This window comes from Sorex fumeus, unplaced genomic scaffold (genome assembly GCF_029834395.1).
Source record: "Sorex fumeus unplaced genomic scaffold, SorFum_2.1 ptg000265l, whole genome shotgun sequence".
Classification (NCBI taxonomy): Eukaryota; Metazoa; Chordata; class Mammalia; order Eulipotyphla; family Soricidae; genus Sorex; species Sorex fumeus.
This window is the reverse complement of record NW_026606322.1, coordinates 32,212,767-32,501,124: the sequence shown is the minus strand read 5'-3', so window position 1 is coordinate 32,501,124 and position 288,358 is coordinate 32,212,767. Positions and strand designations below refer to the sequence as shown.

The following is a 288,358-nucleotide window of genomic DNA, read 5'->3' as shown; positions in this document are numbered from 1 at the left end:
TAACCCAAAAAAAAAGAAGAAGAAAAAGCTACTGAGTACATAACTGTAACTTCACAAACATCATTGTTTTATACGCTAATTGTAAGTAAATTTTTCAAGGTCCCAATCAAGAACTAACCAGCTTTGAGGTAATAGTACCTCCTGGAGGATTGATGTAAAAGATAACCCTAATAATAGGTTAACTATATAAGAGAAGTAAAGCAAACTACTGCCCCAAATTCTGTCTTCTCTGTTGTGGGATATCTGTACCCTTTCAATGGGACTTCCATCCTACAGAATTCAGTCACCTGCTTAACCACACTCTAAAAAACCATTTTCCTATATAACATCATAGTTGAGCAAGGGGCTTAAAGGTATTTGAGAGGCATCTTATACAAGATCTGAGACAAAGAAAATAGAGTATTTTTTCATGTCCTTAGCAATAACAAATAAACCTAATATTATAGGTACAAATTAAGCATGAATTAGCAAGATTATTTTAGACATTTGGCCATGCATGGTTTTTAAGTTCTGTGACAATATTGAGGGACCTATAATTTAAATAACAAATTATTTGCAACAGCTCATTTTCTTTTAAAATGATGAATTTCCTGGCCCGTAATCTGAAATGGTATTATTACCGGGGACCAACTGCAATGAGAATTTTATAGAACACTTGTGGAATAAAATATGTGAGGAATTTTCCTAGTTGATTTCCTTAAAATGAGCCACACCATAAAAGTAGCTATAGCACCACACACGCGCGCGTGCACGCGCGCGCGCGCACACACACACACACACACACACGTCTCTAATTGTTAAGCTGCTGGAAAGCTTTGATAGGAATAGGGAGAACTCCAGCTGGAGTCTTTCCTTTCTCCAATTATTACTGAATGTTAGATTTAATTATCTAGCTGAACTGCTGTAATTAACATCAAAAACACTTTGACCCCTTATGATTTGGAATAGACTTTAGGGAAAGCTATTTTCATTTGAAAAGAGCCTTCTACCTGGCAGGAAATGCCTTCAGCTAATGTCCACTCAATTTCCATTCCCCTCCTAATGTGTTTGTGTCCTGCTCACTGACAACTATAACATGTTTGTAGTACAAACAGTACTTTGAAATTGGGGTTTAAATCTGCTCAGACTCTCTCATGTGACTGGAATGTTGGCATAGCTCAGAAAACAAAAGTCAACTTTAAAAAAAAAAAAGTTGATTCCTTCAGGAAGAGAGAGATCACTATCGAATTTAACAAATGCAATGTAATGTGAACAGAACAGCAGGACTAATTCTGTTAAGTGGTTGCTATAGGCCTTTGCTTATCTTGGACTTTTAGCCTTTTGCTCCGTACAGGGTGGGCCTTGTTCAATTGCCAAGTCTGCAGTGTTTGATCCAAAGACTCTGGACAATATTGCATCTGAAGGCTTTGCTTTTCTCTCTTCTGATTTTTTTTTTCAGCAAGCAAAGTTCAAAGGACTCTAATGCTTTCCTTCAGACGCCATGATGACTCAGCAAACTCCATGGACCACTGATTACTGAACCCAAAAGCTTAGAAACTGAGTTCTAAGGGCAAGGCGCTAATTAAACGAAAACCATTGATTTGGATATTATGATGACTTCTTTTCTTTGCACTGGTGCTTTTTTAAAGTTTGAAGCCAATCTGTCAGCACTAAACTGTCCTATAAATTAGAAGACAAGCCTGAATTATAAACAAATTTAAATGGGTTTAGATTATACACTAACACAAAATGCAAATGAAACTATTTTATGCAAAGAAATAGACTAATGAAGAATTCTCTTCCTATAAATGGGGAGGTTTTTCAGCTGAGGCAGGTTCCAAACCATGTGCCATGAATAGGAACATTGAACTCTTACAGTATATTTTTGTGTTGATTTTGGTTAAAGGGGGCCAGAGCGACAGCACAGCAGTAGGGCGTTTGCCTTGCACGCAGCCAACATGGCTGACCCAAGTTCGATTCCTCCGCCCCTCTCAGAGAGACTGGCAAGCTACCGAGAGTATCTCGCCCTCACAGCAGAGCCTGGCAAGCTACCCGTGATGTATTTGATGTGCCAAACACAGTAACAACAAAAGTCTCCAATGGAGACGTTACTGGGCCCGCTCAAGCAAATCGATGAACAACGGGAGGACAGTGACAGTGACAGATGTTTTTAGCAGAAGAACAGGTAATTTACATAGCAGCTCCATGCTAATGATGTTGCTTGGCTGAAATACACTTGCTTTGCATTTGTGAGGCCCTGGGCTCAATCCCTACATGAAAAAAATAATAAGTCAGTAATTCATTATAATCAAAGCAAATGAACTAGCAAAAAAATAAAACTGACTCCTAAACTCAATAAAAACTGTAATGGTCATTGGAGGGAATAAGGATTTAGGAGGAAACGGTTGGGGGTCTTTTGGGTACCTGATAGCACTAGAATTTTAATAATGGCTGGGCTAGATCTTAGGCACAAAAGAGAACTTGTATCTCTGTACTACTATCATATTTGTCAAATAATGATAACCCCTGCAAAAATAGGGGGAAATTTTTATTTAAAAATAAAGATAGAGCCATCTTTACAGCATACAGCCAAAGAGAAGGCCACATGGAGGGCTGGCTCCACAGCCGCCGGAGAAAAAACCAGGTTCCAAAAAGAGCCGAGATCATCAGGAAGTCCCAGATGGGGTAGGTGTCGCATCCCGCCTCCCCCAGATGGAACCCCGGTGACCAGAAGCCTCTACAAGCATAGCTCGAGTATGCGGGAACTAGGACTTTTCCTCCAAACCGCGCAGCCGCTTACGCAGCCGTGCGACATCTCTCTATATACAAAATGATCAATGGGAAGTAAATCACCCAACGTTTCTCCCTGAAAATCAGAGTTAAGTTTGGAGCACGGCCACAGCCCCAGAAACACAAGAACTTAATGCAGAACCCAGCAGCTTGGAGCAGAAAAGTGAATGGACTATGCGTTAATCCAGGCCATCATGTCTGCCCGGAGGGGAAAGGGTGTTGCCCCATTCGCCCTCTCTTCTCTGGAAAGAAGAATGGCGGCCGCATGGGAGCCTTGTGGACAGCAGGTATGAGCCGGGGGTGTGGGGGCAACTAAAACCTCATGGGAAAGGGGGCGTCTCGGTCCGCCCTTCACGCCCTACCGAGGTCACCAGTTGCCCCCCACGAGCGGCTCTCCAGCACGGCCACGACTCCAGAGCACAGAAACCAATTTCTTAATTATCTGACTTTCAGTAGAAATACTTCCAGGGTTAATAAGTAAAATAGCAGAAATCCAAAACCAACATTTAATTCTTGAACCCAGCTGTAGAAAGCAAATCACTTCACAATGCTTTTTCAGCATGTCTGATTTTGGAGGGGGGGGTAAACTCTAAATAATAGTGGTGAATCTTTTATTGAAACAATGAATCTAATCAAAGCAGATAGAGTGCTAACTAGAATTCATCTGCCTCACAGGGACTGGGAGGGGTGGGGGATGGGGTTTTATTGGGGTTCTTCATGGTAAAAAATAAGTATTGGTAAAGGGAAATGTGTTTGATATTTGCATGACTGAGACCTAAACCTGAAAGCTTTGTAACTTTTCCCACAGTGATTCAATAAATAAATAAATTAAAATTAAAAAATTAAAAAATAAAAAATAAAGATAGAGGACTGGAGCAATAGCACAGTGGGTAGGACGTTTACCTTGCATGCAGCCAACCCAGGTTCAATCCCTGGCATCCCAAATGGTCTACAGGTTGTCAGGAGTAATTCCTGGACACAGAGCCAGGAGTAAACTGCATTACCCACCTCCACCCCACCCCACCCCCGCAAAAAACACAAGGATTTCTGCCAACAGAAGCTGTCTCTTCTCATAAAGGTCCATGTTCCTAAGACATCATGATGATCAGAGTGCATAGAATTGATCATATTTGCGTAGAATTGATCATATTGGATGCCTTTGACTCTGGCAAAATAGAGACTGGTCATTAATAACCTCAACTGATCTCAACTACAAAATTCTATATGTTCCAGTGGAATTTCACTCCTGGAAAATTCAAATGCATAGTCAAGGCCAAGAATGGGAAGTTTGTCAGCAAAGGAGAGCTCTTCTTCTTATTATTATTATTATTAAATTCCATAATTTTTTATTATGACACCGTGGCATATTATGACAAAGTCTTTCATAATACAGTTGTTTCACGTCTAAAATGTTCCAACATTTATCCCACCACTGGAGTCACCTTCCCTCCACCAATGTCCCCAATTTCCCACCAATCCCAAGCTGGTCCCCATCGCAGATACATAACAACTGTACTTCATATTGCTTGTTACAACAAAATGGCAAGTGAAATTATCAGAAACTAGATCAATAAGAGTCAGTATTTAGTTATCCTTCTAACAAAGATCAAAGGGAGAACCTTAAGAATAATAAATACTGAAGACCATGTGTTTTAATGGTCAAGGCATGTCCAAAGACTCCTCATGCCTAAAACTCAGGAAAGTGGAGAATTTCTGCACAGTTTCAGAACAACCCACGCTCAGAAATGAAAGTCACGCTCTCTGCCTTTTGAAACCCATCAGGAACACTTAAGATCCCCTGGTTAGCACAGAGACAAAGCACCCTGATCTGTGAGCACACACCCTGATAATGGAGAAATGTAAATAATTAGCTTCTCACATTATTTCCCACCCCCTCCCCACTTATGAGGTAAATAATTGAAGTGGAGTAAACTGTACAAGATGAGCTCAGGAGTTCGACCTACAAAAATAATACTTTCCCTTGAAGCATAAATTCCAATAAAGGTTCTTATTTTTTATTATTTTTATTATTTTTGCTTTTTGGGACATCCATCAATGTGCAGGGGATACTCCTGGCTCTGCACTCAAGAATTACTCCTGGTGGTGCTCAGGGTATATGAGATGCTGAGAATCAAACCCGGGTCGGCCACCTGCAAGACAAACACCCTACCCGCTGTGCTACCGCTCTGGCCCCCTTCAACTAAGATCCTTAGAACCACCAGCAGATATGACAGAGATACCCCAAACCACTTCCATGAGCAAATATTGAGGACAGTCAACCAGAATTGAGAGTGTGAGGACACTATTGGCAGTAGCACATCATGAAAGGGGTGATAGTGCTCAAGGTGCTATTTGTTCATCTGTGTAGTGTAAAAATTAATTGATAACAATTTTCAGCAGCTACCAGGAGCCTTACACCAAGGAAATGACCCAGATGCATAAAGAATAGGAAGTGAAATACCCAATGAACCCAAACTCCTAAGCACATCTGCTAAATGCTTTTTTATGTGGAAATACTCTCTTCCATCACACTTAAAATATTGATTGTGGGGGCTGGGGCAATAGTACAGCAGGCAGGCTGCTGCCTTAACCATGGCTGACCCGGGTTCCAACACCAGCACAACATATGGTCCTCCAAGCACCTCCAGGAGTGATTCCTGAGCACAGTGCCAAGGACTAAGCCCTGAGCACAGCCAGGCATGATCCTAAAATCAATATATGTACTGTAACTGTCACAATAGCTGTCCTCCCATTGTTCATCGATCTGCTAGAGCGGGCACCAGTAACATCTCCATTGTGAGATTTGTTACTGTTTTTGGCATATCGAATATACCATGGGAAGCTTGTCAGGCTTTGCGGTGCGGGCGGGATACTCTCAGTAGCTTGTCGGGCTCTCTGAGAGGGGCAAAGGAATTGAACCCAGGTCGGCCGCATGCAAGGCAAATGCCCTACTCACTGTGCTATCACTCCAGCTCCCCAACAAATGCATATTTTCATATATTTTCATTTATATAAATATATATTTAAAACCAGTGTATATTCATATAAATAAAAAATATATGAAAATATGTCACTGTCACTGTCTTCCTGTTTTTCATCGATTTGCTCAAGCAGGCCCAATAACATTGTGAGACTTGTTACTGTGTTTGGCATATCGAATACGCCATGGGTAGCTTGCTAGCTTTGCCATGCAGGCGAGATACTCTTGGTAGCTTGCTGAGCTCTCTGAGAGGGACAGAGGAATTGAACCCGTCTCGTCCGGGCCGTCCACGCACAAGGCAAACGTCCTACTGCCATGCTATTGCTCCAGCCCATATGTATATATACATATATACATATGTGGCTAGACAGTTACACCCACCAACTGCCGTATAACCCCATCAACGGCCAGGATCCAGAGACTATAAAACCAAGCTCCCAGACCTCTTATTCTCTAGTTCTCACTCTGAGAACCTGGCAGGCTACTGAGAGTGTCCTGCCCGCATATATGCCTGACTGGGAACGCCTTTAAAGGTGATTAGAGGCTGCCCCAAAAGCCTCCATCCCTCTCGGAGAGCCCAGCAGGCCACCGAGAGTATTCTGGCCGCACGGCAGAGCCTGAAGAGCTACCCATGGCATACTCGATATGTCAAAAACAGTAACAATGATTGTTCTCATTCCCCTGACCCTGAAAGAGCCCACAATATGCCATTGAGCTACACTAGCACATGACAGGAACGAATGGAGACGTTACTGGCGCCTGCTCGAGCAAATCAATGAACAACAGGGTGATAATGATAGTGTTAGTGATAGGACACTTCCTGCCCATTGTCCATAATTTTCACTCCATATTTGATGATGGAGTTCAGACAGTAGGCAACAGATCATAGAGAAATATATATATATGTGTGTATATATATATGTATATATATATATATATATATATATATATATATATATGCCTCTCAGAGTGCCCAGCAAGCTACCAAGAGTATCCCGCCAACACAGGCAGAAACTGGCAAGCTCCCCGTGGCGTATTCGATATGCCAAAACCAGTAACTATAATAGGTCTCATTCCCTGACCCTGAAAGAGCCTCCAATCATTGGGAAAGAGGAGTAAGGAGAGGCTGCTCATATCTCAGGGCTAGGACGAATAGAGAAGTTGCTGGAGCCCGCTTGAGTAAATTGACAGACAACGGGAAGACAGTGATACAGTGATACTGCCCTCCCATTGTTCATCGATTTGCTCGAGTGGGCACAGTAACGTCTCCACTGTGAGACTTGTTGTTACTGCGTTTGGCATATCAAATATGGCTTTGCCATGCGAGCGAGATACTCTCGGTAGCTTGCCAGGCTCTCTGAGAGGGACAGAGGAATAGAACTCAGGTCGGCCATGTTGGCCGTGTGCAAGGCAAACGCCCCACCCACTGTGCTATCTCGCTCCAGCTCAACACAGTGATACATAAATATATATTATGATGATGAATTTGAGCCTGCTACTTATTAAAAAGTGTCATATGGTCCCCCAAGCCCCATCAGGAATGATTCCTGAGTGCACAACCAGGGGTAACCTCTGAGCACTGCTGTGGCCCAAAAACCAAATAAATAAATAAAAATATATTTGTTGTTTACAAAAAAACTCTGGGCTATGCAGATACAGGAGTTAAGGCACATGCCTTGCACACAGACAACCCGGGTTTGGTTCCCAGCACCGCATGACCACCTGAGCACCTTTAATGCAGCACTGGACACCCTCCATCCACCACCTCTGCCAGTACAGCCCACGTGAGCCTGATGCTATAGGCCTGAGGGTTCTCATTCCTCACATTCAGTCTTAGTTGGCCAAGAATCTCCATAAAGGCCCCCAGGCCTCCTGAACACTGTTAGGATGATTCTAAATTATACATATATAAAAATAATATATATATGTATCTTTCACTGTCACTGTATCACTCTCATCCCATTGTTCGATTTACTCAAGCGGGCACCAGTAATGTCTCATTCGTCCTAGCCCTGAGATTTTAGCAGCCTCTCATTACTTGCCTTTCCCAACATATAGGAGGCTCTTTCATGGTCACAGGAATGAGACCCATTATTGTCACTGTTTTTGGCACAATGAATACGCCACGGGTAGCTTGCCAGGCTCTGCCGTGCAGGCGGGATACTCTAGGTAGCTTGCAGGATTCTCCGAGCAGCCAATAAATATATCTTTAAAATATAAAAATATGAGGGGCCAGAGTGATAGTACAGTGGGTTGTGTTTGCCTTGCAAGCAGCCAACCCGAGTTCAACCTCCGGCATACAATATATGATCCCTGAGCACCACCAGCAGTGATTCCTGAGCACAGAGCCAGCAGTAACCCCTGAATATCGCCTGCTGTAGCCCAAAAGGCAAACAAAAATTTATATACATATAAAATTTTATATATGGGCTGGAGCGATAACACAGCGGTAGGGCGTTTGCCTTACACGCAGCCAACATGGCCGACCTGAGTTCGATTCCTCCACCCCTCTCGGAGAGCCCAGCAAGCTACCGAGAGTATCTCGCCCGCACAGCAGAGCCTGGCAAGCTCCCTGTTATGTATTCAATATGCCAAACACAGTAACAACAAAGTCTCCAATGGAGACGTTACTGGGCCCGCTCGAGCAAATCGACGAACAACCGGAGGGCCTTTACTTATTTACTTTACTATAAAATTTTATAAAATAAACTGTCACTGTCACTGTCCTCCCATTGTTCATCGATTTGATCAAGCGGACCCAGGAACGTCTCCATTGTGATAATTGTTACTGTGTTTGGCATATTGAATACGTCACGGTAGCTTGCCAGGCTTTGCCATGCAGGCAATATACTCTTGGTAGTTTACTGGGCTCTCCAAGAGGGCCCGACCTGGGAGGAATGGAACCTGGGCCGACCAGGTCAGCCACATGCAGGGTTATGTATATAAAATTTTTGTTTGCTCTTGAGGCTATATATATATATATATACATATATACATATGTATATATATACATATATATATACACACACACACATATAAAAGTAATGAAGCTTCAGGAAGCCTGAAGTTATGCATTTGTGGAGAAAGAAGGCTGCAATATAAATCCATGACTACACAAACAGCAGCAAAGCAATTTGATTAGTGAAAGTTACAAAAGGAATATTTTGCCTTTCAAGTAATGATCACTCCCAGCAACTATCTATAGTCTATTGTTTTACTCAAACATTAGTTAATAGAAAACAAAAGATGCTGTTTTTTCAGTTCCCTCTCTCTCTCTCTCTCTCTCTCTCTCTCTCTCTCTCTCTCTCTCTTCTCTCTCTCTCCAGTTTTGGCCACATTTGGCAGTACTCCACATTTGGCTTACTCCTTGCTCAGTGCTCAGGGATCTCTTTGGTGGTGCCATTTGCAGTGCCAGGGATTCAACCTGGATTGGTTGAATGAAAAATAAGTGTCTTAACCCTGTATTATCTTTGTCTCTGGCCATAGTGGGTAAGGCGTTTGCCTGCATGCAGCCGACCTGGGTTCAATTCCCAGCATCCCATATGATCCACTGAGCACCATCAGAGGTAATTCCTGAGTGCAGAGCCAGGAGTAACCACTGTGCATCGCCAGGTGTGACCCAAAAAGCAAAAAAAAAAAAAAATTAAAATTAAAACATTACAATTAAAATAAATAAATAAAAATATAATACATATTGTATAATTTACTTAAAAATTTCGGGATGCTAAGAGAAAAACTCAGGACATTGTTTGAAGAAAGTGAACATTGATGGAGGAATTAGAGCTGCTAAATTCATTAATGAAAAACCTTGTAAATCACAGTGCCTCAATTAAAAAAAAATGCAAAAGAAGTAGAGCTTAATTTATTAGCAGGTTTCTAAAAGGGGTACTACTTCCTTTGTAAAGTATCTGGGTACTTGTGGACCCTATTCAGACTTTAAAAAGCATAATTATTATGCTTAAGGCTTTGACTTTTCACTTTTTCAGTGGAAATCCAACATAGCAAGGCCCAGACACTGGGTATTTCTCCCTGGAGTCATTCCACCTTATTATCAGGCCTGGATTTACATATCCTTCCCTGGAAGGAGCACAAAATCTCACATTGTAGACAAACATTCTTGAGCTAATACAACGAGGCACAGTCACGTTTCAGGATGTGGTTTCAGCCAAAGGTGATATGATCACAAGACAGGGCTGAGAAAGGAAATGACAATCAGGAGACATCTGAGTGTTTTCCTGCTACCCAGAATCTTTCTGTTCTTTTCCCCTCCTTAACTCTCCAAGAGTCTCAGGTACCACTGATGGAAATAACTCGTAATAAGAGCCGGAAGCAAAAGCATTGGAACCCTTATGAAAGCACTGGAGCACGAATATTAAAAAGAAAGAGTAAACTAAGAAAGGCACCGCTGAATTGAGGGCAAATTCTATTGCACCAAAGAGCCTGTTATGGTATTTATTGAGAAGATAGTTTTGAACTGTATATTATATTCACAGTTAAAACTATCAAAACATCACACTTCACCTAAGAACCATGAGCTCTTCCCCTCTTACACCTGGGAAACAAATATACTTTAGGCCTCTGGCTTGGCTCATGTATAGCCATCACTAAAGATTTAATATATAGGTGTCGAAATGCACGCAGACAATCATATTTGTCATAATCACTCCTTCATGGATTCATACATGCAGGTAAGAACTATGCGCAGAGTACCTGTTGTCAGGAAACTCAAATTCAGATTCATGCCATATATTTGGAATAATAACCAGGCCCAGGTCTTGCTTTAATTTCCTCTCTCATTAGATCTTCATCTCAACCTCTGTGGTAGACATTAGCACTTTGATTTTACAAATAGGAAATTGAAATTCAGAAAAGGTGTGTGACGTGTCCAAACTCATATCAATAGACAAGATTTTAAACTGACCTTTTCAACTATTACCAATACATTTCTATTTCATGGTCTTTTGAAAAACTGCTAATACATGACACTATTAGAATACACATACCGTAGCACTATAGCACTGTCCTCCTTTGTTCATCGATTTGCTCCATTGTGAAACTTGTTGTTACTGTGCATATTGAATACGTCACAGGGAACGTGCCAGACTTTGCAGTGCGGGGTGGGAGGGGTGGGGGAGGGGTCCTTGAGAGGGAGGGGGGAATCAAACCAGGCAGGGGTCAGCTGCATCTTGCCCTTTTGGCTAAGATCAAGCGTAGAATACACATACTAGTCTCTACAAATTTCCAAATTTTTCTATTTCTACCTGCATTCAACATGTATGGTCTAGCGCCAGATAGAGTAGTGGGTAAGATGCTTACCTTACCTAATCCAGGTTTGACTCCCAATACCATATATCGTCCCTGAGCACTGCCAGGAGTGAACCCTTGAGCACAGAGTTGAAAGTAAGCCCTGAATACTGTTGAATATGTCCAAACCCCAAATTATATATTAAATGCTTGCTTATATATACATAGATATGCATATATATTTGGAGATATATATTTACAAAACCAATTTGGTAGTGGATGGCCACAGATATATTTATACAAACACGTACATATGTAATATATATTATTGGTTCTGTAAATGAGATTTTTTTCCTATGATCATCATTATTGCTTTTATTATTTCCAAATTGTCCATGTTCTATTATCAAATTTTCTGCATTTTTCCCTGGATTGGTCCTCAATGCTGAAAAAAATCACGGTCATGGTCCTCCCGTTGTTCATCGATTTGCTCGAGCGGGCCCAGTAATGTCTCCTTCGTGAGACTTGTTACTGTGTTTGGCATATCGAATACGTCACGGGTAGCTTGCCAGGCTCTGCAGTGTGGGCGAGATACTCTCAGTAGCTTGCCGGGCTCTTCGAGAGGGGTGGAGGAATCGAACTTGGGTCGCTGAAAAAAATAAATAGCATTTATGTTTCTTTAAGTCAAATAAATAGATAAATAAACTGGGTTTTCTAATCCTAAATTCTCTCGTACTTCCCAGTTAGCAGTATTTTCTGTCTGGTGTTCACAACTTAATTTTCTGGCTAACTTGTTAACAAGTGTCTGATGAGGAAGAAATAAAACCACTGATTATTTGATCAAGAAGAAATAAAACTACTGCTTCACCCAGGAACGATTAGGGCTTGAAGATTCAGACCCAGCCAGCTCCAGAAACACACAAATAGCATCAATTGTTTGCATTTCTTAGAATACAATGCCTAAAGCTACAAAATAACAAATTTACAGTAGAAAACACATTCTATTTTTAAAAAAAAAGGATTTTTAAACTGTACTTAGTCACTGTGAGGTTACAAAGTTACTCATGCTTGGGTACTGGCATATATTGCTTCAACACCGGTCTCTTAATGAGTGTCTATTTCCCTCCATCAATCCTGGCCCTTCACTTCCCACCCACCATTCTGCCTCTAGGAGGAGCTGGAAATTAAATAGCTTATTAATGAACAACCAGAGAAGAAATCAAAAGATTCCTGGAAACAAATGAAAATGAGGACAGGAGCTATTAGAATTCGTGGGACACAGCAAACAGGCGTTAAGAGAAAATTTCTTAGCTTTCCAAGCTATCATCAGGAAAGAAAACTCGCTTAGAAATGGATCTGATGAAATCTAGCAGTGGCAATGACACCAATTCAAGATTTTCCAGATGACCAGGTGCATCCCAGCACTCCAGCCCCAGAGAAACCATTTCCCACCTCAACAATCAGGAACTAAATTAATACCTCTTTCTTGGCCACACTGTTTTGAAATTTGTAGGTTGATGAGGTTGATTTTTAACTTTAAAGCCCTTTTTCCGTGCATTGTTTGAGTAAGGGCTGGAGCGATAGCACAGCGGGTAGGGCGTCTGCCTTGCACGCAGCCAACATGGCCGACCCGAGTTCGATTCCTCCGCCCCTCTCGGAGAGCCCGGCAAGCTACCGAGAGTATTCGATATGCCAAACACAGTAACAACAAAGTCTCCAATGGAGACGTTACTGGGCCCGCTCGAGCAAATCGATGATCAACGGGAGGGCCTTTACTTTACTTTACTGTTTGAGTAAGGAGCACAGACTCTGTAATCAGACTACCTCAGATAGACAAGGAACTGGTAATGGTATGCCTCTATTTGTTGTTGTTGTTGTTGTTGTTGTTTGGTTGGTTGTTTTTGGTTTTTTGTTTTGGTTTTTTTACTTTCTCTTTTTTTTTTTTTTTTTTTTGCTTTTTGGGTCTGACCCTGTGATGCACAGGGGTTACTCCTGGCTCTACACTCAGGAATCACTCCTGGCAGTGCTCGGGGGACCATATGGGATGCTGGGAATCAAACCCAGGTTGGCCGAGTGTAAGGCAAACACCCTACCCGCCGTGCTGTCGCTCCTGCCCCACATCTCCGTTTTTACCCGCAATAGCAACGCAAACTTCTTGCTTGACAGGGATTTTGTTTCCTTGCCCATAAAATGGCCTGGAGAGCTTAGAACAAAATATGGGATAGAGTGGGTGCTAAATATTTACCTCTTTTGTTGTTTTTGTTTGGGAGGGCCACACCCAGTGGTGCTGAGAACTTAGTCTAACTCTGTGCTCAGGGAATCACTCCTGGCAAGGCTAGGGAGGACCAAATGGAGTGAGTGGAATTGAACCCACCACGGTTCCATGCAAAGGGAGCTCCCTACCCTCTGGATTGCTGCCCTGCCTTTCATTCCCATTCGGAGCAAGCCCAGGAATGTCAGCCCGAGACCAAACTCACCTGGAACGGGGGAGCGGCAAGCAGAAGGCCAGGAGCCACGTGGGAACTTGGAAACATGCTCCAGGTTAGGTGTGAAGGTTGCGGGCACCTAACCGGAAGCAAGGGGCTCTGCCTCCAGCAGATGGGGTGCCATAGAGGGGCTGAATGTTCCCTGGAAGGCTGGAGCAGCTTAAAGGGGCTGAATGTCCCCTGGAATGATGGGGCGGCATAGAGGGGCTGAATGTCCCCTAGAATGAAGGGACAGCATAGAGGGACTGAACCTCCTGGAACTAAGGGGCCGCAATGCAGTAGTTCTCTATTCTTACCCTTTGCATTAATCGCTGGCAGCTGCTTATTTATTTCCTGAGTGTTTAGAGAAACATCAGGGAAGGAGGCTGAGGACGACATGGTTCAAGTGATCAAGCACCTGCCCTGGGCTTGACCCTGATCCCTGAGCACCTCCTAGAGTACGCATGTTCCCCCACATACTGGCAAGTATGGATGGGCCCCAAATCATGCTCTCAACAACAGTGTAAGTTTAAAATTGCTTTTGGAGTTGTACATTCTTTATAATTTTTTTATTTAGTTTTAAATCCTTCATAATTTTTTATTTGGCTTTTTAAATAATTATAAAATTATTCATGATAGGTTTCAAGCGTCCAAAGTTTCCACACTAATCCCTTGAGCAGTGTCCGTTTCCCGACACCGATGCCCACCCCGTCCAACGTTTTCCTCCCACTCACCAGTCTGCCTCTGTGAGAGGCAGTGGGAAATTTTTGCATTGTGGTTTACAATACTGTACAGTTCCATGCACAGCACTTGACTGTCTTTAGGCTCACTCCCCTTCTCCTGGCTGAACACTTCTCTTCACGTTGTTAAACCCAGGTCTGTGGGTTCCCAGATGGCGAGACCAACAGAGACACGAACACCATGTTGCAAAAGCAGTCGAAGTTTTATTCCAGTAAACTGGGGTCAACTGTCTCACCCACAGAGTGGTCTCTTGACAGCGACCCCTATTTCAGGCAGCAAGCAGTTTATATAGGGTTTGATTACATAAGCAGTGCATGCTTTATTCTTTCAGAAAAAAAAACCTTACCTAGCTACCAGAGTAAGATGTTTTGGCAAGTGTCTAGGACAACAGTAGTCAGGCAACAGTTAAACAATAGTTTCCAGTAACAGTTCATGGTTACATAAACTACTCATTCTTTTATTTTTTTATTTATTTTTTTTCTGCTTTTTGGGTCATACCTGGGGATGCACAGGGGTAACTTCTGGCTCTGCACTCAGGAATTACTCCTGGCGGTGCTTGGGGGACCGTACGGGACACTGGGAACCCAGGTCAGCTGCATGCAAGGCAAATGCCCTACCCCGCTGTGCTATCGCTCCAGCCTCTACTCATTCTTTTAGGATTAACAAAAGACAATTTCTGGGACATTTTGACTGGGGGCATAGTGATTGATTGAGCTCACTTGCTGGGCCCAGGAACTTTCCAGGTGGGTTCAGGTTGGCTAGTTACACATTGTTTCATTGCTGGTAGACCAAGACTGTTTCAGTTCCAGAAACTGAAGCTGAGACTTAGCTGAGTTTGCTGATTTCTGCAGCCTGTCATGGCATCAGTTTTGCCCTTAAACCATATTGTAGCTCCTTCCCTGTCCAATCCCTCATCTGGCTCACTTGGCATGCTTCCTCCTGAATATCAGTTCTCATGTTCTTTCTTTCCATTGTCTTTGGGTATTTTGTTATTTCCCCATTATGTTTCCTCTTATCCTGCACATGAGGGAGATCATTCTGTGTAGGTCTGTCTCCCTCTACATAATGTTTTAATTTTTTTAAATTTTTTAAATTGGGTCTGGAGCAACAACACAGTGGCGTCCAACCAAGGTTCAATTCCCAGCACTTCATATGGTCCCCTGAGCACCACCAGAGTTGATTCCTGAGTGCAGAGCCAGGAGTAACCCCTGTGCATTGCTGGGTGTGAGCCAAAAAGAAAAAGAAAATTTTTTTAAATTGAATCGCCATGAGATATAGTTACCAATCATAATGATTTAATTATTCATTTACACTATACTTTATTTCTTCTTTTTAATTTAATTTGATTTTATTTTTGCTTTGGGGGTCACACCGGCGATGCTCAGGGGTTACTCCTGGCTCTGCACTCAGGAAATACTTCTGGTGGTGCTGGGAGGGTTGGGAGGGGGCATATGGGATGCTGGAATTTGAACCCAGATCCACCTGCATTCAAGGCAAACACCCAACCCACTAAACTGTCACTCCAGCCACTTTATTTCTTCTGACTTGTCTCTTTTGCTTTATTTTTGTTTCCCTTTTCTAATTTTTTTTAATAGGGGCTGGGGCATAGGGAGGGGAGATGTTGGCCCCATATGGTGTACTCAAGGCTAACTTCTGATTCTATGCTCAGGTTACCATATGCAGTGTCAGGATTTGAACTGGAGTCATCAGCATACAAAGCAAGCTCCTGAAGCTCTGTAATATCTGTTCGAACCTAATTTCTTTAGCGGAGTTGTTATTCTTTGTATTAGGTTTTCTTGTTTTGAAACAATGGATTAAAAACTGCCCATTTGGGGGTATGGTGCTGCCAGCAGGTCAATCTGTACCTGTGAGGCAAGTGCATCAGCAGCCTGATGGCGCCTTCAGACTTCCGAATACCCCAAAATTGCTGCTGTGCCTTTGACCAGAGGCAAAAACGTGGGGCAAAGTTAAAGTAAATGGCCAAAAGTTAGGTATGTGAGAGACACACCCACAAACCACCTCCGGCTCTGCTATATAATTGGAGGCAAGGCCTCTCTAGTTCCTGATCAAACTGCTTAATGGTCATGATCCCAGAGACTCAGAGACAAATCTCAGAACCCAGAGACTTGGCAGAAATGCATCCGGACCCCGCAGTAGGTTACTGTCGCCGGGCCACCCTGGGGGAAAGGGTGCTGTCCCTCCACCTGCTGCCCCTTGGCAGCTTGGTGCCCACAATCCTTCAGAGGTCATTGGACAGACAGGATTGGGCCCGCAGTGATAGACACATGGGGCCTCAGGGGATGGGGGTGAAGCCGGCCCTTTCCTCCCTGCCCCAACGAGACCCCAAGTTTCAGCCCACGAATGACCTCTCTGGATGCTGATCAAGCTGCTTAACAGCCATAATCCCAGAGATTCAGAAACAAATCACGAAACCCAGTGGCTTTTGGTAGAAATGTGTCTGGACCCCGCAGTAGGTTACTGTCGTCGGGCCACCCCAGGGGGGAAAGGGTGCTGTTCCTCCACCTGCTACCCCTTGGCGGCTTGGTGTCCACCATCCTTCAGAGGTCATTGGACAGACAGAATTGGGCCTGCAGTGATGAGACATGCAGGCCTCATGGGATGGGGGTGGAGCCAGTCCTTTCCTTCCCGCCCCAACGAGATCTCGACTCACCACCAACGAATGGCCTCTCTGGCTCCTGATCAAGCTGCTTAATGGCCATGATCCAAGAGACTCAGGAACAAATCTTGGAACCTGCAGGTTTTGGCAGTAATTCCTCCAGAATTCACTATTCACTCACTAGTCACTCTCCTCCCGTTGTTCATCGATTTGCTCGAGCGGGCCCAGTAACATCTCCATTGGAGACTTTGTTGTTACTGTGTTTTCATATCCAATACATCACGGGTAGCTTGCCAGGCTCTGCCGTGCAGGCGAGAGACTCTCAGTAGCTTGCCGGGCTCTCCGAGAGGGGCGGAGGAATCTAACTCTGGTCGGCCATGTTGGCTGCATGCAAGGCAAATGCCCTACCGCTGTGCTATCGCTCCAGCCCAGATTTAATTGTTTAAATTTCAGAATTCCAAAATCGCATACCCACTACTGTGGCCGCACTACATCATATGTTATTCAGTAGAAAACAAATTGTCTACTGTTGCCTTTTTGGCAGATCTGAGTATTGGGGTAAAATCCCAAATAATAATTGTGGGTCTGGTGTTGAAATGTTGATTGTAATCAAAGTAGAGGTAATCATCTGGCCTACAAGTAGGGGGGAGGGTGTGGGATGGGGGGGGGGTTCATGTCCAATGATCTCTGGGGTTTTTGGTGGTGGAAAATAGGCACTGATGAAGGGACGGGTGTTTCATTGTATGACTGAGACTTAAACCCGAAAGCTTTGTAACTGCTCTCATGGTAATTCAATAAATAAAATTATAAAAACGGGGGAAAAAAGCTGCCCATTTTTCTCAGAGTATAGTTTTTCATGGCTTTCCTTCAAGTGTGTGGTTATCTGTGAAATCATCCCCTTTCACTTGTTTAAATATATCTAGCCATTTCCCTTCGAACATTTTTTTCCCTACAAATATTTGTTTGGATTCTAGGTCAAGAGGAATAATGCAGGAACTTAGAATACCTGCTTTGCAAGCTATAGGTCGTGAGTTTAAATCCCCAGCACCCACATACACTGAGCACAATCTTGGCAGCTCTACACCAAGGCTGGCAATGCTGCTCTCTCTGGCATTGCCAGCAATATCCAGCCACACACAGCCAGGTGGGAGAGAGCACAACAACAGAATGTGAATCCTAGCAAACTCTGCAACTAAAACAATGTGTGAGACTACTGAGAGGTAGAACAACAAGTGGGACACTTGCTTAGCATGTTCGATTCCCCTCACCCCATACAATCCATCATGAGTGATCCCTGATCACAAATCCAAGAGTGACCCTGAGTGCCACCAGGTGAGACCCCCCCAAAAAAAAAGATCAATAAAAAATAATGTGTGAGCAACATAGCTGGGATTGTAAGGATCCCTGAAGAGCATGTGTGAGCACAGCTAAAGTGGTGCACACCCCAGTGAGCACTGTGGCCAAGTGTGCAAGCTCTGATTGTGCAACCTCCAGCAAGCACCACTATTGGTATGTAAGCATAAAGTCAGGCAAGGATGCAACCCCAAGGATACATCAGAAACATCACCAACAATGGAAAGGGGTGGGGAAAAGAATTTTAAAAAGAATATTTATAATAAGATTTCGCCAGAAACTGGAAGAAACCTGAATGCCCAAGAACAGATGACTGGTTAAAGAAACTTTGGTACATCTACACAATGGAGTACTATGTAGCTCTTAGAAAAGATGAATTCAAAAAAGAGCGGGACGTCGGACTCGCGGAGCGGACTCTCTGTGTCACGTGAGACGAAAGCGAGATTCAAAGATGGGTGATATTGAGAAGGGCAAGAAGATTTTTGTCCAGAAGTGCGCTCAGTGCCATACCGTGGAGAAGGGAGGCAAGCACAAGACGGGGCCCAATCTCCATGGTCTGTTTGGGCGGAAGACGGGGCAGGCCGCTGGATTCTCTTACACCGATGCCAACAAGAACAAAGGCATCACCTGGAATGAGGACACGCTGATGGAGTATTTGGAGAATCCCAAGAAGTACATCCCTGGAACGAAAATGATCTTCGCTGGCATTAAGAAGAAGACCGAGCGGGCAGAGTTGATAGCTTATCTCAAAAAAGCTACTAATGAGTAATAGTTGGCACCGCCTTATTTATTACAAAACAAATGTCTCATGACTTTTTTATGTGTACCATATTTAAATCCATCTCGTTCACCAGAATTCAGATCATGAGTGACCGATAGCGTATTTTTGTTGGGCAGCCCTGATTTAAATAAGATTGGCTTGTGTTTTAAATGAGTATGATCAGTTTTTTTGAATTAATGATAATTCCAGGTCAGCAAGTGCAATCACTGTCCCTTTCCAAAGATATGATTGAACTTAATTCGTCACATTCACCTTTCCAAGGGATGGAGATGGCCATCTCAAACCTGTGGGAGAATAGTTTTCTATTCAGATTTATAGAACCGGCTATATTAATATATCTAAAGATTGAGGATATCACTGTCTCCTTAGGTTGTTTCTTAGCCTGATGAGATTAGTTGGCAGTGACCTTATATCTTTTTCTTAATTGTGGTAATTAAAAATTCCCTGTATCTAAAAATGTTGCCTTTCACTTACTGAAAAGTATTTTAATGTGATGTATGTATAACATTGAATAAAAAATACCACTTCTCACAAAAAAATAAAGAAAAGATGAATTCATGAAATTTACATACAAGTGGTACAATATGGAAAGTATCATGCTAAGTGAAATGAGTCAGAAAGAGAGGGATAGACATAGAAAGATTGCATTCATCTGGGGGATATAAAGTAATAAAGTATGAGATTAATACCCAAGAATAGCTGAGATCAGCACCAGGAGGATTACTCCATAACTTAGAGGCCAGCCGGGTATCCTAGAGGAAAGGGCTGTTCAGATAGAGAAGGGAGCACCAAATAAAGGATGTTTGGAGGATCCTCCCAGGAGGGGAGATGCATGTAGAAAGTAGACTATGGACTGAACATGTTTGCCACTCAATGCCTCTTTTGCAGACCACAACACCCAAAAGGAGAGAGAGAACACAGGGGATTGCCCTGCCACAGAGACAGGGGGGATGGGGGGATGGGGGTGGGAGGGATATTATCCATGGTGGTGGAAAATGGGCACTGGTGGAGGGATGGGTATCTGATCATTGTATAATTGAAACCAAAGCACAAAAAATTGTAAATCTACAACTTTAAAAAAATAAAATAAAATAAAGGGAAAAAAAAGAATATTTATAATAAGATTTTAATTCTATCACTTGATCACTTGACATCCCGTTACTCATCGATTTGCTCGAGCAGGTGCCAGTAATGTCTCCATTCGTCCCTGTTGCGTACTAGTGTAGCCCAATGGCATCTGTTCATTCTAGGAACACGAAGAGCCTCAAACCGATCGTTCAGGGTCTTGACGAAGAAGTCTGACCATCTGGTAGGTGGGCAGCCACGCGATCTTTTGACATCCCATGGAATCCAGTCAGTAACAGCTCTAGACCAGTGGTCATCTCCAAATCTCATTACTTGTCCAGCCTGTCTGATTTTCGACACCTTGGCAAACGAGACAGCGTCCCTGATTCTTGATCGTTGACGGATGTTGGAACTCCAGATTCTTTCTCTCATTTGAGTGAAACGTGATATTCCAAGCATAGTTCTTTCAATTCCTCTTTGGGAGACCCAAATAGTGTTCTCATCCTGTTTTCATAGGGCCCAGGTCTCTGAGGCATATTTTAATTCAGGAAGAACAGTGGAATCGAAGAGATGTGCCTGGAGCTGGAGGTTCTTCGTCCTCTTAGCTATTGAAGGCGTTCCAAGCTGCTCTCTTCCTCCTGCGCAACTCAGGTGCCAGATCATTTGTCATGTTGAATTCTCGACCTACGTACACATAATTGTTGCATTCGGAGATGGTTGTTCCGTTGAGAGCAAATGGGATGTCAGGAATAAGACTGTTTCTCGTGAACATTGTCTTCATGACATTTAGCTGTAATCCTACCTTTTCACACTCACAGTTGAAGTTGGCCAGCATTTGTGCTGCTTGGTTAATGTTTGGTGTTATTAGAATGATGTCATCAGCAAAGTGGAGGTGGTGTAGTTGCCGACCATCTATCTTCACTCCCATTCCATCCCATTCAAGTCGTCTCATGATGTTCTCGAGGGTGGCACTGAAGAGTTTTGGTGAAATGGTATCACCCAGCCAAACCCCTCTCTTGACATCAATGATCACTTCTTTGTAGAATGGTGAGATCCTGGTAGTGAATACGTAATACAGCTCTTGGAGGATCCTGATGTATTGAGTTTGAATGCCCTGATTGGCTAGGGCTTCGATGACCACTTCTGTCTCAACAGAATCAAAGGCCTTCTTTAAATCAATGAATGTTAGACAAAGCGGCAACCTTTTTTTTTTTTTTTTTTTTTTAGGGTTAAAGCTCTTTATTCACCGGTAGGGGGTGGGGAAAAGGGTGTCTTCTGGGGAAGGTCGGACGCCTACGTCCTCGGTCGGCCAGGACCGCCGCAGAGCCGCAGAAAGCAAAGCGGCATCTTAAACTCCCAAGAAACCTCAATGAGCTTGGTTATCATGTGGATATGGTCAATCGTGCTGAATCCCTTGTGGAACCTGGCTTGCTCGCATGGTTGTCCTTCTTCATCTAGTATTCTGCCAATCCTATTCAGGATGACTTGAGTAAACAGCTTGTAGGTGACAGACAACTGGCAGATTGGGTGATAGTTGCCAATGTTGTGGATGTCTCCCTTCTTGTACAGTAGTACAGTCCTGCTGGTTTTCCACTGGGATGGAAACTTGCATTCAGACAGGTAGTGTGTGAAGAACGGAGCCAGTGTATTGATGAGTACTGATGGCAGGTTCTTCAGGTGTTTGGGTCTGACCTTGTCTGGGCCAGGTGCTGTTCGCTTCTTTACTCGTAAAATGGCGTGTCTGATTTCAGAAGGGAGAATGTTGGGAATGACATATCCATCCTGCGCAATTTGGTATGTGGGCAAGTGGACGTGGCTATCAAAGAGATCTGAGTAGAAGTCATGGATAATCTTCTCCATTGCCCTTCTGGAGGATGTGATAGATCCATCAGGACATAGGAGGGCAGTCATCTTGGTCTTGTAGTCGGTGAAGGACAGGCAGGCGTTGCGAATACTTTTCCCGGCTTCTGCCACATCTACCAGCACTGCTGCTCTTCTCTCTTTAAGGTCTTCCTTTATTGCTTCTCTGCACTGCTTTGCAAGCTCAGACGTTCGCTTGCGGTTGCCTGAGGCATGCACCAAGCCACGTTGGTGAATAAGCTCAAGAATCTTCGAAGACAGGAGTATTTTTGTGGCTATCTCTCTCGGCGTTCCTCGCACAATCATGGAGGTGCTGAACCAGTAGATCGTATTCCTCATCAATGTTGTCAAGGACGGCATCTTCCCATGTTGCCGCAATAGTGCCAAAGAACTCCCTGTTGGTGGTCGTTCTGGGAGTTCTCTTCTTACACTTTGCAGCCCTTTCTCCCCGCTCTGTGAAGTAGAATTTTGCACAAAGGAGACGGTGGTACATTCCCATTTGGAATTTTGGGACAACAGAGACATCAGTCAGGCAAAACCGTCAATTGAATATGATGTGGTCAATTTCATTGTGGAACCGTCCTCTGGGAGACTCCCATGTCCAACGTTTAGATTCAGGCTTCTGGAACGGTGAGTTGCCATTGTGTGGTGCAGTGTATATGGGCTTACCCTGATGGCTCAGTCCAGCCCCAACAAGAACTATTTACAGTTATTATTTCTCTTAAGAAATTATTTTAACTCTATGGCTTGGCCCAGGTAAATTTCTGGGGACTAATAATCAGCTTCAAGGAACGGGGCCCCCAAATAAGTGGGTCTTTAATTTTGTCAAAATGCCAGAGCTCATATTTTTAAACGGTGGGAAAATAAGCAAATAGGTAACTTTTAATAGGTAGCACAAGTTTATTGCAGTTCACATAGAGACCTTAATGAATTTTCACAGTCCAGCCATAATACCTTCTTAGAATTCTATCCAACAAGGCAAATACTGTTTATTAGTTTCTGAGCAGTTCTCATAGTCAGAGACTCTTTAAAGAACTTACCTCTGGTGTAGCATTTACTCAGTTTTTTGTCTTATTCTGTTTTATTGTTCAAATTAGCATTTAAAGTTGTATAGCAACCTTATAGAGTAGAAAAAAATTAATATATGATTCAGGTTATAATTGTGGTCATGCCAAAGAATAACCAATGGCTCTTTTGAAGCCATTGATCCCCTTGTATTTTATATCATAATAGTGATAATAACCTCTTATGACAAAATAATAGTATGAAGCCTGGGGAGATGAAGTAGATGCTCTGATGCAGGAGAACTAAGGTCAATTCTTAGCACTGCATGGTTCCTGAGGATCTCCGAGTATAACTCCAATCCAAGCACAAAGCAATGTGCATATTCTGATGATGTAAAGAATTTGCATAATTTTTTCTTTCTTGTAAGGTATCTCTTAAAGTAGTAATACTATTTCTGGAATGTTGTATTTATTTGGTGGGAGGGAATGGCGTTGGGGGGTCTGGGCCACATCTATCAATGTTCAGTGGATTACTCTTGGCTTTTTTTTTAAAATTTATTTATTTATTGAATCACTGTGGGAAAGGTTACAAAGCTTTCAGGTTTAGGTCTCAGTCATGCAAATAACAAACGCATTTCCCTTTACCAATACTTATTTTTTTACCATGAAGAACCCCAATAAGACTCCACCCCCCACCCCTCCCAGTCCCTGTGAGGCAGATGAATTCTAGTTAACACTCTATCTGCTTTGATTAGATTCATTGTTTCATTAAAAGATTCACCACTATTATTTAGAGTTTACCCCCTCCCCAAATCAGACATGCTGAAAAAGCATTGTGAAGTGATTTGCTTTCTACAGCTGGGTTCAAGAATTAAATGTTGGTTTTGGATTTCTGCTATTTTACTTATTGACCCTGGAAGTATTTCTACTTAAAGTCAGATAGTTAAGAAATTGGTTTCTGTGCTCTGGAGTCGTGGCCGTGCTGGAGAGCCGCTCGTGGGGGGCAACTGGTGGCCTCGGTAGGGCGTGAAGGGCAGACCGAAACGCCCCCCCTCCCATGAGGTTTTAGTCGCCCCCACACCCCCGGCTCATACCTGCTGTCCACAAGGCTCCCATGCGCCCGCCATCTTTCTTTCCAGGGAGGAAAGGGCGAATGGGGCAACACCCGTTCCCCTCCAGACACACATGATGGCCTGGATTAACGCATAGTCCTTTCACTTTTCTGCTCCAAGCTGCCGGGTTCTGCATTAAGTCCTTGTGCTTCTGGGGCCGTGGCTGTGCTGGAGAGCTGCTCGCGGGGGACAACTGGTGACCTCGGTAGGGCATGAAGGACGGACCGGAACGCCCCCCTTCCCATGAGGTTTTAGTCGCCCCCACAACCCCGGCTCATACCTGCTTTCCACAAGGCTCCCGTGTGGCCGCCACCTTTCTTTCCAGAGGGAGGAGGGCGGAAGGGAGCAACACCCTTTCCCCTCCAGGCAGACATGATGGCCTGGATTAACGCATAGTCCTTTCACTTTTCTGCTCCAAGCTGCCGGGTTCTGCATTAAGTCCTTGTGCTTCTGGGGCCGTGGCTGTGCTGGAGAGCCGCTCGCGGGGGGCAACTGGTGACCTCGGTAGGGCGTGAAGGACGGACCGGAACGCCCCCCTTCCCATGAGGTTTTAGTCGCCCCCACACCCCCGGCTCATACTTGGTGTCCACAAGGCTCCCATGCGGCCGCCATCTTTCTTTTCAGAGGGACGAGGGCAGAAGGGAGCAACACCCTTTCCCCTCCGGGCAGACATGATGGCCTGGATTAACGCATAGTCCGTTCACTTTTCTGCTCCAAGCTGCTGGGTTCTGCATTAAGTCCTTGTGTTTCTGGGGCCGTGGCCATGCTCCAAACTTAACTCTGATTTTCAGGGAGAAACGTTGGGTGGTTTACTTCCCATGGTTCACTTTGTATATAGAGAGATGTTTTGAGGAAAATTCCTAGTTCCCACATACTTGAGCTGTGCTTGTAGAGGCTTCTGGTCACCGGGGTTCCATCTGGGGGAGGTGGGATGCGGTACCTACCCCATCTGGGACTTCCCGATGGTCTCGGCTCTTTTTGGAACCTGTTTTTTTCTTTTTCTCCAGGAGCTGTGTGTCCCGTCCTCCATGTGGCCCTTCTCTTCCGGCTGTATGCTGTAAAGATGGCGCTGGGGGGCGGGCTGTGGGCGTGACTTCCGGAATCAGAGGTTACCTGGGAGCTGTAGTCCCGGCAGATTTGAGAAAAAGTCCTAGTTCCCGCATACTCGAGCTGTGCTTGTAGAGGCTTCTGGTCACCGGGGTTCCATCTGGGGGAGGCGGGATGCGGTACCTACCCCATCTGGGACTTCCCGATGACCTCGGCTCTTTTTGAAACCTGTTTTTTTCTTTTTCTCTGGGAGCTGTGGGTCCCGCCCTCCATGTGGCCCTTCTCTTCCAGCTGTATCTACTCTTGGCTTTTGTGTTCAGGAATAATTTCTGGTGGTGTTTAGGGGATAATACAGCAGTAGAGTATTTGCCTCGTGCACAGTCAGCTCAGCCAAGCCAGGTTCGATTCCTCCGCCTCTCTCGGAGAGCCAGGCAAATTACCAAGAATATCACGTTCGCATGGCAAAGCCTGGCAAGCTACCCATGATGTATTCAATATGCCAAACACAGTAACAACAAGTCTCACAATGGAGATGTTACTGGGTCCGCTCGAGCAAATCAATGAAAAACGGGAAGACAATGCTACAGTCCTACAGTTTAGGGGACCTAATGGGATGCAGGAATCCAACCCAGGTTGGTCACAAACAAGGCAAACACTCTACCTGCTGCACTATCTCTCCAACCCCCAAATCTAGTTTTAATATATATCTCAAGCTCATTTTTTACTATCTCTCAACCCTAATTGTTGTATTTCATATGACAAAGTCTTACCCAGTAAATCTGTTTGAATGAATAAGTTTATTACCACTATGACTATAAAGAAAAAAATCACTGATATTTTGGTGAAGTTACAGATACAAGAGAGAAATTATAGATAGTGAGCTAAATATTATAGCACTATTTGCAATGACAAGGTTCAAGAAGTAAGTATAATTCTACCACTAACATTTTCTAATAAATATCATTTTCTTTAGCCAACATATAATGAGAAAATGTGACCACCTAGCAAACAACTATGGCAAGGACACAAAGTCAGAATGTTTCAAAGTTAGAAAGTCATTCTTAAAACTATTAAACTGATCTCATTACTATTATAGAAAATTTCTTTTCCCATTCTTGGCAAATGGAGAGCCTGGCAAGCTACCGAGAGTATCCCATCCATACGGAGAAACTGGCAAGCTATCCATGGTGTATTCGATATGCCAAAACCAGTAAATACAATGGGTCTCATTCTTCTGACCCTGAAAGAGCCACAGTACAGCAACATTAAGGATGAGGAAGGAGAGGCTGATAAAATCTCAAGGCTGAACTAGGCTGCCAAAATGACGAAGGACAAAAATGACTGTCTATACTTTCAATGCACATATGATGCATCCATGGAGGACCTGATGGTGCAAGCGCAAAAGACCAAGTACTACATCATTGGTCTGACTGAGACGAGAAGGCATCAATCACATCACACCGGTTTCGACACTGGAGAAGAACTGCTCCTCAGAACATGCGACAAAAGAGGCATCAGTGGTATTGGTGTCCTTGTCAACACGATCTTGGCCATGAGCATTGATTCATTTGAATGCCTAACTCCTTGAATCAGATGATTACACTTGAATAGATGTGGCTCACTGCCGGCAGTTCCTATCTTTGTTGTCTACGCACCAACATACAAATATTATGAAAAAGAAATTGAGAAGTTCTACATGGAGCTGGAGAAGTTCTATAAAGAATACCACACCTTCTACGAGATCATTGTTGGTGATTTTAATGCCAAGATAGGACAAAGAAGATCAGCCGAAGAACTCCACATTGGAACCCATGGCTTAGAATGGAATGAACAGGGTGAGAGACTATCTGAGTTCATCATGTTGACCAAGACCATCCATGGTAACTCACTGTTCCAGAAGGCTGAATCAAAATGTTGGACATTGGAGTCTCCCGGTGGACGGATGAAATTGACACAATGAAATTGACCACATCATATTCTGCCGCGTCCGGCGCTGCAGAGCCGAGCCAGGGGAGGGCCGTCAGGGTGAAATCAGCACTCGAGTCACACAGGGTTCCGTCATTCAGGAGATGGCATGAATGCGCGTGTGCTTTTATTCAGAGCACAGGTACAGACTTAAGTATGTTTCCACAACCCACCCAAAAGAAAGGAAAGGGGATGAGACGTGGGAAAGTGGATGGGACGATGAATAGAGCCATGCACCGTTGGTCAGTCACAGTGGGCAGAGCCATGCACCGTTGGTCAGCTACCTGGTGACCCTTTCGACCTAACGCTACCGGTCGGAGCGGCCTGCTTTGTTATAGTTTTGACATATCCATAGAGACTGTGCTGTTCTTCGTACATCATTTACAAATCATTTACGAGGGTGCATTTTTCCCAAACTGAAACCTCCTGTACTGGGAAGCTGCCCAGCTTTGAGCAGGACAAAGGGGGGATGAAAAATCAAGCATTCTTTTACTTGGTCAGTAGGCAACATCTCACCCCTTTTTTCCAATTATGGCACGCCAGGACCCCTGTCTTAGGTCGTCCGTCGCCCCGCCGTGGTACCCGTCATTGGGGAGAATGCTTTAGCCCCTGTCTTAGGTGTGCGCGGCGGTGACAGAAGTTGCCCGTCATTGGGTATCCTGGGCAAGGGCATACTTCCTTAACCACGAGGAGGCACAGGGGAGGATTGATGACATTTCTACCAGACCAGGCAGGACCCAGTGTGGCTTGACCAGAATGGAGCGTGGCTCAGAAAAGAGGGGCAGGGGTAGGGTAGGGGGGTGATGGGGATCTCTTCGTTCAGTGATCCAGGGTTCCTGTACAGGTCCGGTCCGCACTCCTTCTCCTCCTGCGTTTTCCGGTACCGGCCACGGGATCAGGTCACTGCAACAGATAAAGGAAGAGGCTTCCCAGGCCCATTAGAAATACCTTTCTGAATAGGGCTGCTCTTTGCTAGTTTCTCTCAGCTGCATAAAGTGAATTTGGGTGATTTGCCGATCAACCCTGCCAATCTGGTCTCTGACAAATGAGACAAGTCGACTCAGGATGCAGGGCCCAAATGTAAGCATCAGTAATAGTATGATCAGAGGGCCTGCTATAGTAGATATCAGGGTGGTGAACCAGGGGGATTGATTAAACCAAGACTCGAACCACCCTTCCTGAGCCTCTCTCTCCTTTTTACGCCGTTCCAGGCCTTCTCTCAGCTTAGCCATGGAATCTCGGACTACTCCCGTGTGGTCGGCGTAAAAGCAGCACTCTTCTCCCAGCGCTGCACACAGCCCTCCGTTTTTAAGGAAGAGCAAGTCGAGCCCCCTCCTATTTTGCAAGACTACTTCCGACAGGGAGGTCAAGGACTTTTCAAGATGGCTAATAGATTTTTCTATTCTGTCCAGGTCCTCATCAATAGCTGCTCTTAGAGAAGATAGGCCAGAATGCTGGGTTACCAGAGCAGCGATGCCAGTGCCGGCACCTGCCAAGCCAATGCCAAACAGAGTGGCGATGGTTAGTGTGGATATGGGTTCCCTGCGGTTCCTACGCAGGACATCAGGGGAATTAGACCAATAGTCAAGGAGTACCTCAGCAGGGTGGTATATAATTTTTGGGACAATAATAACCATAAGACAAAATTCTTGGGAGGCATTAAATACTGAGCCTGCCAAGTGGGGAGTTAATCCTGAACGTGAACAGGCCCACCAAGCTCCCATTGTTGGTGAGATCCAGGCGGAGTTACTCCACCCTGGGGACTCCACATTCTGTGCACACAACTCTTTCCTGTTTTGAGGGACTGTACCTACACATGTCCCTTGACCGCTAATTTGGGTCATGGTCAATCCCTGGGGGCGGGCCTTCCACTCTCCAGGAGCTCTGTAATTAACATTGTAGGAGGTGTTAATACCCATAGCCTCATAAAACGGTGGTGTGGGGCTATAGCACAGCCAACAGGCTTCAGTCAGGTTTGGGGCAGTAGCATTCAGAGTCTGATATGTGGCATCGATAAGACTCCTGAGGGGGTTAATGATTGGGCCAAAACTGGGTTTTGGGATGGATAGGCTGGCTGTAACAGGAGCTGGTGTCGCCTTAGGGCCAGCCGTGGTAGTGATGGTGGGCTTAAGAGGGGGTTTTGGAGCCTCAAGTGCCTGGTTAGGGCCTAGCGGAACCTGCTGCTTACAGAGGCTCTGACCCCAGGCCTTTTAAAACAGTCCTGAAAAGGGGTAGGCGTCTTCCAGGGAAAAATATAAGTCAGGGAAGCACTGATTAAGGGGTGCTGCGTCACAGCTTGTGGTACTCCAAACCTCATAGTCCTCTCCACTCCTTATGACCCAGGTCTGCTTGAATGGTTGGTGTCGATTGGCATGAGTTTCGGTTGGGTCCTTCATTAATAATATAGCGAGGATCCAGGCGACAAGCGTCGTTGTGGTCATTTTGTTCCTGTGGAAAAAAGAGAAGTTCGTCTCAGGGCTAAGTACCCTGGAGGTGAGTTTCATTATTTTTCCCAGCTGTGGGGGACAAATGATTGGGGGGGCTCATGTATTGGCCTGACCAGGCGTTCCGGTACCCAAATGGGTTTTTCTGCATTAGTTGGATATACACAGACTGCGCCTCTGACTCTGGCAAGTATCGCTGCCGGTGGTTGCCAGGTTCCTGAGGACAGATCCTTCCATTTCACCATTGCTTTAAGGGGAGCCGGAGTAGCAAAGTGACGTTGGGCTGCACTGCGGCCTGAATCATCGAGGAGCAAAAAATTTAAAATGAATAAGGTTGTGGATAGGAGCGCTTGTGGCCCTTGACAGCCTTGGTAGATCTCACCCTCTTTTGTTTTAGAAATGTAAGTTTTGAGATGTCGGTGCGCTCGCTCTATGATAGCCTGTCCTTGGGGGTTATAGGGAATGCCTGTTGTATGTGCAATATCCCAGGTTTCACAAAAGGAATGAAAGGCACGGCTTGTATAGGCCGGTCCATTGTCAGTTTTAATTTGCCTGGGATTTCCCATATATGAGAAAGCGGCAGTAAGGTGATCTATAACATGTTTCGTTTTTTCCCCGGCATGTAGTGAGGCAAAAATCATGCCCGAGTGTGTGTCTATCGAGACATGGAGATAATGCCGGTTACCCAATGAGTTAGTGTGGGTCACATCCATTTGCCAAATATCATTTGCTCTCAATCCTCTAGGATTGACTCCTAGGGACGGGGAATGTATATAAGGAGCGCAAGCGGGACAGACAGTGGTTATGGAGAGAGCCTCAGCTTTGGAACAACCCGTATGAAAACGAAGAGACTGGGCATTAAGGTGGAATTTTTTATGTAGCTGCATGGCCTTATCATATTCTAGGGATGTCATTATTAAGCGGGTTGCTTTATCTGCTCATTCATTGCCTTCTGCAAGGGGTCCCGGGAGGCCAGAGTGTCCTCTAATATGACCCACAAAGAGGGGGTCCTTTCTGGCCCAAATCAACAGTTGCAATGTTTGTAATTGAGATAAAATTTTCGAGCCCTCACCTATGTGGGGTGCTGTTTCTAATTGGGGGAAGATATTGGCAACATACACACTATCAGTGTAAATATTGAGGGGCTCATTAGGGAATGTCTGCAAGGCCAATAATACAGCCGATACTTCTGCAAATTGCGCCGAGGTTTCTGCAAGCTGTACGGCGTGAACAACCTGCCCATCAACCACTACGGCTCGACCGCTTTTAGAGCCATCAGTAAAGAGGGTCCGTGCACCCGGAAGGGGGGTGGTCTTAACAATTCGAGGGAAGATAATAGGGCAAATCCTGAAGCTTTGCAGGAGTTTATGTTTGGGATATGCCTGTGTAATTTGGCCTTTAAAGGAGCAGACAAAAAGGCACCAGGAATCATCATATTGCATCAGATTATTAATCATGTCTTTGAAATAGGGAACGACCAATATGTCCATATCCTTAGCAAAGAGTGCACACCCTATGGTTCTGGCCTTCCAGAGTAATTGAGAAACTAAGGTGGGATAGGGAATCACCGTTCGGGTAGGGGAAGCAGAGAGGTGGACCCAATATAATGGACCAATCTGCCAGAAAACTCCAGTTGGGGCAAACTCTGAAGCAAGCACTATAAATTGTAGTGGTAGATTATAATCAATATGGTGTATTTGCATTTCTTCTAAGGCATCCTCTGCTTTTCTAAGAGCCAATTGTGCCTCTGGGGTCAATTGACGAGGTGATGAGGGGTCAGAATCCCCCTTCAATAGTTCGAAAAGAGGTTTGAGCTCTCCCGTGGGCAGGGAGAAGGATGGTCGGAGCCATTGGAGTTCTCCCAAAAACTGTTGCCACTGGTGTAGAGTCTTTAAATGAGAGGTGGCAAACTGTATTTTTTGAGGCGCTATTCCCACCTTGTTTATGGTGTATCCTAAATATCTGTATGGGTGAGAGAGCTGTATCTTGTCTGGGGAGATTACAAGGCCTGCTGATTCCAGGGCGACCCGGACATGATCATAGAGTTGAAGTAACAGGTCTTTGGTGGGGCAGGCGGCTAAGATGTCATCCATATAATGAATCAAAAGTGCATTGGGGAAACGAGCCCGGACTGGTGCTAAAACCGCTGCAACATATATCTGACACATAGTGGGACTATTAGTCATGCCCTGGGGAAGGACTACCCATTGGTAGCGCTGATAGGGCTCCTGAAAATTGGGGGAAGGTAGAGAGAAGGCAAATCTTTGACAATCTTTAGGAGCTAATGGAATATTGAAAAAACAATCTTTAAGATCTATCACTAACAATTGCCAGGACTTTGGTATAGCGGAGGGATGGGGGAGCCCTGGCTGCAGGCCCCCCATTGGATGCATGGTGGCATTGACTGCTCTGAGATCTTGCAATAATCTCCACCCGCCTGTCCTTTTCCTTATAACAAAGATTGGGGTATTCCAGGGAGATGTGGATGGGGTAATGTGCCCCTTTTCTAATTGCTCAGATACTAGGACATGTGCGGCCTGTAATTTTTCTTTAGGGAGGGGCCACTGCTCCACCCAGACTGGATCATCTGATTTCCAGGTGATTGGAGTAGGGGGAGGCCGCTCGACAGTGACCCCGATTAAAAAGGGCTTATGTTCCGGCCCAGGGGTTGCGGCCCCTTCCAGTTCTTCCACGGGCATCAGAGTTATGGGGTCCCCTTGTCCCAGGGCTGGGTAATCACTAGTAATATGGGCTATAGTCCGGAAAGAAACCGGGGGTGGGAGGGGGGTCTGGAGGTGGCCAGGCGGTGTGACTAGAACTGCGCCCATGGCTGAGAATATATCTCGCCCCCAAAGATTGGTGGGGAGGTCTGGGACCAGAGAGGAGCTGCTTTTCTTCTGTGTCTAGATCAGGGGCAAGAGGAGTCTGGCTCCCACATTCAGAAATCACAGGGGCTTCAGCAGATTCATGTCCTGCTATATCATTGCCAGCGTCCCCCTGCAGAGAGCGCCCTGTTTCTTCCTCCTGAATTTCCCCGAAGGTCTTTTGGAGGTCATACAGCTGTTCCTGCACCCGGACACGGGTGGTTGACAGCGCATCTTTAACCAATCTCCAGAGGGAGAATGTAGCGACGGGAACCCTATCCGACCCCTTATCTCTAAGTGCTCTCTGTAGATCTATCTTAACCTGTTCCCAGTCACAGATTTTGAATTCTCCCCCTGTCAGGAACCAAGGGCTAACTTCCCCTATTACTGTAATGAACTCGAGCGCGGTCCTAAACTTAATAGCAGTTCCCTGCTGTTTCAGTAACTCAGTCAACTCGGTGGCCAGCCGAGTTTTTGAGTCAGAATTTCCCATGGTACCATGCACTGTTTCCCCCGCTTATATGCGGTATCTCCCCCTGCTATGCGCAGGCTCTCCCCCTGCTATGCGCAGGCTCTCCCCCTGCTATGCGCAGGTGAGCCCTGTCCGGTTCTCCCTCGTACCTGATCTCGGTGGGACCTCCACTTGCCGCGTCCGGCGCTGCAGAGCCGAGCCAGGGGAGGGCCGTCAGGGTGAAATCAGCACTCGAGTCACACAGGGTTCCGTCATTCAGGAGATGGCATGAATGCGCGTGTGCTTTTATTCAGAGCACAGGTACAGACTTAAGTATGTTTCCACAACCCACCCAAAAGAAAGGAAAGGGGATGGGACGTGGGAAAGTGGATGGGACGATGAATAGAGCCATGCACCGTTGGTCAGTCACAGTGGGCAGAGCCATGCACCGTTGGTCAGCTACCTGGTGACCCTTTCGACCTAACGCTACCGGTCGGAGCGGCCTGCTTTGTTATAGTTTTGACATATCCATAGAGACTGTGCTGTTCTTCGTACATCATTTACAAATCATTTACGAGGGTGCATTTTTCCCAAACTGAAACCTCCTGTACTGGGAAGCTGCCCAGCTTTGAGCAGGACAAAGGGGGGATGAAAAATCAAGCATTCTTTTACTTGGTCAGTAGGCAACAATATTCAGTTGATGGTTTTGCCTGACTGATGTTGCTGTTGTCTCAAAATTTCAAACGGTGTCTTACCACCGTCTCCTTTGTACAAAATTCTACTTCATGGGGCAGGGAGAAAGGGCAGCAAAGTTTAAGAAGAGAACTCCCAGAATGACCAATAACTTGGAGCTCTTTGGCACTATTGTGGCAACATAAGAAGATGTTGTCATTGACAACATTGATTAAGAATATGATCTACTGGTTCAGCACCTCCATGATTGTGCAAGGAATGCCAAGAAAGAGATAGCCACAAAAAGACACCTGTCTTCGAAAACTCGAGCTCATTCACCAACATGGCTTGGTGTGAGCCTCAGGCAACTGCAAGCGAACATCTGAGCTTGAAAAGCAGTGCAGAGACACGATAAAGGAAGACCTCAAAGAGAGAAGAGCAGCCGTGCTGGTAGATGTGGCAGAAGCTGGGAAAAGCATTCGCAACACCCGCCTGTTCTTCGCCAACTACAAGACCAAGATGACTGCCCTCCTACATTCTGATGGATCTACCACATCTTCCAGAAGGGCAATGGAGAAGATTATCCATGACTTCTACTCGGATTTCTTCGATAGCCATGTCCACCTGCCCACGTACCAAATTCTGCAGGATGGAAATGTCGTTCCCAACATTCTCCCTTCTGAAATCTGACATGACATTTTTTTGGTAAAGAAGGGAACAGAACCTGGCCCAGACACAGTCAGACCCGAACACCTGAAGAACCTGCCATCAGTTCTCATCAATACACTGGCTGGGCTCTTCACACGCTACCTGTCTGAATGCAAGGTTACATCCCAGTGGAAAACCAGCAGGGCTGTACTACTGTACAAGAAGGGAGACATCCACGATATTGACAACTATCGCCCAATCTTCCAATTTTCTGTCGCCTACAAGCTGTTCACTCAAGTCATCCTGAATAGGATTGGCAGAACACTAGATGAAGAAGGACAACCATGCGAGCAAGCCAGGTTCCACAAAGGATTCAGTACGATTGACCATATCCACATGATAACCAAGCTCATCGAGGTTTCTCGGGGATTCAATATGCCACTCTGTCTAATGTTCATTGATTTAAAGAAGGCCTTTGATTCTGTTGAGACTTGAAGTGGTCATCAAAGCCCTAGTCAAACAGGGTGTTCAAACTCAATACATTAGGACCTTTTTGAGCTATATTATGAATTCACAACCAGTATCTCACCATTCTACAAGGAAGTGATCATTGATGTCAAGAGAGGGGTTTGGCAGGGTGATACTCTTTAGTACCACCCTCGAGAATGTCATGCAACAACTGGAATGGGAAGGAATGGGAATAAAGGTAGACGGTTGGCAACTATACCACCTCTGCTTCGTTGATGACATCGTTCTAATAACACCAAACATTAGCCAAGCAGAACAAATGCTGGCCGACTTCAACCATGAGTGTGGACAGGTCAGACTACAGCTGAATCTCACGAAGACAATGTTTATGAGAAACAGTCTCATTCCTGACTTTCCATTAGCTCTTAATGGAAACAACATCTTCGAACGCAGCAGTTATGTATACCTAGGTCGAGAAGTCAACAATGACTTCTTCTTGAAGAATGACCTGGCACCTGAGTTGCGCAGGAGGAAGAGAGCGGCTTGGAACACCTTCAAGAGCGTCGAAGAAATAGCTAAGAGGACAAAGAATCTCCAGCTCTAGGCACATCTCTTCGATTCCACTGTTCTTCCTGAATTAAAATATGCCTCAGAGACCTGGGCCCTATGCAAACAGGATGAGAACGCTATTCAGGTCTGTCAAAGAGGAATCGAAAGAGGTATGCTCGGAGTATCACGCTTCACTCAAGTGAGAGAAATAATCCGGAGTTCCAACCTCTGTCAACGATCGAGAATCAGTGATGCTGTCTCATTTGCCAAGTCATTGAAAATCAGATGGGCTGGACATATAATGCGATTTGGAGACGACCACTGGTCTAGAGCCATTACGGACTATATTCCACTGGACATCATAATATCGTGTGGCCACCCACCTATGAGATGATCAGACTTCTTCGTCAAGACCCTGAACAATATTTTGAGGCTCTTCGTGTTCTTGGAATCAGCAGACTCCTTTGGGCTACACTAGCATGTGACAGGGACAAATGAAGATGTTACTGGCACCTGCTTGAACAAATTGATGAATAATGGGAGGTCAAGTGATCAAGGCAAATGGACTTGAAAAATATTCAGTTTTAATATAAAAAGAAAGTAACAGACTGGGGAAGAGGATAGTGTGTGTGAATTGTGGGAGTGATGAGATCTTGAAATACTGGCAGAGGGACAGTGTAGTAATCTGCAACTCTTACACAATTACTTCCAGGGCTGGAGCAATAGTACAGCGGGTAGGGTGCTTGCCTTGCATGCAGTTGACCCTGGTTCAATTCCCAGCGTCCCATATGGTTCCCTGAGCACACCCAAGTGATTCCCGAGTGCAAAGCCAGGCGTAACCCCTGAGCATTGCCTAGTGTGACCCAAAAAAGCAAAAAAAAAAAAAAAGACTTCAATTCTATTGTAAACTAGAAATTGAAGAAAACAACTAGACACATGAACACAATTTCAGTTAATAACACCTAGTCCTTCCTAAAACTGTCCACATTCATACCTGCTACTTTGAGTTATTATTTCTAATTAGGGATCAAGTAAATATGAGACTTATAACTTTCTGTTAACAAACTAGGTTAACCCAAAATGACCATTGATAATAATAATGATAATTCGCGTATCAATTAACAATGTGACAAAAATTTAACTATGAATATCTTATTTCATTTCCACAACCCCACCTGAAATGACTGCTATGATGATGTACAGAGAGGAATTAGTATCTAAAGAAGCTAAGGTCATAAAATGAAGAAGTAAATTCTCACACAGCTCATGTTTGTATGAGCTAGCTCTACCAATTGTAGCTCTCACCATTTAGCTACCTAAAAGCACTGGATGCTCTTTTAAAATATATTTATTTTATTTTCTCTTTTTATTTATTTATTTATTAATCATGAAAGCTTAATAACTATATCTCATGGTGATGCAATTTAAAATGTTTGTGCTATATGTTATGGACAAAAGAAAAATATTCTTTTATTATTAATATCTGATAATTCTATTTATCTCTCCTGAAGGCCAGGAAGCTTGCCTTATAAATTTTTATAATATTTTCAGGGACAAAAAAAATACTAAAGACCTGAAAACACTGGAAAACATATCAAGAATATATACTTACATCCCAGCAAAATGTTTGGCAAGAAAATAAATGTAGAGGGCAGGAGCAATAGCACAGTGGGTAGGGCGTTTGCCTTGCACGCAGCCAACCTGGGTTCGATTGCCAGCATCCCATATGGTCCCCTGAGTACCGCCAGGAGTAATTCCTGAGTGCAGAGCCAGGAGTAACCCTTGAGTATTGCCGGGTGTGACTCAAAAAGAAAAAAAAAGAAAAGGAATGTAAATATTAGTGTGAAAAACACAGCCGATTTAGTTATTAATTTTCCCATCAAAGTTTCACTTCAAAAAAAAACAGAGTAGACTAGTTAGTGTTTCATAATGGAAAAACAGCATAACTTAGCATCTAATTTAGGAAGATGCTTTACTTCCCTTGCTTTATTTTTTTTCCCAATTAATCTTTTGCCATTTTATGTACTTCCTTTCCTTGGAGAAATATCTTGAATCCGATTTCATTGTTTTTTTAAACCTTTTTTTACTGTGCACAAGTATTTTTGGTATTTGTATATTTATAAAAATGTTCTTAACCTCAAGAGAAAATTAAAGCAAATCCAAATCATTAAGAAAATTTTTGAAATCCCTCAAGTGTAGGAAGAATGTAGGTAGAAGAGAACAAGAGACAGGCTTATGCCAAAACCTAGAGAAATCTCTGAAAATGTCAGAAACGCTTTCATATGAATAGTTGTCTCTGTGGCAGGGAGGGGCAAGTGTTCCTTAAAGAATTTAAAATATTCTTTAAAAGGATGGGGGAAGATCTGGATTTTAAAAATAAGAAAGACATGATGGACCAGAGAGATAGCAAGAAGCTTGGGCACTTGCCTTATACCGCAGCCAACCAGGTTTCAATCCTTGGCACTCCAGGTGGTACCTCAAGCTTGCCAAGAGTAAGGCCTGAGCACAGCTGTTTGTGACCCAAAAGCAGAAGAAAAACATGAGGACTGGAAATTGTACAGACATTAAGGTACTTGCCTTACACGTGGCAGACCCTGGTTTGATCCACACTACACATATGCTTTCCCAGCACCACCAGGAAAAATCCCTGAGCACAGAGCCAGAAGTAAATCTTGAGCACAGCAGGGTTTTTCCCCCCAACAAACACAAATAAGCTTAAAAGAAGCAAGCTTCCCAGATTTAAGGTTTGATGAGGCAGGATATTCTGGTGTAGTTAGCCTCCCTCAGCTCATCAAGTGAGCCATCTTAGGGACAGACATAGAAGGACTGCACTCATTTGTGGAATATAAAATAGCATAATATGAAACTAACACCCAAAGAGAGTAGATACAAGGGCCAGGAATATTGCCCCATAGTTTGAGTCTGTCTGATGATCTGGGGGAGAAGGTAGGTGGAAGAGAGAAGGGATCACTAAGACAATGATGGTTGGAGGAATCGTTCAGGGTGGAAGATGTGTGCTGAAGTATAAAGGACCAAATGTGACAATCTCTCAGTATCTGTACTGCAAACCATAATGCCCAAAAGTAGAGAGAGAGTATGGGGGAAATTGTCTGCCATAGAGGCAGGAGGAGGTTGAAAAGGGGGTGTATACTGGGGACATTGGTGATAGAGAATGTGCACTGGTGGAAGGATGGGTGTTGATCATTGTATGATTGAAATGCAAACGTGAAAGCTTTGTAACTATCTCACGGTGATTCAATAAAAATAAATAAATAAATAAAAATAAAAGTGAGCCATCTTAGTGAGATGTCCTTTCTTTTGGACTCATTTGAAGGTGACATGGAGTGCTAAGACTGCATAGAAATATAATAGAGGGGATGGCGCTATAGCACAGAGGGTAGGGTGTTTGCCTTGCCCATGGCTGACCCAGGTTCGATTCCCAGCATCTCATATGGTTCCCTGAGCACCGCCAGGAGTAATTCCTGAGTGCAGAGCCAGAAGTAACCCCTGTGTATCGCCAGGTGTGACTCAAAAAAGCAAAAAACCAAAAAAGAAAAAGAAATACAACTGAGACTGAATTTTTCTTTCGTTGTTGTTGTGGTGGCGGTGGTTTAGAGCACACCAGTCTGTGCTCATGGATCATTCCTGGCTGTGTTCAGGGGACTATGGGGTGTTAGGGGTGGAACCCTGGTGAACCACAAGCAAGGCAAGTGCCCTACCCACTGTGCTGTGGCTCCCTCAATATGAATTGTTAAAAGTTTGTATTTCTCAAACAACCCTTAGGAACTGCTTAAGATGAGGAAACTGGTTCAAGATGAAAAATGATATCATGTTGTTTAAGATTAGAACATAATCCTATTACAAACAGAATGTTCTAAGTCATCTTCTTCCCAAAGGAAAGGGAATTGAACTTGACCCCCCCTCCACCGCCACCCCCACTACGAAATCCTTCCAGGGCACTTTGAGGCTTCCATCTGTTTCAGACTCTATAAAACTTCTCAGTTTTCCTGCTGTTTAAACCACAAATGTGATTCTATTTTAAATATTGCTCAATTTTAGATGTGAGAATGTGGAAAGGGCTGGATGGTTAGTACAGCGGGCAAGACATTCCTATGCAAGCGACTTCCATTCACAGGCACCACAAAGGGTCCACCGAGCACTTAGAAATGATCCCTGAACACAGAACCAGGAGTAAGCCCTGGACCTTGACAGGTGTGGCTCAAAAAAACTCAAAAAATAAACTTAAATTAAAAAAAAAAAAACTGAAATGTAGGACGAGCCCCAAGGTCTTACTTTTTGCTTTAAGGAAGAAGGAAGTAATAAAAAAAGAAAAGAAAACAAAAAAGAAAGGCAATAGCTTAACAGAGAGAGATAACACAGCCTAGGAACTAAAAGAACTGGATCCAGATGACTTTGCCCTAAATTTCAGAATCACTGCTGAACAACTCTGGGAAAGTTATTTCAACTAAGTCTCGATTTCTCTCCTCTTTGATGTAGGAAGAGTAACCATTACTAGTTCATAAATTAGGATGATCAAACGAAGCATAAAGGAAAATCAAATGATGCAGCCACCGTAGTCAGAAAACTAGCAGGCATAAATGTTAACAACCTAAGTGCTAGTTATGATTAATGTTTGTTCTAGGTGTTCATTTCCACATTCCACAAATTCTTCCTGAATGTTTTTTCTGTTCTCACAGTAAGATGGGCAAAGCCTCAGACCTTGTGGAATGTCCTTTCACATCTCAAGGAAGAGTGCAGACACAATATTCTCTTGGTGTTTGTGTGTGAGAACCGCATAAAGAAAACATGCTTCAGAAATGCTGGATTCCTGTGCAGAGAATTCCAAGTCTGTGGACAAACCAATTGTGATCTACTAAGAAGATCTAGAATCCCAGTCCATGGACATTTCTTAAAAGTCAATGACTTGGTGACTGAAAATACAAGGGATTACACACAGTTTCCACTGCACCATGCCATGTGTTTTCAACAGACAGAGGCATGACATGGAACACACTTTTGAATTGTGACATGCAGCCAGATGAGCCCAGATCACCATGAATATCACCACCAAGAGCATCTGACTGCCAAGAAGATTCACTCGGCTTTGCTCTTGGCCAAGGAGGCAAAAGTATACCTTGCTATGCACTTTTCTTCCTGGAAGACTTGATTTGCTATTCAAATATGTACATCTTCAGGGCATTTAACAATCTAGGGTACCTAATATTTGTTCACTTTCCACAATAAATAAGAATCAGATTTTCAAACTCAGGCATGCGTGTTTTGTGACCAAAAGCTCCAGGTTCTCACGGAGTCAGGGATGGGTGACCTTTCCCTGTTCTTCCTGGAGCCTGGAAGTCATACCCATGAACTGCCTCTGGCACCATATAAGCTCATGAAAAGCCATGATCCAGAGACTAACAAATAAATCTTGGAAGAGAGCAACAAGTTGCAGAGATGCCTTCCAGAGTCACCATCCAAATTCACCATCCAACGTTACCAAATTTAACTCCAGCTATATGACCGCATTCAAAATTTTAGAATTCCTGGAGTGACATCAACACCACTGATATACATGAGTAACACACCACAATAGATAGGATGTAAAGTGGAAGACAACCAATCTCGAAGAAGAAAATATTAACATATAAGGCTTTAACCTGTAAAAACATTTAGTAATCTCTTATACAAGAGTTTAATTGCTCCAGGGAGAGATGCAATGATCTTCACACACTATCATCTAAGGAAATCATTTTTGGTAGTTCTTAGCAAATTATAATTGTTAGCAATACAAAAATTATTTTGGGCCTGCTATTGGGACAGGGTGGTGGTAGTTGGGATCATTAGAAATCATGGTGGTCGGAAGGTGTAATGGTGGTGGTATTGGTGTTGAAATATTGAGTATAATAAATTATCATGAACAACCTTATAAAAATAAAATAATCACTTAATCACTTAATCACTTAACTTCCCGTTAGTCGTCGATTTGCTCGAGCGGGCGCCAGTAACGTCTCCATTTGTCCCTGTCGCGTGCTAGTGTAGCCCAATGGCATCTCTTCGCTCCGGGAACATGGAGGGCCTCAAACCGATCGTTCATGATCTTGACAAAGAAGTCTGACCATCTGGTAGGTGGGCGGCCACGCGGTCTCTTGACATCCCGTGGAATCCAATCAGTAACAGCTCTAGTCCAACGGTCGTCTTTAAATCTCATTACGTGACCAGCCCATCTGATTTTCGACACCTTGGCAAATGAGACAGCGTCCCTGATCCTTGATCGTCGACGGATGTCAGAACTCCGGATTCGTTCTCTCATTTGAGTGAAACGTGATATTCCAAGCATAGCTCTTTCTATTCTTCTTTGGGAGACCTGAATGGCGTTCTCATCTTGTTTGCGTAGGGCCCAGGTCTCTGAGGCATATGTTAATGCAGGAAGAACAGTGGAATCAAAGAGATGTGCCCGGAGCCGGAGGTTCTTCGTCCTCTTAGCTATTTCTTCGACGTTCTTGAAGGCGTTCCAAGCCGCTCTCTTCCTCCTGCGCAGCTCGGGTGCCAGGTCATTTGTCATGTTGACCTCCCGACCTAGGTACACATAGCTGTTGCATTCAGAGATGGTCGTTCCATTGAGAGCGAATGGGGCGTCAGGAACAAGGCTGTTTCTCATAAACATTGTCTTCGTAAGATTCAGCTGTAGTCCTACCTTTCCACACTCACGGTCAAAGTCGGCCAGCATTTGTGCCGCTTGGCTGATGTTTGGTGTTATTAAAACAATGTCATCAGCAAAGCGGAGGTGGTGTAGTTGCCGACCATCTATCTTCACTCCCATTCCTTCCCATTCCAGTCGTCGCATGATGTTCTCGAGGGTGGCACTGAAGAGTTTCGGTGAAATGGTATCACCCTGCCGCACCCCTCTCTTGACATCAACGATCACTTCTTTGTAGAATGGTGAGATCCTGGTAGTGAATCCGCAATACAACTCACGGAGGATCCTGATGTATTGGGCTTGAATGCCCTGATTGGCTAGGGCTTCAATGACCGCTTCCGTCTCAACAGAATCAAAGGCCTTCTTTAAATCAATGAACGTTAAGCAGAGTGGCATCTTGAACTCCCGAGAAACCTCAATGAGCTTGGTTATCGTGTGGATATGGTCGATGGTGCTGAATCCTTTGCGGAACCCTGCTTGCTCGCATGGTTGTCCTTCATCTAGTGTTCTGCCAATCCTATTCAGGATGACTCGAGTGAACAACTTGTAGATGACAGACAATAGGCAGATCGGGCGATAGTTGCCAATGTCATGGATGTCTCCCTTCTTGAACAGTAGTACGGTCCTGCTGGTTTTCCATTGAGATAGAACCTTGCATTCAGACAGGTAGCGAGTGAAGAGCCGAGCCAGTGTATTGATGAGTACTGACGGCAGGTTCTTCAGGTGTTCAGGTCTGACCTTGTCTGGGCCGGGTGCTGTTTGCTTCTTTACTGACGAAATGGCGTGTCGGATTTCGGAAGGGAGAACGTTGGGAACGACATACCCATCCTGTGGAATTTGGTATGTCGGCAAGTGGACATGGCTATCGAAGAGATTTGAGTAGAAGTCATGGATAATCTTCTCCATTGCCGTTCTGGAGGATGTGATGAGACCAGTAACTACAACTGGTCTCATTCAAAAATAAAATAAAATTTTAAAAATAAATCATATTTTCAAAAATATGCGTATGTACCTGGGAGAGGAAATGATCACAAAGGGGGTTTTCTCAGGGTGATGCTGATCCACTACACTCCAGATGTGCTGGTACCTGCAATTTCCCCAAATGTGGGAAATTTGACTGCATACTTTGTAGTAGTGGGGGACTGTGTTTGTGGTCTCCCCTGAAAAATAACAAACTAGATTTGCTCGTCAAGCCCCTGTTCTCCCTTGAACATGCATTTTCCTTGCTTGTCTCTAAGTATCTTCTTTGTTTGCTTTTTCCCCTTTGGAGAAGCACAGGCTCTCTCTTAAACACATATATTCTCTCTTCCTCTCCTTCACATCTTTCCCTTTTTTTAAATGCGCATTTTGTTTCTTTTGTTTTATTTGGGGGCTACATCCAGCAATGTTCAGGGGTTACTTCTGGCTCTGCATTCAGGAATCACACATGGCAGTGCGGCAGTGCTGGGGGGGTGGGGGGACCATAGGGGAAGATGCTATAGAACCCGTGTGCAAAGCAAGCGCCCTGCATGCTGTACTATCTCTCCAGTCCACCTTGCTAAGTTTCATTCCATTAAAAACCTAGATAGACACACTAAAAGAAAGAAAGAAAATGAAAAAAAAAATTAAAGAAACTTTAGGATAGACTGGAACTCAACAGTCAAGCACATGCCTTGCATGCAAGAGACCCGGATTCTGTCCCTGGCCCCACAAAAACAAACACAATTTTTAATGTCATTTTAAAAATAGATTCTGCAGATTTTAGTTTAGTTATAAAAGTATGCTTTATTCATTGAAATAAACAGTTTTTTCACTTGTACACAGTTTTTGTTAAAATAAAAAAAACAGAGGAAACTTGCAAAAGCATTGGCCTGGGAAGTCAACTTGGGTTCTAGTTTTGACTGCGATTCAATAGTTGGTTAAATCTAAATCCTAAGTAAGTGAAATAACATCTCTGGAGCCCAGTTTCCACATTTGTTTTAAAAGAAAAACAACAACAAAAAACATTTTAGTGTATCACTTCTAAGATCCTCCTCACTATCTTTCTTTAATGCTGTTTCAAAAAAAACATTTAATCATCTACCAGATTACCATATTTTTAAGGCAGTATTTGAATTAACTACATTTTTGTTATTTCTTAGTTACATCTATCACTGCATTAAATCGTTTCTAAAATATTAGAATTGGTTACTCTCTAGTCTTCATAACCCAAAGAACTGTATAAAGTTCTGCATAGTGATTGTGTTATACTATACACCACTAAATTCTACTTTGTCAAACAAAGCTGAAATTAATAGGGCTTTGGCACCTATTCTACCAATTCCAAAGCCTGATTTATAATGACTGCAAAACTCCCTGTCAGTTGACTACTCCAACTGGCTTACTTACAGTCAGTGAGAATTATAAACTTGTTTTTCCTAACAAGAAGAGACATATTCCTATCATGAATTACCTGTTGACCTCCACATCATCTTACTCTAAGACCAATCCCAATTCTCGGTGGGAAAATTTCATTTTAATCCCAAACCTTTGGATTTATTCCATCCATAGCTTTTAAATTACTAAGAAACTGGACCTGTTAACACAATGAAATTGTAATTATAATGCAAAATTTGTATAATGATCATTTGTGAAAAGAGTGAAGCATCTCAGTATATAGAAAGTCTCTTTAGAGAAAAAAGGGATTCCAGCCTATGATTTATTTGAGCCATTTTGCTCTGGGATTTTCATTTCCATCAGTGATAATGAGTTCTGTATAGCACAGTGGGTAGGGCATTTGCCTTACATGCGGCAGACCAGGGTTTGATTCCTCTGTCTCTCTCGGAGAGCCAGGCAAGCTACTGAGAGTATCCCGCCCGCATGGCAGAGCCTGGCAAGCTCCCCGTGGCGTATTCGATAGCCAAAACCAGTAACAAGTCTCACAATGGAGACATTACTGGTACCCGCTCGAGCAAATCAATGAACAATAGGAGGACAGTGCTACAGTGCTACAATATGTTTTAGAAAAGATATGGGGCTGGAGAGATAATGCAGCAGGCAAGGCACTTTTCTTGCACATGATTGACCCGGGTTCAATCCCCGCCACCCCCACATAGTCCCCTGAGCACTGCTGGGAACGAATCCTGATTGCAGAGCCAGGAATCACCCCTTAGCATTGTCGGTGTGGCCCCAAAACAAAACAAAACAAAAATAATAAAAATGACTTGACTATCTCTGAATTCTGTTTCTCAGTACCCCAACTGCGCCTACCCTTACCTGCTGCTTATAGGAATCCATCTTTCCAAATTGTAATTTAATTGTTAGTCCTTCCTTCTCTAGCTCATTAACCGTTCTCCAGGGCAGGTTAACTACTGAACCCCAAAAGAGGTCTCCAGTTGCTTTGCATGGGTGATGAACAATTTTCACCCTGCACTTCAGCCAACAAAAACGTTGTGTCATTTAACGAGCAGCAGAAGTCCCAGAGGAGAACACGATTGCATGGCATGGCATATGCAGGAAAACAATTTTAAAAATTTATGACTCTGGGAGAGCTAACCAGTCCAATAATGCCCCAAGGCAGGTAAAGTTTGTGTGTTCTCACTCAGCCTCATGCTTTGACATGAGTTGAACTGAGAGCACCTGGGCATGAAGTCTGTGAACAAAAATGGAATTCACATAATCCCTGGCACTGTTTTTTTCCTATGTGCATGTATATCTCATTGATACCTTATCTAAGAAATGAGAGGAATCATACACACGAAGAATGAAAGCTTCGTGATTTTAATGAATGCGCTGATTTTGTACCCTTGGAATGCTAAGAAATTTATATTCCACATCCCATTTGGAATGAAATAAGAATTTTGCTCATGGAAGTCCAGCTGGAAATTAGCCTAGATAGCTGACATCCACTTAGCCCAGGTGTTCCTTGAAAAGTTTTCCCAGGACCGGAGTGATAGCACAGCGGGTAGGGCATTTGCCTTGCACACAGCTTACACGGGTTCGACTCCCCAGTATCCTATATGGTCTCCCAAGTACCACCAGGAATAATTCCTGAGTGCAGAGCCAGGAGTAACCCCTGTGCATCACCGGGTGTGAGCCAAAAATGCAAAAAAAAAAAAAAAAGACAAAGAAAAGGTTTCCCCACTCCCTGGTAACTTCCCTGCACCTATATCATAGTGATAAATATACACAGAAATGTTATCAGGATATGGGGAAGCCTTTTAAAAAGTTGCCACTTCAATATAGGTCACTTGATTTATTTGTGTCTCCAAGATTTTTTTATTGAATCACTGTGAGATAGACCTGTACAAAGCTGTTCATAATCAGGCTTCAGTCATACAGTGTTCCAACACCCATCCCTCCACCAGTGTAATTTCCCAGTACCGGTGTCCCCAATTTCCCTCCCATCACCCCCTACCCTACTCCCAAACTGCCTCTTCGGTAGGCACTTCTCTCTCTCTCTCTCTCTCTCTCTCTCTCTCTCTCTCTCTCTCTCTCTTTCTCTCTCTTTCTCTCTTTCTCTCTCTCACACACACCTTCCCTCCTTCCCTCCTCCTAGCCCTTGTTTTTGTTTTCCCTGGCCTTGAATATTAGTCTCCTACTATATATTTTGTATCCCACAAATGAATGCTGTCATTTTTTACCTGTCGCTCTCCTTCTGAGTCATCTCACTCAGCATGATACTCTCCATGTCCATCCATTTATAAGCAAATTTCATGAATTCATTCTTTCTAACAGCTGCATAGTGTTCCCACCCACTGCCTGCCTCTATGGCAGTGCCTTTCTACTCTCTCTCTCTCTCTCTCTCTCTCTCTCTCTCTGTGTCACTCTGTCTCTCTCTCTCGCTCTCTTTCTTGCTCTCCCACTCTTTCTCTCTGGCTTTCTTTCATTCTCACTCTCTCTACATCTTGCTCTCTCTCACTCTCTGTCTCACTGTCACTCTTTTGCTCTTGCTCTCTCTCACTCTTCTTTCGCTCCCTTTCACATGCTCTCTCTCTCCCCACCCTCTTCCCCCCTCCCCCTCCCTCTCCCTCTCCCTCTCCCTTTCCCTCTCCCTCTCCCTTTCCCTCTCCTCTCCCTCTTCCTCTCCCTCTTCCTCTCCCTCTTCCTCCCTCCTTTTGGGCATTGTGGTTTGCAATAAAGATATCCAAAGGTTGTTGTGTCTATCCCTTTACCTACATTAAACACTCAGTTCTTGTCCAGCATGATCATTTCCAACTATTATTGTCATATTGGTCCCTTTTCTATCTTACCTACTCTCAGCCCCACATACACTTGTGGTAGATTCTAACCGTTGACCAGTCCTCCTAGCCCTTGTTCTCCCTGGGTCAACATAAGTCACGTTAGATGGCCAACACACTAAGTAGGACATGCTGGATGCCACCACCCCTATAAAATACAGTGAAGAATTGGAAAGATACTCAAGGATAAGATAAGATAAGATAAGATAAGATAGGATAAGATACTCAAGACAACTGAAGGACAGATCCTCTCACAGATAATCATGAGATCCACTCACATATTGACAGACTAAGGTAAAGGTAAAGGTAAAGGCCCTCCCGTTGATCGTCGATTTGCTCGAGCGGGCCCAGTAACGTCTCCATTGGAGACTTTGTTGTTACTGTGTCTGGCATATCGAATACTCTCGGTAGCTTGCCGGGCTCTCCGAGAGGGGCGGAGGAATCGAACTCGGGTCGGCCATGTTGGCTGCTTGTAAGGCGAATGCCCTACCCGCTGTGCTATGCCAGACACAGTAACAACAAAGTCTCCAATGGAGATGTTACTGGGCCCGCTCGAGCAAATTGACAGACTAAATGTTGAATAAATGTCCTAGGTTTGTGGTCTTATAGTCAAACCTTGTGCCTTAAATCCTTGGTGATGGGGTTGGAGCAATAGCACAGCGGGTAGGGCGTTTGCCTTGCACACGGCCAACCGGGGTTCAATTCCCAGCATCCTATATGGTCCCCTGAGCACCGCGAGGGGTAATTCCTGAGCTCAGAGCCAGGAGTAACCCCTGTTCATTGCCAGGTGTGACCCCACCTCCCAAAAGAAGCAAAAAAAAAAAAAACCTTGGTGATATTTGGCATTCTCCAAATTGCATGAAGTACCCAGAAGAAAAATCTACTTTTGTCTTTCACCAGAGTCTTCACTTGGGCTAGAGTGATAGTACAGCAGGGAGGGCATTTGCCTTGCACCTGGTTGACTCAGGTTTGATAGCCAGCATCCCGTATGGTCCCCAAAGCACTGCCAGGAGTAATTCCTGAGTGCAGAGCCCTGAGCACCACCGGGTGTGACCCAAAAAAGAAAAGAAAAAAAAACCCAGAGTCCTCATTTTTGCATTTATAAACTGTACATGTAATAAAAAACATGTTTTAAATATATTGCATTTATAATCTGTACTGTAACACTGTAGCACTGTCCTCCCCTTGTTCATTGATTTGCTAGAGCGGGCACCAGTAACGTGTCAACAAATTGTGAGACTTGTTGTTACTTTTTTTGGCATATTGAATACGTAATGGGTAGTTTGCCAGGCTTTGCTGTGCGGGCAAGATACTCTCGGTAGCTTGCCGGGGTCTCTGAGAGGGGCGGAGGAATTGAACCCAGGTCGACCATGTGCAAGGCAAATGCCTTATCTGCTGTGCTATCGCTCCAGTCCGTACATGTAATAAAATATATTTTAAATATATTTTCATTTATTTTATTATAGGATACACACTATTGAATATATGCATAAGGTACATGTGTTAGAATATACTATATATTCCTAATACACATAAATATTCTATATATAGTAACACTGTTCTGAACACATATATATGGATATGAAATAGAGATATATTTCTAATAGACACATATGTAGTCTTTTCTCACTAAGCTCTAACATAACAACCCTCCAAAATCTAATTGCTTACAGATTCTGTTTAGTTTCCTAAGATTTCTTGATCCTACAAACATTAATCTGGTCCAGGAAATTGCACTGGCTAGATGCCTTCAAGAAACCTTGACTAAATTTCAAAAGAAATTCTGTTCCTTCAGGAAGAAAAGGATGTAATGTCCATTAAGTTTTTGTGAGAAGATGAAAAGATCTACGTGATTCAAAATTATCCTTACTGCCTGCAGGTGAAAAGTTAGATGTACCCCCAAAGCAGAGCAATCATACTCATTAATCCATATCTCTTAATGGTCCAGAAATTCACTAGTGGCCTAGGCAGTTGTAACCTCATCATTCATTTGATCGCTGTTCTGTTCTCATCCAGAACTGTTGTGTTAGTGAATCCAGAAGTTTCATATCTTTCCTAATGGCTTCAATTGGATGATTTCATCTAGGAAAATAACCTTTTTATTATTATTATTATTCCCAAATTTCATTGCAAATATGCCTACACCCGGAGAAAATGTGGTTCTGATTTTAACACGCACACACCCCATAAAAAAGACCTTTACATCACGTTTTTCATTACAACAATGGTCTCATATTTATAGGTCACCTTTCCTTTATTGGAACAAAAGCAGCAAAAATGTGCAAAGATCACTTTATCCAACATGAAAAGCCCAACCTTTCTCCTTGCAAAATGTCACCTTGAAGCTGCCAACAGTATGTCTGCATTCCACAAGGTTTTCCCTCCATATCTTTTTCCAGAATCTGACTTACCTCACCACAACTTGAGATGGTGCAGATCAGATTTTAGGAGAATGTGACTGCAAAAAGAAATAGGAATATTAGCTTAAAAACACATAAAATAAATACAAGTAAACCCATCTGCTGTCATTGCAGTGGCATATTCACAAACCAATTGTACATTCATTGACAGAGTAAACAAGCAGGATTGCATTAGTATATCATCGCAAGGAATTCACCTGTGTGGAGAAACGTCTGTCCAAAAGAAACATTATATGATCTCCAAGGTTGTTTTGCAGTTTCCTATGTTTACTATGCACTCACAAAGCAGAGAGACAGAGAGACTCTTTGAGGTCTGTTCCTTCAAGGATACTAATCACATCATAAGGGCCTGACCTAGCATGATCTCATCCAAACCTACTTTTATCTTCCAAAGGGTGCACTTCCAAAGACATAACATCCACAGACGTAAGAATTTTCGAGGAGGGAGGAGGGGGAACACAATACAGCTGGTTTACTATGGATATGGATCTCTATGACCAAAAAAGAATGCATGCTGAGCAACCATGATAATCTGTTGTTGTTTTGTTTTGGGGGCCATACTTGGCAGTGCTCAGGGCTTCTGATTCTGTGCTCAGGAATCTCTGCTGCTGGGACTCAGGGAACTATATATGGTGCCAGGAACTGAACCATGATAGGTGACATGCAAGGCAAGCATCCTACCCAGTGTGCTATCTCTCTGGTACCTTCCATGATAATTTCTATGAAAACTCAGTTTCAGAAAGACCCTAAAATTCATTCGTAATTTCTCTCTCTCTCTCTCTCTTTTTTTTTTTAAAGGAAATGACCATTGGGGCTGGAGCAATAGCACAGCGGGTGGGGTGTTTGCCTTGCACACGGCCGACCTGGGTTCGATTCCCAGCATCCCACATGGTCCCCTGAGCACCGCCAGGGGTAATTCCTGATTGAAGAGCCAGGAGTAACCCCTGTGCATTGCCGGGTGTGACCCAAAATGCAAAAAAAAAAAAAAAAGGAAATGACCATCATTAATCAGAGACTGACTGGAAAGAACATATTATGTTTGATTCTGGATATACCCAATGTAATTATAATTACTGTTGTAAACTGCAACGAAGCATGATTTAATACTGTGGCAAGGGTGCTATTAAAATGTGAATATTAACTTTCCAATAATTTCTAGAAAATTAAATGGAATCTGTTTGGCAACCACAGAACATTTTGGACATCAATGAAAATATTTTATATAGTTGTGTAAGTATAAAAATAATTGTTTTATAAAAATTTATCCATCAGGACTTGTAAGTAGGAAAAATAATTACAATTAACAAGATTTTGTACAGTATGCAGCTGCCAAAGACAACCTTAAACCAACTGAAGCTGATGAGGTCATTGCTGGTCTTAAGTCATAAGATCTGACTACCTGGAGAAATCTTTTTAAAGCACTTGAAAGAATTTTTCATCTCCCACAGAAGTCTCCGTCTTTTACGTGGACTTTGTATGGTGCCAAACATATGCATTAGCTCTTGACAAACTGTTCATATGGTGCAGGAGTGAATGTGTGAACCCACTAGCACTGTCTGGAAAAGTAGACATGGGGGCACTATTTCTGTTGTATGATGGAGGCTAGATTTTGTTTCCAGGGTACTATGTACCCAAAACAATCCATTTAAAAAGAGGGTGTGAAATGACCCAGTGTATGAATAACCACCCTGACCAAATGACTGCTGCTAGTAAAGCTGTATTTTAACTTTTTAAAGTTAAATTGAAAGAGTGGGGCAAAGAGATGGAGGAGAATTCAAGGGAGAAGAAGGGAAGGAGAGGAAAGAATAGAAAGGGTTGGGGTGGGGAGGGAGAGAACTGATGTTATTTCCTAGCTGGTGCAATACCAACAAAAAATTCATAGTAATATCCACGTTGGATAAATAGTGTAGGAGGGAAGGTGTTTACATTGCATGTGACCAGGTTTGACCCCTGGCCCTACATATAGTCGCCTGAGCACCAAGAGGAGTGATTCCTAAGCACCGTGCCAGAAATAAGTCGTGATACTACTGGATGTAACCCAACCCCAACTCACAAAATTAATTATCTCTACTAAAAAGCACAGATAAAAGGGAACAAATGTGTTTGTTTTGTTTATTTTGTGTTTGGGGGCCAAATCCAGAAGTGCTCAGGAATTACTCCTGGCTCTATATTCAGGGATCACTCCTTTTTTTTTTTTTTTGCATTTTTGGGTTACACCCGGTGATGCACAGGGGTAACTCTTGGCTCATGCACTCAGGAATTACTCCAGGTGGTGCTCGGGGGACCATATGGGATGCTGGGAATCGAACCTGGATCAGCTGCATGCAAGGCAAATGCCCTACCCACTGTGCTATCGCTCCAGCCCCCAGGAATCACTCCTTAACTCATGCACTATCACTCTAACCCACTTTTTTAAATTTATTTTTCATTTTATTAAGTATTTGATTACATTTAATATTCGAACACCAGTGGGGGATAGGCAGCTGTAGCCTCATGGTGTGACCCAAATAACGAGAAAAACAAACAAACAAACAAAGAAACAAAGTGCCCTACTGTAGCACTGTCCTCCTTTTTTCATCCATCTGCCCTAGCAGGCACCAGTAACATCTCCATTGTGAGGCTTATTACTGTGTTTGGCATATCGAATACGCCATGGGAAGCTTGCCAGGCTTTGCCCTATGGGCGAGATACTCTGGTAGCTTGCTGGGCTCTCTGAGAGGGGCTGAGGAATCGAACCCGGGTTGGCCTCATGCAAGGCAAATGCCCTACCCGCTATGCCATCGCTCCAGCAAGTTATCTTATTCAGGACACCGACAAGGTCAAGTCGATATAAACTGAGATTCTCGAATAGTAAAACAGAATTTAGTAGTGAATCACTAAGTAGCATGTCCAAAAAAATTGCATGCTTAATAGTAAAATGTATCTAACTTTTCAAATCCTCTTCAATTAGCTACAGAAAAGTCCTAGATGTAAAACAAACAAAAATTTTTAATAAGAAAGGAAAAGAGAAAATAGTGCGAGTTCCCATTAACCACTTTTAACTCATCAGATGAACCAAACTGAAATCCCAAGAGATTTACATGCTCCAGGCAACGACTAGCCGCCCTCAGCGCGCCGGCGTCACAGACTCATCTGCGCCTGCGCGAAAGGGGCCGGTCGCGCCTGCGCATAGGTGGTGGGGAGCGAGAAAGATGGCGGCGCCCAGCCTGCCCACGCCGGTGCACGGACATGTGGGCCGGGGCGCCTTCCGCGACGTGTACGAGCCCGCAGAGGACACGTTCCTGCTGCTGGACGCGCTGGAGGCGGCGGCGGCGGAGCTCAGTGGGTGCGAGGAGGCCGAGGGTACCTGCAGGGAGTGGGCGGGGGCAGCCTGGGCTGGCGGCGGAACGGCCTCACCCATCCCTAAAGGAGGCGGTGTCGCATCCTCTTGGCGACGTTTGCCAGCCCAGCTCCTGCAGCGACGATTATTCCTGCAAAGCAATACTTTGCGGAATGACTGTGTTTTTTATTTTATTTTATCCTGGTTTCCTGTGGTTCTAGTAGTGGCGGACACAGTGGTCAAAAAACAAACAAACCCCAAAAAATCATGACTGCTTATTAAGAGGTTGCAATTTTAGAAGATAGTAAATAGTAACAAATTAAAAAAAAACTTAATGGCATTATGGACTCAATCCGTAAAAGAGCACCCACTGGTCGTGGTAGGGCAGAAGAAGGAGAGGAGTTCTGTTCTGAGATACTGGAGCGGGATGGTCAGTTTCAGAGCTTGCTTAGCAAGTTGCCTTCTCAGCTCCATAGCAACCGCTCAGGTGCAGATGAGCAGCAGAAGTGCAATTGCAGAAACTAATTTTTTATTTTTTATTTAAAAAAAAAATAGCCGAATGTTTCATTTAAATTTTTATTTCATCGTAAACTGTAGGATAACTCTGTTTTGTCCTTCCTCAGGTAGCTTAGGTTTATCAGGTCACACCCATCTAAAAACATTGAACTTGTAAGCAATGTCCTTTCTGTGTGGATATAGGAAGATAGTTAATATTATGCTTTGTAAGTTGGGAGTTAATTGACTCCGAATAATATTTACTCCTGGGCATATGATTTCTTGACTTAGTTGCCATTAGTTCCTAGCACCCCAAAAGCGGGGTCCCGACGAGTGACTGAATGGACCCAGGGCAAGTTGTGAGCTAACCTGGCATTGAAATGGGCCAGGCCAAAGCGCCACGATACTCAGCTATAAGTTGAGGGCATGATCATGGACAAATGCTGTCATGATCCAAAAGTAAGAACAATGAGACTAGGACCCTGCTAGAGCTAGGAAGACTAACTTGGCCTGAGGACTGCGAAATGTATAGTGAGATGTTCTCAGGAAGAACCAAACTAAGTTTATATCTCTTACTGCGCTCATACAGAATGACATTGTTAGAAATATTAGAAGTAGATTTATTACAACTATTTAAGTAGATTACTAGCTGAGGGAAGAACACACCCTTGTTGGGATCTCACCCTTGAGCGGATCTCCTAGTAATCTGAAATAATCTCTTTAGATGAGATTTTATCCTTGAGTAAATCTCCTGGAGGAGTGGTCTTACCTCTCTTGTTGATTTGTCGATATTCAACCCACCTTTATGTCACCGCTTTACGTGATTGCTATATGAACTAAGACTGTAAGCTTGGGGAGGGAGAGTCAGAACCAGAGGGGCTCAAGCTTGAGAGAAAGAACAGCCGTCCTGATCCAGGCCACACACAGGGCTCAAGAGCACCGAACGCAAGTGGTGAGAAAGAGCCATCCAGTGATCCCGTGAACACACAACTTTCGGCATGATAAGATTTTACAGTAAACAATTTAGTTTTGTGCAGCTAGCGACCAATCGCGTTGGCCCTGTTACCTTAGAAATACTCAGAATGTGGAAATGCTCTACTTGAAATAGCATTGGCTTTTTCAGTGATTGGAATTGGGCTTAAAGAATTAAAGATCTTTAAATGGACATCTAGACTTAAAATGGGGTTTACCCAAGTCACTGTCAGATTTCCTAAATTCATACTGTATTTTTTTCCTTGGTATTATTAACCAAGCTCCCGGAAGAGAACAAGGCAGAGTCTCCTGCCCCCGTGCCTGGCTGTCCTCACACAGGCCCCTTTGAGGAGGGTGGATTGAGTTTCCCTCTCCGCCCTGAGCTGAAGACCTCTGGGACCCAGCCAAAGCCATGCTGAGACCACTCTCCACATGCTTGGACGAGCCTCAAGCATGAAGGAACTGGTAGAGGAACCCAGGTGTGAGGGACCTGTGGCTGAGATCTCCAAACCTGCTCGGTTTGGGATTGGGTCTCTTCCACCCAGATTCCCCCATCTTCCAGTAGCTAGATAGTTACACCCACCAACTGCCATGTAACCCCATCAATGGCCAGGATACAGAGACTATAAAACCAAGCTCTTTCTCTGGTGCTCACTCTCAGAGAACCCGGCAGGCTACTGAGAGTATCATGCCCGCATATATGCTGGACTGGGAACACTTGTGAAGGTGATTAGAGGCTGCCCCGAAGTCTCCATCCCTCTCGGAGAGCCCGGCAAACTACTGAGAGTATCCTGCCCGCACGGCAGAGCCTGGCAAGCTACCCGTGGCGTTCTTGATAAGCCTAAAACAGTAACAATGAAGGTCCTCATTCCCCTGACCCTGAATGAGCCCCCAATATGTCATCAGGCTACACTAGCACATGACAAAGACGAATGGAGATATTACTGGCACCTGCTTGAGCAAATCGTTGAACAACAGGATGATAGTGATAGTGATAGTGATTATTCCTCTTAAAGGCGATTGGATAACTTTTCCATGTCATACCCTAGATTTTCTTAGATTGCTTTTTCATTGTAAAAGATGAAACTTTAATGGTTATTGGAATATAGAATGGAATGTGACTGTTTTATACCTTATGCATTGTTTGCATAATCCCAAAAAGATTTACGAGGACAAATTGTATTGCAAAGTATTCTGTAAAGGGAGGTGATTTTGTTAGAGCTTCTTGGATAATTCTAGCCTTGGAAATCTCATTATGTATAAGACTGTGACTTATTTTCAGATGAAGTCACCCAGTAATATTTAATGCATCTTTCTACAGCAAAATAAAGGATTGTCATATGTGTAGATTGATCCTCACAATAAAATAAAATAATTTTTTTTGGGGGGGTCACACCTGGCAATGCACAGGGGTTACTCCTGGCTCTGCACTCAGGAATTACTCCTGGTGGGACTCAGGGGACCATATGGAATGCTGGGAATCGAACCCGGGTTGACCGTGTGCAAGGCAAATGCCCTACCCACTGTGCTATCACTCCAGCCCCCCCAAAATAAAATATATGTTTAATTTAATTAGAAAACCCTAGAGTTTGCTGTTGAGTAGTTGTTTGGGTAACTGTTAGGTGCTAGAGAGACTCTTAAATCCCATTACCCTTTCTCTATAATGTATTTCTTTGCACTTTTGATGCATATCCAAGAGTTAATGCAAGCAAAATTAATTGAAGGGCAAAACCCGGTAGAATGAGGAATGTAGTATAGTCTGTAGCATTCTTAGGATCATTGATATTATAAGATATCTGGTTATTACCTAAATTCAGTATATTGCTGTAAAAATAGGGGGTGTCTTTGCTGTCTAAAGATACGATCATTAAAAATGAGAGAATAACTCACCTCAGGATATATTGATGGGTTTATGAATGTTATATACTTTTAGATGATTGAGAAAACATCTTCCATAAATTTTTTTTTAATTTATATTACATAGCCATCTTATTTTTGGAAACCTGGTTGGAATTGCTGATGTCTTTCATATTAATATTTTCAAGACTGAATTATATTATTCTAAGGTTTTTATGTAATATTTTTAGAAATTGAAGGGCAACTATTGTATTGCTGTTTTATGGACTTAAATTACTCCAAATGCTAACAATTTTGCATTCTGCAATATTAAACACAAAGTGGAAATCAGAAATTTGCTTATTTATAAATTTCTTGTGTTTTCATATAGGGGCAAGTGATTGATGATGCCGGGAAAATTGCACATCAAGAGTAACAGTTATTTTCAGTGATTACATTATAATCTAACTATACTGTTTCTTTTTGTTTTTTCAGAGTGGAAATATGCCTTGAAGTTGGTTCAGGGTCTGGAGTGGTATCAGCATTCTTAGCATCTCTGATTGGTCCTCAAGCTTTGTACGTGTAAGTGTGAGTATGTCAGATTCACTCCAGTTCTTCCATATCTGTCACTAAAGAGATTCACAGTGAGTATAGTTTCTTGAATGAAATTATTATTATCAGTAAGTATTATATATCTGAAAAATGTCTACTGAAGTTTATTAAGGGCTGAGATTACAAACTATGCTTACCTTTTATAAAAGCATAGTCAAAACTGGTCTGCATCATTGCAGAAATAGTTTAGCTCATCTCTATACTTGAATCCTTTTTAGATGACTAGTCTATGAAAAGGTTTTTTAATAACTAAAATTTATTCTTAAAACATTTGAGAAAATAGAAAGTATAATGAAGAAAATAAAAATCAGGGCTGGTGCGATAGTACTGTGGGTAGGGTGTTTGCCGTGCACGCGGCCGACCTGGGTTTGATCCCCAGCATCCCATATAGTCCCCCGAGCATCGACAGAAATAATTCCTGAGTGTAGAGCCAGGAGTAACCCCTGAGCATTGCCGGGTGTGACCCAAAAAGCAAAAGCAAAAAAGAAACAAAAAAAAATAAAAATCATGTAATTTTTACCACACATCTCCAAGTGCCTTTCTTGTAACTTTTCTTCATTTCCTCTTATATAATATCATTTTTTAAATTTATTTACTATTATTTTATCATGAACATTTCCCTTTCAAAAAATTTCGAGTTTCATTTTAGTTTTATTTCATTTTTCCCTAATGTTCTTTCATTAAATTCATTATTTAATTAATGTTCATTATTTAATTAATGTTTGTTACTGTCACTGTCCTCCCATTCTTCATTGATTTGCTAGCAGCGGGCCCAATAACATCTCCATTGTGACACTTGTTACTATGTTTGGCATATCATATATGTCAAGGGTACCTTGCCAGCCTTTGCCGTGCGGACGAGATACTTTCAGTAGCTTGCCAGGCTCTCCGAGAGGGGAGGACGAATCAAACCTGGGTCGGCCAGGTCGGCCGCGTACAAGGCAAACGCCCTACCCGCTGGATGTGAGGGCGATCTGGCTTCGACATATGTCACTCCATTGATTGCAAGGATTGATTCGGCTTATCTGGCTGGCTAGGCAGGTGTCACCTTCCTCCCTCACCGCTCCATGTGCGTCCCTCCCGAGGCTGCGTGATCAGTTGAAGAGGACGGCCTTCCTGGAATAGAGACTGACCGATCTTTGGTCAATGATATATGAGTAGCTGCGCTCCCCTGCTAGAACCTCCAAACAATGTTTAATTAATGTTCTTTTATTAAATTCATTATTTAATTAATCCACATATGTATGTGCCTGTATGTATATTCCTCTACTCTTTAACAATATAACCATTCTTTTTTCCCCTTTAATTCATTATCAATGCATTCTAGTGTTCTTCTAAATCATTGCTAATAAACGGTATGAAGCGTTCCTTCTACTTTTCAGTAACAGATTTTTCTCATGGGCATAAAATCAGATTTTACTCTTTTCCTGTTTGCAGGTGCACTGACATTAACCCTGAGGCTGCAGCTTGTACCCTGGAGACAGCACGCTGCAATCAAGTTCATCTGCAACCCGTAATTACAGATTTGGTAAGCTGTTAATCCTTGTCCAATTGTAACTAATTTCTTTTTTCAGCAAGTTATGATCATTATGATTTTAGTTCAGATACATTGTTACATAGCTTTCATGATTGAAATAATCAAACATCCATCCCTCTACCTGTGTGCATTTTCTACCACCAATGTCCCCCAATATCCCTCCTGTCACCCTCCTCTCACCCCCTGCCTCTGTGGCAGGTACCTTCCTTCTTTCTCTCTACTTTGGGGCATCATGGTTTGCAATACAAATACTGAGAGGTCATCATGTTTGGTTTTCAGCAAGTTTTGACTCACTAAAGATTATGCTTCATGGGCTGCAGCAATAGTACAGCAGGTTGGGCATTTGCCTTGCACACGGCTGACCCAGGTTTGATTCTCAGCATCCCATATGGTCGCCCAAGAACTGCCAGGAATAATTCCTGAGTGCAGAGCCAGAAGTAACCCCTGTGCATCACTGGGTGTGACTCAAAAAGAAAAAAAAATTATGCTCCACACATAATTTACAAAGAGGAAGGAAGGGAGAAGAAGGAATGGAGAAAGGAAGGAAGGGGAAGGAAGGGAGGAAAGGAAGGAGGGAGGAATACTGGTAGTGGTGTTCAGAGGATCAGCTGCATGTGTGCAAGGCAAGAGGGCGCTTCCTTACCAGCTGTACTATCACTCTGCCCCCAGTGTACTTCTTGATTTTTATTTTATCTTTATCAGGAAGTGACTCATGGGAATTCATGCCCAAATCAGTTCTTTCAGTAGTGAAACTATGTCAAACTATGTTTCTTTGAGGAATGAAAAACAAAGCTCTGGGGCCAGAGAGATAGTCCAGTGGGTAGGGCACTTGCCTTGCTAATGGCTGACCCAGGTTCAATCCCCAGCCCCGCATATGGTCCGCCGAGTCCGGTTGAGAATGATTCCTGAGCATAGAGCCAGAGTAAACCCTGAGCGGTGCTGGGTATGACCCCAAATCCAAAACATAAGTAAAGACAAATATATATCTAGCAGATAATGACAGGTGCCAGTGCAGATTTGGGGGGATTCACTGTCACAGTCACAGTCCTTCCATTGTTCATCGATTTGCTCGAGCGGGCCCAATAATGTCTCCATTGTGACAATTGTTACTGTGTTTGGCATATTGAATACGTCACGGGTAGCTTGCCAAGCTCTGCCGTGGGGGAAAGATACTCTCGGTAGCTTGCCGGGCTCTCCGAGAGGGTTGGAGGAATCAAACTCGGGTTTGGCCATGTTGGCTGCGTGCAAGGCAAACGCCCTACCGCTGTGCTATCTCTCCAGCCCTTGGGGGGATTAATGGGTATATTAAGAAGAGGAAGTTTGAGAGACACTGCTTTTAGATACTCAAAACATTCCATGTCAACAGCATGTTAGAGTTCATGAATGAGAGACAAGAGTGATCATTGAAGTGATCATTGCAGAAAATGGCTTTAGGGTTATAGACTTACTTAGATAGAGTGTTTTTTACTTTCTTGTCTTGTGAAGGTGGAAGATTCCCATAATCCGGCATGTTTCTTCCGCCTGCCCTCCCACCCCTTTTTTCCCCAGTGTCAGGGATGAACCTCAGGTGAGGCATCTGCTTTGCTTTGCCACATCTCTTGTCCCCAAAAATGATTTTTAAAATATATGATTCTCAGGCTGGAGTGATAATACAATAATAGGTAAGGTATTTGCCTTGCACGCAGCTGACCTAGGTTCGATCCTTAGCATCCCATATGGTCCCCCAAGCACTGCCAGGAGTAATTCTTGAGTCTAGAGCCAGGAGTAACCCCTGAGCATTGCTGGGTGTGACCCAAAAAAAGCAAAAACAAAAATTAATAAATAAAATATTTGATTTTCAAGCACAAAGGAGCACTGGATATGGAGTTTTATTTTATTTTTTTACCTCCTTCATATTTTTTTCATAATTTTATTTATTTTTCTTCTTATAACATGGCTGACCCGAGTTCGATTCCTCCGCTCCTCTCGGAGAGCCCAGCAAGCTACCGAGAGTATCTCGCCCGCACGGCAGAGCCTGGCAAGCTCCCCGTGACGTATTCGATATGCCAAACTCAGTAACAACAAAGTCTCCAATGGAGACTTTACTGGGCCCGCTCGAGCAAATCGACGAACAACGGGAGGGCCTTTACCTTTACCTATATTTATTTATTGAATCACTGTGGGAAAAGTTACAAAGCTTTCAGGTTTAAGTCTCAGTCATACAATGATCAAACACCTTTCCCTTCACCAGTACTCATTTTTCACCACCAAGAACCCCAGTATACCCCCCTCCCACCCCTCCCAATGCCTGTGAGGCAGATGATTTCTAGTTAACTCTTCTCTACATTGATTACATTCATTATTTCGACAAAACATGCACCACTGTTGTTTTGAATTCCCCCCCCTCTCCCTCCCCCCCCGCCCAACAATCAGAATTGCTGAAAAGGCATTGTGAAATACTTTGCTTTCTATAGCTGGTATGAGATTCATATAATGTCATATAATGATTTTGGATTTCTGCAAAGAGCCAGATAATTACAAGATTGGTTTCTGTGCGCCTGGTGTTATGGCTGTGCTGGAGAGCCACTTGTGGATGGCAACTCGTCACCTCAGTAGGGTATGAAGAACGAGCTGGCACTGCCCCCCTTCCCATGAGACCGCAGCTGCCCTGTCACTTCTGGCTCATACCTGGCTTTCCTACAAGCTCTGAGGCAGCAGCCGCCTTGCTGCCAGAGGGGAAAAAGGCGGAAGGGAACAACAGCCTTTCCCTCCCGGGGAGGCATGGAGCTGTAGTTTAACGCATGGACCATTCACCCCTCTGCCTCAAGCTGTCAGGCTCTGGACTAAGTCCTTTTGCCTTTGGAGCCATGGCCGTGCTGGAGAGCCGCTCATGGGGGGCAACTAGTGACCTCAGTAGGGCATGAAGGACAAGCCAGTACTGTCCCCCTTCCCATAAGACTGCAGTTGCCCCGTCATTGCTGGCTCATACCTGGCTTTCCAATAAGCTTCAAGGCAGCAGCCACCTTGCTGCAGAGTGGGGTGGGGGAGAAAAGCGGAAGGGAGCAACACCCTTTCCCTCCCGGGGAGGCATAGCACTGTAGTTTAACACATGGTCTATTCACTTTTCTGCCACAAGCTTCTGGGCTCTGGACTAAGTCCTTTTGCCTTTGGAGCCATGGCCGTGCTGGAGAGCCACTCGTAGGGGGCAACTCGTGACCTAGGTAGGGTGTGAAGGACGAGCTGGTACAGCCCCCCTTCCCATGGAACTGCAGTTGCCCCATCACCGCCGGCTCATACCTGGCTTTCCAATAAGCTCTGAGGCGGTGGCCACCCTGCCATGCGGTCCAGATGGATTTCTGCCAAAAGCCATTGGGTTTGGAGATTCGCCTCTGAGTCTCTGGGATCATGGCCGTTAATCTGCTTGATCAGGAGCCAGAGAGGCCGTTTGTAGGTGGTGACTCGGGGTCTTGTTGGGATGTGGAGGAAAGGGCCGGTTCCACCCCCATCTGGTGAGGCCCTGTGTGTCTTATCACTGCAGGCCCAAACCTGACTGTCTTGTGGCCTCTGGAGGATGGTGGTCACCGGGTCACCAGGGGGAACTGGCCAAGGCACAAAACCCATTCCCACCTGGAGTGGCCCAACCCCAGTAACCCACTGCAGGAACAGGATGCATTTCTGCCAAAAGCTCTTGGGTTCCGAGATTCGTTTCCGAGTCCCTGGGATCATGGCTGCCGAGTAGTTCAATCAGGAACCAGAGAGTCCACGCCTCCAATTACATAGCTGAGACAGAGGTGGTTTGTGGGTGTGTCTCCCACATATCTAACTTTTGGCCGTTTACTTTCTTGGTAAACTTTGCCCCAAGTTTTGGGGGCTGGCCAAAGGCACAGCAGCAGTTTTGGGGTATCTGAAAGTCTGATGGTGGCATCAGGCTGCTGATGCACTCACCTCACAGGTACAGATTGACCTGCTGGCAGCACCATACCCTTTTGGATATGGAGTTTTAAAGGCACTCTCTTTTAAAAAGATATTTTTCTTGTTCTCTACATTGCACCCAGTTTGAAGATTTTTAAAAATGCCAGGTGCTTGATATTTGCAGTCTTTTCCCAGTATTTTCATTCTTGGATATGTCATTGTTTCTGGCAATACATTTACAAGTACTTAAATAAAAAGGTCCTCCCCCGCCCCCCCCATTGATTTCTAGATGTTTTCTTTTTTTTTTTCTTTCTTTTTTTCTCACACCCACCCCCCCCCCCGCCCCACCCGGAGCTGTCTCTCGCCTGCCCCTCGATGTATTCTGTCATCTCATAAAATATTTTTCTTGGTAATAAAAAACTATTTAAGCTGGCATAAAGTTGTCTATAAATCTACAGAGCTAAGAGTTTCCTTCCTCATTTCGTCTTCTACAGGTGAGCCCCTGGAGTAAACAGGTGAGCTAGGGGCATTTCTGGACATTTATATTATACTACTAAGAAGTTAATTTCTACAGTTTTGGGCAAATGCATTTTAATCTTTCCCCTAATGAAAATGCAAAAAAGAAATACTGAGCTCCAGTTCTCTTAGTGTGGATTTCTAACATTTTTTCCTCCCTAAGAACACTGGAGAATACTTATATTTGCTTGTTTCTTTAATTCAGTCTGACTTAAAATTCTACCTATTGTTGAACATTAGGTCAAAGGCTTGCTACCAAGGTTAAAGGGAAAAGTTGATCTTCTGGTGTTTAACCCCCCCTATGTGGTGACTCCATCTGAAGAGGTAAGGCTTATAAAAAATTAAATTGTTAATATTTTTAACTCCTTTCTTTCTAAAATCAGCTGCGCTTCATAAGTTATCAGTCAACTGCCGGTGAAGACAAAATGCTCTTTGTTTAAAAATTTTTTAACTTCATACACAGTGGTTTATAAAGTTGTTCATAATATATATTTTTTTCAAGCATTCAATGTTCCAACACCAATCCCACCACCATTGTGAACTGCCTCCACCAATGTCCCCAGTTTCCCACCCACCATATTCTCCTGCTTAGCGGGCGCAGAAGAATTCATCTTACATTGCTTGTTAGAACAAGATGGCTAATGATATTACCGAAAAATACTTTAGTAAAGGAAAATTTGTGAAGATTGTTATATCTTCCAGTGGGGTTATTCAATCATTGTCTGAGGGTTTACTGAGCTAGTTGTTGGGTAATTGAACCTTCTGAGTTCTTGTTCTTGTCTGTTGAGCTTGGTTGGCTTCTGTGCTACTTTCCCATCTAATTTGTTGTGCTCCTCCTGGGCTGTCAGTATTGTGGAATTTGGAATTGTACAGCCACGTGTGTGACTGTATGCTCCAAGAGCTCCAGGAACTGTAGTACTGAGACACTTCTGGGCCCAGTCCCCTCCCGAGGGGCCCAGAGTATTCAGCCTGAAAACCCGTGTACCCATGACTTGAATCAGCCTGATGTGGCATCTTTTCAGAGATTAGCCATGAAGCTGTGAAACCTCTGAGCCCTTGTTTACATTTGCGGTGGCTGTGGGATGTGGATGTGCTGCTGGGGCTTCTGGCATTTAAGGGCCAGGGCCAGACTGATCGCCACCGCTCACAGAAGACCCTAGAGTTTTCAGCCCCAAACCTGGTGTACCTGGGAGTTTCACTGACTTGGCATCTTTGCAGAAATGAGTCGTGAAGCAGTGAAGTTGGACTGCTTGCATTGGTGGTGCCTGTGGGGTGGGGTGTGGCTGCTATGGATTCTGGCAGTGGGGGACTGTGGGGAGACTGCCTGTCCCCACTCAGAGAAGACCCCAGAGGTTTCGGCCCAAACCCTTGTGAACCTGGGAGTTTCATTGGCTTGGTGTTTCTACAGAGCTCACACACTGCTCTGGTTTACCCCTAATTGTCCGTAACTGGATATTTAGGAGAGTAACCTAAAAGCAACGGGACTGTAAACTGCAGTCCAAATCTGTCCTGCACAGCCCCATCCACATTGGGCCATGCAGTGTATGGATCTCCTTTGTCACTGAACTTTTGCATATTTGCAGAGCAAAATATTTGTAGTTGCAGAAGGATTCCTTCTGATATCCTCAGGTATCCGTCTTCCTTTCATAGTATTGTCAGAGAGTAGGAGGGAGGGGATTTCCTAATTCTCATTTCTGAATGGGAGAGAAAAATCTAAAGGCTGGAAAGATAGTACATCAGGTAAGGGACCTGGCTTTAGTCCCCTGCACCGCCTATGGTCCCCTGAGCATGGCCAGGAGTAAGCCATAAGTATAGCCAGGTGTGCCCCCTTAATAAAATAAATGTGTATTAAAATTTTTTAATAAAGCACTAAGGTATTTAACTGTAATCATGTTTAAAAGGAAAAAGGTCAAGACAGACAAGGCAAATGACAAACTAACACTAACTTTCCTTGAATATCTATGCTTATTTATTCTTTAATGAGGATTTCCTGGCCAAGACTAAAACATTACAACTACTTCTTCCAAAACAGAAAAGGTCAGAAGTTAGTTGTTCTTCCCACTAAGAGTGATTAAACAACTAAAAAGCTGTTCTTCTGACATGAATCCATGAGAAGGAAATCCATTGCCATAATATGATCAGCACTTGAAAGAAATGCAACTTTAATGCACCTCTCTAGGAAAATACTATGAGGCGGGGGGGGGGGGGTGGGGGGGGTGGGCGGGCAGAGTGATATTACAGCCTGGAAGATGCTGGCCTTGCACACAGCCAGCCTGGGTTCCATCCCTGGCATTCCATATGGTTCCACCAAGCCCAAGAGTTACCCCTGAACTCAGAGCCAGGAGTAACCCCTGAGCATCACCAAGTGTGGCCCACAAAGAAAAACAAAACAAGAAATTTTGATTGTTGCAAGTAATGCACTGAAGCATTGGTGCTTTCCAGAGTTATTCATGATCGGGTTTCACACATGTGCATTCCACTGCCCATCCCTTCACCAAGTTCCCTCATTTCCCTCCCTCCCATCCTCCAGCTACTGAAGACCAGTTCTCAAGTTCTGTTTCTGCTGCCTTTTGGCATTTGATATTTCCCTACATGTTGTTTTTCTGATTTTTATAGTGAAGGGAGGGAAGTAATTTCCAAAGATTACAAACTTATACCAGGTCACCTGGTCTGGGGAATGTTGGGTTCGGATCCAGCATGGGCAGTAGCACACATGTAGCGGGGATGATTGTGATTCTGTGACTTGAGTCTAAATAAAAGTCTTTTGAAATGGCACAGGTAGGAAGTCACGGGATAGAGGCCGCCTGGGCTGGTGGTAGAGATGGTCGAGAAGTTATGGACAGGTTCTTCCCGCTGGCTCTGGATCTCCTTTCACCAAGAGGCCTCTTCTACTTGGTTACAGTCAGAGAGAACAACCCAGGTAATGCACACCACTGCATCTTTTCCCGCGTACGTTGCTAAAATCAAACGTTAATCATGTCAGAGACCCTCCAGAGTAACCCGGAATTATCCTGGTATAATCCCAACAGCCGTTTTACAATACAGCTGTGCCCACTGATACAAGAGTGTTCTACTTTTTAAGGAGTATTGCCTTGGGGTGGACAGCAATTCCTATCATCTATGAACTCAATATAAAGCCACAATGTCTCCTTCTAACTTCTCACCTTCTGTAGCACTGTCCTGTAGACTGTCCTCTCATTCTTTATCGATTTGCTCGAGTGGGCACCAGTAACGTCTCCACCGTGAGACTTGTTAACATCTCGCCTTAATATTCAAATATAAAATCAAAAATTCCTTCTACCAGCCTCTCCTTCAGCCTTTGCTTTGTCCCGCCAGTCCCTGTGCCGTTGGCACTTCTGCTTTCATCTGGGGGATGGACTCTTAGCTTTTGGCTCTCCGCTTACTTTGGAGCTGATTCATCAGCAAATAAGCTCCTTCACTGTAACCTCAGACTTGCTTTTTATCATGTACCTTCTGTCCTTGACCTCTCACTTGGTTTTGGTAACTTGGATTTTGTTGGACAGTGGTGTGTGTGTGTGTGTGTGTGTGTGTGTGTGTGTGTGTGTGTAAGTAAAGGATCAGAGAGCTCTTGTGGGGTTAAGCTGCTTGCCTGCCATCCCACTGACCCTTGTTCAGATTGCTGCTACCTCAGAGGGTCCCCTGGCTGCTGGGTATGCCACCCCTCAAATAAAGCAGAACAAAAAGTTGCTGCAAGGAGTGAGATTTTGCTTTTTTAAAAAACAGCTGAGTAAAGAAAAAGTGAGAGAGAAAACTTATTATTTCTACTATGTAATATCCCTATATGTCACTATAGTTTGTCCATGCCTTCATTGAATTTTTTTTTTTTTTTTTTTTTTTGCTTTTTGGGTCACACCTGGCAATGCACAGGGGTTACTCCTGGCTCTGCACTTAGGAGTTACTCCTGTCGGTGCTCAGGGGACCATATGGGGTGCTGGGAATCGAACCCAGGTCGTTCACATGCAAGGCAAATGCCCTACCCTCCTTGCTATCTCTCCAGCCCCATTCATTGACATTTTTGATCCTGACATTTTTGATCCAAAACAATAAACAGAGGACAGAAATTGGAGCCAGGCAACTACAGTATGAATGGCCTCCTTAGTAACACGTCTTACTCAAGATTCTGTGGAATTCAGAGTGGATTCCTACTGCAAAATAGGCTGCTCGGGCTTGTGAAATTTCTCGAAAATGCCTTGTAAAAATGAAGTGTTCCCATCAGTCTGAAGTCCAGGTTGCCTTTCCACAGAAACTGCACCTGCGACGCATTGCTCTCCCACAGGAACAGAATTCGCCACTAGTCTGTGTTATCGTCTTCCTAATCCGTTGGTGAGCCCTGGATCCCATTGTATGGTCTAATTGCATTGTTTCTATTTTCACTGTAGAAGAGATTTTGGAAACAATGAAAACCAAAGGTCTACAGGGGACCACCACACTGTCCAGGCAAGCCGGGAGAGAGCTCCTCTCAGTCCTCAAGTTCACCAAGTCCTGATGGCCAGTGTGTGTCCTAGATTGTATCAGATGGAGATCGAACAGATAATGTATTCTATTGAATACGTATACGAGTGTATTGATAAGCTGACATTTAATATGTTTTGGTTTTATTTGGGGGCTTTTTTTTGGAGGGGGGTGGGGGGGTATACACACTGAGGTGTTCAGGACTTACTTCTGACTTTGTGCTTAGAGATCACTGCTAGCAGACTTGTGGGACCAAATGGGGTACCAGGGATCGAACCCAGATCTGCCCTGTGCAAGGCCCTGCCTTGTGGTGCTATCTCTCTGGCTCCTGATGAGTTGACATTTAATTTAATTTGAAATAGAAGTAATTTCTTGATTGACAAAAGTGTGAGAAAGTTGTAATATATAAAAAGGTGCAAAAGGTTCTTTCTGTTTCACCCAGGAATCAGGCCTACAAAAATACTTGCACCAAAAAACAAATACATATGTGTGTGTGTTTGTGTGAGTGTGTGTATGTAATTGTCATTTATATATAAAATACAAATAAAAAAATTTCAGTGTTACCTGTCAAGGCAAAATAATGAAATAAACCTAAGTGTTTCTAAAGAAATTAGTAAATGATAGTATATCCATATGTCACAGAACATGAGTGACATATCCAGGCACTTACATCCTTGTGTCAGGTCTGTATATGCTGAACCAGAGGGGCATATGATGTATTATTGAGTATAAGAAAAATAACATTATGGTGTATATATACATATATATTTAAGAAATCAGCGAGGGTCTGTGTTATGTGTATATAAGATGATCTCATTACAGTGAGAATGGAAGAATGTTCAAATTTGGAGGAGGGGGTTGTGTTTGCACAGTAACATTTCCATGAAATTTTCATAAAGGTTTTTACTGGAAAGAACGTTTAGACACAAGGAACTGGTCCCACCACGGCAAGACAGGGGTGATGAGGTGGGTTCCTGAGACAGTGGTGATGAGAAGCAATGATGGACATGCTTACATGTTGTAAGCATGAAGCCATCATTAGCAGTATTGTATGTCATGGCACCTCAAGGAAAATTGTAAAATAAAAATTTATTTTTAACGTATTCACGTGTTATTTTGTTAATGTGGAATGCCTCCATTCTCCTAAGCCAACTTTTCCTCTTACTCTGTTTTCTTTTTTCTTCTAATATGTCTATCCATCTATCTTTGTACTACACATTTTTCCCCCTAAGATCAGGTTCACTTGTACATAAGCGAACTCACCACTTCTAATCACATTTTGCAAAGCTGATTGTATCAAAACATGTGAAATTATCCTAAACTGTAGTGAGCTATTCCATAACTTCCATATCACTTATAATACACTTAAAAACAGATTGTGAGAGCGTACAGGAGGCCAGATATTCTTGTGTGTGCCTTGGAGCCCACAAACCTGCTTAAATCTCCACATTTAAGTCCCTGAGTACTGCCATGGGTCATACTGAAGCACCAAGCCAGGAATATCCTGTGAGCAGGCCTGTGCAGAACCAGAATGAGAAGAATCCAGAATTCCTTTCTATTAACATAATCAATTAGGAAAGCTTTCTAAGATTAAAGTGTTCAACCCCACCATAGAACCATGAAATCCTTTGAACAGACCTAAAGATAATATTTTTTTTGTGTGTCTGGTTTGTACTGACAGCGTTATTTACCAGGATAAAAGTTTCACTGACCACTTCATAAGCATATCCTGCCTGTTTGTTCCACCAGAGGCTAGCACATTGCTTTCAATAGCCATCTCCTTCCAGTCTTTCCTAAAGTGAGTAAATCTCTGGGGCATGGGAAGTTGGGATGTTTTGGAACAATCCAGTGATTGGAAGTGGTGTGGAAGCCTTTTTTTCCATAGTTTCAATTCTCGGGGTGGGGAAGAGCCCAAGTACTGGCCAGGTGCTCAGTTAATTCCTTGCATTTACCCTCTGGTACCATGACCAAGAATGACAGTGTATGTCTCAACCCCGCTGCCCACCACACTTAGACACACACACACACACACACACACACACACACACACACACACACACACACACACCTCCCTAAAGTATAAAGGAAAGGAAAGGTAATTCCTGTGAGAGGATGCAAGAAAAGGATCTATGACTCAGAGATGTGGCTTAGTGGTAGAGTTGTCTACTGGGCATGTGTGTGACCTTGGGTTCGAGCTCCAGCATCATGAGAAAAAGACAAAGAAAAGCTAGCAGAAGAGTCCCTGGCACTGCTGTCTCCTAGTACTGCAGGATGTGACTCAAGAAAAGCATCAACAGGAGATGGAGCAGTAGTACTTCAGGTAGGGCATTTTCCTTGCACGCGGCCGTCCCGGGTTTGATTCCCAGCATCCCATATGGTCCCCCGAGCACTGCCAGAGTAATTCCTGAGTGCAGAGCCAGGAATAAATCTGAGCATCACTGGGTGTGACTGTAAAAGCAAAAAAACAAAACAAAACCCCCAAAAAATAAAAGGTGGTTTTGGAGTAAAACCCAGGCCCCTCCCCACTCATTCATATACAGCCTATGGTGGTAGCACCCGGAATGGCCAACTTGTGTAGTGGAAACCATAGAAACCAGGAGACCAGCCACACTCTGCAGAACAGTCTCCTAATTAATATTCTAAGCATCTTGTTTGAGAAAATAGAATTCAGATAAAGTAGGACAATAGGGACTCTGTGAGCAAAATTTGTAAGGTGATGAAAAGGGGAAATATTTGAATTAAAAAATTCTGATATTGGGACTGGAGCAATAGCACAGCGGGTAGGGCGTTTGCTTTGCACGCGGCCAACCTGGCTTTGATTCCCAGCATCCCATATGGTCTCCCCAGCACCGCCAGAAGTAATTCCTGAATGCAAAGCCAGGAGTAACCCCCGTGCATTGCCGGGTGTGACCCACAAAGAAAAAAAATCTGATATCAGAAGATGCAAACAGAAAGGTATTATTAGAAACATTTTGATGCTAATAATTCCATTTTTGCTGGTTTTGGCACCCACACCAGGGCTCAGAGGTTGTTTCCAGCTGGTTGTTCACAGGTCTCTCCTTGGCATGAAATTCAGGCCTAAAGGCAAGTCTGCATTTCTCCAGCCTCATGCCAATGATTAAGCGGGGGTGAACCTTGCTCTAGATCTTAAACTTCAGCTACCGCAGCCTACTTAGTGGAGGTGGACTTATTAGATAACTAATAAAACACCCCTCGAGTTCCTTGTTCACTAGGTCTCAACTCAAGTATAGTGTAAGAAACTCCCAGGTGTTAAAGGTTTCAGTAACAGTCCTTCAAAACATCAAGTTGTGATCAAACCCACGTGGGCCACATTCAGGGCAAATGCCCTACCCACTGTACTGTCACTCAGGTCCCTAATCTCACACTTAGCCCCTGGTACTCAGAGAATATATTTTGATTGTTCAAAGCCACCATGTTGATTGTTCCATTAGCCACACAAAACAATATACTAGGGGATGCTGATTCCGTTGGTCTTGGAGGATAAAAGGCCTATCACAATGATTGAGAAATGTCTGAAAAATTTTATGATTATAAAACCACCGCTCAAAATTTTTCTTACTCTGAACTGATTAGATCCCAGTCCCAAATGATAAGGGCCAGGGGACTGGCAGGAGGGCCTCTATTCCAGTAAGTCATGGAGTCATGGCAGAACCCAGAATCTTTTCACCAACCTCCAAGGATGGAGGAAGCCACATGGGCCATAAGTTGGTTTTCTAAGTGACTCCATCACTACCCTCTATTACATTATCTTGGTCACAACTTTGACAATATGGCCCCAGCCTAGTGGCCAAGGTCTGTAAAAGTGCACGGCCACCTCAGGAAGAAATTATAAAGTTGTAGAACATAAACAGCACTTGCTTTCCAGGGAAAACGGGTTTTCTCTGAATCAGCTCCGTTTTCTGTTGTTGTCGTGGCCATGGGAGAGATGGGTAGCACACAACTTAAGTCAGCATGGAAACAGAAGAGAGAATGGAGGATGACACAGGAAAAGTTTTTATGGGTCACTTATGGAAATGGCACAAATAATTTGTATCCATATCCATGTTCCAATGGCTAGAACTTCTTTGGGGTCAGGAAATTTCTGCACCTACTTACTCCCCACGAATTGTTTTAAGATACACTCAAGAGTCATAAGGGTTGTCTTGAGAGGATAGGGATCGGGTCTCTACATCCAACTTCAAAGCTTTCTTGAAGCCTTTCCATTAATTATATGGTAGAATTGGGTGGTCAGGAACCATTCCTAATCAGATCTTACTAAGACTATGGAACTTGGTAATTTGGGGCCAGAGAGATAGTAGGGGAGATAGTTCAGCTAGTAGGGCACTTACCTTGCCCGTGGTTGACCTGGGTTCGATCCTCAGCAACCCTACCCTGCCAGAAATAATTCCTTAGTGCTGAGTCAGGAGTAAGCCCTGAGCATTGCTGGGCATGGCCCCTCTCCCCCACCCCCATAGAATTATATAATTCTCATTATTTAGAATCCAAAAACTGTCAGGACTTTTCCAACACTAAAGTTCTGCATTTTATTTCAAAGTGGGGGGTGGCATGGAAGTTGGGCCACACGAGGCAGTGCTTGGGGTCTACTTTCAGCTTTGTGCCCAGGAGTGCTCCGGTGACCAAGCAGTGCAGGGGATTAACCATGGCCACCTGCACACCACGTTTGTGCTTGGTCCTTTGAGTTATTTCTATAGACCCCTTCCTGCTCAAGACAGCAAATTGCAAACAGTTCCCCCATTTCCACAAATCTTACATTCCCAGCACGTTCATTAGTTCATTGACACAGGCATCAGAATTGGCAAGAAAACTTTCTTGTGTTTGTTTTGTGGGCCACACCTGACAGTCCTCAGGGGGCTGTGACCGACATGCTGCTGCTAAGTCAAATGCAAAGATAGGAATCAAACCCACATTCTAGTATGCAAAAGCTGCATGCCAACTCTGCACTATCTTCACTGGCCCTTCAAAACACTCTTCTTTTGGGGGCATGTGTCTCAGGCAGGGGGTATAAGAGGGGCATACCCAGGAGTGCTTGTAAGCTATCCCTAACAGTGCCCAGGGGAACATTACTAGAGGAATTAGTAACTGTCACTGTCACTGTCCTCCCGTTGTTCATCGATTTGCTTGAGCAGGCCCAGTAACATTGTGAGACTTGTTACCGTGTTTGACATATCGAATACATCACGGGTAGCTTGCCAGGCTTTGCCGTGAGGGCGAGATACTCTCAGTAGCTAGCCGGGCTCTCCAAAAGGGGCAGAAGAATCGAACTCGGGTTGACCATGTCGGCTGCGTGCAAGGCAAACGCCCTATCCGCTGTGCTATCGCTTCAGCCTGATAAGTAAACTGATGTGATACTGAACAGTCTTTATATTCAGTGGAGGAGTTATGAGATTACACACAACAGGATATAATTATTTTCTATCATGTTTAGAAATACTGCATAGTATGAATCCAAACACAGGTAGTAAAATACAGGATTTTAAATAGGAAGAAATCTTGACTTCAGAATAGGAAGTTAGCTCTGGGGAGGGAAAGAGGAGAAGCGCCATGGAATACAAAAGAGTAATAGTTTATTTAAAAATCAGAAGCAAATATGGCAAAATAGTTTGCGAGGAATACAAGGGCATTTATATTATTACTATTGTTCTCCATATTTTAAATATTTTGTAATTAAAAAGAATTTTGATGGGCACATATGGTTTAACAATGAAATAAATAAACCAGACCACAAATATTACCAAGTAATAACATTAGTGATTTAAGCCACAGAAACTTATATACATAAATCAGAGCATGAAATAAATTACATTTTTAAACGGAAGTTTATTTACACTGGGATTTTAAATTAATACTTTGGCTAATGAGCTTTGAATCTCATGCAGTTTGAAATGTCCTATGGTAGAATTTTAAGGGACACTATCTAGAGTTGTCAAAGCTACATAAATAAAATTCAGATTAATGTGGGTATACGGAGTTTAGTCTTCTTTTGGAAAGTGTTTTCTTTAGCAATATAAACAGTGACAAGCTTTACATTTATATTTACAATTCTCCAAGATATATGCTGAGTCCTAAATAGGGAGTAAGAATCCCGCTTAATTACAGTATTTCACCAAGAACCTCATGTCCTAATCCGAATGAGGAAAAGCAATGCTGCATTACTCCCCTTTTCTTTTACTTGGGGCTTGGGTCAGAAGCCAAAAAGTGCCAATACTGGAAAAGTTATAAACAAAGTTATTATAAAACCATTTTTAAAGGAGAAATGGATAACTTTCACAGAGAAGTAACACAAGCCTTTGGATTACTATGTCAGAGAGGGACAGAGGTGACAAAGAGGTAGGAAAATTTTGCTATTTGACTTGACTTACTGACTTCACTTACTGACTCCTTGAACCTCAAACTAGACGATAATAAACACAAGAGAAAAAAAAATTGAAAACGGACAAAACTGGGTTGGAGAGTGCACTTATAAATATAACCCAAGAATCTGTAAGTCACATGTAATACTTCACTCTCAACTAGAATACTTTGACCACATTCGTACTATTTCAATAATAGTCATTTTACCCAGTTGATGGTAAGAAGAAATTTTATTTAACAAGTTGCTTTCTGCCAATTAAACATTTGCAACAAAAATGATTAGATGATTTCTCAAGCAACCTTGCTATTAACTAGGCTACTATTTCCCATGTAATGGAAGCGATAAAATTATTCCAAATTTCAAACTTCTGTATTTATATATTTGGAGCATAATTTTTATAGGTATTTATGGCAAGAGGCAAATTTCCACCTCCTTTACTTCAGCCTGTTACACGCAATGTTTACACTAAAATTCTTTAACTTTGGGAAACTTAGAAAAGTTAGCTACGCCATAGCTCTAAGTAATGTAACTTTAGCCAATAAAAGCAAAGTTTGCTGAAAATCGAAAATTCTACAACATTTAAATTTCTTCTGTTTTATCTTTTCACCAATGTTAAGCTCAGAGTGAGTTATTTCTTACTCTCAGTAGAGGGAAAGTACCATCCTGTCTTATGAGGATCATCTAAAATCATCTAAATCCTAGTTCTGTCAAAGTTTCATCCTGTAGAGGCTTTCCCAAACAGACACGTCAGCAATTCAATTTCATTCATACCTGGAAACTCTTCCACAGCAAAAGGTCAGTGTCACAAACTTAATTTTCTGAATTTCATGACCCTTAATACTAGAGGCACCTTAAAGTTCAGTTTATTATACTCTTTATAAAAGATTTCACAGCATGCTTTAAAATAGCTTTAAGGTAAGCTAAATTAATAGCTTACTGTAATTTTTATCATTAAAATAACCTACAAGAACCAGAATACTAATTCTGCTGTCTTGACGAGGAAGTGTTAAAATTTACCTGTATATGTAAATCAAACCTGTCTATTCATTTGTCACACTTGGATTTTTCTAGAGCATACATCAACAAACTGTAGTTTTTAGTACAATATAGTTTGGACAATACTTCTGCAAATTCCAATTCTGAAATTTAGCATTTTTCCATATTTATTTTTTAAATATACAGACTAAACTATTAATATATTTTCCTTCAAATATGTATTACTCTTACGTAAAAGGAAAGGTTTCCAAACATTTACAAAGCAATCGAAGGAGAAGGAAGTCTGATTTTAGAATCATTACATTAACCAAAATAATTTTGCAGAGAAGGTCCTATTTCCAGGTGATGTTCACTGTCCTCCTCACAGCAACCCTTTAAGCTGGATCCACATGCACTGCTTTCACTTGATGGATCTCGGGGATCACTTCCAATGGGAGGAGGGGGATGAAATCTCAGAAAAAGGTCTCACGACAGAGTGGACAGGTGGATTTGTTGCTAGACGTAAACCATTTGTACTAAAAATGAGAAAGGTTTAAATATTACAAAAACAACCAGATGTGCCTAAAGTAATCTTAAAATGGTATGTAAAAAAAATTAGCAAATTCTGCTTCTTCCATTCATCAACAATATCAATACATCCAAATCTTCCTTTCTAAGTAATGGATGGGGCTGAGGCACATAACAGCAAGAGAAGAAGACCTCTGTGATGAAGATGCACATTTTCTATTAATGATGAAATTTGTGGTATATTAAAAAATATAGTATTAGACCATTATCGATGGACAGTAGAAATGAGGGTCAGGAGGACTAGCCCATAGCTGGCAACTTGCCACAGGTTTTGGAGAGGGCAGCTGGGATAGAGAAGAAACTGCTGTGACAATGATAGTTGGAAATGATCACTCTGGACAAGAACTGAGTACTGAAGGAGGTAAAGGGATATACATGATAACCCTTCAGTATCTGTATTGCGAACCATAATGCTGGGGGGGGGGGCAATAGGGGAAGGAGGAGAGAAAGAGAGGGAGAGAAGAAGGATAGAAGGGGAAAGAGAGGGAGAGAGGGACAGGGAGGTGGGGAGAGAGAGAAAAGTGCCTGCCATAGAGGCAGACTGGGGATGGCAGTGGAAGGAAGAAAACGGGCCATTGGTGGGGGGAAATGTACACTGGTGAGATGACGGGTGTTGGAACACTGTATGACCATTGTATGATGGAAACCCAATCATGATCAGCTTTGTAACTGTGTATTCTCACGGTGATTTAATAATAAAAAAAATAAGGAGATAAGTAGTTTTCCCAATGAATAATAAATAAGAGGCATTTTGAATAGAATCACGAATCACGACCATCCTGTTATTTGTCGATTGCCTCGAGCAGGCCCCAGTAACGTCTCCTTCATCCTCGCCCTGAGATTTTTAAGAAAGTGCTATATTCAAGGCTCTTTAGGAGAATGAGACCCATCATTGTTACTGGTATTTGGCATATTGGGTACGCCACAGGGAGTTTGCCAGACTCTGCCGTGTGGGCAGGTTACATTCGGTAGCCTGCCAGTTTGTCCAAAGTAGGAATGAGATAATAAGATGTCATAATAAGATGTCACGCGGCCGCAAATGCGACAAATGCAGCCGCGCGGTTCTGGGAGTTGGTTTTTACAGTCTCTGAGTCTTGGCCGTTGATGGGATTACACGGCGCCAGGGGGCCAGTTGGTGGGTGTGACCCCCGCCTACTGGAATTCGGAGGATCTGGGTGGAGGATGCTCAGCCCCGATCCTAGTAGGCTTGGAGATCTCAAAAAACCAAGCCAAGGCCTTTGATGTTGTCACATGGCACCAGATCTAACTCTTTTACACTCTCCTTCATGGCTTAGATATTACCAGATCGAGCATTTATTTGAGTGCTAAGTATATTAAAAAACATTCACTTATTAAAGAGCCTTGGATGAAACTAATCTTCAGTAAATTACTATTCTCTTTTAGAAATGTAAAAAAGTGCTTGATGCCTTCCATGAATTACAAGAGTTTAAAATTCAATGGTGCTCTGGTAACTCAGATGTAAAGCATAAAACTCATAAAATACTGTAAGTTTATTTAGACTTACCAAGCAGGCAGAATGGAACTTTTTCTTGCATGTTCTACAGGCTTTTTTAGGAAGAGAGTAGTTGAAACCATGAATCACTGAGAAACAGATCATGCAGTCTTCAACACCTTCAAAACGTTTGTCCACATTATTTTTCCATAATGCTAAGCCTTCCATAATACTTCCATTCTGTTAAAAAGGAAGAAATACAATTCAGTGTGTGTGTGTGTGTATGTGTGTGTGACCACCGTGTTGGCTATATTCACATATCCTAATTGCATTATTGTTGGTTTTTACAGTAACCTTCAAAATTATATAATTTTTCTCCAGTAATGATAGAATTGTCAGAAATTCAGCAACAGGTATCGTGTTTTATAGTGTCAGTCTTTTGTTTAATGGGCTTTTAATAACTAAGTCATCTAGACTAGTTCTCCAAACTACTGACTGAAAGTGGTGGAGATGAATTACTTCACTTCCACTATTTTGTCCTATATCTCAACTCTATGTTTGAATGTTTAAAAATAATTTTTCTGGGGGTATGGTGCTGCCAGCAGGTCAATCTGTACTTGTGAGGCGAGTACATCAGCAGCCTGATGGCGCCTTCAGAATTCCAGATACCCCAAAACTGCTGCTGTGCCTTTGGCCAGATCCCAAAAACTTGGGGCAAAGTTTACCAAGAAAGTAAACAGCCAGAAGTTAGGTATGTGGGAGACACACCCACAAACCACTTCCGGCTCAGCTATATAATTGGAGGCATGGCCTCTCTGGTTCCTGATTGAACTGCTTAATGGCCATGATCCCAGAGACTCAGAAACAAATCTCGAAACCCAGCGGCTTTTGGCAGAAATGCATCTGGTCCCTGCAGTAGGTTACCGGTGCTGGGGCAACCCAGGTGGGAATAGGTTTTGTGCCTTGGCCTGTTCCCCTTGGTGGCCCAGTGGCCGCGATCCTCCAGAGGCTACTGGACAGTCAGGTTTGGACCCGTAGTGACGAAACACACAGGGTCTCACAGGATGGGGGTGGAGCCGGTCCTTTCCTCCCCACCCCAACGAGACCCCAAGTCATCACCCACGAACGGCCTTTCTGGCTCCTGATCAAGCTGCTTAATGGCCATGATCCCAGAGACTCAGAAACAAATCTCGAAACCCAGCAGCTTTTGGCAGAAATGTGTACGGACCCTGCAGTAGGTTACTATCACTGGGCCATCCCAGGGGGGAAAGGGTGATGTCCCTCCACCTGCTCCCCCTTAGTGGCTTGGTGGTCTCCATCCTCCAGAGGCCACTGGACAGTCAGATTTGGGCCCGCAGTGATGAGACATGTTGGGCCTCACGGGATGGGGGTGGAGCCGGTCCTTTCCTCCCCACCCCAAAGAGACCCCAAGTCATCGCCCACAAACAGCCTCTCTGGCTCCTGATCAAGCTGTTTAATGGACATGATCCAAGAGATTCAGAAACAAATCTCGGAACCCAGTGGCTTTTGGCAGAAATGCGTCCGGACTCCACAATAGGTTACTGTCGGGCCACCCCACGGGGGAAAGGGTGTTGTCCCTCTGCCTGCTCCCTCTAGGCGGCTCGGTGGCCACCATCCTCCAGAGACCACTGAACAGTCAGGTTTGAGCCCTCAGTGACAAGACACGTGGGGCCTCATGGGATGGGGTAGAGCCGGCCTTTTCCTCCACTTCCCAACGAGACCCCGAGTTGCCGCCCATGAACGGCCTTTCTGGCTCCTGATCAAGCTACTTAATGGACATGATCCCAGAGACTCAGGAGCAAATCTCGAAACCCAGCAGGTTTTGGCAGAAATCCCTCCAGATTTAAGTGTTAAAATTTCAGAATTTCAAAACTGCACAGCCACTACTGCAGCCACGCGACATCATATGTTATTCATAACCAAAAAAGAAAACAAACTGTCTACCGTTGCCTTTTCAGCAGATCTGAGTGTTGGGGTAAAATCTCAAATAATAATGGTGGATCTGGTGTCAAGGTATTGAATGTGATCAAAGTAGAGAGAGAGAGTAATGTGGAAATCATCTGCCCCACGTGTAGAGGGAGGGTGTGAGAGGGGGGTATACTGGGGTTTTTGGTGGTGGAGAATGGGGACTGGGGAAGATACGGGTGTTTCATTTTATGACTGAGACTTAGACCCAAAAGCTTCGTAACTGCTCTCACGGTGATTCAATAAATAAAATTATAAAAAATGAAAAAAAAAAAAAGGTAAGGTGGAGTTCATGCCCATTTCAATCAGCTAATCAGTGGCTGAATAAATAGCAGTACTCCTACATTAAAAAAATAAAATAAAAATATTTTTTCTGGGGCTGGAGCGATAGATAGCACAGTGGTAGGGTGTTTGCCTTGCATGCAGACAATCCAGGTTTGATTCCCAGCATCCCATATGGTCCCCCGAGCACCACCGCCAGGAGTAATTCCTGAGTGAATGAGCCAGGAGTAACCCCTGTGCATCACAAAATGTGACCCAAAAAAGTAAAAAAAAAAAAAAAAAAAATTTCTGAGCTGGAGAGAGAGTACTGGGGGTTAGGCAGTGGGTATGGAGAGAAAGTAAGTGGGTAAGGAATCAGGTATGATCCCTGACAACACTTATGGACACTTGAGCACCACCAGAAGTGATCTCTTAGAGCCAGGAGTAAGCCCTAACACAAGTGGGTGTAGCCCCAAATCCAAAATAATAATTTTTCTCTTCTGAAGAATGCATCATAATGATGCATTGAGACATATCCTAATGTGCAACACAAACTAGAGAAATCCAATGACGTGCCTAAAAAAGCGAGGATTTTTTTTAATTATTTTTTTTTTGCTTTTTTGGGTCACACCTGGAAATGCACAGGGGTTACTCCTGTCTTTACACTCAGGACTTACTCCTGGCGGTGCCCAAGGGACCATATGGGATGCTGGGAATCGAACCTGGGTCAGCCACATGGAAGGCAAAAGCCCTACCTGCTGTACTATTGCTCTAGCACCACGAGGATCTTTTAAACTTCTAAGATTTCTCTAACCTTAGAAGAGCTGCAATGTGAAAGTAACTGAGAAGATATTCAGTAGCTTACAGAAAGATTCCTGCTCTCAATTTCCTTAGCACTATGTATTACTGATCATTATTAACTTGCCATGCTGGGGATTGAACTTAGGACCTCAGGTGCGATACCAGAGCAACATCCCTGGCCTGACCCCATGGCAATATCTCCAGTGTAACTGCTCCAAAGTCTCCTACTTTCAAGAGGAACTTGTAGGGACTCAAATGAATAAATTAATGAATAAATGAATAAACCCAGCATGGGCAGATTCAAGTCATTTTAGCTGGTTGGTCCGAGGAACTGGAGCATGTCTCTGTCCCTGCAGCTGAAGGCAGCTGTCTGAAATGTGAGCAGGTCAGGCTGGATATGCGCAGATACCCACTCACCTGGTGCGTGAGGTACGTGCTCAGCTGCAGCATCCAGTTCCGCCACTGCTGCACGGCCACGCCAACTCTCTTTCCACTCTCCACGGAGATGGAGCCCAGGGGATAATTGGACGGTAGCTGGATTATGAGTTCAATGACTATGTCCTCAATCGAATACGTAGCCATCACCTCTCGGGTGGTAGCTCGGGCTTTAACCTGCAACACACAGAAGCGTCCCCTTTGAGTCAAAATGTCTTCCTTTCCTTTCACTCCAAAAATCTTCATGGGGAGAAGAATGGAAGGAACCTGGGCACAAGAAAACCTGGCAGAGGGAACTGACACTGGTGGTGGGATTGGTGGTGCAACTCTGCATGTCTAATCTAAAAAAAATTAACTGAGTAATTTTGTATATCACTTTAATTTACTTTAGTAAAAGAAAAAAATTTTTTTTGAATCTTTAGATCTTGACCATTAGCAGCCAAAGTCTTCAGTTAAGGAGGATACTGGTGAAGAAATAGGCTTATTTGAGATACGATATTAATATATTAAATATCACTGTCACTGTCACTGTCCTCTCGTTGTTCACTGATTTGCTCGAGCGGGCCCAGTAATGTCTCCATTGTGACAATTGTTATTGTGTTTGGCATATCGAATACATCATGGGAAGCTTTCTAGGCTTTGCCCTGCAGGCGAGATACTCTCGGTAGCTTGCCAGGCTGAGAGGGGCAGAGGAATCGAACTCAGGTCGGCCATTTTGGCTGCGTGCAAGGCATACGCCCTACCCGCTGTGCTATCGATCCAGCCCATATTAAATATATATTATATAAATATTATATAGATTTTAAGAATTATATATTGTCTAGTCCTCCAGGACACTTAAAATTTGTTTTGAAAGACATACAATGCTCATTAAAAAAATGTATGTCATGTTTGTACTTTTGAACAAACAAATGACAGAGTGAGCCATTTATTCCTTCTCTTCCATATCCTGGGCATCAAATATCTTTCTATTCAGACATCTCTCATGTTTTTCCACCACAGAATTCTCCTGAGCTTTAGAGCCAACCATCATTTGCCAGAACATTTATTATCTGATTTTGGATTTTGCATCAACATTGCAAATTCAACATTAAACACAACTTATCAACCTTCACAAACTTATTCTTTTGACTTGTCTATTTCCAGTCAACCACCATAGCCTTACCTTAAATTGCTTCTTCTATTTTATTCCAGAAATTAACTAATTGCTTGTTCAGATAGATCAACACAAAGTTTCTGCCATCCCTCCCCTTTAAAATGCTCAGAATATCTATAACAGTCTTCACAGAATAACCATGTGAGCCAGGCTCATGCTTTCTACTGCAAACACAGCAAGTCTGATATAGTTTTATCACTGTCTCACAGGAAAATTTCAGTGACCAATATTTTATTCATTTTTTTTTTTTGTTTGTTTGTTTGGAGGCCACACGCAGAAATGCTCAGGGCTTATTCCTGACTCTGTGCTCACTCCTGGCAGGCTCAGGGACCATCTGAGTTGCCAGGGATCGAACCTGGGCTGGCCGCATGCAAGGCAAGATACCTACCTGGTGTACTATCACTCCAACCTTAAGTGACTAGCATTTTTCTTCTTTTTAAGGTATTTCCCCAATTAACGTCCCAACTCATCACCAAATCAATCTGTTCTCTGACTATTCACCTTCACAAATGTTACTGTAAGTGAATGAGTTAGTCATTGTTTCTTGGACAAATCACAGGAATTCCATTCCATCTCCAAGACTTTTGCATTTATCATTCTTTACATTAAAAGCTTTCCCTCATTCAACCCATAATAAAACCCTGCCCAGCTCAAAGTAATCCTCTGTAACATCCCACCTACTTACTCACCCAGGTGACCTTTTCCACGGCTGAGCTCTTTTCCCTCTGTGCCATACTCCATTTCAAACCAAAAAGCAATTTCATTATGCTTTGTGAAGACTATCTGTTAATACAGGACAGAAATCTGCCCTGTTAAATGACTAAGTTCCTGGGCTGGAGAGATAGCACAGCGGATAGGGCATTTGCTTTGCATGTGGTCGACCCAGGTTCGATTCCCAGCATCCCATATGGTCCCCTGAGCACCGCCAGGAGTAACTCCTGAGTGCAGGGCCAGGAGTAACCCCAGTGCATCGCCGGGCGTAACCCAAAGAGCGAAAAAAAAAAAAAAAGACTAAGTTCCCAGGTGACTGGCACAGAGAGCCTGGCATCTATACACATTATAATGCACAGTTGGAGTAGCTGATGAATGCTTTAAAAAATGACATGATGGGGGCTAAGAAAATTATAATAGTTTTGATCTACAAATATATGCTAAGATTTGATACTAAGAACCAGAAAGAAGACTATTCTGAGCCAGAGAGAGTAATGGGTTAAGGTGCTTGCCTTGCATATAAGTGACCATGATTCAATTCCCTGGATACCTCAGGCAATTCTTAAGCACAGGGTTCAAAGCAGCCCCTAAACACTGCCAGGTAAGTTCAATAGTTAATTAATTTCATAAACAACTTCCGAGCTACAACAGTGAGGACACCTCTACCAATGACAGGTGTGACCAATATTCGAGCAACTTCCTTCGGGAGAAAAATTCAGGACCATACTTACTGTCATGCCATTGAAGAGTTGTGTGCTTGTTTGCACAGAGGAGATTTCTTGGAAAGAAAGAACATTGCTGACATACTTGCTCGTGAATCTATCAACGATATTGAAAACGCGCTTCTCACTGCTGTTCCACCACAGCCGCACCATGGCGGGCAGGTCTTTTAATGTCATGTGATAGACAGAGCACGCCAAGTGTGGGATGTGGTACGGGAGTGTTGCTGTCTCTGAGGGAAAAGCAAAACCTTTGTTAGTAACAGACTAATCTTGGTGTGCTCCTTAGAAAGTCATTTTCAATTACTCAGCATCAGTGATAGCACTCTGTCCTCCCGTTGTTCATCGATTTGCTCGAGCAGGCCCAGTAACGTCTCCATTGAGAGACTTCTTGTTACTGTGTTTGGCATATTGAATACTCTCGGTAGCTTGCTAGGCTGAGTGGAGCTCCAGTGGCGCAATCGGTTAGCGCGTGGTACTTATACGGCAGTACGTGATAACACTCATAAAACAAATTATACCCAAGGCACGAGTAATCCAGCATGTCAGCATTCTCCTCGATATTCAAAACGAACTACTAAAAAGGCAAAAAGAAGAGCCATTCTGTGGCTCAAGGGTACAGCGTATGCCTTCATGTGTGAGACCCTGAGTTTAATCCCCAGCATGACTGCCCCCTGCACTAGCACTGCTGGGTGTGCTCCCTACAACAATAGGCAGAAATGAGAGGCAAAAAAAAGAAAAAAAAAAGCAAAGTAAATGATGAGCTCTATTAACACTGAAAAGTATGACTAGAAAATAATATTTCACCTAAAGCAACGCAAATAAAACACATTTTGAAAAATAAAAATAGGCGCCAGGGAGACAGTACAGGGGTGTTTGCCTTGCACGTGGCTGACGTGGGTTTGATCCCTGGCATCCCATATGGTCAACAGAGCAGAGCCAGGAGTAATTCCTGAGCACAGAGCCAGGCATAACCCTTGGGCACTGCTGATTATGGCCCCTAAACCAAAAATAAATAAATAAATAAATAAACAAATAAATATTGTTTCTATAAAACACAAAAAGGATTTGAGTCCCCTGGACACTCCTCACAGCTGGTTCGTTTCTTCCATGGTAGAATACAAAACATTGTCTGTAGCAAATGACAGTTTACACAAGAACATACAATAGTCTCAACTCAACCTGAGATCTAATCAAATGTCTTATTTGGAGAACTATGTAAAGGTTTTACCCTTCAACATTCCCCCGACCAAGACCCACATAAGGAGTTATCCTCCATACCCCCTGGATAAATAATAATGATAAACCTACTCTGAAGCAAGAGAGAACACAAACATACTTACTAACCTCGGATACTCAAGTGGAGCTCTTCAGTAAAGAATGTCCTCGGCTCTTTGTTGGAGGCCTCAACAGCTGTCTCTGTATAGGTTGGGTTTTCTGGCATAAGTCTGAAGAGGTGATAAAGCAATTTATTCAAACTCTTTGTTTTCCGAAGATACATTGAATACAGGGCCCGAAGCTGGTGGAAAGCAAAGAATTTTTGTTGGAAAGCTGAATTAAACCAAGACCATCGGCAGGACAACATAATCATATAAGAACACAATAAAAAATGTATTAATTTGAACACTGAAAATTACATGGAAATGTCTGACAAAATATATATATATATCATTCTTACTTCGCAAATGCACTGTTTGATGGAACCGCTATCTTTCCTATTAACGGTTTTTATTATTTTCTCACTTACACATATGCTTCAGTTTTCTCAAATTCCTTTTATTAGTAAGAATGCCTATCAGCCAAGTAAACTTATTCATCATTTTTCACAAATGAGTCATTCACTCTCTCCTCTAAGTCTTTCACACTTCCTTTCCAAACCATAGTTTCCCAAAATCCTATTTAATACTAATACAATTTTCTTTTCCTTTTTTTGGCTTTTGGGTCACACCCAGGAGTACTCAGGGATTACTCCTGGTCTATTCTCAGAAGACCACACGTGGAACCACACTATGGAAAAGAATTTATGACTTTTACTGAATTATTCATCCAACTTCTCTGTAAGTCTAAACTTTAAAAGAAAAAATTTGAGGAACAGAGAGATAGTATAGTGGGTTGGGTGATTGCCTTGCACATGGCCGACATGGGTTCAATCCCCCCAGTACCCCGTATGATCCCCTGAACCCACCAGGGAGAGATTTCTGAGTAAGCCCTCCCTGAGCACTGCTGTGCATGGCCCAGAAACAGACAAACAGACAAACAAAACACACAAAGTTGGAAAGGAGAATTTTTAAAGCAATCACACTTATCAATTGGCTTTTAAAAACACAAGCTTAAGGATGGAGCCTTGCAATAAAGTGCTATCCCTACTACCCCAAATGGTCTTCTGAGTCCACCAGGTGTGATCCCTGAGCATAGAGCCAGAAGGAAGCTCTGAGCACAGCTGGGTGTGGCTAAAAAACAAAGAATTTAAAAATTGACATCAATGTCATTTCTGTGATTTGATTTTCCTAAGACATGCAAATGCAAGATGCTGTGTTAATATATTTCTATCTAGGATGATCATGGGGCCAGAGATAGCTCAGGTGCTCAGCACAAATTTTGCAAACAGGGGGCAGGGCACAGCTTTAATCCCTGGCACCAAATGTTTCCCTGGACAAACATTGCTGGGGTCAATCCGCCCTCCAAAACAAACTAAAAACCCCCAAACAAACAAACAAAAGGCAAAAGTGAATTTTAATTTACTCATCCTAGAAACTAATGCCATAGTATTTAATCTCCATACTGTGCTGTCAAAAAACCTACATTCCATCAGTTTAACATTTTTTGTTGTTTTAGGTCTACACCCAGTGGTGGTACTCAGGGAATACTCCTGACTATGTGCTCACGGCAGGGCTTGGGAGGAACCATATAAGGTGCTGGGGATCGAACCCAAGTTGGACATGTGTAAGACAAGTGCTTTATACACTATACTAATCCCTCTGGCCCCTGACTAACATTTTAAAATGGGCAACTACCAAAAATGAGAAGGAAAACAAAGCAAGAGTAGATTTCTCACTCTCCTTTCCAGACACGAAGGTATTTCTCCCTAAACATAAGATAACAGAGACATCTAGTGGCTGGTAGAATAATTTGGGCAAAATAGTAGCACTGTAGCACTGTCCTCCTTGTTCATCCATTTGCTCAAGCGGGCACTAGTAATGTCTCCATTGTGAGACTTGTTACTGTTTTTGGCATATTGAATATGCCACGGGAAGCTTGCCAGGCTCTGCTGTGTGGGCGGGATATTCTTGGTAGCTTGCCGGGCTTTCCGAGAGGAACAGAGGAATTGAACCCAGGTCGGCTGCATGTAAAGCAAACACCCTACCCACTTTGCTATTGCTCCAGCCCAAATAATAAAAGATTTTTTTTAATCACTTAAGAGATGAGTTTGCATTACATTGGATGATGCTTTATTAATATCTGTCTAAACAGTGAATTTTTGAGGGGAGGAGGGTGTAGGGCAGTGGCACACCCAGCAATGCTCAGGGGTTACTCCTGGCTCTACACTCAGGAATTACTCATGGTGTTGCTCTAGGGACCATATGAGGTGCTGGGGAGAGAAATCTGGTTGGTCATGTGCAAGGCAAACACCGTACTCACCATTTTTATCTCTCAGGCCCTAAACAGTGTGATCTTAAGGTGAATTTACAATGAAGAGTCAGAAGCTATCAAGGAAAAATTAGTAAAATGCAATTCTTTTAAAATTACTACCTGGGTAGTACAATATTGTTAAATAAATTTTGTTTCCTTCATTAAGGACTAGATGGCTGCCTTTGGTGGGGGGAGGTGGGGGACGAGATGTGGGAGGAGGATGAAAGCAAGCACATTCCTGAGACTATCTTCGCAAAAATTGTGTATTGGGGTGTGTGTGTGTGAGAAAAAAAATATGTGTGTGTGTGAGAGAGAGAGAGAGAAAGAGAGAGAGAGAGAGAGGGAAAGAGAGAGAGAGAGAGAGAGAATGTGTGAAAGGAAAAAAGTGTGTGTATTTTTGAGAGAGAGGGGTGTGTGTGTGTGTGTGTGTGTGTGTGTGTGTGTGTGTGTGTAGAATACTGTGGGAGGTGAGAAAGCAGGAGCTGAAATTCAGCAGTTCCTGAGGCTAAATAGATTACAATGTAAGGTGCTTTCCCCCTTTTCAAAGACAACTGTGGGGAGCAGGGGAAGAGTTTGGGACCACATCCAGCAGTGCTCAGAGGCTATTCCTGGCTTTCTGTTCAGAAGTGAGGCTTGGTGGTGCTTGGGGACCATATGCTATGCCAGAGGTTCAAACCACGTTGGTAGTATGACACAAGAGCTTTCTATCCGGTAGGTCTCTCAGGCCCCTCTCCATTTTGAACAAAAGAAGGAAGAGGTTTAGGACAATTTCGTAAGCACAGATAGCACAGGACATCCAAGACATGTTACTTGTTTACCTGTGATGAAGCAGCTTTGAAAAAAGTAAGTATTAATTTCCAAGTGAGGAGGTATCCCAGAACATAACAGAATTCTTCGCTCAGCGGCTTAATAGTGACTATCTGCCCAACAGGAACACATTCCAAAATATTTTCTAGTAAGTCCTCCTGAGAGCTTAGAAGAGACATCAGCACTGTGGGTGGAGACCTCGGGACAAAAGTGAAAATGACAGTTTTTTTTTTTTTTCCCCTTTATTTTATTTTATTTTTTTTAAAGTTGTAGATTTACAGTTTTTTGTGCTTTGGTTTCAATTATACAATGATCAGATACCCATCCCTCCACCAGTGCCCATTTTCCACCACCATGGATAATATCCCTCCCACCCCCATCCCCCCATCCCCCCGTCTCTGTGGCAGGGCAATCCCCTGTGTTCTCTCTCTCCTTTTGGGTGTTGTGGTCTGCAAAAGAGGCATTGAGTGGCAAACATGTTCAGTCCATAGTCTACTTTCGACATGCATCTCCCCTCCTGGGAGGATCCTCCAAACATCCTTTATTTGGTGCTCCCTTCTCTATCTGAACTGCCCTTTCCTCTAGGATACCCGGCTGGCCTCTAAGTTATGGAGTAATCCTCCTGGTGCTGATCTCAGCTATTCTTGGGTATTAATCTCATACTTTGTTACTTTATATCCCCCAGATGAATGCAATCTTTCTATGTCTATCCCTCTCTTTCTGACTCATTTCGCTTAGCATGATACTTTCCATATTGTACCACTTGTATGTAAATTTCATGACTTCATCTTTTCTAAGAGCTACATAGTACTCCATTGTGTAGATGTACCAAAGTTTCTTTAACCAGTCATCTGTTCTTGGGCATTCAGGTTTCTTCCAGTTTCTAGCTATTGTAAAGAGGGCTGCAATGAACAAACAAGTGCAGATGTCACTTCGACTATACATTTTTGCCTCTCTGGGATATATTCCCAGGAGTGGTATTGCTGGGTCAAATGGGAGCTCAATTTCTAATTTTTTGAGAATCGTCCATACTGTTTTCCAGAAGGGCTGAACCAGTGGACATTCCCACCAACAGTGAAGGAGTGTCCCTTTCTCCCCACATCCACGCCAGCATCGGTTGCTTTTGTTCTTTTGAATGTGGGCCAGTCTCTGAGGTGTGAGATGGTATCTCATTGTGGTTTTGATCTGCATCTCCCTGATGATTAATGATGTAGAGCATTTTCTCATGTGCTTTTTTGCCATTCGGATTTCTTCTTTGAGAAAGTTTCTGTTCATTTCATTGCCCCATTTTTGGATGGGGTTGGATGTTTTCTTCTTGTGGAGTTTAACCAGTATTTTGTATATCCTGGATATCAACCCCTTGTCAGATGTGTATTCGGTGAATATCCTTTCCCATTCTGTAGACTGTCTTTGTATTTTGGTCACTGTTTCTTTGGAGGTGCAGAAGCTTCTTAGTTTAAGATAGTCCCATTTATCTATCTCTGTTTTCACTTGCTCGGCCAGTGGCGTGGCATCTTTGAAGATACCATTAGCTTCAATGGAAAATGACAGTTTTTCTTCATAAATTAGTCCTTAGCAAAGAGAGCAGGAGTTGACTTCAAGTCTTTTAGAGAAGTCTTTCTCTACTTTCCAGAGCTCTAGAGTCTTAAAGGTCTACCTTCAGAATTAATTTTTACTTTTAATTTCACTTAGTGGGAACTGTAGAACATGAAAACACACATACCAATTTTTCACTGTATAATCATTGCACCCCATTATTCAATAATGGTACAAGTTGTTAAAAAAGAAAAGCTTCACAGAACTATTGTATGCTATGCTTTTGCAAGAACAAACAAAAATCCCTCAAAAAATCTGTGACATGCAGTAAAATGCTATTAAGTAAATAATGCAAATTACTGAGCTGGAGAGATAGTATTGCAGGTAGGGCACCTGCCACGCATGCAGCTGACCCAGGTTTGGTTCCTGGCATCACACAGTCCTCTGAGGCACCGCTCTGTCCCCACCTTCCTTCCTCAATTCGTATCAACTGTCACAAACCTACGAACTCTCATTCTCTGCACCTTGCCCTCCGTACACCGTTACAAAACTTGTGCGGTGATCACACCCTTGCTTGCTTCTTTTCACAATGCATTTGCACCTCCTACTCTTTTGCACCTCCTACTCTTTTGCAGAAGCAGTGCTGAAACCCATCTTCTAGCAAATAGTACCCTGGTCATAAAACTTGTTATTTGAAAGGCCCTTTGGGTCTTAAGTAGCCCAACCCTCCTTTGCATTGCCGGGCCTGTCTTATACCACCATTCCCATTACGCACACTTCTCCATTTAGTCTTCTGTCCAACAAACTTGAGTTTTCTTTAGGTGAGAAACCATTTTCAGTGCTGTGAATCTATATAGTTAGGAGTAAGTAGCCCTTCATGCGGCCGCACAACATCTCGTACTCTACGCCACTGATGTACCAAGAGTAGCACACCATATTTGATGGGGCAACCAACTCAGGGGGAGAATATATATATATATATACGAGCACACAAAGCTCAACCTTTAACGTTAATAATCTCTTATAGAAGGGCTTAAGAGCTCCTGGGTGAAATACAACAATCTTCACAGACTTTCCTCTAAGGAGAACTTTTTGCAACATTTTTAGCGGCTTATTAATAACAAGCAATACAAAATTAATTATTTTGGTTCTGCTTTGGGGGTACAGTTTGGGACTGGGGGTGGCAACATACAAAATATGGTGATGGGAAGGTGCAGCGGTGGTGGGAATAGTGTTCGAATAGAAAATATGATGAATTATTGTGAACTGTAGCACTCTAGTCCCATTGTTCATTGATTTGCTCGAGCGGGCACCAGTAACATCTCCATTGTGAGACTTGTTGTTACTGTTTTTGGCATATTGAATACGCCACGGGTAGCTTGCCAAGCTTTGCCATGTGGGCGGGATACTCTCAGTAGCTTGCAAGGTTCTCCAAGAGGGATGGAGGAATCGAAACCAGGTCAGCCGCAAGGCAAACACCCTACCTACTACTGTTCACAATGTAAAGCTACTAAATGCTTTATTAAATATACTTCTTTTCCTCAGCATTTAATGTTTTACGTGAAGGATTCAATAAATTTTGAATTAATGTACTCTTTCCACAACACCATCTGGAACTAACAAAGTTTGACCAAACAGCATCAAATTTACCCCTAAGTTGATTAAAGGATAATTAACGACAGAAAAAAAAAACAATGTTTTGGGGTGACTTCTATAGTTTAGGGGGAACCATATAACTTTATAGATAACTTAATCTCATAAATAACTTTAAGAGCTCTGTTTAATACCTGTATTGCAAACCATAATGCCGAAAGGTGGGGGGAGAGAAAGAGAGAAGAAAAGTGCTTGTCACATAGGCAGACTTTGGGAGGGGAGGGGAAAAGGGAGGCAGTGGAATGAGTGAAACTGGGAACTGGGGACGTTGGTGGTGGGAAATGTATGTACACTGATAAAGGGACATTACATGACTGAAATCCAATCATAACTTTCTAACTCTGTATCTCATGGTGTCACTGTCACTGTCACTGTCCTCCCGTTGTTCATCGATTTGCTCAAGCGGGCCCAGTAACGTCTCCACTGTGACACTTGTTACTGTTTGGCATATCGAATACATCACGGGTAGCTTGCCAGGCTTTGCCGTGCGGGCGAAATACTCTCAGTAGCTTGCCGGGCTCTCTGAGAGGGGCAGAGGAATTGAGCTGGGGTCGGCCATGTTGCCTGCATGCAAGGCAAATGCCCTGCCCGCTGTGCTATCGCTCCAGCCCATCTCATGGTCATTCAATAAAAATAAATGAAAGCTCTGCTGAAACAATACCTAAATTAAAGTACCTTGTTCTCAGTCTTCCAGAGAAAGAGGCATTGAAAGTGAGATGAATTCTAAGAATTGAAATAAAAATTTAAAACAACTTACAGAGCTGGTTCTTCTTCTTCATCTCCATATGACTTTAAATTATCCTGATCATATTGTGGCAATTCAGGCATTAATCTGCAAAGTAGACCATCACTTGATTTTACTCGGATTTTTTTTTCCCTTTTTTTTGGGTTCACCCCTGGCAATCAGAGCTACTCCTGGCTCTGCACTCAGGAATTACTCCTGATGGTGTTCCGGGGACCATATTGGATGCCGGGCATCCAACCCAGGTCAGTCGCAGGAAAGGCAAACGCACTATCTGCTATACTACTGCTCCGGTCCCCATCATGTTCTGGGGACCATATCGGATGCTGGGCATCCAACCCAGGTCAGTTGTGGGAAAGGCAAACGCACTATCCGCTATACTACTGCTCCGGTCCCCATCACTTGATTTTAAATGAAGTGATCCTGCCTAAAAGAACAGAGGTCTGTGAACTGCTGATGCCAGCACACAATGCCAATGGCTCTCACCCAGATGTGCTTTAATTAACACAAATGACAGCATTGGTGTCAATATGCTGAATCCAGTTTTAAGTGGGTCCCACCCCCACCCAAACTGCCAATGGCTGGGACTATGTAAATGTAATTGCAACATATGACTTTTACTATATACGACTTTTTTTTTCTTTTTGGGTCACTCCCGGCAATGCACTGGGGTTACTTCTGGCTCATGCACTCAGGAATTACTCCTGGTGGTGTTCAGGGGACCATATGGGATGCTGGGAATCGAATCCGGGTCGGCCGCGTGCAAGGCAAATGCCCTACCTGCTGTGCTATTGCTCCAGCCCCACTATATAAGACTTTTTAAAAAGTGTGTGTGGAGGTGGGAGGAGGCTGACAAGCACATGGTCATGAATTTGAACCCCAGTTCGACTCCCATGCACAGAGGTGATCCTGAGAACTCTCACAGGGATTGGTCCAGAAGATGGTGCGGTGGGTTAGGAACACCCAGGGCAAGCCTCAGGCCCCTAGCTTAGTCCCTGGAACCATGCAGTCACCAAGGAGATCAACTGCCCCAGTCTACAGTCCCCGCTGAGGGAAGAAAAATAAAAACTAGAAATTCTGTTACTGCAAGACTGACAAGCTGACTTTGGGGGAATGTGTCTGAAGGACTATGCATTAACACTGAAGATGCATTCTGTTGTAAATTTCTGTTTGCTGCTATTATTATCCTATTATACATTTTCTTAAAGAATATCATAGAACACTTACTTGTAGAGCATATGGTACACAGCGATTTGCACAGGTCGAGCTCTGGAGAGGAGCAATGGGGCCAAAGTATTTAGTAGAGTCTGGAGATTTTCCGGCAAGTTTGTTTTTTGGCCAGCAACCAATCTTGCAGGGAGTTTGTGATTCAACAGCTGATCCTTCGGGATGTATGTTAATGTTTCACACATGGGCTTCAACACTGCATTCTGAAAGGACCTTTCAGATGCGTCTTTGTTTTCTCCTGAAGATATAAAAATGCAAGCAACACATGCAGCACAAAACAAAGTGAGGAAAACAGAAAAAATGAAGCTGATACAGTCCACTGTGATTTTAAAGAAGAAAAATACCTGAGAAGTTTTAGAGAAGTCCTAACTAGAATCATTTAATAAATATAAACTTCAGAGCACCTCAGCTGTTAAAAAACTTCTGTTGTCTTAACCCTAAATATACTCAAAGACAAGTTTGAATAATAACTTGGATCTAAATTGCTATTATTATCATTTGCAATGGCGTTCAGAAACACCATTATTTCACTCAGATCTGTAAAACAGAAGCACATAAGAGACTATTCATTTCAAACTTCTCCCAGGTTCTTTTACTGTTTAACAGTTTCTGTTTTACCCTCTTCATGAAAGCTTTCTTTCCTAGCCACCCCCCTCCCCCCCGCAACCCCTTTTTAAACTGAATCACCTTGAGATGCCATTACAAATCTTTCATGTTTGGGTTTCAGTCATACAATGATTGAACACATTCCTCTGCCAGTGCAGTTTCCACCACCAATGTCCCCAGTGTCCCCTCTATGCCCCCCTGCCTCTATGGCAGACAGTTTCCCTCATCTCTCTCTACTTTTGCCCCGTCCCCTTTTTCAATGTGAAACTTCTCCCTGGTTCTTTTACAGTTTAACAGTTTCTACTTTGCCTTTTCCATTGAAGTTTTCCGCCCCCCACTTTTCATGTGCCCCCCCACCCCTTCCTTTTCACTTGCCTGTAACCGTCACCAAAAGAGGCAAAAGCAAACTGTGGATGCCTAGGGAGAAAAATTCTTTCCATTCACTGATTAGATTTGCAGGAAGATTGCCAAGTGTCTCCAGGGTGGTGGACTCAAAGAAAGCACTGAGCTCACAGGCCAAGTCACAGCTGACACAGGCAAATAGTTGGATGAGCGGGACACCATACAGAGCCTGATTCTCATTTGTCGTCTGGAGAAGCAGAAAATGCAATAGGGAAGAGGAATTCCATAGAACATCACAAATCAAGGCAATACAGACAACCCTTCCATTGTAAATTTTATATTCCATACCTTTTTTCTTTTTTGGGGGGGGGGTCCATACCCAGCAATGATCAGGGGTTATTCCCAGCTATGAGCTTAGGAGTGACTGATACCTCTGGCTGTGCTCAGAGGCCATATGTGGTACTGGGGATTCAAAGCAGTTTGGCACAATGCAAGGCAGACTTCTGTTGGTGCCTAGCCAGATCATTAGGATGAGTCCCTGGATGTTGCCCTGCACGCAGGAAGCAGAACCAGGACCCTACTTTGAACTAAGTGGGCGAGCTGAAGCCTGTGAGTCTGACTAATCTGGAAAAGGTCAACCAACCCCCTGGCGCCAGCTTGATCATACATTAAGTTCTGGCAGTACAAAGAAGGGGTCCTGCCCTTCCCACATATTTCAGACCTAACTTATTTTTTTGTGTCACACCTAGCGATGCTCAGGGATTACTCCTGGCTCTGCACTCAGGAATTACTCCTAGTGGTGCTTGGGTGACCATATGGAATGCCAGGGATTGAACCCGGTTTGGCTGTGTGCAAGGCAAACCACCTACCCACTGTACTATTGCTCTGGCCCCTAACTTAACTTTTAAATGTAAACATTTTTTCCTCCCACTTATCACATCCCAGGTGTGAGGAGGTCAAGATGTATGGAGCCTATCTGCTCGACCATGCTTTCCTCCCTGGAGATTGTAGCCATCTGGTTCCTGGACCTGGTAGGACAATGTATACTTTGATGTCTTGATGATATATGCTTATCCTACAACTCCTTTTTTCTGTTAATGATTCCCCTCACTGTACTGAATTCACTAGAGATGTATACGGAAGGAAAGTAAATAAAAGGAGACTATAAGAAGCTCTTCTTCGCCACAGAGCCAAGAGCGAGCCATGGTCCTTTGTGCTTATACATTCCTCTCGCTTGACTTGCCTCTGTGCCTCCGACCGATTGATCAATCATTCATGCTACAGACACTGAGCCTTCTGGACTACCAATCACTCCAGGCCCCTAATTTATTTTTATAGCCACTCTGACAGCTCCAGGTCTGGGGCATGCCAGGCCACACCTGGCAATGCTAGGTGCTGGGAGGCCTCAGAGCCTCACGGATCAGGCCTGGGAGCTCTGGCCACTTCCTCGGCCCCTGTCTAGCTTGGAAAATCGAAGACCTTTGAAATGGCTAGCCTTAGCTGATATAAATTTTGCATCAAAATAACCTTTCCTCAAAAATGAAATCTTAGAAATCAGAATCAATCCATTTAATCTGACATCTTTTAGTCAGTTTTTCTAAAACTATGAAAAAAGATATGAATCAAGTGATTACCATCAGTCAAAATTATCAATTTACAGAGTGAAATGCATCAACACACATTGATAATCATCTTGGGAAATAATAAACGCACTGATTTTTATTGATGAAGACATAGGTGGGGTCTAGGAGGACAGGAAATTGAACCAAGGGCCCTCACACATGCAAAAAACGTAAGTTTTTTGTTTTTTCTTTAAATAAGAAGCTGAAGCTCAACTAGGTCAAGTTAAAAATCCTGTGCCCAATGCCTCCTTTGCAGACCACAACACCCAAAAGGAGAGAGAGAACACAAGGGATTGCCCTGCCACAGAGGCAGGGGGGATGGGGGGGATGGGGGTGGGAGGGATATTATCCATGGTGGTGGAAAATGGGCACTGGTGGAGGGATGGGTATTTGATCGTTGTATAATTGAAACCCAAGCACAAAAAATTGTAAATCTACAACTGTACCTCATGGTGTTTCACTAATAATAAAAAAAAGAAAAAAAGAAAAAAAAATCCTGTGCCAGGCAGCTAATAGCAGGCAGAGCAGAGATTGACTAATTCAACTCTATTGCTTCAGAACCATTAGCCACTCGGCTTCTTTGGGTCAAAAAAAGAATAATAATTCCCTCTGAATTCTATTAATATTTTTTGTTTTGTTTTGTTTTTTGTTTTTGTTTTTGGGCCGTACCAGGTGATGCTCAGGGGTTACTCCTGGCTCTGTACTCAGGAATTAATCTTGGTGGTACTCAGAGGACCACATCAGATGCCAGGGATTGAACCCAGGTCAGCTGCGTGCATGGCAAATGCCCCACCCACTGTACTATCACTCTAGCATCTCTATCAATATTGAAATGCAGTCTGCTGGCAACACAAACACGGCAGTTTTAAAACAATTTGACTGAAACCAAGAAGACAGAAAGACTTGTCTTATGCAAAGAGAAAGCCTGAAAAGGATGTGCTGCGACATTCTCTCAATAGCTAGACATTTCGGCACTGAGTGATTCCGGCAGAACTTTGACCATTGTACTATTCGGGGAAGGAATATACCTATAATGTGTTCAAATGCTTGCCTAGTTAACTACAATCATGAAAGAATAAGACTTGGGGGCCAGAGTTGTAGCTCAGTGGTAGAGAACTTCCCTGTAGCCCTGGCTGAAAGCCTGGAAGGGACAAAAATAAAGAATGTGAAAGATTACGTATAAAATGAGTAAAGTGTTCTGACATACAGGTAGGTTGGAAGAATCAATAGACATGTAACAACAAGGGGAACTTACCTCCAACCAAGCCAGCATGGAGCACATGATAAAGTCCCATTCACTCTCTGCTAAGGGAGAGGAGCAGTACTTCAGAAACAGGGAAAGGAACCGCATTATTTCTATATTTACACCCAGTATCTCTGGACTTACTTCTGAGAGATTACTATAGTCAAGACAAAAGCAAAGGGAAAAAAGTATCAGAAAATTTTACAGCCATCCAGTTAGAAAATATTCCAAGTCCTATAATGATCTGGCTTAGTTGTCTTAATCTACACAATTGTGACTATAATATCCCAAACCTGACTCCATAAGGTGTCAATGGAGGAGAAAAGAGGAGAAGGTATCACCTACCAACTGAAAAGAAAAATATCCTCATGATCTTTCTTCCAGGTCATTAGGATTTTTAAGATACCATGCAATAATTCTCCATCATCTATGCTTCTGGTTTTCAAACAGGAATTCAAAATGGCAAGATGTCCAAAACCTCCTAAAAATTCAAAATAAAATTACATTTCTTTTATTTAAAAAAAAAAAAAGACATTCTATGTCAAGAAAGATCAAACACTTTGAGACACACTCAGAAAAAAAACTTCTATGAACATCAACAAGAGACTGTAAACTTCAGGGGACAGAAACCCATATATGCTCCCAGCAAAGAAAGCAATGGAACACAGATGGCAGGAAGTGGGTGAACAACACTGCCCTCAACAATTCCATACTGTATTTTTATCTTAGCTAAATGAACATAGATGGGCCTTATATTCAGTGTTCCCACTTTTCTAAAAAAAAAAAATAAAACAAAAATAACATCGCCAGAATAAACTTAAATATGGTTGGGAAAAGAAAATATTCCATTCCCGGGTGGGAGGGATGCTGGGACCATTGGAGGTGGGGAATGGGCACTGGTGGAGGGATGGGTACTCAACCATTGTATAACTGAAACCCAAGCACAAAACTTTGTATGTCTATAACTGTACCTCATGGTGTTTCACTAATAAAAATTAAAAAAAAAATTCCATTCCCTAATTCATACATTTACCCAATTTAGCATTTGCTAAAACTAGAACCTATGTGTGTGTGTTTGTGTGCATGCGGGGATGGGGGGGGGGTCATTTTATTTATTTCCTAAAACTCCTCTTTTCTTGACAGAGGGGCCTCCTAACCAGGGTTCTGGGGCTGGCCATATCCAGAAATGTTTGCCCCCTGGGGCTGATGGCAGAACTCCTCTAGTTCTTATTTCCATCTCCCTCTACCAACATACTCCTGAGATGTCTGCTCCCTTGGAATCCTCCTTAGAGTGGGTGGGAGACACCATAACAGTGTCTGGGGCCAGGGGCCACTCCCTATGATACTCAGCCTGACCTGGCCATTCAATGGCTGAGCCAAATATGTGCAGTAGCCACCAGCGCATCACACAACAGTGCCAGGGGCCTTGGGGCAGAAGAGCACCATGCACTTGGGGCCTCAGGCCCGAAAGGCACGGACTCCTCCCCGGTCTTCCTTCTCCACTCCTCACTCTCCTGACACAAATTTATCCTGACAGATGGGTTTAAATTAGCACCAAGCTGAGGTTAACAAACATTTCCTGAAGCTGTATTTCTATCCAGTCCGGAAGCTACCGCTCCTTGGAATCTAACCAGGATACGACCCCAGCCTGTTTCTAACCCTCCATTCGGCTTTCTGAAAGAACCAATGGTATTTCCGTCTATCTCCAATACAGATACATGATGGAAAAATCTCACAAGTTCTACTTCATCTTTTTCGTGCCCCACCCTTCTCTTCTTTGAATGCCTTGATTTTAACTTTAAAGACTGTCCAAATAGCTTCCTACCCGGTCTACCATCAATCTCTCTCTCACATTTACCCTCTATACAACTGTCCAAATTAATCTAAATAAAAGCAATGGGCTTTCTTGTCTCCTAATTGGAGCCAGTAGCTTCCTTACTAACCACAGCTTATAATCCAAGTCTTTTGCTCCGCAAAAATCTAGGTCTTATGACCCATTTCCTAACACTTGTCAATGTTCATGTTCTTTTTTTTATTGTTTTGGGGTCACACCCAGTGGTGCTCAGGGCTTACTCCTGGCTCTGTACTTAGGAATCACTCCTGGTCAGCTCCAGGGGCCATATAGGATGCCAGGGATTGAACCCAGGTTGGCCGCGTGCCAGGCAAGCACCCTACCTGCTGTGTTACTGCTGCAGTCCAATGTACACGCTCTTAAGCATCCCAATACCCTTGGTCTCCAACCTTCACTGCAAGAAGCTATCAAATAGAACTATGTGTCTTGTTTTCTGCTTTTGTATCCCTGGCCCATTTACATCCATAAGGAAAATTATCCTTCAAGTGAAATATAAATATCTCTCTCAGAAATGGTCACTGATAGTCACCCTAAAGCAGTGAAGACTCCTTTTCTACCATTTGCACAAAGAATCAATTCTTTCGCTACATCAGTATCATAAGCCTTCTCTGTTTGCCTTCTCTACAAGAATTATAAAACCAGAGCTCAGTATGTGCTTATGAAATTAATATTCAGGAGCCAGGGATAAAACTCAGTGGGAGAACGCTTGCCTGACAAGCATGACCTTCGAGGTTTCATCACAGGTGGGAGGCCAGTCAAGGCCACATTACTAGCATGACCCCGAGAACCACAATCTCTAGTGACCTACGACCAAGTCTGTGAGTATGGCAATCACTCCCCAGCATGAAGCAAGTAAGTATGTGACCCTGGACAATGCAACAAATATGCCCCAACCCTCCTGACAAAGGAAAGAAAACAAATGATAAGAGTTCAAGGGTCTTAAAAAGACTGAAAGAAAGTAAGAGCTATTCATCTTCACCTTTATATGGTCACTCTTTAGTTAACTAGAAGACAAGTCAAAAGCTACAGATGGATACAATATGACAGGATATTTGTGGTTGTAAACACTCCCTTAATATAAGAGTCTCCAATAAAACTCATTTTACTGTCAATCTGTTTTGTAATTAACCTACAGACTAGGAGTAAATCTGTAACAATAACACTTAGCTGTGAGATTTGGGTTTAGGTATTAAGAAACAAGTCTTTCCCACCATATAATCATTAAATTATTAAGATGCTTACTACTAAGCAACTAACCATTGGTATTCCAAAGATCTTCCTTAGTCCAGGCCAAAAGGGCAGGTATACATTGAGCAATGAATTCCTTCTTGTCTTCTTTTGACAAAAATGGACAGAGACTCTGGATGGTATGCATACTACCTTCTGTTAGTGGGAAAAAACTGTTCATGAAAAGAAAAAGTAAAAATTATGTTTATCCTAAACTGTTATTTTCAAAATTTTTGTTCACATGAATAAGCAGCAAAGAACCAATAATCCTCATAATTGTACTAAAATACTAATGATACTTAACTATAGCAGAAATTGACACTTTTCATTTTAAATAAATAAATTATGTATATTAACTTTTCCTTTTTGTTACACTTTTTTATTATAAGCATGCATAAAATTTCCCCATGTATATTTCTTAAAATTATGTAAATAACATGACTGCTCTTTTAAGAGTTAACTATTTCAATTTAAACAATTCCAGGTCTGTATCTTTCTACAAACGGATATCTATATATGCCATGAATATAGTTAGGCTTTATTTACACAATGAAGTCACACTAAAAACACTATTTGCATTTAAATTGTTTGCAGATCTTTTTCTATACTAGAACCTATAAAACAGATCAAGTAATCTGGGGCCAGGGAAGTGCTAAGTGATGAAGTGTTTACTTTGCATGCATGAGACCTAGGTTTGATCCCACCACAACAGAGGTTAAAAAAAAAATTGTATTTTAAATAAGCAATTCTTGGGCCAGAGCAACAGTACAACAAGTAGGATGCTTGCCTTGTATACAGCTAACCCAGGTTCAGCCCCTGAAACTCCATATGGTCCCTCCCCAAGCCCCACAAGGAGTGATCCCTAAGTGTAGAGCCAGCTGTAAACCCTGAGCACCACTGTGTATGGCCCCAAAACCAAAATAAGTAAGTCTCTCTTTTAAAACTATATAACTAAATTAAAAACAAATCGATTCCATCTTACATAATTATTTCCCTACTAGTTAAATAGGATGGAATAGATTTCCTTACTGGACTTTGAGGCATTCTCCCCTTCCCCAAATTGTTTTTAATCACTATGGCGTAAGACTCAGCCCTGCTCAAAGGGCCATGTGATGCCAAGGACAGAACCAGGGGCCTCACACAAGCAGACCACGTGCTCTAGCATCTGAGCAACATCATTGGTCTCTCTCAAGGGCGTTTGCCTTGCACGTGGCTGACCCGAGTTCAATTCCTCCACCCCTCTCAGAGCCGGGCAAGCTACTGAGAGTATCTCGTCCACACGGCAAAGCCTGGCAAGCTACCTGAGACATATTCAATATGCTAAAAACCAGTAACAAGTCTCACAATTTGTTACAGGTGCCCGCTCAAGCAAATCAATGAACGGGGGACAGTGCTACCGTGCTACATATAAAGCTGTGATAAATGCTATTGTTTTGCATGCGTGAAATACCACTTAGTAGGTTTTAAAAATTTGAGAATTTTATTTGAACTTATTTTTATAATTTTAAACTGCCTTCCAAAATAGCCAATCATCAACATTCATATGTCATATGTAGTAGTATTATATCTATATCTATTTCATTAGTGATTTGGTCTAAAACTTATCTTAAAAAAAAAAAAAGCTGGGGGGGGCAGAGAGCTGGTACAGATGTTATAGATATTTAAGTAGTTGTTTGGCACTGGTCCAATCCAGTTTGATTCCTGGCACCACATATGATCACGAGTACCTTCAGAAGCGACCTCTGACCACAGAGCCAGCACTAAGCACTGAGTACCACCAAAACCAATATGAATAAATAAAACAGAATTTTCTTTTTAACTTGAACTTCTACAGTCACCTGGGAGTCACTCCAAGAATATCTGGCTAACTGGGCTGGGCAATTCAATAGAAGGGCCCAAGGACACAAAGTTGCTCATGTCCTTCAGAGATCACAGGGTCCTGCCAGTAGTGCTCAAGGGGATGCAGGACTGTGGGAAATCGCCTCCCTAGCCCCAAAACCCCAAGGCTGGAATATTCCACCTGGATGAAACAGTTTAGGTCTGAAGAATATAATGGGTTGCAAATAATAATATCTGTCCAGGAGAGAATAATATAAGAGACTTTCCAACATAAGCCGAGGAGAGTACAGAATAGAACAGTTTAGGGTCTTTTAGATATAGAAAGTAACGGGGGGCAAAGACAGAGTTAGAAACTGTCACGATTTTATACTTTAAGGCTGCCAGCTGACTGGCTCAGGGAAATACCCCATTCTCTGCTCTTCACGAACCTACTGAAAGCTGATGTGCTTACAACTGTTCTTAATGTCTTTGTCAACTTAAACAATAGCTTGCGTGGGCAGGGGGAGTGATTTGCTAGTGAATAGGCAGCCTGGGAGAACACTCATAGCCTCCCAAGTGACCCTAAAGCACAGACAGCCCCTGTATGTCTGTCTGTTTATGTATTTGTTGTGTTTTCTTCCACCAGCCCCTGCTGGACAGAGGTTGAAGGGGCCAATCTGACTGGCTTTAGACACATACCAGCAGTGAAACATGCAGTGCCAGGGCTGGAACTCAGAGCAATGAATGCAAAGGGTGCACCATAAATCCCTGAGCTCTCTCCCTGATTCTATTCTAGAAATTCTTTAAGTCCTCATTTACTCCCATAATCTTAAATATATATATATATATATGTACACACATATTTATATATGTTTAGCTTATGCTAAATGAAAAAGGCTGTATCAAAAGAAACTTCATTTTATCATTTCACAATTACTATTATACAAACTAAAGGCCATGGAAAAATATTATGCGTCTCAGAAAGTTCAGATGGTAGTTAGCAAGTTTTAACAGTTTTTTAAATTATGGGTTTGTTTGTTTGTTTGTGGGCCACATCTAACAATGCTCAGGGCTTACTACTGGCTCCGCATTCAGGAAACACTCCTGGTAGTGCTTGGCGGACAATATAGTGTGCTGGGGATTGAACCTGGGTTGGTTGTATGCAAAACAAGCACACTGCCCACTGTTCTATCTCTCCAGTCCCTGTTTTGTTTTTTAGAAATGATGCTCTGCCTCACTTGATTGACAGACTCCAAAACAGGGTGAATATAACTCTCATAAGCGCTGGGAGGCAAAATTAGTTGTGTGATTTGATTTATGGCAGTAGTCTTAACCCCAAATCACAATGACCTCTGATTGAACCTGCTCTGTATGATTCCATTTGTGTAACATTTATAGATGATATCATCATGGAGATATTATTGAAAACTAGGGATCAGGCTGGGAGGGAGCTGTAGTTATAAAGCTGTCCTCCCATTGTTCATCGATTTGCTCAAGCGGGCCCAGTAACGTCTCCATTTTGAGACTTGTTGTTACTGTGTTTTGGCATACTGAATACATCATGGGTAGCTTGCCAGGCTATAAAAAAGGTAACAAAAAGAGATCTTCATAATAGAACTTTTCTATGTCTTACACTGTGGCAGAGATCACACATGTACCACATACAGAATACACAAATGAGTACGTGCAAGCCTGTTGTCTAGTGTAGCGATGCCATTTTCTCAATTGTTAATAATCCCAAAACATATACTAAATGGTGGCACTGGGAGAAACTGAGAAGAATCTCTGCACTGTTTCTTTTACTTGCAGGCTGAAAAAAAAATAAAGCCATAGGACAGCAGGAAAAGAAAAATGTCTACCAAATGAATTTCTAGAGGGATCTGAGCGATTAGTACAGCAGGGAGAGAATTTGCTTGCACACAGCTGACATGGTTCAATCCCCAGCATCCCACATGGTTCTCCAAGCCCATCAGGAGTGATCCCTGAGCCTAGAGCCAGGAGTAAGCCCTAAGCACTGCTGGCCCCCCAACAAAAAAAAAAAACAAAAAAGATTTCTAGGGAAAAGAGAACATATTTATGAAATGCTACTTGTTCAAAACAAGTATAAAATTCCACAGCAATATTATAAACTATTAAATGCTTTTTATAGGGGCCGAAGTGATGGTAGAGAGGATAGGGCATGTGCCTTGCATGCGGTCAACATGGATCCCTGGCATTCCATATGGTTCACGGTGCACTGCCAGGAATAATTCCTGAGCCAAAGTGATGGTAGAGAGGATAGGGCATGTGCCTTGCATGCGGTCAACATGGATCCCTGGCATTCCATATGGTTCACCGTGCACTGCCAGGAATAATTCCTGAGTGCAGAGCCAGCAGTAACCCCTGATCATTGCCAGGTGTGGCCCCAAAAGCAAAATAAATGCTTATGTATGAAGGAAAAAAATCTTTAACCTAAAATAACAAATAATTTGAAATCTTTAATTTTCATTTTTATTAATTTTCACATTTGCTATACTGTGTTTTCCTAAATCATAAGAGACTGTTCATTAGCTGAGGGCTACCAAGATGAAACTGCAGGAAGTTAAAAAGTCAAAAAAAAAAAATACCCTTCTTTCCTCCTGTAATGCTGTTTTACTTCTTCAGATGAAATGCTTCGGGAAAGGATCAACTTAGCAATTATGAGAGACCAAAGGGTGCCATTTTCCATGGACCTAATAAAAGAGAGAAATGCATATTGAAAATGCATTAAGATTTTTTTCAACACTGGTTTACCTGGATAACTATAGGAGAATTTAAAAAACTACTTTGTGAAGCAGCAATTCACATTGCATTTCTGCACCTTAACAACTGCCCTGACCAAACAGAACTGGGAGCTTAGGCTTCTAACACTCCTTCACACCCAATGCTGAGCTCTCCACTCCATCCAAGCACCAAATCCCCACAAAGAAGATGACCCTCAAGATCAGACTACAGAGGTCATTATGTATAAGCCAGTGGTAGGCCACAGAAAGTGCTGGGTTACATCCCCAACAACAAAAAACAAACGAATCATGCAACAGTCAAAGATTAGACTCGAGGATGAGAGACTGGCAGAAGCTATAGGACCAAATTCCGATTGTCTAGACGGTGGAATAGAAGTGGGTAAAACCTGTTCAGTTCTGGGTCAGAACCCTGCAAAGCTTAGTCAAAGGAAAGGGAAGTGAAATACTCTTAAAGCAAAAGCTGCTCAAGGTCCGAAGTGATAGTACAGTGGATAGGGCGCTTGCCCTGCATGCGGACTACCTGAGCTTCAATCCTAGGCATCCTACATGGTCCCTCAAGCACTGCCAGGAATAATTCCTGAGTGCAGGGTCAGGAGAAAGCTCTGAGCACCACTAAGTGTGGCCCCAAAACAAAAAAAAAGAATAAAAATAGAAAAAAAAATTGTTCAGCACAAGAACTTCAATAAGCAAATCATCTAATGGCTATAACCTGTGTGACAACGGTTTCCATAACGGTACTAGCCCTGGGAGATGGAGATATGGGTATGTTAAAGATGTATTTGTAACAACAAGCAAAGCTATAGGTTTCTCCCCTTTTTATTTGTCATAAGCCTCTTGGGGTTTTTTTTTATATATATATTAGAAAAGCAGATACCCAATAATGAATATTAAACCTGTTAATTAAACCTTACCTGTTAAACAACAGCTGTAAAACGCCAGAAGTACTGCCAAGTTCACATAAGTTGTCATATGTAATACTCATTTTTTGAAGCATTTCACAAAATCCAGTTAGAAAAATAGGCGGGTCATCCAATTCTTCATACCACTGCAGTGAATATAGCAGTTCTGCAACTAACAAAATAAAACCCATATCACAACATGTATTTTTCTGAACAGACTTTCAGTCAGGTTCCATTTACTTCCCATTCTTCAACATGCCTGTGTGTGTGTCCACTCAGTTCAAAACATCCATGAACAGATTTCCAACTGAGAATCTGATTAAAAATTTTTTAAAAATTGCCACTCCTTATCACCCTCCCCAACTTCAAACTGCACTACAAAGCAGTAGTAATTAAGACAGCATGGTACTGGGCTAGAAACAGACCTGCAGACCAATGGAACAGAGTTGAATATTCTGTCACAGACCCCCAAATATATGATCACTTAGTCTTTGACAAAGGAGCAAGAAATGTGAAGTGGAACAAGGAAAGCCTCTTCAACAAGTGGTGCTGGGAAAACTGGACAGCTACCTGCAAAAAAATGAACTGTGACCTCTATCTAATGCCAGGCACAAAAGTCAGATCAAAGTGGATTAAAGATCTCAATATCAGACATGAATCCATAAGGTAGAGGAAAATGTAGGCAGAAATCTCCACTGAAGCTAAAAATATCTTTAAGGATGAAACAGCACTGACCATGCAAGTGGAAGCAAACATAAACAAATGGGACTCCATCAAACTAAGAAGCTTCTGCACTTCAAAAGAAACAGTGACCAAAATACAGAAAGAGCCCACAAAATGGGAAAGAATATTTATCCAATACCCATCTGATAAGGGATTAATATCCAGGATATACAAGACACTAGTAGAATTGTACAAGAAAAAACCTCCAACCCCATCAAAAAATGGGGAGAAGTAATAAACAGAAGTTTCCTCAAAAAAGAAATACAAATGGCCAAAAGGCACATGAAAAAATGCTCCACATCGCTAGCCATCAGGGAGATGCAAATCAAAACAACAATAAGATATCATCTCACACCACAGAGACTGGCACACATTCAAAAAAAGAAAAGCAATCAGAGCTGGCATGGATGTGGGGAAAAAGGAACACTCTTTCACTGTTGGTAGGAATGCCCACTAGTCCAGTCTTTCTGGAAAACAATATGGACAGTCCTTCAAAAACTAGAAATTGACCTTCCATATGACCCCGCAATACCACTTCTGGGAATATATATCCCGAGGATGCAAAAAAAGCACAGTAGAAATAACATCTGTGCCTATATGTTCATTGCAGCACTGTTCACAATAGCCAAAATCTGGAAATAACCCAAGTGTCCTAGAACAGATGACCGGTTAAAGAAACTCTGGTACATCTACGCAATGGAATACTATGCAGCTGTCAGGAGAGATGAAGTCATGAACTTTACTTATAAATGGACAGACATGGAGAGTATCATGCTAAGTGAAATGAGTCAGAAAGAGTGGAACAGACATAGAAGGACTGCACTCATTTGTGGAGTATAAAACAACATAACATGAGGCTGACACCTAAGGATAGTGGATACATGTGACACATAGATTGCTCCATAGCTAGAAGCCTGCCTCATGAGCAAAGGGGAGAAGGCAGCTGGAAAAGAGAAGGGATCACTAAGAAAAAAATGGCTGAAGGAATCGGTCGGGATGGGAGATGTGTGCAGAAAGTAAATAAAGGAACAAACATGGTAGCCTCTTAGGGTCTGTATTGCAAACCATAATGCCCAAAAGTAGAGAGTGATTATGGGGAATCATGTCTGCCATGGAGGCAGAGGGAGGGTGGGAAAGGAGGGGTATACCGCGGATATTGGTGGTGGAGAATGTGCACTGGTGGAGGGACGAGTGATTGGTCATTGTGTGATTGTAACCCAAACATGAAAGCTTGTTGCTATCTCACAGTGATTCAATAAAATTAAAAAAAAAATAAGATTGCCACTTCTGGGGCTGGAGCACAGCAGGTAAGGCATTTGCCTTGCACATGGCTGACCCAGGTTTGATTCCCAGAATCCCATATGGTCCCCTGAGCACCACCAGGGGTAATTCTTGAATGCAGAGCCAGGAGTAAAGCCCTGTGCATTGCCAGGTGTGTGATCCAAAAAAAGTCCCCCCCCCCAAAAAAAAACAACAACAAAAAAAAACACTCCTTTCCATCTCCCACTTGGTTCCTTATCTAATTAAGAATATTTCAGGAACCTAAAATAATGGAAATACTGGAAGAACAGTACCAACATTTTTGTCATCTAAGGTTAAAAAAAGTTGCAATACAGGATAAGTTACTAAGGATCCACCCCTGTGATGACTAGCTCGAGCTAAAGTATTAAGAACTGGGTAACAGCATGTCAGGGCCTCAGTGACAAAGGGGTCTGGGCTCAAAGGAGCTACACACATAGTTATCAATTGAGATATCTACCTTACAGGACTGGCTGTAAACAGTAAGTTCAAGTACCTATATATTAAAAGTAATAAAAAAAAAAAAGCAATCCTGGAATATCATATGGTTTTGTTTGTTTGGGGGACACACTCAGCAATACTCAGGGCTAACTCTTGGCTCTGGGATCAGCCCTGGCAGGGCGAGGAGGACCATACGGGGTGCTGGGGATTGAACCAGGGTTGGCGGTGTACAGGGTAAGCAGCTTACCCACTTGACTACCCTTCTGGACCTCACAACCCCTAGCAGTCCCCCCTACCCCCCAATCCCATTTGACAATGGCTGCCATGTGAACTCCAGTTAAGTATTCTGGAGTTTCTGGAGCACACCTTCAAATTCTCCAACACTGACATTCCAGTAGGAGCATATCCAATTAGAAAAGAACACAAAAGACAATGAAACTCAATAAATAACAACAGTAACACAGAAAGCTCAACTAGCGAGAAACAGCTTAGGAAACCCTCAGACAATGACACCAGAATGAGATACAACAATTCTCACAAATTTTCTTTTACTGAGGGAGTTTTTTTATAATCTCATAAGCCATTTAGTTGTTGAGCAATATAAAATTAATTATTTTGTACCTACTAAGGAGGCAGGCTTGGGAGGGGGGTAGTTGGGAAAATGGGGACAATAATGGAGGGAAGTTCACATTGGTGGTGGGATTGGTACTGGAATACTGAATGCCTATAACAAATGTATCATGGACAACTTTGCAAACCATGATGTTTCAATAAAAGGAAAAATGTTGTGCACAGAACTTGGATTCAGAAGTCTTAAGATCTAGCTGGAACAAATCCAAGTCTATCTTTTACAAGTTAATTAATGCTAAGAAGTCAAGATAAGAAAATATTTGACTGACTAGGCTAATGAGAAGACTAAATGTATGTCAGTTTTTAATCAGTAACAATTTTAAAAGGAATTACTACAATGTTGGAACACATTCACTCTGTGAGAAATGTAAACAACGGTCTAATTTTCGGGCCCAAATGGTATGTGAAAGTGGCTAACTGAAAGAGGTATTCCAGCTTTCTTGCATCAGGCCAATGTTCTTCTCTGCTAATAACAGTTACAGCAGAGGGCTTAAACAAATATAATACATAATTATGCAGATCTCCTACTTTCAACAGCAGCTTGCACAGTTCACATTGTAATCTACAATTCTACAACATTTCCTGGAATGAAGGAAATTTCTGAACTCCTAAGTCTTTGGGATTCAAGATTAGAATCTTTACAAGAACATTAGAAGCTCTAATGAACAAGAAGCCAGGACAACTTCACTGGGGTGCCTCAGATGGGGGCAAGTGTCGTCCCTCCACATGCCCCCTAAGAACCCTAGCGGCCAACAACTACCAGAGCCCAATGAGAAGTGCAGGTATGTGGGTTCAGTGACAGCAAACTCCAGGCCTCAAGGGATAGGGGATGGTCTGGTTCTCTTAAACACCCCTCCACCCCCGCATTGCCATGGGACCCTAAAGGTCACTCCCACGAACTCCCTCCAGCTGCTGTTTAAACTCCTTAGCGGCCATGATCCAGAGACACACAAAAGGATCTGTGAACTGAGCCGCTCTTACAGAGATCCCTCCAGACCCTAACCATCTAAAATTTTAGAATTCCAGGAGAACGCATCTGCGACACCTTATCCTATTCATAATGAGCAATACAAAAGAGAGTATGGGGAAGATTGCCTGCCACAGAGGCAGGGGGAGGGATGGGATGGGGGGAGGGATACTGGGGACCTTAGTGGTGGAAGATGTGCACTGGTGGAGGGTTTCGTTTGATCACTGTATGACTGAACAGGAAAGCGATATAACTGTATCTCACAGGGATAAATACATATAATAAAAAAAATAAAATTAACACTCTGAAAATAAAAAGTAATGTGGAATCCACGCCCAATTCAATCAACTTAATCAATGGCTGAATAAACTGCAGTACTCCTACATTATTAAAAGGAAAAAAAAGAAAAAGAGCTCCTAAGACTTTGGGATTCAACATTAGAATCTCTACAATTATCAAGAAAAGATTACAGTCCTATGAATGCGTAATAGTGGTTAAGAAATAAACTAATAATTCTAGGCCCTTGATGAAGACATAAAGGATTCCTTAGGGTTGTGCAATACACAAACTGCTTATACTGACACATGTTAAAGTAACTGACCTTGAGCCAAATTCTTCTTCACTAGAAGCAACAAGACTCTGCCCAGATTTTATTATGTTTACATTCAATTGCAATTGAACATTAACCACTTTAAATAACCTCAAATTTCTCATCTTTAAAATAAGACAGCTTGGGGCCGGAGCGATAGTATAGTGGTTAAGGCTTTTGCCTTGCATGCAGCCAACCCAGGTTCAATCCCCAGCATCCCATATAGACCTCAGCACTGCCAGGAGTAATTCCTGAATGCAAAGCCAGGAGTAATCCCTGAGCATCGCTGGGTGTGACTCAAAAAAGCAAAAATAAAATAAAGTAAGACAGCTCAAGAGTCTAAATTCTTGAAAGATTTAAGTTGCACAGTGAGGAAAATAATTTCAAAACTGTATTACTTCCAATTTTTTTTTAAAATTTTTAATTTATTGAATCACTGGGAGAATAGTCACAAAGCCTTTTAAGTGTCGGTCTGTCATATAATGATCTAACACCCATCCCTTCACCACTGCACATTTTCCACCACCAAGAACCCCAGTATATCCCCCACCCTCCCCCGCCAATCCTCCCCCTGCCTGTGTGGCAGATTTCTACTTTACTCTCTCTCTACTTTGATCACATTCAACATTACGACAAAAGACCCACCATTATTATTTGGAATTTTCCCCAACAAAAATTACTTCCAATTTTACATTTGTACTTATACCTGAATGCTCATATATACTTACTGATTTTCTCAAGTTCATTATTTTCTAGAACGAATTCCTTTTTCAATGCAACTAGTAACATTTTGCTCAATAATGCTGAAGTACATAAGTGGCTGGGGAGATTCTTTGTATCTTCTTCTTTAGAAGTGGTTTTGAAACACTCATAATTCAAACTCAATCTTCCTTCTAAAAGCGGTCTGTGCAACCACTGTAAAAAGAATATATTAAATTAGATACAAAAGCACAGGATTGGAGAGACTGCAGTGGAAAGGGTGCTTGCCTCACATTCCTGGTACCCCACATGGCCACCTGAGCCCTAAGTTGGGGCTCACTGAGAATAGCCCAGTATGGCTCCCAAAACAACAAAAAAATTAAATTCAAAATCATTAGACACATTAAATGATTATGTATATAATTAAGACTGGGGCCAGGGGCCAAAGGACAGAACAGTGGCAAAGGTGCTTGCCTGCATGTTGATCATTGGTACCCCTAAAGATTTCCCCAAGCACCTCCAGGAGTAAACCCTGAGCACAGCCCTCCCCAATGCCCAAATATCTTATAAACAAAAATAAAACTAATTTATTCACAAAACTTCAGACTCCTAGAAGTTTGGTTTCTACACAAGTACATGATCAACTTGGGGGCTGTACCAAGATTACAGTAGGGAGGGTGCTTGCCTTACATGTGTTACATGTGGCCAACCCTGGTTTGATCCCTGAAACCCCATATGGTCCCTCAAAACAGCACGCTGTCACTGTCACTGTCCTCCCATTGTTCATCAATTTGCTCAAGCGGGCCCAGTAACATCTCCATTGTGAGACTTGTTACTGTGTCTCGCATACTGAATACGTCACGTCACGGGTAGCTTGCTCAAAACAATAACAACAAAAAAAGAAATGATGGACATATGTATAAGAATCTTTGACAATAGAGCTCAGTTTTATGCACCTTGTACCATGGCTACACAATGTCAACTGGTATCTTGCAAGTAGCAAGCATGCATCATATAAACGTTTAAAAGACATAAAGATAAAGTAAAATTATCATTTCCTTAGCCTTTTATTTCTTCCCCCAGGTGAAACAGAATATACTCAATTAAAATTGACTCTTCCCCTGAATAAAACAAAAATTTGGGGAGCCAGAACGATAGTACAGTGGGGAGGGTGTTTGCCTTGCACGCAGCAGACATGAATTCGACCCCCATCATCCCCATATGGTCCCTCAAGCCTACCAGGAGTAATTCCTGAGTATAGAGCGAGGAGTAACCCCTGAGCATCACTGGGTGTGACCCAAAAAGACAAAAAAAAAAAAATTTAGCTTGTAGGACATGTAAACTTCAGGTGAGATCTGTGATTTTTGCTTTCAACCATACCTGCATAGGAAGAGACTGTCTCATCAGCTCCCATTCACTATTGCTTGGCATTACACTTCCAATATAAACTCCCAGGAGAGAAGTATCTTCACTTTCTAGAAACGCATTTAGCAAATCCTCAACAGTCGACAAAAGAACTTGAAGACTGAAAGCAGCAAAAAAATTTTAATGTCCATGTGCTCTGGAAATATGATAACTGTCACCAGAAACACAGTAAATACCCTAGAGCAATTAATAGCTTGCCTTAAGAAAAAAATAACAATAAAGCAAAGTCATACCTTTAACACCCTCCCTACCCACATGCACAAGTCAAATCAGAGACTTTAATCCAACTCTTGATTTGAAATTGAACACCATTTTAATCTCAACACAAAGGGAGAACTAAGGAATTTCAGATAAGGTATTTCTGGACTAATTTCCTTAGTCCAAGAAGAAAGCATAAGGATCAGAAAAGATCTGCCCCAAACTCCAACCGACTCTGAGACAGTCTCTCTTCATTTTCACTGGATCATTATACATGAATTTAGTTACATATGGACAATATCTGCGACTTAAACCAGTAACAATCAGGACCAGGTACAGTAGGTAGGGCGCTTGCCTAGCATGTAGCCGAGGTTCAACCCCCAGCAACCCATCTGGTTCCTAAGCCCTGCCAGGAGTGATCCCTAAGCACAGAGCCAGGAGTAAGCCCTGCACACAGCTGGGTGTGACACAAAAACAAAAAACAAAGAACCCAATAGCTTTCGAACCTCATAAAAAAATACTGGAGAACAGTGACTATGTTATAATATGAGGTGTCATGGTCACAATCCACAGTGGCCTGAGACATAAGAGAGTACCCCAATCACATCACTATCCACAAATGAGAAATGCAGGAAATGGACTATACTCCATTATTCTTCAAGTAAATGAGTCTGGATAATCATCAACATATTGATGATTATGATATGATGTCTCTCTGGGAAGAAAATCTGTTTGGATCCTATAGATTTTTTTTTCAGAACTCAGTTGCCTTTCACAGTCACTCAGATTAACCGTGGAATTTTAAAGGTGGAGATCATATGTTAGAAACTGGGAAAGTGGGCACGAAAAGACTACCTTTTTACATCCAGAACAGAAGACTGAACTTGGTTCTTCAGCCACAGTGCAGATAAACGTAGGAAGGTACTCTGTTTATACGTATTGCCAGGCTGATGGACCAATAAATTCACACCAGAGAGCCATGTATTTCTCAGTTTGCATAGAAGAAAGTCTAAAATCAAGATATCAACAGTAAATTGTAACCCCATTAACATAGCTATGATCAGTACAAACTATCTGAAAGAATTCACTGGAGATCTGAGATTTTTAAGGTACCATTGAAAAACTAAAACAATCTTACTGACTGTTCAATTGTTTCAGTAATTCGAGCTTGCTCATTTCATATAAATTGCTTTTTTTTTTTTTTTAATGTTCTGAGATTTGTTTATAAGAGTTGTCCTTTTGGACATTTGAAAAGTATGCCTGTTCCCAACAGGAAAGTTAGTATTTAAAAACAGGTTAGGGAGGCGAGCTCTCTATAAGTCATTTTTCCTATTTCTTTCAGGTAACTCTGAATTACTAGAGAAAGCAAGAATACAACCCTTCAAAAGGACATTCTCAGGCTTGAGATAGCACTGTAGGCTGAGCACATGCTCTGTACGCAGAAGGTCTGGGGCTCAATCCCTGGCACAGCCTGGTTCCCCAGAGCACCACTAGAATAGACTCCTTATTCCCCACCCCAAGCACAGAGTCAGGAATAGCCCCTGAGTGCCTCCAAGTGTGGTCCCAAAGCAACACACATACAAGGGGAAAAAAAAAAAGACAATTTCATTTTTCTTTTTATAAAAAGTAAAAAAATTTCATTTTTCTTTTTATAAAAAGTAAAAAAATTTAATTACAAGTAGGGAAATGCTGAAGCGATAGCACAGCGGGTAGGGCGTTCGCCTTACATGCGGCCAACATGGCCGACCCGAGTTCGATTCCTCCGCCCCTCTCGGAGAGCCCGGCAAGCTACCGAGAGTATTCGATATGCCAGACACAGTAACAACAAAGTCTCCAATGGAGACGTTACTGGGCCCGCTAGAGCAAATCGACGATCAACGGGAGGGCCTTTACCTTTTTACCTTTTAGGGAAATGAAATATTAACACTCCCATCTAAGAATAAAGACTAGGGCCACAGCAATAGGACAGCAGGGTGTTTTGTCTTGCACGCAGACAACCAGGGTTCAATCCCCAGCACCCCTTTGGCCCCCTGAGCCTGCTAGCACTGATCCCTGAGCACAGAGTCAGGAGTAAGCTCTGAACAGTGCCAGGTGTGGCCCCAAAACAAAACAAAACAAAACAAAACAAAACAAGAAAAAAAGATACTAAGATAGAAAGAAAGTGAACTGGACCCTGAGATGTAGCACAGGAGATAAGGAAGGTCACCTTGCATGCAAGAGTTTATAAGACTGTTTATAAGCCCCTGCTTATAAACAGTCCCCTGAGCATCATACCAGACCCAGGAATAGCCCCTTAGCATTGCTGGGTATGGCTGAGGTGGCTCAACCCCCACCCCCAAACGGAATAAAAAATTAAACAATTTATCATAGCTAATAAGTGTGGGAGCTACCCGTGACGTATTCGATATGCCAAGAACAGTAACAAATCTCACAATTTGTTGTGAGACGTTACTGGTGCCCGCTTGAGCAAATCGATGAACAACGGGATGACAGTGCTACAGTGCAGAATAAGTGAGGGAGTTAAATCCTAACTCAGGTTCCTTGGCCCCTTCCAAAACTATTTCCTTACTATAAAGTAAGAACCTTAAGTAGATTTAAATATACATGATATATACACTTGGTTTCACAAGCTACGGTATCGAAGATTCGTAGAGCTTACTTGACTCAAAATTGCTTTCAACGTTTAAGCCTTATGATTCAATTAATAAAGTCGAGGACCAGGGGGCCTGAGTTCACTTGCCTTGAACACACCGAAATGGTTTCAATCCCTGGCATCCCAGAATTGCCCCGCCCCCCTCCATGCCCCAAGCCCCGAGTCTGCCAGGTGGGGACCCAAACCCCAAAATAAATAAATAAATAAAAAAGCAAGCCTAGACCCTTACACTATGAAAATCAGAGAGGGAGATATCCAACAAAACATCTGAGCAGCTCCATTTTACCTGGCAAATGGGTTTTCTCTTTGCTCTCAGCACATAACTGAAAGAGAGTTAATAATAAATCTTCAGAGGATGGCGTTAGTGAGCACCCTGCCGCAGAGCTGAAATAGTGATAGATCACATCACAGATGGAAGAGACGGGCGAGTCCTTATTTTCAACTGTCGACAATGTGTTTGTTTCGACTAAAGTTCCATGAAGTTTAACAATAATTCTTTCAACATATACTTCTCCAATCAAGTGATCTAGAGGGAAAAAAAATTCGGACAAATCCCCCCCACCAAAGATCAGCAGTATATTTTTAAATTAAGTTTGCAAACACTTGGCTCTTATTTATAACGACAAATACTGCTTAAGGCTCAAAGTAGTAGTTCAGGTGGCTTAGAAGACCTGCTTTTAAGCATTATGGTTGCAAGCTGGAACCCAAGTAGAATGCCCAGCACCTGAAGTGATTTCCATCATACAAATAACCACAGCCAGGCATATGTGAGCACCACAACCAAAATGCATGGTCCCCAGCTAACACCACAGCAACTAACAGCAACATAGGCAAGCCAGCAGTACCTCCCTCAGAGTACAACTGTGTGACCACCACAGTGACCCCCAATAAGCACTGCGTGTGTGAGCATCAGCACTAAAGATGACATGAAATTTGCTTATAAATGGATAGACATAGAGAGCATCAGGCTGAGTGAAATGAGTCAGAAGGAGAGGGACAGAGACAGAATAACTGCATTCATTTGTGGGATATAAAAAAATACATAGTAGAAGATCAATATTCAAGGCTAGGAAAACAAGGGCAAGGAGGACTGGCCCATGATTGGAATCTACCACTCGGGGAGGAGGGTAAGTAAGATAGAGAAGCGACCAGTATGACAAGAATAGTTGGGAATGATCACGCTGGACAAGAACTGAGAGTTAAAAATAGGTAAAGGGATATACCTGATAACCTTCCAGTATATATACTGCAAATCACAAAGCCCAAAAGGAGTGGGGGAGGGAGGGAGGGAGAGAGGGGAGCGAGGGAGAGAGGGGAGGGAGGGAGCGGGCGGGAGGGAGGGAGGGAGGGAGGGAGGGAGGGAGGGAGGGAGGGAGGGATAGGAACAGGGGGAGAGAGAGGGAGAGGGAGAGGGGGAGAGAGAGGGGGAGAGAGAGAGAAAGAGAGAGAGATGCCTGCCTGCCATCAAGTCAGGCTAGGGGAAGATGGTGGGTGATGGGAAGGAAACTGGGGACACTGGTACTGGGAAATGTACACTGGTGTTGGATGTTGGAACACTCTATGACTGAAACCTAATCATGAACAGCTTTGGAAGGGTCTATCTCACAGTGATTCAATGAAAAAACAAACAAAAAAAAGAAGACAATGAATGATGTGTGGTAATGGGTCCCTCTTGGCAACCCGACCCCATGCACAAGCACCAGAACTACAGGGAGTACTGCAGGTGGCAGATGAGCACTACAATCTGATGGGTGAGCTTCAGGAAGCACCTAAAATATGCAAGCACCACAGCCAAGCCTGCATGTGGTACCCCAGCTCTGCAACAACAAGAATGGAAGAAAGGATAGGGACTGGGGGGCAAAACTTTAAAAAGGAGATTGGCATACATCACAAAGAACAAAAACAGCCAATGCTGGTACAGATGTGGGGAAAAGGGGACCCCGGTTTTCTGCTGGTGGGAACGTCAACTGGTCTAGTCCTTGCAAAAAACAATATGGGCACTTTTCAAAGTACTAGGAATCAAGCTTCTGTATGAGACGGCAATTCCACTTCCTGGCATCTAAGCCAGAGTCTAAAACCTCTATTCAGAATAGACATTTGCACTGTGACATTCATTGTAGCACTATTCACAAAAGTCAAAATCTGGGAACAACCCCAATTAGTCAAGAACAGAAGATTGCATAAAGAAACTATGACTCAGGAAGGGGTAATAGCACAGTGGGTAGGGCGTTTGCCCCAGGTTCAATCCCTGGCATCCCATATGGTTCCCCAAGCACCATCAGGAGTGATTCATGAGTATAGAGCAGGGAGTAACCCCTGAGCTTTGCTGGGTGTGACCCAAAAAGCAAAAAAAAAAAAAAAAAAAAAAAAAAAAACAACAACCAAACCCAACAACTACTATGATTCATATACACAATGGAATGCTACTTGGGTGTAAAAACAAACAAACAAACAAAAAAACACAACAACAACAATGAAATTGTGCCATTTGCTTCTATATGGGTTAACCTGGAGTATCACGCAGGGGATGAAGTCAGTCAGAAGGAGAGGGACAGACACAGAATGTCTCATATGCAGGATATAAAGAAACACAGTAGGGGAATAACAAAAGCTCAAAGGCCAAAGAAATTGGTCTTCAGTAGGAAGCTACCACATGGGAAGAAAGGGTGGAGGAGAAGACGACTATGGAACACTCTGAAATGTGATGTGGGAATGTGTGATACCTGAAACCCTGTCGTTAACAATCCTTTAAACTACAGTACCTAAAATACAATTTTAAAAAATAATTAAAGAGGGGGCTGAAGAGATAGCACAACGGGTAGGGCATTTGCCTTACACGTGGCCGACCCGGGTTCGATTTCCAACATCCCATATGGTCCCCTGAGCACCGCCAGGAGTAACTCCTGAGTGCAAAGCCAGGAGTAACCTCTGTGCATCACCAGGTATGACCCAAAAAAAGAAAAAAAAATTATAGAGGAAAAAAAGCTTTGTAAGCATCTCTCTCACAGTAATTCAATAAATAGTCACAAAAAAAAATATTTAAAGAGGAAAAAAAGAATAAAAAAGTGAAAAAGTAGTACATTTAAAATGTTTATGCATTATGTACATCGCCAGGTGTGACCCAAAAAAACAAAAAAAAAATGTTTATGCATTAGGAGAAAGAAAATTGTATCAAAATTAATTTGTTCTCACCCACAAAAAGTTTAAAGAGCAATGATCTACAAAATTAGTGTGATTTTACTCATTTCAAAGCACTGTCAAATCTGAAACTAAAAATATTCCGTCTTCCAAATCATACTAAACAGATTATAAATATTTAAAGTTCTCATAAAATGAAGACATGAGTGCTGCATTTTAATATTCTCAACAAATCTATGCAAGCTGTTCTGCATGGAATTTCCGCAACAATGAAAGGGAAAAAAAACAAACCCACAAAAGCCCTGTTGGTTCCTACCATTTTTCACATGTTGGGATAACACCAGACTTAGCAGAGTCCATCTTTCTGAGAAGTAAGATGCGGATGAAACCGGGGATTCGAAGTCCTTATTACAAAGTTCATCTGCCAGGGTTACCAGTTTCTCTCCAAGGATATCTCCTTTGAGCCAAAGAGTCACTAAGGCATGTTTATCTGAACTAGAACATGCCTAAAACCATAAAATTAAAGATTAGAAGCAAGATCAAACAGCACATCTGGCCAAAACAATTGCTTGTGTCATATTATTGCACTTGATTGACAATAATGCCCCATGAATCCTTGCTTCTATACACTTTCATACTTTGCTCATGGTATCTTCCCAGTAGAGATATTCCCCATCTTCATTAATTGTAAGGTAAGAAACTCATCCATTTTTTGTGGGCTAGGGAGACAGTATAGCAGGTAGGACATTTGCCTTCAAGGCAGCTAACCCAGGCTCAATTTCTAGTAACACAATATGATCCTGGGAGCACTGCCAGGAGAAATTTGAGTGAAGAATCAGGAGTAAGTCCTGAGTATCATGGGTATGCCCCAGGGGAAAAAATTTTTTTTAAAAAAGAAAACAAGAAAAGAAATTCATTTGAGATTCACTGCAAATGCCACCTGTTGCTTAATGAATTCCCCCCCCCCCCACCCCATTCACTCTGACACACACTCATTGCTGCTTTTCTCTGAATTTCTAGAGCACTTACTGGATTGTATTATTATTAAATGTTTCATCTGTGTATGTCGTTTCCAATGAGATTGTAAGTTCCAAGTGAGCAGACTGTCTTAAACTTCTGATACTTTCTATCAACACTGCAGATGTGTTCAATGAATAGTGAGTGGAGGAACTTGGGAGACAGATCTATAAATGCTCTATAGATATTAAGAGTGTGCTTGTTAATTTTACTAAAATTAAAGAACAATTGGGTCAGGCAGACAGTATAAAGGATAGGGTGCTTGCCTTGAATGCAGCCAACTGGGTTCGACCCTTGCCATCGCATATGGTTCCCTGAGTGCAGAGACTAGAAGTAAGTCCAGGGAGGTCCAATATTGGAAGGAAAAAAAAAGAAAAAGAAAAAGAAGGCTCGAGTGATAGTACAGTGGGTAGGGCATTTGCCTTGTATGCAGTTGGCCTGGGTTCAAGCTCTGTTATAACTATATGTCTCCCCAAACACCATCAGGAGTAACTCCTGAATGCAGAGCCAGAAGTAACCCCTGAGCACTGCTGGGTGTGGCCCCCAAACCAAGAAAAACAAGATCAAAAAATTAAATAATTGGTGTAAGTTACTGGTATAAATTTAAACAGTGGGCTTTCTTTCTCCCACTTATATAAAATAGTTATTAGGCCAGATCTGACAGAAACTGGTTTATTTCCAGGGGGTAAAGAAGCAAGGAAAGAAATTGTAAATCCACCCCCAAAAGCATGCTGATCCATGTTCCCTGAGCTTCTTTTTGCTTTAAAGGCTGAGAAGAAAGGAATTTTGTTCATTTCAAAGCAATCTGGAAAAAGAAAAAAAAAATCCACGTGCAGGTTGAACAGTGCCTATAAACTTTTATCTTTATTATAAAATTTGCAGGTAACTAGAGCTTTTATTTTTTAAAGTTTTACCACTATTTCTGCTTTACACTGGGAAACTTTCTTAAATAACCAGAGCCAGTTTTCTAATTTGAATAAAGGAAAGCTTAACCTAGAACATCTCTAAAGTTCTTTTTTACATCATCACAAAATTTCGACCAAAATTCAGTTTGGTTTGAAAGGAGCAGGCTGGAGTGATAGTATGGTGGGGAGGGCTTTTGTCTTGCACACAACAGACCTGGGTTCAATCCCCAGCATCCCATATGGTCCCCTGCGCACCACCAGGGGTAATTCCTGAGCCAGAAGTAACCCCTGAGCATCGCTGGGTGTGATCCCAAAAAAACAAAAACAAAAACAAAAACAAAGAAAACCTCTGATTTAGGACTCTGCTCCTGAAGAATCAGGTTGCATAAAAACAAAGAAAACTAGAGTAGGAGATTACTGATAATGGTTTTCATATTAAAATTTCCAAATAAACCAATCTGTCTTATAGGGTATTGAAAATAAACTTCAAAATAAAACATCGCTCAACTAAGCATATCTACAGAAAAAAATCTAGACAACTTTAAAGGAATGAGGAGGCTAAATAAGGAGACAAATGTTGGCTATCGGCTTCCCAGTGCTATCGTTTAGAAAAGAATACTCTTCCAAACACATCTGAGAATCTGAGTGACCTGGCAGGTACATGGTTAAATGGAAGTGAAAATGGATAGGCCAGTCTTCTCTTAATAAAATTATCAACTCTTTTTCTAATTCAAACTGCTTGATTACAATGGGGATTTTATGTAGATGACTAGCAAGGATAAAAAGTATTGGAAACGAATGCAAGTCATGCCTGATAGGTTATATTTCTAATTGAAAAGGAGTAAATTAATATTCTGTAAAGCATTTTCTAAAAATAAGCTCTTGGAAGAAATGGGGAGCTGTTTAATGAGTCACGGTTTCAGTTTTGCAAGATGAAGTTGTGGTGGGAATTGTTGCAATAGTACAGCAGGTTGGGCGTTTGCTTTGCATGCTGTCAACCTGGGTCCCATATATTCCCAGGAGCACTGCTAGGAGTGATTACTGAGTGCATCCCTAGTGTGGTCCCAAAAGCCAAATATAAATAAATAAAAAGAATGTTAAAAAAAGATGAAATTCTGCAGGTTGGTTTCCCAGTAATGTGAACATATCTAATAGTTCTGAACTGTGCACCTAGAAATGGTTATGGTGGTAAATTTTCTATTATGAGATTTTTATCATAATGTAAAAGTTGTCTATAAATAACATGTAAATACAAAATCTTATATAAAAAAGGTTATCTATGTAAAATTTTTAAATGTTTAAAAAATTCAGATGGTACTCATTCCTATGACTTACCTGTTGTACTACTGCTCCAGCCCCACAGATTACGTTATTCTTATCAGTGCTTTTTTTAATTTAGCTAAGCAGCATTCAAATTTAACTGGTGGGACGAAGGGATAGTATGGTGGGTTGGGCACTTGCCTTGCACACAACAGACCTGGGTTCAATCCCTAGCACTCCTTATAGTCCCCCAAAGCACAGATGGGAGTGATCCCTGAGCACAGAGTCAGGAGTAAACCCTGTGCACTGCCATGTGGCCCAAAATCGTGGGGGGGGGGGGGGGGGGGGGGGAGATTGTACTCTATTCCAGTACAGGGCAAACAATTTTTCATTCTGGCCAAAGTGAGAACCAGAATAAGAAAAGAATCTTGCAGCCCAAATTTCATGGATAATACAGCCTCTAACTCTTCCTTTGCTTCCTACTAAAGAAGAAACAGCCTGTTCATACTTTGCCGCTATCTCTTCACCAGAAAAATACTACAAAAGGATAGATACTTAAATGTCTTCCCAAATTATGGGAAAACACTACAATAATAGAGAAGTTCTTTAACACTAACAAGCTGACAACATATTGGTGTGTGAAAATGATTGTTTTGATTTTTCTATACACCGGGAGAGCAAAAAAATAAAATCAAGAAAGAAAAAAATTAAGATACCTTTTCAACAACCTTAAGAATAGAATTCCACTTAAGTTCCACCTGAAAAAGAACAAAGAGAAACAATTGGCTGGGCGAAACAATGAGAATTTTTACAAGTAAACAAAATCACATGTAATCAAAACAAAATTAAGACTTTTTTAGCTAGTTGCTAGTTCATTTTTTTTTAAGTATAGGCTGAAAAATTTTACTTCTACTAACAAGCTTCTGTCACAAAGTCTCATGTACTTTCTAAAGCATGAGACATTTTCTTAAAACTAATATGTCAAAAATAAATGAATAACCTCCATGTAGATTCCATTCTGCTCAGTATAAAGTATGCCAGGGGCCGGAGAGATACACTGAAGATAAGGCACTTGCCTTCCACACAGTTAACCTAGGTTTGATCCCTGGCATCCCATTTGGTCTCCCAACTACCATCAGGAGTAATTTCTGAGTGCAGAGCCAGGACTAACCCCCTAAGCATTACCACTTATGGTTCCCCCCAAAACACAAAACTAAAAGTGTGCCAATGCAAACTATTAGCTTTGAAAAGATTTACCCATGTTAATACCTCAGTTAGATCATCTAAGATGGCTTTTCTCTCCGCATTACTGTCACAGCAGTGGAGGGCACTGTACAAAATATCCACCAAGAAGCTGGCATCCTTCCTTTGATCTTCATTTAGCCAACCGATGAGTTTCTGGTACAAAAACTGCACAGCAGGATTCTTTTGCGCGAGTTTGACGATGTCTACAGGCTTGCTTTTGACAGTACTATGTTTCTCGTCAGTTAGCAGCATGTTAAATACTTCCATTGAGGAGAAAGAGTTGAGCAGAGTAGAGAGAAATTTGAGGTGTTGCTCGGACTTGTGCTCATTGATATAATTAATACTCATCTCTGCCAGCTTACAAACCAACTCTTCCAAAGGCTTCTTCCTCAGTGGGGATATATGGTTCGAGTAAGTATTAGTGAAGGACGATTCAGCTATTAATTCTGAGCCTTCGCTGCTCTGCGCTTCAGAAAATACAAGTGTTTCACTGTCCTTCGCATTTTCTGTCACTTCGTCAGCAAACCTAACCTTACAGGCCTTTTTTTTATTAGACTTCAACGAGCTCTTTGGCTTCTGTAGGACCTGTAACAGGTTGGACACGCCTGCAACAGACTGAACATCAGCTTCTGACCCATCGATTTTCTCAACACAGATCTCGGACAGCCTTTTCCAGAACCTCAGCAGCACCTTCTCCAAGCTCTGAGCCATTATGTCACCTTTTTCTGCATCTGCTTTGGCCTCCCAGGAACTTAAAGTTTCTGCTAAATGATCAAACAGCTCCCCTTCTTGAAACCTTGGTTCTTGAAGAACTGAATCAATGAAAGGAATCAACTGGAACAGTAGAAAACATTGAGTTTTTTCAGGAGAAATAACATTTAAGCAAGACATTAAGAAAAAAAAAAAACTCCAAAAGACTGCCAAATTTCATAGTTAGGGCCAGAGAGAGCTCCACAGACTCTTCATAAGGGAGGCCTGGCTTCCATCCCTGGTACAGTACTATGAGCACCAGTCATGAGCATCACCAGGTGCGTTCCATCCCTGGTACCACATGGTCCCCTGAGCACTAGTTGTGAGCATCAGGTGTGGTCCCCCAAAACCAAACGTTCCCCCCAGACTTCTAAGGAACAGTTTCCCCCCCCCCCCCCAGGAATTCGGAGAATAAGCTTATAGATCATTTTCATATTATATTAGCACTGTAGCACTGTCTTCCCATTGTTCATCGGTTTGCTGCAGCGGGCACCAGTAACGTCTCCATTGTGAGACTTGTTACTGTTTTTGGCATATCGAATATGCCATGGGAAGCTTGCCAGGTTCTGCTGTGCGGGCGGGATACTCTTTGTAGCTTTTGAACATATTTGAACATATTTAAATTTTTCTGGTTTCATCAAAGACAATAAGAAAGGCATGCAGAATCCACAAAATTCAGAATACTTTACCCTGAATCATATGTTTTAAAAAATCAACTAAAACCTGAGCTTTTATATGCTTATTAGTTTCCTAGCATAAGGAACCATATTTTAGAACCTATCATTCACCAAATAAATGTTCTTGAATGTTTTTATAATAACATTTCATAATTTAAACCTAATATGAAAGTTCACAAACATCACTTTCTTTTTTTTTTTTTTGTCTTTTTGGGTCACACCTAGTGATGCTCACAGGTCACTCCTGGCTCTGCACTCAGGTATTACTCCTGGTGGTGCTCAGGGGACCATATGGGATACCAGGGATCAAACCTGGGTTTGCCTGTGTGTACCCTACCTGTTGTACTGTCTCTCTGACCCATAAACACTGTTTTCTATATTCTATTTTATATTGCAACTCTCTGAAACAGCCAGGACCTATACATTCAGAAACTGATTTATATTCAGGAATTATCATTATTATGCTAACAATTGACAAAGTACTTAGTTTTTTTTATCTGAAATACATATTAATTGCAAATTACAAAAAAAAAGTCTTACCAAGAAAATCTAATGATAATTAGTAACAAGATACAATGGATTTTATTCTTTAAAATTGCAAAATCACATGATTTGACATCATAAATACCTGATCATTGATGAGCATCTCTTCAATATCATCCTCACCTAAGTTTTGCTGCATTATAAAACGTAAGCATTCAAAAAAAGCAGCTATGACTGCCGAGCACTCTGAAAAGCTGGTTTTGATTTTTTCTGTTGAGAGCCTAAAAAACAAATAAATAACAGTGGTTCAGTCTTTCATGAAGAAAACAAAAACTAAGAAACCAAAATAAATGGTACTGCATCATACCAAAAGATTATTTTTTAACAATCAGCTTGATTATATATGAATAGGAAAGACGGGGGCGGGGGGGAAGGTATCTGTATAAAAACTGTGCCAACAAAAAATTTTCGCTATTAGAAAAAAATATTTCCTACTCATGAAAAAAATTTTCAAGCATTAATAACACTCTATATCCGTTTTTAGGCAACGCCTGGCAATGCTCAGGAACCATGAAATAACAGGTAATGCCCAAGCCCCCAAACTGGGTCTCTTTTACTTATCAAGATCAAACAACGTAGTAAAACAATTTAAGTGTAATTTTAACAAATTTTTAAGTTCCCAAAAGTTTTTGAAACTTCACAGATTCATTTCCAACATTAGGACATTTGTAAGTATCAACATACTGAAAAGAAGCTAATATCCCTCTTAAAAACAGCTGTATTTACTCTACTTTTTGCTGTCAACTACTAAAGAAGTCTTGAATGTAACCAATAAGAAATTCCAATTGTGTTGGGACCAGAGAGATAGTACAGAGGACAGAGGATAGGGCATTTGCTTTTGCATGCAGCTGACCTGGGTTTAATCCCCGTCATGCATTCTCTTGAGCCGAGCTAGGAATGATCCCTGAACACAGAGCCAGGAGTAAGCCCTGTGCATGCACCAGTTGTGGCCCAAAACAGACACAAGCTTCTCTCTCTCTCTCTCTCTCTCTCTCTCTCTCTCTCTCTCTCTCTCTCTCTCTCTCTCTCTCTCTCTCTCTCTTCCCCTCCCTCCCTCCCTCCCTCCAACTGTAATTCCCTGAAAGTTTTACAAGTATATAATGAGCAACAAAACTCACTGTCACTGTCCTCCCGTTGTGCATCAATTTGCTTGAGTGGGCCCAGAAACATCTCCACTGTGACACTTGTTACTGTGTTTGGCATATCGAACATGTCACGGGGAACTTGTCAGGCTTTGCTATGCGGGTGAGATACTCTTGGTAGCTTGCTGGGATCTCCGAGAGGGATGGAGGAATCGAACTCGGGTCAGCCATATAGGCTGCATGCAAGCATGCAAGGCAAACACCCTACCCGCTTTGCTATCGCTCCAGCCGAGCAACAAAATATTTGGGGATATTTAAGCAAGCATTCACCATTCCACCTATCTATGAAAAACATTTAAACATCTTTTGTTTTGAAAATCAAGAATTCAAATTCCTTGCTGGGGTTATAGCACAGAGGTTATAGCATTTGCTTTCGCATGTGTGGACTGGATCCCCAAACAAAACAATCTAAATTCCTTACCCAGAGGGCTTGAGAAACAATACAATGGGTAGAGTATCTGCCCTGCACGTGCCTGACATAGGTTTGATATGGTCCCCAGAGCACTGACAGGAGTGATTCCTTAGTACAGAGTCAGGAGTAACTCCTGAGCATCTCTGAATTTGACCCCAAAACCAAAAAAAGAAAAGAAATAAAGAAAAAATAATAATAAATTCCTTACCCAGTAACTAGAGAGGTGAGAAAATTTTTGAAGAAATCCAACTTTGGTTCTGTAATGGTCTGAGGAAGTTTGCTGATAAATGGCAGAAGATAAGGGTATATGACAGTAGCCAGGCCCCGGCCACCTTCACGAACAACAGCTGACAGTTTGGGAAACACACTCTTTTTTGCATTGACATGAAGCCAACAATCCTAAGCAAAGAAAAGGTATTAACAACCACCAAGGATGATAAGTGTACTTTTCCAAGTGAACAGAATACATACAAGTTCTTAAAAATAAAGAGTCAACAGAGATTTAAATCTCTTCATTGAAAATTCAAAGTCAGAGTGTAAGAAATATATTACATACAGGAATAGTGTACACTATGCCTCCAGTATAATATTAACTAAAATTAATTTATTTTTAAAGGCTTTTATGGAACCACAGCAATAGTACTTGGGTGCCTGCATTAGTAGGGTGCTTGCCTTACACATAGCCGACCCAGGTTCATTCAAACTGGAACGTATGGGATGATTCTCCAAACCTTCAACAAATTGGTCTTTGAATAAAAAAAGAGGTTTAAGCAAAGAAATATATATATTTTTTCCCTTTCTGGGTCACACCCATCAATGCTCAAGGGTTACTCCTGGCTTTGTACTCAGGAATTACTCCTGGCAGTGCATGGGATGCCGGGGATCAAACCCAGGTTGGCCACAGGCAAGGCAAACGCCCTACCTGCTGTGCTGTTGCTCCGGACCCTGAAATAGAAAGATTTTTATAGCATCTGCTTTGCAGAGGGGACAACAGTATTTAATTTTTGTATGATTTAGATATGTTCACTTCACTGGAACACAAACTGTTTAAGAATAACAGAACCTGGCTAAACTGAAAGCAAAACAAAATGGCAGTTTCATGGCTATCATAAAATTCATAACAAATATGGAGCTAACCATTTTACTTCCAAGAAAGGATTTTTCCAAGAAGGTTCAAACATAATCTGACATGCTCTTAGTTCAAACAAAGCCTTCTGAAACAGTTAATTCCCAGGTGTACCAACTGCAGCCCTCTGCCATACCTCAATAGTTGTAAGTGTATAAAGTACAGCTTCCCACAGCGCTGGGCACACAACAGGGTCACTGTCATCAATGCTCAGAAGAACAGACGGGCTCACTTTGGACGCTTCCTCCTTCATCAGCTGTGGAATACGCTGGCACAAAGCAGAAACTAACTCAAAATAAGCTGAGCGAATCTAAGAGAAAAGAATAAACAAAATTGGAAATACAAATTAAAGCAACAATATTTAATTTGTGATAATGGTAAAAGCATTATTCATACTAACCCTCACGTTTAAGAAAATGAAAAGTCAGGACTGGAGAGACAGAACAGGTGTGTTAAGATGCTTGCCTTGCCTGGCCTCCCGCCGAACCTAGTTCTAAATTCTCAGCACCACACAGGTCCCCTGAGCATGACTGGGTGTGGCCCAAACACACCCATCTCAAAAAAATTCAAAAAACTAAAAGTAAAAGTGAGAAAAAGAGAAAAATCTCTTTTCTTTTGGCTTTTGGGGTCATACAGAGCAGTGTTCAGGGGTTCTGCCTGACTTTGCACTCAGGAATACTCCTGGAAGTGCTAAGGGGACCATATGGGATGCTGGAGATAGAACCAGGGTTGGTTATGTGCAAGGCAAACGCCCTTACCTGCTGTATTATCACTCCGGCCCCCAAGAAAAATAGAAAATCTTAAGAATTTCTGGATCAGAGCGATAGTGCAGCTGGTAAGGTATTTTCCTTGCAGGTTCAATCCCGGGCATCCCATCTGGTTGCTCAGAGTACCATTGGGAGTGATCCCTGAGTGCAGAGCCAGGAGTAAGCCCTGGAAACTAACAGGTGTGGCCCAAAAACCAAAGGAGAAAAAAAAATTCAAAGGACAAATGTGAGAAGGAAGAAACAAGATGGCAGAGAAGGGCACATCCCGGGCTCTCTCAAGAGGACCAAAATGCAACCCAACAGAGGTGACCAAAGGATCATACCAGCAGTCACATGGAGGACATGCGTGGCAGTAACCAATAAATGGCACTGAGAGCAGCTATACAGTAAACAACACAAAAGGAGCAGCTCGGAGGCTGGGGGAGTAGAGAAGAAGACAGAGGAATGGCAGAGAACCGAAAGCAGAGACAGTGACACCGACGGGGGAGCTGCTGGACGCTGTGAATGTTGGCCACTGCTGCCCATTTGCTGTACCAGCTCTCAGCAGCAGCTGATTTCAACACCAACACAGCCATGCAAGCGAAATGGTAAACCGGAACCTCAGATTGTGACCCAAACCTGCATGACACCAGACCCTCGGCAGTGAGCAGCAGACAGTGCAGATGTGAGGTCCACCCCAAATAAAAGGGTGAAGATGGCAATCCAAAAGGTGGGTGGGTCCCCGCAGGCTTTATGAATTCTCGAAGGGGCAGCTTCAAAGGCACCACCACAAGGTTGTTTCACTGTGGGGAATAACAGAACAGACCACCAACAAAGCAACGGTCTGAGGCGAGACACGAGTAAACTGCTATGAAAGTCACTGAACTCAAAGAGCATGGAGGTGAACAATAACTCCCCCCAAAAAAAAACAAAAACAGAAAAACAACTCTCAAAGCTCTCAGCAGGGCCACAAAGATAGTACAGCAGGTAGGGTACTTGCCTTGCATGTGGCCAACCCAGGTTTGATCCGCATCATCCCATATGGTCCCCCTAGCCCACCAGGAGGGATTCATGGGTGCAGAGCCAGGAGTTAACTCCTAAGCATCACCGGGTATGGCCCAAATCAAAAAACACAAAACAAAAAAGAGTCTCAGCTATTACAGTTGAAAAAAAAAATGTGAATCAACTACACAAGTAAAAAGACATATATTAAGCACATTTAGAATGGTCAACAGGAAGAGGTGGATAAGAGGGAGACAGCGAGAAATGTGAAAAATAAGTACAATAAATGAGAAGAGATCTGTGCACATAACAATTTTCAGGTGCCATGAACAGGGGTGTGTATGACGATGGAATTCTGAATCTGAGATCAATATAACTAAAAACTGAAAATACATTGCTCGAGCTCGAGCGGGCCCAGTAACGTCTCCATTGGAGACTTTGTTGTTACTGTGTCTGGCATATCAAATACTCTCGGTAGCTTGCCAGGCTCTCCGAGAGGGGCGGAGGAATCGAACTCGGGTCGGCCATGTTGGCCGCTTGTAAGGCGAACGCCCTTAAAACTTAGTAATCCAGGTCACAAAGATGTGTTTGCAGAGGTTAAAGATAAACATATATAAAAGACATAAACAAGATCTAGGATTTCGGTGGGTGAGAAATCCAAAAAATATCTTAAAATAAGAGACTGATATACCTGAGGTATACTGTGTTTTCCATATTTCCAAAATTTATTTTGTGATAAAAGAGACTTAAATTTCTCCTCAAGTGATTCAAGCTCATTATCAGGTAACAGGAAGAGCATTTTCTTCAATGCCAATAAGGAGCAAGTTACAACTCGATAAAATTTAGCTTTTCTTTCTTCCTCTGGAATAGTTCTTGATGTGAAAAGAAAATACAAAAATTGAGAATAAGTTACATATTTGGTACTCCTATTTCAAATCTTCCAAAGTTGCCTTATTTGGTCCCCCCTCCAAAATAGGTATGAAGATTCTAATCTTATTTGAACCCTACCCCCACCAAAATACACATTCTTAATTAATAATGTATTTTTCAGCTAATACAGAAATGAAGACCTTAGCCGTAATAAATGTGCAAGTAGACAGCTCTCAGTAACAGGTAATAGAGTGAGCACAGGAAAGAGATCTCAAACATTACTTTCCCTTACAAACTATGTTAATAGGGGGCTGGAGCGATAACACAATGGGTAGGGCTTTTGCCTTGGAAGAGGCTGACCCAGGTTCGATTTCTGGCATCCCATATGGTGTCCCCAGCACCACCAGGAGTAATTCCTGAGGGAAGAGCCAAGAGTAACTCCTGAGCATTGCTGGGTGTGACCCAAAAAGCAAAGACCAACTAACCAACCAACCAACCAACCAAACAATATTAATAGGTTAACATATAAGGGGGGAAATGCAATGTTTTACTACTCCTTCAATAAACCTATTCACAATTTTTCAATTATTTCAACAATAACTTTAAATTATTACTATTATGAGTTATCAAATGCTTAACATAGGAAAAATCCACAAACATCTGTGTAAAGCAATCACGGGTTGGGACTGAGGAAGAGACAGCCTTGGACACAACCATCCCAGCTGATCCACAACATCATGTGTGATGCTCCAAGCATCGCAGGATTAAGCCCTGTGCACAGAGCCAAGAAATACAGACAGATGTGCCCCTCCCCCCAAAAAACACCCAACAATAACAACAACAAAAAAACAACCCAAGTATTTCACTCCCAGATACTTCACACGAGATTATGAAATAATTTATAAGTAAAAGCCTCTAAATAAAATAACACTCCATATTTTCATTTCTACATTTAGAATCCCCTTTGTAAAATGTCACATAGTAGGACCAGAAAGATAGTACAGGTAGTAAGTAAGCACTTCATGTGGCCACTTCTACTATGACACTGGTTCAATCCTGGCCCCTCATATGGTTTCCCGAGCACTGCCAGAAACCATATGTGAAGCACAGAGAAAGGAATGGCCCCTGAGCACTACTGGGTGTGATCCCAAAGCCTTCACCCACCACCCCCCTCCCAATTAAAAAATATCACATTGTAATTATCTCATTACCTAAAAGAATTACAAAGATGAGACTTACTGTGGGTCACTGAGTGTATCAGGTGTTTCTTTTATAAGATGATCTTGCAGTACCTAGGAAAGAAAAATCTTCTACCCTTAGGATTTTATTGAATTGTCAAGCATGAACCTAGCTTACCTTTCACTGTCTAACCCCGAGGAGCAATTAGCAAAATGAAGTAAAAACACCTAAGACGTTTGAATTTTACACTGTTCCCCACTCCCCTAGCAATATATAAGGTTGGCTGCTTTTGGAGAAAGAACACCCAGTTTCCAGCAAAAGGAATTTTCCCCTAGCCGGGGACGCAGTCTGGTAAAGCACATGCACTGTATTTGTAAGGCCCCGGATTCAATCCCGAGCGCCATATTACCACCACCACCACCCCGGCACCACCAAACCCAAGCATTTCAAGGAGTGCTTCTCTCTGCATCCCCCAAAAGAGAAGAAATTTGAACTTGGGAGTATAATGGGAAGCTCCCAAGAAGATGGATCAAAGTAAAGAAACAAAAGAAGAAGGGAAAACATTTAGATATCAAACAGTTAGATAATGAATGTTTACATAATGGTTATTACAGGAGGTGTATGAAAATGTAAACACATCAACGTTATGGGAATGAATGCAAGTAGGATATTTTTCGTTTGTTTCGGTGTGGTTTTGGGGTCACACCCAGTGGTGCTTGGGACTTACCCTTGGCCCTGAGCTTAGGGATCACACCTGGGAATTGAACCCTGATTGGATACATACATTGGCAAGCACTCTACCTGCTGTACTATCACTCCAGCCCCCAATCTACTTTCACTTCTTTACATAATATTAACAAAACAATTAGTCTCATTTTTCTAGTTCAAATATTAGAGAAAGAAACAGATAAGGCAGTAAGAGATATACACAAATTAAAATTCATCAACACTATATACTGGCTCATACCTATCTAGCAAGTGTTGGCAAAATATTGGAGAAATTTACCTTATCTGCTAATGGGGATATGCATTTGGCCCTCTGAAAGGGCCAATCATCAATATCAAGTATTTCTACTCTGGCTCAGAATATCACTGCTGAAAGTGAAAGCAAATATCACTCCTGCAGGTTATGAAGACATCTATTTCAAGAATGTCCACAGGTGGCCAGAGAGCCAATACAGGGATTAAGGGTCAGAGAAACAGATTAAAGAAATTGAGAGGAGGCCTTGCAAAGCACGCACAGGGCTTCAAAGTGTGACCCCTGCACCACATGGCTCCTGAGCACTGTCGCATGCAGTCTGAGCAGTGTTCCCCACCCCCCCCCACCCCCGCATCCCTCAGGTGTCAGAAGTACTGCATCCCTTGCCCTGAATACAATTCTGAGCCAAAGTGGCGGGCACTGCTGGGAAAGCCATGCCCCACAAAATGTCCACCAAAGCAAGGTTTTTCAATTTAAAAAAATAATTAGTTTTTTAAAAAGAGCTGGGGGTGGGGAAGCAAACAGTACATAAAAGACAAGACAAACTGTGGTCTATTCACACAAAGGAATACCAGACAGTCAACAACAACAACAACAAACACAAGTACGCGTTATAGCCCCTAGAAGAACTGCGAGGAGGAAATAATCCAGATGCAACAAGAACTTACACTTGCAATTTCATCCTTACAAAACGCGATGGCTTCAGATTGCTTGCTGGGAGGGAAGGCGGCTTCAAAAGCATCTCTGGCGGCAGATGCAGCTGGGGAGTAAGTGTCACACTGAGCCATGAGCCAATAGCCCATCACACTTTTTAAGTAGGGGGCCAAGTGTTTCTTCACTTTGAGGATAAGTTTTTCAAAAGCTTGCTGTGTGGCTTCTCGAACCCGGCGGTCGTGATCCTGTTGAAAAGTAAGAAATGGGGCTGGAGAGATAGCACAGCAGGTAGGGCATTTGCCTTGCACGCCGTCGACCCGGGTTCGATTCCCAGCATCCCATCTGGTCCCCCGAGCATAGCCAGGAGTAACTCCTGAGTGCAGAGCCAGGAATAACCCCTGTGCATCGCCAGGTGTGACCCAAAAAGAAAAAAAAAAAAGAAAAAAAGAAAAGTAAGAGGGGCTGGAGCGATAGCACAGCGGGTAGGGTGTTTGCCTTGCACACAGCCAACATGGCCTACACAGGTTCGATTCCCAGCATCCCATATGGTCCCCCGAGCACCGCCAGGAACAATTCCTGAGTGCATGAGCCAGGAGTAACCCCTGAGCATTGCTGGGTGTGACCCAAAAAGCAAAAAAATAAATAAATAAAAGTAAGAAAAGGGCTAAAACTAGTTCTAAGATAACTCACAAAGGAACTCAGAAATACAAAGAGTTATTTTAAGTTTGGCAGATTCACTCTAAATGACACAATTCAAGAGAATCACCCAATGGATGTGGTCAAAGAAAATCAAAATCAGGGGCTGGAGGGATCACTTCCCTTTTACATGGCTTCCCTTGCACCACCATGATCCCTGGCATCCCATGTGGTCGGTCAGGCACCGCAGAAGTGATCCCTGAGTACAGAACCACAAGTAAGCCCTGAGCACTGCCAGGTGCAACCCCCAAGTAAACCTAAAATAAAAAAAGCATGTGAAATAGTTGATTTTTTCCTTTTCCTAATAGTAAAAAATATGCCTTGAATTAAGAAGTCATACTTATTCATCTACAGCACATACAAAGTTGTCAAAATTCATTATGACTGCATGATTCTCTAGTAATAACCAAATTTTGAACACTGAGAGATGCTCCAGCTTCTTCTGGCTCTGCACTCAGGATTACTCATGATGGTACTCTGGGAAACATATGGGGTGTTGGGGATTGAACCCAGGTCGGCCGTATGTAAGGCAAATATGCCCTATCCACTGTACTATCATTCCAGCCCTGTAAGGTAAAGGTAAAGGTAAAGGCCCTCCCGTTGATCGTCGATTTGCTCGAGCGGGCCCAGTAACGTCTCCATTGGAGACTTTGTTGTTACTGTATCTGGCATATCGAATACTCTCGGTAGCTTGCCGGGCTCTCCGAGAGGGGTGGAGGAATCGAACTCGGGTCGGCCATGTTGGCCACTTGTAAGGCGAACGCCCTACCCGCTGTGCTATCGCTCCAGCCCTGTAATGACCAATTTTTTTTTTTTTTTTTTTTTTTGCTTTTTGGGCCACACCCAGCGATGCACAGGGGTTACTCCTGGCTCATGCACTCAGGAATTACTCCTGGCGGTGCTCGAGGACCATATGGGATGCTGGGAATCAAACCCAGGCCGGGCCCCATGCAAGACAAACGCCCTACCAACTGTGCTGTCGCTCTAGCCCCTGTAATGACTGAATTTTTAAAAATAAAGATCTTATACAGTTTATATACTCCACCAAGATCTGATCTGTATTACAAACACTTCATAATCATCAATGAAACTGAAGTTCATGTATCTAGTAACTCCTATTTTAACCAATATATGTTCATACACACACACACACACACGCACAGAATAAAGCCTTAATACTTACAAGTGATATTTTGCAGAAAATTCTTGGCCAGTAGGGAAGAACTCCTTTAACAATTTCTGTATCTCTCTCTGTACACATAGTTCCAAATTCCTGCATAGCCTAAAAGTAAATTATCAACAGCATTATGTATCAATAGTCATAAAAGTGGCAAGTAATTCTGTACCTAACCTAGTTTGAGAAGAACAGTTTTTTATGTATTGGAAGAATACACTGTTTCAGTTTGTACTTTAAAAATCTAATTTGAAGAGTTTCTTCTCAGGCTACTATTTATGGTAGAAATTTCAGGAATCTTTTTATAAAAATAAAACAGGAGCGATAGCACAGCGGGTAGGGCGTTCGTCTTACAAGCGGCCAACATGGCCAACCCGAGTTCGATTCCTCCGCCCCTCTCGGAGAGCCCGGCAAGCTACCGAGAGTATTCAATATGCCAGACACAGTAACAACAAAGTCTCCAATGGAGACGTTACTGGGCCCGCTCGAGCAAATCGATGATCAATGGGAGGGTCTTTACCTTTACCTTACTAACAAAAACTGGGGCCAGAGGATAGTACAGTGAATAGGGTTCAATCCCTGGCATCCCATATGGTTGGGAGCACTGCCAGGAGTAATACCTGAGTGAAAATGCTTTTAATACCTTTGAGTATCACTGGGTGTGGCCTCAAAACCAAAAAAAAAAATTTATGGGACAGAGAGAGTACAGTGGATAAGGGAATTGTCTTGCACGTGGCCAATCCGGATTTGATTCCCCACATCCCATATGGTTCCCTGAGCATTGTCAGGATTGATTCCTGAGTAAAGAACCAGGACTAACCTGTAAGTACAGCAGATGTGACCCCATGCAATTAAATTATAGGTCAAAATTACATTCCCTAATAGGAAATAATAGCCAGGATTCCCAAATAATATTTTAAAATATAGTGCAACAAAACCATGTATGGGGCTGGATAAATAGTACAGTGGGTAGGGTGCTTAATCTTGCAACATGGCCAACCTGGGTTCAATCCCATATGGGGCACTCCATATGGTCCCCCAAGCTCTGCCAAAGTGATCCCTGAGCCAGGAGTAAGTGTCAAACACCTCTAAATGTGACCCAAAACCCACACATACACACCAAAAAGACCCATGTATAATCTAGGAGATACGTCAACTAAACATAACCCTTGGGTGATAGAGAAGTACAAATATGAAAGAATTTATTAGTGACAGATGATGGTTCATTTTTCTTTATAGAACATATGGCAGTAATTTTAACTAATAATTTATGGAAAAAAAAACTTGCTTTTAATTTTGTGGTGACATCTTTCTTTGAAAGTTTCCGCAGTACCATTCGGAAATCAGAATCGACAAGACTGTCTATTTCTTCAGCTCCTTGGATGGCAGGGACATAGCCAAGGTCACTCTGAGATGTTCCAAAACCAATAAATCCTGGCACTGTTCCCTTTTCTTTGGCTAAGAGTTCTGCAGCACGGCCACTGTTTGAAGGCTGGTAAGAAAGGAAGGAAAAAAGTCAGTCCAAGTGGAACTCTGATTGCTCTGAAGAGATTCCTCGACAGTTCCCAAGATAGACCAAGTTTTTATTTTACGACTTTCTCTTTCCAAAGATGTGCACTGTTCCCTAAAGATGAATGTTTCTACCAGCAAGGATTTAGCAATAAGGATTCAAGGAGCTACTTCTTAGTTTTCTAATTAGAACAATGCCCTTGTTTGGGGAGTAACTATGGATATAATCCTTTGGAGGCTCATGTCATCAACAGAATAAGCCACGGCAGCATTTTAAAGAAATAAGAATGACATTTCCAAAATTAGAATGCATAACCCAAAGATGAAGGTTTATAAAACATTTATACAATTCATATCTTTTGTACAATTCTTATCTATGCCTATGTATTCTATGTAATGATAATACACTGACAAAGGGGAACCATTCATTCATTCATACATTCATTTGTCATACATTTAAGAAATCACAAGATTGATGTCAGAATATTGAATGTCTGTAACAAATAATCATGGGTAACTTTGTAAACAGAGAGAGAGAGAGAGAGAGAGAGAGAGAGAGAACAGCAGATTGAAAAAAAAAAGCAAACACTACAAGGGGTCAGAGCCAGATTGATAGTACAGTAGTTTATTCTGCACGCAGTTGACCCAGGTTCAATCCCCAGCACCCCATATGGTCACCAGGTCCGCCAGGGGTGATTCAGGAGCACAGAGCCAGGAATAAGTTCTGAGCACTGCCAGGTGTGACCCAAAACAAAAAACAAACACAACAAAGAGAGAGAGAGAGAGAGAGAGAGAGAGAGAGAGAGAGAGAGAGAAACAGACAGACAGAAACTATCACAAGACAATTATTCGATGGCTGGTCCCAGAGGAGGAGCCCTGGATGGCCGAATCATTTACACGTGCACCAAGCCTGCGCCACCCCTTTCACCCAAAATGGCTACAAACAGCCTTAGGCTCATAAAATCAATAAAATGGTGAGGATAGAAGAGGTGATTCTTTGTTTTGAGCCAAAGTCAGTGGTTTATTTGATTTAGGCTCCAAACAGTACAGGAATTAGTCATGACAGAGAAAAAAATATTTAACACATCCACAAAATTAACTGATTCATTTTCATCTAACAGAAAAGTCTTCATTTTGAGCACTAGACCATTAGAATTTAAATGTATTAGTTTCTTAAGTCTCTTCACCCAAATAAATGAAACTGGTGAATGGGGACCATCCTGGCTCCCCAAACCTGCCCAGGATGCCTGCAATTGAACTCAAGTCAGCAGCATGCAAAGCAAGTGCCTCACCCAGTATATTCTCTCTAGCTCCATAAAGTGATCTTGGGAGAATCTTTCTCCTCCACCTGCAAATCTTTTATTCTACTGCCCTAAGTAGGACAAACTCCTCTGTATCTTCCAAACTACATTTTCCCCCAACTTACCTCTCTCCATTCAATCACAGTTCTTTTCTGCTTTCATCCTCATATTTGAATCACAACACTAACAAATTCTATTTGCTTACTTATCCGTCTCTATCGTCAAACTAATGACTTATAAACAGTAGCCCTGTGTCTCTGAGTACCGGAATTCAGAATTTCAAGACTCTCCTTGAATGAAGGAATACCAGCACTCTGAAGTTCAAATCCCAGCACTAATTTCTCAGCTCTATAATCTTTGGGCAAGTCCATTTCTATACTCCTCTGGAGCAGGAAAGAGAATACAGGAGTAAGGTGCTGGTCTTGTAACCCAGTAAGACCAGAAAGTCTTAAATTACTAACACAAAGTCCATAAAAATTAGCTATGCACAAAGCAAACACCTACACTTCTTGTTTTGTTGTTTGTTTTTGTTTCTTGGCCACCCACAAAGATGCTCAGGGGTCAATCCAGAACTCAGGAATCACTCCTGATGGAGCTCTGGGGCCCATATGGGATGCCTGAAATTGAAGCCATGTTGGCTGCATGCAAGGGAAGTGCCCTATCCACTATACTATCTTCCCAACCCCACTCCCTTTACTATCTCTCTTTGGTTCAATAGAGTCAATTACAAAAAAGTAAGATCCTAAAAACTAGACATTTACATGATTTGTCTAGATTGAACAAATTTGTTCTAGTCTGGGGGGGGGGGGGGGTGGCGTACATTGGGCAGTGCTCAGGGCTGACTCCTGGCTCCACATTCGGGGGATATTCAGGGATCAATCCCAAGAGGCTCAGGGGAACAAAGGAGGTGGCAAGGACTGAGCCCAGGCCAGACTTGAGCAAGGCCAGTGCCCCAACCACTACATGGTATGTCACCCGAAATGTAATTTTTTTGTTTTGTTTTTTGTTTTGAGGCCAAACTCTGGCAATGTCCAAGGGTTACTCCTGACTCTGCACTCAGGACTCACTCCTGGACTATCACTCCGGCCACCTAAAATCAATTTTTTTAGCTACCACTGCAGCAACTGGTTCCAGCAAAATCATCAAAGGATGTTCAAACCATTAGGTGAAAGTGTGTGGGAGACCAAGCTAGTCTCATTCTCAAAATACCACTTCACATATCATGTTAGTAACCAATGTAAAAAGACATTAGTTTTTTACAACGGATATCACCTAACCAAGTAGTTAGACAAATACCAGTAATAATGGGATGAACAGTGCCCCGGGATATAAAACACTGCAAAAGAGAGACCATCTGTAAATCTGAACCTAACAATAAGGAAAAATTAAGTAAACCTAATTAGCAGGACAATTTACCCAGATTTTTCCAAATTGTCTGGGACCCTGTCCAGATCTAAATGAACGGAATGAGTAATTCCTAACTTAATCTCATGTTTTCTATAATGTCACCTCTAACATAAAACACAGAACACATTATTGCACGGACCATTGACATCTAAATGCTGTGTATTACTAGGTGATGGTCATAGACAAACTAAGCTTCCTGACATTTTTGTTCATAGTACTGTAGAAGAATGGCATTATATGTTTAAAACACAAGGCTTTAAGTATGCAAGGGTCATGATTTCTGCAAATCTCATATAATTAACAAAAATACATAGACCACGAGAAAGCAAATGTGCCCAAAGATGAACAACTGCTGCATCTAGATTAAAGAATGTAAGGATTATGGCGCTTCAGAGTCCTTCGGAATATTTCAAAAAATAAAATACGGAGAAGCCAAATTAGAGATGAAATGAGAACACAAAGCACTCAGCACAGCACTAGCACAGGGACAGTTACTATTACTGCTGAAAACAAGGTAGTGTCATCTCTAGAACTGGATCAGAAAAGGGCAAAATTGGGCTATAGCAAAATGAATTTCGTACCTTTACCTTTAGAGCCCGGCAAGCTACCAAAAGTATCTCGCCTGCACGGCAAAGCCTGGCAAACTACCCATGACATATTCAATATGCCAAATACAGTAACAACAAGTCTCAAAATGGAGACGTTACTGGGCCCGCTTGAGCAAATCGATGAACAACGGGAGGACAGTGACAGTGACCTTTAGATGAATGGATAAACTATGGTACATCTACGCAATATAATACTATACAGCTGTTAGGAAAAAAGAAGTTATAAAATTTGCTTATAGATAGATGGACATGGAGAGTATCAAGCTGAGTGAAATGAGTCAGAAGGGCAGACAGAGAATGACTGCAGTCATTTGTGGGCTATAAAAAATATCTAGTAGAAGACTAATATCCACGGCCAGGGAAAACAGGGGCTAGGAGGACTGGTCAATGGTTGGAATCACCCACAAGTGTGTGTGGGGTGAAGCATAGATAAGACAGAGATGTGACCAGTATGACAAGAACTGAGAATGATCACACTGGACAAGAACCAACTGTTAAAGTATGTAGAGGGATGATCCTGATGGCCTTCCACAATCTATATTGCAAACCACAGAGAGCGAAAGCGAGAGAGAGAGAGAGAGAGAGAGAGAGAGAGAGAGAGAGAGGAAAAATGCTTAGCCATAGAGGCAGGTGGGGAAGGGGGCGTCATGGGAGGGAACCTGGGGACATCGGTGGTGGGAAATGTACACTGGTGGAGGGATGGGTGTTGGAACACTGTATGACTGAAACTTAATCATGAGCAGCTTTGTAAAGATCTATCTCACAGTCATCCAATAAAAAAAATTTTTTTAATCTAGTACCTTTATGTAGGGCTGGAGCGATAGCACAGCGGTAGGGCGTTTGCCTTGCACACAGCCAATATGGCCAACCCGAGTTCGATTTCTCTGCCCCTCTCGGAGAGCCCCGCAAGCTGCCGAGAGTATCTCGCCCACACTGCAGAGCGTGGCAAGCTACCCGTGACATATTCAATATGCCAAACACAGTAACAAGTCTCACGATGGAGATGTTACTGGGCCCACTCAAGCAAACCGATGAACAATGGGAAGACCATGACCTTTATGTATCTATGCATATTTATATGTATGCATATTTGTATGTATTTATGTGTGTATGTGTGTGTATACACAGTCTCTCTCCTTTTTTTGGCTTGGTTTTGGGATCATACCTGGAGATGCTCAGAGGCTACTTCTGACTCTGCACTGAGGAATTAGTTCTGGTGGTGCTCAGGAGAGGGACCATATGTGATGCCAGGGATCAAACTCTGGTCAGCCACACATCCTACCTATGGCTCTAGTCCTGTGCATATAATCTCATGGCACTAATCTTGCAGGTTTCATCCTCTTTGGGGGTTCAACAAGTCCAGTGGAGTCGCTACCATATGCTGGCTCTGACTCCAGAGAGAAGAGGGCGCACATGCAAACAGCCTGCCCTCTGAGCCAGGGAAACAGTTGTCTCACCCAATAAATCAGAAGCCCTGCGAGGATCGGGTAAGGGCCAGGAGACCTGACCCAGAGGGGCTTGAGCTAACTTCAGGGCCACCTAGCAGAGGGGCTGAGGGTGATCGGAGAGTTGGGGAGAGCTAGGAGGGAGCTTATGGTGGGGACCCGAGAAGAACAGAAAAGCGGGCTTATCCCCCCGCCACCCTTAAGGGCTTTGGATTTGTAACCCAGAGGGTGGTTGCTATCAGGTTCTGGTAGCAAAGAACAGCCCACTCCTGGGGGCCAGAGTGACAGGACAGCGGGGGTGGGGTTTGCCTGGAACGCTGCCCACCCGGGTTCGATCCCAGCATCCCATATGGTGACGCCCCGAGTCCCGCCAGGAATGATTCCTGAGTGCAGAGTCCTGAGCACCGCTGGGAGTGACTCAAAAAGCCCCCCACTCAAAAAAAAAAAAGGAAAGAAAGAAAGAAAGAAAGAAAGAAAGAAAGAAAGAGAGGAAAACCCACTCCTTAAACACCGAGATCACCGAACTTAACTCCTGGAAGTTAAGCAAGGAGGAACCCCTGAGCATCCCCGGGTGCAGCCCAAAAAGAAAAAAAAGACAAGACAAGAAAAAAGAGAAAGAAGGACAGAAAGAAAGAGAGAAAGATAGAAAAAAGAAAAGTCACTCCTTACACACCGAAATCACTGAAGTTACTCCTGGACAGGAGGAACCTCTGAGCATCGCTGGGTGTGACCCCAAAAAGGCAAAAAAAAAAAAAAAGAAAGAAAAGGAAAGAAAAAAGAAAAAAAAAGCCTCTCCTTCCACAGCGAGCTCACTTAACTTACTCCTGGCAGAGCCGTGAGTAACCCCTGAATCTCCGGGCATAACCCAAAAAGCCAAAATAAAAAAAAAGGGGGGGAGAAAAGAAAAAGGAAAGCCACTCTTTGCCCACCGAGCTCACTCGAACTACGTGTCACCCAATTCTGTCTTTTCCCATGCCACCCCCACCCTCCAAAGCCTCCTCACCTCTCACCCCGAAAACCCTCCTGAAGGGAAAGTTGACAGCGACCCTGGAGGGAGTGAAAACCGTGCCAACTCCTGAGAACTGTGCGGAAGCGCTGGAACTGCGTCCCTGAACGCCATCCCGGGACTCGGCTCGGAGACGCCCGCGGCAGCCCCGGGAGGTCACTCTCCACCCGCAGACACCCGGCTCCCGCCCCACGGCGGCGCTCCACACGCGCCCGCGGCTCCTCACAGCGCCGGGCGGCTCCGGCCCGGGCAGGCACCAGCCCACACTCACCCGCAGGTTCCCCTTCGTTCGCTGCTTGTTCTTCCCGCCCATGATCGCGGTCGCAGCGCGGCGGGTAGACGCGGCAGCCCGTGGGAGGAGGAGACGCCGCTGGAGACGCCGCTGCTGCTGCCGCCGCCGCTGCCGCCGCCGCCGGGCCACAACTTCCGGCCCCCAATGCCGGAAGAGGGCCCTCTGGAACGACTTCCCCTAGCTCAGCTCTTCCTCCACCCTCCCCGCCCACCGGTCCCCACCCACCCACTTCCGCTCCCGCCTCCCGCTGCCTTTCTTGGCCAGCCAGCGCCGGATACGTCATAATGAGGGCCACGCCCCTCTCCGAGTGACGTCAGCTCTGGCCAATCGAAAAGTCAAACGCTGGGTTCCAGGCATCCGGCGCTGTCTGCCGCGCTTTCTTGGAGCCAGGAGGCAAGATTTGGTCCGTACTTTGCTACACTTAACTGGCCCTAGGAAATGGTCAAGAGTCCTAAGAGCAATGTTTTTCAACTTAGAGTAGCAATAAAAAGAAAAAAAATTAAAAAATGAATAGCAATAGAATGAGATGCTAGCGGCTATAGGTTAGATCTTTAGAATATTAGACCTTTACAAAAGCAATCAGCAGCAGCAGCCCGGCTTTTTTTTTTTTTTTTTTTTTGGCTTTTTGGGTCACACCCAGCAGTGCTCAGGGGTTACTCCTGGCTCTGCACTCAGGAATTATTCCTGGCGGTGCTTGGGAGACCATACGGGATGCCGGGGATTGAACCCAGGTAGGCCGCATGCAAAGCAAACACCCTACCCGCCGTGCTATCTCTGGTCCCAGCATCCCGGCTTTTATTGAACTGCAAGCTGCCAGGTCCAACTCAGAAGTAATTGAATCTGAATCTGCCTTTTAGCAAGATTTCCAGATTAAATAAAACTTTGAGAAATAGTGATTTAAACTTTGAGAAATGGTGACATACAGTTTTCTCTCTAACTCCGTTCCCTCTCTCCCCCATATTATATCATGTGCCGATTACAGGAACAAAGGGTAATGTAGCAGACTGAAAATTTGTAAAGCACAAATCTATATAACTTAGTGATTTGATTGCTGACACAGAGGCAGAAGCACCTGTTGCTGACAATTGTCTTTCTTGTCCACACACATTCTCTTTTATCCCAACCCCACTATGCTGGGACTCTGTAAATGTGTCTCCGTTTCTTAGCTAGGTTCTTCATAAAGTGGAACTAGAAGAGACTTAAAGGAAGGGAGGGGATTTACTTGTGTATCAGTCTTTCACGTGGTAGCATATTTTGTTGGCATGCTAAATCACCATGAAGTCTAGTAGGGGAAAGACCACCTTGAATTCAATTTTAGGCACTTAGAAAAGCTGACTTGATCGGTTGTGTTTTGTTGTGTCCCACAGATCCAATAACATTCTGCCACCCACTTTCAGTTGAGATAAACTTGCCCAAAGAGAAAAGCAGTTTGCTTCCACAAGACACGGATGGGGAGATAGAGTACTTGCCTTGCATGCACACTTGGGTGTGGCCCAACACACACACACACACACACACACATACGAGCTCAGGCTGGGGAGACAACCCAGGGGACTGGGTTGCATTTTTTGCATGAAAGACACCTGGCTTGGTCCCTGTAACCACACGGTCTCTGATCTCCACTGGGATGACCCCAAGCACAAAGCCAAAGTAAGCCCTGAACACATCAGGTCTGGCAACAAAACAAAATAGTTGAGGGAGGCTTGGCTTATGCATCAGCCACCTAACTGTATGATGAACCCAGTAGTATTAGAGAAGGATGGGAGACAGTGACAATAATAGCTGAAAACAATCACCCTGAACAAGAACTGAGTGTTAAAATTAGGTGAAGGGATATACATGATAACCTTTCAGTATCTGTATTGCAAACCATAATGCCCAAAAGGGTCGGGGGCGGGGGGGGAGAGAGAGAGACAGAGAGAGACAGAGAGAGAGAGAGAGAGAAGCACCTGTCATTAAGAGAAAGGCTGAGGGAGGGAACCTGGGGACACTGGTGCTGGAAAATGGTGTACACTGGTGGAGGAATGGGTGTTGGGACACTATATGACTGGAACAAATCATGAACAGCTTTAAGGGTATATCACAGTAATTCAATAAAAAAATTAAAAACTAAAATAAAAAGTAGGAGCTGGAGAGACAGCACAGTGGGTAGGGCGCTTACAGCTGACTTGGGATCGATCCCAGCTCCCCTAAGCCTGTCACAAAGAGCCATGAGCACCACTGAGTATGGGCCCTCAAAGAAAAATAACCAAATAAAAGAAAAACAAATCTAAGTGAGCCGTGTCTCATTCATAATAGGCTGCTGAGAGATGGGCTGGAGCTGCTGTTGCCAAGGAGACTTGTTCTCACCCTTCACCCTTAGCTGAAAGTACAGCAGTGTCGGCCCTTGTGGGGCGCTGCAGGGGATGGCTGAGGAACAGCTGGGGTTGAGGATGAGTTCCCGAAACTTGGCCCAAGTGGACGAGCAGTAGGCATCCCTCTCCTGGCAGGGCTCCTTTGACTTCCCAGCAGTGTTTCCCCATTCCTGCCTCAAATGGCCAGATGCAATGTCCAGTCACTATCTCAAAAATAAAGCATCATGGACCATTGAGTAAGCCAACTGCCAGCCAGCTGGGGAGAGCGAGAAGCCAGAATACCCTATTCCACTGCCTGTGAGTCTGTGCAGGAAATCTCCCCAGAAAGATGGTCATTCATTGTTCTCCCTTTTTTTTTTTTTTTTGGTCACATCTGAAGATGCACAGGGGTTCCTCCTGGTTCCGCACTCAGGAATTACTCCTGGCAGTGCTTGGGGGACCATACAGGTTGCCGGGGATCGAACCTGGGTCAGCTGCATGCAAGGCAAATAAATGCCCTACCCACTGTGCTATAGCTCCAGCTCCCGTCTTCTTCTTCTTTTAAGGTATAGAAAGAAAACTAAGCCTGCTTGCAATAAACAATCTCCTCCCTGCAGAGGCTCCAGAGCCACTGGTTGTCTGTTTGTCTTGTCTTTTCATATGGCTCAGAATACTCAGCCTCCTTCTAGGGGCTATCCTCCTTCCCTGTCCGGTGCGCAATGGGTGGGGTTGGGTGGACTGCCATGGCTGGCTCTCTTGCTGGTTCCGTGGACCCAACGTGTCAGGATGACAGGCCCTCACACTGTGTTTGTGGCAGAAAGGGAGGCCAGATGCACCAAGCTGCAGCAACTATCATTTTTATTGCAAACTTGAGGACCATTTTCACCAACAACCTATAAAGTTATGATCTACAACTCTGTTCTCCTTTTAGTGCCGGCATACTGAAATAAGGCTCTTCAAGTGCAGCGCATACATTTTGGCTGTATCACTTCATCTCCCCTCCCACTTCCCCACACATTTCTGAAATGGACAAAAATAAACATCACTTAATCTTTGAAGAAAGATGTTGGGGGTGGGGGGGTGGGAGCTTGGAATCAAAAGGTTCAAAATTTTCAATGGGTCTTCTGCTTGGTCATTGTCCTTCCACACCAAAGAGCATCTGGAAAACCTCTCCACACCTGTTGGCATTTAAAAATTGGTAGAGCTGACCGAAATCCATGTGGTTCCCTCTGGCTCCATTAACACTGAACACTTTTTCTTCAAACGTTGAAAATTTTCTTTGTCTTTCCATTTCAGCATTTGCACCATCCAAAGGAATATCTTCTCGATGACGAACTAAAATTCTCTTCCAGTTTAATTTTCTGAGCCTGGAAGGAAAAATGTTTTTAAAGCAGAAAATTTGAAAATGAACATTCTCAACCCCCCAAATAGAATTTTTTTCTGGGGGCGGGGTGGGCACACCCTGAAGCACTCAGATGTGACTCCTGGTAGTGTTCAGGGAACCATATGGGATGCTGGGAAATGAATCGAGTTGAACAAGTGCAATGCCCTACCCCTGTTGTTCCAACCCCTGAAAACAGAATTTCTAAAATCAGATCCAGCAAGACTATTTCCTTGCTGGTAAAAAAAATCTATCTCACAGGAATTTATTTTAATCCAATGCGATTCTGGTCCTTAGCCTGCCTCATCCCCAACTCATGTATTGCTTTTTTTTTTTAATCACTGTCTTGTGTAAGCATTTCAGTAATGTAAAAATTACTGATTCTCACACTCCCAAAGGGACTTCTAAGAAACACAGCTGGGGAAACAGTGAGAAAAAGATTTGGAATCCTTTTATTTCACAAGGTAAACACAGCTAACCACATGCTACGATGTGGAAAGGCCCAGATCCATGGCAATGGAAAGGATGGCAGCTCATTTCTCAGGCAGGGGCTGGACACAATATCTGCTTGTTACAAGATCATCACCCGGGAGCAGTCAGGTAAGGTGGAAGGATGCTCTTCATCTGTATATCTTTATTTTATCCTCTGAATTGAGACCGAATTCCCTTCAGATACAATGTCAGGGACATACCATTTTCCACATGTCTAGTAACTTCTTCAGTATGACAAGGACTGACCTGGCAATACAAAAACGGGAGAAAACCAACCTTGACCAGAATTCTTCACAGGCACTTTGCGGGCCCTCCACACAGACGACACCAGGCTTCCCGGGCATGCTAAACCCAGAGAGGGACAGCTCTTTTGCCCACTCTAGAATATTCTTTCTTTTATATTTGTTGTAGATGTGATGGCTATAGATCCACAGTCTCGTGAGAATGAGGTCTCCTGGCGGCACTGTACTTCCGGAGACAGGGTCAGGTGCTATGTCTCTGCTGACATAGCCAGAGCCATGCTCTCGAACCCACTCCGTGGCATTCAGTATACACACGTCCCCCAGGCAGTTTGTTTGCAGGTAGGAAGTCAGGTCTGAGTTCAGCTGAGTCTGCTGGGATCTGCTCAGGACGACGGATCTGAGCAAAGGAAAAAAGACAGGACACTCAAAAAGTCAATCCCCTCGCTTAGAACAGAAAACCAACATGAATGACTTTTATTCTCTGATGAATGATTCAAATCAGCCGATTTCTGTAACATACCTGACGGTGATTTCAGGCAGTACTGTAGGGTATTTAAAGGGAAGAATACAGGCCAGCGAAAACACCACCTGAAAAATAAAACGCCCCTAAGAGTTGTTTTAGATCTTGAGACGCTTCAGTTCTCCTGGAAACAAAACTGAGGGCCCACGAGATAACGTAAATGGTAGAGAATGTGCCCAGCATGTACATGGTCTCGAATTCACTCCATGGCACCCCACTCCCCAGGTGTGGTCTCAAGCTACATGGATGCAGCTCTGCTAGGTGGGGAGCCAGGGTCCCCAGCACTGCAAGGTGTGGTCCTTATTTATTTATTCATTCATTTATTGCTTTTTCTGGGTCACACCCAGCGATGCTCAGGGATTACTCCTGGCTCTGCACTCAGGAATCACTCCTGGTGGTACTCGGGGGAGCATATGGGATACTGGGAATCAAACCTGGGTCGGCCATGTGCAAGGCAAACGCCCTACCAACTGTGCTATCACTCCAGTCCATGTTCCTTATTTAAAAAAATTACCTTTCCTCGAGGACATTACTCCCACAAGCCTGGTGAATGTACTGAAAACCTGCCAGACCTTTTTGTAAGAAATATGGCAAACATCAGCCCCACAAAGTCACACAGTGCAAAAGGGCAAGGTTTCTCTGTATGTCCAGGGAAAGTGGCATTATGATAGGAAGCAGAGTGGTTACAGGGGTCAGACTAAGCCAGTTTTCTGGAAAAAGGCTAAAACTACAAAGAAGATTGTGTTGAGCCTTGAACTCCTTGAGCCCAACTGCAGATCTAACAGAAGGCTGGCCATTAGGAGATGCCAGCATTTGGAACTGGGAGGCGATAAAAAGAGAAAGGGACAAGGGATCCAGTTCTAAGCTTCATCTCTTATTATGAAGATAGAAATCCCGGGCCGTGTTAGACGGGATGGAACAATAGTGTTTTAGGAAGGAAACTGAGTAAACTCCCTGAGAATAAACTGAAAATGAATCAACTCCCTGAGAGGAAAAAAAAATTGAAATAGAAAAGGAATTACCGTTGCTTCCTTGGATATGTCCAGGTTCATATTGAGAGTAAAATAAACTTTTGAGGATCGCCCCTCCGTTGTCCTCTTTTCAATGCAGTCCTTCAGTTCTGCTAGAGCCAACTGGTCGTTCACAACGAGCTCGTTCTCGCCTGGGAACATGCTGACCAGCAGGTCCAGCTCTGATAGCTGGGCCTCAGCCTCTTCCATCTCTGTCATTTCCAGATATCCATTAGGGTCTAAGGAGGCAAGGGCAGATGAGACAATTTGCATTAATGACCTTGGGGGAGCTCATGGCTACTTTCTGGACACATATGTAACATCTTCATAACAGCTGATACTGAGGGGGGGGTGGTGGAGAGATAGGATAGCAGGTAGGGTGTTTGGATCCCCAGCATTCCATATGGTCCCCCCAAGCCCACCAGAAGTAATTCCTAAGTGCAGAGTCCAGACTAAGCCCTGAGTACCGTCAGATGTGCCCGTCTGTCCCCAACTCTCAATAACAACAACAAAATGCTGAAACTTAGAGTATCTCCCCATGATTCTACTTTCAGATGTCCTTTCATGTTTTCTTTTGTTTGAGACAAACCCAGCAGTGATCAAGGCTTACTCCTGGCTCTGCACTCAGGAATGACTCCTGGCAGTACATGGTGGAGCATATAGGACACTGGGGATTGACTGAACCCAGGTTGACATGTGCAAGGTAAGTGCCCTACCTGCTAACAACAACCCCATTTATTTTCAGATAATCTATGCTAAGGACCCCAGGAAAAGGACAACGGTGGTGGAAAGGCAGGGAGGATTGAGAAAACTCTAATAACAGTAATGAAGCATCAAGTTCAGTTGCATTTTGATAGTTAATCAGACCTCTGGAGTTATCCCAATAGCAATACCGATAGAGATCAATGTCAGAGCCAGAGAGATGACACAGTGCTTGCCTGGTCCAAGGTCTATCAGAGTTTCATCTCTTGGCACCACTTATGGTTCCCCAAGCCCTGCCAGGAGGGATGCCTGAGTACAAAGCCAAGAGAAAGCCTTGAGCACAGCTAGGTGTGGACACCCAATAAAACAGAAATATGTATATATGCACATAGAATATCGCCCTGCACGCGGCTGACCTGGGTTCAATTCCTCCGCCCCCCTCGGAGAGCCCGGCAAGCTACTGAGTGTATCTCGCCTGCACGCAAAAGCCTGGCAAGCTCCCCGTTACGTATTCGATACGCCAAAAACAGTAACAACAAGTCTCACAATTTGTTGTGAGACGTTACTGGTGCCCGCTCGAGCAAATCCATAAACAATGGGAGGACAGTGCTGCAGTGCTACTATCACATATTCATGGAAAATGTGAGAAAGAGTATTCACCAAATATTAACAGTTGATTTAATGAGAATAAAGGGAAGAAGGGAGAGATTCTATGCATACGTTTTGGTGTCATCTGAAGTTTTATGAAGAGACTACCTATGGTCCTTCCAAATTCATCAGGGAAAAAAAGGGTTATGCTTCTGAAAGGAAAAGAAGAGCTGAGCTCCGCTGCTGCGAAGGAGAAAACGGCTTACCTTCTCAAAGAGAAACCAAACACCATGGGTTCTGTTAATGGCACTTTCTTAGAAGTCCTTCTATTCTTGTTAAAAGGTTTACTGAGCAGCTTCTATGTGGAATACTTAATTATTCCTTCCTGGATGGTTCTATTTCACCTCTGGACCCAATTGATGTTTATCAAACAAGATACAGAGCAGTGAAGATTAAAAGGATAAGTGTTGGGATCATAGTGATAGTACAATGGGTAGGGCATCTACCTCACATGCGGCTAATGTGAGTTTGATCCCTGGCATCCCATATGGTCGCCCAAGCACTGCCAGGAGTAATTCCTGAGTGAGAGCCAGGTGTGACCCCCCCCCCCAAAAAAACAAAAAATAATAAAAAAACAAAAAATAAAAGTTTAAGTACTAAGTGAAAAGTATAGGTATTACCATGGGTCAATGAACTGAACTCTCAAGGAAGATGTGAAAGGCAGAGGAGCTGGGATAATCATTGGAGGAAAGGTAAGATAGAGAAGGAGGCATTCTGGAGACAGAAATGTTGGTAGGAAAGGGAAATTCTAGAGAAATAGTACAGACCTCAATCTGTGCCTTCCCCCATCACCAAATACTCAAGTTTAGACTATATTCAAAGTCTCACTTTTTATTATTTTTAAATTTTTAAAAATTTGTTGCTTTTTGGGTCACACCCAGCACTGCACAGGGGTTACTCCTGGCTCGTGCACTCAGGAAATACTCCTGGCAGTGCTTGGGGGAACCATATGGAATGCTGGGAATTGAACCCAGGTTGGCTGCGCGCAAGGCAAACGCCCTACCTGCTATGCTATCGCTCCAGCCCCAAAGTCTCACTTTTCAGACTCAATTCAAAGTCTCACAGTTTAGACTATACTCTCCTGCACTTTACTGTGTGTTCTCAAAACCATTTCTTGGTCCTTATTTTCTTTGCCCTGGAACGGGGCTTGCTGGACCTTCACTGCCCACAGAAGCTGACTCTGGTGCCTTGCACAGCTGACACCCCAAGTGATCTTGCTGGAGATGGGAGCATGAGAAAAAAAGGAGACCAGAGTATTTCTTCAGTCTGCCTGTGCCCAGATGGGACTCCGGCCAAGTTAGTGATTCCTGGAGTCTCAAGCTACAGCTAGCTCTTTTTCCTCAGCTCTGGCAAGTGTTCAGGCCTCAGGACAGTCACTGTCCCTGGAGATCTCATCTTACCTCTGCACTCCACCCCTTCAGGGAAAAGTCTCTGGGCAGCTCTGAAGATCAGAGTAGATAGGAGCATATACATTTCCTCCTGACCCTTCCCACCTGGACTTCGCCTCGAGGGCGTCTCCATTCACTCAGAGTCCACACCATCATTTTAGGGACTGTCTGAAATGTCGAAGAAAAGAATGCAGGGACAGACAAGAGAAAAGTCCCTGGGAAAGAATTCACAGACGAGGTGGAGAGCCCTTAGGACATGGGTGGAGAGAGGCAGGAACTCGGGTGGTGGGTGGAAAGCGGGAACGGTGTCTACATAAAACTGCCATAAAAAATACTGTGAATCATGGCACCTCAATAAATATGGGAGGGGGAAAAATACCTCATTGAGCACTGGTGCTGCAGCCTAAGAAGGAGGAGACGGGACAGGTGAGGTTTGCAGAGAGAAGAACCGGCTGATGACCCGCACAGAGACTCCGAGGAGTGATTTTATGCTGTTTCAAACACTGGCTGTGAGTTTCACAGACCTGGACGCGTGAGGTACCACAGCGCTCCATCCTGGAGCTTATGATGGTATGTTTAGATCCCAATGGACGTACTGATAAGAGTGGAACAGTGAAGATGAAAAGGGTGTTAACTGGAACATATGGGGATGATCGTGGGGCTTAGGGGCCTAATCGTCGTCAAAAGGAAAGCGCTGGAGACTCAATGAGAGGTAAATCTGTTCCACAGGGGAAGCTTGGCTGGTCCACTATGTTCTTTTCCTTTTGTCCCAGTTGGCTTTATCTCACCCAATAGAGCTGCTTTAGTTCTTTAACATTTGAAAACGGCACGTGCGCAACGAGTTGGCTAGTTCCTATAATGTGCCTTTATTATTTACTGATTTTTTAATTTTTTCTTGGTTTTTAGGTCTACCTGGCGATGCTCAGGGGTGACTTTTGGCTCTGTGCTCAGAAATAACTCCTGGCAGTGCTCGGAGGACCATATGGGGTGCTGGGGGTTGAATCAGGGCCAGTCACATGAAAGGCAACTGATCTACCCGCTGTATTATTGCTCTGGCCCCATCTCTAAAGTGCCTTTAAAAAGAGAAGAAAAAAATGGGGGACTGGAGCCATAGTACAGGGATTCCTGAGCGACTCTTGAGCGCAGAGCCAGAAGTAACAGAAGAGGGGGTGGGGCCCAAAGACCAGAAGGAGAGGGTAAGGGAGAGGAAGAGGAAGAGTGAGAGAGAGGAGAGAGAAAGGGCGATAGATTACTGTAGTGGGGTTTATTAAAAACACATGATAATGATAAAACTGCATAAATGCAGAGGGGTGCTCACTAGGATTAACCGGACATAAGTCAGGAAACCATAATATACTCTTGTATATACTGGGTTGCCTTCACCGACTAGAATATATACACATCACATTATCCCTTTACCCTGTGTTTTTACAACAAATGTCCTTACAACTCTCATTACCACAGTATCATTGGTCTGTTGGGGGGTAAAAAAGACACATGGCACTTTACACTGAAATAAGTTCTAAAATAGAGAATACAAAAAGTTCATTTGAGTTCCTTACATTTTGCGGGGTAGGGGAAGGGCATACTTGGCAGTGCTCAGGGATCACTCCTGGTCATGCTAGGAGAACCATATGGGGTTTGGGGAATTGACCCCAGATTGGTGTTGTGCACAGCAAATGCCTCCTGCTGTACTATTCCTCCAGCCCCCAGAAGGTTTCTTTAGGGTGACTAGGAACAGTCAAACTGTTCATCATTTTGTTCTGACGGGTTTGGCGTTTATCATAGACAAAAATAACTTCATTTGGATAATAAACTATATGGGCGCATTTTTTTCTGAATCTTTGTTGGCTCCGATGTTCTCCTTGTAAAAGGAGACCCTGGGGGGACAAAAGTTGGTGGTGGCCCAATGGTTAAAAGTGTTGCCTTGCAGGCATGAGGCCTTGAGCTCAATCCCCAGTGCCACTCATGTATACTAAGCAAAGCTGGACCCTCTTGTCTAGCCCCCCCGCCCCCCCCCCAGGGCAGGACCAGATGTGTGATCTTTGGTCCTCAGTCACTGTGTGTGTGTGTGTGTGTGTGTGTGTGTGTGTGTGTGAACATGGCAACTACATCTGCGGCCTCTGTTGAGCTCTGTGGCCAGGAGTGTGACCTTGGTGAGCACATGTGTACCACAGCGGCTGGCCCTCAGTGAGCATAATAAGTGTAATGTGCAGAATTAAGAGAGTGGAATCAAAACAATTTACTGATTCCATGTGTAAGATTATAAGAATGATCCCCAAGCTTTAAGTAAAGCTTGTCGGTTATTTGCCTGGACGAGAGGACAGTGGAAATTGAAACATGAGTACAGATATAGCAGGTTCTAATGGTGCACCAACAAAACTGTCATTAAGGGGAAATGGTTGACAGGCAGAGGGTTATACAGTTACTGAATTTACAGCAGTCCAGCTGGGGATGGAGCAACTTTGGGAGCAACCAACATTTACTTGAAGATGACACATTCCTTTAGTCACTCTAGGAATTAAGTTACTTAAGGTGAAGGCTGGGCTGGAGCGATAGCACAAGAGGTAGGGCGTTTGCCTTGTGAGCAGCCGGCCGGCCGAGCCAGGTTCCATTCCTCTGCCCCTCTCAGAGAGCCCAGCAAGCTACCGAATCTCGCCCGCACAGCAAAGCTACCCGTGACGTATTCAATATGCCAAACACAGTCTCATGATGGAGACATTACTGGGCCCGCTTGAGCAAATCGATGAACAACGGGAGGACCGTGACCGTGACTGTGACACCGGCACAGGGAGAAGGCCATGCTTTGTTTGAAAGTCTGGAGAGTGCATTACCAACAGGCGAAAAATTCAGGGACCAAGGGATCCATAAGCTGGACCACTCGGTATCAAGTCGCTGATTTTCCCGCATTACTGTCATGAGATTTCAACTGGGAGCTGGAAAAATAGTATAGCAGGTAAAACTGCTTGCCTTGCACATGTCCAATCCGGGTTCAATCCCCGGCATCCCATATGGTCCCCAGAGCAATTCCGGTAGTAATTCCTTGAGTGAAATTAATTAATGCTGGGTGGGACCCCAAAAACAAAAAACTAAATAACCATAAAATACAAAAAAAAAAAAACCACCAAAAACCTCTCGGGAGAATTCTGACTTAAGAATGTTTTGAGAACAGAGAATGAAGTGAGCTTCATTCTCAAAGCTCACTTCATTCTCTGTTCTCAAAACAAAGAGGAATCATTGTTTTTCCTCTCACTTCGTTTCATTCTCGAGATTGAAATACCAACTTAATAGCTTAATTTGGGGTCTGCGGAAAGCGTCCTAGCCAGATGCCCCGCGTATGGCCTAGTGCGCAGGCGCCGTGGCTCCTCATAACTGACAGGACCCGGAGGGAGGGGCGGATCCCGGATGGAGGCGGGGCTCCCGCTGGCTCTGACCAATGAGCGGTGTGCACGCGTGGGAAAGCGGCGCTGCCGCGGCTCTCGGTGACCCAAGGGTGGGACTGGCCACCGTATTGGAAACTCCGGGTTCTCTGCACGGTCGCGGGCAGTAGACTCACCTCTAGCCACGGGGCCCCCTTCGCTGCAGTTACCCCGGGGTTCCTGGGTGCACGAACATCTCGGTTGACAATGTCAGGGTTAGACTGCCCCGAAGCCGGCGAGCCGCACACAGGCAGGCGGGACGGGGGTGTGGCAGGACACGTCCAGGCTGTGCGCATGCGTACGTGACCCGGAAGCACACGCGGACCCGAAAGGCCGCCGGCCGGCCCCTGCTCCTGGGTCCAGCTCGTACATCACAGACCTGGAGTTTAGGGACCAACCCATTGGCATTTTCAGCTGCTGACAACGACAAGAAATATGGCTGGTATGGTTTGCTGGGCCATCAAAGCAGCGGGATGTGCTTCTCAAATTTAAACCCGAGTTTAATTTAGCAGGTTTTGCCCACTATTTCATGGGAACGGTAGCCGAGAATTTTTTAAAAGAAGTTTTATGATAGGGAAGAAATGATAATTACTACAGTAAAACCCAAGTACAGAATAAAATATAATGCAATACATTTTACATGCGAGGGTTGAAAACTTAGTTATATAAATGAGATAGTATACAGTATTGTATTGATTTGAATTTACATAGATTAAAATCAGATAGCAGACTGGAGCTATAGCACAGTGTGTAGGGTGTTTGCCTTGCACGCGACCGACTGGGTTTGATTCCCAGCATCCCATATGGTCCCTCCCACCGCTAGGAGTAATTCCTGAGTGCATGGGCCAGGAGTAACCCCTGTGCATAGCTGGGTGTGACCCAAAAAGCAAATATATATATATCATATATATACATATCATATATATCATATATATATACATATCATATATATATATCATATAGCAGGACCCGAGCGAATAGTACAGCGGGTAGGTAGGACATTTGCCTTGCACTTGGTGGACCAAGGTTTGATCCTCAGCTTCCCATAAGGTCCCCCTGATCATCGCCAGGAGTAATTCCTGAGTGCAGAGCCAGTAGTAAGCCCTGAGCATTGCTGGGTGTGACCCATTAAAAAGCTCTCCCCCATCTTATAACAGTCAATCATCACAAGTTGGCTTATTGAATTATTTTCTGATAATTCTACTTGCTATGCCTTTAAGAGTTTTTGTTTTGGGACCACACCTAGGAGTACTCAGAGATTACTTCTGACTCTGCACTCAAGAATTACTCCTGGCAGTGTTCAGGGGACCAAATGGGATGCTCATATGGAGCCAGGGATCTAACCCTGGTTGGCCACGTGCAAAGCAAATGCCCTACCCATTGTGCTATTTTGCTATTGCTCTGGCCCTGATTCCTTTAAGTTTTGTTGGAGCAAGTGCTATGGAATATATCTGTTATATTCCTGCCAAGGGGGTAGGAGTTAGAAAGGAACCTGGGAACACTGGTGGAAGGAAGGGGACATTGGTGATGATTCATGTTGAAACACTGTCTGAAGTAACTCTATTATGAACAACTTAAAACGTAGTGTCTTAATATAAAAAAGCACACACAAAAAATTTAAAAACACACACACAAATTTGAATTATACTTGGTAACAATGTTGATTGGGATCTTTTATCCTGTGATCCCATATTCTGATCTTGCCAGGATAGAGAGATCCTGTTGGTCCCGGAAGGACAGAGTGGTAGGGCATTAGGGAGAAGCAAAATGGGTGGTCTCTGTGAGCACTTAAGGAGGTGCACCTGCAGGCACATTAATGTAGGGAAGAGTGAAGGCGACTGCTGTCAACATTTCTGCAGAAGCATTTTATTTCTAATGGTTGATTTTCTGAATTGAGAACTTTCATTAAAGGGGCCAAACCAATAGAACCATGATTAGGGCACTTGCTTTGTACTTGGCTGGTCCAGGTTTAATCCATCGCCACCGATGGGTCGCCAAGCCTCACCATGAGTAATCCCTAAGTACAGAGCCAGGAGTAAGCCTTGAGCATCTTACTGGGTGTAGCCTCCAAACAAAACCCTTATTATACATTTACTATGGTCCTGACACTTCCAGTTACTATAGCTATAGTTCCAAGTAAGACAAGGGTGTGCCATCTTCAAAGTGCTTACATTTGCAGATATATATATATATATATATACACATATATATGTGGATAGGAGGAAATATATAGAAAAATAACAAAAATAAACTGTGGTAACAGCTAGGCAAAGATGTAGTATATATAAGACAGCAAGAGTGATCAGTGGCTTTTAGACCTAGACTGCTCAATTTTTCTGAAAGTCACTTTTTTTTTTTTTTTTTTTTAGCGTTTGGGTCACACTCAGCAATTCTCAGGGGTTACTCCAGGCTCTGCATTCAGAAATTCTTCCTGGCAGGGGACCATATAGGATGCTGGGAATCAAAGCCGGGATGGCCGCATGCAAGGCAAATGCCCTATTTGCTGTGCTCTATAGCTCTAGCCCAGAGAAAGACACTTTCAAGGAGTGAACAGTTACAATTGGGACACCAACTGCAAAGGCCGTGATTGTGGCTCAGTGGTACAATGCAGCCTTGTAGGTGAGTTAAAAAAGGTACACGAATTACATTTGTCAAGGGTTAAGGCCCTTGTAGGTGAGTTCAGAAAGGTACGTGCAGTGCATTTGTTAAGGGTTAAGGCTTTCTAGGCTCAGGAAGTGGGTAGAACCGTAGTTCTGACTTTTACAATAGAAATGAAATCCTGTTAAGTGAAGAGAACTACAGAAAAAACTATTAGTGGTGGGCAGAGAGATAGGACTGTGCTAAGATGTACAGGCGTTATTGCCTTGCATCCAGCAATACCCGCTTCTCCCAGCACCCCAGTTCCTACACAACATTATTTCCTCACGGCAGGAATGTGTGTGTGAAGGGGATGGGAGCAAAAATATCCTATCAGAAAAGAGCAGTAGGACCAATCTCCCTGCAAATTTAACCATCGTTAACCTGGCCAATTTGCGAAGTCAGGATGTAACCTATTTTCTCTGTTAAATTACAAGAAGAATAACTGAACATTTCTTCAGATCTCTTTCAAGATCAGTTGCTCTTTTGTTGTGAGTTGCTTAATACACACCTTACCTATTTTCCACTTGTCGCTTTTGTCCTTTTATCAAAGTTAGCAATTAATTTTGTCTTCTACTCAAACTCCATAGCAGCAATCCATATATGTTGATATTATATGTATGCTATATTGATATTATAGATACATTGATATTGATAGATATTATGTATGTGATATATTTATATATTGTTATATTAATAGATACACTTTTATAAATATATTGTTATGATGGGCTGGAGCATAGCACAGCGGGTAGGGCCTTTGTCTTGCAAACAGCCAACCTGGGTTCGATTCTTCTGTCCCACTTGGAGAGCTCAGCAAGCTACTGAGAGTATCCCACCCACATGGCAGAGCTCGGCAAGCTCCCCGGGTGTATTCTATATGCCAAAAACAGTAACAAGTCTCACAATGGAGATGTTCCTGGTGCCCACTAAGGCAAAATGATGAATGGGAGGGCAGTGCTGCAGGGCTATTATATTGATACTTATAAATATTGTTATATCATTAACAATATACATTTAAGTTTGCACTTATATATTTAAATTTAATATATTTCAATTTCACTTCGCAGAGTGGGACGCACACATAATTTTAAGAGATCAAGGGCAATTCCTGTACTCAACTGTAGAAATCGACAGGACAAGATTGGGGGCGAAGCGTGAAGCGCAAAGGCTCTCTTCTGCACTTTTAGATGGCGTATGTTTGATTAAGGTGCATCTTAGCGTCGACCGGCCTCTGACCTCCACCAGGTTCCCCTCCTGAAAGAGCTTAAAAAAATTAACCACAGCCGAGCGTGCACAACTCGACGATACACCGCGCTTCTGTCCTGCGGCCTCAAAGACCCTCCCAGTATCCGGGGCTTCCGGCGCGGCCGCGCGCGCAGGCGCCAATGGAAACAGCGTCCGCGCCGCGGGACTCGGGGAGCGCCCCCGAAGCCGCTTCCCAGAATGCCGCGTTCCGGAAGTTGTTGCTTTCCAAGGGGTCGAGTCCGGCTTCGGCGCCGTCGCTCTGTATTCGTCACCGGGAGGAAGTCAGAGCTGGCTTGCCCGGCCCAAAGGCCCATTGAGGGGATGCAGTTATGGGCGCTGTCGCCGTGGGTGAGTGCTGATCCCGCTGACTCGCGGGCCCCCCCTCCCCGGCCCCCCGCCACGCGGGTCGCGCCGCCGTCCGAGAGCCCGAATCCCCTGCCCTGCCCCGACGTGGTTCTCTTCTCAGAGGCCGCTCTTCCTTCGAGCACGTTACCCGGCCTGCGCCCCGCCCCGTGCGGGCTTCTCATTGGCTACGTGGCCTGTCCGTTTCTGGAGCTGGCCAATGAACGGTCGCTGCCGGCAAGCCTGCCCGACCCCGTGGCCCCGAGGTCTCCCCCGCACCCCCCACCGCCGTGGCACCTGAGCAGTTGGGGAGAAATGGGAGGTGTGGCAGGAACTGCGGGGCCGAGGGGCACCTCGGGGATCGGAGCTGGGTTTGCGGCCACGTCCGCGTTAGTGGAGGTGGGTGAGTGGGTGGAGAAGCAGGACCTGTCGCTTGACCTGGTTTAGTGCTGTCAGGGGCGCACCAATTTATGCCCAACTCGAAATCCCTGCTGGAGACCTGCTGACAGTTTTCCAAACGCTTCCATTTTTTAAAAATTATTATCATTATCATTTTTTTTAATGAAACCGAGCAGGCATGGCAGTCGCCGGAGGCCTGCCCGCGAGGGGAAGGTGAACCGGATGGGTAAGAGAGCGGGCAGGGCTTACTTTGATTTACGTTTTGTGGAGGAGTCCGGCAGAGAGTCTCATTGATGAAGAAGCTAGTTGGGATCTGACGGCTCGCCTGAAGATGCATCGATGTTTGATTTTCTTTTCTTTTTTTTTTTTAACAAGTGACAGTTCTTGCCGAACTCGTTTTAGATACGCCGGGAGTTGTTCGTTTTTTATTGGCGCTGCTCTTTCCCACCGCGTTGAAGTGATCCCTTCACCGTCCTCTGCTTGCAGCAATGACAGTTCGTCTTTCAGGTTTTCCTTTTGGAGTCCTGGTGGCTCGCAGTTCCCAGCCTAGATTTGCTAGAGCTCTCTGCCCTGCAGCCGACTTTGTTCTTGAGCTTTCCTCCTTCCCCTCCTCCCTCCCCCCCCCCCCCCCCCCCCCCGCATTTGTATTGCTTCGTTCTCTTTGGTCCTTACCACTTAATGCCTCAGGGTCGATACTCGTTTTCTGTTTCAACGGGAGAAGTGTGGATGCCTGACTCTGAACTACTATACTAGATGCCATAGACAAGCCAGAAGGAATGTCTTAAGTTCTTTTCCTTTCTCCTAGAACTTCCAGTTGCAGCTAGAGAAATAAATCACCATGGCTAAGATTTAAGAAGCAGCCTTTCAGCTGGAATAGAGAAGGGATCACTAAGTCAGTGATGGTTGGAGGGATCGATTGGGATGGAAGGTGTGTGCTGAAAGGATCAAACATGATAGCCTTTCAGTATCTATTGCAAATCATAATACCCAAAAGGAGAGAGAGAGAGAGTATGGGGGAAATTTTCTGCCATAGAGGCAGGGGGAGGGGGGAGGTGGAGACGGGGGATACTGGGGTTATTGGTGTTGGAAAATGTGCACTGGTGGAGGGATGGGTATTTCACTGTTGTAGGACTGAAACTCAAACATGAAAGCTTTGCTCAAGGTGATTCAATAAAAATAAATAAGAAGACAAAACAACCTTTGATAGTATTCAGTCAGGGGAGAAGAGAAATTGTGCACTCCACCAATGCTGGGGAAGTTCTGTTGGGAGGCTTTTCCCTAGCAGAATGGTTGTCTCCATCTTGGAAGTGAGGATCAAGGTGTATTGGATTGATATTTGGATCAACATTTTGTCAGTTCAGAGGACATCCCTGCCAGAGACCAGAGGCATAAGATGGGGAGCAAAGAGTTTGGGTTTGGTGTGTGCCTTAGACACTGTCTTGATTAGAATAAAAAGAGAGATGGTCTGGATTCCAGAAATCTGTGTTTTAGTTCATTCTCTTTGAGTTTTGGTTCTGAGTTTGCTCCTTTAGGTAAATGTATCCTTGAGTCATATTAAAATTAAATGAGTAATGTGTATGAAAGAGTTTGGAAGATCCAGAACATACTTTCTTTATCAAAAGTTTAGAAGTTCCTTTTGAGAATCAAAGGGACCCAGGACTACCAGTGCATTTTATAAAGGCTCAAAGGTTAGGGAAGTGGGTTAAGGAAACTATTAAATGCTTTCAATCAGGAAACTAATAGGATGAAAATGACATATTGAAAGCTTTATCTGAACTTGGATTACTATTTTTTTCCTGAAGTCTATAATTTTAAATAAGTAAATTATGTATATGTTACCTTTAGGATAAGAAAAAGCACTTAATATTTACTTTGTTTTAAATATTCCAAAATGTTTCATGTTCATTTGTTATCATATGACTTATTTTGCATACACAGAGCGTTGTTATGTTTTAGATGTCCTGAGAAAGGTTAGTAGTTATTTCATATGGTAACCATAATAAAACCTTTTTTTGGGGGGGACTTGTTTTGGGGGGACCCAACCAGCAGTGCTCAGAGTGCTCTGGCTCTGTTTCTGGGTGTTGCTTATGGTCAGAAGTGCTAGAGGAACCACCTGGTCCTGGGAATTGAACCTGGCCCTCTTTTTATTTTTTATTCCCCCCCTCCTTTTATTGATTCACCGTGAACTACAGCAACAGAGCTTTCATATTTGAGCTTTGATCATACAATCATCAAACACCCATCCCTTCACCAGTGCATGTTTTCCACCACCAAAGTCCCCAGTATTGCCCCCCTCTCCCATTCCACACCTACCCCTGCCTGTGTGGCAGACAATTTGCACAATACTCTCTTTCTCTACTTTGGTTACCTTTGATGTTTGAGTCCAGTTCCACCACCACTTATACCTGCTGAAAATGCAATGCTAGATAATGTGTTTTGTATTGCTTGTTATGGATACAATATAATGGGCTGGAGCGATAGCACAGCGGGTAGGGCATTCGCCTTACAAGCGGCCAACATGGCCGACCCGAGTTCGATTCCTCCGCCCCTCTCAGAGAGCCCGGCAAGCTACCGAGAGTATTCGATATGCCAGACACAGTAACAACAAAGTCTCCAATGGAGACGTTACTGGGCCCGCTCGAGCAAATCGACGATCAACGGGAGGGCCTTTACCTTTACCTTTACCTAGCCACAAGAGCGACCATACGCTCTGGGAATTCTAGTACTGTAACACTGTCCTCCCGTTGTTCATCGATTTGCTCAAGCGGGCCCAGCAGCGTCTCCATTGTGAGACTTGTTGTTACTGTGTTTGGCATATCAAATATGTCACGGGGAGCTTGCCAGGCTTTGTTGTGCAGGCGAGATACTCTCAGTAGTTTGCCTGGCTCTCCGAGAAGGGCAGAGAATCGAACCTGGGTTGCCCGGTTCTGCCGCGTCAGCGCATGCAAGGGAAACATCCTACCCGCTGCGCTATCGCTCCAGCCACTGCTGTCGCTCCAGCCACTTCTAAAATTTTAATAATTAGGGTCTGGAGAGATAGCTGCAGCAAGTTGCTCGGGTCCGAGATTCATGTGTGTGTCTCTGGATCATGGCCGTGTGGGAGCTTAAGTAGACAGTGACCATGTGTGGGTGTCATCTCAGAGTCCCATGGGTGGGGGGTGGGAGGAAGAGGACCAACTCCTCCCCTGTCATGTGAGGCCTGGCATTTCCCGCTACCGTCACCCATAGCTGGAGCTTTTCACTGAGTTCTAGCAAATGATAGCAGTCGGGATTCCTAGAGGGCAGGCGGAGAAACAGTACCTGCCCCCAGCTGGAGCCACCCGATGGCCCTCTTTTTTTTTTTTTTTTTAGGGTTTTGATAGTGTTTTTTTTTTTTTCCCTTTATTTTATTTTATTTTTTTTAAAGTTGTAGATTTACAATTTTTTGTGCTTTGGTTTCAATCATACAATGATCAGATACCCATCCCTCCACCAGTGCCCATCTTCCACCACCATGGATAATATCCCTCCCACCCCCATCCCCCCGTCCCCCCGTCTCTGTGGCAGGGCAATCCCCTGTGTTCTCTCTCTCCTTTTGGGTGTTGTGGTCTGCAAAAGAGGCATTGAGTGGCAAACATGTTCAGTCCATAGTCTACTTTGGACATGCATCTCCCCTCCTGGGAGGATCCTCCAAACATCCTTTATTTGGTGCTCCCTTCTCTATCTGAACTGCCCTTTCCTCTAGGATACCCGGCTGGCCTCTAAGTTATGGAGTAATCCTCCTGGTGCTGATCTCAGCTATTCTTGGGTATTAATCTCATACTTTGTTACTTTATATCCCCCAGATGAATGCAATCTTTCTATGTCTATCCCTCTCTTTCTGACTCATTTCGCTTAGCATGATACTTTCCATATTGTACCACTTGTATGTAAATTTCATGACTTCCGATGGCCCTCTTTTTAAAAGGACTGTAAAATCATGATGAAAAATAGCAGAGTATCTTTCCCTGGTACTATTGTCCACTTATGCTATCAGAATTTTAATAAACATCCCAGGTTAAAATAACTATTAGAGACACTAAGTTATTTTAAAGTATGTGAAATACTTCTTTTCAAAAATCATTGTCAGAGTTTGAAGACTTATGTGTACCTCGTATTTTTTCATGAAGAGAAGATTTGCAGCTAGGTTTGTCTTAGTCTTCCAAACCAAGGTTGGAAGTAATCACTGTCACTGTCCTCCCGTTGTTCATCGATTTGCTCTAGCAGGCCCAGTAATGTCTCCATTGGAGACTTTGTTGTTACTGTGTTTGGCATATCGAATACATCACGGGTAGCTTGCCAGGCTCTGCCGTGCGGGCGAGATACTCTCGGTAGGCGAGATACTCTCAGTAGCTTGCCGGGCTCTCCGAGAGGGGTGGAGAAATCAAACTCGGGTCGACCATGTTGGCTGCATGCAAGGCAAACGCCCTACCGCTGTGCTATCGCTCCAGCCCTTGGAAGTAATACAGCAGTGTAAATAGCTGAGAATGGAGTTCTCATATTAGGTGACTAATTTTAACCTAATATTGATAGGAAATCCCTGTGTCAAAAATGCAGAACAGCATATCACTGTTTAAGTTGGCTTTTGGGGTTCTTTTTTTTTTTTAATTTTATTATGTAACTTACACTCTGTTCAGGAGGTTGTTTTCTGAAATTTACATCTTTGAATAATTATCAATTCAATTTGAGTAGACTTAGAGCTAAGAAAGTAGAAAGGAAATTAATCTCAGGTTTTAAAATCCCACCATTATCCATCTTACTTTATGTAGTAAGAAGTTGAATGCCTAATAACTAATGCCTGGAGCTCTATCCTCCCGTTGTTCATCGATGTGCTCGAGCGGGCACCAGTAACATCTCCATTGTGAGACTTGTTACTGTGTTTGGCATATCGAATACCACGGGGATTACCACTAATGCCTAAATGTTGAGAAAATAAAGATATGTAAATGAAGCCTTTAGAATCAATAGCCTAAGCTTTAAAAGGTAGGAGCAATAATATCCTATCTACTTAGGAGTTCTTACTGAAAACTAGGTGTGTGAATGATCTTTGTACATTATATAGTATTACAGGTGTGAAATATTATATCTGGCCTAATTACTATCTGTTTGAGAAATATAAACTATATCTATTTCTTTTGTAAAACTTACTTTCCTTTGTTTTCTAGATTGTTATGTTCTGTCAGTAATTAATCCATAAAGTGCCAACATGGGAAAGAAACGGACAAAGGGAAGAACTGGTCCAGTTGATGATTCTTCTGAAATTTTAGGTATTTTTTCACCAGTTCAATCCTTAACATTTTCTTTCCTAAAGGGGTATGTCTTTTAATATTTAAAAATATGAGCAAAGTGTCCATTGTTATTGTTCATTAACTTGTCTTTTCATTTATTATTTTATATCTGCATGTCATTATCTTCTGTAATTTTTGTTTTTGGGCCACACTTGCAATGCTCACTTTGAATTACTCCTGGCTCTGCACTCAGGAATCACTCCTGGTGGTGCTTGGGGGACCATATGGGGTGCCTGATTGAACCCAGGTTGTTCACATGTAAGGCTAGCGTCCTTCCTAGTGCTAGACTGTCACTCCAGCCCCCCTGTCTCTACATTTCTAATGATTATATTCTGATAGTAAATAGTTTTGTTGCTAAAGCTTTTTCCATCCCATCATCTTCTTAGTAGAGATCTTAGAAATAGAAATGCTGAGTTGAATAGTGGAAATCTGGGGTGGGTGTGGGGAGGGTGGTGCTTTGGGCCACACCCAGCAGTGATCACTCCTGGTAGGGCTTGGAGGACCATTTGGGGTGCTGGGGATCAACCCTGGGTTCGCTTGCATGCTGGCAAATACCTTACCCGCTGTACTATTGCTCTGGACCCCAGTAGTGAAAATATTTTTACACCTATTTTGGTTCTTTTGCAAATTACCCTCCAGATAAATTTTACTAAGTTATAGGTCTTGTAGTACCATAATAAAATGCCCTTTACTTTGAACATTTATCAATATTGATTTCCATTTGTCAAAAGCTTTGCTGAGTTAAGAGCTGAAAAGGGGTATTTTTTAGTTTGTTTTTATTTACTTAAGTACTTACTGGGTAGGATTCAGTAGTTTTCGACTCTTTTTGTTGTGGTGGTTGTTAACTTTTGTTGTTGTTGTTTTTGGGCCACAGCTAATGTTGATCTGTGCTTACTGTTGGTTCTACACTTAGGGATCACTCCTGATGGGGGTTGGGTGGCAGGGATTGAACCCAGGTTAGCTGCATGCAAGATAAGCTCACTAAACTATCACCCACTAAACTATCACGTTAGCCCAGAGTAAATAAATTTTTTGAAGTTCATATGAAGGATAGTTTTTGATATCAGCCGAATAGAACCATAGTTTACCTCTTCATTGATTCCTTTATTTTTTGTTTTAATAGAACCTGTATGCAGACATCTTAGAAAAGGATTAGAACAAAGTAACTTGAAAAAGGCTCTAGTGAATGTGGAATGGAATATTTGCCAAGACTGTAAGACGGACAATAAAGTAAAAGATAAATCTGAAGAAGAATCAGAAGAAAACCCTTCCATTTGGCTATGTCTTAAATGTGGCCATCAGGTATGCTTACAGTTTGATCAATATGGGATTCTAGAAACTCTTTTTTTTGCTTTTTGGCTCACACCTGGTGATGCCCAGGGGTTACTCCCGGCTTTGCACTCAAGAATTACTCCTGGCAGTGTTTGGGAGACCATATGGGATGCCGGGAATTGAACCCGGGTCGGCCGCGTGCAAGGCCAAAGCCCAACCTGCTCTACCATCGCTCTAGCTCCTCTAGAAACTCTTTTTTTTTTTTTTGGCTTTTTGAGTCACACCCAGCAGTGCTCAGGGGTTACTCCTGGCTCTGTATTCAGGAATTACTCCTGGCGGTGCTTGGGGGACCATATGGGATGCTGGGAATCAAACCCGGGTCTGACACATGCAAGGCAAACACCCTACCCGCTGTGCTATTTCTCCAGCCCCTCCCCTAGAAACTCTTGACATTTGATTTTGATGGTGTTACCGCAAAGCATGGCATGAATGACTAAGATGCAGACTAGGATTTGTGTGCAGGTGGTTTAACGAGATGTTCTCGGGTACCACTCCAGAGAAATGTGAAGGAAGTTGGGTTGTGCATAGAGAGAAGCTTCAGTGTTATACGACCTCAGCTCGCTCCTCTGATGCTCTGTCCTTCAGAGATGGCCTGGCTGGTGGCGAGTGACCAGGCCTTTGGACTTGTGCATCGATTGGTCTTTGGATTTGGGCTGCTCCTGAGAAATGGGATAACCATGTGCGAGGCAATGATTTCCACCAACTTGTGAGCTACCAGTCCACATTCCTGGCAGTTGGGGGCACGAAAACCTTGGTCCTTTGTGTGAGCGGTATGTGGGTGGCAGAACAGTGTACCAGTGCTGCAGTGGGGCTTATGGCAAGGGCCTCTTAGTCACCCTGAGAGCTGACAAGTTAAGATTATGTTAGGAAACTACACAGATCTGTCATGAAGCTCTAAGGTGAGGCAGGGGAAATTCTTTTTTTAAAAAAGAAAACTTTTCCAGCTGAATTTTTGAACTGAAATAATTAGAGTTTACATACAATTTTAAAATAAAGTAGATGCGCTTGTGCATTTTGCCCACTTTACCTCAGTGGTAATGTTTTGCAGTCTAATGTCCCACCAGGATATTAACGATACAGTCTAGCAGTCTTCATCGGATCTTCCCCATTTTACTTCTGTGTTTGTGTGTGCACACGTGAGTGTGCCCTGATGTAAATTAATTTCTATAAAATTTTGTCACCTGTGTAGAAATCTGTGTAGAATCTACCCCAGAGCCAGGCTATGAATTCCAAGGGTCTCTGGTTTTGCCCTTTAATAACCGTACCCGTATCCCTACTGCCTTTTTCCCACCAGTCCCTGACAACCACCAGTCTATTCTTTCTTTCTTTTTTTTTTTTGGCTTTTTGGGTCACACCCAGAGATACTCACGGGTTACTCCTGGCTCTGCACTTAGTAATCACTCCTGACAGTGCTTGGGGGACCATATGGGAATCTGGGGATCGAACCCGGGTCGAACGTGTGCAAGGCATATGCCCTATCTACTGTACTATCACTCTAGCCCTTTTCTTTATTTCTAAAATTTTGTCATGTCAGACTGTTCTGAATGAAATCATACAGTATTCAAGAGCTTGGGTTGATGGTACCCAAGCTTCATCCAAGTTGTGTATATCAACAGTTCCTTCCCTCTGTCCTGCCTACCTGCCGAGCCAAACCCTTATACTTGTGAGTTATGTGCCTGACCACTGAGCCACATCTCTGGCCCCGCTCATTCTTATTGCTAAGGCACTATTTTAGGCATAGTTGTGCTATGGGTTTATCTGCTCAACTATTGGAGAATATCTGGACTTAGTTCTCTATTTGGGGGAGGTGGGTGCCATACCTTGCAGTGCTCTGTTCTTCTGGACTGGCTCAGGTCACAGCTGTCAGTGCTTGGGGGATCTTTGGTACCAGGGATCAAACCCAGGCCTGGCAGCCTGTATAACTACCTTTCAGACCCGATCTCATTTTGGGGCAATTACAAATAATACAGTTGCTCTGAACTTGGGCATACAAGTTTTGGTGTAAGCAGGATTTCATTTCTCTGGATGAAAATATCAAAGAGAGCAAATGTCAGGTGATAAGATAATTGAATGGTTTGTATTTTAAGAAACTGCCAAGGGGCCAGAATGCTAGTCCAAGGGTTCAGGTGCTGGCCCTGCATGTGGCTGAGCCCATTGTGTTCCCTGGCAGCACATATCCCCTGAGCACCCCTGGGAGCAGCTGTGGCGCCTCCGAGCATTGCAGGCTGTCTCTCTGGAGGCCCCCACAAGCCATGGAGATGGCCTGGGGAGCCCCAGCACCAGTTCCTCAAGAAACACTGATCCTCAGGCTAATGATTTTTTTTATTTTTAAAATTGTAAGTGGTAGAGTTTCTCGACCCATATGATCACTCTAGAACTATGAATTTTTCTCTTCATTTTCTGGGACTTTGTGGCTTTGGAGTTTACGATTATGATATTTTAGGGCTGCGGCAGAAATTCTCAGGAGCAGCACGCCTTGAAGCACTATATGACACCAAGATCAGAACCTCATTGTCTCGTTCTTAATTTGGACAACTGGAGTGTATGGTGAGTTTCAACTCATCTATCTACTCACTGGGAATTACTTGAAATACTGAAGAATAGAGATGCTTGAAAATAAAGGAATAATAATTTTTTTAATTGTAATGTTTTGCAGTTAAGAGCTTTTGCTTAGTATTGCACTAACACAAAAATTATAGTGTGTATAAGATATTTTGCTCTCCTGTTGTATTATGAAGTGTATGTTGTGTTATTAGTTTAAAGAAATAGAACACTGCAGATAAATTCCAAATCAGCTGAGATTACAGTAAAAATTGGGAATAAATTGAAAACAGGTGTCGGATTGGTATGTGTGTTTCCTGTACTCTAAAGAATGTTCACATCTTTAAAAATTGTTATCATAAAATGTGTTTTGATGGCACAGTATTTTAAAATACATGTGAAAAATACATATAGACTTTGTTTCAAATAGCCATTCCAGTAAAATATTTTTGTTTTCTTCACCATAATTATATGTAATTAACTTAGAACGAACCTTATTCATAATATATGAAGAGTTAATATGGATAGCTTTCTTCAAGAAAACAGAATTTTTATTTCAGCTTCTCCCTAGGATAATTTCATGGTTGTAGATTTTGGTGCCAGAAATTAAGATTTGGCCCCCTTTTGGGTTGTCAGTTTGTCATTTTTCATCTTTGTGCTCTTTTGGAACGTAGGTGTTACCTATGTGATGAAGAGGTGCAGTATTGTAGTTCAAATCGATTGGGTCAGGTGGTCGATTATATTAGAAAGCAAGCTGGTATTACCACTTCAAAAGCAGGTAAAAATGACATTTCTGCCTTTTTATTGTAATGTTGGTTTGTAGGTATCCTGACTTGCTGTACTGCCAGTGTTGTATGTAGGCAACATTCGTGATTTCAAACTGCAGAATGATTTCTGGTTAATAATTTGAAATGGCGCAAGGGATTAGAGAGATCATACAGGCATTGAGACTCTTGCCTTGTGTTCACTGACCCTGCTTCCATCGCTCAGACACTTGATGCCCTGAGTACCTCTGGGTTGGCTTTAGGCTTCCCTGAGGAAGGCTTTTGTGTCTTGCAGCAACCCCCTCCTCTGATCCTCACATTGAATACCTTGTGGGAGACCCTCTGCTCACCTTACCCCACCTACCCCCAAAACGACGTTAGAGGGCCTTTGAGAAATGAGATATGCTGGTGAGTCTTGAGTGTGGGCCTTAAAGCCCTGTGCCCATGCTCTGACGCAGTGGCTTAAAGTGCACCAGGCTTCTACTGAACATTACTACATTTATGTGGAAGATACAGATTTCAGGGTTTTGTTTTTTTGTTTTTTGCTTTGCTTTGCTTTGTGGGTCACAGTCAGCCATGCTCAGGGGTTACTTCTGGCTCTGCACTCAGGAATTATACCTGGTGGTGTCAAGGGAACCATATGGGATGCCGAGGATTGAACCGGGTTGGCCACATGCAAGACAGATGACCATCCACTGAACATTGCTTCTGCCCCCATATATTTTTTTGGCCTTTTTTTTCCCCATACATTAATTGAACTTGCATCTATCATCTGCTCTGCTTTTTGTGGCGTTTTGGTTGTTGATGTTTTGATTTGGGGTCACACATGTTGATGCTTAGGGGTTACTCCTGGCTCTTCACTCAGAAAGGCTTAGGAATGCTGGGAATCGAACCTGAGTTGACCACAAGCAAAGCAAATGTCCTATCCGTCGTACTATGCATCATTTGCTTTACGCTTCCTCAAATTTTTTTTGTTTGTTTAATTTGGTATATGGCACATACCTTGTGGTGCTCAGGGCTTTTTCTTGGCTCCACACTCAGGAATTACTCCTGGTGGCCATATGGCCAGTTACTCAGGGGACCATATGGAATGCCAGGTCTCGAATCCAGGTTGACTGCATGCAAGGCAAACGTCCTCCCCATTGTACTATCTCTCTGGCCCAAGCTTCCTCAAATTTTTTATACTCTCAAAAGTGCTTTTGGCAGAGTCAGACTATTTGTTCCTAAGTTCAGGTTTGGGTTTTGGGTTTGGTTTGGGGCCACACCTCAGAGCATTCGGGTACTCCCTCCAGCTTTGAGCCTGGGGAATCTGCAGGGAGGCACTGAACCTGGAACTCTCACGAGCCTGCTAGTCGGGCCTGCAGCACTAGAGATTGCCCCGTCCACACTGGCAGTGCCTGGAGGTCTTCAGGGCTGCACCCAATGGTCACCTTTTGCTGGGGATTGAACCAGGGTCTGCTGACTGCAAGGCATGGGCCCTAACCCCTGGACTCTCTCTCCATCCCCCCAGGGCTGGTGTTTGAGTTTTATTTAAAAATTTATTTCTGGGGGCCCAAAAGATACTCCGTGACATAAAGGCAGGTGTGCAGCTCCAGGTACTGAGGCCCCCCAAGCAGATCGCTGGGGAGAGAAAAGACTTTGTCCTGGTCCTGTGCACAGTCTTGACTGTTGCTTTATGCTCTAATTGCACACTTGCTTGTGTATGTGTGTGTGTGGGTGGGGGGTGGCAGGGGGCGTTGTGGGGGGGGGCTTGAGGGGTACATACCTGCCCATGCTCAGTACTTATTCCTGGCTCTGTGTTCAGGGGTCATTCCTGGTGGAATGGGGGGGAGTGGAGGACACGAGGGCCACACCCAATGGTGCTGGGGGTGGGGGTGGGGAGTAGCAGGCGGTTTTTGATCTCTTAGTGGTCATTTACTTACCAGTATTAGAAAACCTTTCATATCAAATCGGCAAATCATAATTGGTCAAAATAAATTCTGTTGGTAATATTAAGTCCCAAGTATGGTTGTGCATTAGTGTGTCTATATTACATATTTTGCTAAATTATGTTTTTGTTTTTTTTTCTCTCTTTCTTTTTGAAGCAGCAAAAGATATTGGAAACATTGAACTAGAAAATAAAAAATTAGAAAAGGAGAGTAAAAATGAACAAGAGAGAGAAAAAAAGGAAAACGCGGTTAAAGAAAATCCTTCCACGAATTCTGCTTCTCAGATAACTGTGAAAGGACTAAGTAATTTGGGAAACACATGTTTCTTCAATGCAGTTATGCAGGTGCCAGTGGTAACTTTTTTTCCTTTAAAAAAAATCACCGCAGTGTATTTTTGTGTATTTGTTGCTTCCAGTAGTTTTTTCTTCCTTATGTAACTTTTGTGTGTGCTTTCAAAGAAAGTGCAAGGAAATGTTTACTTTTCATGAGATGAAATGTGTGCTAAGTACTCAGGTACAATAGGGTTTAAAGAAATCTGGCCTTTGACATCATAAAAGTTGTGTTCTCAACTGGTAGGGGAAGTCCTGGCTCCTCTCATACAGAAGTAATAAGTAATAGGATGGTATGACAGCTATTTGGCGGTGGTGGTATAACTGCATCAGACTTGATGTGAGGAAACTGCCCCTTTGCAGTGAGGAATAAGCTTAGAATTGATTCTTTTGAGACCGTACCTATGGTCCTTAATAACTGTTTCCACTGGTGCTCAGGGGGCCATATGGTACCAGGGCTTCGACCCAGGGCTCCCCAATGCAGCATTTGTACCTTAGTCCCTGAGCCATATCCCTGACTCAGAACTGAATTAGTTATAGCCAAAGGGATGGGGGAAAAGAGCATGCCCTAAGTTTTTATGTTCCAGGACAGATAAAGATTGTCATGATATTACTGATTTTTTTTTATTTTGCTAGATTAAACATTTCAGAAATGTTTCATTGACTTATCCTTAAATGATTTTTCTTTTCTACCCTGATTTCCAGAATTTGTCACAAACACCAGTGCTTAGAGAACTACTAAAAGAAGTAAAAATGTCTGGAACAATTGTGAAAATTGAACCCCCTGATTTGGCACTAACAGTACGTACTTAAAATTTTTTTCTTTTATAGTCCACAATTTTCCTGTGAAAGTAATTGTTAAATTATTTTTAAAAGAGTTGGTTTTCACTTGTTTCAAATTTCTAGTTTGTTTTGCTTCTGGTTATCATGCTCAACATTTTTAGATTAACAGAAACTATAAGCAAAATATTTTCTGCTTTGCTTGAATGATTTCTTTCTTGGAAACATTCTTGATGTTTGAGTATTTCAAGGCTTTTTTACATAAGTAATGTGTACATTGCTTTTTTTTGATGTTTTTAAGGCAACTGTACTATTATATAGTTAGATTTGCTGTCTTCATTTTGCATTGCCTTTTTCAGTTCTTGGGCTCAGTGTAAGGTTCATGATACTGTATTACTAAAAGTAGAATTGTATTGTTCATCAAATTTCTACTGCTGAAGTCTCTTTTTTGATGTACATTTAAGATGGGGTAGCTCTCTGAGGAGCATTGCAGTAGGTTGATGGGTTGCAGTTGGTAAAGTAAATGATTCCTAAACTTGACTGAGGAATATAATTTCTATTCCCATATTCAGGAACCCTTAGAAATAAACCTTGAGCCTCCTGGCCCTCTTACTTTAGCTATGAGCCAGTTTCTTAATGAGATGCAAGAGACCAAAAAGGGAATCGTGACTCCTAAAGAACTCTTTTCTCAGGTCTGTAAAAAGTGAGTATCTGCTTTGATTGTGCTTTCGGTGCATCAGTATGATGCTAAGAAAATAATATTAAAAAAATTAATAGTATTAGTGCAAACCTATATATATGTGTGTATATGCGTACATACATATATATTTGTCACAAGATGGCTTTTTAAATTTAGATTAAAAATGTGCTTTATGTGAAAATTAAATTTTCCAATGGTATTGTTAAGACTAGTCATAGTAAGAAAAAAATTTGATAAACTAGGCTATGTCAAGATGTGGGGTGTGATCCCGATGCATCATAAGAACAACTGCATGTTTTAGTGAACTCATTGTTGCTTTTTTTGCCTTCCTTTGTAGGGCAGTGCGGTTTAAAGGTTATCAGCAGCAGGATAGCCAGGAATTACTTCGTTATTTATTGGATGGGATGAGAGCAGAAGAACACCAAGTAAGCATACTTTGGATAGTATGTGTATATATGAGTGTGTATGTGTGTGTGTGTGTGTGTGTGTGTGTGTGTGTGTGTGTGTGTGTGTTTAAGTTTTGGGGTCATGTTTGGTGATGCTCAGGGGTTACTCCTGGCAGTACTCAGGGGACCATATTGGATGCTGGGGCCCAAGGATGTGTCAGAGGCATCTGAAGCAATTGCCCTACCTACTTTTGGCTAGGATATTTTAAATTCATCTTAAGTTTTCTGTCACTTGATGTCTTGAGTGTGAGTAGAGATAGAAAAATAAGTTATTGAAGCCAGGTATTCATTGAATGCTTGAATAAAAACGTTATTTGACGGGGCCGGAGAAGTAGTGCAGTGGGTAAGGCTCTTGAATTGCAAGTGGCTGACCCAGTTTGATCCCCAGCCCTATATAAGGTCCCTTGAGCACCAAGCCAGGAGTAAGCCACCCCTGCCTGGTGTGACCCCAAAACAAACAAAAGTTTTTTGATATCTCTTGTAACCATTTTTTTAAAGTGAAGGAAAATAATTTAATTTAAATATAAGGAGACTCAGAGAGAAAGAGGGAGAGAGTACATATTGTAGTTTGTAAGGTAGAGAGCAGAGAATGCAGCTTCAATTGGGGGGAGCACGGGGAGGTGGGGTGTAGGGGAGGGTCTCCAAGAAGTCCTCAGTAGATCTGGAGCCTCTTCAGTGATACTCGAATCAGACCCATGGTTCAGGAAACTGGGCTGTCCGCAAGCACGGCAAGAATCTTAACCCCTGTTACTGTCTCTCTGACCCTTTAACCAGTTTTTTAAGTCATTAGAATGCATGACGAAAACTAAAAATGTTTCTTCTTTCCATGATGCTGTTTTACTGGTGTACGTAGCATTATTGTTCTCTTAAGGGTATAGTTATCCACAGAGAACAGAATTCTGGTAAATGTTTCTCTTGCAACAATTCCCTCTTTTAATAGATCAACTGTATCACTGTCATCCATTTACTCTTGAGCGGCATCAGTAACATCTCATTCATCCCAGCCCTGAGATTGTAGCAGCCTCTCCTTACTCGTTTTTCCCAGTGCTGCTGTATTGGAGGCTCTTTTAGGATCAGGGGAATGAGACTCTTTATTGTTACTGTTTTTGGCATATTGAATAGCCACGGGTAGCTTGACAGGCTCTGCCTTGAGGGTGGGATACTCTTGGTAACTTGCCGGGCTCTCCAAGAGGGACAGAGAATACAAGCAAGTATGTTAAAACCAAACACATGTGGGCTAGCCTATAAGAGTCTAGCACAGACTCGTTCGCTCTAAGAAATACTGCTGTCCTTCTCTTTTGGGAGCTTTGTTTATAGTCTCTCAATCTTAGTCAGTTTGATGAGATTACATGGGGCCAGGGGCAGTGTGTGGGTGTGACTGCCAAGCTACTGGAAAATGGATTTGGGTGGAGGAGGTCCAGCCCTGATCCCAGCAGGCTTGGAGATCTCAGTCAAGCATACCTGGGTCCTGCATACCTGGGTTCTTCTGCCAGTTCCTTCATGCCTGAGGCTCATCCAAGCCTGTGGAGAGTTTTAATAGATGCTTACTCTTAATTTGAGTGTCAGTTAATGTAGATTTTTGAATCTTGGAAGTATTTTCTTTTGGTAAGAATCAGGAATCACTTAATTGCATTTAAAGTTTTTTTGTTATTTGCACGGATATAAAATAATGCCTCTGGAGGTGAGATTATAATTAATAATAGTACTAATGTAGTGATAGTAGCTAATATATATATATTTTGCTCTTATTTATTTTGTTGTTGTTTGGGTCACACCCAATGATGCTCAGGAGTTACTTCTGCCTCTGCACTCAGGATTCACTCCTGGCAGTGTTGGGAGGACCATATGGGATGCTGGGGATTGAACCAAGGTTGGGTGTGTGCAAGAAAAGCTCCCTAACCACTGTATTATCTCTCTGGCCCTATATTTTGCTCCTACTTCATGTCAAGCACTCATCTGAGTATTTATGTGGATGACTTTTCAGTGCTTACAGTCATTCTTTGGCTGGTGTTGTTACCGTTTCTCACTTTACAGATTCTGAAGTTTGGGTATTATGAAGTTCAGAACGTGTAGTAATTACTTGACTTTGAACACTGGGATCTTGCCTGTAGCTCTCATTTATTGACACTGCATAGCTACCATGTATTTCAGTGGTCTTTCCAAAGGATGTTCTGAAACTTGGATTTGTTGAGGTTAAAAAAGTTATTTTGTCCTTTGGGAGGTCTTCCCTCCTGGGTGCTTGGCAGCCACTTGGCCCCTGCAACACTGGGGATTGAGGGAGCTCTCTGGCCCTTGTATAAGTTCACATCTTTTGGGAGGTGGCTTTCTCAAATGGTGCTACAGAAGCCCCAGAGCCTCTCCTGGATTCTCTGCCTGCCAGGCAGGTGGGTCGCTGCTGGGGCCCAAGGATGTGGTGCTGCTCAGGTCCTAAAGTGCAATGCTTGGGGACCTCCAGGGCTACACCCAGCAATGCATAGGGGACCCAGATACCAAGCATAGAGCCCGGCTCAGCCACATGCAAGGCATGTGTATTCCTTAGCCCTTACATTAATCTCCCTATTTCATGCTAGGCTAAAATGTTGAAATGGCAAAACAGTGCGTTTATGCAGGGGTTAGTAATTGCTCTATACTTCTTTTTAGCTGTCTGTTAATTTTAAAAATGTGAGTTTAGAAATGCTAAGTTTTATTCATAAGCTTAGGGAACTATATTTTGATTACTTGCTTGCATATTTTTCTAAGAGAATAATTTAAACTTTTGTGTTCATCTTACTGTTTTCAGAGAGTGAGTAAAGGAATTCTCAAAGCTTTTGGTAATTGTACTGAAAAGTTGGATGAAGAACTGAAAAATAAAGTTAGAGGTAATATCTGACTACTTGAACTAAACCACCTGTCGTTTAAATAAGACTTACAGCTTTCATGTGCTTAGGAAACTGGGTGATCTCATTGGACAGTATTATTCTGTTATCTTCTGTTAAACTTACTAAGAATATTTCCAGAAACATAGAAAAATTATAAGAGGATTTTGTATAAAACATTTTCCGTGTTTTCTGGGTTTTTAAAGTTTTAAATGGAGTTTAGCTTTATATATACATTGTATATACATATATATACATATATACATCTATATACGTAGAGATGTATATCTGTGTGCATATGTACAAGTTACAAAGTCTATTAAATAGCTGTATTACTCATGCCTAATGTTAAGACAATAGGTGTAGAAGTGATGTAGAAAATCATCAGCCTGGTTCAGTCTGCGCATTTTATTTTTAATTTTTTTTTTTTGGCTTTTTTGGGTCACACCTGGTGATGCACAGAGGTTACTCCTGGCTTTGCACTCAGAAATTACCCCTGGTGGTGCTCAGGGGACCATATGGGATGCTGGGAATCAAACCCGGGTCGGCCGTGTGCAAGGCAAACGCCCTACCTGCTGTGCTATTGCTCCAGCCCCTTAATGTTATTTATTTATTTTGGCTTTTTGAAATCATACCCAGCAATGCTCAGGGGTTACTCCTGGATCTGCACTCAGGAATTACTCCTGCTGGTGCTTGGGGGACCATATGGGATGCTGGGAGTCGAACCTGGGTTGGCCACATGCAAAGAAAATGCCCTACCAGTGGTATTGTTGTTCTGGCCCTAATCCGTTCTTTTTTACTAGTGGGATATTAATATATAGACAATCTCAAAAAAAAAGCCAAAAAAAAAAACCCAACAAAACAGAAAACAGCCAGGGGCCAGAGCTATAGTACAGTGGGGAGCTTTATCTCAAGGATCCCGGAGTACCACCAAGAGTAATCCCCAAGTATCGCCAGGTATGATCCAAAAAGCCAAAAAAGAAGTAAAAGAAAATCTCATTGACTGGCATTATTTTCCACTGACTTGATTTTGGATAAGACCTTTTCTTTTCATAAGATGGTGATATTGTTAAATTGTGTTATAATCAAAACTAAAATCTATGCTGCCAGTTATATAAGAAAATAGAATTATGGCAATTATAGGGAAAAATGAGTTTATGGAATTAGAAATAAAATGAATTGATATTTATATTTTATTTTTTATTTGCTCGAGCAGGCCCAGTAACGTCTCCATTGGAGACTTTGTTGTTACTGTGTCTGGCATATCGAATACGTCATGGGGAGCTTGCCAGGCTCTGCCGTGCGGGCGAGATGCTCTCGGTAGCTTGCCGGGCTCTCCGAGAGGGGCAGAGGAATCGAACTCGGGTCGGCCATGTTGGCCGCTTGTAAGGCGAACGCCCTACCGCTGTGCTATCTTTATTTAGTCACCATGAAGTTACAAAGTTGTTCATGACTGGGTTTCAGGCGTACAGTGTTTCAGCACCAGTCTCTTATCCAGTGTCCACTTTCCTCCACCAATGCTAAAATATTTTTTTTGGTTTTTTTTTTTGTTTGTTTTTTTGTTTTGTCACATTAACAAATATTCAGGACTTAATCCTGGCAGGCTCAGGGAACCATATGGGGTGCTGGGATCTAACCCAGGTCATCTGTTTGCAAGACAAACACCCTACATGCTCTATGATCATTCCAGCCCCCAACAATAAAAATTTGGAGCTAGACAGATGAAAATGTACTTTTACCTTAGTTAATTTGTTCATTGATTTGCTAGAGCGGGCCCAGTAATGTCTCCATTTTGAGACTTGTTACTGGGTTTCGCATATTGAATACATTACGGGTAGCTTGCCAGGCTTTGCCGTGCAGGTGATATATTCTTGTTAGCTTGCCGGGCTCTCCAAGAGGAGCAGAGGAATTGAACCCAGCTCGTCTGGGCTGGCTGAGTACAAGGGAAATGCCTTACCGCTGTGCTATCACGCCAGCCCAATTATATAATAATAATCAATAAACTTTCTTTCCCTTGTAGATTATGAAAAGAAAAAATCAGTACCAAGTTTTGTAGACCGGATTTTTGGTGGTGAACTAACTAGTACCATTATGTGTGATGAATGCAGAACTGTAAGTAGATGTAGTATGGATGAGATTTTATTAATAGTTTTTTTTTTCCATGTGGTGTTTAGGGCTACACCCAGCAGTGCTCAGGGCTTGCTCCTGACCCTGTGCTCAGGGATCATGCCTGGTGGGCTAGTGGGACCATATGGGATTTGGGGGATTAAACCTGGGTTGATTGCATGCAAGGCAAGCGCCTTACCTGCTGTACTATATCTCCGGCTCCAATAATTTTTTTTTTTTGTCCTTTTGGGCCACACATAGGGATGCTAAAGGGTTACTCCTGTAATTTCTGCAGTCAGAAATTACTCCTGGCAGTGCTTGGAGGACCATATGGGATGCCAGGGATCAACCAGGGTTGGCTGCGTACAAAGCAAATGCCCTACGCACTGTAGTATTGTTTCGGCCCCTAAATAATTTTAATAGGGTACAGTTAATCACTTGCTTCATTGAACTATCCATATATGTTTAGTTCTTTGTAGGAACTATCAGTACTCCTTGTGTCTTGGAGTTATAAGGAGTTATAAGTTAAAATTTTTTCCAATCCAAATTCTTAAACTGTGAGTAATGTTCTTTAGTTATTGTGGGTACCATGCCAAGTGGTGTTTTTTTGGGAGGGAGGGAGCATGATTGAGCCCAGGCCTGTGCTGTAGTGCCTGAGCTGTATCCTAGCCAAACCATTAATTTAAATTTAGTTTGGGGTTTAAATGATTTTATAATGGCCTTCAAAGGAAGATTAAAATCTGACCATGATCTGTCCAGCTGCATAGCTGCAGAAAGTTACCTTTCTAAGTTCTAACTGAGCGTTCCCCATTTCCTCTTACCCCTTCCCATCAGTTACTCTTGTGTTTAGTATTCATAGTGAATTCTTTTCATCCTTTCACATTTTCTTTTTTGGATTAAGGTCTCCTTGGTTCATGAGTCTTTCCTTGATTTGTCTCTACCAGTTTTAGATGACCAGGTAAGACAATTGAGTTTATTTTAGTAGTTAGTTTCTTCTGTTCAATTTTAATGGAAACTTTGTCCCCTTTTCTGTGTTTGTGCATTAGTAATTTGTGGAGAATTTTTCTTAATTGTTTGAAATAGAATTTTAAAGTTTTTATTATTAGTATTATTTTTTGGTTTGTTTTGAGGGCATACCTGGAGGTGCTCAGGGCTTACACCTGGCTCTGCGCTCAGGGAACATTCCTTGGGGGCTTGGGATAGCATATAGCGGCACCTGGGATTGAACCTAGGTAAGCTGCATTCAAGGCAAGCGCCCTACCCACTATACTGTCACTCCATTCTCAAGATAGATTTTTTTTAGATTTGAGTAAAACATCAGTAATTTTATTTTTAAGAGAATGGTATGCGTCAAATTTTTGGGAAGCAAGCCCACATCATGGGGTCAGAGGCTCTGTGTTTAGTGATTACTCCTGATGTTACCTTGGGGGCCCTGTGGTGACAGGAATTAAACTCTGACCTCCCACATGCAGAACATGTTCTTGAGCCCCTTAAGCTCACCGGAGAATTTTTTTTTTCTTTCTGGATCACACCCGGCAATGCACAGGGGTTAGTCCTGGCTCTGCACTTAGGAATTATTCCTGGCAGTGCTCAGGGGACCGTATGGGATGCTGGGAATCGAATCTGGGTTAGCCATGTGCAAGACAAATGCCCTGCCTGCTGTGCTGTTGCTCCAGCCCCTCACCGGAGAATTTTTTTTTTTTTTTTTTTTGCTTTTTGGGTCACACCCAGCAATGCAAGGGGTTACTCCTGGCTCTGCACTCAGAAATTACCCCTGATGGTGCTCAGGGGACCATATGGGATGCTGGGAATCGAACCTGGGTTGGCCACATGCAAGGCCCTTCCCGCTGTGCTATTACTCCAGCCCCTCACCCGAGAATTTTTAAAAATTCTCTTTCCACTATAGTTTTATTGAGAAATAATTGATTGAAAATCTTTAAAGATAAATAACTTACTTATGGGGAAATAGTTTCTTAACATTACAAGGTATGATTTCATTATTTAACAGCAATCACAGATCCCTGACAGTCTTAAGAGTATTTCAGTTTTAAACTGTATTAATTTGGTCCTTTTGAAGAAGTAATAGGAAAAAAGATGATATGTAATGAATGTTGAATATCATTGTTCAACTTAATATGAATTAGTGTTCTTTTTTTTGGGGGGGGGTCACCCCGCAATGCTCAGGGTTTACTCCTCGCTCTGCACTCAGGAATTACTCCTGGTGGTGCTTGGGGTACCGTATGGGATGCTGCGAATAGAAACCGGGTCGGCCGCGTGCAGGGCAAACGCCCTACCTACTGGACTATTGCTCCAGACCCTGAATTAGTATTCTTAGTAGTGGTTAAAGTTTTACCAGCCTGGTTCTTTTCTTAAAATCATATGCAAAAAGAGTAATGAACAAAAAGGAAATTTGATAATCAATTAGAAGGTAAAAATATTTAGATATTAATAATTAAAACAGCATATGTAATAAAATTAATTGTATTCCTTTGTATTTTACTTGTCTGGGTCTTTGCTTTCTTTCATTTAATTTTACTTTGGTTTTTGTGTCATATCCAACAGTTCTCAGCTTACTCCTGGCTCTGTGCTCAGGGAGCACTCAGGTGGGTCCTACCCATATGGGGTTCCTGGGCAGGACCTGGGTTGGCCTTGTCGAGGCAAGTGCCCTACCTGCTCTACTACCACTCAGGCCTTGCTCTTGTTTTAAAATTTTAAACTGGTTTATATGTTTTCTCAGTGCTCACAGATTGTTTTCTGGTTTTGAGATGAATGCATTTTGTCCTGGATATGTTTTCAGTTGTGGAGGGGAAAAGATAGCACAAACATATACGGAATAGAAACATACTTGGGTAACATGAAGTTTCTTTTCATCAAACATAGTAGTAAAATTTAATAATTGTCCCAATATTTTCTATTGTCTTCTTATTAAAGAGTGGTAAGAAAACCATATATGATAAAAATCTGAAAAAGACAATGGAGGATGAAGATAAAGAGAGTGAGGAGGAAAAAGACAATGACAGTTATATAAAAGAGAGAAATGATATTCCTTCAGGAATGAGTAAACACTTACAGAAAAAAGCTAAGAAGCAAGCCAAAAAACAAGCCAAGGTAAGTAGAAAGAAACCATGCCCCCCAACTTAAAATTTTGAATTATTAAAGTCAGAATGACATTGGTAAATAGATCTGTTTTTAATACATAGTACTTTTTACTTGGCAGACAGGGTAAGCTCATTTAGTTTTCTCTGCAGAGGAATTCATTTTAGTGTGCTTTTGTTCCTTATTTTTAAATCCTGCATTATATCTGGTAGCTTTCCAAAAAGTTTCTTGATTTGTTTCCATACTTTTAAAAATTAAATCATCCTGAATTTCAAAGTTACAAAATTATTCATGACTTAGTTCCAGTCATACAATATTCCAACACCAATCCCTTCTTCAGTGACCACTTCCCTTCACCTAAGTGAAGGTAGGTATCATTTTGCAGTTTGCATCTAAGGTAACTTTCAAAAAAGTTTCTTGATTTTCCCCTCCTCCCCCATATTTAAAAAAATTAAATCAACCTGAGTTTAAAAGTTACAATATTATTCATGATTGAGTTCCAGTCATACAGTGTTCTAACAGTAATCCCTTCATCAATAACCACTTCCATTCACCATTTTTTATTTTTTCAATTTTTCTTCTGGTCTTCTCTTTGGGCCACACCCAGCAGTGCTCAGGGATTTTTCCTGGCTCTGCACAAATGAATTACTCCTGGTGGTGCTTGGGGCACCAGATGGCATGCTGGAGATTGAACTGGGGTCGACCGCATGCAAGGCAAAAATGCCTTACTCTCAATACTATCTTTCCAATTCCCTTTTCTTGATTTTGTTTTTTTAAAACAATTTTGGAGTTTTAAATACATTGATGTTCAAAAGTTTAAAAAAAAATTTAACAGGACTAGGGATGTGACTCACTTGCCTGCATGTGTGGGGTCCCATTTGCAATCCTGGCATAGCCAAAAAGAAAGGGAATACATTGCATCTCCTTCCTACTTAGGACCTTTTATCACATAAACACTGGCTTTTTCGGTAGGTATCATTTTGCAGTTTCTTCTGGAAAATATGATCAAATGTAAATACAAATGCAGTCTTCATCCTTTTGGCTACAACCTTAATTTTCCTTTTCTCTATATTTTGAAGTAACATTGCATCATAACATAAATCAGTTTCAGATGTGTATCATTAAAAATCAGCATGTGTATATACTATATTAAGTTCACCACTTAAAGTCCAAATCTGGGGCCAGAACAAAAATAGAGCAGGTAGGGTGTTTGCCTTTATGTGGCTGACTTACTGCCAGAGGTGATCTCTGAGTACAGAGCCATGAGTGCAGACCAGAGGGCATTGGGGAAGGTGTTTGCCTTGCACACAGTGAACCCAGGTTTGATTGTCAGCACCTATGGTCCCAAGCACTTTCAGGAGTGATTCCTGAATAGACAGCCAGCATCACCAAGGGTGGCCCCCAAAACAAAAACAAAAAACCCACAAAAAACTGGGACCAGGACTCCTATCTCCTGATTTCAGATGCAGAGTTCCCCAAGGGTTGTGCAAATTCAGAGTCACGTTGTAAGAGTTGTTTTGCATTCATCTGATGATATCTTAAAATAGAACATATTTGGATCTCCTGTTCTTGATAACTGAGTTTTCTGGGTACCCCTTTCCTTTTGCACTCCATGCAAGTGCCTACCCCCACTCCCCTCCCTTCCATCTTTGCTGTTTCTGCACAGTAGGGGACACGGTGCTTCCTCACCCTCCATCTCTGGCAGAAGATGCAGTAAAGATTATCCAAAATGGGCTCAGGGATCACTCCTTGTAGTGCTTAGGGAACCGTCTGTGCTGCTGGGAATCGAACCAGCATCGGCCACATGGAAGACAATCTACTGGCTCTCTCTGGCTTTAGGCATTTATTCCAGTAACAGGAATCTTAACAAGATCCTTTTTCTAATATTTGGAAACAGGCTGCAAATGGCAAAAAGATGCTTTTAGAGGAAAAAGCCCTAAATTCCCAGACTCACGCAAGTTTGGTTTAACACAGTACTCTGTCTCGGCTGCTGCTTTTGGAACACAGATCATATCTAATTTGCCCGACTAAAATATTTTTTGAGGATTGACAGTAGTTTATTCCTGCTTCTAGTTAGGGGACTTCTCGATTCTGTTTGACCCATAGTAAAGGAGCTTTTGTTATTGGTACCTGAGAGAGAAACCAAGGCTATACTGTGTCACTGAGCTATGTGCCCAGAAAAGGAACATTTAGTCTCAGAATTCTGGGGGTGAATTCTTTCTTCTTGAGCTCTTGGGGTCGATGTGATATACACTAGCTTTTTCTCTTCTGGTCTCCTTTCTGTTTTGGATTGAACGTAGGGCCTTACACAGGCAAGGCATATATTCTACCGCCAAACTTCATCTCTGACTCTATTTATTTCTCTTGGTCTGAGAACTGGGCTGGAGCGATAGCACAGCGGGTAATGTGTTTGCCTTCCATGTAGCCGACCCGAGTTCAATTCCTCTACCCCTCTTCGGAGAGTCTGGCAAGCTACCGAGAGTATCTCGCCCACATGGCAAAGCCTGGCAAACTCCCAGTGATGTATTAGATATGCCAAAAAACAGTAACAAGTCTCACAATTTGTTGTGGACATTACGGGTGCCTGCTTGAGCAAATTGATGAACAACAGGAGGACAGTGCTACAGTGCTATAGTGTCTGAGAACTATTTTTTTATTTGTGTATTACAGAACCAACGAAGGCAACAAAAAATTCAAGAAAAAGTTCTTCATTTAAATGATATAGGTACCCTTGATCATTCTGAAGAAATTGAACCTGATATTGAAATGTCACCTCAGGAAGAAGAGGATAGTAAGCCCAACCATATTTCAGACGAAGATGTTGTAGATAAAGAATATTGTATTAACAATCAGAAGGATTTGGATGACCAAGAGAAAATGATCGACAGTGTAACTGACAATCAAAAATCTGTAGAGGAAGTAGACATGAGAAATGGCCACGGGGATAAGGACCTGGAGGACGTGGCATCTCCTCCGCCTGAATGTACCAAGCACTTAAACGGTGCTTACCTGCCGGAAGTGAGCAATGGCGAGGTAGACCTCTCTAGTGATTTCGAAAACCTTCAGTTGAATGCTGCTCTCCAACCTGACGACATCGATATCGAGCTTCTGAATGAGGGCCCTGCTCCCGGGCCCCCAGCCTACGAGGTGGTGAACGAAGACCCAGAGACTGCCTTCTGCACACTGGCCAGCAGGACAACCCTCAACCCCGACGAGTGTTCCATCCAGCATTGTCTGTATCAGTTCACCCGGAACGAGAAGCTTCGCGATGCCAACAAGCTGCTTTGTGAGGTGTGCACCCGGAGACAGTATCATGGACCAAAGGCCAACGTGAAAGGTACTGAGGTCCGCAGGGTGAGCAGAGCGAAAGTTCCTTCTGTAAGACTGGGGGTGAGATGCATCGTCTGCTCTCCTGACTTGCCAAGGCAGTGTTCCAAGACGCAGTTGGCATGCAGACAGTAAGAGTCCTGCTGTTCTCAGGGTGCCAGGGTTTGGACTGCGTCGGTAGGCTCCCACTTCCTTGGAAGTGTTTCCATGGGAGGGTGGCAGCAGAGCTCTCTGTCGCAGCCACAGTGAGACAGTTTGACTCTCTTTTGCTTCTCCCTGGGGCTGAGTCCTTGCCCACAGGATAGTTTTTTGGGTTTTTTTTTTTTTTTTCCTGCTTTTTGGGTCATACCCGGCGATGCACAGTGGTTACTCCTGGTTCATGCACTCAGGAATTAGTCCTGGTGGTGCTCAGGGTACCATATGGGATGCTGGGAATCAAACCCCAGTCGACTGTGTGCAAGGCAAGTGCCCTACCCGCTGTGCTATGGCTCTAGCTCCTTGCCCACAGTTTGTTATCACAATAGGGTTATCACAGATACTGGCTACTTCTCTGAAGGTGTAGTTTCTTGTTGGCTTTATTTTATTTTATTTAGCCACACCAGGCAGTGTTAAGTAGCTGCTCCTAGCCTCGTGCTCAGGAACCTCTCCTAGTGGTACCAAGGGGTACACACCGTGCCGGGGATCGAACCTGGGCTCTGGCATGCAAGCATGTGCTCCTGCTAATGGTCTCTGAGCTCTCCTGTTATCTTTTGCACTAAAGTGAATTCCCCATAACTAGACGGAGGGATCATAGTCCTTTCTTAGAATCTCCCCCAAGAACAGAGCAGAAACATGTTGCTAATTCCCTCCTCCCAGTCCTCTACTTTCCCTTTTGGACTTGGCTAAATGGAGGAGGTCATCAAAGTATTTCAGAGTCTAGCTTTTATTTATTTACACGATGGTGTGGAAGGTCAGTTGTGTGGCTTTTTATTTATTTTACTAAAAAAAATTTTGTGTATTTTGGGTCACACCTGGCGATGCTCAGGGGTTATTCCTGGCTCTGCACTCAGGAATCACTCCTGGCAGTGCTCGGGGGATCATATGGGATGCTGGGAATCGAATCCGGGTTCGCTGCATGCAAGGTAAATGCCCTACCCACTGAACTGTCTCCCGAGCCCCTGTGGTTTTTTAAAGAAATCTGTTTGTTTTTGAGAAGCCATCGACAAGCTATAGTCCACAGGCCAAGTTTGACCTTTTACCGTCTTGATATGGTTTCTGAGGTTTTAAAAATGTATTTTGGGGGCCGGAACAATAGTACAGTGGGTAGGGCATTTGCCTTGCATGCTGTTGACCCTTGCTCAATCCCTGGCATCTCATATGGTAACTCCCATAGGAGTAACTCCCAAATATTGCTGGGTGTGACCCAATATAAGGACTGGAGAGATAGTGTAGCAGATTTGATCCCCGGCATCTCATATGGTACGGTGGATATCGCCAGGAGTGATTTCTGAGTAACTCCTGAGCACTGCCATGTCTAACTGTGACTCAAAAACTAAGAAAAAAAAACTTTACAGATAGGTGAGCATTCAAAAATGACTTGCTGAAAAGAAACATTAACTTTGACCCACTTAAAGTATTCTTACTCCAAAGCAGTTCTGATAGTGTTCTCTTCAGCAGGTGATATTTGTACTCAATTATGATTCTGTTTTGAAATCTATCAGTCAAAATTTGTGAAGTTTTTTTGTCATAAATACCAAGTATCTTGATTTTTGTCTTATTTATTCCCAAAACTCAAAATATTGTCTGACCCTTTGTAGGAAGTTTTTTGTTTCTTATTTTAGCTGTTTGAAATGATTTTTATAGCAAATCAGACTGCTTGAGGCCTAACATGATTTTCACATCCTACTATTTCTTTCTTTAGGTGAAAAGAAACATGTTTACACCAATGCCAAAAAGCAGATGCTGATTTCTCTCGCTCCTCCTGTTCTCACTCTTCATTTAAAGAGATTTCAACAGGTACCCATGACTTGTTACCCAGATACTCTTGAAATGTAGCACCTGTTTTATTTGTTTTTGTGTCAATGTATTGCTATGTTCCTTTGGTTTTCTGTTATTTGTTAATTCTGACCTTAGAGAGGGAGGACAGTTTAAAAAAATATAGGTACTTGGATAGAAGAAAATGTTTTGTGTGTGTATATGAAGGTGGAGGAGAAATGTAGGCATAGTCCTTCAGTTTTATTTGAATTCATGTTGATCTTTTACAAAATTATTATTATTATTAAAATTATTGGGATGGGGACATCACACCTGGTGGTGCTCAGGGCTTACTCCTGGCCTATCCCTCAGGGATCACTCCTGGCAAACTCGGGGGAATATATGGGGTGTCACGATCGAACAGGGTTCAGCCTCATGGAAGGCAAGTGCCCTGCCTACTGTACTATCATACCGGGCCCTGCTCTCTTTATAAATAGGAACCTCTCACTCTGACTACAGATTAAAATACAAAGATCAGTTAACTAGCTATATCTCATATTTAGGAATTTCAGTGGTAATTTTTTCTGCTTTTTGTATTAATCCCCCTTGACAAGAGAATTCTACCTTGGAATTTTCCCCCAAGCTTTGCCTTTTTTCTCCGTTTTTAAAATTTCACAACGCAGAGTACTAACCACTATACGATCACGGCAAAAATTTCAGTGTTAGATTTCTTTTTGGTCCATTTTAGTCTGGGGGCTCCCAGGTGATGTACAGGAGGCTTCGGCGCCCTCGGTCAGGCTGGAGGGTCACTGTGACGCTTGAGGATGCAGCCCTGCTCAAGCCCTAAGTGCCCAGCAAAGCTCGGGGAACCTCGCAGTTGCAGGGATTGAACTGAGCTTGGCTGCTTGTGACGCATACACTGTAATTTCCTGTTATCTCTGGGACCCGTTTTCTCTACATTTATGCAGAGTTTTGGTTCTTCTGAAAACCAGAAGTATATAAACTCATTTTTTTTAACTACTGTCAGTGAATTTTCTTTTTTCTTTTTTGAATTGTAGCTCAGATAACATGGTTACAATAGCGTTAACTTGTAGGGTTTTGATTTACAGACTTCAAGTACTTTCACTGCCACCAAAGTGCCCCAGACCCTCACCACGATTCTTAGGTCACTTCTAGTCTTCCTTTTTCTTTTTCCCCCAGTCCGTTCCCCCTCCCCCCCCATCCCCCTCCCCCCCCCCCCCCCCCCCCAGCCGGAACCTTGGATCGTCATCATTTTGGTGATGTATATTGTGCTTTTTACACCAGAATCTTTTCTGGAAGAGCACAGATTCATGAGCAGTTCAGTTCCAAATTCCCAAAGTCCCCTCATCCTTCTCATGACAAATAGGGTAGGTTTTTGAATAATCTACTGGTCAGCTGCAAGACAAGCACTCAGCCCACTGTAGTATCTCTCTGGCCCTGAATAAGAATCATTTGGTCCAGAATGAGGCTAAAATGTTTGACAGAAGCATTCTAGGGTCCCTTGAAAGTGCAAAGGATTAAGACATGCCCTGCATGTGACTGACATAGGTGTGCCCTGAAGACCGCCACATGCCAGGGTTGCTCAGGTAAATCCTGGCACCACAGTCTGCAGTGCCAACACTGACCTCCTGGGTACCTCTACCTCATCTTCCACCCCATACCCCCCAAAGGAGTATTCTGATTTTGCTAATTTTTAAGTACTCAAAACTTCTCTTCCGATCTGACTTTTCCAAATGGCTAAAGCAGGAATGCTGAGGATTTTCACATGGGGGCCTTTAAAAAGGTGTGTGTGTGTGTGTGTGTGTGTGTGTGTGTGTTGGGGGGAGGGGTTGCGCATGCACATGTGCGCACTCAGTAAAAACAAACCAGCTCTTATTTGTGGTTAGGAAAAATAGTTTCTTTTTTTAAAATTTTTATTACTGAGACACCATGAGTTACAGTTGTAGACTTACAAATTTTTGTACTTGGGTTTCAATTATACAATGATCAAATACCCATCCCTCCACCATGCCCATTTCCCACCACCACGGATCCCAGTATGCCTCTCACCCCCCCATCCCACCCTGCCTCTGTGGCAGGGCATTCCCTTTTGTTCTCTCTCTCCTCTTGGGTATTGTGGTTTGCAAAAGATGCACTGAGTGGAAATCATGTTTGGTCTATAGTCTACTTTCAGCATGCTTTTCCCATCCTGGGAGGATCTTCCTAACATCCTTTATTTGGTGCTCCCTTCTCTATCTGAGCTCCCTTTTCCCCTAGCATATGTGGCTGGCCTCCAAGCCATGGAGCAAACCTCCTGGTACTAATCCCGGCCACTCTTGGGTGTTAATCTCCTATTTTGTGACTTTATGTTCCTCAGATGAATGCAATCTTTCTATGTCTATCTGACTCATTTCGCTTAGCATGATACTTTCCATGTAGTACCACTTGTATGTAAATTTCATGACTTCATCTGGAAAAATAGTTTCTTAAGGTTGAATTTCGGCTGGTGGTGGTTCTCTGGGACATTGGAGTGGGACTGCAGTTAACCTAACGTTACTGACTTCTCAGGCAATAAATTCAGTCTGTTGTCTTTCTCTTTCTCTTTTTAGGCTGGTTTTAACCTACGCAAAGTCAACAGACACGTAAAATTTCCTGAAATCTTGGATTTGGCTCCCTTTTGTACCTTGAAATGTAAGGTAGGTGAAAGTGATCTTTTCAAGAAATATTTTAAAGGGAAGTCAAAGTTCCTAAAGATGCCCCCAGCAGTGATGTGTTGCTGCTGATTTAGGTATCATGTAAGAACTACTGACCCAGAGTGGGTCTTTGACCCGTGTGGCTCACAGTTTTCAAGATCTTGTGATGAATCATTGGAGCATTAGGGTGTTAATTCAGTTCAACATTTCTTGGAACTTCCATTATCATGAAAGTCATTGTCTTGGGAGCAGAAGGATAGCTCAGTGGACTGAGTGCATGCATACTTTGCCTGATGCCGGGGTTCACGCCCTGTCATTATCATATGGTACACAGGGCTTTTACAGGTGTCACAGAAAACAAACAGAACAAAAACGATTGTCTTGGCTAGCGTCCACAAAATGAAATGTAAACAGGTAGATTAATCCGTAATCCCACTTTCACATGTTTGAGAGCTAAGGCTGTGGTGATAATGCACTTTGCCCAACTTGTTGGTCCGTCATCGAAGGCCCAGAGTAAGCCCACACATGAACTACTGTTTAAGAAGGAGTAAACGTTAGTGAATGGAACAAGAGGCGCAAGGAACCAGGCAGAGAAGCAATTAGTAGTGCAGTGTGAAATGGTGTGGCAGAAGCTAATTTGGATTTTACAGTTTTGGGTCCAGAGACTGTTGAGAGATGAAACTGAAAAACTGAGATCCCAAGGGACTTCTAGAGGCTTCTTCCATGCAGGGGCTTTAGGGGCATGCCCCGGAAGGGCTGAACAGTTTAGAGAATGGAGTGCGTGTAGATGTGTGTCTGTGACGTGCCCGATCAGAGGTCTTTAAGATAGAGACTGAGGGCCAGGGGAATGTTTCCACAGGTAGAGGTATGTTCTGTATTTGTGAAGCCCCATGTTTGATCCCTCACACCACATGTACCCCAGGCACTGCGGTGACGGCCTGCTCACAGCATCACTGGAGTGGAGCACTGAACCTCAGGATTTCTTGGAGTGTCCCCTGGCTCCTGAGGAGGGGCCTTCTGGGGAACCCCTCACCCAATTCACTTACACACAAATAAGGTTCAGGAAGAGGAGTTGGGTATGTTTCCCAGGGCCTGGCGTCAGGGACCAGGCAGATGGGCAGAGAGGAGCATTAGAAATGGAGGGGGGATTAGAGCAGGAAGAATAGGCTCAGAGGGGGAGAAAGGACAGTGAGTTCAGCTGTGGAGAATATTGGTGCAGTTTTTTAAAATAGAGACTCAGTATGGGCCCAAGGCAGCTCACAATGCAGTGTACCTGGTTGTTTTTGTTCAGGGAGTCCCTGTGCTTCTGTGCAGACCTGGGAGGCAGAGTGCTGGAGGTCTCATCCGCAGCCACCACCATGTTCCCTCCTGTTCTCCTACTTGAGCTGATGCCCTGGCTCCAGTTGTAGTTGTTTTTGAAATCTTTTCGGGGTGATGTTTCGAAGGCATTCAGGATCACACAGGTCTGGAGGCCCAGTGCAGTACAGTTAGGGCTGCAGGGAAAGGTTTGTGATTCAGTCCGCAGGGCCTCTAGTCTTCTCCAGGGCCAGAGAGCAGAGAAGGTCAGTGGCAGAATTCTGGCACACATGAGTGGGAAAGGCGGACACTGGCATGAGGCAAGTCAGAGAAACTGTCCCGTGACACTGTCTTCAGGTCACACAGACCTCATGCTGAACAGGGAAGGCCCATGCACAAGTCAAATGTAGAATGGCGGGAATACCCTTTCATTCCTTCCCAGTTTAGAATCTACTGAGAAAATTATGACTGGAAACTGTCAAGTATAAAGTAAGTTGTCATCATTTTATATTAGCACTTGGGGGAATGACCACCTTTTTGGGCTCAATACCTCTTATTTGGATTAGCTTTGAATATACAGTCAGCAGGAATCCATCTTTCTTGCCTGAAATTCCCTTGCCTTAGGTTCAAGTTTCACAGTAAGGAGTAAGTGGCCTCGGAGTTAGACTGTTCGAGGAAGAAACTAGAAAAATGTGGATTAGATAATACAAGGCTCATGGTAAAATTTTCAAGAAGTCTTAACTGTTGAGTAAAGAGGTGAATGAGAATATTGGTGATAAAGCACATAGATGTTAAAATTTGAAACTTTTGGGACTGTAGCAATAGCATAGTGGGTAGAGCATTTGCCTTGCACGAGGCCAACCTGGGTTCGATTCCCAGCATCCCATATGGTCCCCCGATTACCACCAGAAGTATTTCCTGAGTGCAGAGCCAGGAGTAACCCCTGAACATTGCTGGGTGTGACCCAGAAAGCAAAAAAAAAAAAAAAAAAATTAAAATAATTTAAAACTTTGTTAAGAAGGGAGAATGATGGGCCAATTAAGTGGGTCCTTTATTTTCATTTTTCTTTTGTAAATCTGGGAGACTTTTTCAAACCAAGATAAAACAAAGAAATTGAAAATACACAAAAAGAGAATACACAAAAGGAAGATACACTGAAGGAAAGGAGATCTGGAGGAGGCTGGAAATATTAGGAGGAGAACAAATTGGATTATTGTATCCAGACCAAAGGGAAAGGATCCTTTGTTTCCCTAAGAATGAGCAAGTTATAGTTGTGTAGGTTGTGTGCTAATTTTTCTGAAGTGCAAGATGAGGACATCAGCCATCGGGAAGGAAGCTTTGGCAGTCGGGAGACTAAGAGAGAGGTCAGTGTTTGTCCTGGTTGCTGTGGAACCCCGGATGAACTGTAAGATGATGCAGTCCTGTGGACTCCTGTGAGGCAGGTAGGAAGTTGGTGATTCACCTATCTTCAGGGCCATCTGATTGTGCTCCTTGCAGTAGCAGCTGTCTGCCTGTGGATTTGGGGAAAAATTCAGAGTGGGGTTCATGCTGGATTGGATATGTTGGCAACTCTTGGGGGCGGGTGTCAGAAAGGATTTTAACAGTGATGTTCATGGCTTATGTTCTCCTGGAAAAGTATAAGGAAGCACGTGGGCATCAGGAGAGTTCCTGCATTTCCAATAGCTTTCAGGTAATGTCCCTGCAGCTATTCTGTTACAGTTGTGGAGAGGGGGCACACCCAATGGTGCTCAGGGATTACTCCTGGTGGTGCTTGGGGGAACCATGTGTGTGTCAGGGGTGGAACCCTGGGTGATTGAGTGCGGGGCCCGCAGTTTACCCCACTGTGCTCTCCTCGCCCTCATGTGTGTCTTGAGTAGTGAAGTATTGATGCTATGGCAACAATGCTTCACAGTCGAAAAAGATTCCAAGAGAACTGGAGAACTCTGTGAGGCTTGAAGGTGGCAGGGTGGATGGAGAATGTTGGTGAGTTGAAATGTGGAATGATGGACGACCTGTGGTCTGAGTCTGAGCCAGTAGCAAATTTTAGTAAAGGCAAACAGCTCTGGCTGCTGCTGTTTTAGAATATAAGTTCTCACAGGTGACCAAAACATGTTGATGGGCACATAATCCCTGCAGAAGGCATTTCGAATAGAGGGGTACATCAGGACCTTAGTAGTGAGGGAGTCCTGCTCGTTTGGCACTTGTAACAAGTGTCTGTAGTGGTGTAGTTGTCTGAAAGTGCCCCTGCCAGGACAGTGCTATGCCTGTTCCCACCCTGTGGCATATGGGATCATACATACACATACGCCTCCCTGCACGGGGGAAGTGAACATTTGTGAGTTGAGTTTGTTTCTCATGGAATCCCTTGCAGATGTTTGATATGTAAGGGGTGTTATTTTGGGGGGGGGGGGGGGGCGTGGGGGAGGCACAGTGTTGAGTGCTAGCTACCGTAAGTGCTAGCGACCGTTAAAGGCAAAAGCTAGGATAGAGTTGTGAGGCATTTGGCAATTTTTGCTCCAAAGACTCCTAAAGAAACCCTGGCCAAAGTTCAGTTCAGGTTAGTTAAGCTTCTGGACCAGGAAATTACAGAGTAAGTAGCTTCTGATTTGTGGTTCATCCAGCAGGGCCATCACAACTTTCTGAAAACAGAACTTTCCAATCAAGTGCAACATTACTTACTAGACTGAGAAAAAACTAGGGAGAAAGTAATTCGAATACAGAAATGGTTTCTGTGTTCACAATGAAGGTTAGAGATCCTTTTTGAGGCTCTTGGGCGCCACCTGCAAATGCTCTTGCGATATTCAGGACTTTACTCCTGGCTCTGGGCTCAGATGACTCTGGAAGTGCATGGGGACCATCTGGGCTGCCAGGGATCAAATCCAGGTCTCAGCCACATACAAGGCGAGCACCCTACCCACTGTCCTCTCTGGTCCCTTAGAGACACTGGTAGTTTAAAATTAATTTTGCCAAGCACCATCTGCATAAGTGGAATAAGAATTCACTCAAGATTGTATTCATTTTTCCAGAACGTTGCTGAAGAAAATACAAGGGTACTGTATTCTCTCTATGGAGTTGTTGAACACAGCGGCACCATGAGGTCGGGACATTACACAGCCTATGCCAAGGCAAGAACTGCAAATAGTCATCTCTCTAATCTCGTCCTCCACGGTGATCTCCCGCAAGGTGAGACGTCTTCCCAGATTCTGCTCAGTGTTTCTGGCGGAACTCGGAAGAGAGCACACTTGAACCTTTCCATTTATGTTGTGAACTTTCTCTTGGCAGGGTTTGAAACGGAATCAACCAAAGGGCAGTGGTTTCACGTCAGCGACACACATGTGCAAGCAGTGCCTACAACTAAAGTCCTAAACTCACAAGCGTACCTCCTATTTTATGAGCGAATACTGTAATGATTTCAAAGGGCTTTCTCTGCAAACATGTTTGTCTTTTCTATGGCTAAAATAAAGAAGTAAAGGAACTATAAATCATGATCACTTAAAATTAAATACTTGCCAGGAGAAATCATGTTTGTTGAAATACTTAAGGGAAAAGTACAGTGGTTTCTACCCTGATTCCAGCTTCCAGAAAGGATTTTGTTCTTAATGTTTGGGTGGTGGGTTTAACACATCAATAAACTGACTTGGCCCCAAGACTTGTTTTATTACTTAGAAGATTTTTAAGTTTTATTGACTTTTAACCACTGATAGTTTTTGTTTCAGGCTGCCTATGAAACTTTATTATACAGTATAAACTTTTTTAAAATTCATTTTGTAATTGTTCATTTTGTACAGCACTATTTAAATGAAACATCAGTACTTGTGATAGCATGGTGCTCAGGTGTTCCAGGGTAACCCATTTGCTCTGCACAGTTCCTCTAGGAATATCAATTGGGTACAAGGTCCTCTTCCTGTGTGTGCCAATCTGTGAACTGTCCTAATAAATTCCTCCCCAAACCAAACAAGCCAGCTTTTGAGTTGCACGCATCTCTGCCAGACTTACAGATACCAAGCCTTTCTAAACTTCTCAAAGGCTCTCCTTGAGGATTTCTTTGCTGTAGAATGAACCCTTGTCATGAAGTATTACTGTTTTAATCTACTGCTGCTCCCACAAAACCAATGTAACACTCCATAGTGGTATCCAGGGTTTCAAACTGCCAATGCCATGTCCACAAAATATTTACAAAAGTTTCCTTTTTAAACACTAAAGATCCTTAAGGAAAGATTAATGAAAATTTACTTTGTATTATGTCTGGAGATGTAGCACCAGTATCTCTGGACTCTGCTACTAGAATATATACCAGCCACTTATGGTATCTTGCTGCTATCGGAACCATCTTGAAACTTACTTTTCAGGTGTGGGATTTTAAAAAAACAAATCAATTTGGGGCTTTAACTGATTTCCTCTGAAGAATGAGTATTAGCGTGTGCTCATACACAATTACTTGACTGCTGCAGATATCATAAACGTGAGTATGGCTGTTGTAATGATCCTCTCTACAAAGACAGGCTTCAATGAAATGATTTGCCTTAAATCCCAGAAGTAATGTTTGATGAGCAGACAGCAGAGGATTGGGTCACATTCTCAGGGGTTATACTTCTGGCTTTGCACTCAGTAATTACCTCTGCTCAGGTTCCAAACCACAGGGATGATAGAAGCGAACCTGGGGCAGCTGTGTTGCAAGGCATATGCCCAACTGCTGTTAATACTGCTCCAGTCCTAGATATTTTTCTTGTTTTGGATCACACTTGGTGGTGCTAAAGCTTGGCTCTGTGCTCAAGGATCACTCCTGGCCATCTTAGGGAATATATGTGGTGCTGTGAATCAAACTCGGGTTAACCATGTGCAAAGAAAGTGCCCTACCCACTGTATTATTGCTCTGGCCCCTCCAGGATGAGAAGAACACCATCACTTAGACCCAAGAGACTTTATAATAATGATAACATGTTTAGTTTATTACCAGCCAAAGATACAAACACAAAACACTTCTTAATTTAGGGAGAAATGTGAAAACATCAGGCAACTGCTAGAGTACTATGATGAAAGCCTTCCCCTACAAGTGAAAATGAAGCCTTTCAGTCATTTTGGTCTTCATCCCAGTCTTTCTTTCCACTTGGAGGTTTGGGCCCACCAGCTGGTTTTGCCATAATGATCTGTAAAACAAGATCATACATAGGAACATTATCTACGAGGATGAGGAGTAGTTTTCCGTTAGTTAGATTCAAGAATAAGCGACTCAGGAATGGATTTTATATTGTAAAACACTGGCACACTTTTGTTAGCTTCCAGTGCAAGCTTCCTGCCTTCGTGGGCAGGAACAGCAACAAATCCACAACGTTAGTGAAGGGCATTCCAACACACACTTCAAATGCTCCACAGAGGTGCATATGAAAAGTATCTGCATGCATCATTGGTATAGTATAAATCAGTTTAGCACCTGACTGGCATTCTATATATGAAGATCATCTTGCCAACCATCTTTATCCCAATTTCCTTGGGGATTAGGAGCTTTAGGTCCACCTGCCAGTTTTGCCATTATAATCTACAGTAGTTGATACATAAACAGATATTAAACATCAAAGTTTCCTAATACAAAGTTTTCTAGCACTATTTAAGTAGCAAGAAGCATGTGTTCATTAACCAAAAATCTAAATACCTACTTCTTAGGAAAATTCCAGCCTGGTTTACCTAAAACGTGTTAACCCAGCATCTCCCAAATAGAAGTCTCCAGTATTATTAAAGGGTTTACAAGGGGCTTGGGGGTGGGGGTTTCAACTTTGGGCTCGAGTTTAGAAGCAAAATTCAACTTTAGTTGGCTCTCCTCAAAATAGTGGCACTCATTCTAATTAACACCAAACATCAAAAGTGGAGGCATACGTTGCTTCCAAATTTATGGAAGCAAACATCAAGTTGTCTTGCTTATATTCCATGTAGTACAAATGTCTTCAATTTCAATTCATCATCCCTTTTCAGAATAGTCAATTAGATCTTTAAACCTTGTATTCTAGAAGACATTTTACCAATTGCCAAGTCAGACTGTAATAGAAACATTAAATATATTATGTACATGGTGCAAAGAATAAAAGCCTCCTACTATGAAACAGGATTCCCAGTTTAAAACCAAAATTCCAAAGTGCCTTAATGGCCAAGGTACTTGTGTTACAATTATTGTCTTGCTTTAGTAGTTAAGAATTTCAACCAGGCTTCAATGTATTTTAGCCCTCTTGTCCTCTTCTATTTTTTGCCCCTATCCTTATTTATAATCACACACTAACATCTTTCTTTGCCATTCTACTACTGAACACTATTAAAACCAAGCTAACAATATTAGCAAGTATCCAGTTTCTGTTTAATTGCCATTCAATTAAAACTCCCATTTCTTAGTCATCTTGAGCTAAGAAAGGTTTTCTTTTTGCCATGGTAAATATCTGTATTGTTAGTACCATTACTATTTCTAGCTGGGTTTAAACTGAGTCTAACTTCCCTTTCATTAATTTCTACTTATTATAATTTCCTTTAAGTATTTACAAATATCACTGCTTAGGATCTGTTTTGGGGCCACACCTGGCAGTGCTCCGGGATCACTCCAGGGTGTCTGTTGTGTGTGTGGCAGTAGGGAAGGGAGGTATCTTGTGGGACCAGGTAGGGTGTTGAGGACTGAATTTGATTGGCTTCATGCAGGCAATACCCCATCCGCTATCTCTTCAGCCTTCTAAACTTTTGTAAAACAGACTCAAGTTTGTTGGAAAACTGATTTTTGAAAAAGTATGATTATCTCTAGTCTTCATATTGCCTCATTACAATTCCTTAAAAAAAGGGGGGAGGGCAGGAGTAGAAATAATGACTTTTAACACTAAGATGTATTTACTACAGCAGGAAAAAAAACCTGGCTGTGGAGATGGATCGCTTGGGGCCACACCCAGCAATGCTGGGGGCACATGTAGTAACTCGGGATCAAACTAAGCTACATTCAAGGAAAATGCCTTAACTCTTGGTGACTGGACCTACCAGAAAAAATTCCAGATGCCGACCCATCACCATAAACTAGTAAATTTTTTTTCAAGTAGGTACTACTCTCAATGTGTTTCCAAGCTTTATGCTTTATGACTCACTCTCTCTACATATATATATATATAACATTAATCTTTCTCTTTAGATTATCTGTATGAGTTTTTTTTTTTTAGGTCCAAAGTCTGAAAACAATCAAAACCCAATATTTTTATCTTTACTGTTTAAAAATGATGTAATTTTTTCTTTCACTGGAAAGATCCTGGTTTCAGTTAGATTTGCATTTTCAATAGTAGTTAAACCATAACAAGAAAAAAAAAACCCAAAACAATCGCTAACATGAAGGCAAATATTTGTATAGAATGAAACTATACCCTAGTTCCATAAAATCTGTGTACTTTGTGAAAATTAGTATTTAAAAAGTTTTTCATATAGGCCACACCCAGCAATGTTGTGGGGGAGAGATGCCAGCGGGTGATGCAGTGCTGGGAAATTTAACTTAAGGCCTTGGGTGCACTCTACCACTTCAACTATCTCTGAGGAAAACCAGTGCATTTAAAGAGAAGAATTTTATCATCACTCACCTGGTCCACTCTAAGAACAGTAACTGCAGCATTGGTAGCCAGTTTGATAGCCCAGTATTTTCCCAGGTAAGTATCTAGAACACCAGCTTCCAACATATCCTTTACCGCAGGAGCTTCTGCCTGTTAACACAAAATATCCACTTTTATTTGAAATTCTTTTACCAAAAATGTTTACTTTCAGTTATGAAAATTCATGCCACCTCTAATCTAGAAAATAGCACTGTCCTCCCTTTGTTCATCGATTTGCTCGAGCGGGCACCAGTAACGTCTCCACTGCAAGACTTGTTACTGTTTTTGGCATATCAAATACGCCATGGGTAGCTTGCCAGACTCTCAGGGGTGGAGGAGGAATTGAACCCAGGAACCCAGGTCCGCCTCCTGCAAAGCAAATGGCCTACCTGCTGTGCTAGACAATAGCAAGGCTAAACAATTTTAAGCCTGGAGCACAACCTGCAGTGGCCTGATCTATCTCCCCACCCCCTCCCAAAGTAAAAACCAATCAGACAAATGAAAATCTTTAAAACAACTGTTAAGAATATCATTCACTTTCATAGCAGATTATTATCTCACCAATTTTTCTAAAAATATGTACTACTTATATCTTTAGGTTATGCATCCACAAAAGCAAACAATATAAATAGTAATTTTTCAAATACCTCAATGTCTAATCCAACATTTTTATTTCCTTCTTGATGCACTGCATAAAGCTTAGAGATTATTTCATTGGCTTTCACTCCAGAATTTTCTGCCAGTGCTCGAGGAAGAGCTTCAAATGCCTCAGCAAACTTCTTAATGGCATATTGTTCTAGTCCAGGGCATGTCTAAAACAAAAATGTTTATTATTTAATTATTTTACTCAAGCATCAAGGAGACAATCCATCTGTATACCCAAAGAAGGCTTTACCTCTCCATAGGATGTAATCTGTTTGGCTAATTCAATTTCTGTTGCTCCACCTCCAGGTACAAGACGTTTATCCTGTAGACAGTAGCAAAACAAAAGTAGTTTTACGCTACCAGTTTGTTACCCAACTTCAAATTACTAATTTATGAAGACTGATACGGCAATTTATCCTACTGTATACAGTACCTCTTATTAGAAAAGCAAAGGCCACAGTTTAGCACCATAGTTAACCAACATTTCTGCAATTAAGATTAGCACTAGACTTTATAATCAAAACCAGCAATCATCCCTTTACAGTCTCCTTGCAGTTAACGTGGTTTGGGGGGGAAGGAAGAGGAGAACCTCTAGCAATGCTCAGGAGTGACTATACTACTAGCTCTATACTCAGGAATCACTCCTGGCAATGCTCAGACGACAATGTGGGAAGCTGGGGATCAAACCCAAGCTGACTGCATGCAGGGCAATAAAGCACCTTACAGGTTGTGCTATCACTCTGGCCCCACGGTTAACATCTTTGAATAATCAAATTAATGCACATCACAAACTTAAGGTGTAAGAATTAAGATGCTGTGCTTACGAGAGCCATTTATTTTGTAGTTCTCAAAATGTCTAGGTGTCTGCGAACTTTTTGAGGCCTTATAAATTATTAAAATTACCAGTACTGACCCTTGTGAGAATTTTGAAAGTATTCACACCATCATCTACTGCTCTTTCTATATCATCCATTAGATTGTCTGTAGAGCCTCGAAGCACTATGGTAGAAATGGCACCATCTTCTTTTTCTGCCAAAAAGTTTTAAAGTATTTGAAAAACCACAAATACACACAAAAGAAAACACCACTTGAATCAATTTTTCTGATTACTACATACCATGCTTGAAAACCACCACCTGTGTGTCTCCAACTTCTGAGAGGTAAACATTGTCACAATGACCCATTTCTTCAAGGACAGGAGGCGTCTATAAAACCAAGTGGTTGCTTTAATAATAGTTCAGCGGGTTATTAATCAGCTTTAATGTACTCCCAAATACATACCAATCTAGGAAGAGCTGTAGCACCAACTGTTTTACAAAGTCTTCTGAGATCCCATTTCGAGTTTAGTCTTAAAAACAACAAAATAAAGACCTGTTAGACTTCAGACCCTTAAGTCCCCAAATACAACAGAGTTGCATCCAGACACAGGTGGGTGCGTCTAGAATTGGGAGTTTTTAGGATTTTAAGGGTTTTTAGAGTTCGGTAACACCAAGAAACCCCTGGTATAAAGAATAGCTTCTCTTTACTTTGGGCAACCATTGGTTTCCTGAGAAGAGAACGGAGCTTTACTCCACATCAGACTAGGTGTTGGGATAGGTGGGAAGAGGCATAATTGTCTTACCTATCCCCTAAACACATTCCATTTATGTTCCTGACCCCACACTCCAGCTGACAATGTGCTCAGGATTAAATCTAGTCACTCAAAATATTCCTGTCACCTGCACGTGTCCTCATATCCTTCATAGAGCATGTTATTTATCCTTCTGCTCACTTTGTACATATTCACAGTTCTTTCCTATCCTTTTATACCAAGGAAGTCCTTCCTCAATTTTATCTTTCTGATCTTTTGGGAACCAATTTCATGGTCTTTTGAATGGGTCTGTTTTATAGACTCACCACCAATGAAGATTTACAAATTAGATTAACAGAATGCAGCTCTTACCTCACCAACATGATCTTGTATTTGTTGGCATAATGAAGAGCCATGTCTGCTACTTTGCCACCCGTTACTATAACATTAGCGCCGGTATCAGCAATAGCTTTGACTTGTGCATCCATGAGATTCTCTTCTCCCTTACTAAAATTCATTAATTCCTCAGCAGTCTTTATCAATACCGTTCCCTAGCAAAACAAGCAAACACACCTTTAAAATCAACTCTTCTCATTTCTTAGTCTTTTGGTTAAGATCAAGTAGGGAATAGAGTCACTACACTACTTTAGTTCTTAGCCACAAGGAGTATTTTATGGAAAGAAACGACGATAAGGATTTGGGAGAAAAGAGACAATTATGAATTTACTTAAAGCAGAGTACAAAATCTACATAAAATAGGAATTCAGCATATTCCTGTACTTATTGTTCCCACTTTAGTGTGAAGGCTGGACTGCTTGATCAGGAATAGAACTGGGGCCTCACAGGTGTGTGTGGTCCATCTCTGTCCTATAGAAACCAGCTGTGCAGATCCCTTAAAGCATACTCACCTTTGTTTCTGTGATCATGCCATCAAAAGGACAAGAGTACACTGCTATTTTTGCATCTTTGACAGATGTTATGTCACCTTCAGTTTCCTTCTTAAAAACCATTCCATGCAATACCGAAGAGGAATAGATACCCGAACCCTAAGAAAATACACATAAAAATGTTATCCAGAGAAAGCTGTCGCTGTTGTTGAGTCAACAAATCTATCCTTTACAAACACTGAGGCAATGACCCCAAAGGATAAACGCTGTGGAAGTAGTGGACATAACAAATTTGCTGAAGACTGAAACACTATTGGAATGAGTCATTATTTTGGCAACTCCTTTGACACACTTTAAGAACCACAGCTCTTCAAACCATTAGTTCATTCAAAGTAGCTAGTGTTCATACACTAGATGTAGCTATCAATATGGAGGACAAAATGAAGAAAGAGTAATTTTTGATCTCACAAACGTAAGATATAAATGGGAAGGGAGGGCTGAGCAGGACATGCAATCAAGAAACGCAGAGTGGAGCTGAAGTGATAGCACAGCAGGTAGGGCATTTGCCTAGCACACGGCTGACCCAGGTTCAATTCCCAGCACCCCAGATGGTTCCCTGAACACCGTCAGGAGTAACCTCTTGAGTGCAGAGCCAGAAGTAACCCCTGTGCATCGCCAGGTATGACCCAAAAAGGAAAAAAAAAGAGTGAAAATAAAAGCATATTTATTTTAAATAAAAGCATACATATGAACATTCAGCTAGCCTATGTATTTATTTGTACCAGCTAAACGTAACTTTTTCATGAAATGCAAATGTAACTTACATCTATAGTCTTTATTTTCAAACTGAAAAAGATTATCTTTTTTGGCTGAAGACAGTTTTTATTGAAAATTATTTAGAAAGATTTAAGGGAAGAAAATGTACATGTTGGAGAACACAGGCTTCTCCAGAGTCAAAACACACAAGCAAATAAACAAAGACAAGCAAGCAAGATGCACGGAAAACACGGGCTAGACTAGCAAGCCTGAATCAAAATTGATTTTTATATCAAGACTGTAACACCACTACAGAACTAGATAACTTTTTGTTCAAACTTCCCTCTATATATAATTTAGCAGCTACTGTGTTCATGTACCATCATCCTCAGAGAGGCATATGGACATCCCAGTAAATTTTAATATAGTAGCAATGCAACCTTATGTAACAATACCAAAATGTTACCTCAAAAGGCAGATGTTCAAAACTTGAGGGAAAGTCTGTACTTAAATTAACAGTATCTTTCTCTATTCCTGCAAAACACTGACCTATGTTAGATAATATTAATGTGTTTTCTAAACTTACCAGGATTTTACAAACTCTGATGTTATCAACATTGAAATGGCCGGAATCAGGAAAAATAGATACTGTTAAGAAAAATGAGATATATTAAAAAATACATTGGGGAAATCAGAGAAAATAATCTTGGTCATGGAGACATTTCTATATTACCGATATTTACTTACCGCAAGCCTGAGCAATAAGCTTGGCCAGAAACACGTCATTACCATACTGCTTGCTCATTATGGAGGTACGAAGTAGAGAAGACACCTCGTCAACATCTCGAAGATTTTTTGCATTACAACACACCAAACTAGGAAGAATCTCATGAGCTTTTCTGCAAGCGATTTCATAACCTTCTATAACCTTAAACATGAAGAGCAAAAGCAATCTTACAAAAGATACAAATTTGACAAGATCAACCAGGGTTCAATCTCTGATATTACATAACCCCTGAGCACCACCAAAGATCTGAGGACAGAGCCACTCCTCTCCTTACTTAGTGTTCTGCTTTATAATCCAGAGTCAAGATTTGTCATCATTTAATTCTATTTATTCTCCTGTTTGTCACATCATAAAGTGAGATGATATGTAATCTGTCCTGTCTCTGGTTTGTTTTGCTAAAAAGTAACACCTTTCAGTTCCACTCAAGTTGCAGCAAATGGCATTATCTTTTTATATGGCTTCTCAGCACTCCATTAGATGTTCGTATTGACATATGGAAATGTAAATATATACATATATATATCACAACTTAATCCCTTCATGAACCGACAAGACACTAAACAGGATTTCTCTTACTCAAGTTTCATTCTCATTTAAAATAAAAGGTTAATTTTAATATAATCTCATGCATAAGGATTTTGAAGAACAGCAATATATTGCCTATTATGCAAATGTCCAACAATGATTCACATGCAAAGTATAATCTGTTTCTTAAGCCTGAAACAGTATCAGACTGTATAGTAAACACTTGCCTCTGAAACTGACAGGCCAATTCTCAGAAGCTCTTCAGCTAACTCTAGAAGCGCTCCAGCAAACACTAGAACGAAGTTTGTGCCATCCCCAACCTCTTGCTCTTGCATATGAGAGGCCATTACAATCATTTTTGCAGCAGGGTGCTGTACCTGGGAGAAGGGATTTAATTAAAACATGACATTAAAATGTGATCAAGTCACAATAAAATCATTTAATTTCTCAGTCAACAGAGTGCAATCTCCTTATGGTCCAGGTAAAGTCATTTATTCAATGTTATAAACTATCTTTAGTATGGTCATAAGAAAATCCCTACCCTTTAGACCTATCAGCAGAAATACATCCTAAAAATGAAAATTTCCATGTGCAGTGCCTTGTGATGGTCAGTTATCAGATACATGCATCTCCGAATATAAAATTCAGAGTATTTTATGTTCATTATAGTCAAAACAGCTATTCTAGGCTGGGTAGATAGCTCAAAGTGATAGAGCATATAATCTGCAGATTCAGCTCCTAGCACTTCTATGGTCCACAGAACAATAGAGACAGGAGTGGCCCTGAGCAATGCTGTGACTCAACCCTCCCTCTCCTTCAAGAACAGAAATTGTAATTTCAGCTACTAAATCTATGCACTAATCAAGATGGTTTAGCTCCACAGGAGCTTAAACAGATGTTAATTTGGCCACTCATTTCAATTCCTATATACAGTTGTACTGCACAGGCATTGATTTTATTATCTTTCAAACCACTTTAAGGGTGGTACCAGAGTTTACAATACTATTCACCATACATTTCATGCATCCATCATTCCAACATCAGACTCCCCACTAGAGAGCCCACATCCCTCCACCAGTGTCCCACTGTCCAACTCTCCCCATGTAAGCTGTTTGGTAGACAATTCAACTCTGATGACCGATCATTTTAGTTCTATTACTGCACTTCCTTATCCCACATAAAACAGGAATCTTTGTGTGTTTGTGTCTGCATGTGCATGTAGGTGATGAACCTACATAGAGAGTAATACAGTCACTCTCCTTAAGTTCCACAAAACTGTCAACCAAAGACAGGTTGCTCAAGTAAATGAAAAACATTTTTATAAGGAATACAAAATGTCAATTACAAGGATTGACAACAGAAAGCAATGAAGAAAAGCAAAATTTAGGACAGGAGAGATACTACAGGGGTTAAGGAGCTTGCCTTCTGCACGATTGACCTGGTTAGATTTCCAGGACATGATGCCCAACGCAGGAGCGATCCTTGAGCACAAAGCCAGATTTCAGCTTGAGCCCAGTCAGTTGTGGCCCACAAACAGGAGGGCTGAAGTGACTGTACAGCAGGTAGGGCACTTGTCCTGCATGCAGCCAAGACCCAAGCACATCATACGATCCTCCAAGCACCACCAGTAGTAATCTTTCAGTGCAGAGCTAAAAGTAACCTCTGAGCATCACTGGGTATGGTCCAAAAACAAACCAAAACCCAAACTACAGAAGTTAAAGTTGATGCTATTATTTTATTCATGTATGTTTTGGATTTGGGGTCACACCCGGCTGTCTCAGGGGTTACTCCTGGCCCTGTACTTAGAAATCACTCCTGGCCAACTCAGGGGACCATATGGGATGCTGTGGAGTTGTACATAGAGTTACATTTCAAATGATTAAATTCTGATGTTTTAAGATCTAAGCCCACAAGGATTCCCTGACACTGAAGATACTTTTCAACTACAAAACAGTTAGATGAGGAATCTTTAGATTAGAAAGTTAGTGGCTTTCTCTTTGTGTTCAGATGCTAAAGTTGCCTTATAACCCTGCTGATAGAATCTACTCTGCGACTTAGTAACATTAAAACTGCAGAAGACACAAAAGTGCATCTACATTTCTAAAGCCAAACAACAGCCCTTGGGGGTTCCTGGTTCTATGATTCCAGGGACTGAACCTGGGCTCAGCTGCATGCAAAGTAAGTACCATACTCCTGTACTTTCTCTCTGGTCACGGTTACTTTTTCTGATTGCAGAATAATTTATGTTGGTGACACACTCTAAAAAGCAAGATGATATACTCAATTTAATACAACTACAAATCGTTTTGGGGGACAGAGGAATAGTACACACAATCTTATACATCGACCTGGGTTCGATCCCCAGCACCCTCTATGGTCCCAAGTCTGCCAGGAGTGATGCGCGAGTGTGCTGTCAGGCATAAGCCCTGAGCACAACTGGGGCAGACCCAAACAAACTAAAACCAAAACAGTTACAAATAGCCTTATCACAATTAACCCCTTCATAAATAAGAAACTCTATAGTAAGGAGTATTAATTAATTTATCAAACCCTATAAACCAGGATATAAATTTTTGGTTGAGTTAAAAAAATTACCCTGCCTGAAATACGCTTTCTTCTACATTAAAACATCCTTGTAATTTTAGAAAGAATTTTAATTTTTTTTTTTTGTTTTTTTGGGCCAAACCCGGTTATGCTCAGGGGACCATATGGGATGCTGGGGTTGAACACAGAGTGGCTGCATGCAAGGTAAGTGCCCTGACCAGTATGCTACCTCTCCAGTCCCCATACTTATAACTTTTGACAGCATCAAAATACTTGATGTATTTTAAGAAAATAACTTACTTCTAGCTCTCTTAAAATGGTTGCAGCATCATTTGTCACAAACAACTTCTCTAGGTGGTTGATAACCATTTTGTTCATTCCTAAAAGGTAATTAGAAAAGAAAATACATTACTCAAATCCTACCCAAAAGCCAAGAAAAATGTAATCAATATAAACTTGTACCTGCTCATTAAAATAACTAAAAAACTATTAAGATTATCTGAGAGTTCTTTGGCTTTCCCTGAAGGTATATCCAAATTATCTCTTTCCTTTCTAATCATCATTACAGACATGCCTTAAAGGACATTTTAGACAATAAACAAGAGTGGTCCTAACAGGCAATATTATCTAGCCCAGAAGAATAGGTAGGCAAGCTAGATCTATGTAATTATACTCTATGACATTAACAGATCAATGAACTATCCAAGGAAAAACTTTTAAGTGATGCATGACCATAGTATCTTAAATGATGGGCTCATGACTAGCTTTTGTTTTCTGGGCCTCATCTAGTTGTGCTCAAGAAACACTCATGGCAGTGCTCTACGGCCCATATGTGATGCCACATATTGATTAAAGCCAGAGTTAAGGCAAATGCTTTAACCCATATACTACTTCTCAGATCCCAAAATTTTAGAGCTAACTTATAAATAGAAATTAAATTAACAAGTAAAAACACTAAAATAATCTATTAAAAGTATATTCAGTTTATTAGGGCCAGAGTAATAGTACAGCAGGTGGGGTGTTTGCATTGCTCAAGGTCGAGCTAGGTTCAATTCCTGGCATTATATATGGTTCCCAGAGACCACCAGGAGTTAATTCATTAGTGCAGAACCAGAAGTAACCACTAAGCACCCCCCAGGTGTGCTGCCCACCACCACCAAATAAATAAAATTATATTCTGTTTTTCTGAATCCACGAAACCCAGCTGATGCAGGAAGCATGCTTTTTCTTCCTTAAAGCTCCAATTTATGTAAAAAAAAAAAAAAAAAAAACCCCTGTATGAGCACATGTCACAAGCAGCATCAGGAGCTATCTCAATGTTTACTCTCTTAATTTCTCATAAAAATTGTATTTCTCTAAATACCTCATAATTTTTAACTCTCTCCACTAGGATAATTACAAAAAAATTTTTTTGGGGGGGACGGGGGGGCAGGACACACCAGACAACTCTTGGTGTTACTCAGGTTACTCCTGGCTCTGTATTTGTTAATTACTCCTGGCGGTGGTGCTGGGAGACCATCTGGGAAGCCACGATTGAACCTGAGTTTGCCACATGCAAGGTAAGCACCCTACCCACTGTACTATCACTCAGGCTCCTAAAAAAAAAAAAAACACCACATTTAGATCCTCATTTTCTGAAAGAGAATTGCTGATTAAAATCTGGAAACACTTGGGGTCAGCAGTAGAGCACAGGCCTGAGCTGCAGGAGGTCCACAGTTTCTGCAGCACTATGCTGAATGATCCCAGAACATTACTGGGTCAAAACACCTGTGAGGCCTATCCATACTGATAGGGTGGTTAAGCACTGCCAGGAACAGCCCCTATTTTAAACAACACCACCAACAAAGGAATGTTGTACTGCCATCAGTAAACCATGAAATAATTTTCACAGTCATACTATATCATAGCCCAAACTCAATTTCCATGTAATATCTTCACAGCAAGTCTGAAAAAGTTAACCACAAAATTCTATCCCTATATCTTAAAAAAAAAGGTCAGAAATTACCATTGGGTCCATATGCTGTGCGAGTAGTTTGGGCAAGCTCTTTACAAGCCTGAATGTTCCTGTAGACAGCTTCTTCCAATCCTGAAAAATGCTGTGAAAGATTTTGGATTAGACAGAAAACTGAACCAAATCACTGAAATAAACAAGGTTAAAGCATGATGTTTAATATTTGTCACAAGCTGAATGCATCAAGCATAACATTTTTAGGAACCACATGTCCTAAAAATAAAAGGTCTATAACTTAAAACAAATACACAAACCAAAAAAAAAAAAAACCTGAAGAATGCTAAGGCCTGAAAGACAAACTATTTCAGATAAAAATACCATTTCAGATTTTATCAATATTTTCCAACAAGATGATGAAAAACAATATAGTTCCTTTTTGAAGAGTCTATATCTGTAAAGCCAGATTTTCCATGTTCCCTGGGAATTCCCACTTATTAGGGATGGGGGGAAGGTGAGGGAGGGGAGAATGTACTCACAACCAGCAGTACTCCCAGAACCATGCTGATGGAACCTCAGCCTCTTTCATGCAAAACATTCACTGAGCTATCTCTCCCACACTTGTAAACGCTCTTTTGAATTGCTTTCTGTTCTAAGATTAAGTTTTACCTGGGATTTTAACATTGGGATTTATTTGTGGTTTCATGTAGTATTTCAGAGCTACAACACTTCAGCAGGAATGATTACTAACCAATAGCTGAACTTTTCAATAGCACCAGTCCTTACCCCTGGCTTATACTTCTGCTTCTTCCCAAGTCCCATTCTGGGTAGGCACAGCCATCCCACCATAAACTATTCATTATAAAACGCCTCGCATCTAAAATAAGACGTAAGCCCCTCTGCAAGGCTCCCCAGCCCCAAGTGTCCTGGCCCCCGCCCAACAGTTTCTCCAAGTTCACTGACCCTCCGCTTGCCTCCTTCAGCCCCATCACTGTCCTCCTGTTTCTAACACACCAGACTGGTCCCATTATCAGGTTTTATTTGCAGGACCTCCACAGGGCACATTACCTCTTTCTTCTTGGCCTTCAGTCACTGGGCAGTTGTTCTTCCCCCAGCATCTTGTCTAACTGTAAGCCTTTTGGAGCAGCGGACATTCTAACATCCTGCAGATACTGTGTATTTATCATAATTTGAGGCCTGCATTCTCAGTCTACCTTTACAAGCAAACAGCTTATGTTTCAACAACATGGACGTTAAACCCCGATATTTACTTAGCACACTCACTGTAGGGGACCACTGCATAAGCACCCACCCGGGGCTTAACTCCTGGCTCTGTGCCCACGGATGCCAGGGCTTGATTGTAGGGGCAGCCACAAACAAGGTAAGTTAAGTAACTGTGCTTGCCTGTGCTATCTCCACCTCAGTTACACTCATTTTTAAATTCAAAACACATCCTGCTTCAAGAAGATCCTAGTTCTAGGGCTGGAGAAATAGAGCAAGGGGCGTGAGTGTAAGACACTTGCCATGGAGACCATGGGTCAATCGCTGGCCACACTTAATTTCCCCCCTCTTCCTCCAATCCCCCAAACTTGCTTCTAAAAAAAGCTGCTATAAATTGATCCACACCGACCTGTCTTATTTTTAAACTCAAGAAATTGGTGCATCCTACCGATCAATCTTAAACTCAAGAAACTGGCTGGTGTATTAATTCACGCTTGTCTTTACTTAAACTCAAGAAATCGGCCAGGGTGTGTGTGTGTGTATTAAACCACACTTGTCTTTACTTAAACTCAAGAAAAAGGGGGAGTGGAAGGGGGTTTGACCCATCCATCACACCTGTCTTTACTTAAACTGGGTCAAGGGTGTGCGTGCATTCATGCACAGGGACCTGTCTCGGTCAAGGGGTGTGTGTGTGTGTGTGTGTGTGTGTGTGTGTGTGTGTGTGTGTGTGTGTGTGTGTGTGTGTGTGTGTGTGTGTGCATTCATGCACAGGCATTCATGCACAGGGATCTGTCTCGGTCAAGGGTGTGTGTGTGTGTGTGTGCATTCATGCACAGGCATTCATGCACAGGGATCTGTCTCGGTCAAGGGTGTGTGTGTGTGTGTGTGTGTGCGGGCATTCATGCACAGGGATCTGTCTTTACTTTCCGTAAACTCAAGAAATCGGGCGAGGTGTGTGTAAGTGTACATTGATCCACAACGATCTGTCGATCCGTCTTTTCTTAAACTCAAGAAAATTGGCCAGGGGGGTATGTGTGTGTATGTATGTGTATGTTAAAGAAATGTCACAGTTTAGGAGCCCAAGAGATAATTGACCAGGGGCGTGTTTGTGTGTGTATATGTGTTAAATAAAGGCCACAGTTTAGAAGCCCAAGAAGTAAACTTAAAGCAGTAATGCACGAAAGTCGTAGATACACACACACACACTCATACACAAGGGATCAAATAAATACAACCCCCCCCCCCCCCAACTTTTACCCGGGTCAGGGCGTGACTTCCCCCTGTCGGGCACGCGGGCTAAGTCGGGGTGAGTGCAGTGCAACCCGCACGCACCCCCCTTTCCGCCCCCTTCCCCGCTGGACACGGCGGAGAGAAGCGCGGGGGTGCTGTGTCCCCGTCGGGCGGGGCCGGGCGCACCCACGTGGGGAGCGGACGGGCGTGCCGGGCCCCTGCTGCCCACCTGCTCCGGCGGTCCACGCGGCCCAAAGGGCCGTCTCGGAGCCGGGCAGCAGCCGATTGCGCCCCACCCCGGGGATCGCCCCTCAGCACCCTGCCCGGGGAAGGGGGAGGGGAAACGCCTGGAGGAAGCAGCGCTCGGCCGGCGAGTGCAGACGGCGGGTCCTCAGGTGTGGACACCCTCCACCACGCTCTCTCCCCGCCGCAAGGGAGGAACCGACGGGCCCGCCGGGCGCCCACCAGGAAAACACGCCTCCCTTTCTGGAACCTTCTCTCGCCGCGGAGGCACGCCCGGCCCGTTACCAGGCCCCGCTTTTCTCGCGGCCGCCGCCCGGCCTTCGCCAACTCTCCCCCTTCCCCGCGACCCCCTGCACCCTCCTTCCCCGGTCCTCTCACCTTCGCGCCTTCCTTGAGCATCTGGGCAAAGCCCGGGGCCTTGGGGACGTGAAGCGCCATGGCTAAAGCACAGGCAGCCGCTCACACGCTCGCTCGTCGAGATCCCGCAGGAAGCAGGGCAGGTTGGGGGGGGGGGGGGGCGCGCGCACGGCCTCCTGGGAACGCAGCGTCGCGCCGCCTCGCGCGCCCAATCGGCCTCGCGTGAGGTATCGCGAGAGTTAGCAGGGCTCTCGCCGCCAGTGCTGAGTAGATGATCCTCGAACGGGTCGAACCGACATCGCGAGCGCCGGAGAGCCGAGCGCCGAGCCGCGGAACTTCAGGCCCGTACGCATGCGCGTGTTCCCCCCCCCCCCCGCCGCCTTGCGGTCTCCTCGCGATTTTGCCGCGTATTCGATTACTTCATTTTGGGTTGTTCTTTTTTTCTCTCTCTCTCTCTCTCTCTCTCTCTTTTTTTTTTTTTTTTTAAATTTTGATCGGGAAGGTACGCCTCCTTCAATTAATCTGCACATAACCTTCCCACTTCATTGAGAAAAACTTTGGTAATTATCCACTTTTTCTTTTTTTCCCCCTGTAGGGGGAAAAAAAGGGACTTTTACTAAAGAGACTTTTACTAAAGTCCCTTAGGGGACGAGAAGGGGGAGACAAGTTTGCAAAACTTTCCATCCTGGGATTTCACTGCGTCAGGATTGCAACCCAGATCAGAGAGTCGGGAAAACGCACGTTTTCCGCTTTTCTGCTCGATCCCTGATAATGTGCATCCTCTTTTCTCCTCCAGAATCTCAAAAACCTAATCTTTGTATCTTCCCACATACTGATTTTAAGAAGATTGAGTGATCATAACTCTAAATTTTAATGATCATAATTTTAACTCTCCTCACCATGAAAACAATGTATTCTGTTGTCGAAAACATACACACACACACACACACACACACACACACCCCTCGACTTAGCATCTTTCAGACTGGAACAGATTTAGGATGCCTTAAGAAATGAGTACGTGTCAGGTGTATTAGCATTTAAAATAGATATTTTAAAATCTGTTTTTGAGTCACACCAACCAGTGCTCAGGGTTTACTTCTGACTCTGTGGCTAGGGGATCATTTCTAGACGTTCTGGGAGCTGGGGGTGGGGGGAACGTTGTAGGCTAGGGGGAATCCAACCTGACAGTTTGTGCAAGGCAAGCTCCCCTTCTGCTCTATTGTCTCTTGGTTCTAAAAACTTGTTTTTGCCTCTTTTTTTGACTATCTGGAAAAAAAAATTGAACCTTTTGTTGAGAAGCGGTATAAATCCTTGTTCCCAAAGTGTGCTTCCTGCACCAATGAAGTTAGCCAACACCCTCTGGATGCTCCAAACCAAAACGGTTTTCCTCACAGTCTTTGAAGTGGGACATTTTCAGGAAATGACTTCCCTGCCCTGTAGACCCTGAGCACAAGTTACTGAGCCTGACAAAAGAAAGAAACCAGTTGGATGTAAAGAAATTGGAAGCCAATTAATGAGCTTCAGTGAAGCTGGATATACAAGAGATTTGGAAAAATGTTAGAGTATCATTTTTTTTTAATTAGAGAAAGTTGTGTGTTTAAATTTTCAAAATGTTCAATCCTCAGACACTTGGGAAGATGCATTTGGTTCTCTTTAGTCTTTTTTGTCTCTGTCTATTTCATTGAATTTCATTTATCTGATGATTCTGCGCTGTCTTCTGCTGCTTTTTTGAATATGCTATCTCAGTTTTTTTTCCTCCCATCTTGTCTTATCTTACTTAAATTTCTTTATTTGCATCATTTTGTAGTTTTCCTTCACTGAAGTGACTATTAAAAAATATATAGTGGGTGTAGGGGGTAGTAGAGTCAGTCAAGTTATTTGTGAGTTTTAAAAGCCTAGGCAGTAGAGAGAGTAAGAAGGAAGGTGTCTGCCACCCAGGCAGGGGGTAGAAAGAGATGGGGGTGGCAGGAGAGATGCTGGGAACATTGATGGAGGTGCATTGGTGGAGGAATGGTTGTTCGATCATTATATAACTGAAACTCAATCATGAAAACTTTGTAGCTATCTCACAGTAAAGGTAAAGGTAAAGGCCCTCCCGTTGATCGTCGATTTGCTCGAGCGGGCCCAGTAACGTCTCCATTGGAGACTTTGTTGTTACTGTGTCTGGCATATCGAATACTCTCGGTAGCTTGCCGGGCTCTCCGAGAGGGGCGGAGGAATCGAACTCGGGTCGGCCATGTTGGCTGCGTGTAAGGTGAACGCCCTACCCGCTGTGCTATCGCTCCAGCCCACAGTAGTGATTCGATAAAAAAAAAAAAATTAGTGTGGGGTTGTAGGCTAGAGAAATAGAGCAAAGGTTAAAGCACTTGCCTTACTTGTGGCTATGTCTGTGATTGTGACCTTCTTTCAAATTCTGGTACTGCATAAGACCTCCTGAGCACTGTCAGGTGTGGTCCCTGAGCACAGAGCCAGAAGTCGCTCTTTAGCACTACCTGCTAGGGCTCAAAACTAGAAAATAAAAGTTCTAGAGCTTGAGTAGGTTTGAAAAGGATCCTGCCATAAGATTGATTGGTGACCATAACAAAAAAAAAAGATTTTGAGGCCCCAGGTTCAATGAACCTTGAGGTATAAATGGTGTAAATTGTTATTTGATGCTTTCAATCAAAGAGTGGATAAATCATTCCAGAAGTTTCTGGAGTCAAGAATAAAGTTATTTGCACCTTGAAGCTTCCAGGTCAGTGTTTCCTGGATTAGTTACTGAGGATTTGGAAGTAGTGAAGTCATGCCAATATAAGCAGTGAACAGAGGGGCGCTAGTTGGCTTTATTTGTTATTTCTAACTCACCCCCTCCTTTTTTTTTCCGTGTCACATCTCACTTTTTCCAGTGATTGTTAAGGAGGATTCCCTTCAGGATCCTATAAATGATTGAATCTCCTGGCATCTTTATCCAGAAAACCAATACTTTTTCTCTCCTCCAAACGATGGCGGAGCGAATTCAGAAGACGGAACTGTCTCACACGCTAGGGGAAAAGGCAGCTCAGATAGAGAAGGGAGCACCAAATAAAGGGTGTTGGGAGGACCCTCCCAGGATGGGAGATGCATGCTAAAAGTAGACTATAGACGGAATATGATTGCCACTCAATGCCTCTTTGGCAAACCACAGCACCCAAAAGGAGAGAGAGAACAAAAGGGAATGCCCTGCCACAGAGGCGGGGTGGGATGGCGGGGGGGGGGCGATGAGGGGGTGGGAGGAATACTGGGATCAGTGGTGGTGGAGAATGGGCACTGGTGGAGGGATGGGCACTTGATCATTGTACAACTGAAACCCAAGCACAAAAATTTGTAAGTCTACAACTGTACCTCATCATGTTTAACTAATAAGAAAAAAAGGTGATACAGCAAGAACGGAAGGGTGGGGTGCCAGGTGAATTTAGTATTTATTTATTTAAATCGAATCACCGTGTGATAGACCCTTTCCAAGCTGTTCATGATTAGTTCAGTCATACAGTGTTCCAGCACCCATCCCTCCACTAGTGTACACTTCCTAGCACCAGTGTCCCCAGTTTCCTTCCCATCACCCCCCATTCCACCCCCTAGCCTGCCGCTATGGCAGGTGCTTTTCTACTCACCCCCCCCCCCCCCGCTCCTTTTGGGCATTGTGGTTTACACTATAGATCTTGTCCAGCATGATCATTCCCAGCTATTGTTGTCATCATCCTGGTCCCTTCTCTGTCTTACCTACTCTCCTTCACCTACACACTTGTGGTTGATTTCAATCATTGACTAATTCTTCCTAGCTCCTGTTTTCCCTGGCCGTGGATATTCGTCTTCTAGTATAGGTCACTTTGAAACTCACCCGTGGGCCAGGTGGCCATCAAAATAGACAATGGGATGGCAGTGGGGGGGGGTGGGATATGGCAGCAGATAAAAGGAAACCCCCAGGCTCTGGACTCTCTCCAGCCCTCTCTCTCTGGACCACCAACTCCCCGTCTCCTGAGCCCACAGGTAGGGCTCCCACACATGCCTGAGTCCAGGGGCAGAATATAGGCAGGCTCGGACACCCAGGAAAGCTCAGGGTCAGGCAGGGTTTGGACACAGGTGTCTCACCCACACACCTGTAGCTGTGGTGTGAAACTGGGAAGGCATTGATAGGATGACAGGAACTGCAGGAGTGTGGGTGGGGAGGACCAGTGACAGGTGCAGAGCACAGGGATCTCCCCACACACATGGCCATGGCCTGAGACTGGGGAAAGTGTACGTGGGATAGAGTGGCGTGGGGACAGCACCTGGCTGTCGTACCTGGGAGACTAGTGGACTCTCCAGCATGGGGCAGCATTAGGAACAGGACAGGGGTAAAGGAGAGGCCTGGACATCTGCGGAGCAACCAGACCACTCTATTTGATCTGTGCGGTAAGCTTGAACTTTTAATCTTCTGAGTTTTGTTTGCAAATCTTACATACAATTCTCAAGAACCCACCCACACAGGAAAATCCATTTTTGAACTAACATGAGCAGACACAGCGTTGGCTGATATCAATAGCATTATATTAGTCTTCTAATACATATAGACATATAGTATATGCCACAAGTAATGAATGTAATCATTCTATATCTGTCCCTCTCCTTCTGATTCATTTCACTCAGCATGATACCCTCCATGTCCATCCATTTGAAGGCACATTTCATGACTTCATTTTTCCTAACAACTGCATAGTAGATGTGTCATAGTTTCTTTATTCATTCATCTGTTTTGGGGCACTCCAGTTGTTTCCAGATTCTGGCTATGGTGAATAGTGCTGCAATGAACATAGGAGAGCAGATGGTGTTTCTGCTGCGTGGTTTTGGGTGTATATTCTCAGAAGCACACCATCTTATTTTAAGTATCCTCAACCATTTAGACACCTGTGCTGGTCTTAAATTCACGATATATTTTGGCTATATTAATCACTCGACAGCAAGACACCATAAACCTATGGTTTTAGATCCTTATTTCATGGGGGGGAGGAAGCGGTGGCACACCCAGCTATACTCAGAGTTTACTCTCGGCTCTGCACTCAGAAATCACTCCTGGCAGTGCTTGGGGATGCTGGAATTGAACCTGAATCAGTTGTGTGCAAGACAAGTTCCCTACCCACTGTACTATTGCTCCAGCCCCAAGATCTCTATTTTCTTAGGTTTAAAGAAAAAAAATATTTTTGAGAGGTAAGGATAGGTTAATTAAGCTCAGCTTTTCTTTTTCAAACTTGTTAGAGGTAGAGGGATGGTGGATACCAAAGAAACCTTAAGTTAAGAAATACTGGGTGGGTGTTTCATTCCAGAGACCACTTTGGAACAAAAATATGCCCCTTCCCCTCACTCAGGATTTCTGAAATAGTCTAATCAATCTCAACTGAGTTATGCTATTTTTAGTAGTTCCTGAATGTCTTTCTGTATCTGAGCAAAGTGAAAATGAAATAAAATGGAGTATAGATCATCTCTCTCTGCTCATGACTGAACTGAGGATGAAGAACTTGGACTGAATAAAAGTGCTTATTTCCCCCGTACTTTAAAGGTTAGCACAGAAGTCCTGGGCCTGTTGGTGCCTGCTGTGATGGAACTGGCCGAATTTGGAGATGGGACAAAGGTGACACCCAGTGAGACATATTTCAGTTCTACCGGAGATGGCCTTAGATAGCTGGTAGTTAATGGGAGTCTCTATGTTGAATGGCTTGAGCAAGTAGTTTCCCTTCAGCTTTTGTGAATGAATTGTTGATAAACTAAAACTGTCCATCAGTGCTTCTTGAAATAAATTTAGCAATTACCATCATCCTCCTTATGATGGACCCACATAAGTGGCACGTGTGAGTGATGGCAGAGACCAGAGCCAAAACTGTATTTCCCAGATTCCTTTGTAGTTATGATTCTGGATATAAATAAATCACCACCAATTAGATCCCCTTAATGGGTGTCTTGGAATATGGGGAATAGACAAAGTCTATTTTCATGCTGCTTTGGCAGTTCTGCCAGCCAGCAGTCATGAGAGGATGCCCAGTTGGCAGCGCCCATCCAGCTGAGACTGTGGAGATGGTGGAAGTGGAGAGGACCCTGGCTCCCTGGATCACTTCTGTGGTCGCGTGGTCTTGATCTCAGTCCAGGCAGTGTAATTTCCTGATTCTGCCTCTCTCTGATCTTACAGGAAGTGTCTTCCCTAAAGAGTCACTTCTGTGACATCTGGAATTGATTCCCAGAGACCTATTAGCCTAGATCAGCTTCTGTTTTTTTGGATGGGGGGGCGCAGTTAGAGGGGCTCTCTCAAGGGGTGCTGAGGAGACCCAGGAGGCCATCCTGGTAATTCTCAGTCAACCAGGTGGATAGTTTGGATGCAAGGGTTTGAGGATGCACTGCTGCTCAGGACGTGAGGTGCCAGAAGTGACCTGGGTCACCCCAGCAGTTCTCGGGGGTCCTATGCCCTGTTCCTTTATTTTATGCTCTGTACTATCTTTCCAGCCCCATCAGAGCTGCATCTTTATGCCATCAGGGATTTCTGAAGTAACTGACTCCTTATGCCAAAGCCCTTCCTTTTCTACCTACTTGTGTGTTTTTATACCTACTTGTTTAGGATGCTAATGGAGACAACTTCTGCGTTTTGAACATTAGGGGGACTGAAAATGGTCAGGACCAGCCTTCTGCACTAATAAGTTTTATTTAGAAGTCATTCAGGATTTTGTCAAGTCCAATGTTACTTTTTGCATACAAATGTTTCAGACAAAACGTGAAGATGGTGCAAGATGATAAGCTCCTTGACAACCCGAGAGATGTGTTTGGGGACCAGAAACCAACAGCAAAGGAAACAAAGGCAAGAGCAAACATAGGACCCTGTCTAACTGAAACGTTCTTGCAAGCAGAAGAAACTGGTATCAAAACCAAAGGCATCTCACTGAACTGGAGATGTTTGCACATCATGTATTCAATAAACAGTTAATATCCAAAGTATATGAAGAGGGGCTGGAGAGATAAGCTCACAGATCAGACATGTGTCTTGCATGTTTGATCTCTGGCACCATATGTCTTCATGTCTTCAAATATCTGACTTGGAGCAATAGCACAGCGGGTAGGGCGTTTGCCTTGCACGCAGCCAACATGGCTGACATGGGTTCGATTCCCAGCATCCCATATGGTCCCCCAAGCACCTCCAGGAGCAATTTCTGAGTGCATGAGCCAGGAGTAAACCCTGAGCATCGCCAGATGTGACCCAAAAAGCAAAAAAAAAAAAATCTGACTTGGGAAGAAGAGTCTGTTGATCAATTACATAATTGTGCCAGGAGGAGTAAAATGGGGATGTTTTGATCATCCTCTTTCACAAGTTTCTTAGTACTGCCTATTCCATTAGGATGAGCACTTTGAATCTATTCTTCCACTCATGGAGAGTAAAATTAGTTAAGTATTTTCTAGAAATATTATTTTTATTTTTGCTTTTTGGGTCACGCCCGGCGATACACAGTGGTGACTCCTGGCTCTGCACTCAGGAATTACTCCTGGCAGTGCTTGGGGGACCATATGGGATGTTGGGAATCGAACCCAGTTCAGCCGCATGCAAAGCATACGCCCTGCCCTCTGTGCTATTGCTCCAGCCCCACTAGAAATAAGTAAAGTAAAGTAAAGTAAGTAAAGGCTCTCCCGTTGATCGTCGATTTGCTCGAGCGGGCCCAGTAACGTCTCCATTGGAGACTTTGTTGTTACTGTGTCTGGCATATCGAATACTCTTGATAGCTTGCCGGGCTCTCCGAGAGGGGCGGAGGAATCGAACTCGGGTCGGCCATGTTGCCCGCTTGTAAGGCGAACGCCCTTATTCAGAAATTAATTTTTTATCTCTTGGTTCTGTTTTCGGATGTGACATGAAAGAGTGGTTTGAAAGAGGCTGGGAAAAGGTTCAGCAGTTAAAGTCCCTGCCTTGCAAATGTGAGAGCTTAGGTTTGCTTCCTGCTGTGGTCCTAAAGCTCAGCTGTCTGAGGTCTTTGGTGCCGTAAGCAACTTCCAGCTACATGATAGTCAGGTGTGAGAAGAGCACAAAACTCTGGACCATGACCCATGGTGAGCATTGCACCTCCAGAGGCGCCATGCATGCATCCTACCTGGGCTTGATCCCAGGCACACCATGTGGTCCCTTGAACCCCACTAGCAGTGATTTCTGAGCAAAAAACCAGGAGTCATCTCTGCGCACTGACGGTGTGGCCCCCAAACTGACAAATACAAAGAGGAACTCATGCAATTTGTTGCTACATGGATGCATCTGGAGAGTATCCTGCTGAGTGATGTAGGCAGAAGGAGAGGCACAGAAATGGAACGACCTCTCCCCTATGTGGGCTGTAACATAGCATAGAAAGGAAATAACAGATGCTCAAAGGCAGCAGAACCTGAGAGCTGGGCTTCGGTAGGAAGCTTACCACAGCAGAGGGACGGTGATAAGATGAAGGGAGACACTCTGGTGGAAAATATGGTGCTGGAATATTTTCTTATGGAGCCTTAACCATTAGCGGCATTGTAAACTACAATGCTTCAAGTGAATTCATTTAAAACAATTTATTATCATAAAGTTATTCACAATAATTGATCACATTCGGTATTTCAACACCACTCCCATCAGCATTACACCTTCCCACCACCAGTATTTTGAATTTTCCCACCATCAATTAAGTCTGCCCCATAGGCAGATGCTAGGTAATTTATTCTGAATTGTTAGGAATAGTATAAGAAGTCTGTAAGGGTCCATCTCACAGTGATTCCAAAATAAAAAAAAAAAAAGAAAGATAAATCCTGTGGCCACAAAAGCAGCCATGCACATGTGTGTGCGCGTTCCTGGGATCATACAAATTTAAATAATTGGGGTCCGGAGTCATCCCTGCAATGAGTTGCTGTTCAGTTCCGAGATTCATTTGTGAGTTTCTGGGTCATGGTCCTCAATGCCCTTTAATAGCAACCGGAGGCAGTTCATGGGCATCACAGAAGAACAGGGGATGGGCAGGGATGGCCCAGTCCCCACCCCATGAGGCCTGGCGCTTTGAGTCAGTGGTCTGGCATACCTGGCTTTTTCAGCAGATTTAGTCTCTTGCGTGGGGGGCCCAGGGCAAGTCTGTGAAGACCAGCCGTGAGGGTGGCGGTGATTGGTTTCTGGAGGCTGGGGGCTGCCGGGGTTCATCTGGTGCAGGCGGAGAGAGAGGATGCCTGCTCCCATCTGAGGTGCCCCCCAAGAGGTCAGCCCGGCAGATGGTCTGGAGCCATCCCTGCAGGGAGCTGCTGCTTGGCTCTGAGATCATAAGTGAGCCGCTGCATCATGGCCATTAATGCGCTGAAAAATCTTAATTTTTTATTTTTTAATGTGCCAGTATAGCGGCTGAGAGTGAGACACCAGGTGAACACGAGTCCAAATTCCAGATCCCTCGCAGGGATACTCTTCGAACACTGTAACTCAGGAGGCACAGCTAAGAGGTGCCGTGCATGTCCATCATGTGTGTATGGGAGTGGTGACCCCTCCCCCCCAGACACCACTGCTACCTACCGTGCAATTCTGGACAAACACAACAAAGAAATAATGTGAGCACCACAACCAAGCCTGTATGTGCAGTTCCTGGGCATTGCTACAACAGGAGGAATCAACAGAGGGAGAAGAGCGGGGAGGGGATCCATGTAGGCACTTAATTAGCAATTGCTGGGTCAGTTAGCACTAGCAAACCACTCCAGAACTCAGCAGCTTATAGCAATAGCCCCTCTGATTGCTCACATTTCCTCTCCTCCTCTTCCTCTTCCTCCTCCTCCTCCTCCTCCTCCTCCTTTTCTTTCTTCTTCTCCTGCTCCTTCTTCTTCCTCCTTCTCCTCTCCTCCACCTCCTTCTTCCTCTTCCTCTTCTACCTCTTTCTCCTCTCCCTCTGCCTCCTTCTTCCTCTTCCTCCTCCTCCTTTTTCCCCTCCCCTACCCCCTCTCCCTTCTCTTTTCCCTTTTTCTTGCCTTCTATTCCTTCTCCCTTGACTCTGAACTCAAGCATCACTCCTGGCAGTGCTCAGGAGACCATACGGGGTGCTGGGGTTCCAACCAGAGTTGTCTGTGTGCAAGGCAGGTGCACTACCTGTTGTACTGTTGCTCCTGACTGCTCACATTCCTGAGACTAGTCACCCCTCTGGCTCAGCAGGCATATATCTTCAGTCAGCTGTGGGCAAGCTGAGTGTTGGTGGGTTAGGAAGTCTCCATGGGCACAATTCAGCCCTGAGTTACATGGTTTCGTTCTCCAGCAGACTATATAGACTGGTGCTCCTGGAAATGGAAAGTTCCAGAAGAGCAAGAAGAAATGTGCAAGTACTCTGTCTAATTTGTTAATACCCCACTGCCAGGAGTGATCTCTTGGCTGAGCCCAGAGACTGTGGGATGGCACTATCAGAGTAGAGACACAAGGGAAGTGAAGACACAAGTGGAGACACAAGGACCAGAGTGTAGGCAATATACCGTAGCCAACCCCAAGCATCATTTTGGCAAGAGACTTCCAAATGTATACTCACTTGCATTGTATTCAATAATTTCACTTAGTAAGTTAGATATAGAAATATGGAGATCATAGTATCAGAATCCTAGAAGCAATAAAACTTAGATTCTTTTTGTTTGTTGTTGATTGGTTCAACTGATTTGTTTTTGTTTTTATTCTTAAGTCACAGGGAATATCTGTATTGAAAACTTTAGGTTAAAAGTTAATGTGGTGGGGGTATGGTGCCGCCAGCAGGTCAATGTGTACCTGTGAGGTGAGTGCATCAGCAGCCTGATGGCAACGTCAGACTTTCAGATACCCCAAAATTGCTGCTGTGCCTTTGGCCAGACCCCAAAAACTTGGGGCAAAGTTTACCAAGAAAGTAAACAGCAAAAAGTTAGATATGTGGTCTCTGGAAAGAAAGATGGCGGCTGCACCGGAGCCTTGTGGACAGCAGGTTTGAGCCGGGGGTGGGGGGCGGCAGGGGCCTCATGGGAAGGGGGGCATAATGGGCCGTCCTTCACGCCCCGACCGAGGTCGCCAGCTGCCCCCTACGAGCGGCTCTCCGGCACGGCCACGACTCCAGAGCACAGAAACCAATCTCTTAACTATCTAACTTTTAATAGAAATTCTTCCAGGGTTAATAAGTAAAATAGCAGAAATCCAAAACTGCGCGGCCGCTATTGTGGCCGTGCGACATCATTTTATTCTTAAACAAAGTTGTAGAAAGCAAATCATTTCACAACGCTGTTTCAGCATGTCTGATTGGGGGGGGGGGGTCGTAAACTCTAAACAATAATTGTGCATCTTCTATCGAAACAATGTATCTAGTCAAAGTAGATAGAGTATTAACTAGAACTCATCTGCCTCACAGGAATTGGGAGGGGTGGGAGGTGGGGTTTATTGGGGTTCGCGGTTAAAAATAAGTATTGGTAAAGGGAAATGTGTTTGATATTTACATGACTGAGACCTAAACCCGAAAGCTCTGTAACTTTTCCCACAGTGATTCAATAAAGAAATAAATTATAAAAAAAAAAAGTTAGGTATGTGGGAGACACACCCACAAACCACCTCCAGCTCAGCTACACAATTGGAGGCATGGCCTCTCTGGTTCCTGATCAAACAGCTTAATGGCCATGATCCCAGAGACTTGGAAAAGGATCTCGGAACCCAAAGGCTTTTGGCAGAAATGCGTCCTGTTCCTGCAGTAGGTTACTGGTGCTGGGCCACTCCAGGTGGGAATAGGTTTCGTGCCTTGGCCTGTTCCTTCTGGCGGCCTGGTGACCACCATCCTCCAGAGGCCACTGGACAGTCAGGTTTGGGCCTGCAGTGATGAGACACACAGGGCCTCACCACAAGGGGGTGAAGCCGACTCTTTCTCCCCATCCCAACGAGACCCCGAGTCGCCACCTACAAACAGCCTCTCTGACTCCTGATCAAGCTGATTAATAGCTATGATACCGGAGACTCAGAAACAAATCTTGAAATCCAGCTGCTTTTGGCAGAAATGCATCTGGACTGCATACAAGGTGGCTGCTGGCTCAGAGCTTATTGGAAAGCCAGGTATGAACTGGCAGTGAAGGGGCAACTGCAGTCTCATTGGAAGGGGGGCAGGACTGGCACGTCCTTCACACCCTACCGAGGTCATGAGTTGCCCCCCACAAGCGGCTCTCTGGCATGGCCATGGCTCCAGAGGCAAAAGGACTTAGTCCAGAGCCCAGCAGCTTGCAGAAGAAAAGTGAATGGACCATGCGTTAAACTACGGTGCCATGCCTCCCCAGGAGGGAAAGGGTGTTGCTCCCTTCTGCCTTTTTCCCCGCTGGCAGCAAGGTGGCCACCACCTCAGAGTTTATAGGAAAGCCAGGTATGAGCCAGTGGTGATGGAGCAACTGCAGTCTCATGAGAAGGGGTGCGGGACCAGCACGTCCTTCACACCCTACTGAGGTCACGAGTTACCCCCCATGAGCGGCTCTCCGGCATGGCCATAACACCAGACACACAGAAACCAATCTCGTAATTATCTGGCTCTTTGCAGAAATCCAAAATCATGGCCGTGTGACATTATATGATTCTCATAACCAGCTATAGAAAACAAAATATTTCACAATGCCCTTTCAGCAATTCTGATTGTTTGGGGGGAAATTCTAAACAATAATGGTGCATCTTTTGTTGTAATCAATGTAGAGAAGAGTTAAGTAGAAATCATCTGCCTCACAGGCATTTGGCGGGGTGGGAGGGGGGGTATACTGGGGTGCTTGGTGGTGAAAAATGAGTACTGGTGAAGGGAAAGGTGTTTGATCACTGTATGACCGAGACTTAAACCTGAAAGCTTAGTAACTTTTCCCACAGTGATTCAATAAATAAATATAAAAAGAAAAAAATAATAAAATTTAAAAAAATAAGGTGGAGTTTATGCCCAATTCAATCAGCTAATCAGTGGCTGAATAAATAGCAGTACTCCTACAAAAAAAAAGTTAATGTGGTCATTCTTTGGTGTTTTTTCTATTTAGTTACATTTTGAAATGAATTCAGAATTTTCTGGAGAGTGCACTATTGGTATTTTAAAGATTCTTAGGTATTCAACTAGGTTAATTCATTAATTCCCACCCCCTCCCGGCCCCCAAAACACAAACACACACCATCCCCCAACTTATTCTACAGAGTTTCTGTAAGCCAGATTTTAGTTTTAGAACTTAAGTTATAGCCATTTAAAAAATACAATCCTTGTCAAAAGCCTGGTTGTAAAAATTTATATTTGAAGGCACATCCCTGAATCTTAGGCAGAATGTTGTCATTTAGATAATAAACTGCCTGTGGATCAAGCCAGACCCTCAATGTTCTAGTTCTTTGGAGAAATGGGTTTGGCTAATTGCATTTTGGTAACATGCCATTAAATAATAATAAAGGATAATAAAAGGAACATACAGATGTAATGAACTGTTGTCTCTGCTCTAGGCCTGCTTTTGTGGATGTGAAGCATTTCATTACATGGTATCCTTTTATGTGACCAGTGGGGACAACCTAACTCATCATTCAGCCATTGTATTTATTTTATGGCTTACATAAATCTGACAACATCTTGGTTTCTCTCTTAAACTTTGAGCCAAATGTGTAGTCCAGCCGTGCCAACATCTAATGTTGTGGTGGGACACTTCTGCAAACTACTCTTACCACTTAGTTTTATTGCTGTACAGATGATTGGGTGGTGATTAAAGTGATTAAAAGTCTCACTTCAGAATGATGATGATTTTTATTAACATGGGAGGAGGAATTTTTAATTTTTTGCTTGAATTGTCAACATGCTACACCTTCAGTAGTCCGGCATCAAAGTAGAATGTGGGACCTTTTCACCTTACTTCACGGAGGTTCTGTTAAGAATGATGGGGTGGGGGTGGGGGTGGGGGGGAGATGGGGCTGGAGTGATAGCACAACGGGTAGGGCGTTTGTCTTGCACACAGCCAACCTGGGTTCAATACCCAGCATCCCATACGGTACCCAGAACACCACCAGGAGTAATTCCTGAGTGCATGAGCCAGGAGTAATCCCTGTGCATTGCCAGGTATGACCCAAAAAGCAAAATACATAAAATACATAAAATAAATAAATAAATAAAAAGAATGATGAGTGGGAGAAGTGAGAGAGACAATGACAGTGCAGGGGCTAAGGTGCTTGCCCTGTGTGTGGTCAACCCTGGTTCATTTCTTCACGCTGTAGATAGTCTCTAAGCACTGCTAAAAGTGACCTCTGAGCACAGCCAGGAGTCTGGCCTCTAAAACGAAAACAATAATAACAGCAGCAAAAATAATAATAAGGGAGTGGAGAGGATGTGGTTCAAAGGGTAGCTTGCCTTGCACGTGTGATGTCATGACTTCCATTCCTGGCAAGGGAACGCATCGGATAGTATGGTCTGGTCCTGAAGCATCAGATATCAAAAAATATCTATATTTTACTAGGTATCCTCCTAGTTGATGCCAAGCACCACCGATTGTGCCCCTTTACCCCCTGTAAAACAAATCAAGACAAACAAAATACCACTCACATCAGCAAAGAAACTAAGGCATCATTGTAGAATTTTTTTCTCCTTAAAATACATAGACTAATTGATTCCTGTGAAATTGCCTCTCATTTCTTTTAGGTACTTAGTGCATGAGGTAGTACTTATTTTTGTGGTTGGATTAGTGACGATGCTTAAATGTTCAGATGCTTATCAGCCACCGTCATTCTCACTGGTCCTATTCTTAATGTTTTGGCTATTTTTATTAGAATGATTTCTACCAGGATATTCATTAGGGTCAGTCATTAGTCTCAGGGAAACAAAATTAAGAAAGGATCTATGTGTCTATTTATGGAGTGGTTGGCTAGAGCAATTGCATTTTCTCACTGCTATGTGATTTAGCTGTTTTCTACTTCTGAACAGATATTCAATCTTCTGACTCAATCTGAAATTGTACTGTGTAAGCAAAAGTTTAATTACATTGGGAATGACCATGATGGAGGATAATGAATGCCGAAATCCTCCCCAACCAAAGATTTCCATTCTTCTCCACCATCATACAGTTTTTTTTGCCAACTTAGAAAAATAAAGTCAGAATGAAAGAGCCAGAAATGAATACTCTGAGATGAATAAGAAATTTTATTTGACAATGAGTTAGCCAAAGAAACATGTCCAGGAAATGTAGTAACACACAGATACTATCTCAAAATGACTCTCAACTCCGCAAAAAATAAAAAAAAAACAATAATAATCACAAAGGGAAAAGAAAGAAGTTAGCAAGGAGAACATCTGTGTCCAAGCTTCAAGCTTTGCAACTTTTGTTTCTACCTTGACATTTAGAATGACTGTTGGGCCCTTTACAGAGGTCCTGGCAGTGAGCACTGGGAAAGAAAGCCACGTGTTTCTTTTATGGGGCAATGGGAGGGTCATACCTAGTGATGCTCAGGGGTTACTCCTGGGTCTGCATTCAGGAATTACTCCTGCCAGTGCTCAGGGGACCTATATAGGATGCCGGGAATTGAACCCCAATTGGCTGTGTGCAAGAAAAACATCCTACCCCCTATATCGCTCCGGCGCCATTCATGTTTTTCTTACACAGAAAAGGAGAACAGGTGAGGGCAATGCCCAAGGTCCTATTGTAAAGGGACAAACATAATAACTTTTCAGCACCTGTGTTGCAAACCATAATACCAAGAGGAGAGAGAGAGAGAGAGAGAGAGAGAGAGAGAGAGAAAAGTTCCTGTCACAAAGGCAGGATGGGGCAGGGATTAGGGTGGGAGATGAGGTGATGGGAGCAAAACTGGAGGCATTGATGATGGGAAATGTACACTGGTGAAGGGATGGGTGTTGGAACATTATTTGACTAAAACCCAATCATGAATAACTTTGTAACTGTGTACCTCAAGGTGATTCAATTAAAAAAAAAGTTAGGGAAACCAAGGCAAAGATACTCAGCAGTTAGGGTATGTGCCTAGCACGCCCCAGACCTAGGTTTAATTTCCAGAACCATAGGTCCTCCTGAGCAGCCAAGAGACCCCCTGAGCACTGCTTGTTCTGACTGTGCAGACGCCCAGCACTGCTGGAATGACCCACATAGCCTCCGGCACTGCAGGGCCCAAGTAGCATCTCATTCTTGGACATGACATTGAACTGTTAGCCTTATTGACCAAGAATAGCCAGAGAGATGCCAGGATGCCCTGAGTACTGCCCACGTGCCCCTTTTCCCTTCGTTTTAAATTTCTGCCTTGATAAATCAGGAAAACGATACAATATTGTCTCTCATTTTGTAAAAAAAAAAAATATTATTGAGTGATAGCACAGCGGTAGGGCGTTTGCCTTGCACGCGACCGGCCTGGCCAAGCTAGTTTCGATTTCTCTGCCCCTCTCGGAGAGGCCTGCAAACTACCGAGAGCATCTTGCCCACCCGGCAAAGCCTGACAAGCTACCCGTCATGTATTCAATATGCCAAACACAGTAACAAGAAGTTTCACAATGGAGACGTTACTAGGCCCACTCGAGCAAATCGATGTACAACGGGAGGACAGTGCTACATTGAAATGCCACTGGAATGATCCATGTGCTATGTAAAGCAGTATTGGGGCGATTCTGATATGAACTCTCAGCTCTCTCCCTGTAAAAGAGAGCTTGACTGGCCAGATGTCTCCTCGCAGAGCCCCCAGCTGCTTCAGGTCCAGATACTTTAAAGAAGTTCTCAGGAGGTGGAGAGAAACCTGACTGTGTCGCCTTCTCCAATCCTTACTCATAGCACTGTCAACTGTGGAGGGCAGAGAGACAGTACAGTGGGTAAGGCACTTATTTGCCTTGCATGCAGCCAGCCTACGTTTGTTCCCTGGCATCCCATACAGTCCCCCCAACACTGCCACGAGGAATTCCTGAGTGCAGAGCCAGGAGGAACCCCTGAACATTGCAGGTTGTGCCTCAACCCCTCCCACACAAACAAACAAACAAACAGAAAGACTGTCAATTGTGCGCGACCTTCCCCGTCTTCCCTGTACTTCCTGAAGTCCCAGCAGCCATACCCGTGTCCCACCATCACGCCATGTAAGCTCGTCTACTAGCCCTATTCCAAAGGTAAAGGTAAAGGTAAAGGCCCTCCCGTTGATCGTCGATTTGCTCGAGTGGGCCCAGTAACGTCTCCATTGGAGACTTTGTTGTTACTGTGTCTGGCATATTGAATACTCTCGGTAGCTTGCCGGGCTCTCCGAAGACTCATTTAAAAAAAATTCTTGAAAAACATTAACTAGCCCCCAAAAATTTCTGGGATACTCAGTCTCCAGGGTGAACGCGGGAGGGAGACGGGCCAAGTTCCTCCCCTACCAAAGCCCCAGCAGCTGAACTCACACCCCCAAAGCTGCCGCCATGCCTCAGGCCTGACTGCCCTGTTAAATATTCTGGGTTTTCTGGAGCGACATCTCCAAATATGCTACAATACCAACCTCCCAGTAGGGGCACGCCAGACTGGGGATGTAACGTAGAAGCCAGATAATCTAACGAAACTGTCACCTTGCATGCAGCCAGCCTAGGTTTGTTCCCTGGCATCCCATTCATTAGTTAACTAAAGAAAACATTAACACAGAAGGCTCAGCCAGCAGCAACAGCTTGGTAGACCCTTAGGCAAGGACTTCATATCCCCATGGTGAGATACAACGATTTTCACAAATATTCTTTTACTGATAGGATTCTTTGATCCTTTTATTCACCGTTTTAGGATTAACAGTCAATATAAAATAAATTATTGGGGGCTGGAGCGATAGCACAGCAGGTAAGGCATTTGCCTTGCATGCAGCCGATCCGGATTCAATTCCCAGCATCCTATATAGTCCCCCGATCACCACCAGGAGTGATTCCTGAGTGCAGAGCCAGGAGTAACCCCCATGCATTGCTGGGTGTGACCCAAAAAGAAAAAAAATAAAAAATATTGTGGGCCTTCCATGGGGGTAAGCTTGAAGGTAAAAGGAGATAATGGTGGAGGGAAGGTGACTGATGGAGGGATTGGGGTTGGAATATTGAATGTTTGTCATGAATCATCATGAACAACTTTGTAAACTGCAGTGTTTAAATAAAGTGCGGGAAAAAAATAAAGCAAGGGAGGAAACACGTAGGAGGCAGCTGAGCCCGGGAAGTCTCCGAGCTGACTCTCGTGCTGGGCCAACTGTGGGAGGTCAGTTGCCTGTTTGTGAAGGTGCTGATGGAGGTTCTGGGACACCGGTTCTTTCCCTGAATACAAAACCATTTTGAGCCAAGACATTTAAGACCATTTGAAAACCGACTCTAAAATAGCATGTGATATCCTGAGGAAAAAAATAAACCATGATTTAGTAAACTAAGTGATCTATGGAGTCAGGATGGCTGTAGGAGGTGTTCTCAGGGCAAGAGAAGGAATAGAGGATGGAAGAGTCGGGGGCTGAAGAATCCCTCCCGTAGTCTCACAGGAGCTCCAACAGGAAGTGGATTTCACCAGTCACAGGCCAGGAAGTGGTGACTGTCCCCCAACTCTGAGCAGTGGATGGAAGGATTCTCAGTAAGCCAGGAGGGAATAGCTCATTTTCTAGCTAATGTGCAGTGCCTGTAGGGGAAACTGAGATAAACAGTCAGGTAGGGGGCCTCTGCGCAGTGAATTTCAGAGAGAGAGAGAGAGAGAGAGAGAGAGAGAGAGAGAGAGAGAGAGAGACTAAATGTCATACACAATCAAGAAATGTTTGAAGAGACAAAATATATTCTGGGAAAAACAAACAAACAAACAAACAAACAAAAAAGCTTAAGGCATTGCCGCACTTCCTGTTCAAGATGGTCCCAAGATCACTGACAGATGTGGAGGAGTAAATCCTCAGAACCAAAGGTCCTCCAGGTATGATGCTTTCCTGGTAAGCAGCTAACTTGGGTACTTTCTCCAGAAACACACACAGTCCTCCAAGCACTGCCAAGAGTGGTCCTTGAACCCTCGACAGAGAGAGCCAGGAGTAGGCCTGAACATTGCAGAAGCATGTTTTATATATAACTTGTGTTTTGATCACTCCCTAGCAGTGACCCTCAGCCCAAGTGGAGGCAGTTTGGAAGCAAGACGATCACTTGACCACTTGACTTCCCGTTAATTGTAGATTTGCTCAAGCGGGCACCAGTAACATCTCCATTTGTCCCTATCACGTGCTAGTATAGCCCAATGGCGTCTGTTCATTCTAGGAACACGAAGAGCCTCAAACCGATCGTTCATGATCTTGATGAAGAAGTCTGACCATCCGGTAGGTGGGCAGCCAGGCGGTCTTTTGACATCCCATGGAATCCAGTCGGTAACAGCTCTAGTCTAGTGGTCGTCTCTAAATCTCATTACGTGATCAGCTCATTTGATTTTTGACGCCTTGGCAAACAAGACAACGTCCCTGATTCTTGATCATTGATGGAGGTCACAACTCCGGATTCTTTCTCTCATTTGAGTGAAATGTGATACTGCAAGCATAGCTCTTTCAATTCCTCTTGCGTTCTCATCCTGTTTGCATAGGGAAACAAGACGAAACCCGATAAAATCAGCTTCCAAGACTGGCCTGAACCCCAGTTCTCAGAGTTCATGTCTCCTCTCCTACGCTCCCCCTTGAACTTGACTGTGCTCTCCTTTAGGGGTGCAGATTTCTTTCTCCTTTGAAATTCTCTGTCCTCTCTCTCCTCATGCCCACTTCCTAAAGGAAACCATCTGGCTTCACTGTCTTCTCCTGCATTCAGGTGAGAGGTGGGGACTGACATCTGTGACCAGTCCTGATGGCCCCTGGGCACAGCTTTTGTGAGGATGAAACTAAGGAGCAGTGATATTGGTGTAGGCAGGATAGGGAAGGCAATGGCAAAGATTTCTTGGGAAGAAATAGCCCCGAAGTTGCTGTGAGAGCCTGATAAGACCCTCAGAAGAAAACAGAAAAAAACAGGAACTAAGGCCCGATAAGACACTCACACATCTACAGCAACAGACCCAGAGAAGCACCAGCAGAAACAAAAGGCCAGGACAGGAATTTCAAAGAAGAACATCACTAATACCAACCTCCCTGGTAACCGCCTTAGCAACAGACTTTGACCTAGGTAGAAACCCCACATGGGGGCAGGTTGGAGAAACCCTATATAGGCCACCTTGAACAAAGGAAGGGCATGCATATGCTGCCTGAGCCCATGTGCTGCTTGCGCCCACGTGGCCGAGCACATGCAGTGCCCGAGCACATGTGTTGCCCGCAACTCCCCTCTTGAGATGTGCACTTTCATGTTTTCATGTCTAACACTGGGATGTATGTAGGGGCTCTCTCCGCCCTTGGAGAGGCCCGGGTTCTCTCTTAAGCATGTTACTCTCCACTCTTTCCTACTTTCTCTTCCTCCTTCCCTTCAAAACCTCCAAATAAAAACTATGTAATTCCATTGTTCATCTACTCCTGAAATTCCTTTCAGGCGAGACAAGAACCCATCAATATGATAACCAACAACATCAATATCATCTGGCAGTGAGCACCGCGTCAGGAGCTGTTCTGTCATAGGCGGTTTGCCAGGAGCTGGTTCTCGTGTCAGGGGCCACAACTCAGGGCACAACTGAGCGGCCCAAGACTCCTCCCTGTGCTTGACGATAATGATAGCATCCACATGCTCCCTAGGGCAAGAAGAATTTGGTTCAAGGAGATGGACAATTTCCGTCCTCTGCTCAGGCCTCTTCTCATCTCATTACTCTTACAATTCCTCCACCAGGCTTTGATAAGAGTGCATATTTTTTGTTCTTCAGACCCGTGTTCACCCTGCAACACGTGCATCTCACTTACTTGTCTCTTTTTTTAAATTTTTAAAAAAATTTTTAATTAATCACTCTGAGATACAGTTAGACTTACAATCTTGCGGGGTTACGTTTCAGTCATACAATGTTCAAGCACTCATCCCTCCACCAGAGCACATTCTCCACCACTAATGTTCCCAGGATCCCTCCCGCCACCCCCACCCCTTCCTACCCCCTGCCTCTGTGGCAGGTAGATTCCGTCTTATTCTCTCTCTCCTTTTGGGTGTTTGGGTTTACTTGCTTGTCTCTTGCTTCTTTGCTTGCCCATTGCCACTCTGGAGAAGCCTGTGCTCTCTCCTGAATGAATATTTCTTCTCTTTCTCTCCTAAGTTTGTTAAATAAAAACTATCTTGCTTTACACACACACACACACACACACACACACACACAGAGAGAGAGAGAGAGAGAGAGAGAGGAAGAGGGAGAGAGAAACAAAGAGAGGGGAGAGATATTTTGGCTTCACGGTATAGTATGTCAGGGTTTATTGTGTAAGAATGACAAGGATGAGTCACCTTTGGGTGAGTGAGTACCCTGTATTCTGCCAAGGACTTCACATGTGTTACAGCATTGAATCGTCCCAACCAGCCCAACCAATAAAGTCCCTACAAAGGGGTCCAGGGCATAGTTCATGGGGTAGGGTAGGTGCTCAGCAGTACAATTGCCTGAGTTTCCTCCTCTGGTACCTTCCCACATGCCAAGTGTGATTCCTGGAGGTACAGCCCTTGGTGATTCCCAGAGTCATAGCCAACTGCCTCATCTCTAGCATTTCCTAAAGTACTTCCCTTTACCTTCCCACCAACATGGCTGAGAGTCCCTTGCCCCCCACACCTCTCCAACACTCGTTTTTCCTTCTGCGCTAAGCCAGTCTCACAGCTGTGAGGTGGCATCTCCTTGTGATTTTCATTTATATCTCCCCTGGCAACCAATGATGATTGTATTTTTTTCAAATGTCTATTTGCCACCCATATGTCCTATTTGGAGGTGTTTCCGTTCAAGTAGTCCACCCGTAAACATTTTTCAGAAGGTCACCACTTGGCAGTGTGCCCGGCTTGCTCCTGACAATGCTCAGAGCTCACTCCTAAAGGGACTCTGGGAACCACCAGAGGATCTGGAGACCAAGCCTCAGCAGGAGCTGTACAAGTCAGGGGCTCTTCCCAGGGTGTGATCTCCCTGGCCCCTATGAAATAATTTTTTAAAATTGTGTGAGTTCTTTTTCTTGGAAATTAAGCCTTCACTGGATATGTGATGTGCCTATATCTTCCTGCTTTCACAGGTTTCTTTTGCTCTGATGGGTTTTTTTTTTTTTTTTTTTTTTTTTTGCTGTACAAAGTATTTTCTATGTAATACCAATCGTTCATCTTCACTTTCATTTCCCTTGCTTTTGGGATCCAAGTCACATTTTTTTGTTGTTATTTTGGAACCACACCTGGTGATGCTCAGGGCTTACTCTCCCAGCTCTGCACTCTGGAATCACTCTTGGTGGACTCTCGGGTGCATATGCGGGGTACTGAACTTGGGTTGGCTGCATGCAGGGCCCTACCCATTGTATGATCTCTCCAGCCCTCAAAGGCCCGTTAAAAACAAAACCAAAAACAATCATGCTATAAAACTCTATGAAGACAGTTCTGAACTTAAACCCTATCTCATGTAAAGGTTATAGCTCATTTCAAAACTATCTTCAGTAGAGAGCAGAGTTGAAATATTTCATTGATGCTCTAATAACTCTGATTAAGATGGATGTTTTTTTATTTTTTTCAAGTTAAACTCTGATAAATGAAGCTTAGATAATTTAGACTGATATAAATATTCTTGGTTAAGAAGTTTAAAGACAAGCATAAGAAACAGCAATAATGCTGTCTTTTTTATTGCGTTATGTGGCAAGTGTTTAATTTTAAATATGCAATCCGCACCTAACAAAAGCACACAGGTTTGTATTACACCTTCATCAGGGTTTGAGTTATGTGCAAGAAATAAATATAATTTCTGAATTGTTCCAAGCTCCCTCACATGAGATCTTTAGCTATTTCACACCCTGCAAAGTTTAATTTAACCATGCTAGTTTTATTTGATAGGTTAAAAGGAATTAAATTGGTTTTAAAATAAATTATGCTGCAAATAATAAAAATGCTAATAGGAAATATATTCCATAACACTAATACTATTTCTTGAGGCTACTGAAACCCAGTTATTATTATTACAGGCAGTCTTAGCCAACAATTGATCAATTTGTGAAATGCATTTTGGGGACAGAGAAAAATAGTAGTAGGAGTAGTGTGTGTGTGTGTGTGTGTGTGTGTGTGGTGTGTGTGTAGAAGGAGCAGGAAACTTCCACCTTTGTTGTCCTGCTTTTGTGGTCTAGATTTCACCTTTTGTGGACTTGTTTGAAATATTCCCTGATACTAAATAACTAAATAAATTATAGGTTAATATGTGTTTGTATATCTGTATCCTGGCCTAGGAGCCAGTGAAAAAACGACTTTACAATTCAAAACTACCAGTGTATGTGCTGTTTTAAGGAAAGAACTAACCCTAAATAAAGGTCCTTTTGTTATGCACTTGTCATTAAGTTGTAGCAGATAAATACTTTTGGTCTTATTATTTCTTGAGTTTGTCAGACTGGGCGTAAAGAATGAACGGTTAACCTCTAAAGAGGTTGGATTAAAATAGCATAGACATGTAAGCTGAACCTGCACATAGTTCCTTCTGCTTTTACGTGGGATTTACGAAAACAGGAGTGAGCTGTTCAAAGAGTGAATGAAAGAATGGGAGAGGTAGACAAAGGGAGGGAAGGATGGGGCAGGGAAGGAATGGAGAGAAATCAGGAGGGCAGGAAGAATAGAATACAGGGTTGACATAACTTAATTATAATTTACAACTTAGCAAATCTCTTTAGAACCTATTAATTTGCCTTTATCCTCCTCATCGAATCATAGTGAAAGCTGTGAGGGCAATGATGTAAAACGTAACACATTCACTCATTCCGTGTTGCTTTCAGAGTCCATTGTGTCTCATCTTTTCAAAAACGGCGCTAAACGGCCTGCAGAGGGCGCACTTTCCTTAATTTAGTTCTTTACATGTGCTTAAAGTGAAGGCAAATTGCTTTATAGGATAAAAAACGGAATCCAAAGAAAAGAGGTGAGGAAGATACAGTTTCTCTTCTCCCCCCCGCCCCCCGCCATCAAATGTCACAGAGTGGCATATGTAAAAGGCACAGAACGGGAGCTTTTCAGCTTATTTTTTCAGCTGATAAAAAAATCCATCTTGATGATGTCCTTTAGGTGCAGCTAGGATCCTTAAGGCCATGAACTGATAATTTTTTTTAATGGGTTGCACCCTTTGGGCGCCTCTCTTCCTCTCCCTGGGTGGTGTGAGTGTGTGTGTGTGTGTGTGTGTGTGTGTGTGTGTTTGCATTTTTCTGCTCTTGCAATGCCAGTGTTGTCCAAGAGAAATATAATGCAAACATATATGCGTTTATAACCTAAAACATTTCAGTGATCACATTACAAAAGTAAAAAAGAAGACTGGAGGAGCTGGAGCAATAGCACAGCTGGTAGGGTGTTTGCCTTGCACGTGGCTGACCTGAGTTCGATTCCCAGCATCCCATATGGTCCCCTGAACACCGCCAGGAGTAATTCCTGAGTGCAGAGCCAGGAATAACCCCTGTGCATTGCTGAGTGTGACCCAAAAAGAAAAAAAAAAAAGAAGACTGGAGACAGTCCAGTCGGTACGGTGCTTGATTTACACAAGGCTGATTCAGCTTGGTTCCTCTTAACTGCATATGGTCCCACAAGCACTGCCAGGAGTGATCTCTGAACACAGGCAGTCAGGAGTAAGTCTGAGCACTACTGAATGTGCCCCGCCCTTCCCCCTTCCCCCCCTCAAGAAAAGGAAAAAGAAACATATGACTTTTTTGGCTTTGTTTTAGGGCCATACCTGCCCAGGGATGGAACAGGATCATTTGTGTAAAAGGTAAGTATCTTTTTTGCTGTACTATCTTCCCAGCAGCTTATATTAATTTTTAAATATATTGAGATCACTGTCCTCCTGTTGTTCATCGATTTGCTCGAGCGGGCCCAGTAACATTTCCATCATGAGACTTGTTGTTACTGTGTTTGGCATATTGAATACGCTACGGGTAGCTTGCCAGGCTCTGCCGTGTGGGTGAGATACTCTGGTAGCTTGCGGGGCTCTCTGAGAGGGGCAGAGGAATCGAACTCGGGTCGGCCATGTTGGCCGCTTGTAAGGCAAACGCCCTACCACTGTGCTATCGCTCCAATATATCCAATTAAAATTTGTTATTTACTTTTGGGTTTGGGGCCACAGCCAGCAGTACTCAGGGCTGGCTTACCCCTTACTTTGCACTCAGGGATCATTCCTGACAAGGTTTGAACCATACTCAGTGGTGCTCTGGGGATCCTGGTATACTCCTGCCATACTCTGCCTGTGGTGCTAGAGCTTGGCAGTGAGGTCCTCTGTCTGGTGATGGGGTGTCAATGACCACGAGGAACACAGAGTGGGGATCAGGGGAGGTGACCCTGCATATTAGGAATAAAACTCAATATAGCACATTCAGGCAGCTGATCTTCCACCCCTGCTCTCTCCTGGACTCCTTCAACATGTGTAATTCCTAACCACTTTAATGGACAATCCATATGAAATGTGGATTGATGCTTTTGCATTTCTTTCTTTGGGCACTCACTTCAAAATGCAGTTTACACACTCTGGGCATATCGAAGCTTGGATATGTATTGGATAATACAACTCCAAACCTTTCTGCTTTTGTTCAACATTTCCCTATCCCTGGCTAAAGGAGCAGAAAATAACAGATTACTAAATGGGGCGAGTACACAAGGACCCTTTCTAATTACCAACTAAAGTGGGTCATGCAGGAGACAGGAGGAAAGATGTGTTCCTTTCAGAATCATGTAACAATCTTGAGATTCTTTTAGGAGAATGTAAATCATGTTTCTCAGTCAGCAATTTTGTTATTATTGTTTTTATTGATTGAGGTTCTGTGATTTACAGTACTGTGAACGACGGTTTTCCATGTTTATAATTCCAACACTCCACCCCTCACCAGTGTACTCAACTCTCTCCTCTAAGGACTGACCCCAACACCTCTCCTTTTCAAATTCCTCTCTTATAAACTGAACTGTGTGGATTGATTTTGCCTTTGGCCTTTGGTTTCTACCTTGTTGTATAATCTGTAAATCCCACACGTGAGATAGATCATTATGTATCTATCCCTTTCTTTTTGCCTGTCTTCATTCAGCATGCTGTCCTCTTTTACCATCCATGTTGTGGCAAATTACATGATTTTGTTATTTCTTAGAGCTGCCCAGTATTCAGTTGCTACAACTTCTTGATCTATTCATCCGTGTTAGACATTTGGGTTGTTTCCATAGCTTGGCTATTGTAGTAAATATGACATGAACATATGTTTGCACATATTCTTTCAAATTAACGTCTTTCTATTTTGGGGGCAGATGCCAAGAAGTTGTATCACTGGGCTGACTGGGAGGTCTGTTTCAATTCTTTGGCTAACATCTTCATGTTGTTTTCTTATAAAGGCTAAAACCAATGGTATTGCTAATCAGTCAGTCAAATTTTTTTTTTACTAAATACAGTCATTTGTTTTAATAAAAATGATACACATTAGTAAAACCATTCTATATTTGGATGAGATGTATAAATATAATGTCACTTTTATATTAACAATTGATTCTTTTTTTTATTAGTGAAACACCATGAGGAACAGTTGTAGATTTACAATTTTTTGTGCTTGGGTTTCGATTATACAATGACAAATACCCATCCCTCCACCAGTGTCCATTTTCCACCACCATGGATAATATCCCTCCCACCCCCATCCCCTCCATCCCACCCTGCCTCTGTGGCAGGGCATTCCCTTTTGTTCTCTCTCTCCTTTTGGGTGTTGTGGTCTGCAAAAGAGGCATTGAGTGGCAAACATGTTCAGTCCATAGTCTACTTTCAACATGCATCTCCCCTCCTGGGAGGATCCTCCAAACACCCTTTATTTGGTGCTCCCTTCTCTATCTGAACTGCCCTTTCCTCTAGAATACCCGGCTGGCCTCTAAGCTATAGAGTAATACTCCTGGTGCTGATCTCAGCTATTCTTGGGTATTAACCTCATATTTTGTTACTTTATATCCCCCAGATGAATGCAATCTTTCTATGTCTATCCCTCTCTTTCTCAGTCAGTCAATTTTAATGTGATTCTAGATGCCAGAAGTGATCCCTGAATACAGAATCAGGAGTAAGCCCTGAGCACCACCAACTGTGGCCCAAAAACAAAAAGGAAAGGTGAGGGCAGGAGTAATAGCACAGTGGGTAGGACACTTGCATGCTGCCAATCCAGATTCAACCCCCAGCATCCCCTGAGCACTGCCAGGAGTAATTCCTGAGTGCAAAGCCAGGACTGACTCCTGAGTACCGCTGGGCATGGCCCCAAAAGTGATCCAGGGGTGATGCTTGACTCAAGTATAGAGCATATACTTGCATGCGTGAGACCCTGAGTTCTTTGATCCCTGGTACTACATGAATCTGAGCTGCTGGATGTGCCCTATGACATAGGATAAAAAATTAAAAAATGAATTTAAAAGATAAAAATAAGAAAACAAAACCACAGGGACAACTTTTTTGGGCAAGGGATGTAGCTCAATGAGAGAACATTTGTCTCATGTCTTAGAGGCCCTGGGTTTGATTCCCTATATAGCAAAAGAAATAAAAAAGGAAGTAGCTCTTATCCTCGTCATTATAATATACGAAATAGATTTTAATAGAAATAGTGTCAGGGGCTAGAGTGATATTTCACAGGGTATGGTACTTGCCTTGCAAGCATCTGGGTGACCTAGTATGATCCCGGCACACGGCCAAGGGTCACTTCTGAGCACCCAGCCAGGAATAGCCTCTAAGCGCTGCTGGGTGTGGCCAAACTGCCTCCCCCAAATGTGAAAGAACCAAAATCTTCCCATCCAACTTTAAATGGTCATTTTCAAATATATACATTATTACATTGTATGCATTATGTACATTGCATACATATACATGCATTATGTACATTGTATACTTCCTTTGTCCTAAGGACTGTGTGCTAAAACATGTTATTCAGATGGTACCATTAAATTCACAATTATTCTTTGGGTTGGGTAGTTCTCAGCTCTATTTTATTTCTTTAATTTGGGGGTAGGGATTCACATTGTTTTAGAAAACTGTGAAAGTGACTACGTTTTAGGGGTATGTTATTACCATATCATACACACCACCACAGTGCCACTATCATTCCACCCTTTCGTCCACTCACCTGGTCCCCCACCCCTGGTTTCCTCAAATTTGGGGGTCAGAGTACGGGGTCTATTTTCACTGGACTCCTTGTTCTTGCTTTGTTTCTTTAGCGCTCATCTCGGAGTGACAGCATTCATCTCTGTCTCCTTCTGATAGTTCACTTCACACTACCCGTTGCTTTTTCTTGTGTTAAGTATGATCTCTACAATGTTTAGAAATGATCACGCTGAACCGAGTGTTGGAAGTAGGTAAAGGGATATACATGATAACCTTTCAATATCTGTGTTGTAAACCATAATGCCCCCAAAGAAAGAGAGACAGAGAGACAGAAAGAGAGACAGAGAGAGGCGGGGCAGGGACAGAAGGGAAACTGAGGACATGGTGGTAGGAAATGTACACTGGTAAAGGGACGGGTGTTGGAACATGATATAACTGAAATCCAACCATGAACAATTCTTTAACTGTATATCTCACTGTGGTTCAATTAAAACAAAGAAACAATGAGAGGAGTGAGGGTGAGAGAGGTGAGGGAAGTTGTCCAACGTGACCCCTCTGGAACACAAGTTGGGATTTCCTCTGGCTCTGAAGGACTCCCCATCTTGGCCTCTATACGTTCAGGCCTGGCTGAACTCAGTTGTGGAGTTGTGGTTCTATTACCTACACTTTTAGGCTGTCTTCCTAGAGTTTTGGGAGTCAAATATTTATTTTATGGGTGAAAACAAACCCAGAGCTGAGGGAGGCAATCGCATGGTTTCTTTCTGGTGCATCCAGCTCTAGAACCCACCTCTGGCTTCCCAGTGGGCTCCTTCCTCTGATTAGCTGTGCTTCCTTCCAGATTTAGACTCCAGTTTATAGGGCTATTAACGACCCTCTCTAAAGAGGCAGCAAGAGGTCTCAAGTTTTTCTCAGGGCCAAGAAGAACTGACTCCAGAAAAGGTTGTTTGGGGTAACTGGAGGTGGGGGAGTTGGTCTCATCCTGACTCTGCCTTGATCTTTACTTAGTGGTTCAGTTTTTTTGTGCTGTAACAAGTTTGGCCATGTCAAAGGACCAGCCAAAGGTCAGCGAGTTGGCTTCAGGTTATTGGATGCTCATTCAGAAGCCAAAGTCTATTAGCGTACCGGGCGGAAATCCCCCGCTCACCTCCAAATAAGTATTGCATCCACACTCTGGAACCTACGGGCTATGAAACCATTTCATTTTAATTTACTTGTGTATTTTTATTCTGATGTTGTTCATCAGGGATTGCACATGTGCCTGGCTGTGCTCACACACATTTTGTGGTGCTGTAAACTGGGGGTGGAGAGTCTGACACTCACACTTGTCCACACGTTCATTGCTGTGTTGCACACATGTTTGCTGGGAGTTGCACTCTTAGACAAGCACGGGGGCTCTGGGGATGGTGCTCACCGGGGTGTTGCTGTGGTGCTCACACATATACCTGCCAGGGCTTTGGAGTCTTCGTTGCAGTGCTCATAGAGCATTTTAGTTGTAGTGCCCTCTGGGACACAGACCTCTTCTTGTGATTGCTTATAACCATAACCCAACTAAGGTCTGGCTGGAAATAGCTTGTGACACGGGGAATCATAGACAGCAGAGCTGTAAGTCTCACATAGCAGAGCTGGTAGATAGAATTTGGCACCTATGGGACACTGGGGATTGAACTCATGACCACATATTTTCATGGAAGGTACTGGAAGCCACTGGACAATTTATCCAGGTCCTAGAGCCCATTTTAGATCAGACTCCAATGATCTGTAAGCTACCATGATGAGATTTCCAGGTGAAAGCTTAGCAGCCTGAAACTGCGGGATACTCTGAAAGAAGAGCTGCCTCCTGATTTCTCTTAAGACTGTAAAGAAGAGCCACACCCAGCATGGTGGATCAGTGAAGATGAAGGAAGGTCATCTGCCAACAATCTCAGGGAATAGAATATTACAACATTCTATTTGAAGACTCCTGTCTCCTAATCCAAACATTTCCAACATATAACCTAACATGAGACATATCCTGACTTTGTTTAATTCTGCTAGCTTTTATTTCTCTGATTTGAATACCAACCTCCCCTAAATCTCTAAGTAGAGTTTATGGTCGCTGATCATAAGGCTTTTATTTCCAACTAACAGCTTAGGCTTCTGTATGGATAGACTGATCCTAGTTTTGGATTTACAATGCAATTTTCATATTGATTGATGTGCTTAAGTGTCCTGCAACTATTACTTCTTAGAAAACATTGAGTTTGTTCCAAAAACAATAATATTGTCAAAGAATGGAAATATGCATTCCATATCCTGATAAAATAATTCCCTTTGGTTTTGAGTTCTTTTATTTCTCAGGCAGTGACCTTAGGCATATCAAATTGCTTGCATGAGTCTTAGTGATATGAGAATGACAATAATAACTGTGTTAGGATTTATTAGATGACCAAATAATTAATATTTATGAAAGCACTTTGTAAACTGCAAACTATTCACAGATTAGATTACATTACATTGTCACACATTTGTTAACACTTAAATACATATGTGTTAGGGATATCAGTGTCTATATATCATGGATTATGTTTGAACCAGACCATACTTACCATACCCTAGGATAAAGATTTCCAACTAGTGGGTATTTTGTCTCCCTCAGGGAATATCTAGCAATTGCTGAACATATTTTGGGTATCAGTTAGTGGAATGGTGTTGGAATTTAGTAGAGAGAGGCTAGAGACTCATCTAAGCATCCTAAAATGTAAAGACTAGTGTCCCACAACAGACTACTCTGCCCAAAATGTAGATAGTGCTGAGTTTGAGAAGTTCTTTTCCAGAGTAGTGGATCTAAGTATAGAACATATCGGATCACCTGGGGTTGCGGAGTCGATTAAAAGAAAATTTGCCAGGCTGGACAGATAGTACAGGATGTAATGCACCTGTCTTGCATGCAACAACTTTGCTGCTACATTTATTTGATCCCCAGCACTCCATACAACCCTGGAGCATTGCCAGGAGTGACCACTGACTACAGAACCAGGAATAAGGTCTGAACACCACTGGGTGTAGTCCCCAAACCAAACAAAATCCCAAACCAAATAGGCCTACAATAAATTTCTACACCTTATCTTACATTTTTTGGATTAAGAAGGCTCAAGAATTCATATTCTTAAGAAGTTTTCAAGAGAAGAAAGGCCACGTCGGGGAGAGGGCCTCCACAGCTACTGAGAGTGCTCTGGGTCCCGAAGAGAGCCGAGATCACTGGAAAGTCCCAGATGGGGTAGGTGCCGCATCCCACCTCCTCCAGAGGGAACCCTGGTGACCATGAGCCTCTACAAGCATAGCTTGCTTATGCAGGAACCAGGACTCTTACTCCAAACCGCGTGACCGCTTATGCGGCTGCGCGACATCTTCTTATATATAAAGTGGTCAATGGAAAGTAAATTCTCCAACGTTTCTCCCTGAAAATCAGGCTTAACTCTTACAAACCACAACACCAAATAGGAAAGAGAGAACAAAAGGGAATGCCCAGCCACAGAGGCAGGGTGGGATGGGGATGGAATGGAGAGAGGGAGGGTAACTGGGATCCGTGGTGGTGGGAAATGGTTATTGGTGGAGGGATGGGTATTCAAAATAAATATATTTAATAAAAATTAAAAAATAAATAAATAAAAAATAAAGTAAAAAAATCTATTTAATAAAAGGCAAAGAAATGTTGGGAGATTATGTAAATAGATGTAGGCCTTGATAAAAATAGCAAGCAAAAACTATAGGGATAAATCAAAACTGTAAAAGGCGACACAGAATGATAGGGTGAATTGCAGAATGGTGAGATGGACTACCTTGTGAGGGAAAAGAATGGCAAATCGGGAAAAGTCTGAGATTACCTCAAGGAATCCAAATTTCACAGCCATCAATAAAGGCTACCATGCGTTAAGGATGCAAAAAAAAAAAAGAAGTTTTCAGATGGTGCTGATGTTGTTGTTCTAGAGAACACAATTTGGAAACCAGTTTCATCAGTAAGCATTGGTAGATTTGATTGGTTGCTTTGTTTAGCCAACCATGCAAAATAGTGTTTTTGTTTGCTCAATGGTGCATAAGTTGCATCAATTCATTGAGGGTTCTGGCTTCAGACCTAACTCCTTTGTGTGGTCTCTTTGTGATCATAGGCAAATACAATTTACTTGGCAGGCATCAGGGAGGGAATAAAGCAGTCATCCCTATCCTAGGGTTGGTGCTTAGCCAGTTCATTTTAGATTTCTGGAAAGAGTTCCATCCAAGTGTGTAAACTCACACAAGTTGGGGGGCACGCGGCACCCACATGGCGGCGGCTCTATCTCTCCCGCCACCCGCGTTCGGTAGTCTCACTCTTCTACCACCCCGGAGAGGTCGATGGCGATGGTCAGGCAGAGGAAGGAACAAGGGCCAGGCTGGTAGGTATTAGTCGTAGTTTATTCTGATTCTCTCCTCATCTGTCTCTCTATCTCTGCCCCCATGCTACTTCATTCTCCTTCTCCCTTCCCCTTCATCCTTCTTCTCTGGAGTCTGGGTTCTGATCCTCTCTGAACTCTCTTCTTCCTTCTGCCCCCCTCTCACTCCTACAGTACAGTTAAATCCTCTCTCCATGAGGAATTGGGGGAACAAATACACATAGGTGCGGTCACAATCAATAGGGGTGGAGATGAACAGGGGTAGAAATCTTAGCCTCAGGGAAGACCGCTCCTAGGACAGATCCTCCCTCAGCAGGAGGACCCACCCTAGAGCAGAATCCCATGGGCGTGCCTCTCCTCTCCTTGTTCGACAAGCGTACAAGAATATAATATAAATCATTTTGTATGGATACAGTAAGAAATATCTTAAACTTATAGAATTGCTCTCCTAGGGCCATCTTGATCTCAGACTACGGTGCTCAGGCCAGATAGTCTTTCTCACCCCTAGCAGGATCCTAGTCTTGTCGTTACCTTTGGATCATGACAGCATTTGTCTATGATCAAACTTTTAACTTATAGTTAAGAATCGTGGCACTTTGGCCTGGCCCATTTCGCTGCCAGGGTAGCTCACTGCTTGCCCTGGGTCCATTCAGTCCCTCGTCGGGACCCTGCTTTTGGGGTGTTAGGAACTAAGGGCAACTGAGGCTTAAGTCGAGAAAGCAGATGCCCAGGAGTGAATAATATTCAAGGCCAATCAAATCCTAAATTACAAAGCATAATGTTAACGGTCTTCCTGTATCTATACAAAAAGGATATTACCTTAAGGTAAACTATTCATAAGGCATAAGGAGAGGAGAAAGGCAATATTTCACTCATACATATAAAATCATAGATTTCTGGGAAACTGATCTTACAAATTAACAAAGTCTGATTAAGGGGAAAGCTGATTAACTGGGTGGGAAGGAGAGCATAGGGAAGACTGTTTACATGTTTACATGTAAACACAATGGAAGTGGAAGTGCCTCTGGAGCACTGTGGTGGGTGTAACCAGATTGATGGGTGTAACCAGATTGATGGGTGTAACCAGATAAAACCTAAGCTTTTTGAAGGACAAAGCAATGTTACCCAACATCCAAGGACTCAGTTTCCTGCATCATTCCACTGTTCCCCATGCTCATTTGGATAGTGGCCTTAAAGGCTTAGTGGCTTCTTTTTATTGATTTGGCTAAGAAATTTTGCTTTCGAGGTCGGAGAGATAGTACAACAGATAAGGCACTTCCCCGTCATGCCACCAACCCAGATTTGATCCCCAGCATCCCATATGAGCACAATAATAGTTGGAAATGATCACTGTGGACAAGAACTGACTGTTGAAAGTAGGTAAAGGGATATATATGATAACCTTCAATTTCATAAAAAATTGATAACCTTCAAGTATCTGTATTGCAAACTATAATGCACAAAAGAAGAGAAACACAGAGAGAGGGAGAGAGACAGAGACAGAAATAGAGACAGAGGTAGACAGAGACAGAGTGACAGAGACAGAGAGAGAGACAGAGAGAGAAACAGAGAGAAGAAAAGTACTTGCCATAGAGGTGAGGAAGGGGAAGAGAAGGAAACTGAAGACATTGGTGTTGGGAAATATACACTGGCAAAGGCACAGTGCTGGTCCAGAGGCAGAGCAGTAGCCTTGCATAAATGAGGTCCTGAATCAATTCCAATCACTGACACCTCCACTGTAAAACAAAACAATGTAAAAAAGTAGGAGGGGGAGTGGAACATTATACGACTGAAACCCAATCATGAACAACTTTGTAACTCTGTATCTCACCGAGATTCAATTAAAAAAAAAACAAATTAAAAAAGCAGGGATAAAAAACACATGCTTACTATGTGTTAACAAGACTCACATATTTTTTGTCTGTTTCTAAATGAAATATGTAAAGAAAAATACCATTTATTAAAATTTTTTTTAATTTTTGGGTCACACCCAACATTTCTCAGGGGTTCCTCCTGTCTCTGGACTCAGGAATTACTCCTGGTGGTGCTTGGAGAACCAAATGGGATGCCAGAGATTGTACCTGGGTTGGCCACGTGCAAGGCAAATGCCCTACCTGCTGTACTAAACTCCATCCCTTAAAATACTTTTTAAACTTTTTGATTATTTTTGCAGTGCTGGTGCTAAACCCTGGGCCTCACATATGCTAGGCAGGTGCCCTATCCCTGAGCAACACCCCAACACCACTCATTCATTTTTTTATTCCAAATATTCCTTAGGTGTCTATGCTGGGAAAAGCAATATTCTGGGTTTTGTAGAATACATCAGTGAAAGGTGCCTGACTTCAAAGACCTTTCGATCTAGTGATGAAGACAAACATCAATGAAGCAATATTAATGTAAAGTAAGTGTCAAGATGGGAAACACGGTGCTACTAGAGGCTTATGAAGGGTGTCACTTTAGAACACCTCTTTAGACAGGGAACACCTCTTTAGAACTGTAATGTTAAAACTTGGGCCTACAGGTCAGGGATCCCAGCAGATTAGATTCAAAGTCACAGTGAAGAGGACGTGGCACGCAGCTCAGTGGTCTAGCACCTGCTTTGTATGTGTGAAATTCTGGGTCTGAATTCTGGCATTGTGAACCAAACCATCATCAAAGAGAAATCCCACAAAGGCCCAGTAATGCAAGAAGGCAGCATGTTTGGATGCTGTTGGATTCCCTGGTAGTGTGATTCCCTGTGAGTTTGGAGTTACTGTATAAGAAAATACTTTGTGATAGGTGGCAGAAGCCTAACTGGCATACCTTCAAAAATAAGGAGGAATTTTAAAAAGTCTTTGTTTTTAAAGTTTTAATCACCAAAGTTATTCATTATTAGGTTTCAGGCGTACAATGTTTCAACACCAAATCCCTTCACCAGTGTCCACATCCCTCCACCAATGACCCCAGTTTCCCTCCTGCCCCCAAGTCTGCATCTAGAGCAGGTACTTTTCCCCTTCACCATTTCCAAGCATTCTTTTCCCTAATTTATTCCCCTCTACCCATAGCACAGCGGTAGGGCATTTGCCTTGCAGCCAACATGGCCGACCCGAGTTCGATTCCTCCGCCCCTCTCGGAGAGCCCGGCAAGCTACCAAGAGTATCTTCCCTGCATGGCAGAGCCTGGCAAGCTACCCGTGATGTATTCCATATGCCAAACACAGTAACAACAAAGTCTCCAATGGAGACGTTACTGGGCCCGCTCGAGCAAATCGATGAACAACAGGAGGCAGTGATACAGTGATACCCCCAATCGAGTGGCAAATTTTCTACCACAGCCCAAATTTCCTTCTCTTTGTTCCTATTGCCATTTGGGCTTTGTTATTCACTTGTGAATTTTCTTTATATCCCACATATGAGAGAAATAATTCTGTGTCTGACCCTCAAGGAGGAAATTGTTGATTGATTGAAGTCTGTGAGTTGAATGGACATCGGGGGTAGGGTAATAATATCATCAAGTCTCTTTCATTGCTCTTTCCTCTCCTTCCCTCCACGTGCTGGTCTTACTTTCTCTTTTCAAAGGTTCTACTATGTGGTTTTACAGGACACAAAAGGAGAGAGAGAAAAAAAGGGGGAATGCCCTGCCACAGAGGCAGGGTGGGATGGGGGGGATGGAGGGTGGGAGAGATGCTGAGACCCGTGGTGGTGGAGGATGGGCACTGGTGGAGGCATGGGTACTTGGTCATTTTATGAAACCCAAGCACAAAAATTTGTAAGTCTATAACTGTACCTCATGGTGTTTCACTAATAAAAAAAACATAAAAATAAAATAAAATAAAATGGCAAGGCATGACTAATGATAACTCAAGGCATGTAGCTTCCTTGTTTGGCTGCTGCAAAAGGAAGTGAGGTCTTCTTTCTTCCAGGTTTCAAATAAATTTCTCAGGAAAAATAACAGTTGCATCAAGATTCTAGGCCAATGATTGTGGCTGGTGTGTGTGTTTGTGTGAGTGTGTGTGTCTGTGTGTGTAACTGTGATACACATAACAGATGTGATATTAACTTAGGAAGAAACCTGTTTCAGTTATCAGAAGAAAGGAGCAAAGTATTGATGGGTGTCAGAACTCTGCAGTAGTCACTATCTTATGAAAATATAGAGGAAGTCTGTTTGCCTAAATAAAACTCCCTAATTGCAACTTAAGAGATAAATTTGGTTTTGAACACACTGTTGAGAAAACCGTACTTTCCATGTAGAGTCAATAGGAATTTGGAGCTTGCTTAAAGAAAATGTGAAAAAGAAAAGAGAAAACAATTTCTATTCTGTAAATAGAAAAATTAGTATTATGTAAAATGAGACATAAGTTTATTTTCAATTTTAATATTTCAATGGCAATATTCCTTAAGTTTTTAAAATATTATCTAAACTTGTGACGTCTATTGTAGTAACTAGGCACATTTAAATAAATTAACATTAAAGCAAAACATCCTGTTCCTTAGTCAAGTTAGCAACTTTCCAAGTGCTTAACAGACACATGTGATTAGTATCCATTATATTGGACAACACCTACACAGAACATCTCAGTCTCCACTGTGAGGTCTGTGAGGCCATGATAAATCACACAGCACCAAAATATCAGGTTCCTTTTCTTTGGGATTAAATGATCACTTGATCACTTGGCACTTGAAATCCCGTTACTCATTGATTTGCTCAAGTAGGCACCAGTAACGTCTCCATTCATCCCTGTCGCATGCTAGTGTAGCCCAATGGCATCTGCTTGTTCTATGAACACTTACAGCCTCAACCTGATCGTTCAGGGTCTTGACAAAGAAGTCTGACCATTTTGTAGGTGGGCGGCCACACGATGTTTTGACATACCATGGAATCCAGTCGGTAAGGGCTCTAGTCCAGCGGTCATCTCTAAATCTCATTACGTGTCCAGCCCATGTGATTTTTGACACCTTGGCAAACAAGACAGTGTCCCTGATTCTTGATCATCAATGGAGGTCGGAACTCTGGATTCTTTCACTCATTTGAGTGAAGCAGGTTACTCCAAGCATAGCTCTTTTGATTCCTCTTTGGAAGACCCAAATAGTGTTCTCATCCTATTTTAGTAGGGCCCAGGTCTCTGAGGTGTATGTTAATGCAGGAAGAACAGTGGAATTGAAGAGATGTGCCCGGAGCCAGAGGTTCTTCATCCTCTTAGCTATTTCTTCAATGCTCTTGAAGGCATTCCAAGCCACTCTCTTCCTCCTGCGCAACTCAGGTGCCAGGTCATTCATCATGTTGACTTCTCAACCTAGGTACACATAACTGTTGCATTCGGAGATGTTCATTCCATTGAGAGCGAATGGAACGTCAGGAATGAAACTGTTCTCATAAACATTGATTCATGAGATTAAGCTGTAGTCTGACCTTTCCACACTCATGGTTGAAGTCAGTCAGCATTTGTGCCGCTTGGCTAATGTTTGGTGTTATTAGAACGATGTCATCAGCAAAGCAGAGGTGGTGTAGTTGCCGACTGTCTATCTTCACTCCCATTCCTTCCCATTCTAGTTGTCACATGACATTCTTGAGGGTGGCACTGAAGAGTTTCGGTGAAATGGGTTAGCCCTGCCGAACCCCTCTCTTGACGCCAATGATCACTTCCCTGTAGAATGGTGAGATCCTGGTAGTGAATCCATAATACAGCTCACAGAGGATCCTGATGTATTGAGTTTGAATGCCCTGATTGGCTAGGGCTTCGATGACCGATTCCATCTCAACAGAATCAAAGGACTTCTTTAAATCAATGAATGTTAGACAAAGCGGCATCTTAAACTCCCAAGAAACCTCAATGATCTTGGTTATTGTGTGGATATGGTCAATGGTGCTGAATCCTTTGTGGAACCTGGCTTGCTCACATGGTTGTCCTTCTTCATCTAGTGTTCTGCCAATCCTATTCAGGATGACTCGAATGAACAGCTTGTAGATGACAGACAACAGGCAGATCAGGTGATAGGTTGCCAATGTTGTGGATGTTTCCCTTCTTGTACAGTAGTACAGTCCTGCTGGTTTTCCATTAGGACGGAATCTTGCATTCAGAAAGGTAGCATGTGAAGAGCCAAGCCAGTGTATTGATGAGCACCGATGGCACATTCTTCAGGTGTTCGGGTCTGACCTTGTCTGGGCCTGGTGCTGTTTGCTTCTTTACCGACGAAATGGCGTGTCAGATTTCGGAAGGGAGAACATTGGGAACGGCATATTCATCCTGTGGAATTTGGTGTGTGGGCAGGTGGATGTGGCTATCGAAGAGATCTGAGTAGAAGTCATGAATAATCTTCTCTGTTGCCCTTCTGGAAGATGTGACAGATCTATCAGGATGTCGGAGGGCAGTCATCTTGGTCTTGTAGTAGATGAAGACAAGCGGGCATTGTGAATGCTTTTCCCTGCTTCTGCCGCATCTGCCAGCACTGCTGCCCTTCTCTCTTTGAGGTCTTCCTTTATCGCTTCTCTCCACTGTTTTGCAAGCTCAGACATTCACTTGCGGTTGCCTGAGGCTTGCGCCAAGCCATGTTGGTGAATAAGCTCAAGAGTTTTCAAAGACAGGCATCTTTTTGTGGCTATCTCTCTCTTGACGTTCTTCGCACAATCATGGAGGTGCTGAACCAGTCGATCATATTCCTCATCAATATTGTCAACAACGGCATCTTCCCATGTTGCCACAATAGTTCCAAAGAGCTCACAGTTGGTGGTCATTCTGGGAGTTCTCTTATTAAACTTTGCAGCCCATTCTCCCCACTCCATGAAGTAGAATTTTGCATGAAGGAGACGGATTAAATGAACTAAATGAAAAATTTAATAGGGATTTTCTCTGTCCACGGCATATCTTGTCAACTCTGCCTTTAAAACAAATCTCAAATCTGCCCACTTTCCTTTCCCACTGCTAGGCCATGAGTCTGAGCAATTATTATCTCTAATCTTATAGCACTGCAGCACTGTGCTCCCGTTGTTCATTGATTTGCTCCAGCGGGCACCAGTAATGTCTCCATTGTGAGACTTGTTGTTACTGTTTTTGGCATATTGAATACGCCATTGCAGAGCTTTCCAGGCTCTGCCGTGTGTGCGGGATATTCTTGGTAGTTTTCCAGGCTCTCCAAGAGGGATGGAGGAATTGAACCCAGGTTGGTGGTGTGCAAGGGAAACATCCCACCTGCTGTGCTATCGCTCCAGCCCCTTATCTTATAAAATGTTTATTCTTTAAGTCACCCTGATTTACAGAGTTGTTCACAATTGCATTTATCTCTCATCTTTCCAAACTGCAGTGGCCTCTTTGTTCCCATTTATATGTGTTCTTCATGGAGTAGCCAGGCTGGTCTTTAAAAAGCATACATAGGTTAGGGATGAAAGTGATAGTACAGCATATAGGGCATTTTGCATGTGCCTGACCTCGGTTCGATCCCCAGAATCTCATATGGTCCCCCTGAGCACTGCCAGGAGTAATTCCTGAGTGTAGAGCCAGAAGTAACCCATGAGCAACTGTGGGTATGGCCCAATAAAGCAAAAAAAAAAAAAAAACCCCAAACACACATAGGTCAAATATAAGTTAACAAAGAAAAAGAATGCAAAAGAAGAAAATTTTTGAGGAGACAGTATCATTTCCTTTAACAAAGGAGGAAATGAAAGCAATGAAGGTAGATAACTTGCCTATAGCAAAGTTGTTGACATTCAGAATGAATGATGAGATAACAAAGTCTCTAAGCTCTTAGCTGCGTGGACCTTGCTGGGCACTGTGAAACTGTAAAGGAGAGCTGTTAGTGGGTGTCTTCATTTTGATAAAGAGAGAAAATCTTCACAGCATGATCTATCTTATATGTTTGTTTTGAGTACTCCAAATTCCTGTTCAGGTTGTTGAAGCCCCCTCCACTCCTTTCAGTCCCAAGGATGACAAAGCGGCAGGCAGAGTTTGGAATAATGAAGGCATCTGACCAAGAAGACAAAGAGTTACTGCTGTGAGATTTGAAGAGAGTGGTACTTCAATTTGGGAGATGAAGCGTAGTTTAAAATAGTTCATTTTGGGAAGTTCGCTTACAAAGGAGTTGGAAGATTCAAAGAAGATGAACAGAAAGCCAGTCGTAAGGGTAGCCTAATCCAGAGACAGAGCATATATCTCTCTGTAGAAACACATCCAGATTATTCCACTGTTGACCAGCATCTCTCTCTGACACTGTCTACTTCTCTGCAGCAAGACTGAGCATCATGAGTTGATGACTTTTGTTAAGTTTTGTGTTGTGAAAATCTCTGTACAAACACCGTACCATATCAGTGGGTTCAAGTAGGCTTTAGAGAACCACTGGGAGGATCTTCGTAGGTTTTGAAAAATCATGTATGTCCTATTCTTGGACCCTATTACAGTGATTTTATGAAAAGCTCATGAAGTTGCTTAATTCATCAACCTTAGCAGACATTGAGTATATTGTTTCAGTTCTTTGAATTGGAGTGTTGGCTACTTGCAGCTAAAATTATCTTAATTATGCCATGGTCTTTTTGTATAAAGTTGTCCTGCAGGAAAAAGTGGCTGAGTAACAATTTATTCCAAAAGGGCCATTCAGGTCGCATTGCACTCTCTCACTCAAGGACCAGAGAGATAGAGCAGTAGGGAAGGCAATTGCCTTGCGGACTGTTGAACTTGGTTTTGTCCTTGGCACTGTATATTGTCCCCTGAGTACCAGCAGGAGGGAGGAATTCCTCAGCAGAGTCAGGAGGAAGCCTTGAACACACGGAGGAGTGGCACCAAAGAAGGAAATTGAATAAACAAAAACAATACTCTTCCCCACCAGTGGTTTTAATTTTTGAGTTGTCATCCACATTATTTGATTTACATCTCTCTCCTTTCCCCTCCCTTCATCCCATCCCTGACACTGACACATATCTTTCCGCATATGAGTCTCAGGTCTGTGGCTTCTAAGGTCTTGGTACTCAAAGGGAGGTTCTTGGACCAGTGACATCAGCAACGAAGCTGAAATTAAAAGCAAGATCTCTGAGTGACCCACTCTAGGTCCTGAGCAAAGATGAACACATTGTAAATCACAAAGTTATAATAAGAACAGAACAACTGAACAAGTCTGATTGAGTTGCATGATTTGAAACTGGGTCACAGAAACCATAAAGTAAATGTGTGGAACTTGAAACAAAATGTATTCATCACTCACTGCATTAACCATCATATATGGATGTGACCATTGTTAAATGTTATATGTTAAATGAAAAATGTTTCCCCCCAAGAAGCAATGTGGCACGTATGAAAACTCTGAGTGTAGAACTGGAGCAAAAGTATAGTAGGTGGAATACTGGCCTTGCATGTGGCAGACCCGGGTTTGATCCCCAGCATTCCATATGATTCCTTGCACCCACTCAGAGATGGGAGTCAGCCCTGAGCACTGCCAGAGCTGCTTCCCTCCCCCCCGCCAAATACTGTGATAATTGCACATTGGGCTCAATCTTTAGGCAACAGCCAGGTCAAGTCCATATACATCAAGAAATGGGGACCTCTCCCTCATGCTTCTCCACTGCCCTCTGTTCCTTGTTTAGATTTCAATAACAGCACTATTCTAGATGGTTCTTTTACCCAGATTTGAGGTCACACCTGGCAGTACATAGGGGAACTGTAATAGTGCTGGGTACCCAACTCAAAGCATGTGCTCCATCCCATTGAATGCACATGCAACCCCCAGATCATTATTTAAAAACAACATTCACTCCCTCCTTCCTGCGCCCCTTCCCTCGAACCTACCTTCAGACACCAGGTTCTTTCTGTTTTCCTTTCAAAAATATTCTCTAGTGGCTGGAGCGACAATGCAGCAGATAGGCACTTGCCTGGCATGCAGTCCACCAGGTTTGATCAAATACCTGACACCACGTAGTCCCTTGAGCCCTGCCAGGAGAGATCCCTGAGTACAGAGCCAGAAATAACCACTGAGCGCCATCGGGTGTGGCCCCCGAATCAAAAAATAAAACAAAGAAATATTCTCCAGATCTTCACTCAGCAAAAGCTGTGGTTCCTAGTTAAAACGTTGCTATCATGGTAAAAACACAGTTCTTTGGTTTGGGTGGAGCAGTCTGATCGTGGAAGTATCTGTTGCGTCTTTGGTGATGAATGCGGTGATGCTTATACACATACAAAGACATGAAGCTTTACTTCCCAACTTCAGGAGCTTGTAAGGCAAATCAATAACATTTTAATTTAATAAATATAGAATCTTCCTTCCTTCCTTCCCTTCCACCTTACCTACCTTTCTCCCCCCCTCCCTCCCTCCCTCTCTCCCTCCCTCCCTCCCTTTCTCCCTTTCTTCCTTCCGTCCTTTCTTCCTTTCTTGTTTTTGTGCTACAGCTGGCAGTACTCAGGGATGACTCCTGGTGGGCTCTGGGTACCATATGGGGTGCCAGGGATCAAATTCAGGTTGGCTGCATGCAAGGCAAACACCCTCCATGTCCTGTTATACTATCAATCTGCTCCAAGTTCTTAAATGTCTTCCCACATTCCCAACTCCATATTTGCAGTCTTCTGTTGTGAGGCACCAGTAAATGTTTCATTTATTTATTAATATTTTAAATTATATTTAGGTCTACGGCCATACCACCCTGAACGCGCCCGATCTCGTCTGATCTCGGAAGCTAAGCAGGGTCAGACCTGGTTAGTACTTGGATGGGAGACCTCCTGGGAATACCGGGTGCTGTAGGTCTAAGGGCTGGAGCGATAGCACAGCGGTAGGGCGTTCGCCTTACAAGTGGCCAACATGGCTGACCTGGAGACGTTACTGGGCCTGCTCGAGCAAATCGACGATCAATGGGAGGGCCTTTAGGTCGTACATTCCAATGGTGTTAATATTAGTTATTTTGATGTACACCGTTATCGCACCTCATCACCACCAAACTACCCAAACCTTCCACCAATGTCCTTATATTATTCCAGTCCATCTCATCATTCTCAGCATTCTCTGCACCCCCTTCCTCACATTCCTGATTTGATAATCTCAGCTATGTCATCCAGGGCCCATGATTTGACATCAGTTGATACTGCGGTTCTCTCTTTTGTTCCTCAAGGTGCCAGCGAACTGTTCCTTCCCATTCCCATACTGCACAGTGAACTGAACAATGAGCCAGTTCTCCAGGAAGAGACCAGCCTGGCTGTTTTTTGCTCACCACTCTTGCCCCCACACGGAGACTCGAAAACCTTCTCCAAGAGAGAATTTGTCTGGATTAGAAACCCGACACTCTCCCGGGGCTGGGAGTCTTTGGAACCGCACACAGGAAAGGGCTGCTGTGTGTTGACCCGCCCCTCCGACAGAATGTGTGTGAGGCCATCTCTAATTACAGCATTTCAGGAAGCATAACCCCGAAAACACGGCTGCTATGAACCACTGCACGTCCTAGGGCTAATCCAGGCCCGGAGGCGAGATGCTCTTTCTGCCCTTTTTGCATGGACCATCTCCTGCTGCTGTACTTCCTGTGGCCTCCTAGGGCCTTCAAGGCACACCCAGCAGCTACTCTGGGGCGTCCAGGTCGGCTCTGCTTCCCATTAGAGAGATGAAGAATTATTTTTTTAACTTTGTTAGCCATTTTTTATTTTTATTGAATCACCATGAGATACAGTTACAAAGCTTTCATGTTTGAGTTTCAATCATACAGTGATCAAACACCCATCCCTTCACCAGTGCACATTTCCCGCCACCAATGTCCCCAGTATCCCCCCCTTTCTCACCCTCCTCCTGCCTCTATGACAGACAATTTCCCCCATACTCTCTCTCTACTTTTGGGCATTATGGTTTGCAGTACAGATACTGAGAGGTTATCACTTTTGGTCCTTTATCTACTATCAGCACACATCTCTCATCCCAAGTAATCCCTCCAACCATCATTGCCTTAGTGATCCCTTCTTTATCCCAACTGCCTGAGATGAAGAATTCTTTATGAATTTCTCGCTCCTTTAGGCAGGAGACACAGTACAAGTTTTCAGATCCTTGCTTTGCATGTGACCAGCCCTAATTGAATCTCCTGCATAAGCACAGCCAGGAGTGACAGACCAAGGAGTAGGCCATAGGCAATGCCAGGGTACAATGCCCATAACGCCAGGTCTCTTCTGTCAAACTCTGGGTACTACCAAAGGGCTGTCCCCTGAGGCCTGGAGCTCCTGAGGAAGATTTTTCTATTAGGCAGTACATGTTTTCTGGGGAGAAGGGAAGGAGCTCCCAGAAGGCCCCCATGGGTGCTAACAGTCATATGGTTTCCACCTTATACAATCCGCCTGAGAGATGGGATCCAATTGCTAATTAGCCTTGGGACAAATCCAAATAGTTAAAAGAATTTAGGGATCACCCTGACAGTGCTCAGGGACTGAGCTCTTGGACGGACAGCTTGACTGGGCACTGACTGGTGGTATTTGGGTGATTTGGGTGACACCAGGGCCATAGTCAGGGGTATGTAGTGCTGGGATATTAGGCCTATGATCTACCACTTGAACAAATTCCTCAGTTCTTTATATATATATATATATATATACATATATATAATAAAGATTATTGAATCACCGTGAGATACAGTTACAAACTTGCATGGTTATGTTTCAGTCATACAATGATCAAGCACTTATTCCTCCACCAGTGCACATTTTACACCACCAATGTTCCCAGTATCCCACCTGCCACCCCCACCCAACCCCATTTCCTGTCTCTGTGGCATTTCTTCTTACTCTGTAATTTGAGGCGTGATGATTTGTAATACGGATACTAAAAGGCTATCATGTTTGGTTCTTAGTCTACTTTCAGCACATATCCCCCATCCCAAGCGATCCATCCAACCATCATTTACTTAGTGATCTCTTCTCCATTTCAGTTCTGCCGTTTCTCCCAGTGCTTGGGACTGGCTTCCAAGCCATGGCATGATCCTCCTGGCCCTTATCTCTACTATTCTTAGGCATTAGTTTCATTTTATGCTACTTTATATTCCACAAATGAGTGCAGTCATTCTATGTCTGTCCCTCTCTTTCTGATTCATTTCACTAAGCATGAACACTCTCCATGTCCATCCACTTATATGCAAATTTCATGATTTTATCTCTTCTAACAGCTGCAGAGTATTCCATAGTATTCCAGACTTAGGTTTTCTTTTTTTTTTTTTTTCAGATTCTGGCATTTGTGAACAGTGCTGCAATAAGCATACAAGTGCGGATGTCATTTCTACTGTTTTTTTTTTTTTTGCATATCCAGGATATATTCCCAGGAGTGGTATTATTAGGACATATGGGAGTTCAATTTCTAGTTTTTAGAGGAATATCCATATTGTTTTCCAAAAAGGCTGGACCAATTGGCATTCAGTCCACTAACAATGAATGAGACTCCCTTTCTCTCCGCATCTGCACCAACACTGGTTGTTTTTATTCTCATTGATGTGTGCCAGTTTCTGTGGTGTGAGATACTATCTCATTGTTGTTTTGATTTGCATCTCCCTCATGATTAGCGATAGCACAGAGAGTAGGGCGTTTGCCTTGCAAGCAGCCAATATGGCCAACCCAAGTTCGATTCCTCCGCCCCTCTCGGAGAGCAAGGCAAGCTACCGATAGTATCTGGCCCGCACAGCAAAGCCTGGCAAGCTCCCCGTGACGTATTCGATATGCCAAACACAGTAACAATTGTCACAATGGAGACGTTACTGGGCCCGCTCGAGCAAATCGATGAACAACGGGAGGACAGTGACAGTGACATGATTAGCAATGTAGAGCATTTTTTCATGTGCCTTTTGGCCATTTGAATTTTATTTATTTATTTATTTATTTATTGAATCACCGTGGGAAAGGTTACAAAGCTTTCAGGTTTAGGTCTCAGTCATGCAAATATCAAACACATTTCCCTTTACCAATACTTATTTTTTACCATGAAGAACCCCAATAAAATCCCACCCCCCACCCCTCCCAGTCCCTGTGGGGCAGATGAATTCTAGTTAACACTCTATCTGCTTTGATTAGATTCATTGTTTCAATAAAAGATTCACCACTATTATTTAGAGTTTACTCCCCCCACCAAATCAGACATGCTGAAAAAGCATTGTGAAGTGATTTGCTTTCTACAGCTGGGTTCAAGAATTAAATGTTGGTTTTGGATTTCTGCTATTTTACTTATTGACCTGGAAGTATTTCTACTGAAAGTCAGATAGTTAAGAAATTGGTCTCTGTGCACTGGAGACGTGGCCGTGCTGGAGAGCCGCTAGTGGGGGGCAACTGGTGGCCTCGGTAGGGCGTGAAGGACGGACTGGAACGCCCCCCTTCCCATGAGGTTTTAGTCGCCCCCACTCCCCTGGCTCATACCTGCTGTCCACAAGGCTCCCATGTGGCCGCCATCTTTCTTTCCAGAGGGAGGAGGGTGGAAGGGACCAACACCCTTTCCCCTCCGGGCAGACATGATGGCCTGGATTAACATATAGTCCTTTCACTTTTCTGCTCCAAGCTGCTGGGTTCTGCATGAAGTCCTTGTGGTTTTGGGGCTGTGGCCGTGCTGGAGAGCCGCTCGTGGGGGGCAACTGGTGACCTCAGTAGGGCGTGAAGGACGGACCGGAACGCTCCCCTTCCCATGAGGTTTTAGTCGCCCCTAAACCCCGGCTCATACCTGCTGTCCACAAGGCTCCCATGCGGCCGCCATCCTTCTTTCCAGAGAAGAGAGGGCGAATGGGGCAACACCCTTTCCCCTCTGGCAGACTTGATGGCCTGGATTAACGCATAGTCCGTTCACTTTTCTGCTCCAAGATGCTGGGTTCTGCATTAAGTCCTTGTGCTTCTGGGGCTGTGGCTGTGCTGGAGAGCCGCTTGTGGGGGGCAACTGGTGACCTCGGTAGGGCGTGAAGGACGGACCGGAACGCCCCCCTACCCATGAGGTTTTAGTCGCCCCCACACCCCTGGCTCATGCCTGCTGTCCACAAGGCTCCCATGTGGCCGCCATCTTTCTTTCCAGAGAGGAGAGGGCGAATGGGGCAACACCCTTTCCCCTCCAGCAGACTTGATGGCCTGAATTAACACATAGTCCGTTCACTTTTCTGCTCCAAGCTGCTGGGCTCTGCATTAAATCCTTGTGTTTCTGGGGCTGTGGACGTGCTGGAGAGCCGCTCGTGGGGGGCAACTGGTGGCCTCAGTAGGGCGTGAAGGACGGACCGGAACGCCCCCCTTCCCATGAGGTTTTAGTCGCCCCCACACCCCCGGCTCATACCTGCTGTCCACAAGGCTCCCATGCGACCGCCATCCTTCTTTCCAGAGAAGAGAGGGCGAATGGGGCAACACCCTTTCCCCTCCGGACAGACATGATGGCCTGGATCAATGCATAGTCCGTTCACTTTTCTGCTCCAAGCTGCTGGGTTATGCATTAAGTCCTTGTGTTTCTGGGCTGTGGCCGTGCTCCAAACTTAACTATGATTTTCAGAGAGAAACGTTGGGTGGTTTATTTCCCATGGTTCACTTTGTATATAGAGAGATGTTTTGAGGAAAAGTCCTAGTTCCCGCATACTCAAGCTGTGCTTGTAGAGGCTTCTGGTCACCGGGGTTCCATCTGGAGGAGGCGGGATGCGGTACCTACCCCATCTGGGACTTCCCGATGATCTCGGCTCTTTTTGGAACCTGTTTTTTTTTTTTTCCTTCTGGATCTGTGGATCCCGCCCTCCATGTAGTCCTTCTCTTCGGCTGAATGCTTTTCCATTTGAATTTTTTTTAAGGAAGTTTCTGTTCATTTCTTCTCCCTGTTTTTTGATGGGGTTAGAGGTTTTTTTTTTTTTGTAAAGTTCTACCAGTGTCTTGTATATCCTGGATATTAAGCCCCTATCTGATGGGTATTGGGTAAATATTCTTTCCCATTCCGTGTATTGTATCTCTCTGTATTTTGGTTACTGTTTCTTTTGAGGTGCAGAAGCTTCTTAGTTTAATATAGTCCTGTTTGTTTTGTATTTGTTTCCACTTGTTTGGTCAGTGGTGTTTCATCCTTGAAGATGCTTTTAACTTCAATATCATGGTGGGTTCTGTCTACATTTTCCTCCCTGTACCTTAAGAATTAAGATTAGATATTGAGGTCTTTAATCCATTTTGATCTTGTCAGGAATGGGTCTCTGGGACCCCTACAAGGCCAGTAAAACTTGCTGTGGAGGATTTTATGGTTAAGGATGGACTTTCCATTTGGTCTTTCTCAATCCTTAGAGGAATTTTTCCTTCTCCTTTACCATGCCACTCTGCCATGCCATCAGCACCGGGCCAGACACTTCTTTGATTCTTATCCTTACCTACCTCAAGTACTGCACTGAAAAATCAAAATGATAAGGATGAGGTCTTTGGCCCTGAGGAGCATTTTTCATAGCTGTTGGGTCATGTCTATAAATTCACCGTCTCAGGATGATGTGATGTATGAGCAAAAGAACATTGAAGTTCTATAGGTGCTTGAGAAAGGCAAGTTCTTAGCTATCTAGGGGAGAGGAGGAACAGAGGTAGAAGATGCCAGATTCATTGGGAACAAACAATACAGATAGTGGCAAAGGAGCCTGAAACCACATGATAATTAATCTCAGGTAAGTGTTATAAGAAGTTTTTTGGGAAGGGCATTCTTTTAGGGATCTTATTATTATTATTATTATTATTATTATTATTATTATTATTATTATTGTCTTTTATGGCTCACATCTGGTGATGCTCAGAGGTTACTCCTGGCTCTGCTCTAAGAAATTTCTCCTAATGGTGCTCGGGGACCATATGGGATGCCGGGAACCTGTGCAAAGCAAATGCCCTTCCTGCTGTACTCCCACTCCAGCTCCTGGATCTTATTTTTTTTTATTGGAGGCCATACTCAGTAGTGCTCAAGGCTTAGTCATGGATCTGTGCTTAAGGATCATTTCTGGCAGGCTCAGGGGATCATGTGAGGTGCTGGGAATTGAACCCGGGCGGCCAGCATGCAGGCAAGAACCATACCTCTTTTTTCCATTTTTTTAATTATTATTAGTGAAACACCATGAGGTACAGTTGTAGATTTACAATTTTTTGTGCTTGGGTTTGATTATACAATGATCATATACCCATCCCTCCACCAGTGCCCATTTTCCACCTCCATGGATAATATTCCTCCCACCCCCATCCCTCCCATCCCACTCTGCCTCTGTGGCAGGGTGATCCCCTGTGTTCTCTCTCTCCTTTTGGGTGTTGTGGTCTGCAAAAGAGGCTTTGAGTGGCAAACATGTTCAGTCCATAGTCTACTTTCGACATGCATCTCCCCTTCTGGGAGGATCCTCCAAACCTCCTTTATTTGGTGCTCCCTTCTCTATCTGAGCTGCCCTTTCCTCTAGAATGTCTGGCTGGCCTCTAAGCTATGGAGTAATCCTCCTAGTGCTGATCTCAGCTATTCTTGGGTATTAATCTCATATTTTGTTACTTTATATTCCCCAGATGAATGCAATCTTTCTATGTCTACCCCTCTCTTTCTGACTCATTTTGCTTAGCATGATACTTTCCATGTTGTACCACTTGTACATAAATTTCATGACTTCATCTTTTCTAACAGCTACATAGTACTCCATTGTGTAGATATACCAAAGTTTCTTTAACCAGTCATCTGTTCTTAGGCATTCAGGTTTCTTCCAGTTTCTGGCTATTGTGAAGAGTGCTGCAATGAACATCAAGTGCAGATGTCACTTCGACTATACATTTTTGCCTCTCTGGGATATATTCCCAGGAGTGGTATTGCTGAGTCAAATGGGAGCTCAATTTCTAATTTTTTGAGCATCATCCATACTGTTTTCCAGAAGGGCTGAACCAGTCGACATTCCCACCAGCAGTGAAGGAGTGTCCCTTTCTCGCCACATCTGCACCAGCATCGGTTGCTTTTGTTCTTTTGGATGTGGGCCAGTCTCTGAGGTGTGAGATGGTATCTCATTGTGGTTTTGATCTGCATCTCCCTGATGATTAATGATGTAGAGCATTTTCTCAAGTGCTTTTTTGCCATTTGGATTTCTTCTTTGAGAAAGTTTCTGTTCATTTCATTGCCCCATTTTTGGATGGGGTTGGATGTTTTCTTCTTGTGGAGTTCAACCGGTATTTTGTATATCCTTGATATCAACCCCTTGTCAGATGTGTATTCGGCAAATATCCTTTCCCATTCTGTAGACTGTCTTTGTATTTTGGTCACTGTTTCTTTTGAGGTGCAGAAATTTCTTAGTTTAAGATAGTCCCATTTATCTATCTCTGTTTTTACTTGCTCGGCCAGTGGCGTGGCATCTTTGAAGATACCATTAGCTTCAATGTCATGGAGGGTTTTGCCAACTTTGTCTTCAATGTACCTTATGGTTTCTGGTCTGATGTTGAGGTCTTTAATCCATTTTGATCTTACTTTTGTACATGGTGTTAGGCAGAGTTCTGAGCCCACTTTTTTGCATGTAGCCGTCCAGTTCTGCCAGCACACTTTGTTAAAGAGGCTTTCCTTACTCCATTTCACATTACTTGCACCTTTATCAAAGATTAGATGATCATATAATTGAGGGGAGATGTCAGTGTATTCAACCCTATTCCACTGGTCTGCAGTTCTGCCTTTGTTCCAGTACCATGCTGTTTTGATTATTACTGCTTTGTAGTACAGTTTGAAGTTCGGGAGGTTGATTCCTCCCATTTTCCTTTTCCCAAGAATTGCTTTAGCTATTCGTGGGGGCTTATTGTTCCATATAAATTTCAGGAGTGTTTGCTCCATTTCTTTGAAGAATGTCATGGGTATCCTTATAGGGATTGCATTGAATTTATACAATGCTTTTGGTAGTATTGCCATTTTGATAATGTTAAGTCTCCCGACCCATGAGCAGGGGATATTTTTCCATTTCCTCATGTCCTCTTTTATTTCCTGAAGTAGCGTTTTGTAGTTTTCTTTGTACAGGTCCTTTACTTCCTTAGTTTCCTAGGTACTTGATTTTCTGGGGCACAATTGTGAACGGGATTGTTTTTTTCATGTCGCTTTGCTCTCTCTCACTGTTTGCGTATAGGAAAGCCATGGACTTTTGGGTATTGATTTTATAGCCTGCAACTTTACTATACAAGTCTATTGTTTCTAGGAGTTTTTTGGTGAAGGTTATTGGGTTCTCTAAGTATAGTATCATATCATCTGTGAATAGTGAGAGCTTGATTTCTTCCTTTCCTACCTGAATGCCCTTAATATCTTTTTCTTGCCTAATCGCTATTGCAAGCACTTCCAGTACTATATTGAACAGCAGTGGCGATAGTGGGCATCCTTGTCTCGTCCCTGATCTTAGAGGGAAGGCTCTCAGTTTTTTCCCATTGAGGATGATGCTTGCTGTAGGCTTGTGGTAGATGGCTTTAATTATGTTGAGGAATGTCCCCTCTATACCCATTTTGGCTAAGGTTTTCATCATAAAGGGGTGCTGGATCTTGTCAAATGCTTTCTATGCATCTATTGATATAATCATATGCTTTTTATCTTTTCTTTTGTTGATATGATGGATTATGTTGATTGATTCCCGAATGTTGAACCATCCATGCATCCCTGGGATGAATCCTACTTGGTCATGGTGTATGATCTTTTTGATGAGTAGTTGGATTCTATTTGCTAGTAGTTTGTTGAGGATCTTTGCATCTGTGTTCATCAGGGATATCGGTCTGTAATTCTCTTTCTTTGTGGTATCTCTGTCTGCTTTTGGTATCAGTGTGATATTTGCTTCGTAGAAACTGTTCGGAAGTGTTTTTGATATTTCAATTTCGTGGAAAAGCTTAAAGAGAATTGGGAGTAAGTCCTCTTTAAAGATTTGGAAGAATTCACTAGTGAATCCATCCGGGCCAGGACTTTTGTGCTTGGGGAGACTTTTTATTACCATTTCAATTTCCTTGATGGTGATAGGTCTGTTCAGGTATTCCAGGTCTTCTTGGAAGAACCATAGCTCTTGAACTCCCTCTCTGGCCCTGAATTCTGCTGAAAAAGACCCTCTTTCAGCACCCTTTTCTACATTTGAAAACCACCAAGTGGAGATGTGATATTCTAGATTCTAACAGCCATCTTGAGACTACAAGAGAATAAAGCTATGAAAAATTTACTTTTGGGAAACTAACAAATAGTTCTGACTCTTGTTTTTGTTTGGTTATGGGCCATATGTTGCAGTGCTCAGGGTTTAGTCCTGGCTCTGGGGTCAGGAATCAATCCTGGTGGGTGAAGAGTACCATATAGAGCTCCAGGGATCAAATCTGAGTTGGCTGTGTGCAAGGCAAGCACTCTTCTCTCTGTCCTATTGTTCCAGTCAAAGTCTGGACTCAGATCAGTTGATAAGTTAACCTGTCCTGCCTCTGAACTTCTTATCTGACCCAATACAAGTGCACTGGTGAAGCCATTTTTGTTATGTGTTCTATTAAAGAATGGTCACATTTCCTTTTTTGTTGGGCTTGGGGGGAAGGGGTCTCCTTAGTGGTGTTTAGAGACCCTGGGATGGGAAGTCTACTCCTAGTGATATTTTTATTTTTTCTTATTTTGGGTCTTACCCGGTGATGATCATGGGTTTCTCCTGGCTCTGCACTCAGGAATTACTCCTGGCAGTGCTTGGGGGACCATATGGGATGCCAGGGATTGAACCAGGGTTGAACGAGTGCAAGGCAAACGCCCTACCTGCTGTACTATTGCCCCAGCCCCCTCCTGGTGATACTTTGTCTGTGTGGATCTGTTAGTTTTGTGCTTGGGGTGGATGCGGCGTTCCTGTTAGAGTGAACTTGGGGTCTTGAGCATGCCAGGCATGTGCCCCACCACTCCGAGCTATCTTCTGGGCCCCCTGTAAAAATATCTTAACTAACATGCAAGCTATTATGCATCACTAAGGCAGGCACTGCCTTATTATATCTTCATAGTATTCATACCACACTACGCAGTATGTCTTGCTGTTTTGCCTATTTTCACATATGAATTAACTCAAATTTAAAAGTGTAAAGTATTTGGCCCCAAAGGTTGCAAGCAACCTCCTTGCACACAGAGTTTGGTAAAGGACTGTCATAATTTCCCTTTCCTACATTTCCTTGTGGAGGAATTACTTTGCATGTGATTAGAGACCGAGTATTTCCATTCCAACATTGCTATGATGCAGACCTGTGTTTGGAGACATATCTAGAAATAATGAAGGTAAAATGAAACCATAAGTATGAGGCCTTGACTTGATAGGATTTCACCCTTATAAGAAGTTATCAGAAAATTTCCTTTTGACTCTACCATGTGACTTTTGGACCTACAAACTTCCAGAACTGTGAAAAAAATTCTGTTGTTTTAGGCCTTCAGTCATAGTATTTTCTTGTGAGCACTTGAAATGATGATCATTGGGGGTATGGTGACGCCAGCAGGTCAATCTGTACTTGTGAGGCAAGTGCATCAGCAGCTGATACACCATCAGACTTTCAGATACCCCAAAATTGCTGCTGTGCCTTTGGGCAGACCCCAAAACCTTGGGGCAAAGTTTACCAAGAAAGTAAATGGCCAAAAGTTAGGTGTGTGGGAGACACACCCACAAACCACCTCCAGCTCAGCTATATATTTGGAAGCATGGCCTCTCTGGTTCCTGATTGAACTGCTTAATGGCCATGATCCCAGAGACTCAGAAATGAATCTTGGAACCCAAAGGCTTTTGGCAGAAATGTGTCGTATTCCTGCAGTAGGTTACTGGAACTGGGCCACTCCAGGTGGGAATAGGTTTCGTGCCTTGGCCTGTTCCCCCTGGCAGTCCGGTGGCTGCCATCCTCCAGAGGCCACTGGACAGTCAGGTTTGGGCCTGCAATGACGAGACACACGGGGCCTCACCAGATGGGGGTGGAACCGGCCCTTTCCTCCCCATCCCAACGAGACCCCGAGTCGCCGCCTACAAATGACCTCTCTGGCTCCTGATCAAGCTGATTAACAGCCACGATCCCAGAGACTCAGAAACAAATTTCGAAACCCAGCGGCTTTTGGCAAAAATGCATCTGGACCGCATACAAAGTGGCCACCGCCTCAGCGCTTATAGGAAAGCCAGGTATGAGCCGGCAGTGATGGGGCAACTGCAGTCTCATGGGAAGGAGGGCAATATTGTCTTGTATTTTACGCCCTACCGAGGTCACGAGTTACCCCCCAGAAGTGGCTCTCTGGCACGACCATGGCTCCAGAGGCAAAAGAACTTAATCCAGAGCCCGGCAGCTTGTGGCAGAAAAGTGAATGGATCATGCGTTAAACCACAGCGCCATGCCTCCCCGGGAGGGAAAGGGTGTTGCTCCCTTCTGCCTTTTACCCTCCCCCCCCCCCCGGCAGCAAGGTGGCTGCCACCTCAGAGCTTATAGGAAAGCCAGGTATGAGCTGTCAGTGGCGCGGCAACCGCAGTCTCATGGGAAAGGGAGCAGTACCGGCTCATCCTTCATGCCCTACCGAGGTCATGAGTTGCCCCCCATGAGTGGCTCTCCGGCACAGCCATTACACCAGACGCACAGACACCAATCTTGTAATTATCTGGCTCTTTGCAGAAATCCAAAATCATAATATGATTCTTATAACCAGCTATAGAAAACAAAGTATTTGACAATGCCTTTTCAGCAATTCTGATTGTTTATGGGGGAAATTCTAAACAATAATGGTGCATCTTTTGTTAAAATAATGAATGTAATCAATGTAGAGAAGAGTTAAGTAGAAATCATCTGCCTCACAGGCATTAGGAGGGGTGGGAGGGGGTATATTGGGGTTCTTGGTGGTAAAAAATGAGTACTGGTGAAGGAAAAGGTGTTTGATCATTGTATGACTGAGACTTAAAACTGAAAGCTTTGTAACTTTTCCCACAGTGATTCAATAAATAAATATAAGAAGAAAAAAGAATAAATAAATTTATGGAAAAAAAAGTAAGGTGGAGTTCATGCCCAATTCAATCAGCTAATCAGCTAATCGATGGTTTTGCCGGACTGATGTCGCTGTTGTCCCAAAATTTCGAACGGGATCGGACCACCGTCTCCTTCGTGCAAAATTCTACTTCACAGAGCGGGGAGAAAGGGCTGCAAAGTTCAAAAAGAGAACTCCCAGAATGACCACCAACTGGGAACTCTTTGGTACTATTGCGGCAACATGGGAAGATGCCATTGTTGACAACATTGACGAGGAATACGATCGACTGGTTCAGCACCTCCATGAATGTGCGAGGAACGCCAAGAGAGAGATAGTCACAAAAAATCGCCTATCTTCGAAAACTCTTGAGCTAATTCGCCAGCGTGGTTTGGCGCATGCCTCAGGCAACCGCAAGCTAACGTCCGAGCTCGCAAAGCAGTGCAGAGATGCGATCAAGGAAGACCTCAAAGAGAGAAGAGCAGAAGTACTGGTAGATGCGGCAGAAGCCGGGAAAAGTATTCGTAACGCTCGCCTGTCCTTCGCCAACTACAAGACCAAGATGACTGCCTTCCGACGTCCTGATGGATCCATCACATTCTCCAGAACGGCAATGGAGAAGATTATCCATGACTTCTACTCAAATCTCTTCGATAGCCATGTCCACTTGCCAACATACCAAATTCCACAGGATGGATATGTCGTTCCCAACTTTCTCCCTTCCGAAATCCGACACGCCATTTCGTCGGTAAAGAAACAAACAGCACCCGGCCCAGACAAGGTCAGACCTGAACACCTGAAGAACCTGCCGTCAGTACTCATCAATACACTGGCTCGGCTCTTCACTTGCTACCTGTCTGAATGCAAGGTTCCGTCCCAATGGAAAACCAGCAGGACCGTACTACTGTTCAAGAAGGGAGACATCCATGACATTGGCAACTATCGCCCAATCTGCCTATTGTCTGTCATCTACGAGTTGTTCACTCGAGTCATCCTAAACAGGATTGGCAGAACACTAGATGAAGGACAACCATGCGAGCAAGCCGGGTTCTGCAAAGGATTCAGCACCATCGACCATATCCACACGATAACCAAGCTCATTGAGGTTTCTCGGGAGTTCAAGATGCCACTCTGTTTAACGTTCACTGATTTAAAGAAGGCCTTTGATTCTGTTGAGACGGAAGCGGTCATTGAAGCCCTAGCCAATCAGGGCATTCAAGCCCAATACATCAGGATCCTCCGTGAGCTGTATTGCGGATTCACTACCAGGATCTCACCATTCTACAAAGAAGTGATCATTGATGTCAAGAGAGGGGTGCGGCAGGGTGATACCATTTCACCGAAACTCTTCAGTGCCACCCTCGAGAACATCATGCGACGACTAGAATGGGAAGGAATGGGAGTGAATATAGATGGTCGGCAATTACACCACCTCTGCTTTGCTGATGACATTGTTTTAATAACACCAAACATCAGCCAAGCGGCACAAATGCTGGCCGACTTTGACCGTGAGTGTGGAAAGGTAGGACTACAGCTGAATCTTACGAAGACAATGTTTATGAGAAGCAGCCTTGTTCCCGATGTCCCATTTGCTTTCAACGGAACGACCATCTCCGAATGCAACAGGTATGTGTACCTAGGTCGAGAGGTCAACATGACAAATGACCTGGCACCCGAGCTGCGCAGGAGGAAGAGAGCGGCTTGGAACGCCTTCAAGAATGTGGAAGAAATAGCTAAGAGGACGAAGAACCTCCGACTCCGGGCACCTCTCTTTGATTCCACTGTTCTTCCTGCATTAACATATGCCTCAGAGACCTGGGCCCTATGCAAACAAGATGAGAACGCTATTCAGGTCTCCCAAAGAAGAATAGAAAGAGCTATGCTTGGAATATCACGTTTCACTCAATTGATAGAAAGAATCTGGAGTTCTGACATCCGTCGACGATCAAGAATCAGGGATGCTGTCTCATTTGCCAAGGTGTCGAAAATCAGATGGGCTGGTCATGTAATGAGATTTAAAGATGACCGCTGGACTAGAGCTGTTACCGACTGGATTCCACGGGATGTCAAAAGACCGCGTGGCCGCCCACCTACCAGATGGTCAGACTTCTTCGTCAAGATCATGAATGATCGGTTTGAGACCCTTCATGTTTCCGGAGCGAACAGATGCCATTGGGCTACACTAGCATGCGACAGGGACAAATGGAAACGTTACTGGCGCCCGCTCGAGCAAATCGACGACTAACGGGAAGTTAAGTGATTAAGTGATTAAGTGAATCAGTGGCTGAATAAATAGCAGTATTCCTACATATAAAAAAAAAGAATGATGATCATCATCACTGTTATCGTTGTCATTCCGTTAATCGTCGAATTACCCAAGCAGGCACCAGTAACATTTCTATTTCTCCCAGCCTTGAGATTTTAGCAGCCCTGAGATGTTACTCACCTTTCTCCAACGATTAGAGGCTCTTTCAGGGTCAGGGGAATGAGACCTGTTGTCATTACTGTATTTGGCATGTTGAATACACCACGGGGAGCTTGCCAGGCTCTGCCTGTGTGGGCAGGATACTGTTGGTAGCTTGCCAGACTCTCCGAGAGGCATAAATGGGTAGGAAGTGTCTTATAATGTGTTGCACAGTGGCTTTGCGGCTGCGCAGTCTGGTAAGTGGCCTGGAGCGTGGCAGTGGTTGGGCAGCTGAGGTTGGCTATGGGGGCTGGGTCCTTTGGGGTGGGGAGGGCTCTCACCTGCCCCACCCTGGTGCGGGTTACTGATTGATTGTTTTTGGGGGGCAAATAGTTGTAAGACAAAAAATATATAAGTGAATTTTGATCGTCTCATCAGAATCTCTTCTGAAATTCATGTCTCCATTTACAAACTCCATACCTACATAAATAGTACACTCTCTTCTTCCACTCCCTTCACCCTCAACTTGGTATTGTTATGATGCAAATCTATGTGATACTACTCTGCATTTGAGCGTAAAATGTAGTTTACACAGTTTTATCTCCAGCTGGCTATTTACAAAATGGCCAAATGATCAAGCTTTAGATATCTACCTTTTTTTTCTGTTTCTTTTTCTCCTTTTGATAAGTGTGCCAAGTTATGAGGCCAGAAAATCCCATTGATCCAAATATTAGTAAGTGGTTTGAGGCATATACATATGAAGTGAATTCTCAACCTTTGCCTCCCAATTGAAATTTACCAAGTCAGTGTATCAAATCATAAGGGACAATTCATTCTCTGCTTCAAAAGGGACAATTAATTCTCTTATTAAATTATTCTGAAACCCTGGCCTGAAAATGGACAAGGCTACCTGACATGGACCAAGCAGGGTGAGACAAAAACCACTCTCATAGCCTGTTTTGCAGGAACTGCTGGGCAGAAGCAGTAAACTTATTGCAACCCTTCTGCAGGAAAGAACAAACAGGAACTCATTCTGTAGCCTTCTTACCTTCAGAACAGCTGGAAGAGACTGAATGCAGAGCCTTGCATACCCAGGTCTGTGTTCCACCTCTTTTTTTTTTTAATATTTATTAGTGAAACACCATGAGGTAAAGTTGTAGACTTACAAATTTTTGTGCTTGGGTTTCAGTTATACAATGATTGAATATCCATCCCTCCACCAGTGCCCATTCCCCACCTCCAATGCTCCCAGCATCTCTCCCACCTCCCACCCTCCCATCCCACCCCACCTATGTGGTAAGGCATTCCCTTTTGTTCTCTCTCTCCTTTTGTGTGCTGTGGTTTGCAAAAGAGGCATTGAGTGGCAATCATGTTCCTCCTCTTGAACTATCTTCTTGACCTCTCGATACCTTTAAGCGTGCTCTTCTTGCCTGTCAGACTGTCCTGAGAAGACCCTTTCAGTCTCCTGCCTTCCTGAAGCATGGGATTGTCAGCAGTGTGGACATGGAGGGCCAAAGATGGCATCTGTTGATTTAATCCCGTTTCCAGGCTATTCTATCTACCAGTTTCTCTTCCTCCTTTAGAGAGTAAAACACCAGCCTTCCCCTGGGTAAGGAAATAAGTGTGGAAGAAAGAGAAAATTAAGGGTTTGATCATATCTTAAACAGCTTTCAATACATATTTATTTTAGTTTTGCTTTGTCCCCATTTACAAATGAACCTGCTATCCTCAACTCCTGAGCCTTTGGAATTGGTGACTTGCAAACTAAGTTAGTTCTTAACTTTCCACAGACAGTTCAAATCCTCAGGGATGTGAAACCATCCATCACCCTTCTCCACGTCTGGATATTTTCAAACCTTCTCTCTGGTTCAACGTTTCCCTTAAGGTTTTCTGCTCATTAATTATAAAACTTGTTGTAGAATTTGGAAGGATTAAAATTTGAGGCAATTTTCTATTCCTATCATTGCAGATTTTTTCCACCTTGTTTTATGCAACTTTATTGCAATTAGTATACAGTTAAGGCTCCTTTCCACTCAATCTGAGTTTTTGCTATGTAGTTTAATGCTTAATGCAATAGTTTTTTGTTTGTTTTTGTGAGGGGGCACACCCTGCGGTGCCCAGGGCCTACTCCCAGTTTACTGCTCAGCGATTCTCACAGGACTGTGTGGTTCTGGGGATTGAACCAAGGCCTCCAGCATGCAAAGATGAGCACTGGCCCTTGGAGGTATCTTCCTGGCCTGATACCTTCTATTTTTTAAGTTTTTTTTTGGGGGGGGGAGTTATAGCTAGTGATGCTCAGAGCTTTCTCCTAGCTGTGTGCTGAAGGATCACTCCTGGCTGGGCTCAGTGAACTAAAGAAGTTGCCGGGGATCAAACTCAGTTTGTTGTGTGCAAGGCAAGTGCCCTATGCGCCGATCAACTTGCCCCAACTGTTTTTCTGACCTGTTGGGAGTACACAAGAGGTAGCTGGCATTTGGCTGGTAAAGACAGGGACTGACAGTCCCCAGAGCAAAAGGGGCCCTGTTGGCCCAGGGGGCCTTTACCAGAAAGTACCCTGATTTAAAATGGGTTTGCTGCCATCATTCCTGGTTGGCTTCTCTAAATTGTCACGGTGAAAGTTTCATCCCATTGCTGTTCGAGTGCAAGTCAAATGAGAGATAAGGTTGATATAGAATTTTATTGGCAGGTTGGAAGATGGTATACTCATATACTGAAGGTTGTCATCCTCATAGATGCTAACTTCTTTATTTTTGGTCCTGTGGTACTCAGGCCTTACACCTGGCTCTATGTTCAGGGATCGCTTTTGGCAGTGCTCAGGGGACCATGTGATGCCGGGGATTGAAACAGATTGGCCACATGCAAGGCAAATACCCTAGTCTCTATACTATCTCTCAGCCCCATTTATTTATTAGTTATCAAGATATGTTGGTATATTGCATCTTTACTGTATATTGTGAAATATATTGCATATATATAGTCTACATGTAGTTAACTGTTTCGATTGACCTAAATGCATGTTCATATGTATGTATGTTAAGATGAGTTGCTCTATCCTGTTTTTTCCTTTTATTTCTTTCTATACTTTGGAATCTCTATCTTGGTTAGTACTGGGAAGTGATGTCATATAGAATTCTTGAATTATAGTAATTTTTCCTCAAAATACATTTCCCCTGATTTTTATTTATACATATATTTATTTTGTGCTTTAAGATTTTTTCCTGTTAGATGCTTTATACTACTATTTGGGATCTCAACACAGCCTGGTATTTTGTCATTTCATCTTATGAAATGTTAGCTAGAAAAATGATAATTTTTTGCTCCAGACTATTTTTGGACCAAAATCGGGACTTTCTTCACTTTTTCCTCCTAGACATTCTCCTGTAACTCTGTTTCTTTTGGCTTATGCTAAATTGAACAATATGATTGATTGCTCTCTCTCTCTCTCTGTGGGGTGTGTGTGTGTGTGTGTGTGTGTGTGTCTGTGTGTGTGTGTGAAATGATTGAGTCTCCTTATGTGTATTTTCTTTGTCCACTCATTGTGGTGAGGTCCTACTTGTTGGAGTTCTAAAACAATAGCAGCAAAAATTCACAGGGAGGGAGAATTGACACAGACAGGTTTTCAAGTTATTGATATTGCTGAGAAATAGCAAGGATGGGAAAGTCCATTTTAAGAAGAATATCATGCTTTATTCTTGGTTTATATTGCCCAGTGATTCCACTAAGAAGTCTAGTTAGCATTCTTTTTATTTTCTCTAGTGTTTGTTCAAATTTCAGGTCAGTGAACACTTGTTCCACCGGCTTTGGACAGGAAAATTATTTCCCTGGGAGTCCAACTTTGAACAGGAAAATCAGATCCCTGCAGATCAAATGAATTCTCCTCTGCTAATCCCCAGGTCCTCCCCCAACCCAAGGGAAGAAAGTCGCTCCCCATTCTTTCCTCTGGAACTCCCTCAGAGCTCATCTTCTTCCTTAAATCCAATTGCTTATTACTTGGCATTTTGTGACCAAGGGAGTTAAATGAATTGGAATTGGTAGAAGAAGGGAAAGCAGTAGTAATTGCCAGTTTTCTAAAGATATCACCTCCCACCCCATCCCATTATGTCAAATCTTGGTAAACTAAAGTAGAATGTAACTAATCTCCTGAAGATAGTAGGGTAAAGGGAAGGCATTTGTGGATTGGTTCAGGGCATCTTTAAAAAATTCATTTCAGAGGATTCACGTGGCAGTGTTCAGGGGCCTCATGTGGTGGTGCTTAGGGGCTACATGTGGTAAAGGATTTGAACCATTGTCATGGCTACAGTCAAATGCAGAGCAAGAACTTTAACATCATACTATCTCTCTGGCCTTAAAATTAATCAATTTTTAATGTTCAATTTTTTCTGTTAAATAGTAGTGAGATAAAATTCACAAAGTGGTTCATGACTGGGTTTCAGACACTTGTCCTCTCACCTCTTTCCCACCACCAATGTTCCCAGTTCCTCACCCTCCCCACTGCCTGCCTCTATAGCAGGTACTTTCTCTCTCTCTTTCTCTCTCTCTCTCTCTTCTCTCTATCTATCTATCTCTCTACTCTCTCCTTTTGGGTAATATGGGTTATAATACAGATACTGAAAGATTATAATGCACATCCCTTTACCTGCTTTCAACACTCAGTTCTTGTCCAGAGTGATCATTTCTAACCTTAATCAAGTTTTTTTTTAATAAGTTTTATTGGGTCACTGTGAGATACAGTTACAAACTTGCATGTTTACATTTCAGTCATACAATGCTCGAGTACCCATCCCTCCACCAGTGTACATTTTCCACCACCATTGTTACCAATGTCCCATGGGTCACCCCCACCCCTTTCCACTCCCTGCCTCTGTGGCAGGTACAATCCTTCTTCTCTCTCTAATTTTGGGCATTATGTTAATCAAGTTTTCTTAAGCGGATATTTTCATATGGTGGGAATTGATTGTGATTGAGAAGAGTTTGTTATATAAAATGCAGAAATATTGGATCTATAGGAATTGAAAAACTACTCATGACGTGTAAACAATCATTTAAGAAGCTGGATTGAAGGACCTGTGAGTCTAAGAAGGCAATTCTTATTCTAGTAAAGTTTAGTGAATAGTCTGTTGCTTGGACAAATGAGTTTTTGAGAAGTTATTGAAACACTCAAGTTCTTTGAAACTTTATCTTTCTGATCAAGAACTTCTCAGAATATTGATGTATCCTTAATTTATACAGTAAGCTGTGTGGTTGTAAATATACAATAGGCTTCTGGCTTCAAGGGTTGAGATCTGATAACAAACTTCCTTACTCTCCTCCTTCCATAACACCCTGGGGCATCTTCAACTTTCCTCTTGGAGGGTCAGTGTTTCTGACATTTGATTGCATACAGAGCAATGATAGCATGAGAAGGGATCCCGAGACAGACCAGGAGACATGGGCTGTCCCTCAACCCAAAAATGCAGAATGGATTTGAGGACAGAGAGAATCTGGAGATGCCTCACGTGACCTCTGGTAGTTCTGAGTAAGGAAACGTCGAGAAGTGGCTCAGGAGACTATTATTGGCTAATTAAAAAATATTAAAAGGGGGCTGGAGCGATAGCACAGAGGGTAGGGCGTTTTCCTTGCATGCAGCCGACCCAAGTTCGATTCGCAGCACTCCATATGGTCCCCTGAGCTCTGCCAGGAGTAATTCCTGAGGGTAGAGCCAGGAGTAACCCCTATACATCACTGGGTGTAACCCAAAAAGCATATTTTCATATATATTTTAATATTAAAAGACAGAGATGTTTTATTGACCAATTAAAACTTACAAAAGTGTAAGGACTGTGGAGGTCTCACTGACTTTACTAAACCCCATCAGAAATATCAGGAAATTTCATCAAAGAACTCTAAGATATTTTAAAACAATTCATTTTGTATAAGACATCACTGATTACTTGGGCTGTTCATGTTGCTTACATGGTCCTGGTGTACACTGGGGAAGGGCATTTGGCAACGAGGACTGTGCCTGGTTTAGAATAGAGTTTCCAAGGAGATATGGCAGCAACAAGTCTCCTTGGAGATTTGTAGATATCATTTCTGCCCAAATCTGGATGGCCTTTTAATAGGTCAGCATAAATGTGATAAATCATTTTAACTTTGATTTTGCAATGAAGAGAGTTCAGGTTTTCTTTTTCTGATTAAAAAAATCAGAAATCAAAACAACAATAAAATCATAGTCATGATAATAATTATAATAAGCATGATAAAATTTTCACTCTCTATGGTATGAATCAGCCTTAGATTAATGGGAAAATGTCCATCTTCTGAGATTACAATTTTAGTGAAAGTGAAGCATCTTATATAGAAGATGGAAAAGAAATGAGATCTAAATTAGACCACATATTTCACTCTATAGATGATCCAAATTTTAAGTCCAAGCCTCCAGAACTCTTGACTCTTTTCATTATTTTTTGATCCTCAGCTAATGCAAATCTTTTATTTATTCCTACCCATTGGTCAACAGGGTAGCAAGGACTACTTTCACATCTATAAAAGGCAGCCCGAGTGCTTCCTTTGATGTGTCCTGCCTTTCCCGTGGCAACCCCATTTCCAGCTAACTTGGTCTTCCCCATGTAGGGCTCTGGATTCCTCTTCTAAAAGGCTCTAATTTGGGGAGCAGAGCTTGAAATAGCCCCAAAGGTATACGGTTTAGCCTGTCATTTAAATAGCTAAGTCCCTGCCATGGACCATTTAAAACCATCTCACCTTTCATTTAGCTAAGCAGTTCTTTTTTCAAAATTGGCTTGTTTGTGAACGCAACATCTCTTTTTCTTTGCCCACTGCAATTCTGCCCCTATAAAAAGCAACTGATTGAAGGCAGAGTGTGAAATCAACATTCCTTTTAGTAGATGACCTTAGTTGAAATGGTTGAACTAGCTGGGAGCTGTTTCAATGTCTCCTCTGCCAGTGCAGAGATGTGTAGTGTAGTGTAGTGTAGTGTAGTGTAGTGTAGTGTAGTGTGTGTGTGTGTGTGTGTGTGTGTGTGTGTGTGTGTGAATCTTGTCCCCAATAATAACTAGTTTTTGATTTGGGAGCAAGTTACTTTACCTCTTTGCTTCAGTTACTGCACTTGTAAAATGGAAGTTAGAAGAGTTTTAGCCTCATAGAAACAACTGATTACTTAATTTGTGGAGCTCTTTGGTCCATTTTCAATGAAATAAAAAGTCTGGCTCTTTGTTCTAGTTGCACAGAAACAACAGTTGATCTTGAGACTATCCTTAGACTTAACTGTGGGAGCTTATAAGCTTCTAAGAACAGGACCCTGGTCTACAGTCAGAAAGCAGATGCTCTTTGTAGAATAATTCAGGAGGGTAACATATTTTAAACTTTTAAAGTAGTGCTTGGCACATATATAATTTATGTACAAGCAAACCAAGTCTTAAAAATCACAGTTGGATAATCTGGAATGAAAAAGATGATTGCTAATTCTGGGAAACAAAGCAAGTTGACTATAGAATGGGCTGAGGCTCATCTGTTCTCTGGCTCTCTGGTGGTTTATTGTAGACTCCATGCTTTCTCCAGTGAAGTTCATTCATGCAGTCTCCACTTCTCAATGCTTTTAATGTCCCATGATTAGCATGGACACTGGCAACATGTAGCCCATGAGTTCTGTTTTATTTTTTTCATTGAATCACAATGATAATACATGTTTATAAAGTCGCTCATGATGGAATTTCAGTCACAAAATGTTCCAGTACTCGTTCCTTCACCAGTGTACTTTTCCTACTACTAACTGTCCCAGTTTTCTCCCACCCTCCCGACTGCCATTATCCACTTTTCTTCCCTCTCTCTCTCTTTCTCTCTCTCTCTGTCCCCCTCTTTTCCCCTTTCCTTTTGGGCATTATGATTTGCCATACAGATAATGAAAGGTTATCATGTATATCCCTTCACCTGCTTTCAACACTCAGTTCTTGTGCAGAGTGATCATTTCCAACTACTACTGTCAAGTTAGTCCCTTCTCTATCCTAACTGCCCTTTGCTCCCTACCACACTCTTGTGGCAAGCTTCCAACCAACCATTAGCCAGTTTTTTTTTTATTTCATCTGTCTTTTTGTTTGTTTGTTTGTTTTTAAAGAGAGCTGTAATACATTAGAAGTGATATGCCAAGTTTGTCATTGGCCAGATTTAGGGATGCTTACTTCATGAAGTCCAATGGGTTTATTTTTTGTTTGTTTTTTTGTGTGTGTGTGGGGGAGTCAGACTTTTTAAAAAATATTTCACTATCACTATCACTATCATCCCGTTGTTCATCAATTCGTTAAAGCGGGCCCAGTAACGTCTCCATTCATCCCTGTCACGTGCTAGTGTAGCCCGATGACATATTGGAGGCTCCTTCAGGGTCAGGGGAATGAGGACCATTCATTGTTACTTTTTCTGACATATCAAGTATGCCATGGTTAGCTTGTCAGGCTCTGCTGTGCGGGCGGGATACTCTCGGTAGCTTGCCGGGCTCTCCGAGAGGGATGAAAGCTTTTGGGGCAGCCTCCAATCACCTTTACAGCTGTTCCCAGTCAGGCATATAGGCGAGTATGATACTCTCAGTAGCCTGCCGGGTTCTCTGAGAGTGAGAACTAGAGAATAAGAGGTCTTGTGGCTGCAAATGTGGCCGCACGCTTCCGGGAGCTTGGTTTTAAGAGTCTCTAGAACCTGGCCGTTGATGGGGTTACACGGCAGTTGGTGGGTGTAACTGTCTAGCTATTGGAAGGTGGGGGAGCTGGGTGGAGGAGGACCAGTCTTGATCTGAGCAGGCTTGGAGATCTCAGCCCTGGGTCCTGCACACCTGGGTTTCTCTGCTGGTTCCTAGTCCAAGAGTGTGGAGAGTGGTCTCAGCATGGCTTTGGCTGGGTCCCGGTGGTCTTCAGCTGTCGGGGCTCTGCTCGGGGTGGAAAGGGAAACTCAACCCAATATATAAATAAAATAAATATATAAAAATAAAAATAAATATAAATAAAATTTATTTATTTAATTTAATTTGTATTGAATCACAGTGAGATACACAGTTACAAAGTTGTTCATGATTGAATTTTAGTCATATAATGTTCCAACACCTGTCCTTTCACCAGTGTAAGTTTCCGACACCAACGTCCCCAGTTTTCCTCACCATTGCCCTTCTTCCCGTCTGCCTCTATGGCAGACAGTTCTCTCTCTCTCTCTTTCTCTCTCTCTCTGTGTCTCTCTCTCTCTTTCTCTCTCTCTCTTCCTCTCTCTTTCTCTCTATTTTATTTTGTGTATTATGGTTTGCAATAAAGATTCTGAAAGGTTATCATGTATATCTCTTCACCTGCTTTTAACACTCAGTTCTTGTCCAGAGTGATCCTTTCTAAGTATTATTGTCAAACTGGTGCCTTCTCTACCCTAATTGCCCTTCGCCCCACATACTGTGGCAAGATTCCAACTGTGGACTAGTCTTCCTGGCCCCTGTTTTTCCTGATGTTGGATATTAGACTCATACCATTTTTTTAAATATCCCAGAAATGAATGCAGTCATTCTACATCTGTCCCTCTCCTCTGACTCATTAAGCCCTGTGAGTTTAAAAGTCATGCATATTGTTTTCCTTAGAGGTTGAACCAGTCAATATTCTCATTAACAGTAAATGGGTATTCCTTTCCCCCCACATTCATGCCCAAATTAATTGTTTTTAAAATAATTTTTACATATGCTTATTTCACTGGTATGAGGTAATTATCTTATTCTTGATGCATTTTGCTGTACCATGATGATCAGTTATAGAGAGAGCTTTTTCAGATGCTTGCAGATCATCTGTATGTCTTCTTATGAACCAGAAATTCTACTCCTCATTATCTACTCCGAAGGCTTCAAAACATTATTTTGTAAAGATATTTGTGGGCTGAAGAGATAGTACAGTGGGGAGGGCATTTGCTTTGCATGCAGACAGCCCGGGTTCGATCCCTAACATCCCATATGGCCCTCCAAGCATGGCCAGGAATAATTCCTGAGTGTAGAATCAGGAGTAACACCTGAGCATCGCTGAAGAATGTGACCCAAAAAGCCAAAGGAGAAAAGAGAGATTTGTGCTTTTATTTCTGCTTCTACGTTCATTGTAACACCATTCACAACAACCAAGATCTGGAAATAACTTGTGTATCCAAGAAAAGGTGATTGGATAAATTTACATATTTGAACACTACTTGGGTAGAAGGAAAAAAATAAAATAATGAAAATTGTCACTATGTAGAGTGAACTAGGGAAAGCATGCTGAGTGAAATCAGCCAGAGGAGAAAGTCGGGCACAGAATGGTCTTTCTCATATGTGGGGTATAAAGTGACTTAGTAAGGGAATATTTATGGTCAAAGACAACAAAATCCAAAAACTTGTTTGTATAACTGAGCTGACCAAAGGTAGAGGAGACTCTGAGACAATGCAGGAGGGAAGTGAACCCTGATGGAGGGTGTGATGAGAGGATATTGTATGCATGAAACACTAACATGGATAGTAATCTAAATCATGGTGCCTATAAAAAAAAGTCAGGGAAATAACATTGGAATCTACTCATCAAAATATGAACAAAACTTGCAAACGCAAATTATTTTAAAAGGATGAAGGTAAATGTCCGCGATTGGTGAACTTTCTCATTGAGTTAAACCATGGATGACTGAAGCGAACTAAACTTTCTAACATTACATGTGCCCCGATTCTTCTTTCTGCTCATGTGATTGTAAATGTAAAACCTCAGTTAAAATTACTTTTTTGGTTCTTAATATATCCTTAAAGAACATTATTAATAACATTTCGTATAAATGGCAGTAAAATTTTCTTAATATTCTTGCTTAAAAAAACCTAAAAGGGAGTACAAAATATTCATCTGTCTATATTCTAATTCTAATTAATCTTCATTTCCTTTTTTCTTTTTTGGTTAAGAAAGGAAGTGTCATTCTAATTCATTGTGAATTTCAGAATCTAAATTCAGACAGAGAATTCTAAATGCATGCTAATTAGGCTCAGCAGAAGTTCTTTAAAAATTTGAATGTATAAATAATTTTGCCATTCAATGTGTGAATCAGCTATAGTTAGCCCAGAGGGCTTTTTAAAGCAACATTTTTTTCCTCATTTCCAGAGATGTTTTTCTGCTAGATAATTAATTTTCATTTTCATGGAATTCAGGAGATAAAAGACTCCAGAATATAGACTTTGTCTAATCTGAATGGCTTGGATTAATTTGTAATCTGTTCAATTTTACTTTAATTCTCATTTTGATCCTGCTCACCTCAAGTAAGGCTTTATGTTGATTAATAATGCATGCCGTCATCTCAAACACAAAGGCATTTGAGAACTCTGTCTTAACTATTGATAGGTTTCTTACATCAACCTTATCCCTGAATCTGCAAAGGAGATAATCCCCTGTCCTTCACCAAGATTTTTTTTTTCTGTTCCAGGAAAATGTCAGTTTCTATTTGTAGACTCTTCTAGGAAATCTTCTTTATTCCCATGTAACTGTGGCAGTGATGGGAAGCTGTCTCTTCTCTAATGGCCTTAACAATGTTATTTCAGTATCTCCTTTGAGAGATTGGGCAGCCATTCATTTGCGGTTAATACTGTAGTTTTTAAAATGTATTTTTAAAGAAGTGGATGGAAATGTCAGAAACTCCATTTTGGTTTGAATGCTATCACGGCTCAGGCACACACAGGATTGTCAGCAAAATGCTGTTTGTGCTCAGCAGCTCTGATGAATTGAAAGTAGCAAAGCTAAAAAAAGGGAAATTGACAGGTGTCTTACTAGGCCTCCGCTATTAGTCATTTTTGTATCTGCACAAGTAATTGACACTCTACTTCTAAACAAGGATTGTGCATTTGCATGCCTTCAGGAAGAAGTCCTGCTGGGTGATTCGAATCCACTATTTTAGGATGTGATGGCTTAATTTGAAAAATGTTTGGATGAACAAAACATGATCTCTTCCTGCTTGCTTTCTGGATGTCCTCCTGTTTCACAGTAAAATAGGGACTGAATGGATTTTGCGTGGGTACGAAATATCTGATGACTAAGTGAATTTGGCACAATATTGATGGGGGAGTGTGTTAGTAACTGGCTTCCAGTGCAAAAAAGAAGAGAGATTATTATTTTCTTTTTTTGACAATTGCTGTAAAATGTATTTTTAGCTTATTACAAACCAGTGTATTCTTTACTCAATCAAAACTAGAGAAGGAAATTTGAGAATATATGTATATTTACGCATACATACATATGTTTCATTTTGGGATTGACCCAACATCTTAAAATAAAGGAATTTAGAACTATAAGGAAATTTAGAGAACATCAGTATTAAAACTCCTCCTTTCCAGGTAAGGAAACAGTGGGCCAGAGAAATTAAATGATTAAATGAGTTAGGATTCAAATGATTCCTAGAGATTCCCATTCTGATTGTAGAAAAAGACAAATCTACAAAAGTGGGGTTTTGCTATAAGCTTAGAACAGAAGTTTGGTTTGTGGATGAAGAGATTTTATTTTGGCAAATACCCTGACTCTAATACTTTGTTACCTCTAGATCTTAGGACAAATGCCCATGTCTCTGTTTCTCTGTAAAGCAATATAAATTTCAGGTGTATAGCAATATATGTCAACATTTGTATACATCAGAGCTCCCCAAATTTATTTGGCCAACTGCTCATTATTCAACAAAAAATCACCCAGTGTCAGTGTCCCCTGGAAAATCTATGCACTTCAGCAAGCAAAGAGAAAGCGTTTCCTAATTTGCAATCCAGTTTTCTATCTCCACTCTCTATAAAATAGGTTTGGTAAGTTATACAGCGAAATTGACAAGTGTCTTATTAGGTCTCAGCTATTAGTCATTTTTTGATACTTGACACTCCTAAACTCTACTTCTAACACTGCTTCTAAACAAAGAAAAATATCAAAAGAATTTTTGATGTCAAAGAATTTTATAAGAAGGTTACACATTGTCTTATGCTTTATATTTAAGTAACCACATTAGCAAAATCATCCATGTCAATACTGGAGAATATTTTTCTAAAAATATCATTCACTGTTTGTGAAGTGAAATGGTTCTGCCCCACTCCCACCTCCTTTCAAAAATACCAAGCCACCCAAATTTGGTCAATCGCATTTCTGGAGGACTTGTCTATTTATAGATATCTGGAGAAAGGAGAAGCAATGTTAAATGACATCATGGAGGTAAAAACTTTGGAAACCTAGTAGTTGTTTTGACCAAGAAATAGCCCTCCATGCCCTCAAAAAGGTGAAGTGGTCCCTTTGCATTTAAAAATAATATCATATATTTGGGTATATCAACCAGATATTTGACTTTTGTTTGTCTTGATTAAAAATTTGGAATGATAAATGAAGACATTTGGGGGAAAAAACTGGAAATTTGAATCTTTCTGGGTTTGATGCTGTTAGAGACCTAGTGCTGTGGAGGTTGTTGTTTGGTCTTTGGTTTAGTGGTATTCAGTGTAGTAGAAAAGGAGCATTCTCGTATTTTGGGGTACACACTGGGAAATTTATAGGTAAGTGATGATTTAATTCTCTTATTAATTTAATGTTTTCCCTAGGATAAGCTAATCACAGTGGAATAACAGGTTTTAAATCTTAGGGTTTTTTTTTCAGTCCTTCTAGTTGCAAAAGTTAAATGTAAGATAAACAGAATTTGCCCATAGTCCAGAATATTAAAGAAAATTTTGTTCATTCTCTCAGAAACCGATGTCTAAGTTATTATAGAGATAGAAACACATGTGTCAAATCTAATCAACCGCACAAGATAAACTCCTATGTTATGAAGAATTCAAGTTCCATATAAATCAAGTTTAAAACTCAAAAAAATGTCTACACACAGTATTATTTCAGCTTAAGAAGCTCTAAGTTATGTCATGCTGGCTTGTTTGCCAATTCTATGAGTTGAGGGTCTACAGATCAAATATCTTGTTCAAAATTGGCCTGCTCTGTGTTTTGCTGTGCTTGATAAGCTAAGAATGGTTTTTATATTTTAAAACAGTGGACAGATACATAAAGGAGAAAACGTTGTGGTTATATTTGGAAATTTTAGGAAGTTCTGATTTCTGTATCAGACAAAACTGATAGAAAGTATCTCACCCTTCAGTCTGAAATGAAGTGAGCTGAAGAAAGTGTCTCCCAGGCTCCCACTGAAATAGCCTTGACTATGTACCTCAAGACAGTCTTGGTTTTGTCTTGGAGCTTCAGTCTTTGCACTGTGGTTTTTCACTGTTTTACCCTGTAAAGAGATTTGAAAAGGGGTGATAGCATCAAGGCAACAACAAAACTGTCCATGGTTGGGTCTCAGTCATAGAGTGTTCCAATACCCACCCCTCCATCAGTGTAATTCCTAGCAGTAAAGTCCCCAGTTTCCCTCCACCCACCTCATAGCATCCCCCCAAACCAGCCTGCTTCTATGTCAGACACCTCTCTTCTCTCTCTCACTCTCTCTTCTTCTTTTCTCATTTTAGGCATTATGGTTTACAATACAGATACTGAAAGGCTATTATGTGTATCCCTTTACCCCTTTCAACACTCAGTTCTTGTCCAGAGTGAACACTTCCAACTAATAATGTCATAATGGTCCCTACTCCAACCTAACTACCATCCTTGATTTATACGGAACTTGAATTCTTCATAACCCACACCCTTGTGGTCATTTTCAACCATTGACCAGTCCTCCTGGCCCATTTGAAATGGCTATCTTCATTTACTTTTTTAAATATATCTACATTGACCTAAGAATCTAAGTGATTCTCTCTCTTTTTTTTATTTGCCCCTTTTAATTTTATTTAATATTATTTTTATATATAACCCAGCTCCCGGAAGAGAACAGTGTAGAGTCTCCTGCCCCCGTGCCTGGTTGTCCTCACTGGGGCCCCTTGGAGGGGAGCGGGTTGAGTTTTCCTCCCCGCCCCGACCAGGGTTCCGGCAGCCGAAGACCTCCAGAACCAGCCACCACCATGCTGAGACCACTCTCCGCACACGTGAAGGTACCGGCAGAGGAACAAAGGCAAGCGGGTCCCGGGGCTGAGATCTCCAAGCCTAATCAGATCGGGGCTGAGCATCCTCCACCCAGATCCTCCAAATTCCAGTAGGCGAGGGTCACACCCACCAACTGGTCCCCTGGCGCCGTGTAATCCTATCAACGTCCAAGACTCGGAGACTATAAAATCTAGCTCCCGGAAGACATCTTATCATCTCATTCCTACTTTGGACAAACTGGCAGGCTACCGAATGTAAACCTGCCCACACTGCAGAGTCTGGCAAACTCCCCGTGGCGTACCCAATATGCCAAATGCCAGTAACAATGAAGGGTCTCATTCTCCTAACTCTGAAAGAGCCTTGAATATGGCACTTTTAAAAAATATTTCAGGGCTAGGAAGAAGGAGATGTTACTGGGGCCTGCTCAAGGCAATCGACGAATAACAGGATGGTTGTGATCTTGTGATCTTGTGATTATTTTATATAGTTGTTCATAATAATTTGTTACATTTACTATTTCAACACCAATCCCACCTTTGATCCCTGATGTTGCATAGTTACACCATTACACCTACCTACCACCAAATTTTGAATATTTCCACCATGAACCCCAAACCTACCCCCAAAGCAGGAACTAAATAATTTATTTTTATTGCTGACTATAAATAATCCATTAAAAATGACCCAAAAGTTTCCTTAGAGGAAAGTATGTGAATATTATTATAATATTATGTTAATGTTATTGTATTGAGCCATTAAGTTCCTAAGTAATTCTCAGGCTTGGGAACTCCTGGTGATACTCTCAACTGGAATATCAATGGCTCAGCCTGAGAATGCAGTGCTGCTAGTGCTTAGGTAAGTTGAGGATCACGAGAGCCATTTCACTGCAATTTGAGGGATTCCAGAACTGCTCAGGGGATCATATAGTGCCAAGGATCTAAACAGGGTTTCCCATATGCAAAGCAGTTCTCTTAACCCTTGTGCTATTTCTCTGGCCTCTACTTTTTCAATGTTTAATGCTATTTAGGCAATATCATTACAATAGTATTAATGTATATGCTAATACCTATATTGCTATGCAAAGTTATTGCACCTTCACCACCACCAAAGTCCCCAGGACCCTCTGCCACTGTCCTGCTGTCACTTCTAAGCCACCTCTTCCTCACCACCTACTCACTCCACCCACTGCTGTGAATCTCAGTTTTGTCACCCAAGGCCAAGGGGTTGTCATCATTTGCTTCTCTCTATTCTCTTTATTTGTTTCTATTTTTAAAAGGCATGAACTCAAAAACAAGGCAAAATTGGGAAACACTGGCCTGGAACAAGTCTTCCCCAATTGTTCATTGAATTAAATCAAGAAATTGTGTTCATTTTAATTTTGACAATACTGCTACCCTGAGCAGTGTGTATCATGTCACAATTCAGAAGTCAGTGTAGCATTCCTTAATTAAAACTCTTTCAATACTTTTTTTTTTTTGCTTTTTGGGTCACACCCAGTGATGCTCAGGGGTCACTCCAGGTTCTGCACTCAGGAATTACTACTGTCAGTACTTGGGGAATCATATGGAATGCTGGGATTGAACCGGGGTCAGCCTCATGCAAGGCAAAAGCCCTACCTGCTGGACTATTGCTCCAGCCCCAAACTCGTTCAATACTATTGAAAATACTGGCCAGGCAACAGCTCAGGCTTTTGTGGCATATGCCTTTTCTACACAGAATCCCAAGTTTGATCCCTGATGTTGCATGGTATAGTGAACACGGCTGGGTCTGACCCTGAAGGAGTCCCCTGGGCCCTTTCATCCCCACTACTGCTGAGTCTAAGCAGTATCCTATTGCCAGTCCTGAGGATGGCACTTTCCATTTTGACTCGTCAAATATTGCAGGGAGCGAGCGATGCTTGGGCCTGAGCATAGCTTAGAAAGCCTCACTGAAGTGATTTTTTTCACATAATAGTACAAACATATTTATTTCTGTAAAGAAAATAAAACCTACATATGCTGCTGCTGTCAGAGACAAACTGTTATTATTTCCCACATGCAATCATTTCTGGCTTGAATTAGTATAAATCTATTGAATTATTAAAATACCATGTGGTTATTTTGGGCTACAGTTGCAGGAAAGGGTTCCACGTGGGTTTCAGTTTTGTTGTTCTCTGGAAAGTGTTTATAGAGCCAAGAAATACATCAGTGCTCCCAGGGGAACAGAAGAACTGGTGATACTATTATTTGAAAGCTGTAACAATCTTGGATTAGACTTGTTCATAGCAATTTAACTGTTTAGATAAATTTTGGGGGAGTTCATTTCTTGCCTGTGTTAAATTTGTCCTTTAGTGAAATTTTTTCCTTTGTACCTTTTTGTCACACCACTCTTGGACCAGCTTTGAGGTTGTAAGGGTGACCAGGGACAATGCAGTCCAGGTATCGGGCAGCCCCACAGTCACCTTCAGGATGCTCAGTACTGCTCTGATTCTGACTCACACTCTGTCAGGAGTTCCTATAATATCATGGAACTGATTATTTTCATTGCCTTTAATGTATGACTGACACTTTACGTGGGTTGATTCTTACGGGCTTTAGTGATAGAAGCAGAGGAAGAAGATGCAACCTCATTCTGGAACTTCCCATTTTAGAAAGAGCAGTCAGTTTCACTGGAATCCATAATTTTCACTTAGCAATTGCCTTGGCAATATTGATGCCACTATGACTTTTTCTAACAGCAGATCCAAGGGTTATATGGTTTCCATCAGCATAGATAGGATGTCCAATTTTTTATTTCCTTAGGGTTGAATTTAAAGATGATAAAGATATTTGTCCAGGTGAACCTAGATACTTGGGGCAGTGAAGACAGTTGAACTTTTGTTTTTCTAGCCAAACTTTGGTAATCAAACTTCGTGTTGATGAAACAATTTAGTTAGAACGTTCATGCTGATTGGAGCCTGGTGTAGTAAAAATGGCATGAAGTGAAAATGAGAAAACTTTGACCTTATCTGGATTCTTTTTTCCAGGACGACAGTTTGTCCTAGGGCCTGTAACTTAGGTTGTCTGAATCTTAGTTTTCTCATAAATTAAAGAGGGATGATGCTATTGATGACCACAATGGTTTTAAAGGACCATCTGAAAGATGAACCCAAGATAGTGGATGAACATATTTGACTAATTATAATTAATGATCTAAGGTCAGGCTGGAGCGATAGTACAGTGGTAGGGCGTTTGCCTTGGACGCAGCCAACATGGCCGATTCGAGTTCGATTCCTCCGCCCCTCTCGGAGAGCTCGGCAAGCTACCGAGAGTATCTCGCCTGCACGGCAGAGCCTGGCAAGCTCCTCGTGACGTATTCGATATGCCAAACACAGTAACAACAAAGTCTCCAATGGAGATGTTACTGGGCCCACTCGAGCAAATCGATGAACAACGGGAGGACCGTGATCTAAGGTGATATTATTAACCATAAAATAAAATCAACCATATAATATCATAAAATATCCTGAAATATATTGCAATTTAGAAATGCAGGTAGTTTCAGGTGTGAATACTCTACGTCAGTGGTTTTCAGCCTTTCACACCTTTGGAGCAGCATTGACCTACAGACCAGTGATTTAAAACTGCTATTAGTTAAGCATCAGTAACCTTTATGTTGGACCCGTAGGAGATTTTTGCAAAATACCAGGTGTCCATGGACTAGCTGCTGGAAGCTATTGATCTGAGTCCTAAAAGTCAATGCAGCTTACAGCAGCTTACAGCTGTGAATATGTAACAAATTAACTTTCCATTCATTATATCAAGGAAATCTAAATTCTTAACATATTTAACATGTTTTTGAACAGGCATAGTTCTACAGAAAAAAAAATGAGAGAAAAGTAGAGTTCCCATACTGCTCCCCTAATTTGTCCAATTATTAACATCTTGTGTTTGTGTGGTACATTTGTCACAACTGATGAATTAATTTTGTTGCATAATTATTTTTTTTTATTTTTAGTGAAACACCATGAGGTACAGTTGTAGATTTACAATTTTTTGTGCTTGGGTTTCGATTATACAATGATCAAATACCCATCCCTCCACCAGTGCCCATTTTCCACCACCATGGATATATCCCTCTCACCCCCATCTCTCCCATCTCACCCTGCCTCTGTGGCAGGGCATTCCCCTGTGTTCTCTCTCTCCTTTTGAGTGTTGTGATCTGCAAAAGAGGCTTTGAGTGGCAAACATGTTCAGTCCATAGTCTACTTTCAACATGCATCTCCCCTCCTGGGAGGATCCTCCAAACACCCTTTATTTGGTGCTCCCTTCTCTATCTGAGCTGCCCTTTCCCCTAGAATGCCTGGCTGGCCTCTAAGCTATGGAGTAATCCTCCTGGTGTTGATCTCAGCTATTCTTGGGTATTAATCTCATATTTTGTTTCTTTATATTCCCCAGATGAATGCAATCTTTCTATGTCTATCCCTCTCTTTCTGACTCATTTCGCTTAGCATGATACTTTCCATGTTGTACCACTTGTATATAAATTTCATGACTTCATCTTTTCTAACAGCTACATAGTACTCCATTGTGTAGATGTACCAAAGTTTCTTTAACCATGTTGCATAATTATTAACTAACATCTGTAGTTTAGATCAAGGTTCAGTCTTGAGGTACATTCTGCCTACTTTGATCAATATGTAATCTCATGCATGCACTAGTGCACTATCATTCAAAATTGTCCATAATTTCACCTTTTCCGTGTCATGTAGTTGGAAACTATACAGTGTAAAGTATGCAGTATATATGATAAGACTCTTTTTGGAGAGGCTTCTTCAATATACTAATAAGCTCTTAAATTTCCTTCATGTCATTTTGTAGCTTAAGAGATTTTTTTTTGCCATCAAATGACATTCCATTGTATGGATGTTTGTTCATTCATTAATTTACCTCCCAAAGGAAATCTTGCTTACTTTCTAATTATGACAGTTATAAATAAAACTTCTAGAAATATCCATGTGCTGGTTTTTGTGTACATGTTTTTTAAACATCTTTGGGTAAATTCTAAGGAGTGTAATTGCTGGATGATATGGTAAGAGTATGTTGGTTTTTTTTTAAGAAACCAAAAAATAAGCACATCTAAAGTGGTTGCACCATTTTGCATCTGCAATGGTGTTTGGTGCTGTCCATTTTGTGGATTTTAGCCATCTTCATAGTGATGCAGCAGTCTCTCATTGCTGTTTTAATTGTGTAACTAATAATGTATGCGATTCAGCCTCTTCTCATACAATTGCTTCCCATATGAATGTTTTCTTTAGTGAGATACCTGTTAAGATTGTCCATTTTCACATACACAATTTGTTTTCACATGAAATTATTTGTTTTCCTTTGAGGGAGTTTTAAGAATTCTTTGGGGGATTTGGGGCTATAAGTGTTTTATAAGTAAATAATTTGTGAAGATTTTCTCCAAGTCTATGATTTGTCTTTGCATTTTCTTTTTATCTTTTTACTTTTGTTTTTGGGCTACATCTGGTGGAGTTCAGGGATTACTCCTGCGTCTGTGCTCAGCAATTACTCCTGGCAGTGCATGGTGGATCTATGTGATGCCAGGGATTCAACCAGGGCTGACCGCCTGCAAGGCAAGTGTCTTAACCCTGTACCATCTCTTAGCTCCTTGCATTTTCTTAAAATGTTTACCTTGAATTATTTTTATGTGCACATCCCGCTCCCAGCTGTTTTTAAAGTACTACCGACCTTCCGGTTTATGGCAGTTGGAAAAGTAGCACGAGTCTAAGGCTTTAATCCCACGTACCACTGCATCCTTTCGCAGTCGATAGCAGTTGTAGATGGGATCAAGTCATCAAGCCCATCAGTGGCTCAACCTCAAACCTCACGTTCTTAAGGGGGATCATCACTGCGATCATCTCAACGTCAGCCCGCGGCCTGTCCAAGTTGGCAGGGTC

General features: G+C 43.0%; 6 protein-coding genes and 2 non-coding genes across 13 annotated transcripts; 5 read left to right on the top strand and 3 right to left on the bottom strand.

Annotated features, from left to right (window-relative positions):
• Window positions 1–18,558: 18,558 nt before the first annotated feature.
• LOC130018558 (cytochrome c, somatic) lies at window positions 18,559–19,484 on the top strand. The gene has a single exon (XM_056109304.1). It carries the CDS (start codon window positions 18,621–18,623, stop codon window positions 18,936–18,938), a length of 318 nt encoding a protein of 105 aa, XP_055965279.1. The 5' UTR covers window positions 18,559–18,620; the 3' UTR covers window positions 18,939–19,484.
• Window positions 19,485–42,800: 23,316 nt separating this feature from the next.
• On the top strand, window positions 42,801–42,959 carry LOC130018739 (U1 spliceosomal RNA). Its single transcript, XR_008791623.1, has one exon. It is a non-coding gene; the product is annotated as a U1 spliceosomal RNA (small nuclear RNA).
• Window positions 42,960–52,602: 9,643 nt separating this feature from the next.
• Window positions 52,603–68,145, top strand: N6AMT1 (N-6 adenine-specific DNA methyltransferase 1). The gene is made up of 6 exons (XM_056109395.1): window positions 52,603–52,739; window positions 56,532–56,618; window positions 58,086–58,176; window positions 62,833–62,916; window positions 65,371–65,512; window positions 66,993–68,145. Exons 1-6 carry the CDS (start codon window positions 52,606–52,608, stop codon window positions 67,097–67,099), a joined length of 645 nt encoding a protein of 214 aa, XP_055965370.1. The 5' UTR covers window positions 52,603–52,605; the 3' UTR covers window positions 67,100–68,145.
• A 4,483-nt stretch (window positions 68,146–72,628) lies between these two features.
• LTN1 (listerin E3 ubiquitin protein ligase 1) lies at window positions 72,629–141,296 on the bottom strand. Its single transcript, XM_056109470.1, has 30 exons — window positions 141,176–141,296; window positions 134,917–135,120; window positions 133,638–133,736; window positions 131,773–132,003; window positions 130,186–130,238; window positions 128,768–128,948; window positions 126,465–126,638; window positions 125,411–125,601; window positions 123,734–123,869; window positions 121,703–122,512; window positions 121,150–121,191; window positions 117,568–117,757; window positions 114,400–114,639; window positions 112,316–112,469; window positions 111,218–111,362; window positions 109,867–110,053; window positions 104,502–104,661; window positions 103,435–103,539; window positions 99,041–99,183; window positions 96,277–96,412; window positions 95,944–96,088; window positions 93,100–93,313; window positions 92,119–92,356; window positions 90,907–90,981; window positions 86,972–87,158; window positions 83,871–84,042; window positions 82,536–82,756; window positions 79,920–80,114; window positions 76,527–76,694; window positions 72,629–74,949 (listed from the first exon to the last, which is right to left on the bottom strand). Exons 1-30 carry the CDS (start codon window positions 141,215–141,217, stop codon window positions 74,887–74,889), a joined length of 5,301 nt encoding a protein of 1,766 aa, XP_055965445.1. The 5' UTR covers window positions 141,218–141,296; the 3' UTR covers window positions 72,629–74,886.
• Window positions 141,297–144,377: 3,081 nt separating this feature from the next.
• RWDD2B (RWD domain containing 2B) lies at window positions 144,378–153,582 on the bottom strand. Its single transcript, XM_056109477.1, has 5 exons — window positions 153,469–153,582; window positions 147,187–147,413; window positions 146,165–146,232; window positions 145,679–146,041; window positions 144,378–144,896 (listed from the first exon to the last, which is right to left on the bottom strand). Exons 2-5 carry the CDS (start codon window positions 147,391–147,393, stop codon window positions 144,662–144,664), a joined length of 873 nt encoding a protein of 290 aa, XP_055965452.1. The 5' UTR covers window positions 147,394–147,413; window positions 153,469–153,582; the 3' UTR covers window positions 144,378–144,661.
• Window positions 153,583–157,402: 3,820 nt separating this feature from the next.
• On the top strand, window positions 157,403–193,081 carry USP16 (ubiquitin specific peptidase 16). 5 transcript variants are annotated; one of them, XM_056109473.1, is made up of 18 exons: window positions 157,403–157,564; window positions 163,141–163,242; window positions 164,387–164,565; window positions 167,039–167,142; window positions 167,811–167,914; window positions 169,988–170,181; window positions 170,863–170,958; window positions 171,510–171,640; window positions 171,975–172,062; window positions 174,863–174,941; window positions 176,959–177,050; window positions 177,946–178,002; window positions 179,976–180,152; window positions 182,811–183,477; window positions 185,368–185,462; window positions 188,030–188,116; window positions 192,436–192,592; window positions 192,692–193,081. In XM_056109473.1, the coding sequence occupies exons 2-18, from the start codon at window positions 163,182–163,184 to the stop codon at window positions 192,814–192,816; spliced, it is 2,493 nt and encodes an 830-aa protein (XP_055965448.1). In that variant the 5' UTR covers window positions 157,403–157,564; window positions 163,141–163,181; the 3' UTR covers window positions 192,817–193,081. The 5 variants fall into 5 exon arrangements, with proteins under 5 accessions (XP_055965448.1, XP_055965446.1, XP_055965450.1 ...); XM_056109471.1 differs by having other exon boundaries at window positions 169,985–170,181; XM_056109475.1 differs by having other exon boundaries at window positions 157,405–157,564; window positions 169,988–170,172; window positions 192,692–193,079.
• A 1,257-nt stretch (window positions 193,082–194,338) lies between these two features.
• Window positions 194,339–209,858, bottom strand: CCT8 (chaperonin containing TCP1 subunit 8). 2 transcript variants are annotated; one of them, XM_056109257.1, is made up of 16 exons: window positions 209,739–209,858; window positions 206,724–206,814; window positions 205,019–205,098; window positions 202,402–202,551; window positions 201,610–201,790; window positions 201,449–201,510; window positions 200,128–200,265; window positions 199,592–199,770; window positions 198,931–198,997; window positions 198,767–198,854; window positions 198,563–198,678; window positions 197,900–197,971; window positions 197,652–197,816; window positions 196,996–197,115; window positions 194,841–194,945; window positions 194,339–194,556 (listed from the first exon to the last, which is right to left on the bottom strand). In XM_056109257.1, the coding sequence occupies exons 1-15, from the start codon at window positions 209,796–209,798 to the stop codon at window positions 194,853–194,855; spliced, it is 1,662 nt and encodes a 553-aa protein (XP_055965232.1). In that variant the 5' UTR covers window positions 209,799–209,858; the 3' UTR covers window positions 194,339–194,556; window positions 194,841–194,852. The 2 variants fall into 2 exon arrangements, with proteins under 2 accessions (XP_055965232.1, XP_055965234.1); XM_056109259.1 differs by lacking the exon at window positions 194,841–194,945.
• A 42,941-nt stretch (window positions 209,859–252,799) lies between these two features.
• LOC130018677 (5S ribosomal RNA) lies at window positions 252,800–252,918 on the top strand. The gene has a single exon (XR_008791578.1). It is a non-coding gene; the product is annotated as a 5S ribosomal RNA (ribosomal RNA).
• Window positions 252,919–288,358: the final 35,440 nt, after the last annotated feature.

Coding starts and splice junctions, on each gene's coding strand:
- LTN1 (XM_056109470.1), bottom strand. CDS start 141,217: ATGGGCGGGAAGAACAAGCAGCGAACGAAGGGGAACCTGCGG. Junction 104,662..109,866: donor TAATGAACTTGAGAAAATCA/GTAAGTATATAT, acceptor TTATTTTGTTAG/TTGCAGAACTGCTATATTCA. Junction 93,314..95,943: donor CCATGCTGGCTTGGTTGGAG/GTAAGTTCCCCT, acceptor CTGCTTCTCCAG/ACGACAAATGAGAATCAGGC.
- N6AMT1 (XM_056109395.1), top strand. CDS start 52,606: ATGGCGGCGCCCAGCCTGCCCACGCCGGTGCACGGACATGTGGGCCGG. Junction 56,619..58,085: donor GGTCCTCAAGCTTTGTACGT/GTAAGTGTGAGT, acceptor TCCTGTTTGCAG/GTGCACTGACATTAACCCTG. Junction 58,177..62,832: donor AACCCGTAATTACAGATTTG/GTAAGCTGTTAA, acceptor GTTGAACATTAG/GTCAAAGGCTTGCTACCAAG.
- LOC130018558 (XM_056109304.1), top strand. CDS start 18,621: ATGGGTGATATTGAGAAGGGCAAGAAGATTTTTGTCCAGAAGTGCGCT.
- USP16 (XM_056109471.1), top strand. CDS start 163,182: ATGGGAAAGAAACGGACAAAGGGAAGAACTGGTCCAGTTGATGATTCT. Junction 178,003..179,975: donor TACCAGTTTTAGATGACCAG/GTAAGACAATTG, acceptor TTCTTATTAAAG/AGTGGTAAGAAAACCATATA. Junction 180,153..182,810: donor AAGCCAAAAAACAAGCCAAG/GTAAGTAGAAAG, acceptor TGTGTATTACAG/AACCAACGAAGGCAACAAAA.
- CCT8 (XM_056109257.1), bottom strand. CDS start 209,798: ATGGCGCTTCACGTCCCCAAGGCCCCGGGCTTTGCCCAGATGCTCAAG. Junction 201,511..201,609: donor GCTTATTGCTCAGGCTTGCG/GTAAGTAAATAT, acceptor TTTTCTTAACAG/TATCTATTTTTCCTGATTCC. Junction 197,972..198,562: donor CTTTCAAAATTCTCACAAGG/GTCAGTACTGGT, acceptor TACTGTCTACAG/GATAAACGTCTTGTACCTGG.
- RWDD2B (XM_056109477.1), bottom strand. CDS start 147,393: ATGACAGAGATGGAAGAGGCTGAGGCCCAGCTATCAGAGCTGGACCTG. Junction 146,233..147,186: donor ACATATCCAAGGAAGCAACG/GTAATTCCTTTT, acceptor TTTATTTTTCAG/GTGGTGTTTTCGCTGGCCTG. Junction 146,042..146,164: donor CTGCCTGAAATCACCGTCAG/GTATGTTACAGA, acceptor TCCTTTGCTCAG/ATCCGTCGTCCTGAGCAGAT.